Below are 288358 nucleotides of genomic sequence, written 5' to 3' on the forward strand. Positions count from 1 at the left end.
CTTTCCCAAAACAAAAGTTCACCGGGCATCACTTTCCCATACAAAAGTTCACCGGAGATGACTTTCCCAATACAAAAGTTCACCGGAGATGACTTTCCCAATACAAAAGTTCACCGGAGATGACTTTTCCAATACAAAAGTTCACCGGAGATGACTTTTCCAATACAAATGTTCACCGGAGATGACTTTGCCAATACAAAAGTTCACCGGACATGACTTTCCCAATACAAAAGTTCACCGGGCATGACTTTGCCAACACAAAAGTTCACCGGGCATGACTTTCCCAATACAAAAGTTCACCGGAGATGACTTTCCCAATACAAAAGTTCACCGGGCATGACTTTCCCAATACAAAAGTTCACCGGGCATGACTTTCCCAATACAAAAGTTCACCGGAGATGAGTTTCCCAAAACAAAAGTTCACCGGGCATGACTTTGCCAACACAAAAGTTCACCGGGCATGACTTTCCCAATACAAAAGTTCACCGGAGCTGACTTTCCCAATACAAAAGTTCACCGGGCATAACTTTCCCAATACAAAAGTTCACCGGGCATGACTTTTCCCATATAAAAGTTCACCGGAGATGACTTTGCCAATACAAAACTTCACCGGGTATGACTATCCCAATACAAAAGTTCACCGAGCATGACTTTCCCAATACAAATGACTTTTCCAATACAAAAGTTCACCGGAAATGACTTTTCCCATACAAAAGTTCACCGGAGATGACTTTCCCAATACAAAAGTTCACCGGAAATGACTTTTCCCATACAAAAGTTCACCGGAGATGACTTTCCCAATACAAAAGTTCACCGGGCATGACTTTCCCAATACAAAAGTTCACCGGAGATGACTTTTCCAATACAAAAGTTCACCGGAGATGACTTTGCCAATACAAAAGTTCACCGGAGATGACTTTTCCAATACAAAAGTTGACCGGAGATGACTTTTCCCATACAAAAGTTCACCGGAGATGACTTTTCCAATACAAAAGTTCACCGGAGATGACTTTTCCAATACAAAAGTTCACCGGAGATGACTTTCCCAATACAAAAGTTCACCGGACATGACTTTTCCCATACAATAGTTCACAGGAGATGACTTTTCCAATATAAAAGTTCACCGGAAATAACTTTTCCAATACAAAAGTTCACCGGAGATGACTTTTCCCATACAAAAGTTCACCGGAGATGACCTTTCCAATACAAAAGTTCACCGGAGATGACTTTTCCAATACAAAAGTTCACCGGAGATGACTTTTCCAATACAAAAGTTCACCGGAGATGACTTTTCCCATACAAAAGTTCACCGGAGATGACTTTTCCAATACAAAAGTTCACCGGAGATGACTTTTCCAATACAAAAGTTGACCGCAGATGACTTTTCCCATACAAAAGTTCACCGGACATGACTTTTCCCATACAAAAGTTCACCGGAGATGACTTTTCCAATATAAAAGTTCACCGGCGATGACTTTCCCAATACAAAAGTTCACCGGACATGACTTTTCCCATACAAAAGTTCACCGGAGATGACTTTTCCAATATAAAAGTTCACCGGAGATGACTTTTCCAATACAAATGTTCACCGGAGATGACTTTTCCCATACAAAAGTTCACCGGAGATGACTTTTCCAATACAAAAGTTCACCGGAGATGACTTTTCCAATACAAAAGTTCACCGGAGATGACTTTTGCAATAAAAAGTTCAACGGAGATGACTTTCCCAATACAAAAGTCCACCGGGCATGACTTTGCCAACACAAAAGTTCACCGGGCATCACTTTCCCAATACAAAAGTTCACCGGAGATGACTTTTCCCATACAAAAGTTCACCGGAGATGACTTTTCCAATACAAAAGTTGACCGGAGATGACATTTCCCATACAAAAGTTCACCGGAGATGACTTTTCCAATACAAAAGTTCACCGGAGATGACTTTTCCAATACAAAAGTTCACCGGAGATGACTTTTCCAATATAAAAGTTCACCGGAGATGACTTTTCCAATACAAAAGTTCACCGGAGATGACTTTTCCAATATAAAAGTTCACCGGAGATGACTTGTCCAATACAAATGTTCACCGGAGATGACTTTTCCCATACAAAAGTTCACCGGAGATGTCTTTTCCAATATAAAAGTTCACCGGAGATGACTTTTCCAATACAAATGTTCACCGGAGATGACTTTTCCCATACAAAAGTTCACCGGAGATGACTTTTCCAATACAAAAGTTCACCGGAGATGACCTTTCCAATACAAAAGTTCACCGGAGATGACTTTCCCAATACAAAAGTTCATCGGAGATGACTTTCCCAATACAAAAGTTCACCGGGCATGACTTTGCCAACACAAAAGTTCACCGGACATCACTTTCCCAATACAAAATTCACCGGAGATGACTTTCCCAATACAAAGGTTCACCGGGCATGACTTTCCCAATACAAAAGTTCACCGGGCATGACTTTCCTAATACAAAAGTTCACCGGAGATGACTTTTCCCACACAAAAGTTCACCGGAGATGACTTTTCCCATACAAAAGTTCACCGGGCATGACTTTTCCAATACAAAAGTTCACCGGAGATGACTTTTGCAATAAAAAGTTCAACGGAGATGACTTTCCCAATACAAAAGTTCACCGGGCATGACTTTGCCAACACAAAAGTTCACCGGGCATCACTTTCCCAATACAAAAGTTCACCGGAGATGACTTTTCCCATACAAAAGTTCACCGGAGATGACTTTTCCAATACAAAAGTTGACCGGAGATGACATTTCCCATACAAAAGTTCACCGGAGATGACTTTTCCAATACAAAAGTTCACCGGAGATGACTTTTCCAATACAAAAGTTCACCGGAGATGACTTTTCCAATATAAAAGTTCACCGGAGATGACTTTTCCAATACAAAAGTTCACCGGAGATGACTTTTCCAATATAAAAGTTCACCGGAGATGACTTGTCCAATACAAATGTTCACCGGAGATGACTTTTCCCATACAAAAGTTCACCGGAGATGTCTTTTCCAATATAAAAGTTCACCGGAGATGACTTTTCCAATACAAATGTTCACCGGAGATGACTTTTCCCATACAAAAGTTCACCGGAGATGACTTTTCCAATACAAAAGTTCACCGGAGATGACCTTTCCAATACAAAAGTTCACCGGAGATGACTTTCCCAATACAAAAGTTCATCGGAGATGACTTTCCCAATACAAAAGTTCACCGGGCATGACTTTGCCAACACAAAAGTTCACCGGACATCACTTTCCCAATACAAAATTCACCGGAGATGACTTTCCCAATACAAAGGTTCACCGGGCATGACTTTCCCAATACAAAAGTTCACCGGGCATGACTTTCCTAATACAAAAGTTCACCGGAGATGACTTTTCCCACACAAAAGTTCACCGGAGATGACTTTTCCCATACAAAAGTTCACCGGGCATGACTTTCCCAATACAAAAGTTCACCGGGCATGACTTTCCCAATACAAAAGTTCACCGGGCATGACTTTCCCAATACAAAAGTTCACCGGGCATGACTTTCCCAATACAAAAGTTCACCGGGCATGACTTTCCCAATACAAAAGTTCACCGGAGATGACTTTTCGAATACAAAAGTTCACCGGAGATGACTTTCCCAATACAAAAGTTCACCGGGCATGACTTTCTCAATACCAAGGTTCACCGGGCATGACTTTCCCAATACAAAAGTTCACCGGGCATTACTTTCCCAATACAAAAGTTCACCGGAGATGACTTTTCCCACACAAAAGTTCACCGGAGATGACTTTCCCAATAAAAAAGTTCACCGGAGATGACTTTCCCAATACAAAAGTTCACCGGGCATGATTTTCCTAATACAAAAGTTCACCGGAGATGACTTTTCCCATACAAAAGTTCACCGGGCATGACTTTCCCAATACAAAAGTTCACCGGGCATGACTTTCCCAATACAAAAGTTCACCGGGCATGACTTTCCCAATACAAAAGTTCATCGGGCATGACTTTCCCAATACAAAAGTTCACCGGAGATGACTTTTCCCATACAAAAGTTCACCGGGCATGACTTTCCCAATACAAAAGTTCACCGGGCATGACTTTCCCAATACAAAAGTTCACCGGGCATGACTTTCCCAATACAAAAGTTCACCGGAGATGACTCTTCCCATACAAAAGTTCACCGGGCATGACTTTCCCAATACAAAAGTTCACCCGGCATGACTTTCCCAATACAAAAGTTCACCCGGCATGACTTTCCCAATACAAAAGTTCACCGGGCATGACTTTCCCAATACAAAAGTTCACCGGAGATGACTCTTCCCATACAAAAGTTCACCGGGCATGACTTTCCCAATACAAAAGTTCACCGGGCATGACTTTCCCAATACAAAAGTTCACCCGGCATGACTTTCCCAATACAAAAGTTCACCGGGCATGACTTTCCCAATACAAAAGTTCACCGGAGATGACTCTTCCCAATACAAAAGTTCAACGGAGATGACTTTCCCAATACAAAAGTTCACCGAGCATGACTTTGCCAACACAAAAGTTCACCGGGCATGACTTTCCCAATACAAAAGTTCACCGGAGATGTCTTTCCCAATACAAAAGTTCACCGGGCATGACTTTCCCAATACAAAAGTTCACCGGGCTTGACTTTCCCAATACAAAAGTTCACCGGGCATGACTTTCCCAATACAAAAGTTCACCGGAGATGACTTTTCCCATACAAAGGTTCACCGGAGATGACTTTCCCAATACAAAAGTTCACCGGGCATCACTTTCCCAATACAAAAGTTCACCGGGCATGACTTTCCCAATACAATAGTTCACCGGAGATGACTTTTCCCATACAAAAGTTCACCGGAGATGACTTTTCCAATACAAAAGTTCACCGGAGATGACTTTCCCAATACAAAAGTTCACCGGGCATGACTTTCCCAATACAAAAGTTCACCGGGCATGACCTACCCAATACAAATGTTCACCGGAGATGACTTTGCCAATACAAAAGTTCACCGGGCATGACTTTCCCAATACAAAAGTTCACCGGGCATGACTTTGCCAACACAAAAGTTCACCAGGCATGACTTTCCCAATACAAAAGTTCACCGGGCATGACTTTCCCAATACAAAAGTTCACCGGGCATGACTTTCCCAATACAAAAGTTCACCGGGCATGACTTTCCCAATACAAAAGTTCACCGGGCATGACTTTCCCAATACAAAAGTTCACCGGAGATGACTTTCCCAATACAAAAGTTCACCGGGCATGACTTTGCCAACACAAAAGTTCACCGGGCATGACTTTCCCAATACAAAAGTTCACCGGAGCTGACTTTCCCAATACAAAAGTTCACCGGGCATGACTTTCCAATATAAAAGTTCACCGGGCATAACTTTCCCAACACAAAAGTTCACCGGGCATGACTTTTCCCATACAAAAGTTCACCGGAGATGACTTTGCCAATACAAAAGTTCACCGGGTATGACTTTCCCAATACAAAAGTTCACCGGGCATGACTTTCCCAATACAAAAGACTTTTCCAATACAAAAGTTCACCGGAAATGACTTTTCCCATACAAAGGTTCACCGGAGATGACTTTCCCAATACAAAAGTTCACCGGGCATGACTTTCCCAATACAAAAATTCACCGGGTATGACTTTCCCAATACAAAAGTTCACCGGGCATGACTTTCCCAATACAAAAGTTCACCGGGCATGACTTTCCCAATACAAAAGTTCACCGGGCATGACTTTCCCAATACAAAATTCACCGGAGATGACTTTTCCTATACAAAAGTTCACCGGAGATGACTTTCCCAATACAAAAGTTCACCGGGCATGACTTTCCCAATACAAAAGTTCACCGGGCATGACTTTCCCAATACAAAAGTTCACCGGGCATGACTTTCCCAATACAAAAGTTCACCGGAGATGACTTTTCCCATACAAAAGTTCACCGGAGATGACTTTCCCAATACAAAAGTTCACCGGGCATGACTTTCCCAATACAAAAGTGCACCGGGCATGACTTTCCCAATACAAAAGTTCACCGGGCATGACTTTCCCAATACAAAAGTTCACCGGGCATGACTTTCCCAATATAAAAGTTCACCGGGCATGACTTTCCCAATACAAAAGTTCACCGGGCATGACTTTCCCAATACAAAAGTTCACCGGGCATGACTTTCCCAATACAAAAGTTCACCGGGCATGACTTTCCCAATACAAAAGTTCACCGGGCATGACTTTCCCAATACAAAAGTTCACCGGGCATGACTTTCCCAATACAAAAGTTCACCGGGCATGACTTTCCCAATACAAAAGTTCACCGGGCATGACTTTCCCAATACAAAAGTTCACCGGGCACGACTTTCCCAATACAAAAGTTCACCGGGCATGACTTTCCCAATACAAAAGTTCACCGGGCATGACTTTCCCAATACAAAAGTTCACCGGGCATGACTTTCCCAATACAAAAGTTCACCGGGCATGACTTTCCCAATACAAAAGTTCACCGGGCATGACTTTCCCAATACAAAAGTTCACCGGGCATGACTTTCCCAATACAAAAGTTCACCGGGCATGACTTTCCCAATATAAAAGTTCACCGGAGAACTTTCCCAATACAAAAGTTCACCGGGCATGACTTTCCCAATACAAAAGTTCACCAGAGATGACTTTCCCAATACAAAAGTTCACCGGGCATGACTTTCCCAATACAAAAGTTCACCGGGCATGACTTTCCCAATACAAAAGTTCACCTGGCATGACTTTCCCAATACAAAAGTTCACCGGGCATGACTTTGCCAACACAAAGATCACCGGGCATGACTTTCCCAATACAAAAGTTCACCGGAGCTGACATTCCCAATACAAAAGTTCACCGGGCATGACTTTCCCAATACAAAATTCACCGGAGATGACTTTCCCAATACAAAAGTTCACCGGGCATGACTTTCCCAATACAAAAGTTCACCGGGCATGACTTTCCCAATACAAAAGTTCACCGGGCATGACTTTCCCAATACAAAAGTTCACCGGGCATGACTTTCCCAATACAAAAGTTCACCGGGCATGACTTTCCCAATACAAAAGTTCACCGGGCATGACTTTCCCAATATAAAAGTTCACCGGGCATGACTTTCCCAATACAAATGTTCACCGGAGATGACTTTGCCAATACAAAAGTTCACCGGGCATGACTTTCCCAATACAAAAGTTCACCGGGCATGACTTTGCCAAAACAAAAGTTCACCGGGCATGACTTTCCCAATACAAAAGTTCACCGGAGAAGACTTTCCCAATACAAAAGTTCACCGGGCATGACTTTCCCAATACAAAAGTTCACCGGGCATGACTTTCCCAATACAAAAGTTCACCGGGCATGACTTTCCCAATACAAAAGTTCACCGGGCATGACTTTCCCAATACAAAAGTTCACCGGGCATGACTTTCCCAATACAAAAGTTCACCGGGCATGACTTTCCCAATACAAAATTCACCGGGCATGACTTTCCCAATACAAAAGTTCACCGGGCATGACTTTCCCAATACAAAAGTTCACCGGGCATGACTTTCCCAATACAAAAGTTCACCGGGCATGACTTTCCCAATACAAAAGTTCACCGGGCATGACTTTCCCAATACAAAAGTTCACCGGGCATGACTTTCCCAATACAAAAGTTCACCGGGCATGACTTTCCCAATACAAAAGTTCACCGGGCATGACTTTCCCAATACAAAAGTTCACCGGGCATGACTTTCCCAATACAAAAGTTCACCGGGCACGACTTTCCCAATACAAAAGTTCACCGGGCATGACTTTCCCAATACAAAAGTTCACCGGGCATGACTTTCCCAATACAAAAGTTCACCGGGCATGACTTTCCCAATACAAAAGTTCACCGGGCATGACTTTCCCAATATAAAAGTTCACCGGAGAACTTTCCCAATACAAAAGTTCACCGGGCATGACTTTCCCAATACAAAAGTTCACCAGAGATGACTTTCCCAATACAAAAGTTCACCGGGCATGACTTTCCCAATACAAAAGTTCACCGGGCATGACTTTCCCAATACAAAAGTTCACCGGGCATGACTTTCCCAATACAAAAGTTCACCCGGCATGACTTTGCCAACACAAAGATCACCGGGCATGACTTTCCCAATACAAAAGTTCACCGGAGCTGACATTCCCAATACAAAAGTTCACCGGGCATGACTTTCCCAATACAAAATTCACCGGAGATGACTTTCCCAATACAAAAGTTCACCGGGCATGACTTTCCCAATACAAAAGTTCACCGGGCATGACTTTCCCAATACAAAAGTTCACCGGGCATGACTTTCCCAATACAAAAGTTCACCGGGCATGACTTTCCCAATACAAAAGTTCACCGGGCACGACTTTCCCAATATAAAAGTTCACCGGGCATGACTTTCCCAATACAAATGTTCACCGGAGATGACTTTGCCAATACAAAAGTTCACCAGGCATGACTTTCCCAATACAAAAGTTCACCGGAGAAGACTTTCCCAATACAAAAGTTCACCGGGCATGACTTTCCCAATACAAAAGTTCACCGGGCATGACTTTCCCAATACAAAAGTTCACCGGGCATGACTTTCCCAATACAAAAGTTCACCGGGCATGACTTTCCCAATACAAAAGTTCACCGGGCATGACTTTCCCAATACAAAATTCACCGGGCATGACTTTCCCAATACAAAAGTTGACCGGGCATGACTTTCCCAATACAAAAGTTCACCGCGCATGACTTTCCCAATACAAAAGTTCACCGGGCATGACTTTCCCAATACAAAAGTTCACCGGGCATGACTTTCCCAATACAAAAGTTCACCGGGCATGACTTTCCCAATACAAAAGTTCACCGGGCATGACTTTCCCAATACAAAAGTTCACCGGGCATGACTTTCCCAATACAAAAGTTCACCGGGCATGACTTTCCCAATACAAAAGTTCACCGGGCACGACTTTCCCAATACAAAAGTTCACCGGGCATGACTTTCCCAATACAAAAGTTCACCGGGCATGACTTTCCCAATACAAAAGTTCACCGGGCATGACTTTCCCAATACAAAAGTTCACAGGGCATGACTTTCCCAATACAAAAGTTCACCGGGCATGACTTTCCCAATACAAAAGTTCACCGGGCATGACTTTCCCAATATAAAAGTTCACCGGAGAACTTTCCCAATACAAAAGTTCACCGGGCATGACTTTCCCAATACAAAAGTTCACCAGAGATGACTTTCCCAATACAAAAGTTCACCGGGCATGACTTTCCCAATACAAAAGTTCACCGGGCATGACTTTCCCAATACAAAAGTTCACCGGGCATGACTTTCCCAATACAAAAGTTCACCGGGCATGACTTTACCAACACAAAGATCACCGGGCATGACTTTCCCAATACAAAAGTTCACCGGAGCTGACTTTCCCAATACAAAAGTTCACCGGGCATGACTTTCCCAATACAAAATTCACCGGAGATGACTTTCCCAATACAAAAGTTCACCGGGCATGACTTTCCCAATACAAAAGTTCACCGGGCATGACTTTCCCAATACAAAAGTTCACCGGGCATGACTTTCCCAATACAAAAGTTCACCGGGCATGACTTTCCCAATACAAAAGTTCACCGGGCATGACTTTCCCAATACAAAAGTTCACCGGGCATGACTTTCCCAATATAAAAGTTCACCGGGCATGACTTTCCCAATACAAAAGTTCACCGGAGATGACTTTTCCCATACAAAAGTTCACCGGGCATGACTTTCCCAATACAAAATTTCACCGGAGATGTCTTTCCCAATACAAAAGTTCACCGGGCATGACTTTCCCAATACAAAAGTTCACCGGGCTTGACTTTCCCAATACAAAAGTTCACCGGGCATGACTTTCCCAATACAATAGTTCACCGGAGATGACTTTTCCCATACAAAAGTTCACCGGAGATGACTTTTCCAATACAAAAGTTCACCGGAGATGACTTTCCCAATACAAAAGTTCACCGGGCATGACTTTCCCAATACAAAAGTTCACCGGGCATGACCTACCCAATACAAATGTTCACCGGAGATGACTTTGCCAATACAAAAGTTCACCGGGCATGACTTTCCCAATACAAAAGTTCACCGGGCATGACTTTGCCAACACAAAAGTTTACCAGGCATGACTTTCCCAATACAAAAGTTCACCGGAGATGACTTTCCCAATACAAAAGTTCACCGGGCATGACTTTCCCAATACAAAAGTTCACCGGGCATGACTTTCCCAATACAAAAGTTCACCGGGCATGACTTTCCCAATACAAAAGTTCACCGGAGATGACTTTCCCAATACAAAAGTTCACCGGGCATGACTTTGCCAACACAAAAGTTCACCGGGCATGACTTTCCCAATACAAAAGTTCACCGGAGCTGACTTTCCCAATACAAAAGTTCACCGGGCATGACTTTCCAATATAAAAGTTCACCTGGTATAACTTTCCCAATACAAAAGTTCACCGGGCATGACTTTTCCCATACAAAAGTTCACCGGAGATGACTTTGCCAATACAAAAGTTCACCGGGTATGACTATCCCAATACAAAAGTTCACCGGGCATGACTTTCCCAATACAAAAGACTTTTCCAATACAAAAGTTCACCGGAAATGACTTTTCCCATACAAAAGTTCACCGGAGATGACTTTCCCAATACAAAAGTTCACCGGGCATGACTTTCCCAATACAAAAATTCACCGGGTATGACTTTCCCAATACAAAAGTTCACCGGGCATGACTTTCCCAATACAAAAGTTCACCGAGCATGACTTTCCCAATACAAAAGTTCACCGGGCATGACTTTCCCAATACAAAATTCACCGGAGATGACTTTTCCTATACAAAAGTTCACCGGAGATGACTTTCCCAATACAAAAGTTCACCGGGCATGACTTTCCCAATACAAAAGTTCACCGGGCATAACTTTCCCAATACAAAAGTTCACCGGGCATGACTTTCCCAATACAAAAGTTCACCGGAGATGACTTTTCCCATACAAAAGTTCACCGGAGATGACTTTCCCAATACAAAAGTTCACCGGGCATGACTTTCCCAATACAAAAGTGCACCGGGCATGACTTTCCCAATACAAAAGTTCACCGGAGATGACTTTTCCCATACAAAGGTTCACCGGAGATGACTTTCCCAATACAAAAGTTCACCGGAGATGACTTTCCCAATACAAAAGTTCACCGGGCATGACTTTCCCAATACAAAAGTTCACCGGACATGACTTTCCCAATATAAAAGTTCACCGGGCATGACTTTCCCAATACAAAAGTTCACCGGGCATGACTTTCCCAATACAAAAGTTCACCGGGCATGACTTTCCCAATACAAAAGTTCACCGGACATGACTTTCCCAATACAAAAGTTCACCGGGCATGACTTTCCCAATACAAAAGTTCACCGGGCATGACTTTCCCAATACAAAAGTTCACCGGGCATGACTTTCCCAATACAAAAGTTCACCGGGCATGACTTTCCCAATACAAAAGTTCACCGGGCATGACTTTCCCAATACAAAAGTTCACCGGGCATGACTTTCCCAATACAAAAGTTCACCGGGCATGACTTTCCCAATACAAAAGTTCACCGGGCATGACTTTCCCAATACAAAAGTTCACCGGGCATGACTTTCCCAATACAAAAGTTCACCGGGCATGACTTTCCCAATACAAAAGTTCACCGGGCATGACTTTCCCAATACAAAAGTTCACCGGGCATGACTTTCCCAATACAAAAGTTCACCGGGCATGACTTTCCCAATACAAAAGTTCACCGGGCATGACTTTCCCAATACAAAAGTTCACCGGGCACGACTTTCCCAATACAAAAGTTCACCGGGTATGACTTTCCCAATACAAAAGTTCACCGGGCATGACTTTCCCAATACAAAAGTTCACCGGGCATGACTTTCCCAATACAAAAGTTCACCGGGCATGACTTTCCCAATACAAAAGTTCACCGGGCATGACTTTCCCAATACAAAAGTTCACCGGGCATGACTTTCCCAATATAAAAGTTCACCGGAGAACTTTCCCAATACAAAAGTTCACCGGGCATGACTTTCCCAATACAAAAGTTCACCAGAGATGACTTTCCCAATACAAAAGTTCACCGGGCATGACTTTCCCAATACAAAAGTTCACCGGGCATGACTTTCCCAATACAAAAGTTCACCGGGCATGACTTTCCCAATACAAAAGTTCACCGGGCATGACTTTGCCAACACAAAGATCACCGGGCATGACTTTCCCAATACAAAAGTTCACCGGAGCTGACATTCCCAATACAAAAGTTCACCGGGCATGACTTTCCCAATACAAAATTCACCGGGCATGACTTTCCCAATACAAAAGTTCACCGGGCATGACTTTCCCAATACAAAAGTTCACCGGGCATGACTTTCCCAATACAAAAGTTCACCGGGCATGACTTTCCCAATACAAAAGTTCACCGGGCACGACTTTCCCAATACAAAAGTTCACCGGGCATGACTTTCCCAATACAAAAGTTCACCGGGCATGACTTTCCCAATACAAAAGTTCACCGGGCATGACTTTCCCAATACAAAAGTTCACCGGGCATGACTTTCCCAATACAAAAGTTCACCGGGCATGACTTTCCCAATATAAAAGTTCAGCGGAGAACTTTCCCAATACAAAAGTTCACCGGGCATGACTTTCCCAATACAAAAGTTCACCGGGCATGACTTTCCCAATACAAAAGTTCACCCGGCATGACTTTGCCAACACAAAGATCACCGGGCATGACTTTCCCAATACAAAAGTTCACCGGAGCTGACATTCCCAATACAAAAGTTCACCGGGCATGACTTTCCCAATACAAAATTCACCGGAGATGACTTTCCCAATACAAAAGTTCACCGGGCATGACTTTCCCAATACAAAAGTTCACCGGGCATGACTTTCCCAATACAAAAGTTCACCGGGCATGACTTTCCCAATACAAAAGTTCACCGGGCATGACTTTCCCAATACAAAAGTTCACCGGGCATGACTTTCCCAATACAAAAGTTCACCGGGCACGACTTTCCCAATATAAAAGTTCACCGGGCATGACTTTCCCAATACAAATGTTCAACGGAGATGACTTTGCCAATACAAAAGTTCACCGGGCATGACTTTCCCAATACAAAAGTTCACCGGGCATGACTTTGCCAACACAAAAGTTCACCGGGCATGACTTTCCCAATACAAAAGTTCACCGGAGAAGACTTTCCCAATACAAAAGTTCACCGGGCATGGCTTTCCCAATACAAAAGTTCACCGGGCATGACTTTCCCAATACAAAAGTTCACCGGGCATGACTTTCCCAATACAAAAGTTCACCGGGCATGACTTTCCCAATACAAAAGTTCACCGGGCATGACTTTCCCAATACAAAAGTTCACCGGGCATGACTTTCCCAATACAAAAGTTCACCGGGCATGACTTTCCCAATACAAAAGTTCACCGGGCATGACTTTCCCAATACAAAAGTTCACCGGGCATGACCTTTTCAATACAAAAGTTCACCGGGCATGACTTTCCCAATACAAAAGTTCACCGGGCATGACTTTCCCAATACAAAAGTTCACCGGGCACGACTTTCCCAATACAAAAGTTCACCGGGCATGACTTTCCCAATACAAAAGTTCACCGGGCATGACTTTCCCAATACAAAAGTTCACCGGGCATGACTTTCCCAATACAAAAGTTCACAGGGCATGACTTTCCCAATACAAAAGTTCACCGGGCATGACTTTCCCAATACAAAAGTTCACCGGGCATGACTTTCCCAATATAAAAGTTCACCGGAGAACTTTCCCAATACAAAAGTTCACCGGGCATGACTTTCCCAATACAAAAGTTCACCAGAGATGACTTTCCCAATACAAAAGTTCACCGGGCATGACTTTCCCAATACAAAAGTTCACCGGGCATGATTTTCCCAATACAAAAGTTCACCGGGCATGACTTTCCCAATACAAAAGTTCACCGGGCATGACTTTACCAACACAAAGATCACCGGGCATGACTTTCCCAATACAAAAGTTCACCGGAGCTGACTTTCCCAATACAAAAGTTCACCGGGCATGACTTTCCCAATACAAAATTCACCGGAGATGACTTTCCCAATACAAAAGTTCACCGGGCATGACTTTCCCAATACAAAAGTTCACCGGGCATGACTTTCCCAATACAAAAGTTCACAGGGCATGACTTTCCCAATACAAAAGTTCACCGGGCATGACTTTCCCAATACAAAAGTTCACCGGGCATGACTTTCCCAATACAAAAGTTCACCGGGCATGACTTTCCCAATATAAAAGTTCACCGGGCATGACTTTCCCAATACAAAAGTTCACCGGAGATGACTTTTCCCATACAAAAGTTCACCGGAGATGACTTTCCCAATACAAAAGTTCACCGGGCATGACTTTCAAAATACAAAAGTTCACCGGGCATGACTTTCCCAATACAAAAGTTCACCGGGCACGATTTTCCCAATACAAACGTTCAACGGCCATGACTTTCCCAATACAAAAGTTCACCGGGCATGACTTTCCCAATACAAAAGTTCACCGGAGATGACTTTCCCAATACAAAAGTTCACCGGGCATGACTTTCCCAATACAAAAGTTCACCGGGCATGCCTTTCCCAATACAAAAGTTCAACGGAGATGACTTTCCCAATACAAAAGTTCACCGGGCATGACTTTGCCAACACAAAAGTTCACCGGGCATGACTTTCCCAATACAAAAGTTCACCGGGCATGACTTTCCCAATACAAAAGTTCACCGAGCATGACTTTTCCAATACAAAAGTTCACCGGGCATGACTTTCCCAATACAAAAGTTCACCGGGCATGACTTTCCAATATAAAAGTTCACCTGGTATAACTTTCCCAATACAAAAGTTCACCGGGCATGACTTTTCCCATACAAAAGTTCACCGGAGATGACTTTGCCAATACAAAAGTTCACCGGGTATGACTATCCCAATACAAAAGTTCACCGGGCATGACTTTCCCAATACAAAAGACTTTTCCAATACAAAAGTTCACCGGAAATGACTTTTCCCATACAAAAGTTCACCGGAGATGACTTTCCCAATACAAAAGTTCACCGGGCATGACTTTCCCAATACAAAAATTCACCGGGTATGACTTTCCCAATACAAAAGTTCACCGGGCATGACTTTCCCAATACAAAAGTTCACCGAGCATGACTTTCCCAATACAAAAGTTCACCGGGCATGACTTTCCCAATACAAAATTCACCGGAGATGACTTTTCCTATACAAAAGTTCACCGGAGATGACTTTCCCAATACAAAAGTTCACCGGGCATGACTTTCCCAATACAAAAGTTCACCGGGCATAACTTTCCCAATACAAAAGTTCACCGGGCATGACTTTCCCAATACAAAAGTTCACCGGAGATGACTTTTCCCATACAAAAGTTCACCGGAGATGACTTTCCCAATACAAAAGTTCACCGGGCATGACTTTCCCAATACAAAAGTGCACCGGGCATGACTTTCCCAATACAAAAGTTCACCGGAGATGACTTTTCCCATACAAAGGTTCACCGGAGATGACTTTCCCAATACAAAAGTTCACCGGAGATGACTTTCCCAATACAAAAGTTCACCGGGCATGACTTTCCCAATACAAAAGTTCACCGGGCATGACTTTCCCAATACAAAAGTTCACCGGGCATGACTTTCCCAATACAAAAGTTCACCGGGCATGACTTTCCCAATACAAAAGTTCACCGGGCATGACTTTCCCAACACAAAAGTTCACCGGACATGACTTTCCCAATATAAAAGTTCACCGGGCATGACTTTCCCAATACAAAAGTTCACCGGAGATGACTTTTCCCATACAAAAGTTCACCGGAGATGACTTTCCCAATACAAAAGTTCACCGGGCATGACTTTCCCAATACAAAAGTTCACCGGGCATGACTTTCCCAATACAAAAGTTCACCGGGCACGACTTTCCCAATACAAACGTTCACCGGGCATGACCTACCCAATACAAATGTTCACCGGAGATGACTTTGCCAATACAAAAGTTCACCGGGCATGACTTTCCCAATACAAAAGTTCACCGGACATGACTTTGCCAACACAAAAGTTCACCGGGCATGACTTTCCCAATACAAAAGTTCACCGGAGAAGACTTTCCCAATACAAAAGTTCACCGGGCATGACTTTCCCAATACAAAAGTTCACCGGGCATGACTTTCCCAATACAAAAGTTCACCGGGCATGACTTTCCCAATACAAAAGTTCACCGGGCATGACTTTCCCAATACAAAAGTTCACCGGGCATGACTTTCCCAATACAAAATTCACCGGGCATGACTTTCCCAATACAAAAGTTCACCGGGCATGACTTTCCCAATACAAAAGTTCACCGGGCATGACTTTCCCAATACAAAAGTTCACCGGGCATGACTTTCCCAATACAAAAGTTCACCGGGCATGACTTTCCCAATACAAAAGTTCACCGGGCATGACTTTCCCAATACAAAAGTTCACCGGGCATGACTTTCCCAATACAAAAGTTCACCGGGCATGACTTTCCCAATACAAAAGTTCACCGGGCATGACTTTCCCAATACAAAAGTTCACCGGGCATGACTTTCCCAATACAAAAGTTCACCGGGCACGACTTTCCCAATACAAAAGTTCACCGGGCATGACTTTCCCAATACAAAAGTTCACCGGGCATGACTTTCCCAATACAAAAGTTCACCGGGCATGACTTTCCCAATACAAAAGTTCACCGGGCATGACTTTCCCAATACAAAAGTTCACCGGGCATGACTTTCCCAATACAAAAGTTCACCGGGCATGACTTTCCCAATATAAAAGTTCACCGGAGAACTTTCCCAATACAAAAGTTCACCGGGCATGACTTTCCCAATACAAAAGTTCACCAGAGATGACTTTCCCAATACAAAAGTTCACCGGGCATGACTTTCCCAATACAAAAGTTCACCGGGCATGACTTTCCCAATACAAAAGTTCACCGGGCATGACTTTCCCAATACAAAAGTTCACCGGGCATGACTTTGCCAACACAAAGATCACCGGGCATGACTTTCCCAATACAAAAGTTCACCGGAGCTGACATTCCCAATACAAAAGTTCACCGGGCATGACTTTCCCAATACAAAATTCACCGGAGATGACTTTCCCAATACAAAAGTTCACCGGGCATGACTTTCCCAATACAAAAGTTCACCGGGCATGACTTTCCCAATACAAAAGTTCACCGGGCATGACTTTCCCAATACAAAAGTTCACCGGGCATGACTTTCCCAATACAAAAGTTCACCGGGCATGACTTTCCCAATACAAAAGTTCACCGGGCATGACTTTCCCAATACAAAAGTTCACCGGGCATGACTTTCCCAATACAAAATTAACCGGGCATGACTTTCCCAATACAAAAGTTCACCGGGCATGACTTTCCCAATACAAAAGTTCACCGGGCATGACTTTCCCAATACAAAAGTTCACCGGGCATGACTTTCCCAATACAAAAGTTCACCGGGCATGACTTTCCCAATACAAAAGTTCACCGGGCATGACTTTCCCAATACAAAAGTTCACCGGGCATGACTTTCCCAATACAAAAGTTCACCGGGCATGACTTTCCCAATACAAAAGTTCACCGGGCATGACTTTCCCAATACAAAAGTTCACCGGGCATGACTTTCCCAATACAAAAGTTCACCGGGCATGACTTTCCCAATACAAAAGTTCACCGGGCACGACTTTCCCAATACAAAAGTTCACCGGGCATGACTTTCCCAATACAAAAGTTCACCGGGCATGACTTTCCCAATACAAAAGTTCACCGGGCATGACTTTCCCAATACAAAAGTTCACCGGGCATGACTTTCCCAATACAAAAGTTCACCGGGCATGACTTTCCCAATACAAAAGTTCACCGGGCATGACTTTCCCAATACAAAAGTTCACCGGGCATGACTTTCCCAATATAAAAGTTCACCGGAGAACTTTCCCAATACAAAAGTTCACCGGGCATGACTTTCCCAATACAAAAGTTCACCGGGCATGACTTTCCCAATACAAAAGTTCACCGGGCATGACTTTCCCAATACAAAAGTTCACCGGGCATGACTTTGCCAACACAAAGATCACCGGGCATGACTTTCCCAATACAAAAGTTCACCGGAGCTGACATTCCCAATACAAAAGTTCACCGGGCATGACTTTCCCAATACAAAATTCACCGGAGATGACTTTCCCAATACAAAAGTTCACCGGGCATGACTTTCCCAATACAAAAGTTCACCGGGCATGACTTTCCCAATACAAAAGTTCACCGGGCATGACTTTCCCAATACAAAAGTTCACCGGGCATGACTTTCCCAATACAAAAGTTCACCGGGCATGACTTTCCCAATACAAAAGTTCACCGGGCACGACTTTCCCAATATAAAAGTTCACCGGGCATGACTTTCCCAATACAAATGTTCACCGGAGATGACTTTGCCAATACAAAAGTTCACCGGGCATGACTTTCCCAATACAAAAGTTCACCGGGCATGACTTTGCCAACACAAAAGTTCACCGGGCATGACTTTCCCAATACAAAAGTTCACCGGAGAAGACTTTCCCAATACAAAAGTTCACCGGGCATGACTTTCCCAATACAAAAGTTCACCGGGCATGACTTTCCCAATACAAAAGTTCACCGGGCATGACTTTCCCAATACAAAAGTTCACCGGGCATGACTTTCCCAATACAAAAGTTCACCGGGCATGACTTTCCCAATACAAAATTCACCGGGCATGACTTTCCCAATACAAAAGTTCACCGGGCATGACTTTCCCAATACAAAAGTTCACCGGGCATGACTTTCCCAATACAAAAGTTCACCGGGCATGACTTTCCCAATACAAAAGTTCACCGGGCATGACTTTCCCAATACAAAAGTTCACCGGGCATGACTTTCCCAATACAATAGTTCACCGGGCATGACTTTCCCAATACAAAAGTTCACCGGGCATGACTTTCCCAATACAAAAGTTCACCGGGCATGACTTTCCCAATACAAAAGTTCACCGGGCATGACTTTCCCAATACAAAAGTTCACCGGGCACGACTTTCCCAATACAAAAGTTCACCGGGCATGACTTTCCCAATACAAAAGTTCACCGGGCATGACTTTCCCAATACAAAAGTTCACCGGGCATGACTTTCCCAATACAAAAGTTCACCGGGCATGACTTTCCCAATACAAAAGTTCACCGGGCATGACTTTCCCAATATAAAAGTTCACCCGAGAACTTTCCCAATACAAAAGTTCACCGGGCATGACTTTCCCAATACAAAAGTTCACCAGAGATGACTTTCCCAATACAAAAGTTCACCGGGCATGACTTTCCCAATACAAAAGTTCACCGAGCATGACTTTCCCAATACAAAAGTTCACCGGGCATGACTTTCCCAATACAAAAGTTCACCGGGCATGACTTTACCAACACAAAGATCACCGGGCATGACTTTCCCAATACAAAAGTTCACCGGAGCTGACTTTCCCAATACAAAAGTTCACCGGGCATGACTTTCCCAATACAAAATTCACCGGAGATGACTTTCCCAATACAAAAGTTCACCGGGCATGACTTTCCCAATACAAAAGTTCACCGGGCATGACTTTCCCAATACAAAAGTTCACCGGGCATGACTTTCCCAATACAAAAGTTCACCGGGCATGACTTTCCCAATACAAAAGTTCACCGGGCATGACTTTCCCAATACAAAAGTTCACCGGGCATGACTTTCCCAATATAAAAGTTCACCGGGCATGACTTTCCCAATACAAAAGTTCACCGGAGATGACTTTTCCCATACAAAAGTTCACCGGAGATGACTTTCCCAATACAAAAGTTCACCGGGCATGACTTTCAAAATACAAAAGTTCACCGGGCATGACTTTCCCAATACAAAAGTTCACCGGGCACGATTTTCCCAATACAAACGTTCGACGGCCATGACTTTCCCAATACAAAAGTTCACCGGGCATAACTTTCCCAATACAAAAGTTCACCGGAGATGACTTTCCCAATACAAAAGTTCACCGGGCATGACTTTCCCAATACAAAAGTTCACCGGGCATGCCTTTCCCAATACAAAAGTTCAACGGAGATGACTTTCCCAATACAAAAGTTCACCGGACATGACTTTGCCAACACAAAAGTTCACCGGGCATGACTTTCCCAATACAAAAGTTCACCGGAGATGTCTTTCCCAATACAAAAGTTCACCGGGCATGACTTTCCCAATACAAAAGTTCACCGGGCATGACTTTCCCAATACAAAAGTTCACCGGAGATGACTTTTCCCATACAAAGGTTCACCGGAGATGACTTTCCCAATACAAAAGTTCACCGGAGATGACTTTCCCAATACAAAAGTTCACCGGGCATCACTTTCCCAATACAAAAGTTCACCGGGCATGACTTTCCCAATACAATAGTTCACCGGAGATGACTTTTCCCATACAAAAGTTCACCGGAGATGACTTTTCCAATACAAAAGTTCACCGGACATGACTTTCCCAATACAAAAGTTCACCGGGCATGACTTTCCCAATACAAAAGTTCACCGGGCATGACCTACCCAATACAAAAGTTCACCGGAGATGACTTTCCCAATACAAAAGTTCACCGGGCATGACTTTTCCCATACAAAAGTTCACCGGAGATGACTTTGCCAATACAAAAGTTCACCGGGTATGACTATCCCAATACAAAAGTTCACCGGGCATGACTTTCCCAATACAAAAGACTTTTCCAATACAAAAGTTCACCGGAAATGACTTTTCCCATACAAAAGTTCACCGGAGATGACTTTCCCAATACAAAAGTTCACCGGAAATGATTTTTCCCATACAAAAGTTCACCGGAGATGTCTTTCCCAATACAAAAGTTCACCGGGCATGACTTTCCCAATACAAAAGTTCACCGGAGATGACTTTTCCCATACAAAGGTTCACCGGAGATGACTTTCCCAATACAAAAGTTCACCGGAGAGGACTTTCCCAATTCAAAAGTTCACCGGGCATCACTTTCCCAATACAAAAGTTCAGCGGGCATGACTTTCCCAATACAATAGTTCACCGGAGATGACTTTTCCCATACAAAAGTTCACCGGAGATGACTTTCCCAATACAAAAGTTCACCGGGCATGACTTTCCCAATACAAAAGTTCACCGGGCGTGACCTTCCCAATACAAATGTTCACCGGAGATGACTTTGCCAATGCAAAAGTTCACCGGGCATGACTTTCCCAATACAAAAGTTCACCGGGCATGACTTTGCCAACACAAAAGTTCACCGGGCATGACTTTCCCAATACAAAAGTTCACCGGAGATGACTTTCCCAATACAAAAGTTCACCGGGCATGACTTTCCCAATACAAAAGTTCACCGGGCATGACTTTCCCAATACAAAAGTTCACCGGAAATGACTTTCCCAATATAAAAGTTCACCGGGCATGACTTTGCCAACACAAAAGTTCACCGGGCATGACTTTCCCAATACAAAAGTTCACCGGAGCTGACTTTCCCAATACAAAAGTTCACCGGGCATGACTTTCCAATACAAAAGTTCACCGGGCATAACTTTCCCAATACAAAAGTTCACCGGGCATGACTTTTCCCATGCAAAAGTTCACCGGAGATGACTTTGCCAATACAAAAGTTCACCGGGTATGACTATCCCAATACAAAAGTTCACCGGGCATGACTTTCCCAATACAAAAGACTTTTCCAATACAAAAGTTCACCGGAAATGACTTTTCCCATACAAAAGTTCACCGGAGATGACTTTCCCAATACAAAAGTTCACCGGAAATGACTTTTCCCATACAAAAGTTCAACGGAGATGACTTTCCCAATACAAAAGTTCACCGGGCATGACTTTCCCAATACAAAAGCTCACCGGAGATGACTTTTCCAATACAAAAGTTCACCGGAGATGACTTTGCCAATACAAAAGTTCACCGGAGATGACTTTTCCAATACAAAAGTTGACCGGAGATGACTTTTCCCATACAAAAGTTCACCGGGGATGACTTTTCCAATACAAAAGTTCACCGGAGATGACTTTTCCAATACAAAAGTTCACCGGAGATGACTTTCCCAATACAAAAGTTCACCGGACATGACTTTTCCCATACAAAAGTTCACCGGAGATGACTTTGCCAATATAAAAGTTCACCGGAGATGACTTTTCCAATACAAAAGTTCACCGGAGAGGACTTTTCCCATACAAAAGTTCACCGGAGATGACCTTTCCAATACAAAAGTTCACCGGAGATGACTTTTCCAATACAAAAGTTCACCGGAGATGACTTTTCCAATACAAAAGTTCACCGGAGATGACTTTCCCAATACAAAAGTTCACCGGAGATGACTTTTCCCATACAAAAGTTCACCGGAGATGACTTTTCCAATACAAAAGTTCATCGGAGATGACTTTTCCCATACAAAAGTTCACCGGAGATGACTTTTCCAATACAAAAGTTCACCGGAGATGACTTATCCAATACAAAAGTTCACCGGAGATGACTTTCCCAATACAAAAGTTCACCGGACATGACTTTTCCCATACAAAAGTTCACCGGAGATGACTTTTCCCATACAAAAGTTCACCGGAGATGACTTTTCCAATACAAAAGTTCACCGGAGATGACTTTTCCAATACAAAAGTTCACCGGAGATGACTTTTCCAATACAAAAGTTCACCGGAGATGACTTTCCCAATACAAAAGTTCACCGGAGATGACTTTTCCCATACAAAAGTTTACCGGAGATGACTTTCCCAATACAAAAGTTTACCGGAGATGACTTTTCCCATACAAAAGTTCACCGGAGATGACTTTTCCAATACAAAATTTCACCGGTGATGACTTTTCCCATACAAAAGTTCACCGGAGATGACTTTTCCCATACAAAAGTTCACCGGAGATGACTTTTCCCATACAAAAGTTCACCGGAGATGACTTTTCCAATACAAAAGTTCACCGGAGATGACTTTTCCCATACAAAAGTTCACCGGTGATGACTTTTCCCATACAAAAGTTCACCGGAGATGACTTTTACCATACAAAAGTTCAACGGAGATGACTTTTCCAATACGAAAGTTCACCGGAGATGACTTTTCCAATACAAAAGTTCACCGGAGATGGCTTATCCCATACAAAAGTTCACCGGAGATGACTTTTCCAATACAAAAGTTCACCGGAGATGCCTTTCCCAATACAAAAGTTCACCGGGCATGACTTTCCCAATACAAAAGTTCACCGGAGATGACTTTTCCAATACAAAAGTTCACCGGAGATGACTTTGCTAATACAAAAGTTCACCGGAGATGACTTTTCCAATACAAAAGTTCGCCGGAGATGACTTTTCCAATACAAAAGTTCACCGAAGATGACTTTTCCAATACAAAAGTTCACCGGAGATGACTTTTCCAATACAAAAGTTCACCGGAGATGACTTTTCCAATACAAAAGTTCACCGGAGATGACTTATCCCATACAAAAGTTCACCGGAGATGACTTTTCCCATACAAAAGTTCACCAGAGATGACTTTCCCAATACAAAAGTTCACCGGGCATGACTTTCCCAATACAAAAGTTCACCGGAGATGACTTTTCCCATACAAAAGTTCACCGGAGATGACTTTTCCCATACAAAAGTTGACCGGAGATGACTTTTCCCATACAAAAGTTCACCGGAGATGACTTTTCCCATACAAAAGTTCACCGGAGATGACTTTTCCCATACAAAAGTTCACCGGAGATGACTTTGCCAATACAAACGTTCATCGGAGATGACTTTCCCAATACAAAAGTTCACCGGAGATGCTTTTCCCATACAAATGTTCACCGGAGATGACTTTTCCAATACAAATTTCACCGGAGATGACTTTTCCAATACAAAAGTTCACCGGAGATGACTTTTCCCATACAAAAGTTCACCGGAGATGGCTTTTCCCATAAAAAAGTTCACCGGAGATGACTTTTCCAATACAAAAGTTCACCGGAGATGACTTTTCCCATACAAAAGTTCACCGGAGATGACTTTTCCAAAACAAAAGTTCACCGGAGATGACTTTCCCAATACAAAAGTTCACCGGGCATGACTTTCCCAATACAAAAGTTCACCGGAGATGACTTTCCCAATACAAAAGTTCACCGGGCATGACTTTCCCAATACAAAAGTTCACCGGAGATGACTTTTCCAATACAAAAGTTCACCGGAGATGACTTTGCCAATACAAAAGTTCACCGGAGATGACTTTACCAATACAAAAGTTCACCGGGCATGACTTTCCCAATACAAAAGTTCACCGGAGATGACTTTTCCAATACAAAAGTTCACCGGAGATGACTTATCCCATACAAAAGTTCACCGGAGATGACTTTTCGCATACAAAAGTTTACCGGGCATGACTTTCCCAATCAAAAGTTCACCGGAGATGACTTTTCCCATACAAAAGTTCACCGGAGATGACTTTTCGCATACAAAAGTTCACCGGAGATGATTTTTCCAATACAAAAGTTCACCGGAGATGACTTTTCCAATACAAAAGTTCACCGGAGATGACTTTTCCAATACAAAAGTTCACCGAAGATGACTTTTCCAATACAAAAGTTCACCGGAGATGACTTTTCCAATACAAAAGTTCACCGGAGATGACTTTTCCAATACAAAAGTTCACCAGAGATGACTTTTCCCATACAAAAGTTCACCGGAGATGACTTTTCCAATACAAAAGTTCACCGGAGATGACTTTTCCCATACAAAAGTTCACCGGAGATGACTTTCCCAATACAAAAGTTCACCGGAGATGACTTTTCCCATACAAAAGTGCACCGGAGATGACTTTTCCAATACAAAAGTTCACCGGAGATGACTTTTCCAATACAAAAGTTCACCGGAGATGACTTTACCCATACAAAAGTTCACCGGAGATGACTTTCCCAATACAAAAGTTCACCGGAGATAACTTTGCCAATACAAAAGTTCACCGGAGATGACTTTTCCAATACAAAAGTTCACCGGAGATGACTTTTCCAATACAAAAGTTCACCGGAGATGACTTTGCCAATACAAAAGTTCACCGGAGATGACTTTCCCAATACAAAAGTTCACCGGGCATGACTTTCCCAATACAAAAGTTCACCGGAGATGACTTTCCCAATACAAAAGTTCACCGGGCATGACTTTCCCAATACAAAAGTTCACCGGAGATGACTTTTCCAATACAAAAGTTCACCGGAGATGACTTTGCCAATACAAAAGTTCACCGGAGATGACTTTCCCAATACAAAAGTTCACCGGGCATGACTTTCCCAATACAAAAGTTCACCGGAGATGACTTTTCCAATACAAAAGTTCACCGGAGATGACTTATCCCATACAAAAGTTCACCGGAGATGACTTTTCGCATACAAAAGTTTACCGGGCATGACTTTCCCAATCAAAAGTTCACCGGAGATGACTTTTCCCATACAAAAGTTCACCGGAGATGACTTTTCGCATACAAAAGTTCACCGGAGATGATTTTTCCAATACAAAAGTTCACCGGAGATGACTTTTCCAATACAAAAGTTCACCGGAGATGACTTTTCCAATACAAAAGTTCACCGAAGATGACTTTTCCAATACAAAAGTTCACCGGAGATGACTTTTCCAATACAAAAGTTCACCGGAGATGACTTTTCCAATACAAAAGTTCACCAGAGATGACTTTTCCCATACAAAAGTTCACCGGAGATGACTTTTCCCATACAAAAGTTCACCGGAGATGACTTTTCCCATACAAAAGTTCACCGGAGATGACTTTCCCAATACAAAAGTTCACCGGAGATGACTTTTCCCATACAAAAGTGCACCGGAGATGACTTTTCCAATACAAAAGTTCACCGGAGATGACTTTTCCAATACAAAAGTTCACCGGAGATGACTTTACCCATACAAAAGTTCACCGGAGATGACTTTCCCAATACAAAAGTTCACCGGAGATAACTTTGCCAATACAAAAGTTCACCGGAGATGACTTTTCCAATACAAAAGTTCACCGGAGATGACTTTTCCAATACAAAAGTTCACCGGAGATGACTTTGCCAATACAAAAGTTCACCGGAGATGACTTTCCCAATACAAAAGTTCACCGGGCATGACTTTCCCAATACAAAAGTTCACCGGAGATGACTTTTCCAATACAAAAGTTCACCGGAGATGACTTTCCTAATACAAAAGTTCACCGGAGATGACTTTTCAAATACAAAAGTTCACCGGAGATTTGCCAAATTTGACGATAAATTGGAGGAAAATTCTAAGGAAGCGAAGGAAATTACAAAGAGCATGGAGGAGAAATTTGCCAAATTAGAAGAACAATTGGAGCAAAAATTTTCCAAATTCGACCATAAATTAGAGGCAAATTCCACAATGTTTAGTCCGTTGTAGAGAAATTTCTTGCTCACGACGAGAAGTTTCGTGACCTTGAGAAGAAAATGGCAGAATTGAAAATCAATGGTGTTCCGACCAGAGTTATAGATAACGCCGTGCAGATGAAACCTCCAGATTCGATGGAACTACACCATTTGATGTCTTTAAGTAACAATTTGAGACTTTGGCCTCTAGAAACTCATGGAACGATAACGACAAACCTGTATCACTCCTTTTTTCAATGAAAGACGGAGCTGCTACTGTGATACAGAGTATACCAGTTGAATCTAGAGACAACTATGCCGATATTATGGCCGCACTCGAACGTAAATACGGAGGAGAACATAAACAAAACATCTACCTTTTGGAATTAAGAGGAAGAGCGCAAAAACCAAACGAGACGTTACAAGATTTCGCCACCAAGGTGGAACGGTTGGTGCTAATGACGTATCCTGGAGAGAATCATCCGTTGGTGGACCGTATGAAAATCGAAGCATTTGTCAATGGTATACGGGACCCCGAGATTAAATGTGCGGCATATGCGGCACCAAAAACCGCTGGCCCAAGAAACCGGCGAGGGTTTTGGCGAAACCTCAATCTTACAACCTACGGAGGCTAAAAATTGATGGCAACAATCCACAGACTGTTGTCGACCTGATGAAGGAAGCCCTAAGGCAGGTTATATACGAGGTGAAACAAGGAAATAGAAGAAAGAGAAGCACATGCTATAACTGCCGAAAAGTAGGACACATCGCCCGGGAATGCACGGCAGAACGAAAAAGGACCAGATCCGCTTCACCTTCGGAAAGCGATGTCCAATTGTTGAACAGGAAGCCAACCCAACAAAATGTTCGATGCCAAAGATGCTATTCAATCATGGGTGCAAGTGAGCTAACATGTCATCTTTTTAGCATCTTCATCGATGAATTTTATATGAGCGTGGACCCCAAAAGATGACATTTTCACCAATGCTTTGACATGTCATTTCCACCAATACTTTGGCATGTCATTTTCACGAACCCTTTGCAATGACATTACCATTACGACGAGAGCTTTAACAACGTTGGTTGCGATTTCGAGTCTCTGACAACAGCAAGCCTATTGTAAATAATTAATCTTAAATATTTAGAAAAAATTGTATAAATAAAAACACAAAATTAATCTCTATTGGACCGATGGAATGGGTTTAAATGCTGATGAAAAGATCGTATCTTTCACGATTTCCTTTGCTTTGGTTCAAATGCTAATGAAAAGATCGGATCTTTCATGACTTCTTTTGAACCAATGCAAAAGATGCCACGAAATCACGTTATCGCATGGAATCCCTTCCTTCAAATTTTGCTGGGAAGTAATGAGCCACGATGCGAAACGAAGAAGGTCGATACACCAAACTGCAAACGTTCCCGATCACCTACGCCACCGCCATCAAACAGTCGAAATGAGGTGATCCAACATGCATCTAATGAAGCAGCTTTAAATCGAGCTAGTCCAGCCGGACATGAAGTGGCTTCAGTCGACGATGGCCCCACAATCTCCATAGCGATTTTTCAGCAAGAAAGTCACAACTTAACGGTTAAAGGCTTCATTAATGGTGTAATGTGTACCCTGACGTAGGACACTGGTGCAACAAAGTCCGTAATTAGACCGGATTTGGTCTAATGGGCGACAAATCGAAATGTTTCGAGTTCGTACTCGTAGTGGACGAAGTGGTAATTGCTGCGGACCATCCCACCGATCTGTTTCCCCGGTCTGTTTGTATGTGCGTACATGTGTGTATTTGCCAATTGGTTAGCAGTCTGAATATTGTAGAAGCTCCTAGATCAAGGAGACTACAGTCTATGTAGCAGCGGACACATATAAATATGGGAAAGGAAAAGCTGGGAGTGAGTAGTTGTGAATAATCAACCGCGAGATTTAAGCCGTAAAGAGTAAATAAGTAACCTGAATAGAGTAAGGCTTTGTGCTTAATGGAGAAAAGCTGTGTGCTAGTAGAGAAATAAAGTCTTGTGTAAATAACTGAAGTGAATAACGTCAATAAAGCATTGTAGAACCGTAATCCAAAACGAACCCTGTTTTATTTGGTACAAATCGTACTGGGGAATAAAACAACGTCTACACGGGATTATGTTCAAACCGTAATTCCTTAACAGTACTAACAAATAAAAAATGATTTTATCGTTGAGACATCAAAATAATAAATTCTGACAGATAAAAGTTGTGTTCAGAACCTGCAAAATATTACTACTTGTAGTAGTTTTCCCGTTTAGTGCTAAAAATGCGTTCCCGTACTCCGAAATCTAGCAGAACTTGCTCTTTCTTTAAACAAAAATAGCGCCGAATAACACCCTCTTCTCCTGTTTTCTGCCATACAATTTTGGCCTAGTAGAAACTAGCAGCATGTTCATTGGCATCTAAACACTATAACTGATACGTTGATTTTAACATTTATGCCTGAATTTTTGCATGGGAAATTTTTGTATGGGGAAGCAATTTTTGCCAATTCGCTCTTTTTTCTAACATTACCATTAAAAAGGTACGGAAAAACAATGTTAAATAGCATTGTAATAAAGTAATTTAATATTTTTTTCACATTCTTTACAAAAGTTTATACTAAAATTTTTTGTTGCAGCATGACCATCTACCTTCTTTATTGTGGTACTTAAAAAGTGTTGCAAATTTTGGTACTTTTTTAGGCAAAACAGGGTTGTATATCATTTGTAATGTGATTTCGATGTTGATTTCCCTGAAATCACGAAATGAGATAATTTCATTTTTGTATGCGAAATCATGATAACTTTTGATTGATTCCGCGCGAAATCACGAAACGCCTTCGAAATCACGAAACGACGCATTATGTGGCGAGTTCATATTAACTGTGGCCAAAAATAGTAGGAGTTATCGTAGGTGCATCAATTTTGGTACACGCACTTATGGTTGACTTACAAACTCGAGGACAAAAAACTGGGATGTTCGGTCCACTTTTTGATATAGCCTCCATAGACTTTCGGTATTTTGAAAGGGTGTAAGTCAACGTTTTGATATAGCCCACGGTACCTCCCGATTTTCGGTATTTTGAAGATTTTAGTCTCATTATCACACCGAAATTGCTGAAATTTGGTATTTATTCTTCGTTGGGGGTATAAAACTTTCCCCTTAAAATTTGTTGGTATATGTCCACGCCTTCATATAGCCCCAAAGGATGGTGCCTCCCGATTTTCGGTATTTTGAAGGTTTTGGCCTCATTATCACACCGAAATGGGAGGTATATGACTCTTCACCTGAAATCTGTCAGTGTATGTACTCGCCTTCATATAGCCCACATGGATCCGTACTTACCAATTTCAATATCCACCCGAAATGTCTGAAATTTGGAGTTCAGTCTTCATATTTTTTGTGGACTTATTGAATACATCGAACTGCTGTCTTCAAGGATGAGAATTTTTCTTTAAAAACGTTTTTTACTGATTAGTGGTCAAAAAACTGCAAATTTTTTGGTAAAAAATCTAATGTTGACTTTGGCTGTTCATCATTTTTATACCCTACACCACTATGTGGAAAGGGTATTATAAGTTTGTTTTGGGAAAAATTCATGTAACACCGCGAAATATTCGTCGGAGACCACCAATGTGGTATACCAATCTTCATATCTCGACGAGATAAAGCGATTTTGAGATGTGTGTCCGTCCGTCCGTCTGTCCATTATAAATTGTAAACACGCTCCAGGCCGCAATTATGGACCGATCGTCACGAAATTTTGTATGGAGGTCGGGTTCAGGCCAGAATATCCCTATCCCTATTCTTATTGGTGATGATCGAGAAATATTTAGCGGGCGAAATTGACCAAAAACTAAATTTTTATCCGATTTTGTAGCGGCTCTGTATGTCGCAATTATAGTCCGATCGCCTCGAAATTTTAAATAATGTAAGATTATATGACAAAGACAAAGCTTGCAATTTGAGATGGTGATCGGATGATGTTTAGAGGGTTAAATGGACCACAACTTTTGTGTGAAAATGTTTAATATACCGGTAATATCTTTATTCCTGGACCACACATTTCGCCCACATAAATAATATTTGGAAGGACAACTCTTGCCCTTTCCATTAATGTCAATTATGTTGATTTATGTGGTCAGGAAACAGAGTTACAGCCTAATATATCCAGTTTTTGCTTGTAGTGTAATCATAAGCACTCTAGAGGTCGAAATTATAGCTCAATAGTCACGAAATTTTGCACGAGGTAAGAGTTTAGGTCGAAGAAGATGCCTACAATTTTTGATGATCATCTGATATTTTTTAGCGGGTGCAATGGACCATTACTTTTGTATGCTAAATAAAAACATTTTATTTTTGGTCCATATTTGAATCCCTGGAGGGCATATACCGGCAAAGTCGCATATATATGAAAAATTAACTACCGATCTTTCCTCTGATGAAAATTCCACTAATATGTGTGCTTGATAACGGACCTACTGCCTAAGATATAATGAGTTTTGTGAAGAGAACCACATCATCCTCCCATGCTACAAATTGTCTCTATCATGACAGACAAATTCCCAGTTCTTCCTATCGTATTACCTGTCCAATTGTCCAAAATTTAAAGATGTAGCAGAAATTGCTAAACATATCAATCATATCAATGAAAGCACCCCGATTAATATCAGCTCAATGGTATGTAAACAGCGGAATTTTATGCAACACCTATTTTTGTAAAATTTGCATAATTTTTGCTTCTAATTAAATTAAATAAATATTATTTTTGCATATGGAAAATTTCTGTATTTTACATATTATCGTATGCTACATATAATTCAATAATATCTTCTAAAATGTTTATGTGTACATTTTTCTGTTTGAAATTCACTTCAGACAAGTCAATAAAATAGAGAAATCTGTAACCAGAGCCACAATCTTCAAAATGTCGAAAATGGGGAGCTTTCGTTGTATGGGAGCTATATGAACGCCTAGACCTATACCGACAAATTTCAGATGGAAAGTTTAATACCCCCAATGAAGACTTAATACCAAATTTTAGCCAATTCGGAGGGATATTGAGACCATAACCTTCAAAGTACAGAAAATCGGTAGGTTCTGGCTATGGGAGCTATATGAAGACGTGGGCATATAACGGCAAATGTCAGGTGGAAAGTTTTTTTACCTCCAACGAATACTGAATACAAAATGTCAGCCATTTCAGTCTGATATTGAGGCCAAAACCTTCAAAATACCGGATATCGGAAGGTATGGTTCTATGGGAGCTATATGAAGACCTGGACCTATACCGATAAATTTGAGGTCAAAAATTGTGATGAATGAATACTTAATACAAACTTTCAGCCAATTCGGTGGGATATTTAGGATACAAAGTCTTCCATATGGTTTAGCAAATATGTCAAAATATGCAAAAAATTAGGTCCAGACTAAATGTCTGTTAATCGGCGATAAACAGTAGGCCCCATACTATTGCTGTAATATGAATCGTGGTACACGCCCTGTCCCTTCCGTGAGGTTTGTGGAACAATTATTATATTGTTACTTAAGTTTAATGTGATAAGGTTGCAGACTCCAAAAATTTATTTCTTACAATAAGCGTATTTGTCCAAAAGAAACTTTGATTTGCTGAAAGCTAACTCGCAGGGTAGTGGTGTAGGGTATCGTAAGGTCGGCCCTGTCCGACTATAGCCTTTGCTTACTTGTTTTTAATTTATATTTTTAAAAGTCTCTCGTCCAAAAGCAAGATTATTAGGTACATAATAAGCCCACAAAATAAAATAAGCCCATTCGTTTTCGAGCTTTAGTGGACACCGCAAAACTTTTATATAAAACGGGGGTAACTCCCTAATGAGGTGGTCACTGAAAAAGAGAAATAAAATGTTCGTCTGCAAACCTCTGCAGCTGGTACCTTTATACATTTGAAGTACTCCCTTTTCACAACTTAAACAGCAAATAATGTACACTTTTATACAATTTTTTCCCACTCCACTAATTTTAAAATTTGGTTCACAAAATCGATGTACTAACGATCGATGTACTACTACGGACAAACACCATATGATCATTATTTTTATTTCTAAACAAAAGTAAATCCACGTTTTTTACATCTAAAGCAAATGCAAAAATTTATTTTAGAACGATAAATTACTTAAATATGAAAATATTGGAGCATAATAAATGCATATTTCCAACTAGTATCGGGTTTGAACCTTCAAATGAACAAAACTACTTGACACATCAATACCATAATTTAAATTCTTTCAAACTGAAATGTTTACTATAAATTCTCATCAATAAATTTGTCTTGCGAAGTACTTGGTTTTGACCATTTTTGGCCACGGTCGTGACACTGTGCGACGCCGAATGTAAACCAAGCATTACTGTGTTTTATTTATCTTCTTCTTTATTTGCAAATCCGTTATCCGGATATAAGCGATCATACAATAGAATTATAAATGTATTAATATAAGTTCATATTTATATTATAATGATTATTCAGGCATAAACAGCTCTCTATTTCTTGCAGCCGAAATCACATTTCCTTCATCTTGGCAGCCTGTCCAGTCTTGGATATTTTTCAGCCAGTTCAGTTCTCTTCTACCTCTTCCTCTTTTTCCTTCTATTTTACCTTTTATAATGGTTTGCAGAAACTTATATTTGTCATTTCTCATGAGGTGTCCTAGGTATGCAATTTTTCGAGATTTGGCATGTTGCAGCAGTTGTCTTTTATTTATGAATACACTTAAAACTAGAACATAATTTTTCATGATGGAATCTCCCAAATAAAACGCTTGCATTTGAATTAAAAATTGTGAAAATATTAAACGGCAAGCGTTTTATTTGAGAGACTCCATCATGGAAAATTATATTATAGTTTTAAATACTGTAATCAAGGCATATTTACATAAGGTATATGCATGAATTACAACAACTAACAAATTTACAAAAACAACATTGTTGTTATTGAAAATTTAATCATTAAATTTTAATGTCAAAAAAATTTTGAATAATAGGATCGTTCTTAAAATTTTCTTAGGAAAAACTTAAATACATTTTGTAAATTCTCTAAAATAGAAGAAATTTGAATCAAAGTGTAAATACCCAGCAAACCAAATGTCGGATGTCCGACATATCGAAACAATTTCGGAAGTAAAATCGTTCAGATTTCGTATCGATTTCTATACGATTTTTCGTAGGGGAATTTGTTCAGATTTCGTTCCGATTTCGGAGAAAATGTCGGAAGTAAAATTCCCTTCGAATTTGCTAATGTTTTTCTTCCGATTTCGTTACGAATTCGGATCGATATGTCGGAAACAATTTTCCCTTCGCACAACAACCACCTTTTGTATATATCTAACAAATAACATTTTAGTTTGTTGTCGAAAAACAAAATGGTTGGTTACAAAATTCGCATATACATTTTTTAAATATTTTAAATATAAATGCAACATATAATAATTCAAGCTAGTGCTGATAGACTCAACATATTCGTAAACAAAGTTTACATTGTTCTACTATAACTACAAAATGATAACAACAGTGAAAATCATTAGATATCTTTGAAATTATAATCTTCCAATAAAAAAAAAATTATCAATAAAAAAGAGGCATCAGAGAAAATTTTTTTCCTTCGATAATCATACGAAATTATTCCAAAGTTGTTCAGAAACCTTTACGAAAGTTCGGAAGGTACCTCAGATTTTCATACGACATTATTCCGAAATCGTTCAGAAATCTGAACGAAAATGCGGAGGAAGAAATTCGAATTCCTAATTTCCCAAGGATTTTCTTCCGATTTCGTAGCGAATTCTGACCGAAATCGATCCGATTTCGCTCCGACATTTCGTTCCGAAATTATGTCAACCACTTCATACAACTTTCGTTAAGATATCGTTACGATTTCGGATCAGATATCGGACGTAACGTACGAAATTTGTTCCGATTTCGTTACGATATCGGTACGATTGGTTTGCTGGGTATGAAGCATTCAGAACTGTCGTAGGTCATTTTTATTACACGTTTAGGATGAAAAGAAATATTTTACACTGCAGTTACACATGTCAGGAAATTGGTGCCAGTTGAGTACATGTATTATACTCGAAAATGCCGAAAAAGTGTTCGACTGGCATGTAATTATCCTGTGTGTTTACACATGCCAGTACAAGATCAATTTAAAATTTATTTTAAGCCGCATGTAGCACACAAAATTGCATTATATTACAGATTTAAAACACAATAAACGACATATTTTATTATTTTTATTTTATTTCGTTTTAAAAATACGGGCTTCAGTCATAAACATAATGAATCTGTTATTGCCGTCTTTTCAATATTGTATAATCCCAGAGGGGAAATTATTTGTCAACGTATATATTCATGAAAAACATCAAAATTATGTCTTTGTTTACCACTAATATATTGCAGCTACCAATATGTATTATTTGTATTTCATAACCTTTTTGAAAATATGCATTAAACTTTTGCATTCTTAAAAGAAACAAAAATGTACATGGATTAGAAAATAGTCTCGGCAACTCTTTTTTCATTTTCCACATATCACTGGCAGCCAGTTCAAAATTTTACTGGCATGAAAAATCATGTGCCAGTGGAGTCGACAATTCAAAAAATTTAATTGTGGTAGTAAAATATTGTGTATGTATTGCATGATATGTGTAAACGCTGGGTTATGGTAGCAAATTTCGAAGTTCCAAATTTCATGAGTAGACCCTATTACATTTTGAAAACCAAATTTACAAAAAAGTAAAAATACTGCTGATTGTCACTTCTACCTTATATGAATGTGCCATGACTGTAACATAATTTTATAATTACTTTTTATTATGTAATAATCTTTTTAATTTGGAAAGTGAAATTTCAATCGGTAACTTAAAACGTGTTTTTCTCGAAACTTGATTTTTTAAGATGTGACACTCTTCGAGTAAATTAACGATATTTACACGTACATAAACAACACTGAACCGGCAGATTATTGCCAATGGCAACATCATGAATTATTTGTGCGTTTGCCATAGTTTCAATCATACAGACATGATTGTTTGAAGAGGGGGGTTGTTTTTATGTATATTTTGTCATGTTGTGGTGTGGGCCAAATACGCAATGAAAGGAAAATGCGAGAATTTGTGGATGGATAACTGCTTTATACCCCAAGGATCAAATCAAGCTGATTTTATAATTGAATTTAAAATGTGAAACTTTTTCAATTATAATTTGAACATTTCATAATCATGATGTATGTGTATGACCTGCATGAGGTGAAATTATATATGTATGAGGTCATAATTGTCGATGTTTATCGAACTGCATAAATTACAAGTAATTTTATAAATCACATATCATTACATTTTTATTATCTGATTATGCGCCGAATAAATTACACATATACTAAATATAACATTTTTGGATATAAATTACAATATCTGTGGGAATAAAAATTGAAACAAAATTAAATATGAAAAAATATCAAATTTTAAAGAGAGCACTTTTATGGGTAGTTTTGAATATAAATCAGGTGTAAAAAATATCTATGTAGGTGTATAGAAGGCGCTGATATTACAAATATGTGTAAACTCCTCATATGCGGATATACTTAGGCAGGTAAAATATGAACAAAAACTTGCTGTTGTTGGAGAAAATATCTAAAACTTGCGAAAACTGAGAGGGGCGAGTTAATACTAAAATTCAATAAGCCAAGCACACCAGTAGTGCGATTCTCCAACTCATTTTTTTTTGAGTTACTGACAAAAATCTTTAAAATTTAAAAGCAAAATTATGATTGAAAATTCAAATTAAAGTTGACAGCACTCTTGCTATCGGTAGAACTATACGACTATTTTTTATTTGTCGCTAACTTACCGAAAAATGTTATTACATTCTGAAATTATAAGCATTTTAATTTTACCGATTTTTATCGGTAACTAGAAAAATGTAATTAAGGAGGTACTTGGAAGAAGGACAGAAGTTGGATCGCTCCCACTAGAAGTTCTTTTACAAATTAAAGACATGGATTAGGTGCCTAATAAGGAGGATGTACTCGATATTGTTAGAACTGTTTCAGAGAAAATTTACTTGCTTGGAAGTATCTGCTATAAAGTCAATGAGAAAAGCATAAGGAGACACTCAAACTGCCACAATTGACATAGTTCAACTATGTACCTGCAAAAATTATATTGGAGGGACCGAAATTAAGTACAGAATGGGCCGAAGACAAACTTGTGCCAAAACAGATGCTACATATATATGTCTGAACTTTGGTCAACCGGCTGCAAAATACGAAAGTGGGAGCGACACCTCAGGTTGCTGTTTCCAATGCAGTGAGTCTGGTCATAAGATTTCTTCATGTACGAAGTCCCGAATGCCGTATGTTGTAGAAAAGCACGAGAAATAACCCAATACCAGAAGGCAATGCGTCAACTGAAGACTTGACTATAAGACAAATGCAAATAAATCTAAATCACCGTGAAGCTGCACAAGATTTACTAAGTCCAACGGTCCGGGAATTAAATGTAGACCTGATAAGAATCAGTGAACAAAACAGAAATATGGAATCGGAAATCTGGCCAAGCGAAAGCGCTGGAATATTTGCCATTGGTCTCTAAATACAATGCAAAGTACGTTAAAAGGGACGGAGTTTGTTCGCGCTACGCTGGCAGGAGAGATGTTGAGAAGTATTGCAGAATATTGGATAAACTAAGCAATAATTCTTCAAAATTGAAGCAACATTTTAGAGCTGGAGGCTACTATGCGTGGGCAACGGAATGGGATTGTCTAAGAACAAGCGGAACTGGTTGTTGTTGTAGAAACGCAAATGTGTTCGTTTGTGTATTATTTCAGTTGTCAGATTCTGGTTCCTCTATATCCAGACACAAAAATTCTGCAACCAGGACTGGTTGCGTCCATAAAGAATCAGGAGAAAAGTGAGTGGGGTTAGCTGAGCAGCTTAACAAGTGCAGCGTGTCGTGTCACTTTGTCGCCAGTTCATATTAACTGTGGCCAAAAATAGAAGGAGTTGTTGTAGGTGCATCAATTTTGGTACACGTACCTGTTATCGACTTACAATCTCCAGAACAACCGTTCCTCTCTATTTTTAGTATTTTGAAAGTTTTAGTCATAATGACCAACCGAAATTACTGAAATTTGGTGGTTAGTCTTCAGCAGAGGTATGAAACATTCCAACTGAGAATTTTGAGTGTAGGTCCACGTTTTGATATAGCCCCCATAGAACGGTACCCCCCGATTATCGATGTTTTTTAACATTTTAGCCTCATTATTACACCGAAATTGCTGAAATTCGAAATTTAGTCTTCGTTGGGGGCAGAAAACTTTCACCTTGAAATTTGTCTGCATAGGTCCACGTCTTCATATAGCGCCCATAGGACGGTATCTCCCGAATCAAACTCTCAAACTCTTGTCTTTATGTATGATTTTTCCTTTAAAAACGTTTTTTGACCGATTAATGGTCAAAAAGCGTCCATTTTTTTTAAATTGAATTTCGCTATTCACAATTTTTTAAATTGATATTTAAAAGTCTCTCGTTTTAAAGCAAGATTATTACGTATTTAATAAGCCCACAAACATTTATGACGATCGGTTCATTCGTTTTCGCGCTATAGCCAAAGCGCTTTGTTAAAATAGAGGGTAACTCCTGAGTGAGGTGGTCGCTGAAAAAGAGAAATAACATGTTCGTCTGCAAACCTCTGGAGCTGGAACCTTTCTACATTTGAAGTACTTACTTTTCACAACTCAAACAACAAATAATATTGATATACACTTTTATAAAATTGTTTAGCTGATGGCCTTAGCTGCTAATGCTATAATTGTTTTCCATATTTATTATATATTCAATATATGATAAATTCAATAAATAAATAATAAAATTGTTTCCCACTCCACTAATTGTAAAATTTGGTTCACAAGATCGACTTCAGACATGGGTAGCTCTAAACACCATATGATCACTATTTACTTCCAAACAAAATTAAATCCATTATTACATCCAAAGCAGCTTTAAAAATTTATTTTAGAACGATTAATTACTTTAAATATTAAATTTTTGAAGCATAATACAAGTTATTAATTATACCCTCAGCCTTTAGGCTAAGGAGGGTATATGGGCAATATTATTGAAAATTTAACATCGTTGAAGCCAAGGTTTACCCCTTTATAACTCGGGAATAGTGGTTGTATATTGTACAATTTAAATGCTTTTGGATAAAATGAAATGTTTTTAGACTTGGCAAAAAATATTGGGTTTCAAAGTTGATTTGCGTGGAAGCTGTGGCTATATTTATGTTACAAAATGGGTAAAAATGGGTTGAAGCCAACGTGTCTTTTTTTGTTTTCTCTCGATTTGTGATTAAACCACACTTTTTACGATTTTCCCGTTAAAGTAAAAGTAGAAGGCAACTAAATAAGGATCATCTCACTAGTGTATAACTTCTCAAAATTTGATCGGCGTCTACCATTAAATGATGCTGACATTTTGAAGCCAGATTTTAAGTGTTTTTTGAAATTTTCTTATAATTTCGTTCCGCAAACAGGTTTGTCAAAAATTCATATATAGGAATGAAGAACTCACGATTCTGATTTATTTGATATATGTGTCGTGAATGTAGCCTACACAGCTTCAGAGAAATCTGTATCCAAATACGAAAATTTTGTGTGAACAAATTTCTAAAAATCATATTTTTTTAATTTTTACAATTGGCATTCGATTTACTCGTACTTGATTGCATATTTTTGATTTTTACGTTGCGGATCTAATAAATCAATACTCGTGAAATTCCATCTACTAAAACGCGAGATACGAGAAATTCCAAGGTAGGAAAATCACTTAATATTGTTTTTGAAAATATCGCGCATTTTATCGCGTATTCTGTCGGCAGCTTGCACTGCTATGAAAAAACTAGTGCAGGATCTTCCTTTTTGCGGAAACAAAGATTTAAAAACTTCACTGATAAGGGAACTACATTCATTTTATCCCAAAAATAGTGTGTGATGCTACATCCACGGTTCTTGACTGATTGCCTTGAAATAGGTATATATCGATGCAGATTTTCATGGTGACACTAAAACCGGATGCGGAACGAAATTGTATGAACTTTGGGAAAATTAGCGATGTTTTATAGGTTTTTTAATGCTAAGATGCAGCCGATGCTACATCTTAGCGTCCAAATTATATTTCGAAAAATATATACAAATTAAAAGATATGGTCTTGCTGTACATGAAAATCACATGCGGACAAAACGATTTTGATAATTACGCGATTTACACATATTTTAATAATGCATATAAGTTAAAGCGTTTTATTTGAACTCTATTTCCGTTTAAGAAGTCAAATGATTTATTTCAACAACCCGATAACTTTCCTCAATGGGAAACCTTCTATGTGAATGTAGATAAAGCAAAAGCCACCCATTTTCTTGGGAGTTTCAAGAAAAATAAAAGAAGTACTCTTATAGAATTTTTCCAATATTTTCGATTCTAGAATGCGTGTGAAAACTATTATTCCAAACCAAAATTAGTTTTTTGTAACACAAATATGTGCTTATTTTGGCTATAATATCCTAAACACTATCCCGATGATTATAAGTTTGGTCTCATTTGATTCCCCGTGAAGTCTTTATTTAAAACTGTTACTTTTTTGTAATTTATGACGGGTATATGGAGCTATATTTTCAAAAAATTCGGATTACATTTAAAATTTTGTCAATTTTTTGTAAATTCCGCGAATGCTGAGAAACATTTTACAAGTATTATGCAATCTACTTAATGACGTCACTTCGTGCTCAATAAAATAACACTGTGCTACAGTGAAAATTTGCAGGGGTTCTAATGCATAAATTCGGTTTTGTGGGAGTCCACAGAAGACGAAAATACCTTTGGTTTCTTTGGGTCACTTCGGTTTTTCATTTTATAACGGTAAATGTAGTGAAAAATGGGCTTTCTTGGATTTTCAACTTTAAACAGACATTACTTCTTTTTTCCACAACCGATTTGCACACACTGTTTTTCATTATAAAGGGGAGAGTAATGCCTTTCGAACAAGCCATAGATTTTTAAAATCGGTTAACAAATGGCTAAGTAAAAGTGGTTTAAGTGTGACAAAAATGCATTAAAAAACAGTAAAATGTTTTTCCTTGTGCTCTAGGCTGCGTAAATGACACCTAACAGTACAATTATTTACAGTTAGCAAGTAGGAAATTTAGTTGGCTTTCCAAAATGAGAAAAACCAACAAAATCCGTTGAAAAATGAACGCGTTATGGCATTTTTTGTGTTTCAACGTTTTGGTTTTTTTTCATATTTTCCTTTATAAAACATTGTTACCTTGTGCGTAATTGTTAAGTAGGATAATCACAATTAGAATCATACATGCTAAGATACCCATCTTTTATAAAGGAAAATATGAAAAAAAACCAAAAAGTTGAAACACAAAAAATGCCATAACGCATTAATTTTTCAACCGATTTCGTTGGTTTTTCCCATTTTGGAAAGCCAACTAAATTTCCTACTTGTTAACAGTAAATAATTGTACTGTTAGGTGTCGTTTACGCAGCCTAGAGCACAAGGAAAAACATTTTACTGTTTTTAATGCGTTTTTGTCACACTTAAACTACTATTACTTAGCCATTTGTTAACCGATTTTAAAAATCTATGGCTTGTTCGAAAGCCACTACTCTCCCCTTTATATTGAAAAACAGTGTGTGCAAATCGGTTGTGGAAAAAAGAAGTAATGTCCGTTTAAATTTGAAAATCCAAGAAAGCCCATTTTTCACTACATTTACCGTTATAAAATCAAAACCCGAAGTGACCCAAAGAAACCAAAGGTATTTTCGCCTTCTATGGACTCCCACAAAACCGAATTTGTGCATCAGAAATCCTGCAAAAAAATTTTGTCCACTTTTGTATCACAGTGTAATTAGCGTGTTTATAATAATTTTTTCTTAAAAGCAGAAGTAAAACCGCGATAACATTTGTCCGCAACAACCAAAAATTTGCTCGCGAGCGGATTTGTACTGGGGAATTTTTTCTTAACCTATGTATGTACCAAAAATCGTTAATGTAGTGCGAAAAGAAAAAATTCAATTTTTTGGAAATGGAATATGAAATAATTGGCAGTTTTGCCCATATACACTTTGATACGATAAAAATGTGCCTCATCGAAATAATGGTTTGAGAACCCAAGTATGTTTGGACGAAAAGTGTTTCAGACAATTTTGAGTCGATCTAGCCATGTCCGTCCGTCTGTCTGTCTGTATGTCCTGCTGGCTGGAGCGCACGATAACTCTCGAACGGATGAACCGATTAGGTTCAAATTTTGGCTTTCGTAATATTTTGCCCAAACTTAGTTTAAGTTCGAAGATGAGCTATATCGGTCCACTCCTTTCGGTACCTCCCCCATAAAAGTTCGAAAATGTTCGGAAAGTTTGTGCGCACGATAACTCTTGAAGGGAGTGACCGATTTGGTCCATACTTTGTATAGTGTAAAATTTCTACCAGAGTAATATGAGGTTCCAATATGGTCTCAATAGGTCCACTCCTTCGGGTACCTCCCACACAAAATTTCGGAAAAATTCAGTTTAGGGCCATCTCTCGAATCGCTTTGATTTTTGTTTTAGCAACTTGTATTCGCTGCCCTCCATACGACGGTACAAGTTTCATCAGGGGCAAGTCCATACTTCCTGAGAAAATAGCATGAAAGTTGCAAAAAACCCCTATGACACCGTGTAAGGTGGTTGGACCGCACGATAACTCTCGAACGGATCTGCCGATTCGGTCCAAAATATGGTCTTAGTAATATTTTGTCCAAACATAGTTTAAGTTTGAAGATAAGCCACACCTTCCACACCTTCAGGTACCTCCCCCACAAAAGTTCAAAAATGTTCGGAAAAATTGTTCGTACGGTAACTCTTGAAGGGAGTGGCCGAATTGGTCTATACTTTACACATCCTAATATATCTACCAGATATAGATCAGGTTCAAATATGGACTATATTTGTCCACTCTATCCGGTACCTCCCACACAAAATTTCGGATAAGTTCACCTATAGATCTGATATCGAATCACTTTGATTTTTGTTGAAGCAACTTGCATTCGCTGCCTCATTGACGATGGTAAAAGTTTTTTTTTAGGGGCAAGTCCATACTTCTTGAGCAAACAGCCCGAAGAGTGTAAAAACCCCTGTGGCACCATATGTTGCGGCTGGAGATCCACTTCCATAACGGCCAATGTCGATCCATTCCTTTTAGTATCTCCTCCGCAAAACTTTTCATCTTTAATCCTAATCAACATTTTTGTCTGTTCAAACGCCCAAAATTTTTAAAACCCCCTAAATACATACGTATTTTGGGAAAAAATTGTTTCAATATACACAGGCTGAGGGTATATCTCTGTCGGCAAAACCGACTGATACTTTTTTACTTGTTTTAGTAAAATAATGACTGTATAAGTTAGATACTTTGTCCCACAACTTCCCCTGCTCGATCAATCACGGATGCTGATTGGCGCACTGGCATCTCCTCTACAATTCCCTCTGCGGATACCGTAGTGTGCGGATCGCCGCTGGGCATCGGTTGTTGTCGGTTTGCTCACTTTGTTACGCTTTGCTCTCACTGTAATAATTGTAATTGTAGTAGTATATGACATGAGATCCTCTGCGATCACTTAGAACCTCTGCGTTCACTTGTCATTAGTCACTAGTCGAAGAATAACGTCTACGCGTTATTACTAAAAGGCCTCTGTCGCCACTATCACCGATTACAAAAGGTAATCTATTTTGTTGTTTGAAAAGAATCACAATAAACTTCAATTATATTTATATTAAGAATAAATACTGGTTGTTTTTATTTCTTTGGTTCTTTTCTCCCCCACTGCTCATCATACGGTAATCCTGAGTTATCGAAGAAACCTATGGATTTCCCCTCCCTCACCTAAACATTTGGTCCAATCGAACCGGATTGAAGTCAGCTTTGTCGTTGTTCCCCCTCTCTTGAACGAGAATTGAAAGTTTTGTGGTTGCTTTGCACGGAGAAATCATTGGATCATCTCACTCCACATATCATTGATATTATTACATCAACAAATCACCATACTAACACCAGGTACGTAAACTCAGATTTCCATAAAAAGTGAGCTACTCGCGGTAGTGTTAGTATTTTTCGGTTCATTTTCCGTTTGAGAATTAATATAAAAATAAATCATTGGTCGAATTTCAATCTCCCTACTCGAGTGAATTAAATTCGTTGCCTTCATTTCCCCACCATACAATACAGTCCACACAAATTGTTGAAATCGTTGTTGTACTGATCACCCAACGTCGCGTTGATCATACAAATCATAATCCGTGTTGTTGTTATTATTGTTCGATTTGCTAACTATTAGTTCTCACCATAACAACCAACGGCGACCTGACTTAACGCCCAACGGACATAACGCCCAAAATCAATTTTGGGCGTTATGTCCTCCTTGACCCCGGACTTAACGCCCAAAATAAAATTGGGCGTTAAGTCCGCCCCCATAGCGGACATAAGGCCCATTGGGCTTTATGTCCGTTTTCCGAAATTATTGATTTTCCCACTTCATAAGTAAAATTCAGATTTATTTAGAAATAAAGTTGTTTTTTATATGTATGTAATAAATAAAAAATAAGCTTACTGAAATCATATTCAAATGTATACGGATTTTCCAACAATTTGTGGACAAATGGATCCAACATTACAGTACTGTGATCGTTATGATTTACTTGAGTTTTCTCGAAACAAGATTTACAAGCATGCACAATTTTGCAAACCTGCAATTTTATTTTTTAAAAACATATTCCGTATAAAAGATTTTTCTTGCTACATCTACAACGCCATAAATAAAACATTGAGTCATAGAAAATCAAAATTCAAACCTGAATATGCTGGAAGCGATGGAGCAAAAGTCAAAAAACGGTATATTTTACAGGAAATCGCGCGCGCGTTTTTTTTTTTTAAATATACGGTTTTTGACTTTTGCTATATCGCTTCCAGCATATTCAGGTTTGCTCTATGACTCAATTTTATTTTCAATGAGGAAACAATTTTAAATATTTATGAACATTTAACCTAACAACTTAAGAAATCGCGCGCGCGATTTTTTATAAAATATACCGTTTTTGACTTTTGCTCGATCGCTTTCAACATCTTTAGGTTTTATGACTATGGCTGAATTTTATTTTCCATGAGGAAACAATTTAAATACATATTAACACTTAACTTAACATACGAAAGCGATCGAGCAAAAGTCGAAAACGGTATATTTTATAAGAAATCGCGGGCGCGATTTTTTATAAAATATTCCGTTTTCGACTTTTGCTCGATACCTTTCAACATCTTTAGGTTTTATGACTATGACTCAATTTTATTTTCAATGAGGAAACAATTTTAAATACATATTAACACTTAACAACTTACGAAAGCGATCGAGCAAAAGTCGAAAACGGTATATTTTATAAGAAATCGCGCGCGCGATTTTTTATAAAATATATCGTTTTCGACTTTTGCTCGATCGCTTTCAACATCTTTAGGTTTTATCTATGACTCAATTTTTAATTCACAATAAGAAATAAGTCACTCAACACGCTGTTAAACATTCCGTTTTGTCAGTGTTCGTTATTTGGAAATGTGCTAATAAATTCCTGAGGAGATTTCGATTTTTCAGAGCTCCTTATGCATCCAACTAGTTTAAAATCTACTGAATGATGTTTGCTATTTTAGGAATCAATCTAATCATTTTTAAAATCTACTTAACCATAATATAACCTGAAAGAGTCTACCATTTTGAAAATTTTAAAAATTTTTTTATAATAAAATTAGACAGAATGTTCAAGATAATAATTTATTGTAGGTTTTGGAACACAGCAATTGAAACCGGCCCTGCATTACAAATAATAATCATTAAAATATAAAAAAACTCAACATAATATTTTGGGCGTTATGTCCACTTACAACGCGGACATAACGCCTAATTTTTTGGCGTTGTGTCCGATTAATTTTGGTCCTTATGTCCGGAGTTAGGGCGGACATAACACCCAATTTTATTTTGGGGGTTAAGTCCGGGGTCTTGGGCGTTAAGTCAGGTCGCCACAACCAACACACTCCTTCCAATTGCCTTTTATTGTTGTTAAAAAATTACAATGTTCATATTGGTCGACTATTAACACCACTACTTGTGTTAATTATTTCGTTCCTACAGTGAAAACATCTTAGTTGTTGCTCAACTTGATATTTCTATATCGTTGTACTGATCACCCTACGTCGCGTTGATCATACAAAACGTCTTCGTTTTTCTTCATAGTATCACACAACTCGTTTAGTTGTTGATCTCATTTGAAAGTGAGAATTCGCTGTGATATTTACAAAAACAAAACTCATCAAATTTCCAATCGGATTTGCATCGGTTATTAAACTCTCGCTTTGGTAAATAATAACTCTCATTGCACCGATTGTTGTTGTTATTCCCCAGGGTTTTTTCTAACGAAGCCCTTCTGTTGAGAATTTGCATTGGCAAATTTTAACTAACAACATAACATACATTGTTACACTTTATATACATATTGTCGTTTGGTTTTAGTTGTTCGTACGATCCTCTCCATCCCAAAAAAATTTTTGGCGTTATTCCCCCTCGCTTTACATAAAACTCTTTGAAAATTTGCACAGCCAAATTTACAATAACAACGCACCTTCCAAATTCTCGCTGCATTTGATTTCGTTGTTGTATACATCGTCCATCACCAACCACATTCGTTTTTCAATTCTCCCTTTTGTCCAACAGGTAATTATTCTAATTGGAGAAATTACATTGTAATTCTACCAACAACATTCCCGCCTTTTTAAGCGTCCCTTACAAAGTTCTGTTGATCTGCAGCACTCACTTGTTTGATCGTTTGTAGCGTCGGTCTTTGAGTGGGAGCTTCGCTGCTTACACATACCCATTTTTCTGCTAGCGTCGCTTGTGTGGTTAGCACAGTGGGATAAAATAGCACAAATAGTTTTTTTTAATAATTAATTTTGAAAATTATTTTTCGATAATTTTTTGAAATCTTATTAATTGGCAGTAGGGTTTTTGGAATTTTTGGACAAATTCACCCTACATTCGGCATTTATTGCACATATTCCTAGTAGAAATTATATGTGAAAAATACTCGTTTTTCGACATTTTAGTATTATTTTTGGCAATATTTGTTAAATATTTTGGAAAATTATTTGAGTCTCCGTAGGGGTTTCGGTATTTTTGGACAAATACACCTTACTTTTGGCATACTTTGCACCAACTTGTCAACCTAACAATATATATTTCAGACCAATTAGTTGATTTGCGTTGATTTTCTGGTGCAAACAATAAAGTTTTCATATTAATAACTTATTTTTCTCTGGATTTTGGACAACTACACCCTACAATTGGCATATCTCACCTTATCAAACACCCTACACTTGGTAGCACCATATACATTCTTGTATAGTTGAAACTTTTTTGCATTTTTTGGCCAAATTAAAGTAGTTTTTGATCGCCCTCAGGAAGTTTCTTCAAATTTTCTCGTATTTTGTCCTACTATAATTTCAAATATTATCACCCGTTGCTATTATTCGTTTGCATTTGTACAATTCTGGAGGTTTTTGTGGAAATTTCTTATTTCCTTTGAGCTATAGCAATTTGTGCTTCAACTGAATCTCCTCTTTTCACCATTTCTCGTAGTTTGTTGCAAATTAAATTGTAGATTTTCGGTGATTTTTGTGCATTAAAACTTACAAAATGTCTGTCACCCCGCTTACTCGGTTTATTAGAGCTTCAGACATCGTTTTGAAACGTGTGGCTTCCTTTGAACAGAAAAGTGAAACCAAATATAACATACATTCTCTAGAAATCCACAATTCTGAGCTTCAAAAATTGTGGAACAAAGTTCATTGCACTTACGAGGAGTGCAAAAACTGCCTCACGACATCCGAGACTGCACAGACTGATGGTATTGATGTCGTTGAGGAAAAGTACGCCACATCCTACATTGCTTACCTTCGGTGCATTAGCACAATTAGTCGGCATCTTGAGCGCCTTAAAACTCTTGGTAGTGAAACTCCTTCACCTGCTGTAGCTCCTGCAATCTCACCACCTCCCAAACACTCGTTGAATCTTGCTGAAGTAGCAACTCCACCCAATATATCATTGGACGAATCCGTCCCGTCGGTTCCTGTGCAGTCTGCTTCTCCCTCTGTACCTGCTCCACCTGAAACTTTTTCCCCCATTCCAACTTGCTCTAGTGACCCTGTTGCTAACTTCACATCACCTGTCGATACCCACAGCTTACCATTGCCACCAATCGACATTGATGTTTTTACTGGCGATTTTACGTCTTGGCCATCTTTTCGTGATCTATTCACCGCTTTGTACATCAAAAATGCGCGCCTTTCTGACATTGAACGTTTGTGCTACTTAGTACAGAAAACCTCCGGTGAGGCTCGGGAAATCGTTTCGAGATTTCCACTCACCCATTCTAGTTTTCCCTTAGCGTGGAAAGCATTGTCGGATACCTTTGAAAATAAGCGTATGCTGGTGAATAGCCACATAAAACAATTGCTCAATCTCCCTTCTATAGATAAAGAATCTTGTTCTGGTTTGAAAACCATCCATCGTGGGATTAGTAGTTGTCTAGCTGCAATGACCGTCTATGACGTCATCACGGATCATTGGGATCCAATAATAGTTTGTGTTTGTATGCAGCGTTTGCCTAAATTAACATTGACTCTGTGGGAGCAAAGCATCAAAAACAAGTCGTCGTTGCCTTCTTGGAAAGACTTAGATGCTTTCCTCACAGAGAGGATACAAACATTGACTTGTATTCAAAACTTGTATGGAAATCAGGTCACAAAGAAAGTTGTCTCATCTCGCTCCTCCATTAAAGTGTTGTCGGTACATAAATCTAACGATGTATCACATCCTCGATCTACAAATTTGCTGACAAGTACTTGCCCAATTTGTTCTGGCCAGAGCCACGTTCTTCGTCTCTGCCCGCAGTTTATTAAACTATCATTTGAGGACAAATTCTCGATGGTGAAAAAGTATAATTATTGCATAAATTGCTTATGTCGTGGTCATGCTGTTAAGAAATGTAACAGCAAATATAGCTGCAACTTGTGTAAACAAAGACATCATAGTCTTCTCCACCGGTCACATGTTAGAAGAGCTCCGGCCACATCAAAACTGTCTCCGTCTTTTACTGATGTCAAAAGTAGAGATCGCAGTTATGTTTTGTCGCAGCCCAGACACCCTCCAGGCAGTTCTACTTTGCCATGCACTTCTCCGGCTTTTACAAATGTCAAAAGTCGAGAGTCTAAGTGTACTATGTCGACCCGCTCTTCTAACACACATCAAAGCAATTATCCAGACACTGATACTTTGAGCAATAGTAAAGTTCTTGCTTCGCCATCTGTGAATTCCCCTCCGGCTTTGACATATGTCAAAAGTATTAGCATCAACTCTGACGAAATCATCTCCGGCTTTTACGAAGGTCAAAAGTCGAGTGTTTAGCCCTTCTTTGTCGCGCTCAAATACCTCTCCGGCTTTTACCAAAGTCAAAAGTCGAATATTTAGTCCTTCTTTGTCGCGTCCAACCTCCTCTCCGGCTTTTACTGATATCAAATGTCGAGAACTTCGTTTGTTGGATCGGTCTTCGGACAACACCAAACTCCTCCGTAGATAATAGTGTGCTTTTGGGAACCGCCAAACATAGTTGTGAGTTCCTTGCGTGGCCAAAAATCTATTTCGTGTACCTCCTCACCGGTTCGGTTCCTCTTGCCGCTAGTACGTAATCTCGCACCTTACATTGAAATCGACCACTATAGTTAATTGTTGAAACAACTCGGTAGAATTATATCTTGCAAGATAAATTGAATTGTTCAATGACTCGTCTCCATATCCTTGAATCGAGCGAATATCGGAGTCGATCATTTCTTAATTACTCGTTATAGAAATCGCTAATTTCCAATTTGAACTATAGCTCAATTGAAATCTGAATTTACGTTCATAAATCCTATTATTAACACATTTGTACAATATTATAAATCTTCATAGTAATTATTCCTAGCTTTAATTTGTTGATCCACGCTTACGTGTATCAAGGTGGGCGGCAATGTATAAGTTAGATACTTTGTCCCACAACTTCCCCTGCTCGATCAATCACGGATGCTGATTGGCGCACTGGCATCTCCTCTACAATTCCCTCTGCGGATACCGTAGTGTGCGGATCGCCGCTGGGCATCGGTTGTTGTCCGTTTGCTCATTTTGTTACGCTTTGCTCTCACTGGAATAATTGTAATTGTAGTAGTATATGACATGAGATCCTCTGCGATCACTTAGAACCTCTGCGTTCACTTGTCATTAGTCACTAGTCGAAGAATAACGTCTACGCGTTATTACTAAAAGGCCTCTGTCGCCACTATCACCGATTACAAAAGGTAATCTATTTTGTTGTTTGAAAAGAATCACAATAAACTTCAATTATATTTATATTAAGAATAAATACTGGTTGTTTTTATTTCTTTGGTTCTTTTCTCCCCCACTGCTCATCATACGGTAATCCTGAGTTATCGAAGAAACCTATGGATTTCCCCTCCCTCACCTAAACAAAAATGCATATTTCCAACAATTATCGGATTTAAACCTTCCCATGGACAAAACTACTTGACAAATCAATACCATAATTCAAATTCCTTCAAATTGAAATGTTTGCTGTAAATTCTCATCAATAAATTTGTATTCCGAAGTACTTGATTTTGACCATTTTTGGCCACGGTCGTGACACTGTGCGTGTGGCATCATTTTCAATGCTCAATTTAATAATGCCCATTTTTTCCGGTAAAATTTTAGTATTACGGTGCTGTAAATGAAATATTTTTCCACGTCATCTTAAAGACAACTTTTTAGACTACAACATTGTGTTTTGAATTGTTAAAAAATCTCTTGTTTCGAAGTTATAAACGATTAATTTTTTTTTATTTCAGGGTGCATAAGTTTCAGTGACACCCACTGTAAATCATGGTGCAAGAAGGAAGGTGATACAGTACTATCAACTGATGTCTTCATTTGCTGTCAAAACATTTTTTAAATTAATAATAAATACCAAACATTTCTTTTTCACAAAAATATACTCTTGTGCCAGACACTGAAAATAACACATGAAAATTTTTTAGCTTTTAGGAGAGAGCGGAGGTGAAGGAGCTCCCTTTCTCCCTTCTTACCCATAAGCTCAAAACATTTTCATGAAAATTTTCATAGTCTGGCACAAGACATACGGTGAATTTGGTGAATTTATAGCAAGACAAATTTTGATAGCAAATTAAGAGTATGGCCTGAATTCGCCTTTTATGTTACCTCCCTAAATTCACCTTTTTATATGTAAAGAGGTAGATATATAGAGATAGATATTTATAGAACCCTTGTTTTCCCAGAATTCATATAATGCCTTTTCCAGAACTAGCAAGAATCTACACATTTTTACTACTACGACATTGAAATAGCAAAAAAAGCCCACAAAGCTGAATTTTGTTGGAGAGCTAGGGTTTGCCGTTAGAAGCAAAGTCTCCATTAACCCCATGTGGGGTCAAAGGTCAAAATTTAGCGATTTTTTAGGTTTTCGGATTTTTTCTTGAAAACGGTGGGTCTAATCAAAACCATTCAAAAAGTCGGGCACATCATACCCCAGTGTGTTAAATTTGTGTAAAATTGTGCACGTTATTTAGTCTTCCATACCAATTTTCGAGCATTTATGATACATGCGGTCAACTGTGGTGGAGTTCTGAGCTTATAATGCTTAAATGTATACTGCAAGGATAATAATAATGAAATAAATGAAAATAATAATGAAACTTGAGCCAAAATACTATATATTTTTAATGACCTTTGTAGTTTATCGATGCCAATATTATGGCTAACACTCGGTATTTGCTCGCAGACAGTTTTCGATGCTCAGAAGGGGTCTTAGAAAGTGTAATTTAAGCCATGGTTTTAAAAAGATTTCGTTAGAATAATTCATGATTTAATATGAATGTTATGTAACTTTTCCAGGTTGAGTTGGAACCCACGTACCTAATAAAGTGTGTCATGCTTTTTGTAGGATTTACAGCAATTTTCCATATTACTAAATTAAAGCAAAAAACTGGGCACCATTTGTATAGGTAGTACTTTTTTTCAATTTTATTCAATTCAAACCTATTCAGATGAGCCAAAAAAATGTAGCACTTTTTTGGTACATTTTTATTATAATAAGGATATTATCCGAAAATATGACAAAACCGTTATGATTTTCTAGGACTCTCAAAAACTATATAGTATGGATCTCTAATCGATGGCATGCACCGCTGTAGTAGTACTGTACTGCTTACGGGTGATGATCGCTGATAATTGGCATCTGGATAGCTATTTCTGACGCTGCGGAGGGCTAAAGCCTCAAGGGCCTTTTCTACGGGCGACAGAAGTGAAATCGGTCAGTACGATTCGGTCTGCCTGACTTCAGTAACGAGACCACCCAGCCCATTTTCCAGACTTCGGAAACGATGTGGGTGGCTAGAGACAGTGAGATACTCGACTCCCGGAACATCCAGCTGTTTCAGCATTACCACTTGTTCTGTTTATGCTTAGCGACCAACTTGTTAACTGCCAGCTTCAGATCCCTGACCCTGGGATCACTGATATAAGGCGAGCGGCTTCAGCAGTGATAATGTCGCGGAACGTAATTTCTGTTACCTGAACATCAGAAATCTTGGCAGATATCTGAAGCGTTGATTAGTGAACTCTCTGAGACTCGGCCAATTAGCTTTCACATGATTGATGAAAGTGCGGCGTTCAGAGTTGATGGAATCGTGCGATCTGCTGATGGAGACAATTATGGGGAGATGATCTGATCCAAAAAAGCGACGGGTACTGGTGGGGTCGTCCTCATTGACTTTCAAAAATTAGAGCTATCAACCTGTTCAACCAGCACTATACCCTCTGGCCGTTTCCGAGAACCGAATGCCACAACTATGACCTTTCAAAGACGGCTAATGCTGGGCCTATAACCTGGAGTACAGATATTTATCGGCGGGATATATACGTTCAGCAACATTCCATGTACTGGTGTAATATGAAAACTAAGAGACTCAATGGAACTAGCAAAGGTATTTTTAAGGAGCTGACTTAAAAATCAAAATTGAAAAAAAAATACTCTAGCAATTGTGGCAATTGGCTCAGGAATTGCTAGGAGTGATTTTTAATTAACCGATTTATTGTTCGGTAAAGCGTTTGTCGTGGCTTGGACAACGACATAAAATAAAAAATATTAAAATGGTCTCAAAACTGGATTTTAATATTGAAGGTTTTGAAAGGAAGCTCCAGGAGATGGAGTTTAAAAAACAATGTTGGCGATTTGCTCGAAAAGTCGAGGAGCTCGTCGCAACTTGTGAATATTTATGTGAAAGGGTATCCGTCTACAAAGAAGCCCAACTTAAGGAATGGAGGGACATTCTAGAGGGTTATTTGGAGAACCTACATCAGTTCGAGACCAAGATTGTTGCTAAGGATTTTATGCCTAAAATGGAAAAGGCAAAGGAAAAATGCGAACCACTTATTGAAAAAATTTATAAGATCATAGTGCGTTCGATAAAATGGGACTTTCCATATTTCAACACTGTGTCTAAAACATGGGTATTTGCTGAACCAGTAAAAGAAAAAAGGTCGAATCTGAAAATGTTTTTTCGGAAAGCTGACAATTTGTTAGACCAGTGCGACTATGTTTCAAATAAATTGAACAACATGGACGAAGCTGTAGCCGGAGGCTGGATGACAACAGTGAGGGAGATGTATGACAAGCTTACACAGTGGCTCCCAGAAAAAGCTGATATCCACGAGGCGAAAGATTTGGCTTTCAAAATGAACCGTGTTGAGGCGGTGTATAAGAAAACACTGATGAGCGTATTTGATATGCTTACATCGTCCTCTATATTTTTGTTGGCCCCGGCAAGCTCTCACTGCGGAGAGAATTCCTCGATGGACAGTTCGCTGGAAAATGGTGACATAGGCAAAGCAAACTATATCATCGAAAGAGAAAAACAGCTTTCTGGAGAAGACGATGGTTTAGCTGAGCAAAACAAAGAAGAAGCTACGCCACTGTCAAATATAGAAGAAAATTGTGGTTACTCCAGAAATAGTGAAGGTGAAGAAGAAACTGAGGTAGAACGTCAGAGCTTGGCTGACTTACAACTGTCTGAGGTAAAGCAAGATGACTTTAACTTAAACAAGCAATACAGTCCACTGAAAGAGAGAGAATATATATGCAACAAAGAGGTACAGCACAAAATACAGTACGAAAGATTCAAGAAAAAGGCAGTGGAGAACTCCGAATATAATAAGATGTCCAAAAGAAATCCAGGACGAACTCCGGCAAAAGGAAGCAGGAAGGGTAAAATAAAGTCTTTTGCATTTTATAAATTCTCTAATTTTAGAAGACATTGGGAGCGTCCTTATACTTGTTCGAATTTGAAGATGAGAACTTATGGCTCAATAAACAAGGAGTCACCTGGCAATTGGAGCATTTTTGGTAGTGGCATGACCGCCGGTGATACAGACGCTACAAACGAGTTGAGAACTGATGTATCTGAACAGATTCAAGTGTTTAAAGATCCTGACAAGCAACATTCAATAACCGAAAAGAAAGTGAAACATCGATGGAAGAGAGGCCCGATGGTTGAATGGCTCCAAAAGGTGTTGGGTGCCATCACATAGAGGTTGCTGCAAAGATGTCACATTTATTCTTTATTCATATTTTAAATTTTAGAATATTTTGTATTTGTATGTATTTCACTACTGGTTAATTTTAGTTTATTATTAACATAATATAGCCCTCACATTGCTTAGATTTGTCTAAGAATGTAAGAGTGTTTTAGAATGCTTCGTAAGTGATAGATCTTTTTTAAGGTTAACTAAAAATTGTATTTGTCATCCCTTGGCGAGTGGTCAGCATGTTCAAAATACTTTGAACAGAATTTTGTTGTTGCCATCTCTTTGCGAGTGGGCAGCATGTTCAAAATACTTTGAACAGATTTTCAAATTTTCCATTGATTTGATAATGGAAGTGTTTAAGATAAGAGTTGAAGATCCCCCGCAGTGGTAGCTGGTATCGATAGTGGTATGAGTGTGAGCTATGCACTTAAGATTTAAAGGCACATGCATTGTGGGAAAACTCTTCAACTATGAAATGTTTGTATTTTTAGAACATAGAGTTTAGTGATAAGAATTGTATTGTAAGAGTAGCCTAAGAAATAGTTTGTATTGATACAGTTAAGCAAAATTCTGTTGAAATATATCAGTGACTTACAACCACTCTTTGTGTTAAGACTCGTGGGTCTTTTCTTATTCTTTTACAGACGAGCTGCGGCTGTCTGTTGGATGCTGCGGCATCAAATATATATTTACACACACCTCAAACCTACACTCCAACAGTAATCATAATCTCAAATATTAGGATTCCAGCTCTATCCGTTCATCCAAATTGAACCAAATATAGCACTATTTAGTACTTTTCGTACCCATAAGTACGAATTTCCAAAACTACCTCAATCCTCCACTCCATAAGTAATCTTAATTCCAAATTTCAGGATTCCATCTCAATCCGTTCACCCAAACTTTCGGTACACATAACTATGAACTTCCAAGGCTAACTCAATCCTGCAGTCCAACAGTAATCTTAATTCGAAATTTCAGGATTCCAGCTCTATCCGTTCACCCAAATCCAAATTGTACCAAATTTAGTACCATTTAGTATTTTCCGTACCCATAAGCACGAATTTCCATAACTACCTCAATCGTGCACTCCAACAGTAGACTTAATTCCAAATTTCAGGATTCCAGCTCTATCTGTTCACCCAAATCCAAATTGTACCAAATTTAGTACTTTACGTACCCATAAGTACGAATTTTCAAAACTTCCTCAATCTTACACTCCAACAGTAATCTTTATTCCACTTTTAAGGATTCCAGCCCTATCCGTTCACCCAAAACTTAATTGTGCCGAATTTAGTACCATTTAGTACTTTCCGTACCCATAAGTACGAATTTTCCTACACTCCAAATATATTTAATTTCAAATTTCAGTATTATTTATTTTATATTATTTATTATAATTTCAGGATTCCAGGGGCTCAATTCTGCTTCTATGAAAATGTGAAATGAAAACTTTTATAAAGGAAAAAACTGTCAAATGAAAAAAATTATAAAGGAAATATTTTTCATTTCAAATTTTCATAGAACAAGAATCCAGCCCCAGCTCTATCTGTTCACCCAAATCCAAATTGTACTAAATTTAGTATCATTTAGTACTTTCCGTACCCATAAATACGAATTTCCAAAACTTCCTCAATCCCTAACTCCATCAGTAATCTTAAATCCAAATTTCAGGATTTCACCAAACCCAAATTGTACCAAATTTAGTACCATTTAGTACTGTCCGTACCCATAATTACGAATTTCCAAAACTTCCTCAATCACTTAATCCATCAGTAATCTTTAATTCAAAAATCAGGATTCCAGCTCTATCCGTTTACCCAAATCCAATTTGTACCAAATTTAGTACCATTTAGTACTTTCCGTACCCATAAGTACGAATTTCCAAAACTTTCTCAACCCCTAACTCTATCAATAATCTGAATTCCAAATTTCAGGATTCCAGTTTTATCCGGTCACCCAAATCCAAATTGTACCAAATTTAGTACCATTTAGTACTTTTCGTACACATAAGTATGAATTTCCAAAACTACACCCATATCTCAATCCTACACTTCAACGGTAATCTAAATTCCAAATTTCAGGATTCCAGCTCTATCCGTTCACCCAAATCCAATTTGTACCACATTTAGTACCATTTAGTACTTTTCGTACCCTACGAATTTCCAAAACTTACTCAATCTTCACTCCATCAGTAATCTTAATGCCAAAATTTCAGGTTTCTAGGTCTATCCGGTCACCCAAATCCAAATTGTACCAAATTTAGTACCATTTAGTACTTTTCGTACACATAAGTATGTATTTGCAAAACTACCACCATATCTCAATCCTACACTTTAACGGTAATCTAAATTCCAAATACTACTCGTACACATAAGTACGAACTTCCACAATCATTTCCTTATATCAACGCCACTTCCCAACCTTGATTCCCATACCAAATATGAAGATTGTAGCTATATCCGCTCAAAATATACAATTGGTTCCAAATTTAGTAACTTTTCTTACACTTATAGGTCGAATTTCCAAAAAACCCTTTAGTACATCTTTCTAACTCTCCATCAGTTACCCTCATTCCAAATTTCAGAATTCTAGCTCTTCCCGTTTGCCTAATACAAAGGGTACCATATTTAGTACCTTTTAGTACTTTTCGTACCCTTCTAGGTCGAATTTCCAAAAACCCAGCCTTATCTCACCCCTACACACCGACAGCAACCCTCAGTCAAAATTTCAGCTTTCTAGCTTCAGTGGTTTCGACTGGGCGATGATATGTCAGTCACTCACTCACTGAGCTCTTTTATATATATACACTAGCAAAGTGCCGGCAAATTCGTATGCGGAAAGGATATAAAAAAATAAACAATATATTATATGGTAATTGCGAACACTGAAAATGTTGTTGCACTAATACCAATTTTAATTACTATTTATTTTTATTTTAGTACTGTACGTACCCCTTTAGTTCGACAAATACCCTTTAGTACATCTTTCTTACTCTTCATCAGTCGCCCTCAGTCAAAATTTGAAGAACAGAACTCTTTACCGTTCACCCGAATCCAAACTGTACTAAATTTAGTACCATTTAGTACTTTTCGTACCCATAAGTACGAATTTCCAAAACTTAAACAAACCTAAACTCCACCAGAAATCTCATTCCAAATTTCTAGATTCCAGCTCTATCCGTTCACCCAAACCCCCATTGTACCAAATTTAGTACTTTTCATACACATAAGTACGAATTTCCAAACTTCAACAATCGTTCACTCCAACAGTAATCTCAATTCCAAATTTCAGTATTCCAGCTCTATCCGTTCACCCAAATCCAAATTGTACTAAATTTAGTACCATTTAGTACTTTTCGTTCCCATAAGTACGAATTTCCAAAACTACCTCAATCCTACACTCCACCAGTAATCTCAAGTCCAAATTTCGAGATTCCAGCTCTATCCGTTCACCCAAATCCGCATTGTACCAAATTTAGTACCATTTAGTACTTTTCGTACACATAAGTATGAATTTTCCAAACCATCTCCTTTTAGAAGCACCACTTCCCAACCTTGATTTCCATATAAAATTCCATGATCTTCTATATATATAAAATTGAAATTTGTTTGTCTGTTTGTTTGTTTGTTTGTGCGTTATATACTCGAAAACCGCTGAACAGATCTTACTGAAATATTTAGGGTACAATGCTACATGGCCTGGAATGAAAATAGGCTATATCATTTTTTGAAATTTCGCGTTGATCTGGAGATATAGCATCAAAACCGGAGGTACCTACAAAAAATACAGATTTTGTATGCAAATATCTTTAGAACTATTGCTGATACAATCTCCAAATTTTGTATGCGTGACGGAATTTCATGTAAAAATAAATTTACCAAATTATATTCAAATCGGTTCAGATTTGGATATAGCTCCCACATACATATATTTTCGGCCGATTTCCTTATTTTATGCACCACACACGCTATATAAGTCCAATTTTGATGAAATTTGAAATGTGTGACGGAACTTCGTCTGGAAATAAACGTGCCAAATTATATCAAAATCGGTTCAGATTTGGATATAGCTCCCATACACATATATTTTCGGCCGATTTCCTTATTTTATGAACCAAACACGCTATATACATATGTCCAATTTCAATGAAATTTGGAATGTGTTACGGAACTTCGTCTGGAAATACACGTGCCAAGTTATATCAAAATCGGTTCAGATTTGGATATAGCTCCCATATATGTTTTCAGCCGATTTTCCGCATTTGATGCACCAAACACTGTATATATGTCCACTTTCGCTGAAATTTGGAATGTGTAACGGAATTTGGTCTAGACATACATAAATGCGCCGAATTATATCAAAAACGGTTCAGTTTTGGATATAGCTCCAATATATATTTTCGGCCGATTTTCCACAATTGATGCACCAAACACGCTATATATGTTCAATTTCGCTGAAATTTGGAGGGTCTGACGGAATTTGTTCCAGAAATAGATGTGCTAAATTATATAGAGATCGGTTCAGATTGGAATATAGCTCCCATATATAATTTCGGCCGATATCCTGTACTTTATGCACCAAGCACGCTATATATATCCAATTTCACTGAAATTTGGAATGTGTTACAAAACTTGGTCTAGAAATAAATGTGCCAAATTATATCGAAATCGGTTCAGATTTGGATATAGCTCCCATATATATTTTCGGCCGATTTTCCGCATTTGATGCACCAAACCCTGTATATATGTCCAATTTCCGCATTTGATGCACCAAACACGCTATATGTATCCAATGTCGTTGATATTTGGGATGACTGACGGAATTTGTTTCAAATTAAATGTGCCGAATAATATCGAGACCGGTTCACATTTGGACACACTATAAATGTCCAATTTCACTGAAATTTGTAAAGCGTGACGGAATTCGTTCTAGAAATAAATGGGACAAATTATATCGAAATCGGTTCAGATTTGAATATAGCTCCCATATATATTTTCGGCTGATTTTCTGTATTTTATGCACAAAACATGCTATGTATTTTCAATTTCAATTAAATTTGGAATGTGAGACGGGATTTGGTCTAAAAATAAATATGACAATTATATAGAGATCAGTTCATATAGGAATATAGCTCCCATATATATTTTCGGTCGATTTCATGTTTTTGTTACGTATGTTCAATTTCGATGAAAATAGCAGTCACTAGAGTTGGGAAGGAATTGACCAAGGCTACAGCTTTAAGTATTATATCTTTGAGAGACTTCTTAAGATGTATGTTTTATTATGATACTAGCTGACCCGGTCGGCGTTGCTGGCCCGTTTTTTGCGGTTTTCGTGTAAACATTTAACATATCTGTAGATAGAATTCAAGAAATAAGTGTAAACAATATGACTTTAAAATTGAAAACCATTAATTTAATTATTTCAATGTTATTTCTCTACTACATTGAACATTATAAATTTGAGATTGCTGGATCTTATTTTTAAGTTGCAACTTTTCCCTATGTGTAGGTATGTATTTATTTATCTATATCTTTTTCAGATGTATTTCAAATAGTTGTCGTTATAATTCGAGAATTCCATGGAATAATTCGATTTATAGATGAAATAATTCGAACTTCAAATGGAATAATTCAAATTACAAATGGAATAATTGAATTTCATATGAAATGTTGCGAATTTCATCTGCAAAAGATGTAATATTGTAAGATGTAATTCGTTCTAGAAATAAATGGGACAAAATATATCGAAATCGATTCATATTTGAATATAGCTCCCATATATATTTTCGGCTGATTTTCTGTATTTTATGCAAAATGTTCAATTTCAGTGAAATTTGGAACGTGAGACGGGATTTGGTCTAAAAATAAATTTGTCAAATTATATCGAAATCGGTTCATATAGGAATATAGCTCCCATATATATTTTCGGTCTATTTCATGTTTTTGTTACGTATGTTCAATTTAATTGAAATTAAATAAAGACTTAGCAGTCAGTAAAAGTCATCATTATTTACAGAAGCACTTATAGTTGGAAAGGAATTGACCAAGGCTACACCTATTAAGTATCATATCTTTGAGAGACTTCTTAAGATTTGTGTTTTATTATGATATATCTCAATCATTAGGAATACTAATAGGCGGAAAGGCTTTCGGAGGAGTGTTACCTCCTGAAACTTACAAAAATACCATAGTAGATCCATAACAACCCTGATTAGGTATATAACTCCTTCATATCTCCTATATTTATTCGTTAAAATATTAAAAACGTTGATATAATTATGGCATTCCATTATATTTTATCGAAGTCCGGGCAGCAAAGCGCGCCGGGTTCAGCTAGTTTTATATATAGTTATATATATATAGGTATATATAGATGTCTAATAATCTATGAGTTTTTGGATTGAAAGCTGCTACTTTAGACATTGGAAAGAACTTTGGCTGATTTCCCTATCGATAGTTTTGGAATTTTGGCGTAAGAGTTAACTTTATGATTCTGTTTGCCACAATCGGAATATTCGTCGGTGAACCTATAAAGTATGTATTATATTCGTGATCAAAAAAAAAAAAAAAATAAGTCAATATAATTATATCCGTCTATATGTTGAAATCAAGATATAGCTCGCGATATTTAACATAGAGTTTTTCAATTTGGTAAAGAAGTTTCTATTTATTACTCGTAGCATGTTTGGCATTGAAAATTGGTTATACCAGTCCACATTTTGATATAGCCCTCAAAGAACTAATCGCTCGATTCCAGGTTTTGTAAATAGTCTTCATAGAACGGTAGCTCTCGACCTTCGTATTATTCATACGAAGTGGCTATAATTGGTACTTAATTATCATTATTCCACCGAGATGGCTACAATTTGGTGTTTTGTCTTCATTGTGAGTATAAAACATTATTAAATATTTTAGCAGAGAATTGTCAGGACTTATACCGACATAAAACGATACCTACCGATTTTTGGCGATTTTGAATGTTTTAGCCACATTATTCAACCCAAATGGCTTAAACCTGATTTCAAGATAATTTATGGTGGTATGTATAATAGTTCGGCCGTTTGAACTTAACACCGTGTTTCCTTGTTGTTAACAAAGCGCTGTTTCATTGAACACATTATTTTAAACTTCTAAACATGCAGTTAGATTTGTCTAGACTTTGCTGTAAAAAACGTGGTCTTAATCGGGTTATTTCAAGCATTAAAGTCCATGTTCATGACGTGTTTGCTGTCCCACTTACTAAAATTTTACATCTAATCAGTAAATATAAAGTTTTCAAATACTGGACGCAATCCCGGTATGCTGCTTCCAAAATGCCCATTAATGAAAGAGGCCACAGTTGCTATTTGTTAAAATCCATTGTTAAAACCCGCTATGGGGAGGTCACCGAACCCCTCCATTTTTGATATTATACCACTATATGAACCAACACACAAAATTTCATCAAATTCGGTCCAGCCGATTTGGACATAAAACATCATTTCAGTCTTAAAGAACACCGCACTGTTGGGCCGTCGTTTTTGTGACCAACGTACATTTTTAGACGTTCTAGTTATTTAACCATCCTTGAAATTAGGTTTTGCTGATTTCTCAATAAATTTTTTGGATTTTCGGTTAAGCGACATTCAACATTACCGGGGTTGTACTGTATACCAAAATATCGGGTTGATCGCGCCTTCGCACTTATTGAAGCCAGTGTATATAGCGTTTTTGTAGTCACGCTTACTAAAATTAACCGCGATATTCCACTTCCGAGATGACCATTCAGGATCAAGACAGTTATTACTATAGTATTGCAAGCAATTTTTAAGCAATACGTTCAAAAATATCTTTGATTTTGTGGGGGAGGTACCCTGGCCACTCCACTGACCATTATAAAAAGTATCTAAAAACCTATTCTCAGACCTAAAAACTCCTTGTACAAAATTTCATCAAAATCGGTCCAGCCGTTTCGGAAGAGTTCAAAGCCGAACACCGTGACAGGAGAATTTTATATATACCCAGCAAAATTTGAAGGAAGGGGTTCCATGCGATGACGTGATTTCATGGCATCTTTTGCGTTGGTTCAAACGAAGTCGTGAAAGATCCGATCTTTTCATTAGCAGTTGAACCAATGCAAAGGAAGCCGTGAAATATCCGATCTTTTCCTCAGCATTTGAACCTATTTCATCGATCCAATAGAGATGATTTTTGTTTTGTTATTTATACAAATGTTTCTAAATATATAATATTAATTATTTAAAATAGGCTTAATGTTGTCGGAGACTTAAATCACAACCAACGTTGTTAAAAATCTCGTCGTAATGATAATGTCATTGCAAAGGGTTGGTGAAAATTATATGCCAAAGTATTGGTGGAAATGACATGCCAAAGCATTGGTGAAAATGACATGTCAAAGCATTGGTATAAATGACATGCTATGGATCCAAAAATGAATAGCATCTTTTGGGGTCCACGCTCATATAAAATTCATCGATGAATATGCTAAAAAGATAACATGCCAGATCACTTTCACCCATGATTGAACGGCATCTTTGGCATCGAACATTTTGCTGGGTATATAGATATAGAAACATACAAAAATACCATAGTAGCTCCATAACAACCCTGAATAGGTATATAACGCCTTCATATCTCCTATATTTATTCGTTAAAATATTAAAAACGTTAATATAATTATGTATTATATTTTATCGTAGTCGGGGCAGCAAAGCGCACCGTGTTCAGCTAGTAAAACATAAAAATAAAAAATTTGTTTAATTAACTCCTAAAACATAAAAATACAAAATTTGTTTAATTAATAAAGGCTATAGTCGAGCAGGGGCCGACTATGTGATAACCTACACCACTACCCCTGTGCATAAGCTTCTGACTGGTAAAATTCAAAATATTAAAATTGGGATAGCTTAGCGCATTTGCTCTGAATGTCTTCATTAATACAGGTCAATTTTGTTGAAACGCAATAAGCTTCTTCCTCTGTGAGACCCCATCAACCCCAAAATTTTCTGAGGATCCGATCGAAATTCCGACCTGTAGTGTGTTTGCGCAAAAAATGGAAAGGGGATGCATTACCGACTATTGCTATATCTCTGTTGTTTGACCAGCTATGACAACCTACTTCACATCGTTGTAAAGGTGATATTTTCTAGTTTCCTTGTCAGGTTTTGCTTTCGATATACCTCTTACAGAAGAGAGATATTCCCTGTGAAATAAAACGTTGGCCTTTTCTACAAATAAGTTTATTTCACATTCTGACCCCTGAATAATATCCGACCATTACCAAAATCAATAGGTTTTTTCCTCTGTGGGGACCCCATTAACACCCAAAATTTCGTGACGATCCAACCAAAATTGTGATGTGTGGCGTGATTACAAAAACAATTAAAAAATGGGATGTATTACCGACTATTGCGATATCTTCGTTATTTGGCTACCTACACAAACCTGGTTTACATTATTGTAAATATGGGATTTTCTAATTTCATAGTCAGACTTTGTTTTGGAAGGTTCCCAACCAAGACTGTGATATTCGTCACAGCTATTAAAAACGCAAAAATGAAAAGTAGGGTTCTATTAGCGGCTATTGCGATATCTTCGTTGTTCATTAGCAGGTTTTGCTTTTGATATAACCCATATTGAAGTGGAGATATTCGCTTTGAAATAAAATGTAAACTTTTTCTCCAAATAAGTTTTCAGCCCATTCCGACCCCTGAATATTATCAGACCATCACCAAAATCAATAGGCTTCTTCCCCTCCGGGACCTTCATCAACACTCAAAATTTGGTGACGATCGGATTAAAATTGCGACCTGTAGCGTGATTACAAGGTTTAGATGAACAGACGGACGGACACACATAGCCAGATCGACGCAGCTCGTCGGACATTCATTTTGGTGTATATATGTATGAGTCTACGACCATTATTTCGATGCGTTACAAACTTTTTGGCCAATACCAACTTATAATACCCTCCCCACGTAGTGGAGTAGGTGATAAAAAAGAGGACATTTCCTAAAATTAGACAACGAAATCGCCAATTATTCTATAATCCGCCAAAAAATCGCCATGTCGCCAGGCAAACAATTAAGCCATGTAAGGACCAAAAGAATGCGGGGGTTGTGTGGTTCCGGGTCAATCCAGTATGGAATAACCATCCACCATTGGATTGTAAAATGCTTGTTGGATTATGCTTCCGATCATTGATCATTGCACAGTGGTCCCACGTATGGGAAGGGGCGACAAAAGTATTTATAATCGTCGGATCAATCTGATTTTTTCAGTATATGCTAAAGATAAGTAAAAAATACTTTAGCCAAAAAATCTTCAATATGGGTCCACTTTTTCCTATAGCCCCCAGGTAGCGGTACCACCCGATTTCAGGTATTTTGAAGCTTTTATCTACATTTTCGGCCCTAATTGGCTGTACTTTAATATTTTGGGGTTCCTAATGGTCAAAAACCTTCTGCGCCAAAAATTGTGTTCTTAGGTCCAGGTTTCGGCATAGCCCTCATATTACGGTACCTCTCGATTTCAGGTATTTTGCAGATTGTATCAACATTTTCGGCCCGAATTGGTTGTAGTTTGCCATTTGGTGTTCCAATGATCAAAAACCTTCTGCGCCAAAAATTTTGGTCTTAGCTCCAGGTTTCGGTATATCCCTTATATTACGGTACTTCACTATTTCAGTTATTTTGAGGTTTTTATCTACATTTTCGGTTCGAATTGGTTGTAATTTGCTATTTGGAGCTCTTAGTGGTCAAAAGACGTCTCCGACTGGTATCGTGGACAGGAAAGGAAACAAATTATTTCATTTAAGGTCAGAATATTTGTGTTTCGTATTATATGTAGCATCACACATATATCAAAAATATACAAATGTAAAAAAATACCAAAAAATCCCAAAACAAAAATGTCTAAATCGTTAAAGAAAAAACCAAAACTAACAATTAAAAAACAAAACAAAGAAGAAACTGAGAATACAGTAATACGGCATATTCACTGAAACGACCAGAGGCATCGTCAGTATTTTTAATGTCACACACGGAAATGCAAATAATGCAGCTGGAACTAAATTTTTTGCAAACTTGACACTATTTGGAACATTCTTCAAAAAATTTGGAGAGTGGCGAAGGATGGCGAAGTTAGTAAAACTCAACTTCAATTTTTAGCACTTGGAAAAAATCCACACAAAAGTGTTATAAAAATGTGATTTCCAGCACATTTTATGCGAATAATGTGTACTAATTTAAACCTTGTTAAATTTATTAAACAATCTTGTACTAAAACTTCCATATCGAAAAAAATAATTTTATCCTTTCAATTTTGAGTTACTTGCCTTGTAAGTAGTCACAACCTAACTGATGTTTTTAAAGGTTTTAACTTCAACTTCTTCTGTTTTGGTTTGTTAAATACCGTTATAAATTACAAAAACAGTGCTGGAATTGTAAAATATGATATGTTGGAGACAATTTGCTGAATTGTCGCAGAGATTTGCTGATATCGATTTTTCGATTTTTGTCGCAGGTTGGGACCAGTGTGCATTGATGCGGAATTATCATCCTTCCAAGGACTATATGTACTGATGTCAAATGAGTCCGTACGGGTTTCGGAAAAATCAGTTATCGCGTAGCTGGTAACCGTGGATGCAGTCGCTTCCATTATCCTCTTTCGATTAGATGGATGCTATTGGTACCAGCAGGTTTGGCGCTGAGTAACCAAAGCGGCCTTTTCTCTGCAGTTTGTAGAGGTTATTATTCTCTTTGCACATCGCTTCGCCATCAACTTGGTGATTGCAAGCAGCTTCTTTAACGAATCTACGTTTTGTTTTTTTTTCAGATGTTTTATTATACCCTCCACCATAGTTTGGTTTTCATTTGGAGTATTTAACGTTTCATATGAAATCTGTCGGTGTAGGTCCACGTTTTAATATAGCTCACATAGAACGGTACAAATCGATTTTCGGTATTTTGAAGGTTTTAGCCTCATTATCACACCGAAATAGCTGACATTTGGTTCTTAGTCTTCGTTGGGGGTACACAGCTTTCCCCCAGAAATTTGTTGGTATAGGTCTACGCCTTCATATAGTCCCCATAGTACGGTACCTCACGATTTTCGGTATTTTGAAGGTTGTGGCCTCAATATTCCGCCGAAATTGCTAAAATTTGGTATTTGGTCTTCGTTGGGTGTTTAAAATATTCTTCCAGAAATTTGTCGGTATAGGACCACGCCATCATGTAGCCCCCATAGAACGGTACCTTTCGATTATCGGTATTTTAAAGTTTGTGGCCACAATAATCCACCGAAATGGCTGAAATTTGGCAGTTGGTCTTCATTTGGGTATTAAACATTCCATATGAAATTTGTCGGTATAGGTCCACGCTTTCATATAGAACGGTACCTCCCGATTTTCGGTATTTTGTATTTCTCAGTAAACCACCAAAATGACTGAAATATGGTATTTAGTATTTGTTGCAGATATATGCCACGTTTTGATATAGCCCCCGTAGAAGGATACCTCCCCAGTATAGGTCTGCGGGTTCCCATATCTCCCATAGAAGCGTATCTCTTGATTTTCGGTATTTTGAAGGTTTTACCGAAATATCGAAAAAATGGTATTTAGTCTTCTTTGAGTCTTAAAACTTTCCACCAGAAATTGTTAGGTATAGATTGACGATGTGAACGGTACCTCCCGAATTTCGGTATTTTCAATGTTAGCCACATTATTTTGCCGAAATTGCTGAAATCTTCGTAAATTAAAGGAAACTAATTGTTCCATTTTACTTCAACAAGTTCGGCCTGGCCGAACGTAATGCCGTTTTTAATTGTTAGTTTTGCACAAATGGCTAAACCTGCATAGTGATTTTAAGCTCAATAGCAAATAGACCGATCCTCTCTCTCCGTCCTTTGGAAGTGGACGGAAGTTATTTTGAGCGTCCAGTGACCTTGTTTTTTCAGGTTCTTAGTCTTCGTTGGGGGTACACAGCTTTCCACCAGAAATTTGTTGGTATAGGTCTACGCCTTCATATAGTCCCCATAGTACGGTACCTCACGATTTTCGGTATTTTGAAGGTTGTGACCTCAATATTCCGCCGAAATTGCTAAAATTTGGTATTTGGCCTTCGCTGGGTGTTTAAAATATTCTTCCAGAAATTTGTCGGTATAGGACCACGCCATCATGTAGCCCCCATAGAACAGTACCTTTCGATTATCGGTATTTTAAAGTTTGTGGCCACAATAATCCACCGAAATGGCTGAAATTTGGCAGTTTCGGTATTTTGTATTTTTCAGTAAACCACCAAAATGACTGAAATTTGGTATTAAGTATTTGTTGCAGATATATGCCACGTTTTGATATAGCCCCCGTAGAAGGATACCTCCCCAGTATAGGTCTGCGGGTTCCCATATCTCCCATAGAAGCGTATCTCTTGATTTTCGGTATTTTGAAGGTTTTACCGAAATATCGAAAAAATGGTATTTAGTCTTCTTTGAGTCTTAAAACTTTCCACCAGAAATTGTTAGGTATAGATTGACGATGTGAACGGTACCTCCCGAATTTCGGTATTTTCAATGTTAGCCACATTATTTTGCCGAAATTGCTGAAATCTTCGTAAATTAAAGGAAACTAGTTGTTCCATTTTACTTCAACAAGTTCGGCCTGGCCGAACGTAATGCCGTTTTTAATTGTTAGTTTTGTACAAATGGCTAAACCTACATAGTGATTTTAAGCTCAATAGCAAATAGACCGATCCTCTCTCTCCGTCCTTTGGAAGTGGACGGAAGTTATTTTGAGCGTCCAGTGACCTTGTTTTTTCAGGGAAAATGGTGCTTCAAAAATTACTATGTTGCCTCTTCTTGATGGTACTTGACACTAGAATAAGTTTTTTGTCCAGGTTTTCTTTTCGTTCTTCGAGGTGGAAGGGCTCTTCTTGAATGACATTTTGTAATTACGGGTACGCAAGTCGATTTTCGAGTAATCGATTCCTCGATTCTTTGATTTGAAGAATCTAAAAATCGGACTTGACTTCATAGATTCTTGCAGTGGAAATCGATAGATCAATTCTGTTTTGACTTTTTGATATACCATGAAAATGAAATTTGCTCGGCCTTCTTTATTCTTTTATTTTTATTATGTCAGAAATGAAGCAGGAAAGCAAGGCAGTTTATGTACGCAGGCCTTAACGGTACGGCAGTGTTAAACGCGAAGCATTGTACACTAAAACGTACACATTTTTAACTAAGGAGTCATCTCGATCGAACGATTCTTTTATCCAAGTGAGTTCTAAGTAAGAATCAAAGGATCGATTTTTGATTCCTACGTAAGAATCGAAAAATCGATTTTTGAGTTCTAAGTAAGAATCAAAAGATCAAAGATCGATTCTTGAGTTCTAAGTAAGAATCAAAAGATTGAAAGATCGATTTTTGCTTGGTAATACGTATCCCTAGTTGTAATCTACTCGCCAGTGCGTATGATTGTTATTATAATCTTTCCAATAAATAACAATTATACGAACAGGGGTTCAAATGTTACGAAATAGTACGTTGTAAAAAGAAATTTTACCCGTTAAAAACAAATCAAAGAAACCCCGTTTTTAATATATTTACGGTTAGATTTTTTTAGATTTTAGATTTATATTTATTGAGACCTTTTGTTTTCAGTAGTAAAGTATATAAAACAATTATTGATGAGTATACTTAAAACTATATTGTATTATTTTAATGTCATGGCTAAAAGATTTTGCAGCTTGCTTACACATTTAAATGATGATCATTAACAATTTTATAAACAATAACTTCTTTAAGTGTACAGTGCTTGCTCCCGGCACTAAGAGAAACTTATAGAGATGTATCTAAGTGTAATAAAAAAACTTAAAAACTACTTATTTTACTTAAACTAAGGATAAAAAAAACGAAACTAAATAATAAAAGTAAAAAAATTATCCCCTATGCGTACCGGGAGTAGAACATATATAGAAATCGTAACTAGGACTATAGATTTGTTCTTGTAAAATAACAATAGTTCGTGTTTGTCCAGCCAAATTCTGATTCGCTTTCTAGAATATTTTGGATTAAACAGTCGTCATTATATGAAAGTCTTTCAACAAAACGTTTCATTAAATTTAGGGAATACTGTGACAAAGGTGTAATTTTGCTTTCTCTATAAATATATTCATTAGAGTATCGCTTTTTCAATGCGCTAAAATTTCGTCCTAAACACTTGCGGAGAACGTGTCGTTCAAAAATCTCCAAATTTTTCATTGTAAATGCATACAAAAGTACGGGACGTAAACTCACTTTATACAGATAAAGTTTAGTTTGTGTAGACAAAAATTTAATATTAAAAAGATCTGCAAAGGCGCCTTTTATACGATTGGCTCTTTCTAAATTATATAAAGCGTGTTTATTAAACTTCAACAACTTGTTAAAATTAACGCCAAGGTAATTTAAATTTTCTTTAAAATCAATTTTGTTACCATCTAATCTAGTTTCTTACTTTCTGGTACCACTGTATATTTGCATTTACCTGAAGCATTGCGAATGCATATGGCATTACTTTTTGAAACATTGATTTTTATTTCCCATTGCGAATAAAAATTGCTAACTTGATTTAGATGCGTCGAGACATGTTGCAGAGCAACTGATGGAGATTCATCATGAGCATAAAGGAGTGAATCGTCTGCATAAAGTATTCCCTTGGACCCATTTACTTCGTGAGGAAAGTCGTAAATCGAAATGTTGTATAAGTGGGGAGCCAAAATAGAGCCTTGTGGCACCCGCATGACATAGAACCCTCAGATGATACTACATTTCCTATCTGAATACAGAATTTTCTCTCCTCGAGAAAACTCTTGAAAAGTTTAACAATCGAAGGATGAAAACCAATAGAAATCATTTTGTATAAAATACCATTATGAAACGTCTTATCAAAAGCTTTTTCAATATCAAGAGAAACAGCAACTGTGCAGTTGCGTTCTCTTAGATTTTGAATAATGTCGTTGTCAAATTTCAGAAGGGCGTGAACAGTGGAATTGCCTTTCTTGAACCCAAATTGATAATGTGAAATGTATGAATCTTCCAGACCTGCATTCATTTTTCCCTAATAACTTTTTCGAACAGCTTGCCAAGATTGGAAAGTAATGAAATTGGCCTCAAATTTATATTTATTTTTATATTTATTTATATTTACGGTTATAAAATTACTTTATGAAGTGAAAACCAATAAAGCAGAATAATTCATGTTGTGTGTAATTTGCTTTTTCCAAATTTTTATACCCTACACCACAATGTGGCAAAGATGTCAATATTATAAGATAGGAAAAGTCAATTGTGAAAAATTAACTGTAGAGGGAGTTAACCTCTGTTGCTATGATATCATAGCAACATTCTGTTAAACGAAAACTGTTACTCATTGGAATATTGACAAGAAAAACATTAAAACTCAAATTTTACGGCGTTGACTTTTGTTTTTTATTAAATAAAAAGTAAGAAATAGTGAAGAAATAAATTTCAGCCACAAAACACTACGTTAATGTTTTCTGCCGCGAGAAATGGGAATCATAAACGATTGGCATTGCTGTTATCAATTCCAGTGAGTTGTGTAGCCATCTGTAACCAAAATCTGGAACTATTAGCATATGTTTTTGGAAAATGCATTTGTTCGGATCTTTATTGCTATACGTCTTTGAATGTGGCAAAGATGTCAATATTATAAGATAGGAAAAGTCAATTGTGAAAAATTGACTGTAGAGGGAGTTAACCTCTGTTGCTACGATATCATAGCAACATTCTGTTAAACGAAAACTGTTACTCATTGGAATATTGACAAGAAAAACATTAAAACTCAAGTTTGACGGTATTCGCTTTTGATTTTTCAATTGAATGAACAATACAAAAAGAAAAGAAATAAATTTCAGCCACAAAACACGACGTTAATGCTTTCTGCCGCGAGAAATGGGAATCAAAAACGATTGGCATTGCTGTTATCAATTCCAGTGAGTTGTGTAGCCATCTGTAACCAAAATGTGGAACTATTAGCATATGTTTTTGGAAAATGCATTTGTTCGAGTCTTTATTGCTATAGGTCTTTGAATGTGGAAAGGGTGTTATAAGTTTGTTTTCGTAAAAATTCATGTAACACCGCGAAATACTCGTCGGAGACCCCCAATGTGGTATACCAATCTTCATATCTCGGCGAGATAAAGCGATTTTGAGATGTGTGTCCGTCCGTCCGTGTGTCCGTCTGTCCGTATGTCCATTATAAATTGTAATCAAACTCCAGGCCGCAATTATGGACCGATCGTCACGAAATTTGGTATGGAGATCTGTTTCACGTCAGAATAGATCGCTATTTTAATTGGTGATGATCGTGAAATATTTAGCGGGTGAAATGGACCAAAAACATAACTTTTATCCGATTTGGTAGCTGCTCTGTAGGTCGTAATAATAGTCCGATCGCCTCGAAATTTTAAATAATGTAAGAGACTATGACAAAGAAGAAGCTTGCAATTTGATATGGCGATCAGATAATATTTAGATGGTTAAATGGACCACAACTTTTGTGTGAAAATTGTGAAAATTTTTAATATACAGCTTATATCTTTACTCCTGGAAGAGACATTCCAGGCAAGTAAGTTATACTTGGAAGAGGAACGCTAGACCTTTCTATTGATGTCAATTGTGTTGGGGTATATGATAAGATAATAGAGTTACCACCTAATATACCCTGTTTTTTCTTTGTACTGTAATCATAAACACGCTACAGGTGGCAATTATAGGTCAATATTCACGAAATTTTGCACGAGGTAAGACTTTAGGTCGAAGTAAATGCCTATAATTTTGGATGATGATCTGATAATATTTAGCGGGTAAAATGAACCATTAATTTTGTATGAAAAATACCAAAAACATTTTTTTGGTCTATATTTTATTCCACATATGGAAATAGATCTACTGATCTTCCCCCTGATGCAAATTGCAATAACATGTCTGCTAGATAACGGGCCTACTGCTTATTATATAATGGGTTTTGTGTAGAGAACCACATTTGTCCATTCCCAGTTTTTGCATTATTGCAAATTACATGGTGCCCTAACGTTTTGATTGTCCAATTGGATTTTTATACACACATTGCAGCATGGGTCGCTTTGCCACCTTTTTTCAAAAAGATTCCCCAGCCAGGCAAAATCAAATTTTCAACGGTGGCAAAATATCCTTCAGTAAGGTTTGCGACATTTTCTGAGTATTTCAGCCATGTAAAACTTCTCTACAAGTGGTGTCTTAGGACACGCCGCTCAGACTCGGAGATAAGTTGTGAGTCCCATATCATTAAGCGAATATGGATGATATGAACGGTACCAGAATGCACAAAGTTACTTCTTACAATAAAGCTAATTTCCAAGGGTAAAGGTGTAGGATATCACATGGTCGGCCCCGTCCGACTATAGCCTTTTCTTACTTGTTTGTAACTGAATTTGGATTTAAAAAGATCTTAAGGACATAACAAAGGTTCGTTATTGTACAACGTGACGTTTATCTCTTGAATGACACAAATGTGTTTATGTCACAATGTGTCTGATTAAGTCCTTGTAACTCTAAGGCCGCTGTTACCCACTATGTATATACGCGCCTTTTGTCCCCATTACGACACATTTATTTGGCCAAAACATAATCACCACTTAACCTAATCCACATTACCGACTACGAATCGAAGGCCAATAGGCTGAGTGATGACAAATGAAATCACGTGTGAAAGTCAATCGCACAGAAAATGCTCCACTCGCATTCGGGATTGAAATGTCCTTAGAATAGAAATTACGTTTGGCCAATTGAGTGGGAAAATCCTTTGGTTGTTATGACAGGAAATGGGTTTTCATTGTTAGCGATGTTATGAAATCACTTTTCCAGGTTACATAACGAATGCTAGAAATGTTTGACGCTGCTACATGATTAAACGCAAAACATGAGGGAGGATGCTTAGAAAATGTGTGAAATGTAGATATGTTGATGTGTAGCTTTGTATGTGTAACATGTTTATAATGGGATTCAACATCCTTAGGGATCAACATACACTTGGTTTGTATTGAATATGTGCACCAGTTATATAAATAATATTGAAAAAAAGTGTAAATAATATTATTAGCTGATAGCCATTGTAGCTAATGCTATATCTTATTAACAATGATATTGAAAAAAGTAGTAAGTAGTAGGAAAATTAGGACTAATTGTTCGAGTATCTATTCTATGACACCAAGGCGGAAGGTTCCCGTTTTTGCCGCTTCTTGAAAATCGATTGCCACGTGTTGGTAAAATGTTTAGACGTTGGCCAGTAAACAAATAAAAAATCCCGCCACTAGAATATATTCTGAACTAAAATGGAATCATTAGATTTTTTCGAGTAGAAGTTTTTGGTTTTTGGAGCACTGGGAACCTGAAATACCAAATTACAGCTTCTTCTATTAAAAATTGCAGCTAGAATTGTCAAATACCGAAAATCGGGAGATATCTTTATATGGGGTCTATATCAAATCATAGACCAATATAGATAATTTTTGGTGGAGTAGTTTTGTTGCTAAACTACTCAATACGCCTGAAATTGGGAGTAATTGTTATATAGGGGCTATACTAAAACAAGGGCTGTATTGACAATTTTTGGTGGAGAAGTTTTGTGACCACTGGTAACCTTAAATGCCAAATTACAGGTAGTTCGGTCAAAAATCCTCAAAATACCGAAAATCCGAAGGTGTCGTTATATGGGGCTATACCAAATCATGGATCAATGAAGATACTTTTTGGTGGAGAAGTTGTTTGTGATTGTGATTTTTGTGACCACTAGCAATCTCAAATATCAAATTGCAGATAGTTTGGTCAACAAATGTACCTAAAATCCTCAAAACGCTTAAAATCCGGAGTAACTGTGATATGGGGGCTATACCATTTTTGGGGGGCTATGAAAATTTTTGAAGGAGAATTTTGAATTTCTGACCACCTTAAGTGTCAAATTACAGGCACTGCGGTCAAAAATTGCAGAAAAAAAAATCCTCAAAATACCCAAAATCGGACGGCATCGTTGTATGGGGGACTTGCCATAACACACGCAGAAAAAATATTTTTGATTTTGTTGGATCAACAGTATCTATTTTTGTTCCAACAATGTATTCGTTTTGTTCAAGCATTGTAATTATAGTCCAAAAAATACCATCTTTTGCTCCAAAACTAAAAAACAAAAGCAACTTTCGAAATTTCGCAATATTGTAAAAATCTTTAAAAATACCGATGGTAGTAACTACCATAATCACGAATTTTTACAAAAACTATTATCAGCCCAGAAAACCTCTTACTGAAATGTTTGATGTGATTGTGTATAATTCTCATATACACTTTCTACATAACGTTGATATAAATTTCACGTATAATATTATGAGTATTGGCAAACACATGGCCAGGTTTTGCCAGGTTTGTTTAAAAGACAATAAAGTGAATGAAGAAACATAACTACTCCATTATGCTAATCCAAGCACCCATCCCAACACACTATAGGCCCAATGACAGGTTTCTGAGCCAAAAAGTCTGAAAACACCAAGTTTGTGCGTTGGATGTTTTCCTATAGAAAAGTAAGCAAAGCTTAATACCCGAAACAAAGAAATATTGTATGGAACACAATATTTCTCCCAGATGGATTTCGTGAAAAGATATAAAAGAAATAAAACCACAGGCAGAATCAATGTATGAATTTGAACAGAAAGTGGTTCTTCTTTTATTGAATAGAAAGAAAGTTTGTTGGAAATCGATCTTAACGAACGTAACAATGGTTGAATTAGAAGTCATTTGTGTTGAACAAAAAGAAAGTAAGAAAGTCCGAGAAAGCACAGACGACAGAACGCATACATGTATGTGTAGGTGAGCGGTAGTGCGAAGAAAAATAATTACATAGAATGTCAGAAAGCCTGAGTTGCCAGAAGCCAAAAAGGGCATCTATGACACAGGACAAGTCAACAAGTCTATTTTTCAATTCATATATTTGAATAAAGTGGGAACGGAATTAGATTCTTGACACTTTGGACCACTTAATAAGAAAAACATTTCAACCTGACAACGCTTCATGATCACATACAAGACTATCAAATATATTACATCTAACATTGTAAAATTTTATAATATTCAATCCAAAGAAGAACAAAATTTTTCGCTCGACAATTAAACGCCGTTAACATAATTAACGCTTTTATTAAATGGAAAATACGTGGAAAGGTATGCTTAGTAAAATTGTGATTAAGAATTAAAAGAAAAATTGATGCGATAAAGAATTGTTGGCGTAGACATGTGATGAGTTTTTTGTGTAGTTATACCCTACACCACTATGTGGAAAGGGTATTATAAGTTTGTTTTGGGAAAAATTCATGTAACACCGCGAAATATTCGTCGGAGACCCCAAATTTGGTATACCAATCTTCATATCTCGACGAGATAAAGCGATTTTGGGATGTGTGTCCGTCCGTCCGTCTGCCCATTATAAATTGTAAACAGCTCCAGGCCTCAATTATGGACCGATCGTCACGAAATTTTGTATGGAGGTCGGGTTCAGGCCAGAGTAGATCCCTATTCTTATTGGTGATGATCGAGAAATATTTAGCGGGTGAAATGGACCAAAAAATATTATTTTATAACGGCTCTGTAGGTCGCAATAATAGCCCGATCGCCTTGAAATGTTAAATAAGGTAAAAGTATATGACAGAAAAGAAGCTTGCAATTTGGGATGGCGATCAGATAATATTTAGAGGGTTAAATGGACCACAACTTTTGTGTGAACATTGTGAACAATTTTAATATACAGCTTATATCTTTGTTCATGAAAGACACATTCCTCCCTCGTGAGTTATATTTGAAAGACGATCTCTTGACCTTTCCATTGTGTTGGTATATGTGATCCGATAACAGAGTTACAGCCGAATATTTCCAGTTTTTTGTTTGTAGTGTAATCATAAACACGCTAGAGGTACCAATTATAGCTCAATAGTCACGAAATTTTGCACGAGGTAAGAGTTTAGGTCGAAGAAGATGCCTAAAATTGTTGATGATGATCTGATATTATTTAGCGGGTGACATAGACCATTACTTTTGTATGAAAAATATCCAAATATTATTTTTGGTCCATATTTTAATTCCTGGAGGGCACATACCGGCAAAGTAGCCTACATGTGAAAAAATAACTACTGACCTTTCCCCTAATGCAAATTGTAATAATGAGTCTGCTAGATAACGCGCCTACTGCCTTATATATAACGGGTTTTGTGTAGAGAACCACAATTTCCTCCCATGCTACAAGGGATTGTCTCTATCATGACAGAGAAATTTTCAGTTCAGTTGTCCAATTGCATTTTTAGACAAATATTGCAGCACGGGGTCGCCTCGCCACCTATTCTATTCTAGGATTTAGGATAAAGGGGATAAATACAAAATACGACCAAAGATATGTCTCATCGAAATAATGGTTTTGGTCTCCAAGCATATTTGGACAAAATTCTTTGGAGTCGATTTATCCCTGCTCGTTCATCTGTCTCTCTTACTGTCTAGCTGGTTGGTGAGCACGATAAATTTCGAACAGATCTACCGATTCAAACCAAATTTTATACTTCGTAATGTTTTGCCCAAACTTAGTTTAAGTTCCTTCCAGATATAGACCGGGTAAGACCATATCGGCCTACACATTCGGGTGCCTCCAGTACAAAATTCGGAAAAGTGCAATTTAAGAGTCCTCTCGGATCGTTTTGAATTTTTTCAGCAGACCCTTCTTGCGGTCCCTTTACGATTGTGCAATTGCAATGACAAGTCCATACTTCCTGCGATTATGGCCGAAAAGCTCCAAGAATACTTGAAAAAACAAACAAGAAACCTAAATTGGCAAATCCGCAAGATAACTATCAAGGGGATTTTCTGATGGGTCCTAACTTTGCACGTCGTATTATTTCATCCAGTCACAGGACTCGTATCGGATCTATTTGATTTTTTTGAAGAAGGTTCTTTTTTTACGGTCCCCATTGCAACGGTACAATTTTTCTGGGGTAATGTCGGCTCCAGCTAAAATTAGAAATCCGTAAAATATGTAATTCTCAAACTTTTTCAAAATTCAGAAGTTAGCTTACTAAAATTGATTTGGTATAGCACCACATTACGATACCTACAGATTCCATGTATTTTGATACCTACAGATTCCACGTATTTGTGTTTGTTTCGTTTTTTGGTCAGAGGCTGAGGGTATATCACCGTTAGCGCAGCTGATTATTATACTATTTTCTTTGGTGTGTAATTGAATATGAATAATTTTGGGATTTACAAATTTGTTTGCATGCAAATTATTTGAATTTCTATTCATTATTAGTTATTTCTACCGGTATCAAATATATTTTTGATAACACAATATATATTCACAATGAACTATTTTCGAAATACCCTGAAAAGAACACAAAATTACGTGCATTATCAAGCATATGTGAGGTACAAGTGTAAAATTTTTGGACGATGGATCTTCAATAAAGTCACAATTTTCTCAAATAGCAAATATCAGAGACATAGCAAATTGCTTGTATATATATTTATTTATTTTAGTTGTATTCCGAAATTCAAAGATAATTTTAAGATGTAGTAGTAGGAAACTACAATGTTCATATCTGAGAAAAATCAAAAAACAGGAGCGCTTTTAAATAAATCGCGATTCAAGTTGACATTTTTAGGGGTTGTTTAGGTTTTCACGATTTTGCTTAGAAACCGCAAGTCCTACCAAATTGAAACTGAAGAAAATGTTGTAGCTATGAAAATTCTCTACAAGATTGATCTTTACGGTATTTCCGTAGGTTTAACCATTTTTGAGATATTGGAGTTCAAATTGGGACAATGCACTGACTGTATCGCCCCTTATAAAACAATGTCATTAAGGGTACGCCTTAACTAACTTTTAATGAAAACCGCTTACACAGGGGAAGTTTTTGTGAATTCTGAAACGGCAATGTTCATAGATGAGAAAAATCCAAAACAAGAAAAAATCGCTGTAGGGATTTTTAAATAAATCGCGGTCAAAATTCACATTTTTAGGTGTTTTTTAGGTTTTCACGATTTTGCTTGGAAACCGCTAGTCCAATCGAAATGGAGCTAAAGAAAATGTTGTAGCTGTAAAAATTCTCTACAGGATTAGCGTTTATGATTTGTTTTCAGGCTGCACCATTTTTGTGATAAAGAAGCTCAGTTTACATTTTTAGGTTTTTTAGTTAGGGTTTCGCGATTTTGCTTGAAAACGGCAAGTCTTATCGGCATGGGACCTGAGAAAATCTTATAGCTGTGAAAATGCTCTACAAGACTGGCTTATGTAATTTTTCCTAGGTTGTATCATTTTTTTAGATATATAAGTTTAAATTGGGAAATTGCAGTCATGGCATTGTTTTATAAGGAGACGATACAGAATTGAATTAAATTTGAATTGTCCCAATTTCAGCTTCTATATCTTAAAAGTTGTAAAACCTACGAAAATAGGTCAATCTTCCCCGCTCTTCCCACAAAACCACAACATCTTAATAGGCAAAGGACAAAAACAGGTTTTTGCCAGAAAAAAATAATTGTGAATGTAGGGGAAACTAGCAAATTTTGTCATATGGACAAAAATATGAACGGAATTAGTAAAACATTCATACTTTTTTTTCTGTGTAAATGTATATTCACAATTCATTTTTGGGATAAATCGGATACAGCTCTCTTGCCGCCAATTTTTTTATACCTCTGTTTCCGCAAAAACGGTTTTTATGTGTCGGTTTCTTAGCTCAAAAGAAACGATACCCAGAAAACGCGAACAAATCCTTGATATTATCAAAAATATTTTTCGCAAATTTTTAAATTTTTGCAGTACCCATTTCCGCCGTTTAAATTAAATGGATTTTCACGGTCTATGATTCATATATGATCCGAGTCGTCAAAAACTGAAATATCGCGGGGTCCAGAACAATCAAGAGTATGTTGTAAATACTGTACCCAAAAAATATTTTTTTATATAAAATATAACACTTAATTATGGCCTTTGGCAGTGGATTACTGTAATGCTGTCTTCTTCATTGATGCAATGAAATCTCTTCATTAATGCAATGAAACTTCTTCATTGATGCAATAAAACATCTTCATAGATGCAATGAAACTTCTTCATTGATGTAATGAAACCTCTTCATTAATGCAATGAAACCTCTTCATTGATACAATGAAACTTTTTCATTAATGCCATGAAATACTTTCATTAATGTAATGAAATATTTTCACTAATACAATGAAATACTTTTATTAAGGCAATGAAATAATTTCATTAGTGTAATGAAATACTTTCATTAATGCAATGAAGCCCTACGTTGGTTTAAAATCAAATGAATACATAATACTGAACAGAAATAGTTTGCCCAATATTTACATTCTTACTTTTCTAAGTTAAAAACACGAATCGTAAAATGTTTATTCATCCGCACTTGGCGGCGTTATAATGTCAAGTAAAACAATGATGTTGAAAATTTGCTGCTCAACTTAAGCCATCGTTTATTGTTGTGACAGAGAGAAAGGAGGGTTGTTTTGCCTAAATTGTTTTCTGCTTTTTAAACGCACACACGCACATTCACACCACATTGCTGGAACCTACTGCATAACAACAATGAAATAAATAAAAGCAGAACAACTGAGAATAACATACAGAGAGAATAAGTCTTGACACACGGGTAGACGAAATGAGGCAAACCATTTTTAATGGGAATGAATATGTATGTATATCAAAGCCAATCGCTGACAGAAAAGAATTCTTACACAGTTACGTTATTAGTGACGCTTCTGCAAATATTCATGCATAAATATATATGTATGATGTATATGATTCTATACATACAGATGTATGTACGTGGCAGATTTAAAAATGTGTTCTGTTTATGATTGTGGAAAATTTAAAACATTTGTTCAATAAAGAAAAAATAATTAGAAGAAAAATGATAATATAAGGGTGATGTATATCAAATTTTCCGCCATTTTCTTAAAAGATGTTTGCATACTACTTTTTTAGCACTTACTATTTTGTGACCCGGTCTGGGAATCGAACCCTGACATTCAGCGTGCAAGGCGGTTACACATAGCTTATTTCTAGAGGTTGTGGTGCAGGGTATCCCATGGTCGGCCCCGTCCGACTATAGCGTTTGCTTACTTGTTTTTGAAGATGACATCGCCTTTCCTACAAATAGAAAAGTTGGATGAAGGGAATTATGATTCCTGGTATGTACAAATGAAAAGCGTTCTGGTACACAACGAACTTTGGAAATACGCAAATCAAAGTTATAAATGTGAACCGAATTGGACACCAGCCCAAAAGGCACAATGGGAAAGCCGTGATGAAAAGGCTTTAGCAATTATAATGCTCAGCGTCAAAGGCAGTCAGCTGAATTACATAGAAAATGTAAGTATTCTGTTGAGGCATGGAACAAATTAGCCGAGGTATACAAGCCGAAAGGTCCAGTTCAGAAGGTGATGCTCTATAAGAAGCTGATGATTTTCAAGATGGCGGAAAATGAAGACATGGCACAATGTGTAAACAAATTTGAAAATATCAAGGAGAAACTGGCCGATATTGAAATAGAACTACAGGATGAGTTGTTGTCTATCATTCTTCTGTCAAGTTTGCCACCAAGCTTTGAGAATTTCATTGTCGCAATGAAAACACGGGATAAGTTGCCGACATTCTACGATGAAGTTAAACCTATTGAAAGAAGGCGACGTCGTGTAAATGCTAACAACATATTGGAAGCTAGTGGTCTAGTGGTTCGCAGCAAGCATTCGTTTGCCTGCTAAAATTTCTTCGAAATATGTTTAGCAACAATGAATAACGGCAACATGTAGCAACACATTTCACAAAAATATTGCTAGCGATGCTGATGCTATTTGATATTGTCGCTTTAATAAAATAACATCATATTTTGCAGCACACATGATCAACACATATCAGAAAAGAGAATAAGCAACAAAATTTCAACGGCTTAGCCAGTTTTTCAGCAAACAATTAAAAATCACGATATAATTAATTCCACTTTTTCGTTCAAAGGACATGTAAATTTTTGGTGAAGCTGTTCAATATACATACAGTCTGTCGCAAAAGTTAGTATACACCGTTGAAACCAAAATGTATTAGGGATAAAAAGCACATTAACTTATTGAAAACAACAAACAATTAGTTTTATTTGAGAGACACGAAGGTCGTCTTCGGTAATAACAACTAAAAGTGCGCAATATTTGCATACGTTAGCAAATGTAAGGTTCGAATCCAAAAAAGACCAACATTTATATCGCAAAAGTTAGTATACAACGGAGAATCCCCGTGGAACTGTTTAAAAAATTCTTGATATTTTTGAACAAAATGAAACTAAATCTGTACTTAAGATAATAAAGAGTATATTAATTGGTTTTAATGGCAGTTATAGTACTTATAGTGACAAGTCCAACGTACACTGTATCGTAAAATCCACAAAAATTGGTCATCTACAAATACAGCAACTGTAGCGACAAAATTCCGGGTGTTATGTCCTGTTTATGAATTTTAAAGCCATGAAATGCTCAGAAAAGCTCTAAAGTTTCAATATGGGGTGATCTTGATCGAGTTTCGACTTGTCCTTTTGAAAAAAACGGGAATTTCTTGAAGGAAACCCATACTTTTGAGGCCGTTGTCCTTTTGAAACATGTAATAATCCTTAATTCTTACACCTAATGACTTTCATTTTCAGTTAATTTTCTCACAAATTATGTCTCTTTTCACATTCCCACCAAAAATAAATAGTAGGAGAACCTCAAGTTCTGGTGTAAGCCCTACAGTGATACTCCTCCACCACAGAAGGATATGATAGCTAATTTAAAATTTTAATACAGAGCTTTCTCTGCTGTTATAACGCATAGATTGTGCAAAAACGTTCTGAAAAGCTGTGTTCGCTTCACTTAGGACCAAAATACAACTAAATGGATCAGTTAGAAGTAGTTCAGACATTAGTAGAACATTAGACACTGGGGACACGAGAAGAATGTCCGATACGGCTAAAAGGCCGGTAGGTCAGTATAACTGAAGGGCTTACAACGGACCTTGAGGTTCTCCTACTATTTACTTTTGGTGCGAATATGAAAAGGGCCAACATTTGTAAGAAAATTAACTCAAAAGGAAAGCCCTTATGTGTAAGGATTAAGGATTAATACATGCTTCAAAAGGACAATGGCCTCAAAAGTATGGGTTTCCTTCAAGAAAATCCCGTTTTTTCAAACAAGACAAGTCGAAACTCGATCAAGATCACCCCATATTGAAACTTTAGAGCTTTTCTGATCATTTCATGGCTTTAGAATTTATAAACAGGACATAACACTCGGAATTTTGTCGCTACAGTTGTTGTATTTGTAGATGACAAATTTTTGTGGATTTTACGATCCAGTGTACGTTAGACTTGTCACTATAAGTGTCATTAAAACCAATTAATATACTCTTTATGATCTCAAGTGCAGATTTAGTTTCATTTTGTTCAAAAATATCAAGAATTGTTTACACAGTTCCACGAGGATTCTCCGTTGTATACTTACTTTTGCGACATAAATTTTGGTCTTTTTGTGATTCGAACCGTACACTTGCTAATGTATGCAAATATTGCGCACTTTTAATTGTTATTACGGAAGACAACCTTCTTGGCTATCAAATAATACTAATTGTTTGTTGTTTTCAATAAGTTATAGTGATATTTGTCCCTAATACATTTTGGTTTCAACGGTGTATACTAACTTTTGCGACAGACTGTATATATTTTTTTATTAATAATTAGTATTCTTTAGGTTCTACTATATGATGGAGGCATTTTGACATTAAATGACACCTTTTTTATTACTGCGTTGGCAACTCTAATCAAAAAACCACCCTCGGATGCTGATTCGTTCTTACGAATGCACTATAGGTCAAACGGGTCATTTTATTGGCCAAAAGTCTTAAAGTTAAAATAAGTATTTTGTTTAAGTTAATGTATCGTTTTTAGAGTCAGGGAGAAAAATGGAACAACGTGGGCCAAAAAATTAACCCTTTATGGACCAAATACACAACTGGTACCTTAACCCTTTGGGGGCAAAAACTGGAAGGTCTGTTATTTGTCTACAGAATTGAAGGCATCGACGTCCGATAAGTTCAGAAGCTTTTTTGTTGTGTTCCGTTTTAGCTTTAATGTGAATATGCCTTAAAATTATTACCTTGAAAATCCCACAATATGATGTGACATATTTTGACTATAACTGTACATATTTATAAAAGATTTGTAAATAATTTGACTTTGGAACACAGCAGATTGCTGTAGACTCCAATTTGGCTAACATTATTTGGTAAGAGGTTTAACTTCAAAAAAATCAATATTATGAAAAATATGGTAACCTAAAAAAAGTTGTATAATTCTTGTCGAGCAAATTTACGCAAAATCATATAAAATTTTCTGCATTCAGCACGAGTTAATGAACCAATTTAAATTTTCACTTTCATTGCCGAACGTTGCCGAGACTTTAAAAGCGTGCATAATCTCAAAATGTTCTACTTTCTTCGAAAATTCAATGTTAACACCCATTTAATAACTATTTATACACATAAATTATGATAGGAGGGCATTTTTGATAAATATATATCGAATACTTTCTAATCAAATCGTTACTTTTGTTAATATTGTGATTTTGTTTCACCCTGAACGTATACAATTAGACATATTTCGTTAACAAGTTTTTAATGATATTTGGATAATACATATTTGGCAGCTTGCCATGTAACGGTATAATTTCTCATACAAAAACAAAATTTATTTTTATTATAGTTGAATTGTTTCTTACAAGAAAGTAACACAAAATAGGTGAAAATACATAGTGCGAAATCTGACTTTTGGCCAGTAAAATGGGCTGTTTGATCTATAGTGGAATGGTCAGCCGACTGCTAAATATGTAGCGTGGTTGTCGATTATGCCTAACGCAAAAAAGATTAGGCGTAAAAAACGAAATAACCAAAAATGTACAAAAATAAATATTTTTTAGCCGTGTGTGTCAATATTGTGTAGCAGTTGAAGTGCACAGCTAATGCTAATGTTTTTAGATGCTGGCTTTTAAACCCTGGCTAGAGATTGCCGTGAAAAGAAAACCGAAGAATAAAGATCAAGCGCAATGGTAGCTGCATCTAATGGTTTTAAGTCTGATGTTTGGTACGTAGGCAGTCGGGCGACATCCCACATGTGTAATAGCCGAGATTTGTTCACCCAGTTCGAAGAATGAAATGAGAAGATATTTCTGGCGGGTGATAATTTTATAACAGCGATTGGAAAAGGCGAAGTTGTCATTAATGCAGAAAGTGAAGTTCGACTGAAAGAGGTTTTGTATTCTCCGGATCTTCATGGAAACTTCATTTCAATAAGCAAGGCTGTCAAAAAGGATTGCACAGCAATATTTGATTCTATTGGCGTAAAAATAAAGGTTATGATGTTTTTGTTCCCATAAAGGCCAAGAGAGAGCAAAGTTTGTTTGTAGTGACCGAAAAGCGTAATCATCGCTTGAATGCAGCAATAAACAGAGATATGTTATGGCATTATAGATATGGACACCTAAATGTCAACGACCTGGGTTAAATGAGTAAGACAAGTTTGGTGAATGGTATGCAAGTATCGAGAAATATTAAGGATATTAAATGCAAGACGTGTATGGTAAGCAAATACACGTAGCTCCATTCCCTAGTGCATCTGATCACAGATTATTTGAACTAATTCATTCGGACGTGTGCGGTCCGATTAACGTAAATTCTGTAGGCGGTTCCAGATATTTCGTCACTTTTATCGATGACAAATCTAGACGTGTGTTTATATATTTCATGAAGGCAAAGAGCGAAGTCTTTGATAGGTTCAAAATATTCAAGCAGGAATTCGAACGTCAAACCGGCAGAAAAATCAAGATAAACCACCAATTCGATTCTTATCTACGGGAACATGGTATAGTTAGGCAATTGACGGTGGCCTACGCACCACAACAGAATGGGGTTGCCGAAAGGGCGAACCGAAAACTGGTGGAGATGGCCCGCTCCATGTTAATACACGCAAACCTACCGCAATATCTTTGGACTGTGTTAACTGCAGTATATTCGCGAAATCGATCTCCAACAAAGGTTTTATCCGAGAAGATGTGTTCAATACTGCGATAAGAGGTCGGGGAAGACCTAGAATATTACGAGAAGGTAACAGGGGAAGGCCAAAAAAACAATTTAATGTGGTGAGTGGATTATCGACTGAAGTAGGCTTCGTACCTCAAACACATGAAGAAGCAGCGAATTGTGAAAAGTGAGTCAATGGAAGAAAGCAATGCAAGTAGAGGGTGATGCTTTGAGGAAAAGCAAGGCATGGTCATTAGTTGATCTACCGGCTGGAAAGAAAGCTACTGGATGTAAATGGATGTATGCTGTAAAGACAAATAAAGATGGAGAGATAGATAGGTATAAGGCGAGGCTGGTGGCTAAGGGCTGCAGTCAACAATATGGTGTGAATTATAAGGAAACCTTTTCTCCAGTTATAAGGCATTCGAATATAAGATTGTTTATGGGCATAGCTGTACAGAACAAAATGCATTTACGTCAGATGGACGTTGTAAGTATATATTTAAATGGCGATCTGCACGAAGAAGTTTATATGCAACAACCACCAATGTTCGTGAACAGTAAATTTCCATATAAGGTTCTAAGATTAAAGAAGTCGCTTTACGGTCTGAAACAATCGGGCAGAGAATGGAACGCGAAACTTGATACTTGTTTAAAGGAAATCAGATTTACATCATGCAACAATGAGCCCTGCTTGTATAAAATAAAAATAAATGACGAAATGGTTATAGCAGCGGTATATGTAGACGATATTCTAATTGGATGTGCAAACAAGTCGATCCTGGAAAAAGTCAAGCGCGCAATATCTAGTGAATTTGATATCAGCGATAAAGGGCCCGTTCAACATTTTCTTGGAATGGAAATCAATAGAGATGGCGAACCTGGAAATTTAACTGTGAGTAATATGCAGTATATAAGAAACTTATTGAAGAAATATAATATGGAGGAGTGTAAAACGGTATCAATTCCCCTTCCTGGGTTTGAAGCATATCAAACATTAATGGGAGAGCTCATGTATTTAGCGATAACAACTCGTCCGGATATCTTACATGCAGTTGCTAAGCTATCGCAGAGGAATAGCGACTCCCCATATTGATCGTTTTAATGCTGAGAAGAAATTTCAAGTTTAATAAGATATCTGGCTAGAACTATAGAATTGAAGCTGGAATTCAAGTGTGATAAAACTGAAAGGTTATGCGGATGCGGATTGGGGTGGTAACCATTTGGATAGAAAATCATACACCGGATTTTTATTTTACTATGGAGGATGTTTGATTTCGTGGGAATCAAAAAAAAAAAAACAAAGTGTAGTGGCATTAAGTAGCACAGAGGCGGAGTATATTTCGATATCAAACGCTGCACGGGAAGCTGTATACTTGAAAAGATTATTGCATGAAATCGAAGGCGCTGAAGATAAAGCAGTGATTCTTAAATTTGACAATCAAGGTGCTATGAAGTTGCAACAAATCCTGTATTCCACAACCGCAGTTAACATATTGATATTATTCCACTTTACAACTGTTTATTAATGTATGTATGAACATCTTGCATATTAATGGGTTGTATAAATATGGCATCTTGAAATATGTTTTTAAGTGTTTATCAAATATTGGATACCACACAATATCATTCTGCCAGAATCAATCACATTTCGTAACTAGGAATATGATTAATTTAAGAGTTCCGAGGTGTAGATTGGAAAAATCCAAGCAACGTATAGAATACATTGGTGGTACCGTTTATAACAATCTTCCTACCAATTTAAAAACTGTACAACGAATTTCATGTTTTAAATCTGGCTGTAAGAGACACATCTTAGATGATCTTGAATCACTTCTGTTGTAATCATAACAATATATTATACTAGGGGACCCGGCGAACTTCGTCTCGCAGTTTGTTAGGTACATATAACTTTATGGCTTTGGTTCAAACCTATAATACTATTATTGCTATCACCTTGTTCAATGGCAAATATTTCTTTGTTTTGAACTGTTTAGGACGATCTTTGAAGATGCACATTAGACAATTGTACTTTGGACAATTGTCAGTTTGACGAAGACAGAAGGTACTGAGAGGCAAAGTGTTTCTATTTTCCTCGACTCTCTCTTCTGTAAACTGACAATAGCCGCGAAAAAAATTAGGTAACTCTAAATCGGGACTAAGATATATTTTTAAGCAAATAACACGTTTTGCGATGTAAATAAAAATATTTGGTAGCGCAGTTGAAGCAAAATAATTTCATAACGCCCTACTCGTTTCATAATCGATGGTTTTCTGCAATTCTTGTTTCCACCATTGAACACGATATTTCACTAAAGCAATTGAATATGAATTTGAATTTAATGCTGAATATAGCGCTTATTTAAATTTGCGTTTTAATCAATTAACCCATTTTAACCTATTAACCCATTTTGATCCGATCGTTATCAGGTAACCACCTTCGTCTGTTTTTATGTTATTCTGTTTGAAACACATCGAACTAATCATTTGCACATATATTCTTGATCAGGATAAAATTCTAAGACGATCTAGCCATGACGATCTAGCCAATAATTGAGCTAGAGTGCTATATTTTTGCACCCGAGCGTCTTTTTTTCCATAGGTAGGGCAAGTTTGAAGATGGGTTATATCGGAACACTTGTTGGTATAGCCTCCATATAACGCTACCTCCAGATTTTCGGTATTTTGGGGATTTTAACTACATTTTTTGACCGAACTACCTGTAATTTCAAGTTTGTGGTTCCCAGTGGTCACAAAACATCTCCACCAACAACCATCAACATAGGTCCTTGTTTTGGTATAGCCTCCATTTTTGCATTTTGTGGATTTTAATTACATTTCTTGACCGAACTATCTGTAATTTCAGGTTTGGGGTTCCCAGTGGTTCCCAAAGTATATCCACTAAAAACAGTCAAGGTCCGTGTTTTGGTATAGCCCCCATATAGCGGTACCTCCCGATTTTTGGTATTTTGTGTATTTTAGCTAAAATTTTTTATCAAACTACCTGTAATTTGACCGTTGAGGTTTCTAGTTATCACAAAATATCTCCACCAAAAACTGTCAACATAGGTCCATGTTTAGGTATAGCCCCCTATATAACTGTACCTCTTGATTTTCCATATAATGTTCCTTACCGATTGAATACATTTTTATGTTTTTTACCTTATTTAGGTATCAGAGGTCACAAAATATCTTCGTCTAAAATTGTGGACAGGAAAGAATATAATTATTCCGTTTTAGTTCAGAATATTTTATGGTGGAGGGTATAAATAGTTCGGCCCGGCCGAACCTCACGCTTTTTTACTTATTTTTTCTGACTTCTCTATTTAATGTGATCTCCCGAATTCTACTTGCACTGCAAATTCGGTATTAGATGTAATGGCTCTGGTAACATGGACAGAGCTATTCTATTAGTTGCCGTTTTTTGTGTGTTTCGGATGCTTGAAGACTTGTCACACTAACACGTGACTGTTGTCGTATACTTGGTCACCCTATATTTAATTTCGACGTAAATAACATAGTCAAATTAATATCACAAACTAATTAACGATTAATAAGTATTTACCTACTTATGTCGCTGATAAAGAATATTTGTCAGATAATTCGACCAAAAAACCCCAGTACCTCCGATTTCTTGTTTTTTTTTTCTAATTTTGACTATCATCCTTTTTTCGAAAGATATACATACAGTGTACCAACAGTACCAATGTACATATGTATGTTTGTATGTATGTATTTGGCCGTTTGTAATTGCCTTTTTTGTATCATGACAGAATCTAAACAGTATCAAAATATATGTGTTACAGCTTAAATATTATAGCGCATACATCGGAAGTTTATCTTTCGAAGATGTTTTTAACTACGGTTTAAAAGTGTACATATATGCCACAACTTCACTTCCAATGAAATTACCTCGGAGCTCTTGATGTTTCAATTAACCCACCAATTTTGTGGATTTGTACCTTTTTCCTCAAAACTGTGGAAATAACTTTTGGCATTATCATCTTAGTCTTTTCAATCGAAACCACCACTAATCTTTACAAACTCTAAACTAAGCCCTTTTAACCATTTTCGCTGTTATTTCCTAAAAAGACGCTGGAAAATAAATGAAAATCGATTTGATTATGAATAAAAAATTCTATACAACTTTCAAAAATTGACAAAGGCGTACAATGGACCCTCACAGTAGGTGCAAATACAATTTTCGCCAAAAACTGTCCAAATAAGTGCCAAGATTTACTCCAAACGCGAAGCTCGATAGATATTTGTGGAAAAATTGACTTTATTGAAAAAATATTTTTGCAAATTTTTCGCGATTTTTTTAGGTTTTATCCTTTTCTGCCATGAGACCATTCCGAATTGGTACGAATTGTCAAAATCTGTTCAGCCGTTCTTGAGTTATAAGCGTAGTAACTAACATCATCATTTTTTTATATATATAGATTCAAATATTTTTTATTTAATTAAAGTTTAATGTAGCACAATATATACTTGTATTATAATTTGCTAACTCGTCCCACTTATGCCTCCTGGCGCGGGACTCTATTTGTATTGAATGTAATGAATTTGTACTATAATAAATAAATAAAAAAAAGTATCATCATATTCGCGAGGAAATCAAAAAAGGCAAATTGAACTAAAATATCTCCACACTAATGAAATGATAGCGGATATTTGTACAAAGAATTTGCGAAATGTAAACATAAGAAATTTGTAGAACTAATGAATTTGAAGTAATATGTATTATTAAGATATTCGGTTTGAGGGAAAGTTTTAAAAATAAACTTAGTAATTTGTTCAAACCTAATATTTGTACCTAGTAGGCTTTGGTTTTTACATTGTATGTTTATGTTGCCTACGAACTATTTTGTGTTTTTATTCTTGTAATAAACTTCTGAACTGGAAAAAACATTTGTGTTTGCTGTCATTATTTTAACACAAATAAATGTAAAATATGTTTCTAAAAATGTCTGACCTTGTGGATCGCAAAAAGGGTTTAGAGTCACTCCGATTCATCACCCTCGTTATAGTCCTCGTCAGAGTCCATCATATCAGCATTCATACAAACTGGAGGGGATATAAGAAGTTCTAACGCTTCTTTTGGAAAATGGTGCATTTGCTTTTTGTGTAACTTTGTTGTTCCACTTATAACTTGGTCCGAACTTAAAAGGAAACTATTTAATATATCGCGATTGCATTCCTCGCGACTGCATCTTGGGGAAATTTTTTCTCTGTAATTTTTAAAATCCTTGTTGCGAGCTTCTTGTGCTTCCTCCGATAACTGACCTATCGGCAGTAAGGCATGTGAAATTATCTCTGCTCCATGTATAAAAAAATTATGTAAAGTAGGAGGCATACGGAACCAAGGATATTGATTTACAAACATTATGGCTTTGTTATAAGAGAATTCTCTGAAGCTCTCAATATTAATATCATATACTGAAGATACGACAATTACTATTATATGCATTTTTTGTACCTCAAAATTATAGGAAACAAATTCCACTGTTGGTCCTAGCTCTATGGAACCAACTTCCACTGTTGGTCCTACCTCTATGTCTTTTAGGTGTTTACTGCCATACCCACATTTGCTGATTCTCCTTCGATCATCTTAAAGATATCAGTTACTTCCTTTACTGATCGTCCCATGATGTCAATGTCATCAGCATAAGAAAGTAACATGTGGATGTTACTGTATATTGTGCCATTTCGTTTGACATTTGCATCTCGTATAACCTTTTCCAGAAGCATGTTGAACAGTTCTCACGAAAGGCTGTCTCCTTGTCTGAAACCTCTTTTGGTACTGAATTGTTCGGAGAGATTCTATCCTATTTTAGTTGAGGACCTAGTATCAGTTAAAGTCATCTTACAAAGCCGAATGAACTTTGCGGGGATACCAAATTCAGACATGGCTTGGAATACCTTTGGGCGTAGGGAGCTGTCGAAGGCTGCCTTATTATCGACAAAAAGGTGGTAGGCGTCGATCTGCATATCTTGCGTTCTCTACAGGATTTGCCGCAAGATAAATATTTGGACAATAGTGGACTTTGCAGGTCTAAAGCCGCATTGGTATGGTCTAATTATTTTATTCACCGTAGGCTTTAGTCGTTCGCACAATATTCCTGACACTATCTTGTAGGCAATAGGAAGAAGACTTATGCCCCTATAGTTAGAGCATACAGTCTTCCAATCGTCGGGGACGCGTTCTTCTGTCAAATGGTGCTAACTAGCTGATGCATACACCTTATCACCGTCGAACTGCTCGGCGAGTAAGCCATCGGCTCCTGCTGCCTTATTATTCTTTAGCCGGTTTATTGCTCACTTTACATAATCTTGACTGGGCGGTATACATTCAATACCATCTTCTGGGACTGGATCTGTGGTATCTTCGTCGTCTTCACTACTATTGGACACCAAGAGTCTGGAAAAATGTTCTTCCCATATCCTGAGCACACTATCTGTATCAGTTACCATATTACCTTGCTGGTCTCTACAGGGGGATGTATATGCACCAAAGCCATCAGTTTGATGTTTTACTCTGTTTCCTTCGGAAAAGTCTTTCCTATCTCCTTTTCTCCCGATACCTCTCTCGTGCGATACGCGTTGCTACTGATTTTAGAGTAGCCCTATATGCCGCATTTTTCTCTTCGGTAGTAGCACGACACTCCTGGTCATACCATGCATTCTTCGGTGGAGGTCTCGGTTATCCAAGTATGGATTTTGCGGCTGTTTGCATGAAATGGGCAATACTTTGCCATTGTGCTGACATGTTATCGGGACGAGGAGTGCTTTGATTAACCAATTGGGTCAGTTGAGTGGAAAATGCAGTGGCTATCTGTTACAATTGCAAGTTACCGATGTCTACTTTATTCGCTATGTTTAACCGGGTACGTACCTTTGTTGCAACAATACAGTGGTCCGAGGCTATGTTTGATCCTCGGAACGAACGTACATCCAACACGCTCGATGAATTTATCCCATCTATCTAAACGTGATCAATTTGATTTCTTGTTTTCTTATCCGGAGACAGTCAGGTGCCCTAATAAATGTCGAGATGCTTAAATCTGGTGCTACTAACTACCATGTTTTTTGCTGCAGCAAAGTCTATCAGCCTCGTTGCCAGATGTTTCACTGTGCAGACTGAATTTCCCGACTGTTGGGACAAAGATACTCTCCTTTCCAATTTTGGCATTAAAATCGCCTAGAATATATTTAAGGTTATGGGCAGGACAACGGTCGTATGTTTCTTTTAAGCGCTCATAGAATATATCTTTGGTATGTTCGTCTTTGTCTTCGGTAGGACATGCGCGCATATAAAGCTAATGTTGAAGAATTTTGCTTTTATCCGTGTTGCAGCAAGCCTTTCATTCACTGGAGTGAAGCTGGAAACCAGATGTTTTAACTTCCGACTAACTACAAATTCGCAGTCAAATTCATGCTTTGTGTCATGGCAGCTATAATACAGTGAGTCACCTTTAGGTGTTGTTGTGACGCTTTCCCAATCCATCGTATTTCCAGTATGGCAGTAATGTTGGCCTTGTACTTATAATTTTTTTTTCCAAAGACGAACGATATTTATTTTGGTAAAAATTGGTTCAGATTTGGATAAAATCATATATGTCCAATTTTGATTAAATTTGAGACGTATGATGGAATATGGTCTAGAAATAAATGTGCCAAATTATATAGAAATCGGTTCAGATTTGGATATAGCTTCCATATACACATAACTTCGGCCGATTTCATGGATTTGATGCACCAAACACGCCATATACATATATCCGATTTGAAATTTGGAATGTGTGACGGAATTTAGTCTAGAAATAATTGTACAAAATCCCATATATATTTTCGCCCGATTTTAAGTATGTGATGCACCAAACACGCTTTATATGTCCAATTTTGACTAAATATATACACTATATCTGTCCAATTATGACAATATTTACAACTTGTAGCGGAATTTTGTCTAAAATATTCTCCTAGGGTAGGCCATATCTTTATGAACAAATACATACAAATGCCTTGAACCAAACATTTTAGCTTTCTTACGAAAAATGTACATTCCTTTCTCCTAAGGTAATTGCCGGATTATCACATAAAACGGCAGACGTATCCTTCTAAACCACTTTGGGCGATTTTAGTTTTTGGTCAAAATACCCTACATTTTGTCATATTTTGAGGTGCTAATAGTTTCCTATCCACATTTCTCTTTAAGGTATAAAATTGATATACATATGCTAGTATATTGTATTTTTCTTATTCGATTTGAGTGAAGACATTTATTTCATTGCTTACCGTACATCATAGGGTCAAATGCAAGAAAAAGAGTGTGTTTAGTCCGCACTATAGGGACTTGGGGGGAATAAGTGTAACAAAGACTTCCCAATGGAGCCAGTACGTGTGGCCGTCGGTCACAATGAAAAGAAATATGAAAATAAAACACGATAGTTTTTAGTAAAAGGTTGGCTCAATTGCCGTATTTATTTATGGTAAACGATATTACCTTTTCTAATTAATGTACAACAATCACTCATACTATTACAGGGGTGTAATACATGGGTATGAAGAGATTCCACGATTACATCTATACAATTCATATGTTCAATTTAAATGAAATAATCAATTCTAACTTAAACAGAGTGCATCACGCCTAACTCTAGAGTTCGATTCACGAGAAATCTGTTTTTATTCTCAAAATGTCCATTGATATGAAATCTTTATAAGGAATTACAAATTTGATAAATATCACATTACATACTTAGGTGTAGTATACAAATATCCATACCTATTTAAAAATTGAACATATACATGGATGTCACTAAAGGCCTTTAAACATTCTGTGCATATAGAGCTCCTTGTATACATACATACATATGTTTGTATGCGTCGCAAAGCAAATAGGCGAACACATAAAACAACCGTAGAAAAAATTCCCTAAGTAAATACAGGAAATAAACTAGACACGTCAATGAATACGCCATCATAAAAAAACGGAAACATAACAAACAGGAAGACGCACTTCATATTGCTGAAGCAAACCAAACAAACTTTGTTTGTTATCGCAGGAATTCGTGGACGGGTATGGCGAGTTTATTTTCCCTCTTGTCTACTACTTTCATGTCATATCTAGAAAATGGTTGTTGCTTGTGCCGAACATGAAATACAAATTTCCGTCTGTCGAACATAAACCAACAATCTAATATTCAACAGTTGTGAAAAAAGAGGAAACATTCAGAGGCTAGGGGGAGAAAAAATTATTGGTCACGCACTTTATGTGTGACGGTAATAAAAATGGAATACGAGTAGGTTTGTAGTGAATTTTGTAACTGCAGTAATCCTGAACAAAAGTAAAGGTGTTATTGCGAGTGGGAGAGGTTTGAGTTGCGAGCAGAGAAAATGTGATTAACAAGAAATTACTTATACAACAAATGGAAAAATTAGGTCAGGTAATATTAAAACATATTTCTTGGCTATCTTTTGTAAAATAAGTATATAATATATATAAAAAATTTAAGTAACAGAGTTTTATTTATAAATGCGTTTCAAAGTAGAAAATAATTTTTCATGATGGAATCTCTCAAATAAAACGCATGCATTTGAATTAAAAATTGTGACAATATTGAAAGGCAAGCGTTTTATTTGAGAGATTCCATCATGAAAAATTATTTTCTACTTTTAAGTGCATTTATAAATAAAACACTGTTACTTATTTTTTTTTAATTATATACTTATTTTCTAGTTTTTAGTGCATTTAAAAATAGAACACTGAAACGTATTAATTTTTTAATTATTTAAAATTTTTTTTTTTTTGTAAATACATTTTTAAGATTTTCAATTTTATTTGTATATGGTAAATTTCAAATTTCCTTTTCAATACCATTAAAAAAAATTCAATTTTTTTGCGAGCACATCCGCAATTTTTGGTTCTTACGTTAAGAAAAAAAAATTGTGGTTCCAAATATGTTCGCGTTCACAAAATTGGATGCTGCACTCAAAAGAAAATATTTAAAAATTCCCTTTGGGTTGTAATAAAAAAATGTATACATAAATCGTTAACAGAATTTGATATCTATCCGTAGATGCTAAAATATTTCAAAATTTTATTTTTATTTTCGCGGAAAATAAAAAAAATAATGAAGAAATCTTGGGGTAAATTTTATTTATTCTAATTCAGAGTCCATAAAAATCTCTAAAAAATAAATTAAAAATACGTACAGAATCTAGACAACGCATAGACAAATGTGAGACCAAAATTATAAAGATTGGGTTCATTGCATGCATATTACAGCAACAACAAAAGACGAAAACTTATTGTTGAAATTTATTTCAAAAATATATATTTTGGTTTAATGCGAAAAATTGGAGAAATATTTTTGGGAGTTATTCTACTATTTCGCTAATTTTCCATACAAAACCTGAAGTATTTTGCTAAAACTATTACAAGGAAAAAAAAATTGCCATCGTGAAAGTATATTTGCTTTTTGCGATAAGCAATAGAAATAAGTAGTAGAGCGTAATAATGGAATTACAACCAAAGAAAAAACACAAAAATTAAAAAGCGTGTAATTCTCGAATACGTTTAAATCAGTTGAGGTGCATGTGCTTTTCGGATACAGGGAGTCCATGTCTATCAATATGCATGGATTTTCCCATGTTTTATTCAGCGGCCAAAGTGTGCCATCAGTTGCATCTTACTATTCAAAAAACCTTCAAGTGGGCAAAAATATAAGGTGCATCCGATTATAGGGTGCATCCGATTTCAGTGGCCGCCTATTAAAAATACGTCAATATAAATTATTTTAGACAGATTAGTCAAGAACTGCGGATGTGCCACCACATTCTATTTTGGGATAAATAGGGATATTACTCCCGAATCTTTGTAATTTGTAACACACCTTTTTGGTAAATATAACAATCGCGTATAAAGTATTACATTTATGTAAAAATAATCAAAGAAAATCGCGGTTCAATTCGCGGAATTGTCAAAATATATTTTTGCAGATTTTCCTACTTTCAAGGTATCTATATCCGGCGTTTTAGTGGATGGATTCGAACGCGGAAGGGCTTATTAGATCCGACATGTAAAAAAAACTAAAATCACGCGGGGTTCAAGGATACCTGTACGACAGTTGTAAATTTTAACGCCAAAAAATAGTTTTTTCAGAAAATTTACGCACCAAATTTTTGCCTTTGGACTCCTATAACTAGGAAGCTGTACGGAGCACACTCATGAGATATACATGGAACGACGTGGAATCGCGAGTTCTACAATCATATATACTAGTTTCGATTATTATCTAGTTGCACCCTATAATTATAAGAAAAATTCGAAAAACACTGAAATCAAAACTTCAAAATGTCAGCATCGATTTTAGGGGGATGCAGTGTATATATCGAAAAGTCAAACACTAGAACCATGTTACCCAAGGGGAATTCTTTAGTTCTCTTTTTGAGCATAGGTTTGAGTTTTGCGTGGTTTGGCCAGAAATCAAGAAAGAACACAAAACAACTTGTTTAATTCAACACATTTTTCCCATTTTTTTATATTACCACCAACGCAGCTTCCACGAAAATTATTTGTTATGGTCTATATTATGAGATCGCGGCTAAAACACTTCAATTAATGTAAATATATTCATATTTTATAAAATATATTATCAGTTCGCGACTTATTAAATGGTAAACCTCAACTTCAACGATTGTAAAACTTTTTTGAATATTACCATATACTTGAGATTATAAACGATATTTAATGATAGGCTTACATTTATTAATTAAATGCGTAATGTTAGTAAAAATTTATTTTGGTTGGTAGTTTCTCATCCTGTTGATTTCAGTTAACGCTTCGTTTTAGCATGGCTTCTTTCCTGTTAGTTTCCAGCAAACCAATTCTTCTATTCTTAATCCATTCAGCGATCTTACACGACTCAATGCCACATATGCTTGCCCTTCTTCGAAAAGCTTGGATCCTAGATACACCACTGCGTAGTCCACAGTTGACCCTTGTAATTTATGAACAGTTGAGGCCCATGATAGTATCAGTGGAAGCATTCTTCTTTCAGCAGTTCCGTAACTGAACTTAGCAGAAAATAGTATTGTTTTTGGCTGAATCACATGTGTACCAATTCTATTATTATTATCATTATTATTATTTTTAACTATTATTTTTAACTTTTTATACCCTACACCACTATGTGGGGAGGGTATTATAAGATGGTTTTGGCCAAAAAGTTTGTAACGCATCGAAATAATGGTCGTATATATACCAAAATGAATGTCTCGACGAGCTGAGTCGATCTGGCTATGTGTGTCCGTCCGTCAGTCCGTCCGTCTGTCCGTCTGTCCATCTAAACCTTGTAATCACGCTACAGGTCGCAATTTTGATCGGATCGACACGAAATTTTGGATGTTGATGGGGGTCCCGGAGGGGAAGAAGCCTATTGATTTTGGTGATGGTCGGATAATATTTAGGGGTCGGAATGGGCAAAAAACTTATGTGGATAAAAAGACAACGTTTTTTTCCAAAGCGAATACCTCAGCTTCTATACGGGGTATACCAAAACCAAAAACTGACAATAAAAGTAGAAAATATCGCCTTTCTAATGATGTAAAGCAGGTTCTCGTAGGTGATCAAAGAACGAAGATATCACAATAGTCGCAAATAAAACCCAAATTTTCCTTTTTGCAATTTTAATTATAATGACGAATATCACAGCTTTGGTTGGGGACTTTCCAAAAGCAAAGCCTGGCTGTGAAAGTAGAAGATCCCATCTTTACAGTGATGCAAAGTAGGTTGGCGTAGGTGGCCACATAACGGAGATATCGCAATAGTCGGCAATACATCCCATTTTTTAATTTTTTTGTAGTCACGCTACAGGTCGCAATTTTAATCGGATCGTCATTTTAATCATCGAAATTTTGGGGGCTAATGGGGATCCTACAGAGAAAGAAGCCTATTGATTTTGGTGATGGTAGGATAATATTCAGAGGTCGGAATGGGCAAAAAACTTATTTGGAGAAAGTCAACGTTTTATTTCAAAGCGAATATCTCTGCTTCTCATCAAAAGCAAAACCTGCTGATGAAAGTAGAAAATATCACCTTTGCAACGATGTTACGTAGGTTGTCGTAGGTGGTCAAACAACGAATCCGCTAATAGAAGCCGCTAATAGAACACAACTTTTCATTTTTGCGATTTTAATAATAATGACGAATATCACAGCTTTGGTTCCGGACCTTCCAAAAGCAAAGTCTGACAATGAAAGTAAAAAATCCCATCATTACAATGATGTAAAGCAGGTTGGCGTAGGAATCCAAATAACGGAGATATCGCAATAGTCGGTAATACATCCCATTTTTCCACTTTTTTGGAAATCACGCTACAGGTCGCAATTTTAATTGGATCGTCACGAAATTTTGGGTGTTATTGAGGGTCCCACAGAGGAAAAAACCTTTTGATTTTTGATAATGGTCGGATATTATTCAGGGGTCGGAATGTGACAAAAAAAATATTTGGCAAAAAGGTCAACGTTTTATTTCAAAGTTTATATCTCCCTTCTGTAGGAGGTATATCGAAAGCAAAACCTGGCAAGGAAAGTAGAAAATATCACCTTTACAACGATGTGAAGTAGGTTGTCATAGATGGTCAAACAACAGAGATATCGCAATAGTCGGTAATGCATCCATTTTCCATTTTTGTGCAATCACACTACGAAATTTTGATCGGATCCTCACGAAATTTTGGGGGTTGATGGGGGTCTAACACAGAAAGAAGCCTATTGATGGTTGGCATACATCCCACTTTTCCATTTTTTTATTTGGGTTGTACTGTCGATGCACTTAAATGCGTTTCAAAAAAATTGACCTGTGTTAATGAAGACATTCAGAGCAAAGGCGCTAAGCTATCCCAATTTTAATATTTTGAATTTTATTAGTCAAAAGCTTATGAACAGGGGTAGTGGTGTAGGGTATCACATAGTCGGCCCCGACCCGACTATAGCCTTGGCTCACTTGTTAGTAAATACTTTTTTGACCACTGAGAACAAAATTAAAGTCAATTTAGGCCGAAAATTTAGATAAAAACTTTAAAATGCCTGAAATCGTGTAGTACCGTTATATAAAGGCTATACCAAAACCTGGACTTAGGTCCATAATTTATGTTGGGGAAGTTCCTGTAACATTGGGGACTACAAATGCCAAGTTACAGCCAATTCGGCCTCAAAATGAAGATAAAATCCTCATAATACTTGTAATCGGGTGGTACCACTAAAAGGGGCTGTACCAAAATCTGGATCTATGTTCACAATTTTTGTTGGGGATATGTCTGTATCATTGGAAATGCCAAATGACAGCTAATTCGGGCAAAAATAAAGATAAAATCCTCAAAATACCTGAAATCGGGTGGTGCAAAGTTTCAGTTCGTTTGGTCAACTGCAACTGTGTGGAAAATGATTTGCCAGAGTTGAAATGCAATTTAAATAAAACACCGTTAAGACACTGTAAAATGGACCAATCTTTGTTTTTTTTTCGATTGGTCAACTACAACTGTGTGAAAAATGAGTTACCAGATTTGAAAAGCAGATTAGATAAAAAACTGTAAAACAGTGTAAAAAGTGACCAATATTGGTTTCGATTTCGTATTCATGTATTGCCATCCATATCTGAAAAGTGTGCAAAGTTTTAGTTCGCTTGGTCAATTACAACTGTGTTAAAATGGGTTACCAGATTTGAAAAGCATGTAAAATTGAACACTGTACAAGACTGTAAAAATGGACCAATATTGGTTTTGATTTCATATTCATGTATTGTCACACAAATCTGAAAAGTTTGCAAAGTTTTAGTTCGATTGGCCAACTGCAACTGTGTAAAAAATGAGTTACCAGATTTTAAAAGCAAAATACCGGAAATCTGGTGGTACCGTTATATGGGGGCTATAGGAAAAAATGGACCCATATTGATTTTGGTTTCATATTCACGTATTGTCACCTAAATCTGAAAAGTGTGCAAAGTTTTACTTTGATTGGTCAACTGTAACCGTTTTAAAAATCAGTTACCAGATTTGAAAAGGGAGTTAAGTTAAGACACCGTAAAACACTATAAGAATGGACAAGTATTGGTTTTGATTTCATATTCATGTATTGCCATCCAATTTTGAAATGTGTGCAAATTTTAAGTTCGATTGGTCAACTGCATCAGTGTGAAAAATTAGTTACCAGATTTGATAAGCAAATTAGATAAAACACTGTAAAATAGTCTAAAAATGGACCAATATTGGTTTTGATTTCATATTCGTGTATTGTCATCCAAATCTGAAAAGTGTGCAAAGTTTTAGTTCGATTGGTCAACTGCAACCGTGAGTGTTACACCATGAAACATTCTGAACTAATATGGAATAGATAATTTTCTTTCTGTTACGAAAGTACCATTGCCCACAATTTTAGGCGAATTTGTTTGACCACTTCGTAAACCAATTACCTACACGCAGAAAAATTTATGTTAGAAATATGTTTGGATCCAAACAAATATATGTTTGGGACCGGTTGCAAACAAATATATGTTTGGATCCAAACATAATATGTTTGGGTCCAAACAAATATATGTTTGCAACATTTTGTAACATATCTCAATTTGATATGTTTGGGTAAAACATACTTTTTATGTTAGAACATTTTTTTAATGGGTGGAGAGAGGATGTTTGTCAACGAGAGTAATAACAGTGCTCTCGCGGCTGTGGGTATTGTATAATAGAAGACGTAGAAGCGAAGAAGGGGGCTTTGGTGGCATGTGTGCGTCAAACTCGTGTGTTTCTTGTTTTGTTGTTGTTAACCACCTTAGAAGAAGAAAAGAAGAAATGATATGAATTATATTTTTTTCTTTCTTCAGTGTTTTAGTTGCCTTTGTAGAGTCAAGACGGTAAAGTGAGTGAATAAATCAGTGTTTTGTGTTTTCTTAAAGAAATTGTGCTTTTTAGTAAATTAAATGCTCAATACAATTTATAATTGAATCAATAAGGCGAATGGAAATATTTTATTGGACAAGGAAGAAATCGCATTTAATATTGGTGATTACATACATACTTATTTGACTTATTTATTTGAAATATGGCATATCCATATTTATTTCTTACATTACATATTCATTTGATTCTAGATGCCGATTCTCCGCTGATGATTTCAACTATGAGGACAATTTGTTTTATTTCACAACTAAGGAGAAGCGTTCAACTACGTTTCTATATATTTTTCCTTTTTAAAAGTGTGACTATTTACAAATTATTTCAATCAGTTTTTCTTCTATTAAAGTGTGTTATATATTTCTTTGGAATTTTGTATGTACCTATGTGTTTGTTGTTCTTTTGCCTTTCAATAAAAAAACCACAACATTTGTGTGTAAGTTAGACCTACGGGAGTTAAGGTCTTATAAAAAAAAAATTTAAGATCGTCTAGATCTTTGACGCGGCACTTTGTCCAAAAGGACCGCGGACCCTTTTTTACCGAAGTTCGATTATCAAAATTGAACTTTTACTAGTGAAACTTGTCGAAAGTTTCACCACTCCCGTTATCGAATTAAAAAAACACTGTTTGGTTATTTTAAACGACTTTATTGATTGACGGTTAGTAAAAGAGTCAGTGTTAAAATTATTTTACAATCATCAAGTAGAATAAAAATGCTTACTTATTTGTTACTTTGAATTTCCTTGAAATCATGCCACTCAGCTTTTAATGAGTTGTTGTTACCAAAAAGAAATTCTAGAAATTTGGTCTACACGCGTCAAGCATTGCATTAGTTGACGAAGTCAACTACCGGATGTTGTATTTTTTGGTTTTAATGCAATAATCGGACAGACGAAATGTCTGCAAGCAGTTTCATTAAGTTGGCTACTTTTGCAACGAAAATCGTTTTGAGTTTATTAAAATAATCAATTGGAATTTAATGTTGGGAAATATTTGGGACAGACGAATGTCTGCAATTCAGTTTATTTGGAATTGAGTTAACAGAACTATTGCAACGGAAATTGTTTTGAGTTTATTAAAATAATTCATTGGAATTGAATGTTGGGAATATTTGGGACAGACGAATGTCTGCAATTCAGTTTAATTGGAATTGGGTTAACAGAATTTGCAACTTTATTGTTGCTTAGCTGGGAATTATTCTTTAATGAAATTATGTTTTATTGGGTAAACAACATATTATGTGTTAAATCCTCCCCCTTTAAAAACGATTGTCCCCAATCGTTAAAAATATGGTAGGTCATCCACCTTCTGTGGCCCTGGTACCTGCACTTTGTTTTGAGTGATTGGGATTTGTGTTAATCCGTGACTAGGGGCAATTGTATGAAAGACTACGTTTTGTCTTTTCTTCGTGAAAAACCCAATTATTAATAGACATATAGCAAAAATTAAAAATATAGAAAAAATGGTATATTTGGTAACAACTGCTTCTGACTTGAGTTCATGGATGGACTTAGTGTTATTAATATGCAAATGGTTTAACATTTCCAAGGATAAAAGATTTATGAATTCATCTTCGACTGGCGTTTGTTGTATTGCTGGAGGGTTAATTTTTGAAAATGGAGCTGGTAAATTTTTGTACAATTTGTCATTAATACGTAGCGTTACATTGTGGAATTCTATCAAAAATGTTCCGTTTAAAGTTTTATTATTTAATGTTCCACTAAAATCATTAAAAAAAATAATACCGGGTGAAATATTTTCTATCTGAGGAATATGATACCCGTTAGTTATTGGACAAGATGAATTTGATCCGTGTAGTAACGGTGGGATGCAAGTATCGTTGGATATGTTTACTAATTGATCATTCTGACAAAATTTTACATCTTTTGTTACTACGCATTTACTTTTTACGCCAAATACACTATTATTATTTTTTATAATTTCATTAAATTCAGTACTTATGATTCTATTATTTCTCTTTACAGGTTTGATTAAAAAATTATGGAATATTTCTTTGCTAGTTAGAGGGATTGCAATAATATATAAAAGTTTTTTCTGATTGTACAATACTTTAATTTTTGCAAATTCTAGGGCTTATTCTATTGATGTAATAATAATATTATCTTCTTTTATTTTTTCGAATGCAATTTTCATTTCTTCTTTATTTAACAAAAATGAATTTACAATGTTTTGTTTTGCCCATTGCATTGCGAATTTAATATTAGTTAGTTCTTCTTTTGTGAATCTAAGTTTTATCTGCATGCTGAGTGCAGCTTCGTTTACATAGTTAGTATCTTGTTTTATTACTTTTGTTATTTGATTTGTAATTTGGGTAAGGTTTTGTAATCTCTCTGTGAAAATATCATTTATGATTATTTGTTGATTATTATTTCGGATTGTTTGGTCTAAATCATTTTTAATCAATTCAAAATCGTCGTGATCTGGAGATCCCGCAATATATTTCCAGGCTGTGCCTATCATATTAATGGCTCTTTTATTCCTATATGTTTCTACTGGTTCTATGGATTGGAGGATACCGTGTATTTGGGATATTTCGTGCGTTAGGAGTGGGAAAAAAGGATTGGATTTAGGTATGGCTTGCGTTATTTTCCATTGTATGTCATTAACGAGGTTCCTGTATCTGTCTATGTCTATGATGTGGATAATGTTAAATGTTCCATCTTGTACCTTAGCGAGTCCATTGTGAATAGGTACAAGGTATGACTGTGTGAAGTTAAAAACATGCATGTTGGTTTCTGAAGAGGTGCAAAGTAATGCTAGGGTTCTGTAAAAAGAAATATAAAGACGGTCTCAGTTTTTAATGTTACTTTTATGTACTACTCTTCCTGATTTTGTAAGAATAGTTATAGAATGATTTTCTTTTACTACCTCTTTTTTAAATCTTGGAGACAATTTGGTCCCTAAACGCTTATGGATTTTACATAAATTTCGTCACCTGGGTCAAATTGTTTTATTGGTTCCCGTTTTTTATTATGGGTTTTAAGGTCAGTTTCCTGTTTGTCTCGTAATCTTTGGACATTATCTTGTCTTGCTTTATCATACATCTCGGGGTCTATGCTGATTCGTCGTCCGAAAAATACATCGAGTGGTCTTTGTCCTGTTGTGCTATGTATTGTATAATTGTATTCATAAATTGCTCTGTCCAATAGTTCAAGAAACGTAGGGTATGTCCGTTCAGTTCGAAGGCAACGCCTAATTTCAGCTAGGGTTGAGTGAAATCGCTCAACCTGACCGTTCACGACACTCGCGTATGGTGGAACTTTGTAAATTTCTATTTTCAATTGGTCTTGTAACATAAAAATTATTGATGCCGAATTAAAGGATTTCTCATTATCAAAAACTATAATTTTTGGAACACCGAATAAAAATACTAATTCTCGTAAAGGTTCTCTTATATCTTCAATGGCCCTTGATTTAATAATTCTGCCCTGCGCGTATTTTGAAAATTTATCCAATGCTGCGAGGACAAGCTTATTCTCCGTTTTAAAAATATCAATATGGAGGATTTCTCCAGGATAGGAAGGTATTGGTGTTTCCCTTAGTTCAGGCTTCGGTGGATGCCTGTCGTATTTGTTTTCTTTGCAAACGGTGCATTGCTTGACAATCCTGTTAATTTTATTGTTCATGCTGGGAAAATAATATTTTTCAAGAATCTGTATTTTATTTTCTCTGGCATTTCTATGAGCTCTTTTGTGTGTGCTGATAATTATTTCATCTTGCTGGTGATTGTCTTTAATATCTTCTACTTGGAGGTTCGTAAATCTAATGCGATATGTTGCAAAGTGTTGTGGGAAAATTTCTTGAATTTTTCCCATTAATGTCTCGGGTGCTTTGATACCATTGATTACAGAGGGATTTAAGTATTTTTTCAGAATTTGTATTAGCTGCTCAGGGGTATAATCGTTTCCTGGAAGTGTATGCCTGTGGATGGTTGGGAATACTATATCGAACTGATAGGAGTTTGTTGCACTAAGGTCAAAGATTAACTGATTTTTGAAAACGTTTATTGGTACTTCGACACTGTAAATAAGGTTATGTGAGGAACTATCGTCACTATTTGTCATTTCCGACATAGAATTAACTTGAGATACTTCAGGCACTCTGGAAAGGGCGTCTGCCACTATGTTACTTTTTCCTGGTTTATAAAAAAGCTCGTAGTCATATTCTTCCGATATGGCTTTCCATCGCTTCATCTTGCTATTATTGTTTTTATTACTGAGAGCGTAGGTGAGTGGCTGGTGGTCTGTGTATATTTTTACTTTAGCCGTTCCATATAGAAAATTTCTAAGACTGTTAAGGGCCCATATAATGGCAAGCATTTCCTTTTCGTTCGCCGCGTAATGCTCTTCTGCTTTATTCAGAGTTCTTGATATAAAGGTAATAGGCTTGTCTCCTTGAGACAAAACTGCTCCGAGAGCATAATCTGACGCATCAGTTAGTTCGAAGGGATTCTCATAATTTGGATAATACAACATTATATCTCTTGTTATTAAGGAATTTTTTATCCTTGTAAATGCTTCTACCGCCTCTTCATTAAATTCTATAGAAATTTTAGACGACTGTCTTTTCGATACGCTATTACCACTCACACACATAACAAAACCCCAGTATCTGTTAGTAACGTAGAACAGAAAGTGCTTCAAAACAATTCCGAACCGCGTACAGATTGTACCTACCCCATTACCACTCACGCCCAGCATGAAACTCCAGAACCCTTCAAAACACCAGAACAAACCAGGACAAATCGTCGTAACCACAACCATGCTGTCACCACCGCTACAACTTCCTTGACTTTGTTCCTCCGCGACCGTAACATCGCTAATAAGCGGAGTCAAAGCCTGAGCCAGAAATATTTCAATTACTGCACGTCAAGTATAATGAATCCACCAGCCAGAATACGAAAAAGATATACATTACGGACTTCTCCCCATATACAACAAAGTACCGGAACTGCTGTAGAAGTTATACCCCAGAAGCAGAGAAGTACAACATCATTGGCTTTATATGGGCGAGGTCTGGAATTTGAGATAATCCATGAATACCGGGGGAAAGAAACTGAGACTTCCAGCACAACAACACAAAAACAAATATGTAATTTATTTTCCTCCGAAGTGCGGGGGGAGATGTAACGTGACCGTTTCATATACCCCAACACGCATTCATTTCCATCAACTACAACTGCACAGTTAGCATAGTGGATACATTTAACTTCGGTGTAATTAACTACAATCACTGCTACACAACAATTCTCATTCACTCCGCATAACTACCCGAATATGTATTCTGGTTTTATTCACCGAAGTCGTCGATCACCAGCCGAACAAAGTACGAATAGACGTGTGGCTCGTCCGCAGTCTACCATACTAGTTAGCTACGATTCGACCCAGCTCATAGCAAGCTCCCAGCTCATAGCAAGCTCTCAGCGCTTAGCACGCTCCCAGCTCTTAGCAAGCTCACAGCTCTCAGCAAGCTCCCAGCTCATAGCAAGCTCCCAGCTCATAGCAAGCTCTCAGCGCTTAGCACGCTCCCAGCTCTCAGCAAGCTCCCAGCTCATAGCAAGCTCCCAGCTATAGCAAGCTCTCAGCGCTTAGCACGCTCCCAGCTCCTAGCAAGCTCACAGCTCTTAGCAAGCTCCCAGCTCTTAAGAAGCTCAAGCTCATAGCCAGCTCCATGCTCTTAGCCAGCTCCCATTAACCGATCTCTTCCCCCAGCAAACCGAGCCGAGTCACACACCCGACGACTGCCGACAGCAACCCGAATATGACAGAGCCAAGCCACATACCCAAAGATTGCCAACGAGCCGACAGCATACCACTGAGCCGAGCCACTTACCCAACGAGCAGACAGCAACCCGAATGCCACAGAGCCGAGCCACATACCCGAAGATTGCCAACAAGCCGACGACAATCCGAACACTACCGAGCCGAATCACACACCCGACGACTGCCGACAGCAACCCGAATACGACGGAGCCAAGCCACATACCCGAGGATTGGCAACGAGCCGATAGCAACCCGAATACCGCTGAGCCGAGCCACATACCCAACGAGCCGACAGCAACCCGAATGCCACAGAGCCGAGCCACATACCCGAAGATTGCCAACAAGCCGACGACAATCCGAACACTACCAAGCCGAGTCACACACACGACGATTGCCAACGAGCCGACAGCAACCCGAACACCACAGCCTACAACTGCCGAGTCGAAAGCCACCCGGTTGCCACGGGCCGAGAGTAGTGTGGAGCCGAGCCATAACAGACGACTGCAGAACCTACAACTACCGCAACACAGACGAACCCAACTATTTACTCATACCACATCCATTTTCCTCACATATATTATTTGTTTAACAAACACCAAGAGTGTGAAATAAAGATTAAAGTAGTAAACACTCGTGTTTTACTTGAGGTTTGTGGGTCCTTAGGTCGACCCTGGCAGCGACTGAGCTTACCTCAGCCCTAGATAAAACCACTCGTTATAAATTTTGCCTAATCCCTTATAAAACGGCGATAATATCCCGCAAGGCCTAGGAAGGATCGAAGTTCTTTAATAGTTTTGGGTTGGGGAAAGTTTGTAATAGCTTCTACTTTTTTTGGGTTGGTTTTTATGCCCGCTTCGGATACAGTAGTTTTGATTTTGCTGCCAATCGTTTTAGTGCGAATTTGATTTTCCTGCCAAAAAACTAAAATATTTGCATTTTTGTCAAATTTTCAATGCAAATTATACTTTTAACTGCTAATCATCTAAGTGCGAATTTTATTTAACTACAAAAAATATTTGGAAAAAATAACGCATTTTCACAGAGAAATTCGTATTTACCAGCCAAAACTAAAATCACGTCATGCGACAGTAGCTAACTCATGCACAGGGTCTTTTGTACAGAAGAAAACTGTTTTATGTTGATCATTTGTAGACAACCTATGATATTATTTAAACAAAATAGTTAGGATTTTTTAGTCGTGGGAACTCTTTCTAGAACTTATAATAATTAATTCATTGTTGAAAAATAATTCCAGCTTAATCTCGGGTTTTATTGTTTTTAAATTTAAATTTGATTTTTTAAATGTTTCTGATGAATTCGCATTTAAACAAAGTCATAAAATTGGGGAAGAGTTCTTTGTTTCAATACAAAGAACTAAGAGAACTGATGAGTCCAAGTGGCGTTGGACGAAAGTAGTATTCTTTGCCTTTCCCGAAATTAAATCAATTTTAACTGCATCCAACTTTAAATAAAACTTGTTGTTTTAAAAAATTAAAAACAACAGAACCCGAGATTAAAATGGAATTATTTTACAACAATAAAATAATACACATCTCAACAAAAATGCCAATGTGAATCTAATAATAATTATTAATTATTCCACAAACATCCCAAAAGGGGCAAGGGAGACTTCTCTCATATCACATTTGCAGGTTCAAGGCATATTTATTGTGTCACCTTCAGGTTGTTGCAATAATACAAAGAAAAAGTTAACATCACTTTATTTGAAACAGAAATTGAATGACAGATGTGGAAGCAAATATAACGAAAATAATTGTTATTTAATTCAATTTTGGTTCTTTCAGCTGAAGCAAAATAAGCTTTTTGATTATATGTTTTTATTTTTTCACTATTCCTCTCCAAATAGTTTTCGGATATCAAAAAATCTGAAGCTGAATATTACATGAGGAGCCAATTCTTTGGCAGGTGAACGAATCGGATAACTGCCACTTTTTGGCAGCTAACAATATTAAAGATAAGTGCGAAATTCGCTTTGCTGCCACAAAATGTGTGCAAAACTTGTGTTGGCAGCTAAGTCCAAACTACTGTATTACAAATCCGAGAAATTCTACTTCTTGTTTAAAAAAATGACACTTGTCCAATTGGACTTTCATATTTGCTTCTTCTAACGTTTTGAAAACATTATGAATATCACGAATATGGTCCTCTTCGGATTTGCTGTATATAACTATATCATCGATATATACGTAGCATATTCTCCCTATATGCTCGCGGAGAATGTCATCGAGAGCTCGTTGAAATATCGACGGCGCATTTTTTAAACCAAATGGTAAGCGAGTGAACTCGTATTTGCCATTATTAATAGAAAATGCAGTTTTTTCCAGATCAGAACTTTTTAACGGAATTTGGTGGAAGCCGCTTTTCAAATCCAAACAGAAAAAAATTTGCTATTTCCTAACTTCCCTAAAACATCAGATATCTCAGGAATTGGATATCTATCAGAGATTGTTACAGAATTTAGTTTCCTATAATCTATCACCATCCTATATTGTTTATTCCCCTGGGAGTCAGGTTTTTTATCCACTATCCATACAGGTGAATTGTACGGTAATCTTGATGGTTGTATGATTCCATCGCTTAACAGCTTTTCCACTTGCATCTCGACTTCACGTTTCAATGAAGCCGGATAAGGGTAAAATTTGGTATACACTGGAGAATCATTTGATGTACGGATCTCTGCAACTACTTTAGTTGTGTAGGTTAATTTCTCGTCTGGCTCGGCGAAAAGCTTAGAGAATTTATCTATTAAAAATGTGATGGCTTCCATTTGCCTGGGGTTCATATGGTCATCCCGTAGTTTTATGGTGTTTACACTTTGACTGACATGTTTTTTAAGTCGAACTTTAGTATGCTGGCGAATGACCATATAATTTTTATTTGTGTAAATGACTGCGTCTAAGGCTTTTAGAGTGTCATTACCTAGAATGCCATGGAAGGATTTTAGGCTAGGCATTCGATAGAATTTAAGTTCATCGTCTAATTTGAAAAGCTTTATGTACGTGTGTGACGTAATTTTTATATCACCTGCTACAGATTTTGCGAAAAACGGAATTTTATTAGAAATGATTTTTTTACTAAGTCCGGTTGAATGTAATTTTTACTAGATCCTGTATCAATTTAGATTTTTAAGATTTTTCCGCTCTCCGTTCGACATTCAAAATACGGAAGCGAAGAGCTTGTCATTCTAAAAAATGAATGTCATCAAGCTCTGAATCTGTTTCGTTGTGTGGTATATTATTTTCGAAATAATGGTCATGGAAATAGTTTTCCGGATCTTGGTCGTAATTTTCTAATGTTTCTCGTTCCTGAGAATAATCCTCATAGTTAATGTTGTCGGGATCAAACGAATCTCCTGTATCTGTATTAATATGGAATGTTCGTTGTGCTTTCGGTGGACTAACGTTATTTTTTGACCATGGATTAGGTGGTCTTTTACCTAGGAATTGATGTTGAGGTGGTCTATTTGCGTAATTTATTTGTTGAGATCGGATACTGTGGTCGACATCCATTGGCTCCGCTGGCTTAGGTGCCGTTGGGCGTGGTGGAGGTTGTTTCGGGTGGCTGAAGCTTGGTATACCGTTATTATAATTAGTGTTCTTTTTAGGAAGATTCTGTGGGTTAGGTATGTAGGTTATGTTTGGGTGAAACTCTTGTTTATTTTTTTGCACATTATATTTCTGCGTCGGAGATGTTTGATAATAACTTTTTTTAATTGGCTGAATATTCTGATTTTGAGCATGATTAGTGCAGTCTTGGTAAATCCCCATTTAATCCACTTACAAATGTATCGAGGGCTTTGCTTCGATAAGTTTGTGTTAGCAGACTTAGAGCCTCGTTTCCAGCCTCTAAGCCTCCTAGTTTGTTTAGTATCAGAGACAGATGTGAATATACAGCCTGATAAAATTCTTGAACTGTTGAGTTTCTTTGGATTAGACCTGTCATTTGATATTCTAAGGTTGATACATCACGTTTGTCGGCGTAGTGTAAGGTCAGGCACTTGGAAATTGCTGGCCAATCTAAAGGAGTGTTGTACGATTCTAATGCTATGTCTGCATTAGCTACAATTTTATTTCTAATTACGTTCAAAATACCATAGTATTTTGGTGTACCTTTCAGATTTTCGTAGATTTTTAAAATTCTTTCCACACTCTTTCTCCAAGAGTTAAACTCTCCTGGTTTGCCTGAAAATTCCCTTAGACATTTAACGACATCAGGGATTTTATCTAAATCGCCTATATTACCTACGTGTTCCGCATCAATAGCCTGATCTACCGCGTTTATTTGAATAGCGTTCGGATTTAACGTAGCTTGTAGTATCTGAGGTAACTGGCTATTAACAATTTCCAGAATAATATTTCTAAGGTCCGTTAAGTTTATTTGTCCTGGTTCGTTTCTGTTAGGTTGGTTTGGGGGATGGGAAGGATTTGGGTTAGGTGCATTTAAGATGGGTGGTCGTACTAAATTGTTGGGATTTGCCATTTTAATGAAAGATTTTAGGATATTTTTACACAGAGATTTTGATTTTCTTCATTTCAAGGCGAATCTACTTTTGTTTCTTTTCTTATTATTTCAGAAAGGGATTGAGATTGTATAGGGCTTCTATTTTTAATTCTATTAATAATATTAATATATATCTTACGCTAATATTATTAAAGTTGTCATCTTGGTGGGCACTGCTTTGCTTCAATATCTCGGCTTATGATTTCTCTTCTTCCTTCAATATTTCGGCACTTCAGACTTCTTGTGTTTTAAATGTTCACTTTTCGCTCTTTGGTTTTGGTTTCCTTCAATATTTCGGCACTTCAGACTTCTTGTTTTTTTTTTTTTAAATGTTCACTTTTCGCACTTTGGTTTTGTTTTCAATGTTCTTTTTTTTCACTTTATTATGTTTCAGTGAGGGTTTGCCTTTCAACGGTTTTATTTAGTTATTATATGTTTCTTGTGTTTTTTTTTTGTTTTAATGTTCACTTTTTCCACTTTTTTATTTTTCAGTGAAGGTTTGCTTTTCTACGGTTTTGTTTTCAATGTTCACTTTTTCCACTTTTTTAGTTTTCAGTGAAGGTTTGTTTTTCAACGGTTTTATTTAATTACTAGCAAATGCCCGCTACTTCGTATGCGGAAAGGAAACGAAATATATATAAACAATATTTAATACGGGAATGGTGAATACTGGAGATTCTGTTGTACTAAGACCTATTTTTATTACCAATATTTTTTCGATTGTAGTCAGAATTTAAGAAAAAATTTGCCGTATCGCATCCCTACACAGCTACCATATTTTTTATATCGAATTTCCAAAACTACGTATCATATTGCAAATTTCAGATTTGACTCCTGGTTTTACCCCTTCACTAACACAGCATTCTCTTCCAGTACGAATTTCCAAAGACTAAACTTTATCTTACCCCTTCACAACAAAAATCACGCACATTCACAATTCAAGGTTCTAGCTTTAGCGGTTTCGCCCAGAACCCGAATAGGTCCGTTACATTTTCGGCCACGTTTTCGTATATCCCCATATAACGGTACCTCTCGACTTAGTGTATTTTTAAAGAAGAACAAATGTATATTGTCCAATTTTCTTTAAATTTGGACCTTGAATACTCAGAGGATATAGAAGTTTAATTTAAAAAATCTCCACTTCAATCCACGTTTATTAGAAGAGATATTTTAAAGATTTAGAGTATTTTGAAGATCTTCTGCACATTTTCCAACCGAAATTCGGAATTTGTGGCATGAAAGGTTAGAAAACTTCTTTACAAAAAATTGTACTTAATGTGTATCAGTATGTCAACAGTATATAACGAAAAATTTTTTGAAGGCATTTCAATTTAGGATTTTTTAATATCAGGGGTAAATACCTTCTAGTTAACAAAATTGTCGCATTAGACCACGTTTTCAAATTTACATACCAAAGCGGTCAGAACAAAAAACATGTTTTGAAAAGATGCTTCACGTTTGACTACTTAATTTCAGTACATTATTTAGAAACTCCTTGGCGTTAACATCAAATCAATGGGGCAATATTCAGTACAATTTTTCAAACTCAGAACTTTGTCTCAAACTTTAGAGCGATCTTCATAACAAATATTTTTCAATTTCGTATTTTTTGTACAAATAGCGTATTTTTAAATTATATAGTCCCAGCTTTGTTCCTACACCCAACACCAAATTTAGTACCTTAACTATTTAAAATGGTTTTGGTATCAACATGTTACCCAACTTTTCCTACACATAGGTAAACGTTTCAAAAATTACTTCCTTATATTCAACATATATCCTAATCCCAATTCAGTTTTCCAGTTCCCCTGAAACCCATTTGAGGACTATTTAGTAGGTTTTGTATAAATAAGTACGAATTTTCAAAACCTCCTCCCTACCTCCACTCTAAACACAAATTGCTAATCTAATACCGAATTTCAAAATTCCAGTTATACCCTTTACAAAATCACAAATTGTACAAAATTCTATACCATATAGCAAATACCAAAAGGTACCAAATTTTGTACCATTTAGCACTTTTCGTACACGATTTTCCAAAATGTACTTTCATATCTCAGCTCTATCCGTTCACCTAAACCCAAATTATAGCCAATGGTGTTCCATTTAGCACTTTTCCATAAGTACGAATTTCCAAAACTACCTCAATCCTACACTCCAACAATAATCTGTTCACGCAAATACAAATTATAGCGAATTTCGTACCATTTAGTACTACTTCGTGCACATTAGTACGATTTTCCAAAGCTACCTCCATATCTCAATTCTATATTCCAACAGTAATCTTAATTCCAAATTTCAGGATTCCAGCTCTTCAAATCCAAATCATACTAAACTCACTACCATTTAGGACTTTTCCACCTTTGGTACATCTTTCTTACTCTTCATCAGTGACCCCCATTCCAAATTTCAGGATTCCGGCCCTATTCGTTAACCCATACCCAAATCGTACTATATTTAGTACCATTTAGTATTTTTCGTATAATTTTAATTCGAATTTCCAAAAACCTTTCCAGCTCTATCCGTTCACCCAAATTGTACTAAATTTACTACCATTTATTACTTTTCGTACACTTATAGTTCGAATTCCAAAAACCTTTCATTTTTACTCTTCATCAGTCAGTGATCCTCATTCCAAATTTCAGGATTCCAGCTCTATCCGTTCACCCAAATTGTACTAAATTTAGTTCTAATTTCTAAAAACCTTTCTTTGTTACTCTTCATCAGTGACCCTAATTACAAATTTCAGGATTCCAGCTCAATCCGTTCACCCAAATCCAAATTGTACTAAATTTAGTACCATTTAGAACTTTTCGTGCACTTATAATTCGAATTTCCAAAAACCTTTCTTTCTTACTCTCCACCAGTGACCCTAATTTAAAATTACAGTATTCTAGCTCCATCCGTACACCCAAATCCAAATTGTACTAAATTTAGTACCATTTAGTACTTTTCGTACCCTTATAGTTCGAATTTCCAAAAACCTTTCATTGTTACTCTTCATCAGTGACCCTCATTCCAAATGTCTGTATTCCAGTTCAATCCGTTCACCCAAATCAAAATTGTACTAAATTTAGTACCAATTAGTACTTTTCGTACCCTTGTAATTCGAATTTTCAATAACCTTTCTTTTTACTCTTCATCAGTGACCTTCATTCCAAATTTCAGGATTCCAGCTCTATTCGTTCACCCAAACCCAAATTGTACTAAATTTAGTACCATTTATCACTTTTCGTATACTTATTCTTCGAATTCCAAAAACCTTTCATTTTTACTCTTCATCAGTGATCCTCATTCCAAATTTCAGGATTCCAAATCCGAATTGTACTAAATTTAGTACCATTTAATACTTTCCGTGCACTTATGGTTCGAATTTCCAAAAACCTTCCTTTTTTACTCTCCATCAGTGACCTTCATTCCAAATTCCAAGATTCCAGCTCTATTCGTTCACCCAAACCCAAATTGTACTAAATTTAGTACCATTTAGTACTTTTCGTACCCTTACAGTTCGAATTTCCAAAAACCTTTCATTATTAGTCTTTTTCAGTGACCCTCATTCCAAATGCCTGTATTCCAGCTCTATCCGTTCACCCAAATCCAAATTGTACTAAATTTAGTACTATTCGTGCACTTATAGTTCGAATTTCCAAAAACCTTTCTTTGTTACTCTCCACAAGTTACCCTTATTTCAAATTTCAGGATTCCAGCTCTATCCGTTCACACAAATCCAAATTGTACTAAATTTAGTACAATTTAGTACTTTTCGTACCCTTGTAGTTCGAATTTCCAAAAACCCGTTGGTACATATTTTTAGCTCTCCATCAGTTACCCTCATTCCAAATTTCAGAATTCTAGCTCTTACCGTTTGCCTAATACAAAGGGTACCATATTTAGTACCTTTTAGTACTTTTCGTACACTTCTAGGTCGAATTTCCAAAAACGCAGCCTTATCTCACCCCTACACAGCAACAGCAACCTACACCCAAAATTTCAACTTTCTAGCTTCAGCGGTTTCGTCTGGGCGCTGATGAATCAGTCAGTCAATCAGTCAGTCAGTCAGTCACTCACCTCACTACTCTTTTATATATATAGATTATATGTTTCCTGTTTTTTTTGTTTTAATGTTCACTTTTTCCACTTTTTTATTTTTCAGTGAAGGTTTGCTTTGTAACGGTTTTATTTAATTATTATATGTCTCTTCGCGGGTGAAGCGGCTTGCGTTCAACGCGTCCCTTTCCTTAGTTGTACTCAGGGGCCTCCTTCTTCACACTTTTTAATAATTTTAATAATTCGCTCGGGCGCCAGTTAGACCTACGGGAGTTAAGGTCTTATAAAAAAAATTTAAGATCGTCTAGATCTTTGACGCGGCACTTTGTCCAAAAGGACCGCGGACCCTTTTTTACCGAAGTTCGATTATCAAAATTGAACTTTTACTAGTGAAACTTGTCGAAAGTTTCACCACTCCCGTTATCGAATTAAAAACACACTGTTTGGTTATTTTAAACGACTTTATTGATTGACGGTTAGTAAAAGAGTCAGTGTTAAAATTATTTTACAATCATCAAGTAGAATAAAAATGCTTACTTATTTGTTACTTTGAATTTCCTTGAAATCATGCCACTCAGCTTTTAATGAGTTGTTGTTACCAAAAAGAAATTCTAGAAATTTGGCCTACACGCGTCAAGCATTGCATTAGTTGACGAAGTCAACTACCGGATGTTGTATTTTTTGGGTTTAATGCAATAATCGGACAGACGAAATGTCTGCAAGCAGTTTCATTAAGTTGGCTACTTTTGCAACGAAAATCGTTTTGAGTTTATTAAAATAATCAATTGGAATTTAATGTTGGGAAATATTTGGGACAGACGAATGTCTGCAATTCAGTTTATTTGGAATTGAGTTAACAGAACTATTGCAACGGAAATTGTTTTGAGTTTATTAAAATAATTCATTGGAATTGAATGTTGGGAATATTTGGGACAGACGAATGTCTGCAATTCAGTTTAATTGGAATTGGGTTAACAGAATTTGCAACTTTATTGTTGCTTAGCTGGGAATTATTCTTTAATGAAATTATGTTTTATTGGGTAAACAACATATTATGTGTTAACTTGTATACTATAGAGCAGAGACGCGCTGTCTTTGCAAAGAAGCATAGTGAGGGCGCCCACTGAGTTGTTTTTGCATTTGCTTCTCTCTCTCACGTACAGTGTACGTGTAAATAAACAAACGATGAATATCATGTGGTTGTTGTTTTTTTCACCAATGCATACACATATGCTGTAGTATTGATGGAAATATTATGGGCGACGCTGCTATAGAGATAGCCAGTGAGTTCTTACTGAGAGCAAGTGAGCACACATTTTAAAGTGTTTTACATTGAATTTTACGCTCCCTTGCTCTCAGTAAGCGCCCACTGGTGCATGTGTTTGTTTTTTTGTGCCTTTTGGGTTTGTATTTTTTTGCACCCAAACATATAAAATGTTTGCTCCCAAACATAAAATTGTTTCCACCCAAACATATCTTTGTTTGCACCCAAACATAAATATCTTTGCACCCAAACATATATTTGTTTCCACCCAAACATATATTTGTTTGCAGACCTAAACATATATTATGTTTGGGACAGTTGCAAACATATATATGTTTGCTGCAAAATATGTTTGGGACATATGTTAGAGAGGCTGTTTTTTTTGCGTGTACCACCTAACCTTATCTGGTCAGCTAAAATTTTGTACAATACTTGTCTACAACTATTGGTGGAGAAGTATTTTGATCACTATGAACCCTTAATGCTAAATTGCACCCAATTTATAGAGAAAATGTAAATTAAAACAAAAAATTTGAATGGGAGGTACCCGTAGAACGGGATTGATATGGACTATATCCGACTTGATACATGACTGGATGAAATAATACGATGTGCAAATTTTGGACCAAATCTTGGACTATTTTACAGAATATATTCCGAAACAAGCGAAATATACTCCTAATGACATTGGATGCACATTCTCTTGTGGTTCGAGCATAGTAATTTCTTAACAGATACATATAGCATACCTAGACAATGTTAATATATGTATTTCTTTGTTTGCTTGTTTAACCCATTACGTACTTGGTGTTCGATTTTTTGAACAGTAAACAAATATTAAACAAGTTTTAGTATGTATTTTAAGTCTCATCTGTCAGCAAATAAAAAAATTCTTCACTTGACAACTCCCCCTCCTACTATACCATTTTCACATGTAATTCGAAGAATTTCAGTTGTAATTTGATTATTTAAACATTTCATTTCAAAACATTTCACTTGTAATTTGAGAATTCCAATTAAATTTCGAATTATTTCATTTGTAATTTGGGAATTCCATTTGATATTCGAATTATTTCATTTTTAATTTGAATTTTTTATTTTGTAATTCGAATTTTTCCATTTGTAATTTGAATTTTTCTATTTGTTAATGGAATTTTTTCATTTGGAATTTCAAATGAAGAAAATTCAAATTACAAATGAAATAATTCGAATTACAAATGAAAAAATTCAAATTACAAATTAAATAATTCGAATATCAAATGGAATTCTCAAATAACAAATGAAATAATTCGAATTCCAAATGAAATTTTCAAATTACAAATGAAATAATTCGAAATTCAATTGGAATCCTCAAATTACAAGTGACATGTTTCGAATTACAACTGAAATTATTCGAATTACATGTGAAAATGGTGTAGATGGTAGGGGTACATTTTTGAAACTTATATTTTTGGATACATTTTAAATTAATTTAAAAAATTAAAAAAAAATGAAATTTAAAAAAAATCATGGTGAATTATTGCCAATATATGGAACCGTTTCACAAAATATAAAGAAGATGATTTAGATGCTCAAGCAGGACTTTACATATGTGCAAAATTGACTGATCGAAATTTCGAACACTGGTACTTATCATAAATGTAAGTGGCTATATCCCAACGGCTATATCACAACGTGGAAATGTACTGAAAAATTAGGGGAAAAAATTATTATAGCCCCATAGAAGACTAAATACTAAATTTCAGCCATTTCTGTAGGAGAGTACGGCTAAAATCCTGAAAAATCCTAAAATTGCTATAGGCTATATAAAACATGGACCAGTGCTGACAAATTTCTGAAGGGAAATTTAGTAGCCCCAAAGAAGACTAAATATGTATTAAATAACAACCATTTCTATAGGATAATGGAGCTAAATCCCTGAAATCCCCCGAAAATCGGGCGGTACCGGTAAAAAACGTGGACCAGTGCTGACACATTTCCGGGGAAAAGTTTTGTAGGCCCAAAGAAGACTCAATACCACTCTTTAATCATTTTTTTCGTTCAAAAATGATAAAATTTATCAATAAATCAGCATATAAATCAATTTTTTTACTTCTACACATATATTGTTCGCGCCAATTTCGAACACCAATTTCCATTTTACTATGGTAAAATTGATAATCCACAAAAATTGAGATAGGACACTGAAGTTTTGGAAAGACGGAATTATCTATTATTTGGCACTTAGGGTGATCAAATCTTCACCAAAATTATGGACATAGGTATAGGCCCCCATATAACAGTACCGCCCGATTTCAGTTATTTTTAAGATTTTATCTATAAATATATTTGCTTTAATTTTGAATTTAGGGTTTAGGTATTTGGAAGGTATTAAATTGCTGAAATTTGGCTTTCTAAGTTCAAGGTGGTCAAAAAATGTATACAGCGAAAAGACAATATCCCCCTCAAAATTGCGAACATAGGTCCACGTTTTGGTATGGCATTTTTATGCCCTCAGCCTTTATGCTAACGAGGTTATATACACTTTCATACGATCAAAATGTGTCTTATCGACATAATTATTTTAGATCCCAATTGAGGCACTCAGAGCCAAAACGGCCTAACCCACATGCCCAAAAAAATCAAACTGACTGAAAAGATTTAACTGAAACCTTTTGAAACAAATTCCAAAAAATGCCATATTGTATTATTTTAGAAGATAGCATTACCTAGTGTTAATCAATGCAATATGGAATTGTTGTAATAGTTATTTCAAAAGGTTCTGGTTAGACCTTTATAGTTTGTTTGAGTTTTGTGGACATGTGGTTTAGGCCGTTTTGGCGCTGAGCACCTCAAGTTGTTGGGCGAAATCTGTTTCAGACAACTTGGAGTCGTTTTAGCTATCTCCTTCCGTCTGGCTGACTGATCCGAACGGATCAACGGATTCGGGCCAAACTTGGGCCTTCGTAATATTTTATCCAAACTTAGTTTAAGTTCGAAGATGAGCCATGTCGGTCCACTTCTAAAGGTACCTCCCCCATAAACATTCGAAACTTTTCGCTAAAATGGCTCGCACGGCAAATCTGGTCCATACCTTGCACATCATAATATTTCTACGAGACATAAATCGTCCAAAAATACTTTAAAGAATTTCATCTATGCTTTCTCAAAAAAAACCGTTTTCAATGATTAAACAAAAATATCTATTTAACACATTTTAACATCACAAATAATTAAAAGTTGGGCCGATATGGCCCTCTTCGAAGTTAAACTAAGTTTGGATCGATATAATAATTTGGACCGATTTTAATTTCGACAGACTGACTGACATGACTAGATCGACCCAGCATTTTATTCTGATCACAAATATGTATACTTTATAGGGTTGCAAATAAGTATTTCTACGCGTCACAAACGGAAAAACCGATTTTATATACCCTCCATACTATGGTGGTGGGTATAAAAATTACATATCTCATTTATTTTTCAGCCGAATTCATTGAGTTTTCCAATTTTCGAAAGCTTACTTGCAAATAATAAATTACATATTATAAAATAAGAAATAAATTAGACTGTTTGGTATCTTCTAAGTAGCCTAGAGCTCGAGGAAAAGCATTTTCCTGTTTTATGCGGTTTTTTCCACTTCAATCATCATAACTATATAACCATAAGCTATATTTTTTTAAAAGTGGTTAACAAATGGTTTTATTAACCACTAGGGGACCCGGCGAACTTCGTCTCGCAGTTTGTTAGGTACATAACTTTACGGCTTTGGTTCAAACCTATAATACTATTATTGCTATCACCTTGTTCAATGGCAAATATTTCTTTGTTTTGAACTGTTTAGGACGATCTTTGAAGATGCACATTAGACAATTGTACTTTCGACAATTGTCAGTTTGACGAAGACAGAAGGTACTGAGAGGCAAAGTGTTTCTATTTTCCTCGACACTCTCTCTTCTGTAAACTGACAATAGCCGCGAAAAAAAATTAGGTAACTCTAAATCGGGACTAAGATATATTTTTAAGCAAATAACACGTTTTGCGATGTAAATAAAAATATTTGGTAGCGCAGTTGAAGCAAAATAATTTCATAACGCCCTACTCGTTTCATAATCGATGGTTTTCTGCAATTCTTGTTTCCACCATTGAACACGATATTTCACTAAAGCAATTGAATATGAATTTGAATTTAATGCTGAATATAGCGCTTATTTAAATTTGCGTTTTAATCAATTAACCCATTTTAACCTATTTACCCATTTTGATCCGATCGTTATCAGGTAATCACCTTCGTCTGTTTTTATACCCTTCACCATAGTATGGAGGGTATATTTAGTTTGTTTTTCTGTTTGTAACACATCGAACTAATCATTTGCACATATATTCTTGATCAGGATAAAATTCTAAGACGATATAGCCATGACGATCTAGCCAATAATTGAGCTGGAGTGCTATATTTGTGCACCCGAGCGTCTTTTTTCCATAGGTAGGGCAAGTTCGAAAATGGGTTATATCGGAACACTTGTTGGTATAGCCTCCATATAACGCTACCTCCCGATATTCGGTATTTTGGGGATTTTAACTACATTTTTTGACCGAACTACCTGTAATTTCAAGTTTGTGGTTCCCAGTGGTCACAAAACATCTCCACCAAAAACCGTCAACATAGGTCCTTGTTTTGGTATAGCCTCCATATAACGGTACCTCCCGATTATCGGTATTTTGAGGAAATTAGCTAAAATGTCTAACCGAGCTACCTGTAATTTGACAGTTGAGGTTCCTAGTAATCACAAAGCATCTCCACCAAAAACTGTCAACATAGGTCCATGTTTCCGTAGAGCCCCTATATAACGGTACCTCCCGATTTTTTGTATTTTGTGGATTTTAATTACATTTCTTGACCGAACTATCTGTAATTTCAGGTTTGGGGTTCCCAGTGGTTCCCAAAGTATATCCACTAAAAACAGTCAAGGTCCGTGTTTTGGTATAGCCCCCATATAGCGGTACCTCCCGATTTTTGGTATTTTGAGTATTTTAGCTAAAATTTTTTATCAAACTACCTGTAATTTTACCGTTGAGGTTTCTAGTTATCACAAAATATCTCCACCAAAAACTGTCAACATAGGTCCATGTTTAGGTATAGCCCCCTATATAACTGTACCTCTTGATTTTCCATATAATGTTCCTTACCGATTGAATACATTTTTATGTTTTTTACCTTATTTAGGTATCAGAGGTCACAAAATATCTTCGTCTAAAATTGTGGACAGGAAAGAATATAATTATTCCGTTTTAGTTCAGAATATTTTATGGTGGAGGGTATAAAAAGTTCGGCTCGGCCGAACCTCACGCTTTTTACTTATTTTTTCTGACTTCTCTATTTAATGTGATCTCCCGAATTCTACTTGCACTGCAAATTCGGTATTAGATGTAATGGCTCTGGTAACATGGACAGAGCTATTCTATTAGTTGCCGTTTTTTTGTGTTTCGGATGCTTGAAGACTTGTCACACTAACACGTGACTGTTGTCGATTACTTGGTCACCCTATATTTAATTTCGACGTAAATAACATAGTCAAATTAATATCACAAACTAATTAACGATTAATAAGTATTTACCTACTTATGTCGCCGATAAAGAATATTTGTCAGATAATTCGACCAAAAAACCCCAGTACCTCCGATTTCTTGTTTTTTTTCTAATTTTGAATATCATCCTTTTTTCGAAAGATATACATACAGTGTACCAACAGTACCAATGTACATATGTATGTATTTGGCCGTTTGTAATTGCCTTTTTTGTATCATGACAGAATCTAAACAGTATCAAAATATATCTGGTACAGCTTAAATATTATACCGCATACATCGGAAGTTTATCTTTCGAATATGTTTTTAACTACGGTTTAAAAGTATACATATATGCCACAACTTCACTTCCAATGAAATTACCTCGGAGCTCTTGATGTTTCAATTAACCCACCAATTTTGTGGATTTGTACCTTTTTCCTCAAAACTGTGGAAATAACTTTTGGCATTATCATCTTAGTCTTTTCAATCGGTATCTGACCGAAACCACCACTAATCTTTACAAACTCTAAACTAAGCCCTTTTAACCATTTTCGCTGTTATTTCCTAAAAAGACGCTGGAAAATAAATGAAAATCGATTTGATTATGAATAAAAAATTCTATACAACTTTCAAAAATGGACAAAGGCGTACAATGGACCCTCACAGTAGGTGCAAATACAATTTTCGCCAAAAACAGTCCAAATAAGTGCCAAGATTTACTCCAAACGCGAAGCTCGATAGAAATTTGTGGAAAAATTGACTTTATTGAAAAAATATTTTTGCAAATTTTTCGCGAATTTTCGCGATTTTTTTGAGGTTTTATCCTTTTCTGCCATGAGACCATTCCGAATTGGTGCGAATTGTCAAAATCTGTTCAGCCGTTCTTGAGTTATAAGCGTAGTAACTAACATCATCCTTTTTTATATATATAGATAGATATAAAAAATATATGTATATCTTATTCGAAAGATATTAGTCACGCATACAGTTATAAAATAAAAAATAGTACATCAGAACATCTACATATTTTTACACTTTTCTATAACAGTATAATTTTTCAAAACTTGTTTGAAGGATCTAGGGTTGGGGCAGCTGCCCCCCCCCCCCTGCACATAGCTGGCTACGCCCATGATGGGACCTACAGTTTATTGCCGAGTCCGAACGGTGTGTCCTAAGACACCACTTGTAGAGAAGTGTTTTACATGGTTGAAGTACTGAGCAAATGTCGCCACCATTGCTGAGACGTATTTTGCCACCATTGAAAATTTGATTTTGCCTGGCCGGTTAATCGAACCAGCGTGCAAGGCGGGTGTGCATACCATTGCACAATGTGGCACATCCACAAAACAGAAAATCGGCTATATTTCCATTCATTATACCCTATACCACAATGTGGAAAAGGTTATTATAAGTTTGTTTTGGTCAAAATTCATGTAACACCGCGAAATATTCGTCGGAGACCCCCAATGTGGTATACCAATCTTCATATCTCGACGAGATAAAGCGATTTTGGGATGTGTGTCCGTCCGTCCGTCTGTCCATTATAAATTGTAAACACGCTCCAGGCCGCAATTATGGACCGATCGTCACGAAATTTTGTATGGAGGTCTGGTTCAGATCAGAGTATATGTCGAAAAAGATGCCTACAATTTTGAATGATGATCTGATATTCTTTAGCGGGTGAAATGGACCATTACTTTTGTATGAAAAATATAAAATTTTATTTTTGGTCTATATTTCAATTCCTTGATTAATTCGCAATGTAGCCTACATATGGAAAAAAAACTACTGACCTTTCCTCTGATGTAAATTGCAATAAAGTGTTTGCTAGATAACGGACCTACTGCCTAATATATAATGGGTTCTGTGTAGAGAACCACATTTTTATCCCATGCTATACACTCCGGTTCATCTGAATAGAACCAGCCAATATTTGTCTACAAATACCGTTATATCTGAAGAAAGGAGAGGAATTGTAAATTATAATTTTGTGGACATGTAGAGTATATAGTAGCCGATATTTGCAATACCTAAAATGTTTCAAATATGCGTTATAACGGCACTTTTTACTCGCTTTATGAAAATATGTCAAAATTTTAGCATTTTTTTAATGGTTCACCAGGATAGAACCACCCTAAGAATTTACACAAATCCTTTGTTAGATGTGGTAAACTTTAACAAAAAACTATTTAAACTTTAACAAAAAACTATTTTATACTTTAACAAAAAACTATTGTGCAAAAATTTGTATTAGGATCTTGAAATTTGATGAAAATCGAGGCTTATAGCTCCAAGAAATATTTTTATGAAGAAATGGGTAGAAATAATTTATAAAGTCAAAATTTTATACTGAATTATGTTCAAAATTTTCTATACTACAATAAAATTACAAAAAATTTACATTTGATAGGTTTATGAGTCCGAAACAGAGGAAATATGGTAAAGATAACTCAAATTTCTACCTTTCCAATCCCAAAATTGATTTTTTATTTCAGGAAAGTGAATGCAAATCGATGGGTTCTACCCAGTTTCGTTGGCTGTGGACATCTACAGGTCCAAAAAATAAAGAAAATGCCAAAAGTATTGCAAAAATTATCAAATCGATGGTTTCTTCGAGAATTACCAAAGGTCTGTTCCTTAATGAGTTGTCTGTCGACTTTGGACATTCATTGGAGCATTAATGAGCTTAGTTAAACCAAAAATTAAGGCTCGGTATGTTCCACTCTAAGGATACTGGGGAAAATCTTGATCCTTCGTTGGAGGATGTTTTTGGAGCTTTTTGTTAAATTGGACCCAACAATTTTATGAGGGTTGATATCAGGATGTTGGCCCGACGTATTTAAGAGTTTTGTGTTGTTATATTACATCGGCAATTTACACAAATAAGATTAACATGTCATGATCTGGTCTTTGGAATGGTGGTAATTGACTTTGTTTGAGCTTTCCGGATCGATTTTTCTGACTTTCAGACTAATGACTATTAAATATTTTTTAATGACGTCAGTGGGGATGTCTTCCTAATCATTATTATATCCGTAAACCCAATTTCGCATACTATTTTCCATGGTAAGGAATATAGTACCCAAATATTCGGTATTCCAGCTTCTCCAGTAGCGGTCTAATTTCCATATTTGATGGGTTTCATTGGATTTGGCGCAATTTTTTGGATTTATTATGATAGCAGAGGATAATATCCATCCACTTAGTAAAAATTAAGTCATATCAATACCATTGAGAGACGAAATAGTGCTCTGTCGTAGGTCGTTTCAAAATACTACACTGGTGTCAATTTGTTCCATATACTTTCCAGAGGTATTTCGATGTTCTCAAAGCCAAAATCGGACTGTTTTGCATTGTTCCATTATCCTACAATACATATTGAGTCAAATATTCATTCTTTACATACTTGCCAGTGGCCGATTCATCATTGTTTATTGTTAATATGGTCCCATGCGTTTTTGACCTGTCTGAAGACCCTTCATGACGGCATTTTTTATCACTGAACTTTATTACATTCAATACTGTTAGTTTATTATTAGCCGCAAAATTCAAAAAAATGCATAATGACCGCAAAAATTTGCAAAAATTTTATGGTTTTATAGTACTGATTGTCTCGTTGCAATACTTTTATTGTCACCCCCAAGTAGTAGTTAATTCTTAATTTTGACCGTATTTGTTATAAATCGCAAATAATCTTTGCGTTTTTTGAAGGAATATTGTTGTAAGGACCTATAGCAAGAGATTTGCACAAAAAACCGTATAGTTTTTACATAATTTGTTGCCATAAACGAACAATTAATACGAAATTTTCTACAATTTTGGTTTTTGCAATACATTTCTTGCCTGTAGGTACATCTCAAGAATTGTTCCTTCATGGAAAAAAATTGTAAAGACCAAACTTGTAGAGAATTTGTCTGTCTACAATATTTGCTCTAGTCATTAGACACACTGTTTTCCAGAAAAAATGCGAATCCCTAAAAATCCCTAAATTTTGACCTTCGATGGGGACTTTTATGTCATTGCTTCTATTGGCAAACCTTAGCTCTCCACCAAATTAGCTTTGTGGGAAGTTTTGCTATTTCAATGTCTAATTTGACTGCACTATAATAGTTCTTTTACTTCTTTACCTAAATTTTTTGACACAATTTAGGCATTTGGGGTATCCGTGGTCACAATATATTCCTACCTAAAATTGTGGACAAGAAAGAAAACTATTCCATTTTGATACAGAATATTTTATGGTGGAAGTTATAAACAAATTCAGTCTAGCCGAACTTAACGATTTATTACTTGTTTTAATTGGTGTTTTGGTTACTGGGAATTTTTAACCCAAGTACTGTATATTGTTTTTAATAAATTTTAGATTTAATTGTTTAGAAACTATTAAACCCATGTCAGTTTATTTTAGTTTTCCTCGATTTCTATAACAGAAAACACCTCGCCTCAATTACCACGAAAATCGTAATAAGACAACTTCCAAAGCAAAACATTATAAAACATTCACAGGCTTAATGTCAGCAATTACTTTTCCATTTTCAGTTTTAGGAACGGGGAGAAAATAACAAAATCCCCAAACCAATAAAGAAATAATTATTTATTTTCATTTGTACAATACGACATTTAATATTTATTTATTTGTCGGACTTGCTGAGTAAACACTGCAAGTGTGCTTGTATGTCTGTAACTTCAACTGTTGCTGCTGCCCCCTGGATCAAATTTCCTCTGTGCTTATTTATTTATTTGGCAAAGTGCGTGCTTAATTCCCCACGCAACGTTCAAATTTACTTTAGTGAACGCTGCTAACAAAACAAACAACCGCACACACACACACACACAATATTAAATAAAGTGTTTCAATTTGATGAGGATTTTATGAAGAAGCTTGCAGAACAAAGAAGACGAAAAAACAACGAAGAAGCAATGTAAACAGAAATGAATATTCCCTATTGACACTATGTACACTACGAGTATGTAATATTTAGTCACCAAGTCTGTACGAGCTGCGCCTGTATGTAAGTACATAAATAGGCATCATATACATAAATATTTCTGTCGGAAAATGAAAAAAGGACATTTTTGTACAAAATGTGTAAAAAATAATATTTCGAATATTTCTTTAGTTTAGATATTCTATATTGCATTGTTTGGTCGTGCCTTATGAGAGTTTAATGTTATATTTTCGGCTTGAAAAATGATGAAGGAAAAATAAACATAATATGTAGAGTCCACATTTTAGACGCTTGAATATGAGATAAAAGAACATGATTGTCTCGAAATAGCCATTGTTTGATTGCTTCGTTCGAAGTTCTAATATAAAGGCTATATTACACCAGCATCAATCTCACTTTTTTTATCCCTACCGCACTCTTTATGTTTCGCATTTTCCAAACTACTTTTAGTTTTTTCGTTCACACTGCATATACATTTTCGTCTGACATAACCTATAAATGTAAAAAAATCTAACAAACACTAAAATGTCTCACTGTACTCATTTTCTTCGTTTTTTGGTTAAATTGTCTTCTTCCATCAATTTAAATCATTGTAATTTTTGCAAAAATGCAAATATCAAGATGACCTTTTTTGTGCTGAGTTGGATTCACCGAGCACAATTTTTCATCCATACATTGGAAATTTCCAACTTTACTCGTTACTCACTGAAACTGAAAAAATCCTTATCACTTCCGAAAAAAAAATAATTTTTTAATTTTGTAAATTGCGCTGAATTGTCCTGCTATTTTAACGAGTAAGGATTAGAGATGGAATTTTGCAATGTGAGGCGAAAAGTGTGCGCTAGACGAGGACAATTCAACGCAATTTACAAAATTAAAAAATTATTTTTTTTGCGGAAGTGATAAGGATTTTTTCAGTTTCAGCGAGTAACGAGTAAAGTTGGAAATTTCCAATGTATGGATGAAAAATGGTGCTCGGTAAATCCAACTCAGCACAAAAAACATCATCTTGATATTTGCATTTTTGCAAAAAGTGATTTCTCGTTGAAAAAAATTATTTGCGATTTTAACGAGTAGAGATGGAAATTTGCAATGTAAAGCGAAAAGTGTGTGCTAGACGAACACAATCCAGCACAATTTACAGAATTAAAAAATTCCTATTTAAACGGAAGTGATAGGATTTTTTCAGTTTCAGCGAGTAACGAGTAAAGTTGGAAATTTCCAATGCATGGACGAAAAATTGTGCTCAGCGAGTCGAACTCAACACAAAAACTTCATCTCGATATTTGCATTATTGCAGAAATTACAGTGATTTTTCATACAAAATACTGGTTTTTCGAAATTACTATATGTGTGTTCCAGAAGAATCTACTATTTTTTACTACGATAAAAATGTTTCCTTTATGTTATCAGAAAAAAAAAATTAGTAGATTCTTGCAGTTCTGGAACAGACCATATATCTTGAAAACGGTTAGAGATATTGAAAAAATTTGAAGCATTGTGGCGTTTTTTTTTATTGGGATAGCGTCTGCAATTTTGTTTTTTTCTAAATAGTCTGGCTTAATCCCATTGTTGTTGTTTTAATATTTTAAAACAACTGTTTTATTAGTGGAAAAGATTTGGCATTGTTCGCCAAGGGGTAAGGCAGGGAATACTATAGTTTCGATCCACGCCACTGGATCTCATCAGTTCCCTTGTTTCTTGTTTGTGGATATTCTCCACCGAAGTTATTTTTCAATAACTTCTTCAACAAGAAACTTTTTATACCCAAACATCAATCGTCAGCTCGAAGTATAAAGGTAAGCAAAGAAAAAGTTCAATGAGAAGCTTTTCCTTGGCAACCTCATACAACTCCGACGAAAGTGTCTGCGAAAACAATTCAAACCTCTTCCACTTGTATGTGTCGTCGAATTTCGACAAATGCACACACCAAAATTTGGTTGGTCTGCTTTACAGCAAAAACAACACACGTCGTGCCAGTGTCTTCAATTTGAAGCATTGTGGCGTTTTTTTATTGGGATAGCGTTTGCAATTTTGTTTTTTCAAAATAGTCTGGCTTAATCCCATTGTTGTTGTTTTAATATTTTAAAACAACTATTTTATTAGTGGAAAAGATTTGGCATTGTTCGCCAAGGGGTAAGGCAGGGAATACTATAGTTTCGATCCACGCCACTGGATTAAGCCAGACTATTTTGAAAAAACAAAATTGCAGACGCTATCCCAATAAAAAAAAAAACGCCACAATGCTTCAAATTGAAGACACTGGCACGACGTGTGTTGTTTTTGCTGTAAAGCAGACCAACCAAATTTTGGTGTGTGCATTTGTCGAAATTCGACGACACATACAAGTGGAAGAGGTTTGAATTGTTTTCGCAGACACTTTCGTCGGAGTTGTATGAGGTTGCCAAGGAAAAGCTTCTCATTGAACTTTTTCTTTGCTTACCTTTATACTTCGAGCTGACGATTGATGTTTGGGTATAAAAAGTTTCTTGTTGAAGAAGTTATTGAAAAATAACTTCGGTGGAGAATATCCACAAACAAGAAACAAGGGAACTGATGAGATCCAGTGGCGTGGATCGAAACTATAGTATTCCCTGCCTTACCCCTTGGCGAACAATGCCAAATCTTTTCCACTAATAAAATAGTTGTTTTAAAATATTAAAACAACAACAATGGGATTAAGCCAGACTATTTTGAAAAAACAGATATTGAAAAAATTTAAACGGCAAAAGTTGGCACAAATTGAGTAGAATTCAGCACAACTTTTGTTTTTTCGAAATTCGAAGATTGCAATTAATTGGTATTTTCGAAAGTATCGGTTTTTTTCGAAAATGGTAGGAGATATCGAAAAAATTTTTGCGGCACAAATGAGCGCAATTCAGCACAACTTTTGTTTTTTCGAAATACGAAAATTGCAATTCTGTCATGTATTCGAAAATATCGGTTTTTTCGAAAATGGTACGAGATATCGACAAAAATTTTGCGGCACAAAAGAGCACAAGCTGAGCACAAGTCAGCACAACTTAAATTTTTTCGAAATTCGAAAATTGCAATTCTGGCAACATTTTTTCGAAAAAAATGTTTTGTCGAATATCTCAGCAATTTTTTCGAATCTCGAAAAAAATTTTCGGCACAAATGGGCACAAACCTAGCACAAATCAGCACAACTCAACTTTTTTCGAAATTCGAAAATTGCAATTCCATCGGATACCACATCACCGACTGCGATTACTAAAGCCCTTTTGATATTTTTCCTATTTAAAAATCTTAATTTGCTTTGTTTGAATAAATATTTATAGAAAACAAATACGATTCTTACAGGCAAAGTCATTAAAAACAGTCTGTAACTTCCGCGAATTCATTGCAAATGACCACATATTCTCTTGTCCGATAGGTACAAGAAATATAAACATAAAATTCGCGAGTTTAAAACAAAAACAAAAAATTGCAATGATGTCAAAGTTGCATTAAATGCTCAGAAATATCGCGATTTGATAACAAATTGGTACAGAATGGTTTGATATTGATTTTAAGTTAGATTAAAACTGTTAATAAGTTATTATGAAAAGCGTATATGTCATCTATATATATAAAATTGAAATTTGTTTGTACGTTTGTTTGTTTGTTTGTGCCTTATAGACTCGAAAACCGCTGAACAGATCTTATTGAAATTGTTAGGGTACATTGCTACATGGCCTGGAATGAAAATAGGCTATATAATTTTTTGATATAGCATCAAAACCGGAGGTACCTCCAAAAAATTTAGTTTTTGTATGCAAATATCTTTAGAACCTTACCGATACAATCTCCAAATTTTGTATGTGTGACGGAATTTGACGTACAAATAAATTTATAAAATTATATTCAAATCGGTTCACATTTGGATATAGCTCCCACATACATATATTTTCGGCCGATTTCCTTATTTTATGTACCAAACATGCTATATATGTCCAATTTCGCTGACATTTTGAATGTCTGACGGAATTTGTTCTAGAAATAAATGTGCCAAATTATATCGAGATTGGTTCAGATTTGGATATAGCTCCCATCTACATATATTTTCGGCCGATTTCCTTATTTTCTGCACCAAACACGCTATATATGTCCAATTTCGCTGAAATTCAGAATGTGTGATGGATATTGGCCTAGAAACATATGTGCCAATTTATATCGAAATCGGTTCAGATTTGGATATAGCTCCTATATATATTTTCTGCCGATTTTCCGAATTTCATGCACCAAACACGCTATATATGTCCAAATTTGCTGAAATTTGGAATGTGTTATAGAACATGGTCTAGAAATAAATGTGCCAAATAATATCGAAATCGGTTTAGATTTGGATATAGCTCCCATATATATTTTCGGCCGATTTTCCGCATTTGATGCACCAAACACGATATATATGTCCAATTTCCCTGAAATTTGGAATATGTAACGGAATTTGGTCTAGACATAAATGTGCCTAATTATTTCGAAATCGGTTCAGATTTGGATATAGCTCCAATATATATTTTCGGCCGATTTCCTTATTTTATGCACCAAACACGCTATATATGTCCAATTTCGCTGAAATTTAGAATATGTGATGGATATTGGCCTAGAAACATATGTGCCAATTTATATCGAAATCGGTTCAGATTTGGATATAGCTTCTATATATATTTTCTGCCGATTTCATGTATTTGAGGCACCAAACACGCTATTGATATCCAATTTCAATAAAATTTGGAACGTGCGACTTAACTTGGTCTAGAAATACATGTGCCAAATTATATCGAAATTGGTTCAGATTTGGATGTAGCTCCCATATACATTTTCGGCCGATTTTCCGCATTTGATGCACCAAACACGCTATATATGTCCAAATTCGCTGAAATTTGGAATGTGTAACGGAATTTGGTCTAGACATAAATGTGCCGAATTATTTCGAAATCGGTTCAGAATTGGATATAGCTCCAATATATATTTTCGGCCGATTTTCCACATTTGATGGAATGTGTAACGGAATTTGTTCTAGACATAAATGTGCCGAATTATTTCGAAATCGGTTCAGATTTGGATATAGCTCCCATATATATTTTAGGCTTATTTCATGTATTTGATACGCCAAACACGCTATATATGTCCAATTTCGCTGTATTTTGGAATGTGTGACGGAATTTGGTCTAGACATAAATGTGCCAATTTATATCAAAATCGGTTCAGATTTGAATATAGCTCCCATATATATTTTCGGCCGATTTCCTGTTTTTGATGCACCAAACACGCTATATATGTCCAATTTCGCTGATTTCCTGTATTTTATGCACCAAACACGAAATTTCAATGAAATTTGGAATGTGAGACGGGATTTGGTCTAAAATGAAATGTACCAAATTATATCGAGATCGGTTCATATCGGAATATGGCTCTCATATATATTTTCGGTCGATTTCATGTTTTCAATCATGTTGTCCAATTTCAATGAAATTTTGAAGAAACTCAGAAGTCAGTAGAAGTCATCATTATATACAGATGTACATATAGCTGGGAAGGAATAGACCACGTTTACAATTATTAAATGTCATATATTTGACTTCTTAAGAATATTTTTTTATTATGATAGATATATCATCATTATTTGAGTAAAAATTATAAATAGAAGTGGGAGTAGTCCTAAGAGTAATTTAAGATATTACAATATGTTAATATGTATATGACCTGGAAAAAATAAGTCCCCTGTACATATAAAATAAATTACTATCCTCAAACTTAAGGTTTTCAAACCTGGTTCTATTCTTAAATTAATTCAGTCAGTTAAATCTAAATCCAATCTGTAGAAATAAAGAGAAATTAATAGTGTAGGATTATAAGCTTTAGGAGCAGTGTTACCCACTGAAACATACAAAAATCTCCTATATTTGTACGTTAAAATATAAAGAAAGTTAATATAATTATAGCATTCCACTATATTTTATCTTAGTCGGAGTAGCGAAGCGCACCGGGTTTAGCTAGTTATCTATATATATAAAATTGAAATTTGTTTGTACGTTTGTTTGTTTGTGCCTTATAGACTCGAAAACCGCTGAACAGATCTTACTGAAACTTTTAGGGTACATTGCTACATGGCCTGGAATGAAAATAGGCTATATCATTTTTTGAAATTTCGCGTTGGTCTGGAGATAAAGCATAAAAACCGGAGGTACCTCCAAAAAATTTATATTTTGTATGCAAATATCTTTAGAACTATGAACTATTACAGATACAATCTCCAAATTTTGTATGTGTAACGGAATTTGATGTAGAAATAAATTTACCAAAATATATCCAAATCGGTTCAGATTTGTATATAGCTCCCACATACATAAATTTTAGGCCGATTTCCTTATTTTATGTACCAAACATGCTATTTATGTCCAATTTCAATGAAATTTAGAATATGTGACGGAACTTGGTCTGGAAATAAACGTGCCAAATTATATCAAAATCGGTTTAGATTTGGATATAGCTCCCACACACATATATTTTCGGCCGACTTCCTTATTTTATGTACCAAACACGCTATATATGTCCAACTTCGCTGAAATCTAGAATGTGTGATGGATATTGGTCTAGAAATATATGTGCCAATTTATATCGAAATCGGTTCAGATTTGGATATAGCTCCTATATAAATTTTCTGACGATTTCATGTATTTGAGGCACCAAACACGCTATTTATATCCAATTTTAATAAAATTTGTAGCGTGTGACTGAACTTGGTCTAGAAGTACATGTGCAAATTATATCGAAATCGGTTCAGATTTGGATGTAGCTCCCATATATATTTTCGGCCGATTTTCCGCATTTGATGCACCACACACGCTATATATGTCCAAATTCGCTGAAAATTGGGATGTGTTACAGAACTTGGTCTAGAAATAAATGTGCCAAATTATATCGAAATCAGCTCAGATTTGGATATAGATCCCAAATATATTTTCGGCCGATTTCCTGTATTTTACGCACCAAGCACGCTATATATGTCCAATTTCGCTGAAATTTGGAATGTGTTACAGAACTTGGTCTAGAAATAAATGTGCCAAATTATATCGAAATCGGCTCATATTTGGATATAGCTCCTGTATACATTTTCGGCCGATTTCCTGCATTTTATCCACCAAACTCGCTATATATGTCCAATTTCGCTGAAATTTGGAATGCGTAACGGGATTTGGTCTAGACATAAATGTGCCAAATTATATCGAAATCGGTTCAAATTTGGATATTGCTCCTATATATATATTCGGCCGATTTTCTGTATTTGATGCATCAAACACGCTATATGTGTCCAATGTCGCTGAAATTTGGGATGTCTGAGGGAATTTGTTCTAGAAATAAATGGGACAAATTATATCAAAATCGGTTCAGATTTGAATATAGCTCCCATATATAATTTTGGCTGATTTTCTGTATTTTATGCACAAAACACGTTATGTATGTTCAATTTCAATTAAATTTGGAATGAGAGACGGGATTTGGTCTAAAAATAAATTTGACAAATTATATCGAGATCGGTTCATATAGGAATATAGCTCCCATATATATTTTCGGCCGATTTTCCGCATTTGATGCACCAAACACGCTATATATGTCCAATTTCGCTGAAATTTGGAATGTGTAGCGGAATTTGGTCTAGGCATAATGTGCCGAATTATATCGAAAACGGTTCAGATTTGGATATAGCTCCAATATATATTTTCGGCCGATTTTCCAACTTTGATGCACCAAACACGCTATATTTGTTCAATTTCGCTAAAATTTGGAGGGTCTGACGGAATTTGTTCCAGAAATAAATGTGCTTATATAGAGACCGGTTCAGATTTGAATATAGCTCCCATATATATTTTCGGCCGATTTCCTGTATTTTATGCACCAAGCACGCTATATATGTCCAATTTCGCTGAAATTTGGAATGTGTTAAAGAACTTGGTCTAGAAATAGATGTTCCAAATTATATCGAAATCGGTTCAGATTTCGTTCAATTTCAATGAAATTTTGAAGACTTAGCAGTCAGTAAAAGTCATCATTATTTAGAGAAGTACTTATAGTCGGGAAGGAATTGACCAAGGCTACAGCTATTAAGTATCATGTCTTTGAGAGACTTCTTACGATTTATGTTTTATTATGATATATCTAAATCATTAGGAATACTTATAGGCGGAAAGGCTTTCGGAGGAGTGTTACCTCCTGAAACATACAAAAATACAATAGTAGCTCCATAACAACCCTGAATAGGTATATAACGCCTTCATATCTCCTATATTTATTCGTTAAAATATTAAAAACCTTTTAATCCATTATATTTTATCGTAGTCGGAGCAGCAAATCGCACCGGGTTCAGCTAGTAACTAATAAAATTAAACAATGCATTACTAAACTCCAATGCGGTGGTATTTTTGATATTTTCAACCAGTAAGGAAAGGATCAAAGTCGGGCGGGGCCGACTATATGATACCCTACACCACTGTGAATATGTAAAATATAAATCGGAGCTATATCCAGATCTAAACCGATTTTGATATAATTTGGCACATTTATTTCCAGACCGAATTCAGTCACACATTCCAAATATCATTGAAATCGGACTTATATAGCGTGTTTGGAGCAGCAAATACGCGAAATCGGCCGAAAATATATATGGGTGCTATATCCAAATCTGAACCGATTTTGATATAATTTGGCGCATTTATTTTTAGACTGAATTCAGTGACACATTCCAAATTTCATCGAAATCGGAAATATATAGCGTGTTTGGTACAGAAAATACGTGAAATCGGCCGAAAATATATATGGGAGCTATATCCAAATCTGACCCGATTTCTATATAATTTGGCACACTTATTTCTAGACAAAATTCAATCAAACATTCCAAATTTCATTAAAATCGGACGTATATAGCGTGATTGGTGCAGCACATACCTGAAATCGAGCGAACATATATATGGGAGCTATATCCAAATCTGAACCGATTTCGATATAATTTGGCACATTTATTTTTGCATTCAGTCACACATTCCAAATTTCATCAAAATCGGACATATATAGCGTGTGTGGTACACAAAATACGTGAAATCGGCCGAAAATATATATGGGAGCTATATCCAAATCTGAACCGATTTCGATATAATTTGGCACAATTAGTTTTCCACCAAATTCAGTCACACATTCCAAATTTCATCGAAATTGGACGCATATAGCGTGTTTGGTGCAGCAAATACGTGAAATCGGGCGAAAATATATATGGGAGCTATATCCAAATCTGAACCGATTTTCACCAAAAGCAATAGCGTTCTTCCTATGGCTAAAAAAGTTGTAGTCCCCAATATTCAGCTGAATCGGACAAAAAATGCGACCTGTACGTTGCGAACAAAAATACATGGACAGACGGACAGACAGACAGACAGACAGACAGACGGACGGACATGCATAAATCGACACAGAAAGTGATTATATGTATATCCCCAAAAGGAACTATGGGTCTATTTCGTTTCCTTTTGTATGTTACATACAAATGCACAAAGACATAATACCCCTTACCACTGTGTGGTGTAGGGTATAAAAATTGCAAAAAAGTTGTACCCCTAATGAGCATTTTTAAAATGAACATTATGAGGTAATAATGCAAGGAATAAAAGGAAATGGAAACTAATTGTTCCTATTTTCTTCAATACAGTTCGTGGTGGATGGCCGAACTTAATGCGATAAAAATATTGCTCAATTTATTGAATTAAATAAGTGGTCACTATTATTTTACTACAATCCAATTTATCAAATTACACAAGCAACATTTAGTCAAGAAAGTTTAATAACATCATTGTCATTGTGTATATCATTTTGGTCACTTGTAGGCCGGTGTTCATGTTTAGCGGAATGACCGCTCCAATTGTTAGGCCTTTTGTGCCTTGTGCCATCATTAACATCATACGTAACATTTTTTTCTCGGCTACTGGTAGTCGATACCAAAGAACTTCGGTATAGCAGGATCTAATAAAGTCGTCATTCTGCAGAAACCATATTAGGGAAAAATAGAACAAAACACTTATTTAGAAAAGTTTTATAAATATGTAATTATATGCATATGTAAGATGTTATTTTAAGTACGAAATTGGTCTATTTAGACTAATACAAATAAAATGTATCGTTAAAAGTGCGCTAAAACAAAGGCAAGATATATACGAACTACTTCGCGGTAGAGGAGAACATTTTTTCAAAGTGGGTTTCGAATATATGTTGTATTGAATAGGTTTGGTTCAAATAAAATACTTTGGTTAATGTTTAATTTAACAGTTTTATTTATTTATTTATAGCAAGTACATAAAATGAATCAATTCAGTGAAACAAAACGAAATAATTACATACTTACTGTTTCAGTTCGATACATTGGTTACGCCAATGTATATATTCGATACATTGTTTTCCCCTTCCGCAGCATTTCAATTAACAGCAGTAATTGGTCGCTCTTTCGAGCTCAATAAGGAAATCTTCTGCTTTTCTTTTAGGACTTATATTCGCCTGGTTTGGATGCTGGGAGAGAATATTCTTTCTTTCCGACACTCCCTCTTAAAAATCGCATTCGCTCAGTTCGGATGCAGAGGGGCGCTTTCCAATGCTGCGGTCATGGTTGTTGATCACGGCCATGTTAGCGCTATTATGTTCATTGACACCTTCACTTGTGCCAATGAAGGCACACTCCTATTGCTATCGTTTCGTAGTCGTCACTCTTACCTTTTGAGTGACGACTACGAAACGTTTCCTGTACCAATAAACCCATTCTTAACAACAATAAACACTGAAAATATTTGAACTGATACACTTGTTTTTGTCTTTTACGTTTCTTCTCTGTTTATCCTAAGCTATCGACTGTCATTGGTATGACGCCAACACTTACAGAAAGTCACTTATTATTTTATTAAAATAATTCACAAACCTCTTAGGTTTAACTTTACTTCTTAAACTTCTAATTTAACTTCATAAAACTTCTAATTATTTAACTTCTAAGACTTCGCTGAGGAGATTATTATTTGATTATCTGCTTCTGGGCGACTTCTCTGAGGAGAGCAAATGCAGTGAATGTGACATTTCGATTTGCGTTGTCGGTGATTAAACTTTTTTGAAGTTTTCACTGTGAGCTGTGTTCAGTAAACTGTTCGTCCAAGTTTCACAGTTCGGATTTGTCGCCGTTCGTTAAAATCGTGTTCAATAAGTGTTTGGCAAGATATTGGGGCGCTCAATGTAGTGGCTTCGTAACTCCTTCCTACATACAGTGACTGTCACTGAAAATGATGCCACCTGAAATAAAAAATGTAAACTTGGAAAAGAGTTGAGATTTTTTAACAATTAAAAAAGCAATTTTGTAGGCTGAAAAGTTGTCTTTTGGATGGCATACAAATAGACTAGTATAATATAGGACAAGCCTGGCTAATACAGGACTTTCCATACATCATTAGATTGCTTGTACGTACTCTGGACATAACCCTTAATGTTTTTTCATATTAATTTTTTGAAAAATAACTTCAAAAATTAGAAATTTCTAGCCAAATTGCATACGAAGAGACATAAATTACAATCATGCCAAAATTACGTCAGGAACATCATGTCTACTATCGGAATTAATGACAAAACTACTGAAAACGATAGAGAACCAATTATTCCGCCATTCTGATTACTAAAATGGCATAAAAAGCGAACAATTTGGAAATTATTAATCGATTTATGTGGTGCATAATTTTCAATGCTCAATTTAAAAATGCCCATTTTTTGTTTTCCGATAAAATTTTAGTATAAAGGTATTGTAAACGGAATATATTTTTATGCCATCTTAAAGACAACTTTCCAACCTACAAAATCTCAACTCGTTTCCAAGTCATCAACGTTTACATTTTTTATATCAGGTTGCATCATTTTCAGTGACAGTCACTATATATATAAAAAGAGGCTCACATCCTACTCCAGATAAAACGCATCCGAGCCTGCTGACATATTTCTCAGTTTTGAGCCTAAGATAATCGTGGTAGATAAGGGATTGCTGCATATTTGATTTTTATAGTGAATTAATTTTGCCTTGGTTTACCTTTAGACCACTGCTTGTGATGTCATGTTATAGTACCATCCAATATTCTCATAACACCTACAAATATTATTTAACAGAATCATGTCTCCTAAAATTCCCTTACACGCGCAACCCAATTTTCATAATTTTTTCAATTAAATGAAATAAAAACTAAAATCATTTTTGTAGTTCTTTTTGTTCTTCCGCTTAAATAAACGAAAGAACAAACACACAAACATACCCTCTTTAACAAGTACACATGCCACCTTAACTTTCATCATCCATAAACAAAAGAAGAAATAACATTCGATTTTGCAATAGTAATTCAGGTTGTACTTCCGTTCAAATAAACGCGCTTCCTAAAGATTGCATTATTAGCATTTCTTTTCAGCTGACAAAATTCTAATTAATTTGTCAACTTGTAAAATTAATTCGGTGAAATTGTGGTTGACATAAACATTTTAATATTGTTCTAAGTTAAGAAAAAAATATATAAATAGCAAGTAAAATTATTGTAAAGTTAGTCTAAAGATAGATTCAAAAGTGAACTCGTGAATAAAGTGATCATCTGAAAGAGTGATAAAAAAAAAAGTGTTTTTTTTTGTTTTATTACAAGAAGGTGATAATAATTGGCGCAGTCGGTAGGATCCGCAATATATGTATCGTACATATATACGTGTTAACGTTTAATTGCGGATTTCGCGAGTGAATAAAAAAGAGGAATTAAAAAAGTCCCTAGTTCCAAAGGACCTTAAATAAAAGATCCTACTGAACATTTTAAAGGTTGCAGAAGATCCTTTAATAAAAAAGGGAACTCCTCTTGAACACTTTTAAAGGATACAGAAGATCCTCTACAAATATATATACGTGTTTTACAAAGGATATGAAATAACATTCCTCTTGAACACTTTTAAAAGGATGCAGAAGATCCTCTAAAAATATATATACGTGTTTTACAAAGGACATGAAATAACATTCCTCTTGAACACTTTTAAAAGGATACAGAAGATCCTCTAAAAATATATATACGTGTTTTACAAAGGACATGAAATAACATTCCTCTTGAACACTTTTAAAAGGATGGAAAAGATCCTGTAATACAAAAAAAAATATACGTGATTTAATGGACCTTAAAGACAAGATCCTCGCAAACATTCTAACAAGGATATAGAAGATCCTTTAATACAAAGACTTTTTGAGCATTACAAAAGTTAATACAAACCCAAAACTCCAATAAACGTAGCAAAAGACGATACAAAAATAAATCCTTGAAACAACAAATTTAAAGAAGACCTAAAGAACAAGAACCAACGAACCTGTAAGGCAATAATCAACAAAGGACGTGAAAATCTCAACTAAACTTTGAAAACCAAGAAGACCATTGCAGCACCAGGAAACCAGCTATTGCATCAATGTAAGATTTTTTTTTTTTTCTACATAATATATATTTTACTTATATTTAGATTTTTAAATTTAAGCTTAACACTTCATTTGGTATATACATACATTTTCTTATGAGTGATTCAGAATCAGTTTCTGATTATCCCTCAGATTTGGAATTAGAAATCGAAATTTTTTTTATCGAACCAACGCAACCACTCGACTCAGGTATTGAGTCAAACGACGGATATTCTACTGACACTGACGTACAAGAAAACATTATTCGACCACAAAGACTTAGTAGGAATAGGCGTATAAATAGAAGACGACAACGTAGGAGACTTTAAGGCAGGAAATTAAAACATAAAGTCGGAAAAATGGTAGAACCAAATGCCCCTCTCTCTGTTCGTATTGATCCATTGAAATATTTAGATCGATTACCCGAATTCAGTGGAGACAGAAGTGACTTACAAACATTCATAAATTTGATAGAAAGAGTTTACCCTATTTTAAGGGCATACGACGAATTATCCCAATATCTCTTTAGTGATATAATAAAGAGTAAATTGAAAGGAAAGGCTAGAGAAATTATAGAAATAAATTGCCAGGCTCAATCATGGGAAGAAATAAAAGCCGTATTGGTAAATAATTTCGGAGAAAAACTCAGTTTGGAAGAACTTTTTGACAAACTTAAAAGCACTACTTTCAAAACAAATTGTGCAGAGTTCTATAAGGACATAAAACAGAATCTGAGAAGTCTTAATAATAAAACTGTTACTGTAGTAGGTTCTGGGCAAGCAGCAAATGAGTGCGCAAGAAATAATATGCGAACAGCTCTCAGCATTTTCAAAGAAAAAATGCCAGAGCCTATGAAAACGATTCTAATATGTAGGAATCCTGAATCTTTAGAAGATGCCATGGATATCTTATTTCAGTCCGGTTACGCATACTGTACTAATTCAAATACAGTATTCGGACCAAATAGTAAACAAACTACAAACAATACAAGGACAAAACAAGACAATAGAGGAGTTCAACAAAACACAAATGGCAATCAAGTTTTCAGACAAAACTATGTTCCAAGACAAAATAATACAACAGGAAATAATGTTAGATTTAGTCAAAATAACGGGAACAGTTGGAATAACCAACAACGTATTTGGTCACAAAATTATCAAAACCCACAACCAAACCACGGACCTCGACCAAACACGTACCAGTCAAACAACCAACCACGACCAGAGCCTATGGATATAAATATGGTTCAAAATAATATTGAACAGACTATAGGTGTAGATGAGTACGTCATTCCACCGACGGAAGAATTTTGCGACGACCCAACTTCATACGGAAACCAATTACCACAGAGTTCTGAAGAGGCAGATAACGGAGAAAATTGTGATCAGTGTTTTGACACACCCGAAAATTTTCATATACAGGCCTTAGCGGAGAGTTACCTCATATAATAGTAAAAGGAAGACTAAAATTTTTAATAGACACGGGAGCCACACATTCCATTGTGAACCCTGGTCTGTGCAATCCCAAATGGAAGATTAAAACTGGACCATTAACTCTCAGGACTCTTCAAAATCATGTGAGAACTACAACTATCTATAGAGTTCCACTCTTTTCTGAAATTGGTGATCCAAACGACAATATAAATTTGATTGAATGTAAGTTCCATGATTTCTACGATGGGATAATAGGAAATGACGTTTTGAAACGATTTAGAGCAGTAATAGACTATACTAATGATACATTAAAAATAAACGATAAACAAATTGCGCTTCTATATGGAAAAACTAGAACCATTCAATTTGTAGTTGGTCAAAAAAATGGACTAACTCATATTTCTGAACAACGAAATGACAAGGGCGAATTGGTCCTCAAAGAAGGATTATACAATGTTGAAAATTACAAGCTTGAAATAAAAACGTCTATAAATAGTTCTAACATAGTAAGAGTTACTGATTCTACCACAGTTGATGCAAAAAACTTCTGTGTATGTAATGAAGAATTCCAACAAGGAGAACCGGCATTGGACCAAATTCGTACATCTCATATGAATTTGGAAGAGAAAACCATAATTATGAATATAATTAAACGATATAACAACTTGTTTTATCAACCTGGTTCAAACTTAACCTTCACCAATGCTATAAAGCATAAAATAAATACGATAAACAATATCCCTATCCATTCTAAATCGTACAGATATCCATATATCCACAAAGAAGAAGTAGAAAATCAGATTCAAGAAATGTTGGATAACGGTATCATACGGCACAGCACTTCCCCATATTCTGCACCCATTTGGATAGTGCCAAAAAAGGAAGATGCAAGTGGCAAAAAGAAATGGCGTCTCGTAGTGGACTATAGAAAATTGAATGAAGTAACCATCGACGACCGCTACCCAATCCCAAATATCGACGAAATCCTTGATAAACTCGGGAAATGCATGTATTTTACAACAATCGACTTAGCCAAAGGTTTCTATCAGATAGAAGTAGACGAGAAAGACATACACAAAACAGCCTTTACAGTTGAGGGAGGCCACTACGAATTTCTGAGAATGCCATTTGGGTTGAAAACAGCACCCGCGACTTTCCAAAGATTAATGAATACAATTCTTAAAGAATATATTAATAAAATATGTCTGGTCTACCTCGACGACATTATGATATTCTCCACATCCCTCCAAGAGCATACAGAATCTATAAAGCTAATTTTCAACAGACTTGAAGAAGCTAATTTAAAAATACAACTAGATAAATCCGAATTTTTCAAACGAGAAACCGAATTCCTTGGGCATATTGTTACACAAAATGGTATAAAACCTAACCCCAAAAAAATAGAATGTGTTATAAATTTTCCGTTAACCAGAACCGCAAAACAAATTAAACAATTCTTGGGGCTCACAGGATATTACAGAAAGTTTATTAAGGACTACTCACTGATTGCTAAACCAATGACCGTATTTTTAAAGAAAGGAGCTAAAATTGACCCTACTGATGAACAATATCAACACAGCTTTAATACATTTAAATTGCTACTGACAAACGACCCAATACTTATATATCCAGACTTTTCCAAGAAATTCACTCTGACGACAGACGCTAGCAACTTCGCGCTAGGCGCAATACTTTCTCAAGACGACCACCCAATTTGTTATGCTAGCAGGACACTCAATGAGCATGAGATCAATTACAGTACAATTGAAAAGGAATTACTAGCAATAGTTTGGGCTACCAAATATTTCCGCCCATACCTTTTCGGACGTAAGTTCATCATCGAAACCGATCATAGACCATTGACTTGGCTTTTCTCGATTAAAGAACCAAACTCTAAGCTCGTTAGATGGAGACTCCGGCTATCAGAATTTGACTACGAAATAAAATATAAAAAAGGAAAGAAAAATAGCAATGCCGACGCATTATCTAGAATCGAACAAGGACTTCCAAACATTAATTTGACACTATTTGAAGACCCAGTCATCAAAGAAAGTAACTCACCCATTAATACGTATAAAACTCAGATTATAATAAAGAAAATCTTGTCAGGTTCAGCTAAAATCAAGACAGAAAATATATTCAAAAATGTTAGGAAAACTATTGGAATCAAAACTCTTGACAGAGAATATGCAATCACCCTATTAAAAAACCATTTTGACCCAAATCATCTAAATGCAATTATAATTGATCCTGAATTTTTCGACACATTTCGTAACACATATTTAGAAATGTTCTCAGAGAATAAAAGCCTTAGAATAATCAGATGCTTTAAGAAATTAGAAGATGTCGAAGACGAACTTAAATTGACAGAACTCATACAAAAGGAACACCTAGACAAAAATCACAGAGGAATACAGGCTGTATTCGAAGAACTAAAAATACAGATATATAACCCCAAACTGAAATTAAGAATAACTCAATTCATAAACAATTGTGAGATATGCACTCTAGAAAAATATGACAGAAACCCTCCAAAAATTCCGTTTAAAATCACCGAAACTCCAAGCAAACCACGTGAAATAATACATATTGACGTTTTTTATACACTAGAAAAATGTCTCTTTATGACTATTATCGATAAATTCTCAAAATTTGCTGTGGCTTATAAATTACTCGGAAGATCGTGGACAGAATTTAAAACAAAGCTTTTACAATATATAAACACCTATGGGAAAGTAGAAAAGATTATCGTTGACAATGAACTTGGCTTTAAAGCCATCCCAATGCGACAATTTTTATCCGATGAAAACATCGACATACATTTTACATCAAACAGTAATCATACATCTAATGCTGATGTAGAAAGATTACACAATACTATTAATGAGCACATTAGACTCCTTAGGCACAACGATCAAAATAAAGACGAAACCATAGAAGAGAAAATACTTCGAATAATAGGATTCTACAACAACACAATACATACTACTACTGGCATCAAACCCATAGATTTCATTAATGGAAAAATTCATGAAGATAGATACTTGGACATTTATGAGAAAACGGTCTCAAAGAAGGAAAAATATATTAAAAGGTTGAACGAAGACAGGAGAGATGTAGACCTAGAGGAAGGGACCAATTTCATAAGAGAAATAAGAGGTGGCAAAAACCACCGCAAGTATAGGAAAATAGATGCTATAAAACTAGACGGAGAACACATTGCAAGCAAGACAACAGGACACAAGTACTACAAGACACATGTTAGACCAAAGAAGCGTTATCAGGACAGAGATAACCCCACAATAACTACTAACAAATAACTTGACGACTCTTTTTAGATGACGACATGGATATTGATTATATTATTCTCTGTGACCATTGCACCTCAAACTATCGACATCCAGGACCTAACAAACAACAATGGATATATACCTATTAAGACGGAAGAAGTAAAAGTAATTGAACACTACAATAAAATAATTCACATCATCAATACGACCTACTACACACAAACTTTAGATCTAATACTGCAAAATATACATTCCTTGAACGTGACAACTACTGAAACAAAAACCCTACTGGACACAACAAACAAAAATTTTGTTTTACTAAAGAACAAAATAGAAGATCTTAATCCACATTTCAGATCAAAACGGGGATTAATAAACATACTAGGCACAGGTCTGAAATTTATAACTGGATCAATGGACAATGACGATGAAATAAAAATTAACAACTCCCTGCAGTCACTGTATAAAAATCAGAAGACATTGAACAACAGAATGGACAATTTGACTTACGTCAATAATTTTATATCCGACCAAATACAAAATATTACCCATCACATAAACCAGAAACAACTTTTAGTAGAAAAATACCTCAACAACTTTAAAAACTATCTACAAAATAAAATTGCAACAATAGAAGACGAAATCTCATTCATAACACAAATCTACCAAATAAACAATGACATCTCACTTTTAAAAGATCACATAGACAATATCGGACAAATAATATTCTCAAGTAAATTAGGCATCATTCCCTCAAATATTTTAACAAAAACTGAACTAGACTTAATCAATGACTTTGACAGTTACACAAACATAAAGGTTGCAGTCGCTATTGACAATACTAATATTATAATTATTTTACTAATTCCAAATTACTGGGATAATATCCTATCAAAAATTGTATTTACACCCATTCCAAACAATCATAATAAATCAATAGTTTTAAATAGAAATGAAGTTCTAATAGATATCAACAACAATATTTTCGATGTAAACATAAAAAATAATATGCAAAAGAATTTGGTAAAAATTAATGACACATGTTTGAGTAATATCATAAATTTTAAAGAAGCATATTGCAATATGGAAGAACATAACCATACTGCTGTCACCGAAATTGTGTCAGGTATCATAATCTTCCAAAACTATTTCAAAAGCATAACACATAACTGCAATAAAAATAATATAAGTATGACAGGAACTTTCATTATAAGATTTAAAAATTGTGAAATCATAGCCCTGAACAAAACGTACCATAACATTAAAATCAGAATACATGACAAATTTATACTACCAAACATTATAACTAAGGTCAAAGAAAACCCAAATCAAATGCCAAAACTTAAATTAGAATCATTATACCTAAAACAACTAAAACATGAAGAAACTATTCAATCAATTATATACCACTACAGAAATTCATAAGTATAGATCTAACAATCTTTATTATTATTATTTGTCTAACTATAATGTTTATAACAAGAAAAATGTCAACCATAAAAATTTCGTCGGAGCCTCAAACTAGCAGTGGGGATGTTATAGTACCATCCAATATTCTCATAACACCTACAAATATTATTTAACAGAATCATGTCTCCTAAAATTCCCTTACACGCGCAACCCAATTTTCATAATTTTTACAATTAAATGAAATAAAAACTAAAATCATTTTTGTAGTTCTTTTTGTTCTTCCGCTTAAATAAACGAAAGAACAAACACACAAACATACCCTCTTTAACAAGTACACATGCCACCTTAACTTTCATCATCCATAAACAAAAGAAGAAATAACATTCGATTTTGCAATAGTAATTCAGGTTGTACTTCCGTTCAAATAAACGCGCTGCCTAAAGATTGCATTATTAGCATTTCTTTTCAGCTGACAAAATTCTAATTAATTTGTCAACTTGTAAAATTAATTCGGTGAAATTGTGGTTGACATAAACATTTTAATATTGTTCTAAGTTAAGAAAAAAATATATAAATAGCAAGTAAAATTATTGTAAAGTTAGTCTAAAGATAGATTCAAAAGTGAACTCGTGAATAAAGTGATCATCTGAAAGAGTGATAAAAAAAAGTGTTTTTTTTTGTTTTATTACAAGAAGGTGATAATAATTATGTCACTCAGCACGGATGAAAACAAACCAGAGGCAAGTGTCACCACATCGACTGCATAGGCCACTACCTTAATCCTCAAGGGGTCAAGTTTGATTCGTATTTCATTAACAAATAGGAACCAAAGCTGTGTCGAAATCACCCCACTCTTTGCATAGTGCAGTGGATAGTGTGCCAGACTACCAACAGAGGGGTCCCAGGTTCGATTCCTGCCGGAGGAGGAAAAAATCGTTCAAAAAGGTTTTCGAATATTTGTGCAAAGAGATTCCTCCTCCAGATGAAATCCATCCGAAGCCGCCTGACATCCAGCCCACCAACGAACCAAAAATAGGAATGACCGAAAATAGCGGCACCCAGAAAAAAGAGCAACACTATATAAACATGGACCCCAAACACTGCACAAATTGAAGGATCCCAGCAAAAAATGTTGGAAGTTGTGCATGTGGAGTTATGATTTCACTACACCCTTCCATGCAGTCCACATGGAGTTATGAAAAATGCACTCCGTTGGATACATTTTATAAGTACTTGTTTATCCCTACCCGCCGCACGTTGGGGCAAGATTGAAAAAAAACGGGTCTTAATTGAAAAATTGAAACACAAATTTTTGATAATCTGTCTTGACAGGGTTAACGAGTACAAAATTCTACCTCACTAGCCAAAATAGCAAAGTCGTATGTTGTTTACTTTTCGTGTAGCACAGTGTTAAAGTTGAACATATTTTTAAAATTTAAGAAACTTGTGAAAAGTATTACATATTGCTGCTTTTAAATAGCCATAACGTAGTTTTTGCTACATAAACTTGGCATTTTCAAAATGGATATTTCAAAAAGAGGTAATTCTTAATATTTTAGGAAAAAAAACGTTCTAAAAAATTCTTGTAGAAATGGGTTTAAAAAATTCGTCAAAATGTGTCCAGATTTTACATAATTTTGAAATGTATTGGAGTATTAAAAAAATGAGTGTCGAGAAGGTCGTGAGAATTGTTTTGTATTTTTCTCTTGGTTGTTGTCTTTAATATTGCGCAAACAAAACTTGCGTCTTGCTTGCGCATTTTAAGTTATGCCAAAAATGGTGGAAATATCCTTGGGTCGAATTTTAGCATTTTGGGGTTTTTGTCTTCATTTTCTCTGATATTGTTGTACAGTATGTCGTGTTTTGGCTTAATGTCTGTGTTCACCCTACATAAGACAATGTGTGCACGTCCACCATTAGGTTATAGGTACTATATATAATGATTTATATGAAATGATGGCGATGCACAAGGGGTGAAATCGCAAAAAATGGAGATTAATTAAAAAAATTAAATTCGGTTTTTTGGTATAACTGTCGTTACATGGTGATATGTTACAAAATTCTAAGTCTCTAACGAAAATGTCAAGATCATATATTGTTTACTTCTACAGTTACACTGTGTTAAAGTTAAAGAATTTTTAATAATTTGAACGAACGAAATCATCATCTTCAGATAGATATCAGAATCTTAGAAAAATATATTTATGACAAAAGAAGTTTAGAAACATATTAAAAATTAATTTAAAATTTATCAATTTTTCCTCTATTTTTGAAAAGTATTTAGAGTTAAAAAAGTAGCGGAATATTTTATATGGGGGTTATTCCAAAACGAGAATATATGGAGATAATGTTTGATAAAAATATTTTCAATATCAAAATGCACAATTCACAATTTGAGCCAGTTTAGTTGCAATATATGCCTAAAATGTTCGAAATCCCCCCAGACCCCAGAGGGGTCCCAGGTTCGATTCCTGCCGGAGGAGGAAAAAATCGTTCAAAAAGGTTTTCGAATATTTGTGCAAAGAGATTCCTCCTCCAGATGAAATCCATCCGAAGCCGCCTGACATCCAGCCCACCAACGAACCAAAAATAGGAATGACCGAAAAAAGTGGGTGCCGCTTCACTTCACTATATAAACATGGACCCCAAACACTGCACAAATTGAAGGATCCCAGCAAAAAATGTTGGAAGTTGTGCATGTGGAGTTATGATTTCACTACACCCTTCCATGCAGTCCACATGGAGTTATGAAAAATGCACTCCGTTGGATACATTTTATAAGTACTTGCTTTAAGATCCCTACAAAACAAGCCAGTTTGTTTATCCCTACCCGCCGCACTTTGGGGCAAGATTGAAAAAAAACGGGTCTTAATTGAAAAATTGAAACACAAATTTTTGATAATCTGTCTTGACAGGGTTAACGAGTACAAAATTCTACCTCACTAGCCAAAATAGCAAAGTCGTATGTTGTTTACTTTTCGTGTAGCACAGTGTTAAAGTTGAACATATTTTTAAAATTTAAGAAACTTGTGAAAAGTATTACATATTGCTGCTTTTAAATAGCCATAACGTAGTTTTTGCTACATAAACTTGGCATTTTCAAAATGGATATTTCAAACAGAGGTAATTCTTAATATTTTAGGAAAAAAACGTTCTGAAAAATTCTTGTAGAAATGGGTTTAAAAAATTCGTCAAAATGTGTCCAGATTTTGCATAATTTTGAAATGTATTGGCGTATTAAAAAAATGAGTGTCGAGAAGGTCGTGAGAATTTTTTTGTATTTTTCTCTTGGTTGTTGTCTTTAATATTGCGCAAACAAAACTTGCGTCTTGCTTGCGCATTTTAAGTTAAACCAAAAATGGTGGAAATATCCTTGGGTCAAATTTTAGCATTTTGGGGTTTTTGTCTTCATTTTCTCTGATATTGTTGTACAGTATGTCGTGTTTTGGCTTAATATCTGTGTTCAGCCTACATAAGACAATGTGTGCACGTCCACCATTAGGTTATAGGTACTATATATAATGATTTATATGAAATGATGGCGATGCACAAGGGGTGAAATCGCAAAAAATGGAGATTAATTAAAAAAATTAAATTCGGCTTTTTGGTATAACTGTCGTTACATGGTGATATGTTACAAAATTCTAAGTCTCTAACCAAAATGTCAAGATCATATATTGTTTACTTCTACAGTTACACTGTGTTAAAGTTAAAGAATTTTTAATAATTTGAACGAACGAAATCATCATCTTCAGATAGATATCAGAATCTTAGAAAAATATATTTATGACAAAAGAAGTTTAGAAACATATTAAAAATTAATTTAAAACTTAACAATTTTTCCTCTATTTTTGAAAAGTATTTAGAGTTAAAAAAGTTGCGGAATATTTTATATGGGGGTTATTCCAAAACGAGAATATATGGAGATAATGTTTGATAAAAATATTTTCAATATCTTCAAAATGCACAATTCACAATTTGAGCTAGTTTAGTTGCAATATATGCCTAAAATGTTCGAAATCCTCCAAATTTGACTGTACCTCTATACCAACACTTTGACCTATATTGACAAATTTTCGCACGATGAATTCTTAGGCATTTAGAACTATAAATTCTAATTTACAGATAAATATACTAAAAAGTGTGATCAAGGCCCCCGAATAACATAAAATCGGGAGATACCCTTGTATGGGAGCTACACAAAAATATTGGCCTAACTTTATACTTTTTTGCCAAATATTAGCTTAACTAATAATTAATCATATTGGAAGATTTTAGATTAAAGATTTAAAAACACTTCATAGTTTTTATGGTAGCCATTTATGAGGGCTTCGAGTATGCATCTCCAATCCCATAATTTTCACCAAAACTGTGTTCCTTTATATTGATTGAGGTGTAAACATTCGAAAAATATTAAGATTTTATCACCCAAATGCTTCTCTGAATTAATCTCCGTTTTTTTGGAATCTTGCCCCAATGTGCGCCGCTGGCGAAATCATTTCTTCTGGAAACAAAAAAGAGTGTATAATTTGTTAAGAATTTGTAATAAAATAAAGAAATAACAACTTAAGTTAGGAACATCTTTGCCGTAATTCGCCAGACGGAAATTTTTAATGGAGACCTTGAACTAGTGATGGGAAGGAAACATAAAAACTTTTTAGAATGATGAAGCAAAATCAGATGCGCTTAGATTGAATGTAGAACGGAGATAGTAAACTCAATTGCGGTTGAATTTAATGGGAACTTTTTTAATTTGTGCTTATATAAAAAAGTTCTTTGTATTCTTGTTTTACACAATTAATAAATGTATTTTATATATATTGCGTTATTTCCCAATGGCTTGCATTTTTAATGCACCTTTAGACTGATTAAAAACACAATCCGAAAAATGCCTCTAAATTTAATCCAAAGCATGCATCAAAATTCTTGATTTGGATCGAAAATGGAGTGCATCCTAGCTGCGCGCTCTCCGATGGAAATGTCCCATCTTGTTATATTATATGTCTTTCGTGTTGTTTCTAAGCAACGATAGATGGCAGTCCCACCACCTAGGACAGGCAACATTAGACCAATCGTCTACTTAGCTGGAATATACTAATGATTTTGACACAAGACAAAATGAACAACAACAGGATCTTTTGACAATAACCTTTGGCACACGAAAAAGGGCGCGCATTGCGCAATGGATTGTACTAACTGGAACAGCAAATGGCATCGTATAAGATCGAAGTCTTAGATATAAGAGAAATGTGATGGAATAAAAGCGATGAACTTCTCACTAATAACCGCACTATACCGTGGAAAAGAAAATTGTGGTGAAGGCGGAGTTGAGAACATAAGAGAACATAGGAGAACATATCACAGTGCTATGCGCCTCGAGAAGATGCTCAATACACTAGGAAAGATGAATTCTAAGCACAATTAACATCCACGCTTAATGAAATTAAAAGATGAGACATCATAATTCAAATGGGTGACTTTAACGTAAAAATTGGGAGCTACAACACCAACACCAGTTCAACAAAAAAGAAGACTTACAAATACACATGGACGAAAACAACTTCAACAACCTCAAAAGAACACAATTAGAAACACCCTAGCCACGGCAATATGCGAAAGGTTACAAACAAACCAACCAACACCATACATGGACAGACATCACATTATCATATCACAATGTTGTGGAAGAAACATTTGGTGTAGTCCAAAAAAGAGAAAAAATTGGATACCAGACGATACTATCAACCTAATTTCTCGAAGAAGGGAACTTAAGATGCAGTTGAATTACAACAACAATCCAACGACAGCGGAGGGGTATCTCTTCGGAATTTTTTAACCTCTACCTCTCCTGTATTCCGCCTCCCTCCAGACGGCATTGAGATCGTAACGTATGCGGGTGATTGTACGATCTTGGCGTCGCACAGTGCGAAATATGGGAAGTTTAGTGGAACTTTAAGGAATTTTGAAGTACATAAAATTAATTAAATTTTAATTGAATTCGTTAGCTAAGTTGTTGTTGTTAAAGTTGCACTTTTGTTTCATAATTGTTTTTCTAAGAAATATATGTAATTTGGATTCATTAAAAAAATAGCGTGGCGCGGACATATGGTAACTCAGTATGCCATGATTAATTTTTCTTAATATTTTACAAAACAATTATGATATTTTACACTTTAAAAAAATGCAAAAAGCCCTTATTGTTTTCGTGCAATTTTAGTCGGAAAGAAGTGATTTTTTGAAGTTTTCAAAATTGTAATTTTTTATTTTTCGTAGTCATTTCAAAAGTGAATTACGTACATTCACGTGTTAAGATATATATAATCTGAAAGATTGGATTCCCTCTGTTCGCAAAGCTATAAAACTGGTGCGGTATCGCGCGGTCTTTGGAGATATTCAAGATTTTCTAAAAAGACTTCGGGAATTTTATTCTGTTGCATTTTCCAAAAGTGGAAGGTAAACGCGACAATGAACGGCATTGTTGACTGTGTTTTGAAGAAATGGACTCACTAATTCTAACAGTGATAATTTCTGTAAAATTAAGAAACCTTTAGCAATTTTTGATAGTTTTGACCTGTAAATGTTGGTGATTTACATATAGTGCAACATTTTTAGATGCTGCGGTACAAATACCAAAATGCGTTAAAATTGTAATGCAGTGCAGACCTGAACTTGATCTGAAAGACATTATTAACAAAATTAATGGTACAGACCTGCTGAATGGACCAATAAACATTATAGATACAAATGAAAACCAAAAAATTTACATTTTACTCCTTAATAGATGTGTAGGGTTGTGGGGCTTCACCCAGAAGTGGACCAATTTTGACAGATTTTATGTGAGGAGGATGTTTATTCGCTAATATCTTAAAATGCACATTTGCATCAAAATCGGTTGCAATTTTTGTCTTCAACTTTTAAAATACCTAACATGAAGGAACCCTTCATATGGGGGCTATACCAAAAACGCGTATCTACGATGCTAATATTTCGCACAGTGGTTTTCTATCTACGAAGAACATAAAATGCTAAAATACAACCAAATACATTGGAAGATGTGTCTGTAACATTTAAAATAGGTCCCATCTACCGGTACCGTTCAATGGGGGCTATACCTAAACGCGAACCTATATTGATAATATATTGTACATAAGCTTTCTATCCGCTGAAAACTGAATATACCAATTTGCAGCAAAATCGATTGAAAATGAATGTAAAACGTAAAAACGGCAGCAGGAGTTACATGAACGCTACGGGAAACCGCGGGCCTATGTGGCCAAATTTGAGCCAAACACTATCCACTAATATAAGGGACATTTTTGCAAAATTTTAGGAATCTACGCCCTTTAGCAAAGTTCCGCTAAAGTGCTCATATTTCGCACTGTGCGTCGGGTACCTTCAATGATGTCATTTGTGAAATATTGAACTCCTATTTGACTGATCTTACCACATTTTTCCACGCGTGGAGATATGCAAATATCCGCCTCTACAGCCACTCTGTTCAACACATGGACGACAGTAGTGAGAACAGAGTTCACTTTCATGGTCGATGGTAGCAAGATTCCGAACACAAACTTCCCAAAATTCTCGCAGTTACATTGGATTGCCTGTTTGTGTCGACCGTTCATGCCACAGCTATTTGTCACAAGCAGAGATGTAGGAACAAGTTCCTCAAGTCCTAGCCGGCAGCACTTGTGGTGCAGATAAAGAAACCTTGTTGACCTCATATAACGCGATAGGTCTCGCTTTGGTTAGCTATGCGGTGCCAGTATGGTCCGCGAAAATAAATACAACGTGATGGAAAAATTTTCAAACCTGACCGCCCTAAGAACTGCAACAGGGTGCCTCCTCATGTCTCCAGTAGACCATATACATGGGACACAGCAACACAATGGCATGCTCTCGTTGCAGTACTTGTTAGGGTGTTACCGTGAGAGCCATCCTAATCACCATATGGTGGATAGGACCCCCACGCAGTCATGTCAGGAACGATCTTCATGACCTAGAAAAAGAGGTCCAACTTTAAAATAGAGAAATCGTAGAAAAGAAGCCTATCAAGGAGGCTTGGAAATAGAACCAGAGCCAGACTATGCAGAAAAAATAACTTACAAACATAAAATAAAACAAGTGAGCCAAGGCTATAGTCGGGTCGGGGCCGACTATGTCATACCCTACACCACTACACCTGTTCATAACCTTTTGAGTAATAAAATTCAAAATATTAAAATTGGGATAGTGTAACGTGACAAATTGATCACATACATAAAACCAACGACAGCGCTGCCCCACTACCACAACAACATTACAACCGGCCAACGGAGATTAGCAAAGCCCCACTACCCAACAGCGTCACAACCTGCCAATCCATACTAACTGTTGGGTTCGCTTGCGTTTCAGTGGGATGTGTGTGTTACAGTGCAATTTTAGGCAAGCGACAGCATAACAACTGCAGAGTAATTCTCAAATGCTCTGTGCGACTGAACACACTAATATTTCAGTTTCGTTGGCGAAAGACAGGCTTGCTACTGCAGGGAGCCAGCCATACGGGCTTGAGTAAAGTTGTGTGTTCGTGGTCCGCCAACCGACACGGGAGTGTAGAGAGGTTGGGAAGTATTTTTGAGATCTACCCCTTTGCGCGGTGGCTAATACATTCACTCCACCTTCGGGTGTTGTTCCACTCCACCTTCGGGTGTTGTTCCACTCCACCTCCGGGTGTTGTTCCACTCCACCTTCGGGTGTTGTTCCACTCCACCTTCGGGTGTTGTTCCACTCCACCTCCGGGTGTTGTTCCACTCCACCTTCGGGTGTTGTTCCACTCCACCTTCGGGTGTTGTTCCACTCCACCTTCGGGTGTTGTTCCACTCCACCTTCGGGTGTTGTTCCACTCCACCCTCGGGTGTTGTTCCACTAGTCAGTAGTCGTAGAATACCGTAGAGGCTAACGTAGAACTAACACTAACGAACGACAACACGAACAGCCGAGCCGAGTGCAGAATCACCGAGTAGCCGAACACCGAATCCCCGAGTGACCGAACAGCTACAGCACCGAATCACCGAGTAGCCGAACACCGATCATCAGTGGCCGAACCCCTAACACAGAATCACAGAGTGGCCGAACACATACAAACTCCGAGTGGCCACACATCTACGACACGAATCACCGAATGTCCGAACCCCGAACACATACAAACTCCGAGTGGCCGAACATCTACAACACGAATCACCGAATGACCGAACACTGAACCCTAAACCCCGAATCACCGAGTGGCCGAACACATACGAACAACGAGTGGACGAATATCTACAACACGAATCACCGAGTGGCCGAACATCTACAACACGAATCACCGAGTTCCCGATTATTTTCAAATCGTCGCCGAACAGCGAATCATCGAATTCCCGATTATCTTCAGATCGCCTACTACCGAACAGCGAATCACCGAGTTCCCGATCATCATCAAACCATTTACTGAATCCAAGTTGCCGATTCCACAGCCAATTATCCTTCTTATCGTATTTAAACATAAGTAGATTATAAATTAGTTTTACATCAATAAATATCCGATTTAACCCCCAGGAAAGGGAGAATACTCGTCTTATTATTCCGTAAGGTTTAGTGGGCCCTTATGGCGACCCTGGACACGACTAAGTCTACCCCAGCCTACGACAAAACCACGTTACAATAGCTTAGCGCCTTTGCTCTGAATGTCTTCATTAACACAGGTCATTTTTTTTTGAAATGCATTTAAGTGCATCGACAGTACAACCCAAATAAAAAATGGAAAAGTCGGATGTATGCCAACCATCAATAGGCTTCTTTCTCTGTTAGACACCCAAAAATATTCGTGAGGATCCGATCAAAATTTCGTAGTGTGATTGCAAAAACCGCGGGCCTATGTGGCCAAATTTGAGCCAAACACTATCCACTAATATAAGGGACATTTTTGCAAAATTTTAGGAATCTACGCCCTTTAGCAAAGTTCCGCTAAAGTGCTCATATTTCGCACTGTGCGTCGGGTACCTTCAATGATGTCATTTGTGAAATATTGAACTCCTATTTGACTGATCTTACCACATTTTTCCACGCGTGGAGATATGCAAATATCCGCCTCTACAGCCACTCTGTTCAACACATGGACGACAGTAGTGAGAACAGAGTTCACTTTCATGGTCGATGGTAGCAAGATTCCGAACACAAACTTCCCAAAATTCTCGCAGTTACATTGGATTGCCTGTTTGTGTCGACCGTTCATGCCACAGCTATTTGTCACAAGCAGAGATGTAGGAACAAGTTCCTCAAGTCCTAGCCGGCAGCACTTGTGGTGCAGATAAAGAAACCTTGTTGACCTCATATAACGCGATAGGTCTCGCTTTGGTTAGCTATGCGGTGCCAGTATGGACCGCGAAAATAAATACAACGTGATGGAAAAATTTTCAAACCTGACCGCCCTAAGAACTGCAACAGGGTGCCTCCTCATGTCTCCAGTAGACCATATACGTGGGACACAGCAACACAATGGCATGCTCTCGTTGCAGTACTTGTTAGGGTGTTACCGTGAGAGCCATCCTAATCACCATATGGTGGATAGGACCCCCACGCAGTCATGTCAGGAACGATCTTCATGACCTAGAAAAAGAGGTCCAACTTTAAAATAGAGAAATCGTAGAAAAGAAGCCTATCAAGGAGGCTTGGAAATAGAACCAGAGCCAGACTATGCAGAAAAAATAACTTACAAACATAAAATAAAACAAGTGAGCCAAGGCTATAGTCGGGTCGGGGCCGACTATGTCATACCCTACACCACTACACCTGTTCATAACCTTTTGAGTAATAAAATTCAAAATATTAAAATTGGGATAGTGTAACGTGACAAATTGATCACATACATAAAACCAACGACAGCGCTGCCCCACTACCACAACAACATTACAACCGGCCAACGGAGATTAGCAAAGCCCCACTACCCAACAGCGTCACAACCTGCCAATCCATACTAACTGTTGGGTTCGCTTGCGTTTCAGTGGGATGTGTGTGTTACAGTGCAATTTTAGGCAAGCGACAGCATAACAACTGCAGAGTAATTCTCAAATGCTCTGTGCGACTGAACACACTAATATTTCAGTTTCGTTGGCGAAAGACAGGCTTGCTACTGCAGGGAGCCAGCCATACGGGCTTGAGTACAGTTGTGTGTTCGTGGTCCGCCAACCGACACGGGAGTGTAGAGAGGTTGGGAAGTATTTTTGAGAGCTACCCCTTTGCGCGGTGGCTAATACATTCACTCCACCTTCGGGTGTTGTTCCACTCCACCTTCGGGTGTTGTTCCACTCCACCTCCGGGTGTTGTTCCACTCCACCTTCGGGTGTTGTTCCACTCCACCTTCGGGTGTTGTTCCACTCCACCTCCGGGTGTTGTTCCACTCCACCTTCGGGTGTTGTTCCACTCCACCTTCGGGTGTTGTTCCACTCCACCTTCGGGTGTTGTTCCACTCCACCTTCGGGTGTTGTTCCACTCCACCCTCGGGTGTTGTTCCACTAGTCAGTAGTCGTAGAATACCGTAGAGGCTAACGTAGAACTAACACTAACGAACGACAACACGAACAGCCGAGCCGAGTGCAGAATCACCGAGTAGCCGAACACCGAATCCCCGAGTGACCGAACAGCTACAGCACCGAATCACCGAGTAGCCGAACACCGATCATCAGTGGCCGAACCCCTAACACAGAATCACAGAGTGGCCGAACACATACAAACTCCGAGTGGCCACACATCTACGACACGAATCACCGAATGTCCGAACCCCGAACACATACAAACTCCGAGTGGCCGAACATCTACAACACGAATCACCGAATGACCGAACACTGAACCCTAAACCCCGAATCACCGAGTGGCCGAACACATACGAACAACGAGTGGACGAATATCTACAACACGAATCACCGAGTGGCCGAACATCTACAACACGAATCACCGAGTTCCCGATTATTTTCAAATCGTCGCCGAACAGCGAATCATCGAATTCCCGATTATCTTCAGATCGCCTACTACCGAACAGCGAATCACCGAGTTCCCGATCATCATCAAACCATTTACTGAATCCAAGTTGCCGATTCCACAGCCAATTATCCTTCTTATCGTATTTAAACATAAGTAGATTATAAATTAGTTTTACATCAATAAATATCCGATTTAACCCCCAGGAAAGGGAGAATACTCGTCTTATTATTCCGTAAGGTTTAGTGGGCCCTTATGGCGACCCTGGACACGACTAAGTCTACCCCAGCCTACGACAAAACCACGTTACAATAGCTTAGCGCCTTTGCTCTGAATGTCTTCATTAACACAGGTCATTTTTTTTTGAAATGCATTTAAGTGCATCGACAGTACAACCCAAATAAAAAATGGAAAAGTCGGATGTATGCCAACCATCAATAGGCTTCTTTCTCTGTTAGACACCCAAAAATATTCGTGAGGATCCGATCAAAATTTCGTAGTGTGATTGCAAAAATGGAAAAAGGGATGCATTACCGACTATTGCGATATCTCTGTTGTTTGACCACCTATACCGTAACATCGTTGCAAAGGTGATATTTTCTACTTTCATTAGCAGGTTTTGCTTTTGATATACCCCTTTTAGAAGAGGAGATATTCGGTTTGAAATAAAACGTTGACTTTTTCTCCAAATAAGTTTTTTGCCCATTACGACCCCTAAATATTATCCGACCATCACCAAAATCAATAGGCTTCTTTCTCTGTAGGATCCCCATTAGCCCCCAAAATTTCGTGACGATCCGATCAAAATTGCGACCTGTAGCGTGATTACAAAAAAATGAAAAAAAATGGGATGTATTGCCGACTATTGTGATATCACCGTTATGTGGTCACCTACGCCAACCTACTTTGCATCACTGTAAAGATGGGATTTTCTACTTTCATAGTCAGACTTTGTTTTTGGAAGATCCCCAACCGAAGCTGTGATATTCGTCATTATTATTAAAATCGCAAAAATAAAAAGTTGGGTTCTATTAGCGGCTATTGCGATATATTCGTTGTTTGATCACCTACGAGAACCCTCTTTACATCATTAGAAAGGCGATATTTTCTACTTTCATGGCCAGATTTTGCTTTTGGTATACCCCATATTGAAGCTGAGATATTCGCTTAGGAAAAAACGTTGTATTTTTCTCCAAATAAGTTTTTTGCCCATTACGACCCCTAAATATTATCCGACCGTCACCAAAATCAATAGGCTTCTTCATCTGTGTGACCCCCATTAACCCTCAAAATTTCGTGACGATCCGATCAAAATTGAGACCTGTAGCGTGATTTCCAAAAATGTGGAAAAATGGGATGTATTACCGACTATTGCGATATCTCCGTTATTTGGTCACCTACGCCGACCTAGTTTACATCATTGTAAAGATGGGATCTTCTACTTTCATACCCAGGCTTTGCTCTTGGAAAGTCCCCAACCAAAGCTGTGATATTCGTCATTATAATTAAAATCGCAAAAATGAAAATTTGGGTTTTATTTGCGACTATTGTGATATCTTCGTTGTTTGATCACCTACGAAAACCTACTTAACATCATTAGAAAGGTGATATTTTCTACTTTTATTGTCAGGTTTTGCTTTTGGTATACCCCGTATAGAAGCTGAGATATTCGCTTTGGAAAAAAACGTTGTCTTTTTATCCACATAATTTTTTTGCCCATTCCGACCCCTAAATATTATCCGACCATCACCAAAATCAATAGGCTTCTTCCCCTCCGGGACCTCCATCAAGACCCAAAATTTCGTGACGATCCCATAAATATTGCGACCTGTAGCGTGATTACAAGGTTTAGATGGACAGACGGACGGACACACATAGCCAGATCGACTCAGCTCGTCGAGACATTCATTTTGGTATATATAAGTATGGGTCTACGGCCATTATTTCGATGCGTTACAAACTTTTTGGCCAAAACCAACTTATAATACCCTCCCCACATAGTGGTGTAGGGTATAACAAGTAAAAACACGTTAAGTTCGAACGGGCCGAACTTTTTATACACTCCACCACGAACTGCATTGAAGTGAATAGGAACAATTAGTTTAATTTCGTTTATGAAAGTATTCTTCCCTTTATTCCAGGAGTAATACATATATCTCTACTGATAATACTCCCAGCAAAACAGCTCATATGGGTCGACATTTTTGTTCTTTCTAAAACATGGACCAATATTTACAATTTTCAGAATTGAGCGAAATACATAAAATTGGGCAATACCGACTAGACCTAAACCTGGATATTCTGGATTTGGATAGTAAACAACACACAGTGCGAAATATGGGCAGTTTAGTGGAACTTTAAGGAATTTTGAAAGTACATAAAATTAATTAAATTTTAATTGAATTCGTTAGCTAAGTACTTCACTGCAAATGACCCATACTCAGTTTGGCGATTTACTCCGCGAAACGACTTAAAAATGCACTTAAAGTTGCACTTTTGTTTCATAATTTTTTTTTCTAAAAAAATATAATTTGGATTCATTAAAAAAATAGCGTGACGCGGACAAATGGTAAGTCAGTATGACATGATTTATTTTTCTTAATATTTTACAAAACTATTATGATATTTTACACTTTAAAACAATGCAAAATGGGGGTTTTGTTTTCGTGCAATTTTAGTCGGAAAGAAGTGATTTTTTGAAGTTTTCAAAATTATAATTTTTTATTTTCCGTGGACATTTCAAAAGTGAGTTCCGTACATTCACGTGTTAAGATATATATAATCTGAAAGATTGGATTCTCCTCTGTTCGCAAAGCTATAAAACTGCTGCGGTATCGTGCGGTCTTTGGAGATATTCAAGATTTTCTAAAAAGACTTCGGGAATTTCATCCAGTTGCATTTTCCAAAAGTGGAAGGTAAACACGACAATGAACGCCATTGTTGACTGTGTTTTGAAGAAATGGACTCACTAATTCTAACAGTGATAATTTCTGTAAAATTAAGAAACCTCTCGCATTTTTTTATAGTTTTGACCTCTAAATGTTGGTGATTTACATATAGTGCAACATTTTAAGATGCTGCTGTGCAAATACCAAAATACGTTAAAAATTGCAATGCAGTGCAGACCTGAACTTGATTTGAAAGACATTATTAACACAATTAATTGTACAGACCTACTGAATGGACCAATAAACATTATACACACAAATGAAAACAAAAAATATTGACATTTTACTCCTTTATAGTTGTGTAGGGTTGTGGGACTTCACCCAGAAGTGGGCCTATGTTGACAGCTTTTATGTGAGGAGGATTTTTATTCGCTAACATCTTAAAATTTACATTTGCATCAAAATCTGTTGCAATTTTTGTCTTCAACATTTAAAATACATAATATGAGGGAACCCGTTATATGGGGGCTATACCAAAAACGCGTACCTACGATGTTAATATTTCGCACAGAGGTTTTCTATCTACGAAGAACTTAAAATGCCAAAATACAACCAAATACGTTGGAAAATGTGTGTGTAACATTTAAAATATATCCCATCGACCGGTACCGTTCAATGGGGTCAATACCAAAACGCTAACCTATATTGAAAATATTTTGTACATAAATTTTCTATCCGCTGAGAACTCAATATACCAATTTGCAGCAAAATCGATTGAAAAATAAATGTAAAACGTAAAAACGACAGCCGCCGTTACATGAACGCTACGGGAAACCGCGGGCCTATGTGGCCCAATTTGAGCCCCACAATATCCACTAATATAAGAAACATTTTTGCAAAATTTTAGGAATCTACGCCCTTTACTTTAAAAGTTATTAGTAAAGTTCCGCTAAAGTGTTCATATTTCGCACTGTGCAACATCGAGAACAACGTTCTTTGGAGGCTGTATAAAACGTTGACCTGTACCGATAAATCAATGGAGGAAAGCTTCGTAACTACAGCGAACACTAAATACGAAATTTCAGTTATTCCCGTTGAATAATGTGGCTAAAACCGAAAATTGGGAGTGGCCTTTCTATGGGGGCTATATAAAAACATGGAACAATACCGGAAAATTTCAGGTGGAAAGTTTTATACCACCAACGGAGACTAAATATTAAATTTCATCTGTTTGATGACACTACCTTCAAAATACCCAAAATCGGGAAGTACGCTTCTATGGGGGTTATTTGAAAAAAGCGCTTCATTTCGGTTGGAATGTTTCAAATCCCTATCAAAAATTTAATTCCAACTATCAGCTATTTCGGTGACGAACGAAGACTAACTACCAAAAGTCGTTCATTTCGATGGGATATTGAGCAGCAACTTTCAAAATACCGAAAATCGGGAGGTACCGCTCTATTGGGGCTATATGAAGACATGGACCTATACCGACAAATTTCAGGTGGAAAGTTTTATACCCTCAACGAAGACAAAGAACCAACGTGCAGCCATTTCGGTGTTATAATGAGGCTAAAACCTTCAATATACCGAAAATTGGGATATACCGTTCTATGGGGGTACATCAAAACGTGGACGTATACCGACAAATTTCTGAGGGAAATTTTTGTAGCCCAGAAAAAGACTAAATACCAAATTTCAGCCACTTTGGTGAAATAATGAGGCTACAACCTTCAAATCGCCGATAATCGCGAGGTACCGTTCTATCAAATTTACCGACAAATTTCTAAGGGAAATTTTTGTAGCCCAGAAAAAGACAGGTGGAAAGTTTTATACCCTCAACGAAGACAAAGAACCAACGTGCAGCCACTTCGGTGGAATAATGAGGCTAAAACCTTCAAAATACCCAAAATTGGGCGATACCGATATATGGGAGCTATATGAAGGCGTTGACCTATACCGGCCAATTTCAGGTGGAAAGTTTTATATCCTCAGCGATGACTATGTACCAAATTTTTCCCATTTCGGTGCTATAATGAAGCTTAATCCTTCAAAATACCGAAAATTGGGATGTACCGTTCCATGGGGTGGACGTGGACTATGTACCAAGACGTGGACCTATACCGGCACATTTCATATGCGTTTAATATCCCAAATTAAGACTAAATACCAAATTTCAGCCATTTCGGTGGAATATTGAGGACACCTACTTCAAAATACCGAAAATAAAAAATAACCGATCTATAGGGGCTGTACTAAGGCGTGGACCTGCACCGACAAGTTTCTGGGGGAAAGTTTTATACACCCAACGAAGAATAAATACCACATATCAGCCATTTCAGAGGAATATAGAGGCCAGAACCTTCAAAATACCGAAAATCAGGAGGTACCGTTCTATGGGGGCTATATGAAGACGTGGACCTATACCTAAACATTTCTGGGGGAAAGTTTTATACCCCCAACGAACACTAAATACCCAATTTCAGCCATTTCGGTGTCATAATGAGGCTAAAACCTTCAAAATACCGAAAATCGGGAGATATCGTCCTATGGCGACTATATGAAAACGTGGACCTATATAAACAAACTTTTGGAGAAATGTTTTTTAGCCTCTGGAGACACAAAATACCAAATTACATCCAATTCGGTGGTAAAATGGGACAAATATCTTAAAAAATCCTTAGAACGACGACGCGTAACGCGCCACTTTACCAAAATTTCATCCATCTACTTTAATTCGTTCGGACGCTAGAGTGATTTCCACAGATGGACAGACGAACGGACATTGCTATATCGTTGTAGAATTGCACGCTGATCAAGAATAAATATATATATATAGTTTGTGGGGTCTACAATGATTATTTCGAGTAGTTGCAAACGGAATGACAAACTTAATACACCCCCCATCTTATGGTGGAGGGTATAAAAACACTGTTACGACAACAACAACCAAAAATTATGGACATAGGGGGTTTTTGACGTTTTTAGCTATATTATATAGCCCTCATATACAACGACCTCATTTCGTGTATTTTGATAAAGTTTTTAGCTTTAATTTGGCATTTAAGGTTCGAAGTGCTCAACAAAACTCTCCACCAAATATTGTGGACATATGTAAGTCCACATTTTGGTATAGACCCTATATACCGATACTGCCCGATTTCAGGTATTTGGAAATCTATATTTCGGGCTAAATTGGCTGTTGAACTCTGGGAACCTTAAATGGCAAACATTTAGTGTACGGCCCCATATAACGACACCAATGATTTCAGGTGTTTTTATCTATATTATCTACATAGGATTTCCAGTGAGTAAAAACTTCTACTTCAAAAATTGTGGACAAAGACCCACGTTGGATAATAGCCCCTATATTACGGTACAGACCGATTTTTTGATAATTAAATTCGTTTATTGGACTGAGCCGAAAATATGAATACATATCTTTTTTATTAATTTTCTCGTTTAGAGTTAAGCTTAATGATCTGAAATTATTTGCAAGTGAAAAAGGAAAGCCATGGACTCGAACCCACATAGTCACCAAATTACGTTACCTGGTTTCATTGGTGGTAAAGCAAATCTTCGGACGTATCGACTATGTAATGGCTTCTCTGTCCTAGAACTTATCGTCCCACGTCCTTGAAAACATATCAAAAAAATGTTGTCACGGCGTGTTAGCGTTCAAAGCCAAAACTCATAACTTCAAAGGCATCGCAAAAAGCGGTTGTTGTGAAGAAAATACATTTCAACGGCCAAATATCCGTTAATGTATAAAAACACATTTGCATTTGAAAAACGATAAGTTCTAGGACAGAGAAGCCATTACATAGTCGATACGTCCGAAGATTTGCTTTACCACCAATGAAACCAGGTAACGTAATTTGGTGACTATGTGGGTTCGAGTCCATGGCTTTCCTTTTTCACTTGCAAATAATTTCAGATCATTAAGCTTAACTCTAAACGAGAAAATTAATAAAATCATTAAAAAAAATGATCTTCGCCCTAACAGGCAAAATTTCAAAAAATGAATACATATCGTCGGTGTCATGCTTAAGTGTTCCATACGCCATTTGCCCGTTTTGAGATAATCGCATTTTAATGTTTTGCGTCACAACTGCATGGAGCTGGATAAAGAAAATATTTATATATTTGACTAGAAATATTAAATATAGTATATAGAACATATTTGCAAAAATATAGAAGAATATATAATGGAATATAAAAGTTATAAATATTTTAAAAAAAAGAATTTTTTTTCTTTTGGTATACCCCGTATAGAAGCTGAGATATTCGCTTTGGAAAAAAACGTTGTCTTTTTATCCACATAATTTTTTTGCCCATTCCGACCCCTAAATATTATCCGACCATCACCAAAATCAATAGGCTTCTTCCCCTCCGGGACCTCCATCAAGACCCAAAATTTCGTGACGATCTCATAAATATTGCGAACTGTAGCGTGATTACAAGGTTTAGATGGACAGACGGACGGACACACATAGCCAGATCGACTCAGCTCGTCGAGACATTCATTTTGGTATATATAAGTATGGGTCTACGGCCATTATTTCGATGCGTTACAAACTTTTTGGCCAAAACCAACTTATAATACCCTCCCCACATAGTGGTGTAGGGTATAACAAGTAAAAACACGTTAAGCTCGAACGGGCCGAACTTTTTATACACTACACCACGAACTGCATTGAAGTGAATAGGAACAATTAGTTTAATTTCGTTTATGAAAGTATTCTTCCCTTTATTGCAGGAGTAATACATATATCTCTACTGATAATACTCCCAGCAAAACAGCTCATATGGGTCGACATTTTTGTTCTTTCTAAAACATGGACCAATATTTACAATTTTCAGAATTGAGCGAAATACATAAAATTGGGCAATACCGACTAGACCTAAACCTGGATATTCTGGATTTGGATAGTAAACAACATCGAGAACAACGTTCTATGGAGGCTGTATAAAACGTTGACCTGTACCGATAAATCAATGGAGGAAAGCTTCGTAACTACAGCGAACACTAAATACGAAATTTCAGTTATTCCCGTTGAATAATGTGGCTAAAACCGAAAATTGGGAGTGGCCTTTCTATGGGGGCTATATAAAAACATGGAACAATACCGGAAAATTTCAGGTGGAAAGTTTTATACCACCAACGGAGACTAAATATTAAATTTCATCTGTTTGATGACACTACCTTCAAAATACCCAAAATCGGGAAGTACGCTTCTATGGGGGTTATTTGAAAAAAGCGCTTCATTTCGGTTGGAATGTTTCAAATCCCTATCAAAAATTTAATTCCAACTATCAGCTATTTCGGTGACGAACGAAGACTAACTACCAAAAGTCGTTCATTTCGATGGGATATTGAGCAGCAACTTTCAAAATACCGAAAATCGGGAGGTACCGCTCTATTGGGGCTATATAAAGACCGACAAATTTCAGGTGGAAAGTTTTATACCCTCAACGAAGACAAAGAACCAACGTGCAGCCATTTCGGTGTTATAATGAGGCTAAAACCTTCAATATACCGAAAATTGGGATATACCGTTCTATGGGGGTACATCAAAACGTGGACGTATACCGACAAATTTCTGAGGGAAATTTTTGTAGCCCAGAAAAAGACTAAATACCAAATTTCAGCCACTTTGGTGAAATAATGAGGCTACAACCTTCAAATCGCCGATAATCGCGAGGTACCGTTCTATCAAATTTACCGACAAATTTCTAAGGGAAATTTTTGTAGCCCAGAAAAAGACTAAATACCAAATTTCAGCCACTTCGGTGGAATAATGAGGCTAAAACCTTCAAAATACCCAAAATTGGGCGATACCGATATATGGGAGCTATATGAAGGCGTTGACCTATACCGGCCAATTTCAGGTGGAAAGTTTTATATCCTCAGCGATGACTATGTACCAAATTTTTGCCATTTCGGTGCTATAATGAAGCTTAATCCTTCAAAATACCGAAAATTGGGATGTACCGTTCCATGGGGTGGACGTGGACTATGTACCAAGACGTGGACCTATACCGGCACATTTCATATGCGTTTAATATCCCAAATTAAGACTAAATACCAAATTTCAGCCATTTCGGTGGAATATTGAGGACACCTACTTCAAAATACCGAAAATAGAAAATAACCGATCTATAGGGGCTGTACTAAGGCGTGGACCTGCACCGACAAGTTTCTGGGGGAATGTTTTATACACCCAACGAAGACTAAATACCACATATCAGCCATTTCTGAGGAATATTGAGGCCTCTGGAGACACAAAATACCAAATTACATCCAATTCGGTGGTAAAATGGGACAAATATCTTAAAAAATCCTTAGAACGACGACGCGTAACGCGCCACTTTACCAAAATTTCATCCATCTACTTTAATTCGTTCGGACGCTAGAGTGATTTCCACAGATGGACAGACGAACGGACATTGCTATATCGTTGTAGAATTGCACGCTGATCAAGAATATATATATTAGGGCTATAACCAAAAAAATACCACCACATAGCCGTGTAGAGCATGGAAAACTATTATGAAATACGGCGTCAATTTTTCTCTATCGCGAAAAAAGTTTCCGCACCAAATGCATTGAAGTTCAGTAATGCATTTTTTAATTTTAGCTGTTATGACAACATATTTGCTTTTAATTAAAATTTTTATTTTTTTGTAATCTAATTTAAAATCATTATCAAAGCGTTCTGGACCAATTTGTCCTCAAATCGCGCCATTTCGGAGCATTTTATGAATTTTTGACACTATTGCAGTTTTTGCTTTTTCTTTATAAACTCGTGAATTTTATGTTTATATTTTTTGTACCTATCGGACAAAAGAATATGGGGTCATTTGCAACGAAGTCGCGAAAGTTACAGGCTGTTTTTGTTGACTTTACCTGTGAGAATCGTATATGTTTTTTACAAAAATACAACACCAGTACCACGTGGGGAATTTTGTCCTAATAATGAAAACGCGTTTCTAAGATCGATTCAGTGAAAAAAGTTTACGCGCCGACTGTAATTACTAAAACCCTTTTGATATTTTTTCTACTTATAATTTTAAATTTGCTTTGTTTGAATAAATATTCATAGAAAAAAATACAATTCTCACAGGCAAAGTCATTAAAAATTGTCTGTAACTTTCGCGAATTTGTTGCAAATGACACCATATTCTCTTGTCCGATAGGTACAATAAATATAAACATAAAATTCACGAGTTTATAAAGAAACAAGTAAGCAAAGGCTATAGTCGGACAGGGCCGACCATACGATACCCTACACCACTACCCTGCGAGTTAACTTTCAGCAAATCAAAGTTTCTTTTGGACAAATAAGCTCATTGTAAGAAATAATTTTTTGAAGTCTGCAACCTTATCACATTAAGTTTAAATAACAATAGAATACTTGTTCCACAAACATCACAGAAGGGACAGGGCGTGCACCACGATTCATACTACAGCAATAGTATGGGGCCTACTGTTTATCGCCGAGTCCGAAAGGCATGTCTTAAAACACCACCTGTAGAGAAGCTGTACATGGTTGAAATACTCAGCAAATGTCGCCAACTTTACTCAGGGGTATTTTGCCATCGTTGGAAATTTGATGTTTGCTGGCCGGGAATCGAACGCCCGACCTTCAGCGTGCAAGGCGGGTGTGCAAACAATTGTACCATGGTGTCACCAATAAGTAATTTTAGAACGGACATTTAGTGTGGACTTAATTTTTTGCATATTTTAACATATTTGCTAAACCATATGCAAGGCTTTGTGCCCTAAATATCCCATCGAATTGGCTGAAAGTTTGTATTAAGTATTCGTTCTTCACAATTTTCGACCTGAACTTTATCGGTATAGGTCCAGGTCTTCATATAGCTCCCATAGAACCGTACCTCCCGATACCCGGTATTTTGATGGTTGTGGCCTCAATATCAAACTGAAATGGCTGACATTTTGTATTCAGTCTTCGTTGGAGGTAAAAAAACTTTCCACCTGAAATTTGTCGTTATATGTCCACGTCTTCATATAGCTCCCATAACCAGAACCTACCGATTTTCTGTACTTTGAAGGTTATGGTATTAAGTCTTCATTGGGGGTATTAAACTTTCCATCTGAAATTTGTCGGTATAGGTCTAGGCGTTCATATAGCTCCCATACTACGAAAGCTCCCCATTTTCGACATTTTGAAGATTGTGGCTCTGGTTACAGATTTCTCTATTTTATTGACTCGTTTGAAGTGAATTTCAAACAAAAAATGTACACATAAACTTTTTAGAAGATATTATTGAAATATATGTAGCATACGAAAATATGTGAAATACAGAAATTTTCCATATGCAAAAATAATATTTGCATAGGCATAGTTTATACATTTCGCATATTTTTTCATATGTGATATATTTCAATTGGAATTTAATTAGAAGCCAAAAATATGCAAATTTCACAAAAATAGGTGTTGCATAAAATTCCGCTGTCTACATATCATTGAGCTGATATTAATCGGGGTGCTCTTATTGATATGAGAGAAGGCTCCCTTGTCCCTACTGGGATGTTTGTGGAACAATTATGTACAGTAAATTTTAAGAAATATTCTTAAATTTGGAAATTGGCGTTATTTAGCAATTTCTGCTATATCTTTAAATTTTGAACAATTGGACAGGTAATATGATAGGGTTCCACGCAATTTGTAAGAACTGGGAATTTGTCTGTCATGATAGAGAAAATTTTTAGCATGGGAGGAAGATGTTCTCTTCACAAAACTCATTATATCTTAGGTAGTAGGTCCGTTACCAAGCACACATATTATTGCAATTTTCATCAGTGGAAAGATCGGTAGTTAATTTTTCATATATAGGCGACTTTGACGGTATATGACCTCCAGGGATTCAAATATGGACCAAAAATAAAATGTTTTTATTTAGCATACAAAAGTAATGGTCCATTGCACCCGCTAAATAATATCAGATCATCATCAAAAATTGTAGGCATCTTCTTCGACCTAAACCCCTACCTCGTGCAAAATTTCGGAACTTTTGATCTATAATTGCGACCTCTAGTATGCTTTTGATTACATTACAAGCAAAACACTCGATATATTAGGCTGTAACTCTGTTATCTGACCACATAAACCAACATAATTGGCATTAATTGAAAGGGCAAGAGTTGTCCTTCCAAATATTATTTATGTAGGCGGAATGTGTGGCCAAGGAATAAAAATATTACCGGTATATTAAAAATTTTCACAATTTTCACACAAAAGTTGTGGTCCATTTAACCCTCTAAACATCATCCGATCACCATCTCAAATTGCAAGCTTCTTCTTTGCCATATAATCTTACATTATTTAAAATTTCGAGGCGATCGGACTATAGTTGCGACATGCAGAGCCGTTACAAAATCGGATAAAAATTTTGTTTTTGGTCCATTTCACCCGCTTAATATTTCTCGATCATCACCAATAAGAATAGGGATCTATTCTGATCTGAACCCGACCTTCATACAAAATTTCGTAACGATCGGTCCATAATTGCGGCCTGTAGCGTGTTTACAATTTATAATGGACAGACGGACGGACGGACGGACGGACAGACACACATCTCAAAATCGCTTTATCTCGGCGAGATATGAAGATTGGTATACCACATTGGGGGTCTCCGACGAATATTTCGCGGTGTTACATGAATTTTTACCAAAACAAACTTATAATACCCTTTTCCACATTGTGGTATAGGGTATAAAAACAAAAATTGCAATAGTGTCAAAAATTCATAAAATGCTCCGAAATGGCGCGATTTGTGAACAAATTGGTCCAGAACGCTTCGGTAATGATTTTAAATTAGATTAAAAAAAAATAAAAAATTTAATTAAAAGCAAATATGTTGTCATAACACCTAAAATTAAAAAAAGCATTACTGAACTTCAATGCATTTGGTGCGGAAACTTTTTTCGCGGTAGAGAAAAAATTACACCTTTTTTCATAATAGTTTTTCATGCTCTACACGGCTATGTGGTGGTATTTTTGATATTTGCAAAAAAGTGCAAAAAGTTATATCCCTAATATATATATATAGTTTGTGGGGTCTACAATGATTATTTCGAGTAGTTGCAAACGGAATGACAAACTTAATACACCCCCCATCTTATGGTGGAGGGTATAAAAACACTGTTACGACAACAACAACCAAAAATTATGGACATAGGGGTTTTTTGACGTTTTTAGCTATATTATATAGCCCTCATATACAACGACCTCATTTCGTGTATTTTGATAAAGTTTTTAGCTTTAATTTGGCATTTAAGGTTCGAAGTGCTCAACAAAACTCTCCACCAAAAATTGTGGACATATGTAAGTCCACATTTTGGTATAGACCCTATATACCGATACTGCCCGATTTCAGGTATTTGGAAATCTATATTTCGGGCTAAATTGGCTGTTGAACTCTGGGAACCTTAAATGGCAAACATTTAGTGTACGGCCCCATATAACGACACCAACGATTTCAGGTGTTTTTATCTATATTATCTACATAGGATTTCCAGTGAGTAAAAACTTCTACTTCAAAAATTGTGGACAAAGACCCACGTTGGATAATAGCCCCTATATTACGGTACAGACCAATTTTTTGATAATTGAATTCGTTTATTGGACTGAGCCGAAAATATGAATACATATCGTCGGTGTCATGCTTAAGTGTTCCATACGCCATTTGCCCGTTTTGAGATAATCGCATTTTAATGTTTTGCGTCACAACTGCATGGAGCTGGATAAAGAAAATATTTATATTTTTGACTAGAAATATTAAATATAGTATATAGAACATATTTGCAAAAATATAGAAGAATATATAATGGAATATAAAAGTTATAAATATTTTAAAAAAAAAAATAATTTTTGTCGAATTTTTCCATATCCACACTTATGACACAAATGTGAAATTCTGTTAATCACATGGAATAAAGTGACAAAAAATTTTCCATCTTTGCCTAAATAAATTAAATACTTCTAAATCGAAAATTAAAGTTTTGATTTTTGAAATGTGTTTTTAAACTTGTAAGTTTTTAAAATATTAATTTCATAACTGAAAAAAGTTTAAACTTTCGCGTCGATGCGTGGATATCTCGGAAACTAGAGCAGATAGGAGAAAGCCGACTAGAAATTCAGAAAGAGCATATCGGAAAACCCTAGAAACCACATGTATCTCAAAAGGTCAAAAATGGCGTATGGAACACTTAAGCATGACACCGACGATATTTGAAAAAAACATATTGATACCAAAGCGTACTGAGATTAGTTTAATAATAATAAAAAAGTGTTTAATCAAAAGTACAATATTTGATTCAATTCTCAACACTCCACCTGAATTAAATATTACTATTTCTAATATTATAATTACAAAACAATACAAATTGAAAATTAATCAGTGCCAAAAAGTCCTTTAAAATATTCCAATTTCTGTGGAGTTACTGCCTTGGTAAAAACGTCAGCAACCATTTCGTTTGTAGAAAGATACTTCAAAGATATTTCGTTGTTGTCACTTTTCTGTTCGATAAATTTGGCTTTAATGTCCACATGCTTTGTCCTTGGCGAATATTTGTTATTTTGTAGCATTTTATATAGCTCCTTTATTATCACAATACAAAACCATGTTGACATTGCTGTAGGGATTGAGTTGATTTTCGAGTCGTTTTAACCAAACAAACTCCTATATAGCTGCTGTTATTGCCATGAACTCTGCTTCCTTTGATGATAGTGCCGCCGTTTTTTGCCTTTTTGTCGACCAGGATATTGCGGCTGATTGAAAAATAAAGTCATAACCAGTTGTCGAATGGCGGTCGTCCAAACTTCCAGCCCAATCTGCATCGCAACAGCAACAGTAATATGTTCTTCCAAATTGTTCTTATAGATGAGCCCTCGTTCAGTAGTTCCTTTGAGATAACGCATTATTCTTTTACAGCACATTCACAGCGTATTATATAACAGGGCGCGAAACCTGTGCGGCGTACAACAATCACCCAATAGCTTCCATGTACGGTATTTTCGAAATTTTTTCTTTTTCAGCCTCGGTTTGAATGGGCATACTTTCTGATAACTTCTTATTATAATCCATTGGTGTTGAAGAAGGGTTGGAGTCATTCATTCCGAAACGCTTTATAATATCTGATATGTACTTAGACTGATTAATTTTGATTCCATCTTCAGTTCGTCATACCAAGAACATTAGACATTTCCCCCATGTCTTTCATTTTAAATTTACGCGAAAGTGCGTTCTTGACAGAATTTATTTCGTTTACGTCATTGGAGAATATAAGAACATCGTCTACGTATATTGCAATATAAATCTTCTTTCCTTTTGTCGCCTTTGAGTATACGCATTGATCCATTTCTCCTCGTATAAAAGCCATATCGGCAAGATCCTTGTTTATGGTTTCATTCAATACTCTCCCAGATTGTTTCAAGCCGTATACGGATTTGTCAAGCTTACAGACTTTATTAGAACCATCACGGAAGCCTTCGGGTTGTTCCATTTATATGGTTTCTTTTAAAATCCCATTTAAGTAAGCGCTAACAGCATCCATCTGAAGAATCTTCATGTCATATTTTGCTGCCAATGCTGCTAAATACCTTATTGATTCATACCGAACAACTGGAGAAAATGTTTCCATATAATCGATATCTTCAGTCTGTGTGCGACTAATCTTGCTTTCCATCGCAACGTATTTCCCTTGGAATCTTGCCTTGTCTTGAAACCCCATTTTGACTTCACAGCTTTGTATTATTCAGGAAGTGGAACCAAAGTCCAAGTTTTATTGGCTTTCAAGGAATTCATTTCATCTTGCATGTGTTTTTTCCAATTTTCAGAATCTTCAGGCGACATTGCCTTTTTTATAGTATGAGGGTCTGAAGAAACATATTCAGAAAAATGCCGAAAATTCCGTTGATGATTGGTTTTGGTTTACAATCCTTTCTAAACTTCTACTATTTTCAGATATTGGTATTGGTCCTGAATTACATTGATTTGGTTCCCATTCTTCATCATTTGCGGCCGTATAACCGTTGTTGTCTTGACATTCTCAGTCCACAAACTCACTATCAGTTTCAGAAACACTACGAGGCTCATTTTGAATCTCATTATTACCATCCAATTCGCTTAATTCCATATTGGTTGATACATCCGCTGTTTGGTCCAAAACATTATGACTGTCTTCATCCGGAGATTGAGTTAGCAAAGGGTAGTACATACTTTTCACTATTTGCGTGACAATTTTCAAGAATACCACGTCACGGATGACTATTATTTTCTTGTCACTTGGGTCAAATAACACTGGTCAACAGGACTTTTGTTTCAACCAAAGTTGCAGTTGTTTCTAGATGAATTCGGCGAGTTATTTTCAAATCCGGTCCCGGTTTTTCTCCATCAGCTCTTGTTTTTGAGATATAGCTCAAAACCGGTTTTTACGAGTTTAACCCAGACTTTCGTTGTTTTCGGATACAAAAAAATATTTTTTGTGGGTTTTTCGACATTAATATATTAAGGAGATGTTGTACGCTCGATACAAATCGTTTTTGAAATAGTCATGGTGAGTATATATCAAAAAAATATAGAAAATATACGACGGACCTTGTAAAAATTGCTTATTTTGAGTACTTTAAGCTGTAATTACGTCATCGGGGGAAGTCATAGGATCTTCATATGGCAATGCGGATATGCTTAGGGTGTCTACTATATAGTCCAGTATTCAAATATATAATATAAAGTTCATAGCGCCCATGATTCGCCCATAACCTAAAAACCGATATGAAGACTGCTAAAGGGAAATAATTTACCAGTGATATCATTACCACATAAGCCATTTACTTTTCAATGGCAGTCTTCATGATGATTTTTAGGTTATTGCCGAATCATGGGCGCTATGAACTTTATATTATATATTTGAATACTGGACTATATAGTAGACACCCTAAGCATATCCGCATTGCCATATGAAGATCCTATGACTTCCCCCGATGACGTAATTACAGCTTAAAGTACTTAAAATAAGCAATTTTTACAAGGTCCGTCGTATATTTTCTATATTTTTTGATATATACTCCCCATAACTATTTCAAAAACGATTTGTATCGAGCGTACAACATCTCCTTAATATATTAATGTCGAAAACCCAACAAAAAGTATTTGTTTGTATCCGAAAATAACGAAAGTCCGGGTTAAACTCGTAAAAACGGATTTTGAGGTATATCTCAAAAACAAGAGCTGATGGAGAAAAACCGGCACCGGATTTGAAAATAACTCGCCGATTTCATCTAGAAACAAATGCAACCTCATCTGAAACATTCAACTTTTTCAATTTTGTTGAGCAGTGTAATCTATACGCTCTACTTTCCGTGCTGTATCCAACCATGATACATTCTGATGACTTTGAATCAATTTTAGATCTCCTTTGTTTAGGTATATGGACCACAGCTGGACATTCGAATATTCCGAGGTGCTTCGACAGTTTTTGATGGACATGTTTTTGATGTATTATTCCACTTTCTTCTAAGAATCCGATCGTAGAATCTTGATTTTTTAGAATACTGGTTTTCCACCAAAGCCTTGAATTCTAAAAATTTTTGAAATACACTCGACTTTTTCTTCATTGAAAAAACAAACCATTTTCTTGAAAAATCATCCACAAATGTCAACAAAAAACGTTCTCGGGAGCTCGAACTTTCAACAATTTCCTATAACTCTTTGGCTCGAGTACCGACTTCTCTACTCACTTTTCTGGTTTGCTTTCCTTTCACGCAGACAACACATGGTTCAGAACATTCTTTGCCGAAATGTATAACAACATTTGCGCTCTTGACATCACCCAATTTCGTATTACAGATATGCCCCAATCTTCGGTGCCACAAATTGAAATCGTTTGCCAGACTAAAATCCTTACCCTCTTCTTTTTTGGATTTGCGATCTAACCGGTACAATTGATTCTACGTACTTGCCGTTGCTATAACATGTCCATTTTTATCAGACATGCTGCTTTTTCACCTTCAAAAGTCACCCTTTTTCCATTCTTAGCCATTTGTCGAACATAGAGAATAAGTTGGTACACAAATCCGGAAGATACCCCACGTCTTTGATTGTAACACATCTCTTATTTTCTCCAGATCCAACTTCAATGTCAACATCTCCAATGGAGTCCACTACAAGTTCATTTTCATTCGCAATAATTACCTTTTTATTCACAGCTTCACGGATGTTGTACATGTAGTTATTCTCGTTCGTCATGTGATTGCTTGCTCCAGTATCAAAGTACCAGGTTTTCAAACAATCTAAACTTGATGTAGATTCTGTGGCGTTTGCACATACGATTGCATTTGTGCTTGAAGCAAATAAAACATCTGACTTCTTTTCATGCTTCCTTGTAGTTCCATTATTACTTGACCTCGATTTGCTGGGACAATTCCTTGAGATGTAGCATTTGATTTGTCTCTTACCTTTCTTGATACTTTTGGATTGCAACGCGGTCAATGTTTAAAGCAGCATTTTTCACTTTAGGCCCGTATCTTCGTATGCATTCAACACCTTTCGCGGTAGTTGCAGTTGCAATATGTCCATAGTTGTCTGGTTCAATCATCTGTGTGATTTCGGTTAAAAATTTCGCATTCAAATTAGCAACAGCCACACTATTAACACATGCCTTCCAGCATTCTTTAATAACCACATATCGTCCGCGCAATTTATCAAGCGGGAAAGCAAAATAAATTGCAGCCATTACTTTTTTTTACAAAGGTCACAAATTTTCAATTTAAAAAAATATGTATTTATGTCTTCACAATATTTTTCAAACGTGACTAAGGCCCATAACCTTTTATAATTGAATTCGTTTATTGAACTGAACAGAAAATGTCAATACATACATATTTGACAAAAACATATTGATGATATTGACATGCTGAGATTAGGTTAATAATGATAAACAAAGTGTTTTATGCTAAAGTACAATATTTTATTCAATTCTCAACGGATTTCACGTATTTTCAAGTTTTTAGCTGATACAATTAGCTAAAAGTAGGTATGTGTAGACCCATGTCAGTGTTCAAAGGAAATTTCCACCTAAATTCTGGGCATTGGTACTTTCGTAACAGAAAGAAAACTAATTATACCATTTTATAAAAAATATAAAAAGTTGGAACCGGCTGAACTTAAAATACATATAGGAGTATTAGAAACAATATAAACTACTTACTGTCACTTCAACCACAGTTCCCAAACCACAGTACATATATAACATCATAAAGCAGTAAACCAAATACGTCTGTCCGCCCGGCCACATGCCCATAATCAAGCAAAACAGGGTTGATCCTATGCTTAGAGCAACTGTAGCCAATTCAACGATAATGACCCAAAAGTATGTGTCCTTAACGCTGGTAACATATCTGTAGATAAAAAGAAAATAACAAAACGATGCAACTAAATTCCATATCAAAATCCTCAGTTGGCCACACCTTACCTCATGTAGTTTTGATGCCATTGTATAATATCTTTAAGCAAAATATTACAAGATCGCATTTGCTCTTCATCACCAAGAATAACTTCATTTAAATCATGAAATTTACACTTTAAAATATCCTTGAATAACGGAAAGTGTCTGACAAAGATAAAAAACATTAAATCGGCTGCGAAATTTCCAAAAGCTCCAAAGACAATGCAAATTGAATGCATCGCATTCGTGATGAGGTAACCATATTCGGTGTTGGGATCCACGCCAGGAAACAAACAGTGCATTACAAAGATACGTTGATCGAAGACCACACGATAGAATGGAACAATGCCAATGAGACACATTGATACAACCACATGCATGATAGCCATGAATTTTATGAATTTGTCAGCAGATTTGATGCTTTTTTGTAGACAGGTGTCATATTCCATATGTTCGTCACTGTATTTGGTATATATAAGGCGAAGTTCATCGATCATATAACGAAAATGCTCTTTATTCCAAATGACATTGAATAGTTTGCAATAGCCCTGTAATAAAAAGGAGAATCTTACCCCGTTAGACCTAAAATTTCGGGCGAGTTTGTTTGTCACTCACTTGTAATGCACTACCCAAAAAGCAGAGGACCTGTAAAATGTGTGCCCAATCTTTTTCGACATAAATATTCACATAAAGGGTGTAGCCCGTAAAAGCGAAATACAAATTTATAAAGAAAATCACAATCCATGTTAGGATATTCATCCTGTAGTCCGGCTTAAAGACATTTGCCCCACAAATGCCACAACACAATTTTACAACACGTACAAACATCTCATAACGTTGTACCACGCTTGCAGGCATGTTTCTTCTTTAAAAATATCTGTATAGGTTCAAATTGATGAATGAACTGAAATGGAAACAAATAACTGCAAGCACCAGCTATTAGCAGCCAATGAACCTTGAGTATTTGCTTTGCAGGTGGTAGCTTCACATGACCTTAATGCGCACTTCAGGATCTACACTTAAAAGTTTACTTGGATTATTTTATCGACAGCATGGGAAGAAAAAATTGACTTTATGTCATATCAACATAAAATACACTCATCAAAAATGAATTTTGAAATGCACCGGCTACATGGGAGGATATTGAAGTGTGGGTCCATTTTGTCAAATGAGTAGAAATACATACACGGGGTGTTATAAGTTGATTTTTCCCCATCTTTATGTACGAGTATACGAAAATGAATGAATCGATAGCTGAGTCGATCGGGCTATGTATGTCCTTACATAGATGCATCGATAACTATCCCATAATACAGTGTGCAATTTTTTTTTTTAAATCGGTTCACATGAGGTTCACTAAGGATGTGGGTGAACCTCTATCCGTTCAGAAATCCTGAAATTTGGAATGAAGATTACTCTTGGAGTGTAGGATAGTGGCAGGTTTGGAAATTTGTACTTATGGGTACGAAAAGTACTAAATTTGGTACAATTTGGTTAAACGGTTAGGGCTGAAATCCTGAAATTTTGGAATTCAGATTACTGTTGGAGTGTACGATTGAGGTACTTCTGGAAATTCGTAATTATGGGTACGATATATGGTAAATGGTACCATATATGGTACAAATTGGTATTGGGCGAACGGCTAGAGCTGGAACTTTGGATTTTGGAATTAAGATTACGGTTATTATTTGGCATTAACAAATACATAAATACAACAAGATAAGACATTTTTTTGCTATCATTCTTCAGTGAATGGCTTTTGAATTTAACATAATGTTATATTACGATATGGTGATATAACATTTTTTTCTTTTATAAATTTTTTCGTATTTAACCGAATTTACCGATCCAATTTACATAGAATTATTCTTGAATAGATCCTTGAATTCATAAATTTCGTTTCTGATACCATTACATGAAATGTTCCTCCTTGGTTGCGATTTTGAATTAACTGCAACCTGTTAAGTGTAATGTTTCTATACAAAGTTTCGTAAGCATTTTTTTGTTGCATGCATTTTGTCTAGTCTTAGTTGTATTTATGTCTTTGGCATTAATATCAGTGTAGGGTTGAGATATGTATGTGGTTGTCGAAATACGTACCATAAATATACGAAAAGTACTAAATGGTACACAATTTTTATTGAGTGTAGGGATTGATATGGAATCTGTATTTATGGGAGTCAGGATGAGTGTTGGTGCGTAGCGTTGGTATATGTAGGTGGTTTTAGAAATACGTCCCAACAAATTTAGTGTTAGGTTCAGGAACAGAGCTCAAATTCTAAAATTTGTTTTTAGAGTCACGGTTTATGTGTGGATAAATAATTTGGTACAATTAGCTGGAAATATGAGGGAACGGAAATCCGTACTAATGTATTTTTATGTAGAATACTAAATAGTACTCTGTTTGGTTTTTGGGGGAACAAATAGAGCTGAAAATGAGAATCACGGTTGGTATACAGGGTTGATACAAAGAGGTCGTTTTTTGAAGCATTTTGGTATTGCATAAACGATAATATAAGGAGGTTTTTTTTGAAATGTGTACAAAGTCTGAAATTTGGTTGAAGGTCGCTGTTGGCTGAAATTGTTGTATTGTATTGGAAATACCTACTTAAGGCATTGAAATAATACTATGTACTAATTTATGAACGGTTATAAAGAAAAATATATAATATGTGTTTTAGATATACTAAATGGTACTAAACATTGGAACACTGATATTGTAGCACTCTGAAATTTGTTATGAGGATCACTGTTGGGATTAGACCAGAATGGTTATGAAAATACCCACTTAAAATGTATGACATATTCACACATTTAATACCATGGGGATTGGGAAAAAACTTGGGCTAAAACTGTAAAATTTGAGATAAGGTTCTAGGTGTTTATGCATCTTAAATACACAGTCGAAATTGCTGATAACGTCGTCGTTTATAACGTCATATCGCATATAACGACGAAATCCTAAAGTCCCGAATTTCTGCCTTTTATATTTCACACAAATAAATATCGCTTATAACGTCATATCGGTTGTAACGTCGGTTTTTTTGTGGAATATTTGGAATAACGTCGAACTATGCGAAGAAGAAAAATGTCTCTCAATATGTTGTATGTATGTATATTTTTTCAAACTCAAACAGCAACATAGTACCCAACATATGCACAACATGTTCGAAGATTGGGTTGGACAACTGAATTACGACATGCAGGCGGTTTTAAGACAATTAAACTTGAATTTTTGCCAGCCAATGTCACATCTCTTTTGCAACCAATGAACCAGGGTGTAATAAAATCATTAAAATCACTTTGCCGGAATCGACAAATACCCACTATCTTGTCAAGAATAGAAAGGGATAAAAGTACGAAATTAAATGTGTTGGATGCCATGTTATTGTTAGATTAAGCGTGGAAAAATATAACGTCTTCTGCCATTGCTAATTGTTTTCATCATGTAGAATTGTAATGGTACTTTAAACGATTATGAAGACATGTATCGTCATTCTCATTTCTCCCAACGCGTAGAAGATATTGATGAGTTAGTTGGCATCGATGACAATATTGGAATTTTTAGATGAAGGCAATTCTAACGAAGACATTGAGGATACTGCAGAACCAGATTTTCAATTACCGCCAGTGTCTAGCTGAGTAAATTAATTTACTCAGAAGACGTTAAAAGCAAAGACTGAGTTTTGGAAACCCTTTCTAAACTCAGATATGAGTTAAATTTAAAACTTATGTTCCAATTCAAAGGCCCAAACAAAAATAACAGGCTATAGAATTAATTTAATATCGTTATTTTTTATTATTTTGTTTTTTAGTCATTTATAACTATGTACATAAAATGGAAAACTTAAAAATTTAATTGAATTCATTTATTTATTTATTAAAACAACGCATCTATACCCAAAAGTCACATAATATAATTTCACCTCCGTTTTAAAAATCGTTTATAACGACTATCGCTTATAGCGTCCGATTTTGGTCGGTCCCTTGGTCGACGTTATAAGCGATTTCGTCGACAACATTAAATATCGTTTATAACGACTATCGCTTATAGCGTCCGATTTTGGTCGGTCCCTTGGTCGACGTTATAAGCGATTTCGTCGACTGTATTTAAAAAAATATGTACGTAATCTAAACATTGCGAAGATGCAAATGAAACCAAAACCAAAAAAATATATTGAGCAAATTTAAAAAACGTTTGTAAGAAAAAAAAATTTTTTTTGAAATTTATTTTGTGAGTTAGTTGTAGAAAATTTAGGAAAACTATTCATCTATTTTAGTTAAAGTTCACGCGAAAACGCACATTTATCATTGTAATCACTTCCCGAATACACGCTAACATCTTGAGGAAAATAGGGAAGATGTTCATATAAATTTTGGGTACCTTTCAATGGGGATCAATTTTGAAGGAAAACTGTATCGGGTAATATACATTGATTGGAATCTGTATTTATGGGAGTCAGGATGAGTGTTGGTGCGTAGCGTTGGTATATGTAGGTGGTTTTAGAAATACGTCCCAACAAATTTAGTGTTAGGTTCAGGAACAGAGCTCAAATTCTAAAATTTGTTTTTAGAGTCACGGTTTATGTGTGGATAAATAATTTGGTACAATTAGCTGGAAATATGAGGGAACGGAAATCCGTACTAATGTATTTTTATGTAGAATACTAAATAGTACTCTGTTTGGTTTTTGGGGGAACAAATAGAGCTGAAAATGAGAATCACGGTTGGTATACAGGGTTGATACAAAGAGGTCGTTTTTTGAAGCATTTTGGTATTGCATAAACGATAATATAAGGAGGTTTTTTTTGAAATGTGTACAAAGTCTGAAATTTGGTTGAAGGTCGCTGTTGGCTGAAATTGTTGTATTGTATTGGAAATACCTACTTAAGGCATTGAAATAATACTATGTACTAATTTATGAACGGTTATAAAGAAAAATATATAATATGTGTTTTAGATATACTAAATGGTACTAAACATTGGAACACTGATATTGTAGCACTCTGAAATTTGTTATGAGGATCACTGTTGGGATTAGACCAGAATGGTTATGAAAATACCCACTTAAAATGTATGACATATTCACACATTTAATACCATGGGGATTGGGAAAAAACTTGGGCTAAAACTGTAAAATTTGAGATAAGGTTCTAGGTGTTTATGCATCTTAAATACACAGTCGAAATTGCTGATAACGTCGTCGTTTATAACGTCATATCGCATATAACGACGAAATCCTAAAGTCCCGAATTTCTGCCTTTTATATTTCACACAAATAAATATCGCTTATAACGTCATATCGGTTGTAACGTCGGTTTTTTTGTGGAATATTTGGAATAACGTCGAACTATGCGAAGAAGAAAAATGTCTCTCAATATGTTGTATGTATGTATATTTTTTCAAACTCAAACAGCAACATAGTACCCAACATATGCACAACATGTTCGAAGATTGGGTTGGACAACTGAATTACGACATGCAGGCGGTTTTAAGACAATTAAACTTGAATTTTTGCCAGCCAATGTCACATCTCTTTTGCAACCAATGAACCAGGGTGTAATAAAATCATTAAAATCACTTTGCCGGAATCGACAAATACCCACTATCTTGTCAAGAATAGAAAGGGATAAAAGTACGAAATTAAATGTGTTGGATGCCATGTTATTGTTAGATTAAGCGTGGAAAAATATAACGTCTTCTGCCATTGCTAATTGTTTTCATCATGTAGAATTGTAATGGTACTTTAAACGATTATGAAGACATGTATCGTCATTCTCATTTCTCCCAACGCGTAGAAGATATTGATGAGTTAGTTGGCATCGATGACAATATTGGAATTTTTAGATGAAGGCAATTCTAACGAAGACATTGAGGATACTGCAGAACCAGATTTTCAATTACCGCCAGTGTCTAGCTGAGTAAATTAATTTACTCAGAAGACGTTAAAAGCAAAGACTGAGTTTTGGAAACCCTTTCTAAACTCAGATATGAGTTAAATTTAAAACTTATGTTCCAATTCAAAGGCCCAAACAAAAATAACAGGCTATAGAATTAATTTAATATCGTTATTTTTTATTATTTTGTTTTTTAGTCATTTATAACTATGTACATAAAATGGAAAACTTAAAAATTTAATTGAATTCATTTATTTATTTATTAAAACAACGCATCTATACCCAAAAGTCACATAATATAATTTCACCTCCGTTTTAAAAATCGTTTATAACGACTATCGCTTATAGCGTCCGATTTTGGTCGGTCCCTTGGTCGACGTTATAAGCGATTTCGTCGACAACATTAAATATCGTTTATAACGACTATCGCTTATAGCGTCCGATTTTGGTCGGTCCCTTGGTCGACGTTATAAGCGATTTCGTCGACTGTATTTAAAAAAATATGTACGTAATCTAAACATTGCGAAGATGCAAATGAAACCAAAACCAAAAAAATATATTGAGCAAATTTAAAAAACGTTTGTAAGAAAAAAAAATTTTTTTTGAAATTTATTTTGTGAGTTAGTTGTAGAAAATTTAGGAAAACTATTCATCTATTTTAGGTAAAGTTCACGCGAAAACGCACATTTATCATTGTAATCACTTCCCGAATACACGCTAACATCTTGAGGAAAATAGGGAAGATGTTCATATAAATTTTGGGTACCTTTCAATGGGGATCAATTTTGAAGGAAAACTGTATCGGGTAATATACATTTTTAAATGCGTGTAAATCGCGAAATCCTCAAAATCGCTGGATGCGCATGCGATTTTCCGATACAACAAATTGTTTTCTTTTCATTTGTAAACATTTACCAAGATTTAATTTGGCGGCGGCGATGTACCATCGTCTGCAGTTTAGTGTGCAAAAAATTGTATAACGCTAATAATTTGCACAAAGTGCACATACTTTTTATGCGCATCCGATTTCACTATCAACAGTGAAAAAATACATGGATCAAAGACTATTTCAATAAAATCCATCAAGAACCGTGGATGTAGCATCACACAGTATTTTGTGATACAAGTTCCATACCTCTTAATTTTTAAACCTCTGTTTCCGCAATAATGCGAGTAATGTGTCGGTTTCTTAACTGAAAAAGAAACGATCGACAGAAAATGCGAAATAAACCGCGATATTTTTAAAAACATTTTTTGCAAATTTTTCAATTTTTGCAGTACCCGTTTTCCCGATCCGGACCGCCGAAAACTGAAATATCACGGTGTACCAGCACACTCAAAAGGATATTGTAAATACAGTATCCAAAAAATAGGTTTCATAGAAAAAATATCGCACTAATTTTTGGCCTTTGGCAGTATATTACTGTGACGCTGTGTGTACATATCAAATTATGCGTAATCGCGAGTACTTTAATTCTATGATTGTTTTTTAAAAATACCCGAGTGCGCGCCCGAGTTAAATCAAAAATACAAAATACACCTAAAACCCGGCTTCATAATGTCAGCATCCTTAAAAGGTGGATGCAGTGGAAATTTTGAAAAGTGATACATTAGAAGTGTAATCTTCATTTTGTATTCTTCTACTTTTACTTTGGACAGATGTCCGTCATTTGAATTGTTTCAGCAGCAATCGAATAGCAATGTAAAAACCCTCGAAAACTTCAACGAGTCTTTGCCTATGTTTATTTATTTACGCGGTGATAACTTCCACGCAAACTAAATGTTTTTGCTAAATTTTTAAGCTTTGTTCAAAAACATTTAATTTTATCCAGTAATAGTCATAGTTACTGTTAAACTACAATAGTTCGCGTTTTATAATAGTACAAACCTTGGCTTCATGGAAATCAATTTTTTTCCTTTACTCATATATTCCTGATCAGCATAAAATTCTAACTAGAAATAGCCATGCCCATGTCCGTCTGTTGAAATCAAGATGCAGCACGCAATTTTAGAGATAGAGCTTTATAATTTAGTATAGAAGTTTCTAATACTCCTTGGATGTTTGGTATTGAAAATAGGCTATATCGGTCCACGTTTTGATATAGGCCATATAGAACGGTACCTCCCAATTTTCGGTATTTTAAATGTTATGACCTAAACATCGACCAAAACATGACTTCGTTGGGAGTAAAAAATTTTCGACTTGAAATTTGTCGACATAGGTCCACGTCTTCATATCAAGGGGACTATATGAAGACGTGGACCTATGTCGACAAATTTCAAGTCGAAAATTTTTTACTCCCAACGAAGCCATGTTTTGGTCGATGTTTAGGGAGGTACCGTTCTATAGGGCCTATATCAAAACGATACCTCCCGATTTTCGTATTGTGAAATGGCTGAAATTTGGCACTTAGTCTTCGTTAGGGGCATAAAACTTTCCACCTGAAATTTGTTGGTATAGGTCCACGTCTTCATATAGAACGGTACTTCCCGATTGTCGGTATTTTGAAGGATTTTTGCTCAATATCCCAACGAACTGGCTGAAATTTGGTACTTAGTCTTCACTGGGGGTATAAAACTTTTCACCTGAAATTTGTCCGTTAGGTCCACGTCTTCGTATAGCCCCCATATAACACTACCTCCCAATTTTCGGTATTCTGAAGGTTGTAGACTCAATATACCACTGAAATGGTTGAAATTTGGTATTTAGTCATCGATGGGGGTATAGGTTCCCATAGAACGGTAACTTCCGTTTTTTTACAGTGTTTTATTTAAATTCCCAGCAAAATAAATTGGAAGTAGTGCAATGTAGACTAGTTCTTTCACGGCATGTTTTTATGCAGTTCAAACGGAGTCGTGAAAAAGGCACTCCATTCCCCACATTTTAAACGCATTTGGAAGCAATCCAAAGAATCACATCCATTTGTCACATTTTAACAACATCCGGAGGCAGTTCAACGGAGTCGTGAAAAAGGCACTCCAATTCCTCACAATTTAACAGCATCCGGATGCAGTGCAAACGGAGTCGTGAAAAAGGCACTCCGTTCACTACATTTTATTAGCAGTTGTTAGAGATCCCTGCATGTACATAAATCAGTTTGTACATCTCTACAGGCACCGGAATACATTTCCAAAAGGAGATAATCGTGTTAACATTTCCAAACATTTGTTAATACAAACTAAATAATATTTAATTTGTGAACATTTTTCCGGTAACTCACGAGAAGAAACTTTCATAATGGAGTGCTGTTGGAGTACATGTCGAAATCTTAACTGATGATGGGAAGACAATATCGAACCCATTTAGCAGATGAAGCAAAAACACTTAAGCTTGGATTAAATGAAGAGCACACACATGTTTGCGATTGAATTCAATAGAGAATTTTCATAATTTGTGTTAATTTAATAAAGTTATTAATATTTTTGTTTTACACAATTAATAAATGCATTTTATTTTGTTATTCAAAACACGTGCTCTGGACTGCCTCATATTCTACCCCAAAGGGTCAGTTAAAATGCAATGCCAAAGGGTCAGTTAAAATGCAGTGCCAAAGGTTCAATTAAAATGCAATGCCAAAGGGTCAGTTAAAATGCAGTGCCAAAGGGTCAGTTAAAATGCAATGCCAAAGGGTCAGTTAAAATGCGGTGCAATGGAGTGCATCTTTCAGTAGTCACTCCCTTGTAAAAATCATGAGTGAAAATGCATAATTTGATGCACTTCCAAATCACTTGTACATATCATTTAACTGCCTCTTTGGAGGCAAACTTTTCGCTGGGTTGCTTTGGTGCCCGTTTAGTTCAAATCTGGTAACTCATTTTTAACAAAGTTGCAGTTGACAAATCGCACTAAAACTTTGCACACTTTTCAGATTTGGATGACAATACATGAATATGAAATCAAAACCAATATTGGTCTATTTTACAGTGTTTTTACATTGTTTAATTTATCTTGCTTTTCAAATATGGTAACTCATTTTTGACACAGTTGCAGTTAACCAAACGAACTAAAACCTTGCACACTTTTCAGATTTGGATGACAATACATGAGTATGAAATCAAAACCAATATTGATCCATTTTTACAGTGTTTTATTGAACTTGTTACATTGTTTCATTTATCTTGCTTTTCAAATATGGTAACTCATTTTTAACACAGTTGCAATTGACCAATCGAACTAAAACTTTGCACACTTTTCAGATTTGGATGACAATACACGAATATGAAATCAAAACCAATATTGATCCATTTTTACAGTGTTTTTAAAGTGTTTTATTTAACTTGTTACATTGTTTCATTTATCTTGCTTTTCAAATCTGGTAACTCAGTTTTGATACAGTTGCAGTTGACCAATCAAACTAAAACTTTGCACACTTTTCAGACTTGGATGACAAAACATGAATATGAAATCAAAACCAATATTGGTCCATTTTTACAGTGTTTTATTTAACTTGTAACATTGTTTGATTTATCGTGCTTTTCAAATCTGGTAACTCATTTTTGACACAGTTGCAGTAGACCAATCGAACTAAAACTTTGCACATATTTTAGATTTGGATGACAATACATGAATATGAAATCAAAACCAATATTGATCCATTTTTACAGTGTTTTATTGAACTTGTTACATTGTTTCATTTATCTGGCTTTTCAAATATTGCGCACTTTTCAGATTTGGATGACAATACATAAATATGAAACCAAAACCAATATTGGTCCATTTCCTACCGCCTCATATAACGGTACCACCCGATTTTAGGTAATTTGAGAATTTTCTCTTCATTTTAGCCCGAATTGGCTCTAACTTGGCATTTGGAATTCCCAATGGTCCAGGAATTTCCCCACTAAAAATTGTGGACATAGATCAAGGTTTAGATTAGTACCCATCAGGGCTGCGGAGTCGAGCCATTTTTTCTTCGACTCCGACTTCAGGCCAGTTTTTTTCACGACTCCGACTCCGGAGTCGACTCCGGGGGTAATTTCATGTACCACTGAAAATTAGTAAAACATGCACCACTTCTAACTGTATCCTATACTTGGACCATATAAGCTTATATGTTCTTTTCACTAAGGTATTTGTAATGTATCTTCCATATTGATTCTGTGTCTTACATCGAAAAATAGGAACAGAAACAAGTTAGAAAGTTTAATACCCCGGTTACACTATTGAAGGTTAACCCACTGGGTTTAATAGATCCAATGGGTTAATCTTTGCTGGTTACACTTAGCTTTTCGAGGATATAAATTGTCAGCTGATGTTTATACCTTAACAAACATCAGCTGACATACAAAATAACACATATATATCAAAAAATAGTTTCCAAAAATTAAAATGGTAACTACTGATGCATTACAACAAGTATTTAAACAGTATTGTGATTGATTGGAAAACAAAAAATATGGGACAAAATGCATAAATAGTAAGCAAAGAAAACATTTACCGAAAATTTAATATAGTTGTGTTTTACACTTGTACGATATCTCTGAACATAAGCCCCCACATTTTGAAAATTTCTGAAATTATACTCGAAGGAGTGGAATGAAAAATTTTATCAAAATATTCAAGATTTATCGTGAAGACTAGTCAAAACATAGACAGACTAATAGGTCTTTTCATAGAAATTGTTCTAATCTCATCTTTGTATGTTTCCTCAGTATCTACAAAAAATTGTTAACATAGGTCCATGTTTTGGAGTAATCCCCACATAACACTAACGACCGATTTCCAGGAACCTTTCTACCAAAAATTGTGAACGTAATAGCATGCATGGGAGAAGTAGTAGTAGTGCCCGATTTCAATATTTTAATGTTTTTAGCTCTATTTTTCTAACCGAATTAGCTATAATTTGGCATTTAGGTTTCTTAGTAGTAAAAAAACGTACACTGCCGCTCACTTGAATAGAACCCCCGTGCAAAATTTTTTTCAACCTCCATTTTTTCCGAATTATACAAGATATGAAGTTTTTGAGTTTTATTATATTTTGCTTCATGTGTTTGGAGTAAACTTAGTCATTCATTTGCATTCAAATCCAATTTGTATAAGAATTATACAAGGAAAACAAAATAAAGTCAGAAATTGAAGTAAAAAATTTGGCTCATTTGAATAGAACCCCCCTTTAAAACTTGGGAATACATTGTATTAGAGTATCGATGTATATTCACTCTATATTGAAACCGAAGTTCTTTCTGTAATATCCAGTAAAAGTATATCTGTAGTGGGATTCTGTAACTCATTTTTGCTGTTATCGATAATTGTCGGTAAAATTAAAATGCTTATAATTTCGATAATTAACGAATTTTTTCGGTAAGTTAACGATGAATAAAAAGTAGTCGCTAGCATCTACCGATACAAACAGTGATGCCAACTTTTCTTTATGTTTTTAGTCAAAATTTTGCGATTTAATTTTATCGATTTTTGTCGGTAACAGCAAAAATGAGTTACAGAATCCCACTACTGTTCTGATTAAGGATACATCTATATCCTGCTTTGGCAAGGATTCTTTAAAGAATCTGGGGTAATGCCTAACAAAGCTTGCTTTTTTCTTTTAACAACTTTATTTTTGGAAGCTTACTGTCTCCTTTAGTGGTATATATTATGCATAAGTCATTCCCATACATTTTAGAGAATATTTACCACTGTAGAATATGACGGACCCACCAGGATATCCGCATTTCTTTTCAAAATTTGATGTTTTGATGACTCGAAGTGTACAAAAGTTTATAAAATCGTTATGAAATTTCTACTCGGGATATCCGAAAATGTTTCTCACTATTGGAAATGCCTGTTTCAGAACTCCTTTGTAAATTGTCGTGCGCATTTAGGGTGAAAGAAATTGACGCCCAAGTCTTTCATAATTAGTAAGGACTCTCCTCATTAATTAAACAATTGCATAACTACATATATAACTATTTTTTTCGCGTCTATTGAATGGCAGACCATCTTCTAAATTGTTTCTGTAGCGATGAATGTGCTTTTATGGTGCTGGAACGCATTACTAATTATTAAGGACATTGGCGTCAATTTACTTCACCCTAAATGCGCACGATAACTTATAAAGGAGTTCCGAAACAGACATATCCAGTAGTGAGTAACATTTTTGGATATCCCGAGTGGAAATTTCATCACGATTTTATAAACTTTTGTACACTTCGAGTCACCAAAACTTAAATTATCCTTGTGGGTCCGCCATATTCTACAGTGGTAAATATTCTTTAAAATGTATGGGAATGACTTATGCGTAAAATGTACGACTAAAGGAGACAGTACGCTTCCAAAAATAAACTTGTTGAATGAAAAAAGCAAGCTTTATTGAGCATTACACCTGATTATTTAAAAAATCGTTGCCAAAGCGGGATATACGGGTGTATCCTTAATCAGGAGGGATATACTTTTACTGAATATTAGTGAAAGTACTTCGTTTTCAATATAGAGTGAATATCCCTCGATATTCTAATACAATCGTTCTGTATTCCCAAGTTCTAAAGGGGGGTTCTATTCAAATGAGCCAATTTTTTACTTCAATTTTTGGCTTTATTTTGTTTTCCTTGTATAATTCTTATAAAAATTGGATTTAAATGCTAATGAATGACTAAGTTTACTCCAAACACATGAAGCAAAATATAATGAAACTTAAAAACTTCATATCTTGTATAATTCGGAAAAAATGGAGGTTGAAAAAAATTTTGCACTGGGGTTCTATTCAAGTGAGCCGCAGTGTATCTACCAAAAATTGTGAACATATGGGCCTTATTGTAGAAAATTAACATATGTTGAAACCGAGATATGGGGTATTGTAACTCGGGACTAATTGTACAATATCAAAAAATCAACTGTTTTAGCACGATTCACCGAGGGATTTTCTAAAATAATATTTTGGGCGGAATCGTGGGTCGGATTAATGTAAAAAATAGAAAAAATGCGTTGAAGGAAACGGAATTTTTAATAATTTCCAATTAGTGGCTTTTCAACCAGGGTTTCGGAGTCGAGGTATTTTTGGCTCGACTCCGACTCCAGATGAGTTTTTTTCACGACTCCGGCTCCGAGTCCGGGTCGACTCCGACTCCGGGTCGACTCCGAGGGTGAATTCCTATACCACTAAAAATGAAATATGCACAAAATTTTAACTTTTTCCTATAATTTGGCCTATATAGGCTAATGTGTTAGTTTTTTCCTTACATATTCATTAGAAAGGGCATTCGTTTGAATACATTCGAAAAATAGCAAAGTTAGAAAGTTTTTGTCGGTTTTCCTTTTTTTGCACGAGTATATTCTGGACGGAATTCTTCCGCGTAAGAGAATCTTTAAGCTTTCAAAATATGTGAAATTATAAATTATAAGTACTACATGCAATAAAAACTATAAGCAATTAATGACCAAGTTTCAAACTGGATGTAAGCCAACATTTTAGTGTGCTTAGCTTTAAAAGGAGACCCCCAGTTGTAAAGTTCAATAAAAGCCATTTTTCATGATTGGCAGATTTTTTTCTTCATCTGAAAGAGAAAAATATTACGAAGTTTTGAGGCCATCTACGAAATCCTGTTTTTATTAAAGCATTTTGCGGTGCCAACTCTAGCTGACCATTTGTCATATATTTTTGTGGCCGATTTTGAGAAAAACACAGTTTATACGCTGCATAAAAAATAAAATAAATTGTTTCCATCCAACGCTAATACTTAGGCAATATTGTTCCGATCGACCTAAAAATTTGACCACTTATTCTATACTATTTATACTTTTTACTTTTTTCTAAAATTTATAAGTGCTGTTGCTAGGAAAATTTTATGTAGGGTCGGTCCACTAGGATAAATCGATATTGTCATGTTTTCATTGTCCTTTATCACTTTTATCCGATCCTTTCTCACGAAAATTCTATGATTATGTATTTCATTGAATTTCGTATATGCTATTGATTGTGTAGAAAACTCGGATTCACATGAACTATATCTGTTCCTGGCGGACAGACCCGATTATGTGAATGTCTACATCTAAAGCCCTCATTGAGTATATAATGAATCCTAGAAGAAAGATTCGCCGTTTGTCAGACTTCTAAGTTATGGCGGGATGAATCTGTCGTTGACCATTATTAATTCGTTGAACGAATTAATAATGCCCTAATTCGTTTGGAGTACACCGTGACGATTTTTGGACAAAATTGTATATGCACCAACTGCAACGGTCCATTGTACGAGTCTGTTTTGTACATTTTTGAAAGTTGTATAGACATTTTTTGTTCAGTATTAAATTGATTTATTAGTAAATAAACAGCGAAAAAATGTTTAAAAGGAGAGAGTTTAGTTTAGAGTTTGTAAAGATTAGTAATGGTTTCGATCAGATTCCGATTGGAAAGATGAAGATGATAACGTCGAAAGTGGTTTTCACAGTTTTGAAGAAAAAAGTACAAAATCTACAAAATTTGAAAAATCAAGAGCTCGGAGGAAGCAAAGACATAATATAACAAGATTGGACATTAGAATGCTATCATTATGAATTTAACATAATGTAATTTTACGACATGGACAAATAACATTATGTTCTTTTATACGTTTTGTATATGGTAATTTTCAAATTTCCTTTAAAATTCCATAGAAAAAAAATTAAATATTTTTTTGGCGAGCACATCCGCCATTTTTGGTACATGGGTTACGAAAAAAAATCGTGGTTTCAAATCTGTTCGCGTTCACAAAATTGGATGCTGCACTCAAAAGTTATGGAGGGTTTTAATCTCTTATAAAGAAAAAATATTTGAAAATTCCTATTGTGTTGTAATAAGAACATGTATATATGAATCGTTAACAACATTTGATATCTATGCGTAGATGCTAAAATAGTTGCTAAATTTATTTTTATTTTTCGCGGAAAATCAAAAATATTGAACGAATCATAGAGTAAATTTTATTTATTCTAACTCAGAGTCCATAAAAATCTCTAAACAAATAATTTAAAAATACGTACATAATCTAGACAACGCGTAGAAAAATGTGAGACCAAAATTATAAAGATCGCGTTTATAACTTGCATATTACAGCAACAACAAAGAACGGAAACTTATTGTTGGAAATTATTTCAAAAATATATTTTTTGGTTAAATACGAAAAATTTGAAAAAAAAATTTGGGAGTTATTCTATTATTTCGCTAAATTTCCATACAAATCCTGAAGTATTTTGCTTAAACTTCTACAAGAAATATAATTAGTCATCGTGAAAGTATATTTGCTTTCTGTGATAAGCAATAGAAATAAGAAGTAGAGTAATATTGAAATTACAATCAAAGAAAAAACATAGAAGTTAAAAACCGTATAATTCGCGAATCCGTTTAAATCAGTTGAGGTGCACGTGATTTTCGGATACAGGGAGTCCATGTCTATCAATATGCATGGATTTTCCCATGTTTCATTCAGCGGCCAAAGTGTGCCATCAGTTGCATCTTACTATTCAAAAAACCTTCAAGTGGGCAAAAATTACGCGATGTGCATATGATTAAAGGTGCATCCGATTTCAATGGCCGCCTATTAAAAATACGTCAATATAAATTATTTTAGACAGATTCGCCAAGAACTGCGGATGTGCCACCACATTCTATTTTGGGATAAATAGGGATATTACTCCCGAATCTTTGTAATTTGTGACACACCTTTTTGGCAAATATTATAATCGCGTATAAAGGATTATATTTCTGTAAAAATAAGCAAAGAAAACCGCGGTTCAATTCGCGGAATTGTTGAAATATATTTTTGCAGATTTTCCTACTTTCAGGGTACCTATATCCAGCGTTTTAGTGGATGGATTCGAACGCAGAAGGGCTTATTAGATCCGGCACGTAAAAAAACTAAAATCACGCGGGGTTCAGGGGTACCTGTACGACAGTTGTAAATTTTAAAGCCAAAAAATAGGTTTTTTCAGAAAATTTACGCACCAAATTTTCGCCTTTGGACTCCTATTACTAGGAAGCTGTACGGAGCACACTCATGAGATATACATCGAACGACGTGGAATCGCGAGTTCTACAATCCTGTAACTAGTTTGAAAATATTATCCAGTTGCACCATATAATTATAAGAAAAATTCGAAAAACACTGAAATCAAAACTTCAAAATGTCAGCATCGATTGTAGGGGGATGCAGTTTATATATCGAAAAGTCATACACTAGAACCATGTTGCCCAAAGGGTATTCTTTAGTTCTTTCTTTGAGCACAGGTTTGAATTTTGCATGGTTTGGCCAGAAATCAAGAAAGAACACAAAAAAACTTTTTTACTTGAACGCATTTTTCCCATTTTTTTATATTTCCACCAACGCAGCTTCCACGAAAATTATTAGTTATGGTCCATATTATGAGATCGTGGCTAAAACACTTCAATTAATATAAATATATTCATATTTTATAAAATATATTAACAGTTCGCGACTTATTAAATGGTGAACCTCAACTTCAACGATTGTAAAACTTTTTTGAATATTACCATATATTTAAACGAATTTAACGATACAATAGATATGAAATTCTTCTTGAACAGATCCTTGAATTCATACCTTTCGCTTCTGATAATATAACTTAAATTTTCCTTCTTAATTGCGATTTTAAGATTAGCCATAAATACTCAACTGGTTTTAATAAATCCAGTACAAATCTCATTGCCATAAGATATACCTTTGGCGGATTTAAATGGTAGTCAGCTGATTTTTGTTCATATCACAATTACCAAGGTAGATGCATGAGCTCATCCGATCGAATTTGAAACGTCAGAAGAAGTTGTCGTAAATTCATCTCAAAAAACATACGGCAAATTACAAATTTATTGTTTAATATTGAAAATGTTAGCACATTTGCTACTAATGCTAACTAATGAGCAAATAAAGAATTATTTTATCGTTTAGACATCGTAAATATTAGTCTTGGTTGATAAAAATCAACTTTGTATATCAAAGCAAATTTAAATTTTTCGCCTTGTTTACAAATTTTGACATTTCAAATTATTTTTGTTATACCAATTCACCGATGCATCTACCTGGTTTCTTGTGCCAGTTTGCAACTTTTTGTATTTCCTAGTAACATGTTGCAAAAAAACAGAGTTGTATACGAGGATTTATGCCGGATTTAAAACAAATCCACTCAATACGGGAATTTATTTTTGTATCGGAAATCTGGTAGATTTTGGCATTTTTTGCTATCATTCTTCAGTGAATGTCTTTTGAATTTAACATAATTTAATTTTACGATATGGTAAAATAATTTTTTTTTTTCTTTTATACGTGTTGTACGATCCAAACGTTTTGTAACGCTCCAATTTACATGCAATTTTTCTGGAATAGATCTTTAAATTCATAAATTTCAATTTTGATTCTATTACATGAAATGTTCTCCTAGATTGCGATTTTAAATTACCTGCATTGTTTCTGTTAAGGGTAATGTTTCTATACATTGTTTCATAAACATTTTTTGTCGCATGCATTATATCTAGTCTTTATGTTTGTATGTCTTTGGAGGTAATTTTAGACCCTAAGTAACAACATCTTCGAAAGATCAACTTCCGATTGCCGTATAAAATTTGAGAAGTACTAGGTATATATCGATACTGTCTAGGTACTGTCTTGATACTAAACAAGTAAAATGTATCAGTCGGCTTTTCCGACAGAGATATACCCTCAGCCTGTGTGGATTGAAATACAGAAGAATGGATAGGATTAAAGCTCAAAAATTTGCAGGGATATCGATAGATAAAACTTTTTTATCACACTAGCCTACGAAAAACATAATATCATTGTTAACAGGGCCACTTGGAAACCCTTCGGTAAAAATGTCCAAAGGATCCTCGGACCGGCCCCTTACCACACAAAAATGTTGAACATTTGTGTGGGTGATACCACAAGGATTGGACAGGTAGATCCCAAATTTGGACATAAATTAAGTTTCGACAATATTTAGAGATCGAAAGTTTGGACCAAATCGGTTGCTACGCCTATGATAAATCATGCGTACCATTTTAGGGAATATTTTCGAACTTTTGTGGGGGAGGTTCCGGAAAGAGTGGACCTACAAGCACCACCTTCGAATTTCATCTAATATTCGAAGAAATATTACAATGTCCAAAGTGTGGACGAACACAGTATTCGGTTCGAGCTCTCCAGCCATTAAATATGGTGTCATAGGGGTTTTTTTACAACTTTTTGGCTGCCTTCTCAAGAAGTATGGACTTGCCCCTGAAACAACTTTTACTGTCGTAATTGAGGCAGCGAATGCAACTTGCTTCAACTAAAACTAAAGTGATTCGAGAGCAGGTCTTAAAGTGAAGTTATCCAAAATTTTGTGTGGGAGGTACACGAAGGAGTGGACAAATATAGTTCATATTCGAATCAGATCTATATTTGGTAGATATATGTGTAAAGTATGGACAAAATCGGTCACTCCCATCAAGAGTTATCGTGCGCACAATTTTTCCGAACATTTTTGAACTTTTGTGTGGGAGGTACCTGAAGGAGTGGACCGATATGGCTTATCTTCCAACTTAAACTAAGTTTGCACAAAATATTACGAAGGCCACATTTAATATGGCCTTCTACGAACTTAAACTAAGTTTGCACAAAGGCCACATTTTACTTTTCCGAGTTGACCGATTGAGTCCATATTGGAGCATCATCTGAGTCTAATAGAAATTTCACGATGTGCAAAGTATGGACCAAATCGGTTACTGCCATCAAGAGTTATCTTGCGCACAAATTATCCGAACATTTCCGAACTTTTGTGGGGGAGGTACCGTAAGGAGTGGACCGATATAGCCCATCTTCGAACTTAAACTAAGTTAGGAAAAAATATTAGAAAGCCAAATTTTGGGCCGAATCGGTTGATGCATTCGAAAGTTATCGTGCGCTCCAGCCAGTCAGACAGACGGACGGACATTGCTAAATCAACTCCAAATTGCCTGAGACACATTTCGTCCAAACATACTTGGGGTCTAAAACCATTATTTCGATGAGGCACATTTTGCCCGTATGTATGTAAGTGTATATACCCTCGTTAGCATAAATGCTGAGGGTATAAAAATGAAGTCCCCACTGAAATGGATTATAAATTCAATCAGTTTAGTTCCCGCAGAAGTGGAAGGCAATTACAAATGGCCAAATACATATGTATATCGAAAAAGTATTATATTCAAAATTGGAAAGAAAAAAACAAGAAATCGGAAGTACTGAAGTTTTTTTGGGTGAATTATGTGACCAATATTCTGCATCGGGCGACATATGTAAGTAAATACGTATTAAACGACATAGTTTGTGATATTAATTTGACTATGTTATTTACAATGCTGCGAGTCAGAAGTTTTTATCTTAGGCATCATACCATTAACATGACCTTGAAATTAAATATAAAAAATATACCTCTAGATTATGCAGTACTGCGGTGAAAATACAATTACCGAAATTCAAGTAAAAATCGGGAGATCACTTTAAACCAGGGACGACCTTCTTTGCAAAGACAGTATAGTGAGGGCACCCACTGAGTTGTGTTTGCTTCTTCTCTCTCACATACAGTGTACGTGTACATAAACAAACATCATGTGGTTGTTTTTTTCACCCATGTATACACACATGCTTTAATATTGATGGAGATATTATGGGCGACGCTGCTTTAAACAAAGAAGTCAGAAAGAAAATCAGACGAAGGTGCTTACTTGATGACGATCGGATCCTTCTGCTCAAAACAGATTAATTGACAAAATTAAATGAGCACTATTAATCCAAAAATTTTAAATGGCGCAATCTAAGACCACGCTTCTCGCTCATTCGCCATAGAAGTTCAAATATTCGACATTAAATGAAAATCCCTACGATCGTATTCCTTCCTTCGTAATCAATTGTTTGAGTGAAATATCACGTTCAGAAAACTATATTTTGAAACGAATACGGGCGTTATGATATCGCTTTATTTCCGATTTTTTTATTTACATCGCAAAATGTTTTATTTGCTTAAAAAATATATCTTAGTCCCGATTTACAGTTGCCTCATTTTCTCGCGTCAGTTGTCAGTTTATATAAGAGAGAGTCGAAGAAAATAGAAACACTTTGCCTCTCAGTACCCTCTCTTCGACAAAGTAACAATTGTCGAAAGCACAATTGTCTAATGTCCATCTGCTTCAAAGATCATCCTAAATAGTTGAAAACAAAGAAATACTTGCAATTGAACTCTACAAGGTGATAGCAATAATAGTATTATAGGTTTGATCCAAAGCCATCAAGTTCAGTACCTAACAGACTGCGAGAAGAATTCCGCCGGGTCCCCTATTATCTATATACATAAAATAGAAAAATGTTTGTATGTTTGTTTGTTTGTAATTTATGGACTCGAAAGCCGCTGAACCGATCTTTCTGAAAATTTGAGGGTATATTGCAATATCGTCTGAAAGTAAAATAGGATATATGAATTTTTGAAATCCCGCGTCGATCTGGATATAGACTCAGGATCGGAAGTACCTCAAAAAAAATTAGATTTTGTATGCTGATATCTAAAGAACGGTTACAGATACAGTCTCTCTTTGGAATAAGTAACGGAATTTGGTCTAGAAATAAATTTGCCAAACTATATTGAAATCGGTTTAGATTTGGATATAGCTCCCATATATGTTTTCGGCAGATGCACCATACTCAGCACTGAACGGGTAGAGAACGCTTTCTTATCTCCTTTATTTGTTCATTAAAGTATTTAAAATGTTGGCATTTACCCCCAGTTTTTGTAACTAATTTTTGTTCGTTCGTCTATATTCGTAATAATTTAAGCATCCATAGCTCTGCCCCCAGATGACATACAGACCTAATTTTTCGTAGACGCGTTTCATATTTAGTAAAGAATTCCTCATATAAAAATCAGCGCTCTACATTTGCGCTTAGGCGAGTAAATCGATCTACAAAATTTGACAATTCGTGTGAGAAGACAAATTTTGTTTACAAAAACAGGGGGTTAATGTTAATATCAAGGCAAATTTATAGAAGGTATGTGCATAAATTACAACAACTTAAAAATTTACAAAAACAACATTGTTGTTATTGAAAATTAATTGTCAAAGAAAATATTGAATATTAGGGTCGTTCCAAAATTTTTTTTCAGGAAACACATAAATACATTTTGAAAATCCTCTAAAATAGAACAAATTTGAATCAAAATGTAAATATAACGCATTCAGAACTCTCGTAGGTAATTTTTATTACACGTTTACGATATTTTATGTTAGCAAATTTCGAAGTTTCAAATTTCATGAGTTTTGAAAACTAAATTTACAAAAAAAGTAAGAATACAGCTGGTTGTCACTTCTACCTTTAATAAATATGCCTTGGTTAATATAATTATAGGTATTCGTTTATATATTATCTTAGTCAGGGTAGCGAAGCGCACCGGGTTCAGCTAGTAATGATCTAAAAATGTTCGCCAATAGGAAAACTATGAGACAAGAATTGGTGGCAACCGAATATTTTCATTAAAATTAGAATATTTTTTTTATTTTTTTTCAAATTTTCTTCGTAATTGTGCAAATAGCATGAATAGCTCCGACCTTCACAACATACGCTTAATTGTATTTCTCACGAAGTCTGCATGCTGTTGTAATTTTTTACATATCGCACCAGTTCAACAAAAGGGTAAACAAAAAAAAAACAAAAAAAAAAACATTGTTCCACAACATCCCATACGGGACAAGGGATACTTCTCTGATATCAATGAGTGCACCCCGATTCATATTTAGCTCAATGATATGGGACCTACAGTTTATCGCCGAGTCCGAACGGTGTGAATTGATGAATTTTTGCACAAGTACTTATGAGGGCACGGGAATGAAAAATACCAACTTTGGTCCATATCGGTTCAGATTTGGATATAGTCCCCATATATATCTTTTCCCGATTTTACAATAACTCGGTCAATTTTAATCGAATAGCCTTCAAATTTAATATGTGATATTTTCTTAGGCTCCTGAGTAGTTTCACCGACTTTAGCAAAAATCGGTTCAGATTTTGATACAGCCCCTATATATATCTTTCCCCGATTTTTCTATAATTTGCTCAATTTTTGATGAATGCCTTCAAATTTAACATCGGATTCCTCAGGCCCATGTTCAGTTTTATCTATATATATCAAAATCTGTACCGATTTTTGCCAAATCAAATCAAAATCGGTAAAACTGAAAAGGGGCCATGTTAAATTTGAAGACTATTCATCAAAAATTTAGCGATTTATAGCTAAATTGGGGAAAGATATATATAGGAGCTATATCCAAACCTTAACCGAGTTTTACGAAAATTGGTGAAACTACTCAGGAGCCTAAGAAAATATCACATATTAAATTTGAAGGCTATTCGATTAAAATTGACCGAGTTATTGTAAAATCGGGAAAAGATATATATGGGGGCTATATCCAAATCTGAACCGATATGGACCAAAGTTGGTATTTTTCATTCCCGTGCCCTCATAAGTACTTGTGCAAAGATTCATCAACCTAGGTCAACGCCTTCTATTTTTGTCCACATTTGTATGGAAGCGGCAACACTGTGCGACGTGTGTTGTTTTTCCTGTAAAGCAGACCAACCAAATTTTGGTGTGTGCATTTGATGAAATTCGACGACACATACTAGTGGAAGAGGTTTGAATTGTTTTCGCAGACACTTTCGTCGGAGTTGTGTGAGGTTGCCAAGGAAAAATTTCTCATTGAACTTTTTTCTTTTCTTACCTTTATACTTCGAGCTGACCATTGATGTTTTGGTATAAAAAGTTTCTTGTTGTAGAAGTTATTGAAAAATAACTTCGGTGGAGAATATCCACAAACAAAGAACAAGGGAACTGATGAGATCCAGTGGCGTGGATCGAAACTATAGTATTCCCTGCCTTACCCCTTGGCGAACAATGCCAAATCTTTTCCACTAATAAACTAGTTGTTTTAAAATATTAAAACAACAACAATGGGATTAAGCCAGACTATTTTGAAAAAAAAAAAACAAAATTGCAAACGCTATCCCAGTAAAAAACGCCACAATGTTTCTAATTTTCACTTTTCATCAAACAACGATACACAAGAATCAACTCCATCTACTGTAAAAATCTCCCACTGTTTTATCTCCTCTTTCATCAAAAAATACCATTAAGTCATTCTTCATGTCTTCAGAGTAACTTCTGTGTATCAACAATAGAGATGTATTTCTAGCTGCTCCTACGTGTTTCAGGCATTTACATCGCCTTTTTTCAACAAAAGAGTAGTATTTCGAATTATTCCCTCTTTTTGTTATCAATCGCCGCCCTTTTTTTCAGTTAAACGGGCGTAAGTCGAAATAATATCTCTACTAAAACAAAGAGTTTTATCAACAAAATAGTTGTAACTCGAAAAATGGTTAGAAATATAACAAAAAACGTAACGAAATAAAAAGAAATCCAGTGCTGTAGTGTAGTGGGTACGATATCTTTACGATGGCATAGTGTTTTTGCATAATATACCTTTAAAATTGGTATAGTTTTTTGCCTCTACTGAAAAAGAGGAAATTTTGAGTTACTAACCTTTTGTTGAACAGGTGCGATATATTTTGTATGCATACACTATTTAAAAAATATGTCTGTAAATACGTAACATTTTGTCATAAATTTGATTTTTTGCGAATCCATTTAGCAATTTCGGCAGTATTTTTGCATCATCGCAAAGAGTATGAATTCAGTTAACGATAGTTATGTATAACCTCTTAATGGGCGTAGCCAGCTATGGGCAGGGGGGTATATAAAACTGCAGTTGTTCTGATATACTATTTTTTTATTCTTTTATAACGGCAAATGGACGACTAATATCTTTCGAATAAGCTATATTTTTTTAAAAGCGGTTAACAATCGTTGGGTTATAGTCATAGAAGTGTAAAAACGCATTAATAATAAGAACATGTTTTTCCTCATGCTCTAGGCTGCTTAAAAGATACCATACAGAATTTATTATTTGTAAGTAAACTTTGAATTCGGTTGAAAAAAACACGAGATATGCAATTTTTATACCCTCCACCAAAGAATGGAGGGTGTATTGACCTGAGTTTTGCGTTTGTAACGCATTGAAATACACTATATTTACACTAACTTATGAAACAAATTGGGATTTTTTCGTTTGTTTTGTATTAGGTCCATTTAATATATTTTTCACCGAAAAGACAAGTTTATACGTATTTTACATGGCAGATGATGACATTTTCCCACTCAGGCCCGTTTGAAAGAGATTTTCTATTTTTCAATGCAACTAACTATCGGTCTAAACGTAGTTTATTTTCGAAGAGGGCCATATCGCACTGTGGTTCCGCCCGTGGACAAAAATCGAAAATTTATGAAATAAATATAAATATTACCTAAACACATCAAATTGTTAATATCCAGTACAATTTTTGCCAATTTACAGCGGTAATATGTCAAATAAAAGCTCTGTTCCAGAACTAAAAAGTTTTTACAATTTTTACCACTGCGTTCCCGTACACAAAATTTATATGAAAATCGTTTACGACTTTTACAACTTCTACCACTTTATAAAGTACGGGAACAGGCCAAAAGTCGAAAAAGTTGAAATTTATAAGTGGTGGCTTAAAACGTGAAATACATCCACAAAGCATACGCAGCTTATGAGAGAAATTATAAAAAAATAAAGAGGTAAATGTAAAATTTTCAGATTTAAACTTATGTTTTCTAACTTCCTTATAAATAAATTCTTTCTAAATAAATTTTTCTAGTACTTTAAAAAACAGTACTATAAATTTATGTTGAGTTTTACTAATGTTGGGAGGATTTGGGATACTCCGTATTTTTTAACAAGTGAGAAAAGGCTATAGTCGGTACGGGGCCGACTATGTGATACCCTACACCACTAACTCTGTGAATAATCTTTTCACTCGAAAACATTTCTTTTATGGAGATACGAAAGTTTTCACATATCTGGCTTTTATACCAAATGACTTAAGGCGAACTGAACCAAAATAATTAATATTTAATTTTATATTTGACATCACCAACATCAATAGGCTTCTATCTCTGTGATCGTGATGATCCGATCAAAATTCCGACCTGTAGTGTGATTGCAGAAAAAGTGGGAAAAAGGGATGCATTAACGACTATTGCGATATCTCTATTATTTGACTACCTACGCCAACCTACTTTGCATAATTTCAAAGATGGGATTTTCTACTTTCTTAGTCAGACTTTGCTTTTAGAAGTTCCCCAACCAAAGGTGTGATATCCGTCATTATTATTAAAATCGCAAAAATGAGAAATTGGGTTTTATTAGCGACTATTGCGATATCTTCGTTGTTAGACCACCTACGACAACCTACGTTACATTGTTGTAAAAGTGGTATTTTATACTTTCATTGCCAGGGTTTTGCTTTTGGTATACCCCTTATAGAAGCTGAGATATTAGCTTTGGAATAAACGTTGTCTTTTTATCCAAATAATTTTTTTGCCCATTCCGACCCCTAAATATTATTCGACCCTCACCAAAATCAATAGGCTTCTTCCTCTTTGAGATCCACATTAAATCTCAAAATTTCGTGACGATCCGATCATAATTGCGGCCTGTAGCGTGATTTCCAAAAAAATGGAAAAATGGGATGAATTACCGACTATTGTGATATCTCCGCTATTTTGTCACCTACGCCGACCTAGTTTGAATCATTGTAAAGGTGGAATCTTCTACTTTCATAGTCAGGCTTTGCTTTTGGAAAGTCCCCAGCCAAAGCTGTGATATTCGTCATTATAACTAAAATCACAAACATGAAAATTTGGGGTTTATTTGCGACTATTGTGATATCTTCGTTGTTTGATCACCTACAAGAACCTACTTTACATCATTAGAAAGGGGATATTTTCTACTTTCATTGTCAGGTTTTGCTTTTGGTATACCCCATACAGAAGCTGAGATATTCGCTTTGGAAAAAACGTTGTATTTTTATCCACATACGTTTTTTTGCCCATTCTGACCCCTAAATATTATCCGACCATCACCAAAATCAATAGGCTTCTTCCACTCCGGGACCCCCATCAACACCCAAAATTTCGTGACGATCCGATCAAAATTGCGACCTGTAGCGTGATTACAAGGTTTAGATTGACAGACGGACGGACGGACACACATAGCCAGATCGACTCAGCTCGTCGAGACATTCATTTTGATATATATAAGTATGGGTCTACGACCATTATTTCGATGCGTTACAAACTTTTTGGCCAAAACCAACTTATAATGCCCTCCCAACATAGTGGTGTAGGGTATAAAAATACACCTTTATATGAGGGCTTTACCTAAAGTGGACCTATAGTGAAAATTTTTTGCGAGGATGTATTTTGTTCACTGAGAACTCAAAATGCGAAAATTCAACCAAATCAATTGGAAAATGTGTCTAAATTAATCAAAATACCAAAAATCGGGCGGTACCTTTACAAGGGGGCTATACCTAAATGTGGACCTACATCCACTAAAATTTTTTCTATCATCTTGCCTCGTTTCAAATCTATGTTTCAAATTTCGAGGCGGTAGCTCGATTAGAACTAGTTTTGGCACTCCATTCCATACGAGTACAAGTGGGACCACAGTGTATCGGATCGCCTCTTAATTGTTTGTGTTGTCAAAATGTGTTGTGCTAGTTTTAAATAGATTTTTTGTTTAATCATTGAAAACGGTTTTATTCAAGAAGGCATAGATGAAATTCTTTAAAGTATGTTCGGACGATCTGTGTCGCGTAGAAATATTACGATGTGGAAAGTATGGACCAGAGTGAACGAAAAAATGATTAAAGAATAGTATTGAGTCTTCTTTGGGCCAACAAAACTTTCCCCCGGAAATGTGTCACTGACACGTGACTGGTTCACGTTTGGATTACACCTTATAGAACGGTACTTCCCAATTTTTCAGGGGCTTAGCTACATTATCATATAAAAACAGAAGTAATTTAATACACATTTAGTCCTCTTTGGGCCTATTAAACTTCTATCCAGAAATTTGTCAGTACTGGTCCATGTTTTATGTAGCCAAACTAGAACGGTACCTCCCGATTTTAGGGGTTTACAGGATTATAGCCGTACTATCCTACAGAAATGGCTGAAATTTAATATTTAGTCTTCTATGGGGCTATGACAACTCTTCCCCCTAATTTATCAATACATTTCCACGTTTTGATATAGCCACTGACATTTATGATATTTTCGAACAGTCAACTTTGCACATATGTAAAGTCCTGCTTGTGCATCTAAATCATCTTCTTTATATTTTGTGAAACGGTTTTATGTATTGGCAACAATACACCATGATTACTTTTTAAATTTCATGTTTTTTTTTTTTAATTTTTTAAAATTAATTTAAAAAAGTATCCAAAAATATTGGCTTAGAAAATACACCCCTACCATCGAGGAGGAGGGGAAGTTTTCAAGGGAAGAATTTTTTTATTTGCTGACAGACAGACTAAAACTTGTTTAAAATTTTACCTTTTTCATCCATAACATTTTTTTACTATTCGAAAAATCGAACACCAAGTACGTCGAAATGGAGGAGGAGGGGAAGTTTTCAAGGGAAGAATTTTTTATATGCTGACAGAGAAAACTAATACTTGTCTAAAATTTTACCTTTTTCATTCATAACATTTTTTTACTATTCGAAAAATCGAACGCCAAGTACGTCGAAATGGGTGAAACAGATAAGCAGAGACATCACGCATTCTTAGGGTATTCCGATTCAAATCGTCTTTTGGATAACGACATTACGTTATAAACAATGTCGTCTTAAGCGATTTCGTGTGTACGTTAAATTACATATTATTAACATATTCTAGGTATGCTATATGTATCTGTTAAGAAATTACTATGCTCGAACCACAAGAGGATGTGCATCCAATGTCATGTGAACGAAAACTCTAGAAGGGAGCAATCGATTTGGTCCAGAATGTACACATCGTATTACAATATTTCATCAAGTCGGATATAGTCCATATAAATCCAGTCCTTTGGGTACCTCCTATTCAAAAGTTGTATTTTTATTTACGTTTTCTCTCTAAATTGGGTGCAATTTAGCATTAAGTGTTCGTAGTGATCAAAAGACTTCTTCGCCAATAGTTGCGGACATAGGTCCACGTTTTGGTATAGCCCCTAAACAACGATACCGACAATTTTTAAGCAATTGGTTTACGCAGTGGTCGAAAAATCTCACCTAAAATTGTACTTTCATAACGAAAAAAAAACCTAAATAAAGGTTTTAAAATTTTGTATTAAAAACCAAACACATCACCAAAAAACAAAAAAAAAAAAAAATAAGTTGACCCCCCCCCCTAGATTTGATCCTGGCTACGCCCTTGAACCCCTTAACATATCAAGCCAAGATTTTTTTTTAATTTTTTTACAAACATTCAAATTAAAAACAAAAGCAGATTTGGAATGACGATTTTTTTTATCTTTGTACTAAAAATCATTGATGCAGCATCAAACATTTTTTTGGATTTTTTAAAAATGGAAAACACAAGTTTACAATTTTTTACCCATTTGTCTATTAGGCTTATGATTTTTTTTTACAACCTCGTATCGCTGTGTCATATTTTGATGAGTTTTTACCCAAGATTAGATAAAATCTTAATTATAAGATGATTCGATAAAAAAGCTCACGCACAAAACCATTTGAAAATTTTTCTATATGAGCTTATTGATAATCTTTTGTAGACACTTTAAGCAGACATACATCTAACTAAATATGTTTACATATATGCCATTTTATATCATATATAATTTTATTTTATATATCACATTAATTAAAAGTGGTTTGTGCGGGACCTTATTCAATATTTAAATGAAATAAATGTTATTATAGCCAATAACAGGCAAAAACTTATTCATTCGTGCAACAGGAAATATTTTGTGAGAAATTTTTTTCGCTTCGTAGTATTTTTTTTAAGTTTTTTTTGAAGTGGTTTGTGCGTGACCTTATTTAATACTTAAATATAATAAACGTTATTTTAGTAATTAATAGGCAAAAGTTTATTGGTTCCAGCTACAGGAAATTATTTTTGAAAAAAAAATACATTTTGTGGAATAGCCCCCACATAACCGTACCCCAGATTTTAGGTGTTTTCAGGGGTTTAGCTATATTTGTTGACCGAACTATATGTAATTTGACATTTGAGGTTCTCAGCGGGCACAAAACTTATCTACCAACAATTGGCAACATAGGTCCACACTTTGATATAGGCCCCGTCACGGTGCTCATGAATCTGAAACTATTTTTGGGGTTTCACGATTTTGCTGGGAAACCGCAAGCCCTATAAAAATAGAGCTAAATAAAATGTCGTAGCACTCAAAGTTCTCTATAAGATTGACATCTATGATATTTTCGTAGGTTTTAAAATTTTTGAGATATAGAAGTTTAAATTTGGACAATTCACTGACTATATCGTCTCCTTATAAAACAACGTCATGACTGTAATTTACCAACTTTAACATATATAAATATCTCAAAAATGCCACAACCTATGAAAAAATTACGAAAACCAATCTTGTAGAGAATTTTTACACCTATAAGATTTTCGTGAAAAAAAACTAAAAAGTGACCTGAACTTCTGTATCTCAAAAATGGTAAAACCTAGGAACAAATCATAATCAACCCGCTAGAGAATTTTCACAGCTACAATATTTTCTTTAGACCCATTTCGATAGGACTTGCGGTTTACAAACAAAATTGTGAAAACCTAATATAAACATAAAATTGTGACCTTTAACGGCGATTTATTTAAAAATCCCTACCGCGTTTTTCCTTGTTTTTGCATTTTTTTCATCTATGAAAATTGCTGTTTCAGAATCCGCAAAAACTTCCCAGGTGTAAGCGGTTTTTATTTAAAGTGAGTTAAGGAGCACCCTACATGACACTGTTTTATAAGGAGGCTATGCGGTCAGTGCATTGTCCCAATTTGAACTTCTATGTATATCTCAAAAGTGGTAAAACCTACGAAAATATCATGTAGGGCAATATCCGGCGATTTTTTTATTTTTCTCATCTATGAACACTGTAGTTTCGAAATCTGCAAAAAGTTCCCAGGTGTAAGCTCCTCTCATTTAATGTTGGTTCAAGAGCACCGTGCCGTATAAAGATGCCGCTCGATTGATGACATTTTACTTTGCCTGATTTAATATTTATTATTTTAATAAACTTTTAAATATTCAATTTGAAAAGAATTTTTATGAGTGTACTTTTGATGTTCGTTTATTAATACTTCATAACAGTTTTGAGTTATTAACTGCAATTAACCAAACAGTTCAATTCATGTGTCAAAGATTGACGCCTATCACTACTCAAAGCCAGATGTTAAAAATTCTTTAACGGACATCAAATGGTGTAATGATTTTATTGGTATGCCGTTACTCAGTTAAAATATTTTCATTCAAGTGGTTAGTTTACATTACACATTTACACTGATATCTTTAACACTGACTGGAAATGGAAAGTGCTGGACCGCGCTGGTATGTTTTATTGGCATGTATAATTTTTTCGGAACTTTTGTACGTACTTGTACATTTTACTAGCAAAACATCTTGGCCAGAATAAAATCCTGAGTCGATCTAGCCATATACGCCTCTCCGCCTGCTGTAATCACTGTAGAGCCCATAATAATTGAGGTAGGTCAAGTTCAAAGATGGTCTATATCGACTCACGTTTTGGTATATCCCCAATATAACGGTACATATCGATTTTCGGTAGTTTTTTTTTTGTAGAACAATTTTAGCTACAATTAGTGGTCACAACACTTCACCACCGAAAATTGTCAATATAGCTTCATATTTTTGTATACGTACCCTATAACGAACGATACCCCCGGATTTTCCGTATTTGGGAATACTTTTAACCGACCACCTGTAATTTGAAATACCCAGTGCTCAGAAAATTTCTTCACTGAAAATTGCCAATAAAGGATCTTACCTACATTTTTTGGCAGAACTACCCGTAATTTGACCGTTGATTTTCCTCTCCACCACGTTGACCAAAAATCATGAAATTTTAAAACATTTTGTAGATTTACGTAATGCTCTTTTAAAAGATGTTAATTGATTTTTTATTACACCACGTATTTAAAATCAATAGAGAGAAAGAGTTCTCAATATTTAAGATACCAATACTGATGAAATTTTGAAACGTAGTGTAGTTTTACGTAATGATATTTTAATGCTCTATATCTTATAGTTTCGGAGATATCACGACTTTTTTATAGGTGTACTTTTAATGCTCTATCTCTTCTAGTTTCGGATATATCACGACTTTTCTATAAGAGTACTTTTAATGTTCTATCTCTTCTAGTTCCAGAGATATCACGATTTCTCTATAAGTGTACTTTTAGTTTTTTATTTGTGTACTTTAAATGCTCTATCTCTTCTAATTTCGGAGATATCTTTTCTTTTCTTTATTTCTAATTAACTCCTTGGGGAGCATAGGGCCTTTACAAAGTTTTTCCAAGCTATACTATCATTCGCAATACGTTTAATTTCATTCCAGCTACTGCCGCTGCTCTCCCCTTCCTTCGTCAGGCTTCTTCTCCAAGTGGTCTTTGGCCGACCCTTCCTTCTGTGTCCTTGGGGGTTCCAGTCTAGGGCTTGGCAACATATCTCATCGTGTTCTTTTCGCAATGTGTGACCAATCCATTGCCACTTCCTTCATTTTATTATTCCTTCATTTTATTATATCACATTTTTTGTACAGATTTTCATTGCTTATTACATTTGGCCACCAGATTTTTAAAATAGATCGCAAGCATCTTCATATTTGTGAAGCTTTGCAATTTGTTGTTAAGGGTTGTTGTTAAGTCCCAATTTACATTAGGCGAGTTTACTTGCGGCAATTGCCAGTTTGTAGGTGAGAGAGGGTGTTGAGAGGCAAAGGGTTACCATATGCCTCACCTCTCTCTCCTACAAAATGACAATTGCCGCAAGTAAACTCGCCCAATGTAAATTGGGACTAACCATGATTCGCAACTATACAATAGTACTGACAGAAGCACATTTCGGAAAATCGTGTACGAAAAGTGCTAAATGGTACAAAATTTGGTACCTTTTGGTATTTGCTATATGGTATAGAATTGTGTACAATTTGTGATTTTGTAAAGGGTAGAACTGGAATTTTGAAATTCGGTATTAGATTAGCAATTGGTGTTTAGAGTGGAGGTAGGGAGGAGGTTTTGAAAATTCGTACTTATTTATACAAAAACTATTAAATAGTCCTCAAATGGGTTTCAGAGGAACTGGTAAAAGTGGAAAAGTGAATTGGGGTTAGGGTATATGTTGAATATAAGGAAGTAATTTTTGAAACGTTTACCTATGTGTACGAAAAGTTGGGCATCATGTTGGTACCAAAACCATTTTAAATAGTTAAGGTACTTAATTTGTTTTTGGTTGTATGAACAAAGCTGAGATTATATAATTTGAAAATACGCTATTTGTACAAAAAATACGAAATGGAAATATTTGTTATAAAGATCGCTCTAAAATTTGAGACAAAGTTCTGAGTTTGAAAAATTTTACTGAATATTGTACCATTGATTTGATGTTAACGCCAAGGAGTTTCTAAATAATGTATTGATTAAGTAGCCAAACGTGAAGTATATTTTCAAAAAGTGTTTTTGTTCTGACCGCTTTGGTATGTAAATTTGAAAACGTGGTCCAATGCGACAATTTTGTTAACTAGAAGGTATTTACCCCCTGATATTAAAAAATCCTAAATTGAAATGCCTTCAAAAAAATTTCCGTTGTATACGGTTGACATACCCGTGCACATTAAGTACAAATTTTTGTAAAGAAGTTTTCTAAGCTTTCATGCCACAAATTCCGAATTTCGGTTGGAAAATGTGCAGAAGATCTTTAAAATACTCTAAATCTTCAAAATATCTCTTCTAAAAAACGTGGATTGAAGTGGAGATTTTTTAAATTTAACTTTTATATCCTCTGAGTATTCAAGGTCCAAATTTACAGAAAATTGGACAATATACATTTCTTCTTCTTTTAAAATACACTAAGTCGAGAGGTACCGTTATATGGGGATATACGAAAACGTTGATTTCTATGGCCATTTTGAATGCCGAAAATTTAACAGACCTATTCGGGTTCTGGGCGAAACCGCTAAAGTTAGAACCTTGAATTGTGAATGTGCGTGATTGTTGTTGTGAAGGGGTGAGATAAAGTTTAGTGTTTGGAAATTCGTACTGGAAGGGAATGCTGTGTTAGTGAAGGGGTAAAACCAGGAGTCAAATCTGAAATTTGCAATATGATACGTAGTTTTGGAAATTCGAAATAAACAATATGGTAGCTGTGTGGGGATGCGATACGGCAGATTTTTTTTTATACCCTGTCCATTATAAATTGTAAACACGCTCCAGGCCGCAATTATGGACCGATCGTCACGAAATTTTGTATGGAGGTCGGGTTCAGATCAGAATAGATCCCTATTCTTATTGGGGATGATCGTGAAATATTTAGCGGGTGAAATGGACCAAACACATAATATTTATCCAATTTTTTGGCGGCTCTGTAGGTCTCAATAATAGTCCGATCAACGCGTAATTTTAAATAAGGTAAGAGTATATCACAAAGAAGAAGCTTGCAATTTGAGATGGCGATCGGATAATATTTAGAGGGTTAAATGGACCAAAACTTTTGTGTGAAAATTGTGAATATTTTTAATATACAGCTTATATCTTTATTCCTGGAAGTGACATTCCGGACAAGTGAGATATACTTGAAAGTGGAACGCTTGACCTTTCAATTGATGCCAATTATGTTGGTGTGCATAATCAGATAACAGAGTTACAGCCTAATATATTCAGTTATTTGTTTTTAGTGTAATAATAAACTCGCTAAAAGTCGCAATTATACATCAATAGTCAAGAAATTTTGCACCAGGTAAGAGTATAGGTCGAAAAAGATGCCTACAATTTTGAATGATGATCTGATATTCTTTAGCGGGTGAAATGAACCATTACTTTTGTATGAAAAATATAATAATTTTATTTTTGGTCGATATTTTAATTCCATGAGGACATATATATTTCGCAAAGTAGCCTACATATGAAAAAAAAACTACTAACCTTTCCTCTGATGTAAATTGCAATAAAGTGTTTGCTAGATAACGGGTCTACTGTTCTGTGTAGAGAACCAAATTTTTATCCCATGCTACATATTGTTTCTCCAAAAGTTTATGTAACACCACGAAATATTCGTCCTAGACCCCTCATTTGGTATGCCAAAATTCATATCTCGACTAGATAAAGCGATTTAGCGATGTGTGTCCGTCCATTAAAAATTGTAAAGAAGCTTAAGGCCGCAATTATGGACCGACTGTAACGAATTTTTTAAGGAGGTTGGGTTCGGGCCAGAATAGAAATGATTAGCTTTTGGTGATGATCGTGAAATGTTCAGGGGATGAAATGGACCAAAAACAAAATGTTAACCAATTTTGTACGTCAAAATAATAACCCGCAAAATTTTAAACAAAGTTTGAGTTTGTGATGAAGAAGAAGCGTACAAACCAACGTGAAGATTAGATAATACTTAGCGGGTTAAATGGACTAAAACTTTTGTGTGAAATTGGTAAAAATTTCAGTACTACATAAGTGGGTTTCATTACATTTTAGTTTGTGTGAACTAAATTTTCCTTTCCTGCTACAAAAATGTCTTTGTCATGCTAGATAACTTTTTGGTTTTGGTCATAAGTATTATACATTACATCTCTGATATTTGATAATTAGATTTTCACAATGATTGAAAAGAAGTTCCGTGGAGAGCGATTGTTCAGGGATAGTGGTATAGGGTATCCCATGGTCGGCTCCGTCCGACTATAGACTTTTCTTACTTGTTTAATTCTGACTACAATCGAAAAAGATATTGGTAATATAAATAGGTCTTAGTACAAGAGAATCTCCAGTATTCACCATTCCCGTATTAAATATTGTTTATATATATTTCGTTTCCTTTCCGCATACGAAGTAGCGGGCATTTGCTAGTGTTTCCATAAAGTGCGTGCGCCAGCGAGAAATTTGTTCATCAATGTTTGTTAGAACAGTCCCATCCTTTGATTTGATAGGGCGGTCATGTGGTTTATGTCTCCCTGCTAGCCGTTTTGTTATATCATAGACCGCTTTAGTGTCGTTCCTATTGGCCGCTTCGTTTGCTTGCATCGCAAGTTCATCAGTGTATGCTCTTTTGTATCTTCTACAAGCAGTTCTTACTTCCTTGTTTTTTGTTGTGTATAACTTTTCCAATTTTTTTATGCGACGATTTTTCATTGTTCTTTGATATTTTCAGATTTCTTCTTTCTTCTATTAAGCTCCAAGTTAATGGGCTCATCCATTCTTTTTACGGGGGCATAGTGTCCCAGTACATTTTCACACGTTTGTAAAAGATTATTTTTAATGTGTTCCCAGCATTCTTCTATGCCTTCGTGACATTCTCCTGTTCTAGCATCATATTTAAATCGTTTTCTACGGCTTCCTGAAAACGACGGTATTTTAATTTTTCTACGTCAAACTTCGATGACGTAAATTTTTGATGGCGCTTATTTTCATTTGCACTATCGCGAGAAGTAGGTGGTGGTCCGAGCCAATGTCAGCACTGCGTTTTACCCGTACATCACAAAGATTATGTTTCCATTTACGGCTAATGCAAAAGTGGTCAATCTGGTTTTCAGTTCTCCTATCTGGAGATATCCATTTTGTTTTGTGACTACGTTTGTGCTTGAAACAAGTAACACCTACTATGAGACCACAATCCCACGGCAGCGGGTTCTCTGTACCGGATTGACCCGGGAACACACAACATCAGCGTTCCGGCCAGCGGCTGCCACTTCAGTGTACATGTGTTTGTATTTGTTTCGTTTTTCTGTGCTGGGAGCAGCATATCCCGGAATGTCTGCTACGGATTCTTTTGGTCCTTGCCGGGACGGAGGAAACCCCAGGACCAATATATTTGTGCTCGGTTTGTCACATCCGCATCTTCACCCATATTCAATCTTCGATGAGATGCAATACATGTCAGGAGTGGGTGCATTTAAGGGGTTGCTCTGGACTTGCCCACGCGAGGGACTACGATAGGGACTATGTTGCTGCATGCTACGCGAACACAGCCCCCAGTGAGTCGTCGTCGTCAGATTACGAAATTCCTTCGTCGTCGGATTACAAAACTCCCTCGCAGTCCCCCAACAGCAACCGCACGCGCAGCATTTAACACCAGCCGTTGTTGTTCCAATCCTTTTTGCAATTTAATTGCAATGGGCTCCGAGGTAAGATCGGAACAAGATCAAGGTCGCGGCGGTGCAGGCAACCATGCTGAACGACCACAGCTCAGTACGTTGTGATGGTTACAACGTAATAAGGAAGGATCGCACCAGATGTTGATGTGGGGGATTACCTATCCTTTCGCCCCAGTCTGTTCAATACAGTCCTATCTTGCTTGAGACTGCCTCTAATGACCCGTACATGGATTGTATTGGTGTAGCAGTCAGGTGTGGAACTGCCGAGATAGAGTTGCTGAACGTATACATCCCGCCGAGAAATAGCTGTATCTCAGATTATAAGCCTGACATTAGCCCGCTTTTGGAAGGTCATAATCGTCTGGTCCTGGGGGACTTTAATGCGCATCATGATATGTGGCATTCGGCCCTCGGAAACGACCAGAGAGGTATAGCGCTGGATGAGCAGATTGATAGCTCTACGTTTTGCTAGATCAATGAGGACGCCCTACCAGAATTAGAGGAGCGTGTCACAGTTCGCCAGACATTACCATCGTGTCACCTGGTCTGACAAATGACGTCACCTGGCAAACCGTCATTTCCCTTGGATAAGACCATCTCCCCATAATTGCCTCCATCAGCAGACCACCCGATTTTATCACTTCTGAACGCCGCACATTCGTCAATCATGGGAAAGCTGATTGGCCGAGTTTCAGATAGTTCACCAATTACCGCTTCAGAGAATTGCCCAATCCTTCTGATGTTCGGGTAGCGGAAATGACGTTCCGAGACATTATCAATGCTGCAGCCGCTCGCCATATACCTGCTGGTCGAATACCCGAAGTAAGACCACATTTCCCAGCAGAGGCGACGCAACTAGCAAATGAGCGTGAAGAGCTTCGTCGAACCAACCTCGACGACCCCAGGATCAGGGAGCTGACACTGGAAGTTAACAGGCTGGTCGGCGAACATTGCAACATTGGAGCCGGTATAAGTAAATTGTGGACAACGGTTATTCACTCTCGAACCCCGGATGGAAGGATGACAGGAAGAGCTGTGCAAGTTACTTCAATCGACTGTTTGTCGAGCACCCCTAGAGTGACAGGGCGAAGAGAAAAGTGTAACGTCGCATTAGATCTGTTCCTGCCGAGGATGAACCACCACAGTTTACAATGGATGATGTTGCGAATGCCATCAGGAACGCTAAATCATCCAAAGCGTTGGGCCTGACGGAATTTCCATGATAATGTTGAAACAGCTGGATGAGCCGGGAGTGGAGTATCTCACTAAAGTTCTCAACCTGTCGCTAGCCACCCTTATTGTTCCCGAAGTCTGGAAAATGGGCAGGGTGGTCCCGCTACTGAAGCCAGGCAAGGATGCCAGCAAATGTGAATCGTACAGGCCGATTTCGCTTTTGTCACCTATAGCGAAGACCCTTGAGAAATCTAAGCCCCGTAGAGTGAAACAGGGAGTTCCCCAAGGAGAGGTGATATCTCCGGAACTGTTTAACCTCTACCTTTCCTGTATTCCGCCCTCTCCAGACGGCATTGAGATTGTGACGTATGCGGATGATTGTACGATCCTGGCGTCAGGTACCTACCCTAATGAGATCTGTGAGAGACTGAACTCCTATTTAACCGATCTTACCACCTTTTTCCACGCGAGGAATATGCAGATTTCCGCCACTTAATCGACGGCCACTCTGTTCACCACATGGACGGCGCAGTATAGAAGAGAGTTGAATATCAGGGCCGATGGTAGCAGAATTCCGACCTCAAACTGCCCCAAAATTCTAGGGGTCACATTCGACACCACTTTCACGTCGTCCGCGCATGCCACAGCTACACTGTGCAACATTTTTAAGGTGATCTTGTGCAAACAATTCGAACTGAGGATTTTTTGAAAGTACAGACCCAAACGACAAGAAAACCTAGTTGGGTTTTTTTGTGTCAGATCCAGCTCGGATTTTATGGCCCCATCTAAACATGGGTTTTTAAAGAAATTCGGGGCTATATCTCTGAAACCAATGCGAATCTTCTTCTGACCTCTGAAACAAATTTGTAGATAAGGACAAGAATACAATATTTGGAGAAATAATGAACTCGAAAAACTACATTTATTGCCTCAAATTTCAAAATATATGCAAAAATACCACCATTTTTATACATTTCGCACCGTATCTCCAAAACCGTTAATTTTTTCTGAATATTTTCTTTTGGAAAAATATTCCCTGGAATGTAATACACAACTCTTCAGAACATGTCATTTTTGTAAAATGCCTCTATCCCGCTGTTTTCAGCACATTTTTCAACGACGATTTAATAAAAATGTCTATAATGTAGAGAAATCCGAAATGCGAGAATAAACTCTTGGTGTGAACTGTGTTTGAAATACGTGTTGTAAAAGATATGATGCAAAATACTGCTGAAACAACATGAAGTAAGCATTTTAGAGTTTCAGAATGTTCTAAAGAATTGTTGAGAACTTTATTTGGAAGATTTTTGCAAAAGGTTACATGGTTCAACTCCCAATAGTTTAGCCGATACTGACCAGAATTTCAGCAATTATGTAAAATTTTTCTATATTTTATAGATGTTGATGCCCTAGATGGAGTTTTTCTTATGTGGTTTCTTCAAAAGATAAGTTCTACAAGTTTAGAGCTACAATATTGCTAAAGACAGTAAAGCCAAATTCCTATTCGTTTCTGAGATAAAGGCCTGATAAATGCAAAAAAGTGTAGATTTAGCCAGGACAAAACCCAACTAGGGTTTTTGTAGTCCAAATATGTACTTTCAAAAAATCCATACTAGAAGTAGTTTGCATTTTCAGTGTTGCATAGTGCTATCTGTGATAAACTGAAATGTAGGAACAATGTCCTCAAGTCCCTAGCCGGCAGCACTTGGGGTGCAGATAAAGAAACCTTGTTGACCACGTATAAAGCGATATGTCGGTCTGTGGCAAACTATGCGGCGCCAGTTTGGTCCCCGAATTTATGTGACACGCAGTGGGATAAGATTCAAATTTGTCAGAACGCCGCCCTGAGAACAGCAACAGGGCGCCTCATCAAATCTACACGAGGAGGCAAAGATTCTTCCAGTACGACAACATAATGAGATGCTATCGTTGCAGTACTTGCTCGGGTGTTACCGTGAGAGCCATCCCAATCACCATCTGCTGGCCACCGATACATGCTCTATAGACGATGGTCCAACAATATAGGAGAGAACCTCTAGATCAACAGCCATATCAGGCAGATTTGAACAGCATTCACACGGACACAGTTGCTAAGACCATAAGCAATTATTGTGTGAATTCAGTCATCGGAGCACATCCCCCATCTATCGAAGCTGAAGAGCGTCAGCTGCCACGACAAACCAGAGTAGTTTTGGCTCAACTGCGCTCGGGATATTGCAGTTGCATAAATTCCTATTGGCCGGGAATCGATCGCACCGTGCACGACATCTGCCAGGTATGCGGCATTGGCCCGCCCGATACTAAGCACCTATTCAACTGCCCCGCCAAGCCTACTCATCTGACTTCAGTGGATCTGTGGTTACATCCCATCGAAGTAGCCAACTTCCTGCAACTGGAGATAGATCCAGAGCCAGATTGAACAGGAGAACGAACATACAAACATAATAATAAAACACTGTTACAACAACAACTATGAGACCATGTTTGCTACACGTTTCTAATAGAAGTTCTCCATTCTCGTTTCGTACTCCTATTCCGTGCTTACCCATACAGTGTTTGTAGGTTGTATTGTCTTATCCTACTTTAGAATTTAAGTCTCCCATACATATCAATATATCCCCCTTAGGTGTTTTGGAGAGTACTTTATCTAATTCGCTATAGAATTTCGTCTTAATGTCTGAGACTGAAGTCTCTGTCGGGGCATATACTTGGATAATGGTGATGTTACGTATTCTGGAGTGGAATCTGGCTGTCAATATACGTTCGTTTACTGGATCCCAGTTGATAAGGGATGTAGATGCGCTTCTGCTTAGGAGTAATGCAAAACCGTCGCTATGTATATCATTTTCATCCCGGCCAGAATAGATTAGAGTTTCACCTGATTGTAGTCGATGTAGTCCGGAGCCGTTCCATCTGCATTCACTTACACCTAAGATATCAATACCCATTTTTTCACGTTCCTTTGCCAGTTGCGATAATTTTCCACATTCGTAAGTATTGTAACATTCCAGCACGCAATTTTGGTACGCCTTTTAAATGCGAATGTTGATTTAGTCTTTGTAGAGGTTTCTTTTATACTTTCTAAACATGAATTGCTCCCTCCCAGACCTGTGGAGCTTGCCGTCGAAACGGGTTGATTTGACATTTGCCTGTGACCCCCTGGGAGATGTGTGATATTTGTGTTGTATTCCTGTTACTTTGACATTTTGTCAGGGTTTCTCCGATGCTTGTAAGGACAAAGAAGAGCTTAGTTGAGCCCGACACTCATGAACGACTAAGCACGGGTGTAGGCTTCCTGGAAGCTTGTTGGCGCTACCGTTGACAGTTATCTGTTCTTCCGCTACCATCCCTTTTACATAATCCGACCATAATTATGCAATGATCTGCCTGACCCTATTCCCCGACTACTTCGAGTTGGCTCATTGGCAGATGAGATATTGTCCTGACAATGAGGTGTTCGGGTTATTGAGCTTCCATACCCTATTCCTCATCCGCTGCTTGTTAGGGGTTGTTTATTCAATATATTCACAACTGGCCCCAATTAGGGACTTATAGTTTCGGATGCTCTATATCTTATAGTTTCGGAGATATCACGACTTTTCAATAAGTGTACTTTTAATGCTCTATCTCTTATAGTTTCGGTGATATCACGACTTTTTTATAGGTGTACTTTTAATTCTCTATCTCTGCTAGTTTCGGAGATATCACGACTTTTCTATAAGCGTACTTTTAATGCTCTATCTCTTCTAGTTTCGGAGATATCACGACTTTTCTGTAAGCGTACTTTTATAGCTCTATATCTTCTGGTTTCGGAGATATCACGACTTCTCTATAAGTGTATTTTTAATGCTCTATCCCTTTTAGTTTCGGAGACATCGCGACTTTTTTATATGTGTACTTTTAATGTTCTATCTTTTCTAGTTTCGGAGATATCACGACATTATATAGGTGCACTTTTAATGGTCTATCTCTTCTACTTTTGGAGATATCACGACTTGTATATAAGTGTACTTTTAATGCTCTACCTCTTCTAGTTTCTGAGATATCATGACTTTTCTATAAGCGTACTTTTATAGTTCTATCTCTTCTCGTTTCGGAGATATCACGACTTGTCTATAAGTGTACTTTTAATGCTCTATCTCTTCTGGTTTCGGATATATCACGACTTTTCTATAAGCGTACTTTTAATGTTCTATCTCTTCTAGTTTCGAAGATATCACGACTTTTCTAAAAGTGTGCTTTTAAAACTCTATCTCTTCTAGTTCCGGAGAAATAACTTCTTTTCTGTAAGTGTACTTTTAATGTCCCATCTCCTCTAGTTTCGGAGATATCACGACTTTTCTATAAGTGTACTTTTAATGCTCTATCTCTTCTAGTTTCGGCGATATCACGACTTTTTTATACGTGTACTTTTAATTTTCTATATCTTAGGTTCGGAGATATCACGACTTTTTTATAGGTGTACTTTTAATGTTCTATCCCTTGTAGTTTCGGCGATATCGCGACTTCTCTACCAATGTACTTTTAATGCTCTATCTCTTCTAGTTTCGGAGATATCACGACTTTTCTATAAGTGTACTCTTAATGCTTTATCTCTTCTAGTTTCGTAGATATGACTACTTTTGATAGGTGTTCTTTTAATGCTCAATCTCTTCTAGTTTCGGAGATATCACGACTTTTCTATAAGTGTACTTTTAGTGCTCTACATCTTCTATTTTCGGAGATATAATGACTTTTCTATAAGTCTGATTTTAATGTTCTATCTCTTCTACTTACGGAGATATCACGACTTTTCTATAAGTGTACTTTTAATGCTGTATCTCTTCTAGTTTCGGAGATATCACGAATTCTCTATAAGTGTACTTTTAATGCTCTATCTCTTCTTGTTTCGGAGATATCACGACTTTTTTATAGGTGTACTTTTAATGCTCTATCGCTTCTAGTTTCGGAGATATCAGGACTTTTCTATAAGCGTACTTTTAATGCTCTATCTCTTCTAGTTTCGGAGATATCACGACTTCTCTATAAGTGCACTTTTAATGCTCTATCTCTTTTAGTTTCGGAGATATCACGACTTTTTTATAGGTGTATTTTTAATGTTCTATCTTTTCCAGTTTCGGATATATAACGACATTTTATTGGTGTACTTTTAATGATCTATCTCTTCTTCTTACGGAGATATCACGACTTGTCTATAGGTGTACTTTTAATGCTCTATCTCTTCTAGTTTCTGAGATATCACACTTTTCTAAAAGCGTACTTTTAATGTTCTATCTCTTCTAGTTTCGGAGATATTACGACTTGTCTATATGTGTACTTTTAATGCTCTATCTCTTCTAGTTTCGGAGATATCACGACATTTCTATAAGCGTACTTTTAATGTTCTATCTCTTCTAGTTCCGGAGATATCACTACTTTTCTCTAAGTGTACTTTTAATGCTCTATCTCTTCTAGTTTCGGAGATATCACGACTTTTCTATAACTGTACTTTTAATGCTGTTTTATATGTGTACTTTTAATGCTCTATCTCTTCTAGTTCCGGAGATATCACGACTTTTTTATATGTGTACTTTTAATGCTCTATCTCTTCTGGTTTCGGAGATATCACGACTTCTCTACAAGTGTACTTTTAATGCTTTATCTCTTCTAATTTCGGAGATATCACGACTTTTTTATATGTGTACTCTTTATGTTCTATCTCTTCTAGTTTCGGAGATATCACGACTTTTTATAGGTGTAGTTTTAATGCTCTATCTCTTCTAGTTTCGGAGATATCACGACTTTTCTATAGGTGTACTTTTATGCTCTATCTCATCTAGTTTCGGAGATATCACGACTTTTTTACATGTGTACTTTTAATGCTCTATCTCTTCTAGTTTCGGAGATATCACTACTTTTTTATAGGTGTACTTTCAATGCTCTATCTCTTCTAGTTTCGGAGATATCACTACTTTTCTATAAGTGTATATTTAATTCTCTATCTCTTCTAGTTTCGGAGATATCACGACATTTTTATAGGTGTACTTTTAATGCTCTATCTCCTCTAGTTTCGGAGATACCACCACTTTTTTATAGGTGTACTTTTAATGCTCTATCTCTTCTAGTTTCGGAGATAGTACGACTTTTTTTATAGGTGAGCTTTTAATGCTCTATCTCTTCTATTTTCGGAGATATCACGACTTTTCTATAACTGTGCTTTTAATGCTGTTTTATATGTGTACTTTTAATGCTCTATCTCTTCTAGTTCCGGAGATATCACGACTTTTTTATATGTGTACTTTTAATGCTCTATCTCTTCTGGTTTCGGAGATATCACGACTTTTTATATGTACACTTTTAATGCTTTATCTCTTCTAATTTCGGAGATATCACGACTTTTTTATATGTGTACTCTTTATGCTCTATCTCTTCTAGTTTCGGAGATAACACGACTTTTCTATAAGTGTACTTTTAATTTTCTATCTCTTCTAGTTTCGGAGATATCACGACTTTTTATAGGTGTAGTTTTAATGCTCTATCTCTTCTAGTTTCGGAGATATCACGACTTTTTATAGGTGTAGTTTTAATGCTCTATCTCATCTAGTTTCGGAGATATCACGACTTTTTTACATGTGTACTTTTAATGCTCTATCTCTTCTAGTTTCGGAGATATCACTACTTTTTTATAGGTGTAATTTTAATGCTCTATCTCTTTTAGTTTTGGGAATATCACGACTTTTCTATAAGTGTATATTTAATTCTCTATCTCCTCTAGTTTCGGAGATACCACGACTTTTTTATAGGTGTACTTTTAATGCTCTATCTCTTCTAGTTTCGGAGATACTACGACTTTTTTCATAGGTGAACTTTTAATGCTCTATCTCTTCTATTTTCGGAGATATCACGACTTTTGTATAACTGTACTTTTAGTGCTCTATCTCTTCTAGTTTCGGTGATATCACGACTTTTTTATAAGCGTACTTTTTATGCTCTATCTCTTCTAGTTTCGGAGATATCAGGACTTTTTATATGTACTTTTAATGCTCTATCTCTTTTAGTTTCGGAGATATCACGACTTTTCTGTAAGTGCACTTTTAATGCTCTATCTCTTCTTGTTTCGGAGATATCACGACTTTTCTATAAGTGTACTTTTAATGTTCTATCTCTTCTAGTTTCGGAGATATCACGACTTTTTTATAGGTGTACTTTCAATGCTCTATCTCTTCTAGTTTCGGAGATATCACGACTTTTTATAGGTGTACTTTTAATGCTCTACCTCTTCTAGTTTCGGAGATATCACGACTTGTATATAAGTGTACATTTAATGCATTTTATGTATTTAATACATTTTTTATAGGTGCACTTTTATTGCTCTATCTCTTTTAGTTTCGGACATATCACGACTTTTCTATAAGTGCACTTTTAATGCACTATCTCTTCTTGTTTTAAAGATATCACGACTTTTCTATAAGTGTACTTTTAATGTTCTATCTCTTCTAGTTTCGGAGATATCACGACTTTTTTATAGGTGTACTTTTAATGCTCTATCTCTTCTAGTTTCGGAGAGAACACGACTTTTCTATAAGTGTACTTTTAATGCTCTATCTCTTCTGGTTTCGGAGATATCACGACTTTTCTATAGGTGTACTTTTATGCTCTATCTTATCTAGTTTCGGAGATATCACGACTTTTTTACATGTGTACTTTTAATGCTCTATCTCTTCTAGTTTCGGAGATATCACGACCTTTTTATATGTGTACTTTTAATGCTCTGTCTCTTCTAGTTTCGGAGATATCACGACTTTTTTATATAAGTACTTTTAATACTCTATCTCTTCTAGTTTCGGAGATATCACGATTTTTATAGGTATACTTTTAATGCTCTATCTCTTCTATTTTCGGAGATATCACGACTTTTCTATAACTGTACTTTTAATGCTCAATCTCTTCTAGTTTCGGAGATATCACGACTTTTCTATATGTGTACTTTTAGTGCTCTATCTCTTCTAGTTTCGGTGATATCGCGACTTTTTTATAAGTGTACTTTTTATGCTCTATCTCTTCTAGTTTCGGAGATATCAGGACTTTTTATATGTACTTTTAATGCTCTATCTCTTTTAGTTTCGGAGATATCACGACTTTTCTATAAGTGCACTTTTAATGCTCTATCTCTTCTTGTTTCGGAGATATCACGACTTTTCTATAAGTGTACTTTTAATGTTCTATCTCTTCTTGTTTCGGAGATATCACGACTTTTTTATAGGTGTGCTTTCAATGCTCCATCTCTTCTAGTGTCGGAGATATCACGACTTTCTATAAGTGTACTTTTAATGCTCTATCTCTTCTAGTTTCGGAGATATCACGACTTTTTTTATAGGTGTACTTTTAATGCTCTACCTCTTCTAGTTTCGGAGATATCACGACTTGTATATAAGTGTACATTTAATGCATTTTATGTATTTAATACATTTTTTATAGGTGCACTTTTATTGCTCTATCTCTTTTAGTTTCGGAGATATCACGACTTTTCTATAAGTGCACTTTTAATGCTCTATCTCTTCTTGTTTCGGAGATATCACGACTTTTCTATAAGTGTACTTTTAATGTTCTATCTCTTCTAGTTTCGGAGATATCACGACTTTTTTATAGGTGTACTTTTAATGCTCTATCTCTTCTAGTTTCGGAGAGAACACGACTTTTCTATAAGTGTACTTTTAATGTTCTATCTCTTCTAGGTTCGGAGATATCACGACTTTTTATAGGCGTAGTTTTAATGCTCTATCTCTTCTGGGTTCGGAGATATCACGACTTTTCTATAGGTGTGCTTTTATGCTCTATCTCATCTAGTTTCGGAGATATCACGACTTTTTTACATGTGTACTTTTAATGCTCTATCTCTTCTAGTTTCGGAGATATCACGACCTTTTTATATGTGTACTTTTAATGCTCTATCTCTTCTAGTTTCGGAGATATCACGATTTTTATAGGTATACTTTTAATGCTCTATCTCTTCTAGTTTCGGAGATATCACGACTTTTCTATAAGTGTACTTTTAATGCTCTATCTCTTCTAGTTTCGGAGATATCACTACTTTTTTATAGGTGTACTTTTAATGCTCAATCTCTTCTAGTTTCGGAGATATCACGACTTTTCTATATGTGTACTTTTAATGCTCTATCTCTTTTAGTTTCGGAGATATCACGACTTTTTTATATGTGTACTTTTAATGCTCTATCTCCTCTAGTTTCGGAGATATCACGACTTTTCTATAAGTGTACTTTTAATGCTCTATCTCTTCTAGTTTACGAAATATCACGACTTTTTTATAGGTGTACTTTTTATGCTCTATCTCTTCTAGTTTCGGAGATATCACGACTTTTCTATAAGTGTACTTTTAATGCTCTATCTCTTCTAGTTTACGAAATATCACGACATTTTTATATGTGTACTTTTAAAAATCTATCTTTTCTCGTTTCGGAGATATAACGACTTTTTTATATGTGTACTTTTAATGCCTTATCTCTTCTAGTTTCGGAGATATCACGACTTTTTTATATGTGTACTTTTCATGCTCTATCTCTTTTAGTTTCGGAGATATCACGACTTTTAATACTCTATCTCTTCTAGTTTCGGAGATATCACGACTTTTCTATATGTGTACTTTTAATGCTCTATCTCATCTAGTTTCGGAGATATAACGACATTTTTATATGTGTACCTTTAATGCTCTATCTCTTCTAGTTTCGGAGATATAACGACATTTTTATATGTGTACCTTTAATGCTCTATCTCTTCTTGTTTCTGAGATATCACGACTTTTTTATAGGTGTACTTTTACTCCACAGTCTTTTCTAGTTTCGGAGATACCACGACTTTTCTATAAGTGTACTTTTAATGCTCTATCTCATCTTGTTTAGGAGATATCACGACTTTTTTATAAGTGTTCTTTTAATGCTCTATCTCATCTAGTTTCGGAGATATCACGACTTTTTTATAGGTGTACTTTTAATGCTGTATCTCTTCTAGTTTCGGGGATACCACTACTTTTTTATAGGTGTACTTTTAATGCTCTATCTCTTATAGTTTCGAAGATATCACAAAGTTTCTATGTGTGTACTTTTAATCCTCTATCTCTTCTAGTTTCGGAGATATCACGACTTTTTATATGTGTACTTTTTATGCTCTATCTCTTCTAGTTTCGGAGATATCACGACTTTTTTATAGGTGTACTTTTAATGCTCTATCTCTTCTAGTCTCGGAGATATCACGACTTTTTTATAGGTGTACTTTTAATGCTCTATCTCTTCTAGTTTCGGAGATACCACGACTTTTTTTATAGGTGAACTTTTAATGCTCTATCTCTTCTATTTTCGGAGATATCACGACTTTTCTATAAGTGTACTTTTAATGCTCAATCTCTTCTAGTTTCGGAGATATCACGACTTTTCTATATGTATACTTTTAGTGCTCTATCTCTTCTAGTTTCGGAGATATCACGACTTTTTTATAAGTGTACTTTTAATGCTCTATCTCTTCTAGTTTCGGAGATATCAGGACTGTTTTATAGGTACTTATAAGGCTCTATCTCTTTTAGTTTCGGAGATATCACGACTTTTCTATAAGTGCACTTTTAATGCTCTATCTCTTCTTGTTTCGGAGCAGGGCTTCGGAGTCGGAGTTGGAGTCGGAGTCTGGAGTCGGAGTCTAGCAAATTTTGCTGGAGTCGGAGTCGGAGTCGTGAAAAAAAGCTCGACTCCGACTCCGGGCAACAATCTGTTCTACATTTAACAAAATTTGTCAAATCAATTTAATGTATTTAAATGATCATAGTTTAAAAAACTCTTAATCTCTATTTTGACTACAAAATGAGTATCGGAAGCATTTTTGGGTCAATTGATTAGAATAATGTTTGCAAATGTACTTGGGGAAGATCTTTTAGAAGATTTATACCCTCAGCCCACAGACCCCAAGTATGTTTGTACGATATCCGTTTCAGACAATTCTGAGTCGATCTAGCAATGTCCGTCCGTCTGTCTGTCCGTCTGTCTGGTTGGTGCGCACGATAACTCTCGAACGGATCCATCGATTCGGTTCAAATTTTGGGTATCGAAATATTTTGTCCAGATTTGATTTAAGTCGAAGATGGGCCATATCGGTCCACTCCTCCAGGTACCTCCCCCACAAAAGTTCAAAAATGTTCGGAAAAATTGTCCGCACGATAACTCTTGAAGGGAGTAACCGAATTAGTCCATACTTTGCACATCGTGACATTTCTACCAGACATAGATGAGGTTCCAATATGGACCCTTTTGGTTCACTCTTTCGGGTACCTACCACACAAAATTTAGCTTAAGTGCAGTTTAAGGCCTGCTCTCGAATCGCTTTGATTTTTGTTGCAGACACTTGTATTCGCTACCCCCATTACGACGATATAATTTTTTTCAGCAGCAAGTCCATATATCCTCAGAAATCAGCACGAAAACTGCAAACAACCCATATAATACCATGTGTCGTAGTTGGAGTGCACTCTCGAACGGATCAACATATTTGGTTAAAATGTTGGGTCTTTCAATATTTTGTCCAAACTTAGTTTAAATTCGAAGATAGGCAATATCGGTCCACTCCTTCCGAGACCTCCCCCACAAAGCACGATGGGGCCGATGATAAGTTTTTGAGGCAAAAAATCACAGGGGCAAGCTAGACCTTCAAAATTTCGTGCAGATGTTTATAATCGGCCTAGAAGCTAATCTGCCAAATTTGGTTGATATCGGTTCATATATAAAAATATAGCTCTCATATATATGTTCGCCCGATTTCGAGTAATTGATGGACGAAACACTAAAATTCTGTCCAATTATGATGATATTTGGAATATGTGGCGGAATTCGGACTGGAAATAAGTTTGCCAAGTTATTTTGAAATCGGTTCAAATTTGGATATAGCTCCCTTATATATTTTCGCCCGATTTGAGGTATTTCGTGCAAAAAACACGCAATTTCTGTCCAATTTCGAAGAAATTTGAAACGTGTTACAGGAATTTGTCTAGAAATATGTTTGCTAAATTATATTGAAATCGGTTCAGATTTGGATATAGCTCCCATATATATTTTCAACCGATTTTAGGTATTTGGTGCAACAAACACGCAAATTCTGTCCAATTTCTATGAAATTTAAAATGTGTGACGAAATTACGTCTAGAAAAAAAAGTATGCCAAATTATATCGAAATCGGTTCAGATTTGGATATAGCTCCCATATATATTTTCACCCGATTTTAGGTATTTCGTGCAGCAATCACGCTATATATGTCCAATTGTGATGAAATTTAAGGTGTGTGACGGAATTTGGTCTAGAAAACATTATTGAGACATCATATTGAAATCGGTTCAGATTTGGATATATCGTTCATAAATTTTCTCTGTCGACGTTAATTGTTTTCTAAATTTAGTTGGTTGATACCGAACTTCCTTGAGAACATAGTTTAAATATTTTTCTTTTGACAAATTGGCCGAAACAGAGGCGGCATGAATCAAGGGTTTGGTATTGTTGCCGTGTTCATAGCAGACTTCCGAAGCAAGTTTTCTTCCTTCACTATAATCCACATTAGGGCGCCCTCTCTTCTTTTTATCATTACCTTGTTCTAGCGTAAATACTGTGTCGCTAGCTAACCATAAGCTTTCAAATTGTAATACACGACTTTTTGACCTCCAATTTTTTATCCATTTTTGGTTAAGGCGTGCACAAATATTATAAATTTGCTTTTTAACTTCCGTCATGAAGTTGTCTTTGACGCCTCGATTAAATTTTGCAGAAATCCATTCTATAAGGTGTTTAGGTTTTCGCTGATTTTCCAACCAAAAATAAAATATATCCAAATTTTTAAGTTTTACGAAATCTGGAAGTTGATAATTTTTTTATTCGCAAGTATACGCAAAAATTGTTTTCAAAATCTGTTAGCCGACATTGTCACCTTTCACCAGATACATATTTTTACGAGAAAGCACCCTGAAGCCGAAAGTTCTACTCCAAAGAACACATGGACGATACCACAAACTACATCAAAAACCATCTCTTATTGACACAACAAATTATTGACCACATCTAATATTACATTTACACTTTTAATAATAATCTTAATTTACATACCATTACCCGTATTTTCCATTTTTAAAAAATAGATAATATCAACAGATCAGGTTTTGGCGCCAAAATACTTAAATTGTTTAATTACGACTGAATGTCAGAAATAAACGGAATCATAATTATGACATCTTTGACAGCTTGGCATGTCGCCGTGGGTCGTTGCCAGATTGTAATTTTTTGGTTTTGTAGGTTTGAAAGTGTTAAGAATATAATTCAGTTGTTATTTGATTTCAATCGCTGACTTGAAAAAAGGACTTTTTGCCTCAAAAACCTGCCATTGGCCCCATCGTGCAAAGGTTCAAAATTTTTCGCCAAGATTGTGGGCATGATAACTCTAGGAGGGAATAACCGAATTGAGCCAAACTTTGCTATTGGTAATATTACTTTCAGGCATAAATCGAGTTCTAATATGGACTATATCGGTCCACTCATTTGAGTACCTCCCACACAAAATTTGGAAAAAGTATAGTTTAAAAACTCCTCTCTGATCTTATTAATTTGTGACGCAGCAGGTTGCACTTGCGGCCCCTGTTACGACGTTGTAATTTTTTTTCGTGGGAAAGTCCATACTTCCTGAGTTAATGACCCAAAAAGGTCCAGAAAATCCTACCGGCACCACCTAAACTGGCTAATGTGTAAAATAACCCTTTAAGAGAGAAATCGATTTAGCTCAAACTTTGCAAATTGAAAAGTAAAATTGTAATATATTTAAATTCAGAAAATTAAGTACAACATATTTAATTATATAATCTGTAAGGAAAATATCCATAGAATAAAGAAAAAAAATTTCCTACAGATTTGTATTAGGTCCGAATATGTACTACATCGGATCACTCCTATGGGTACACCCTACCCAAAGTTTGGAAAAAATTCACTCGTCTTGGATCATTCTGAATTTTGTTGCAACATGTAGTTTGCATCCTGGAAAATTTTCCCAACAGCTAAAAACCCAACAGAAGTATTGTGTTAACTTTTTTTCTTCGGGTACGTGGCTGAGGGTATATCTCTGTCGGCTCAGCTGACTGATACTTTCTTACTTGTTTTTATTAGAAGTCATTTATGTCTGCTGTAAAAGAACCTGTTGGACTTCTATGAAAGATTTTGTAGTACTTTAAGGGAAATCATACGAAAGACCTACAACGGTGCCCCTTAACCAAATTTAAATGGAAGGAGCTTACACCTGAGAAGTTTTCGCGGATTCTGAAACTGCAATAGACGGAGGGCTTTTTAAATAAATCACGGTCAAACTTCGCATTTATAGGGGTTTTTAAATTTTCACGATTTTGCTTGAAAACCGCAAGTCCTATGGAAACGGGTGTAAAGAAAATGTTGTAGCAGTGAAAATTTTCTACAAGATTGACCTTCATGATATTTTCGAGATATAGAAGTTCATATTGGGACAATGCACTGACTGTATCGCCTCTTTATAAAACTATACCATGACTACAATTTACCAACTTAAACTTATATATCTCAAAAACGGTACAACCTAGTAAAATATTGCAAAAGTCAGTCTTGTAGAGAATTTCCACAGCTATATGATTTTCTCCAGTCCCATTTCGATAAGATTTGCCGTTCTTAAGCAAAACGGTGAAAACCTAACAATAAAAACCTAAAAATGTGACCTAAACTTCTATATCTCAAAAATGGTAAAACCTACGAACAAATTATATAGATCAATCCTCTAGTGAATTTTTGCAGAAATAATATTTTCGTTAGCCCCATTTCAATAGGACTTACCGTTTTCAAGCAAAATCGTGAAAACATAAAAAACCCTAAAAATGTGAACCTCAAGTAACCTTAACCACGAAAGTGTGTTAAGGGGAAATAGGCTATCACGATGCGGTGTTAAAATATTGTTAATTTTCCATAACTCAAAAAATTACAAAGAGTGTTACCGGACAGCAATTACGGTAATTTGATATTTCGAGTCTCATTTGGTACATAAGTTAAATTCGGAAAATTGTAAATATACTCGTATGTTGGGGTTTAGGTAGAGAAACCTTGTAACGATACCGTCCTATTGCAGTTGCTTTGAAGGGTTTTGCTACATGTTCTGAAGTGTGAAGTATACTGAAGTGCTTGTTACTTTCTATTCCGCATTGTCAACGAAAAAAAAAAAACGAACAATATATGACTATGTTTTGGTATCCTCCCAATGTAATGTATCTTGAAAGTTCAAACTGAAATGACTATAATTTAAGTTGTGAATTTTATTTTATCTGTTTTCGGAGTCGACTCCGGAGTTGGAGTCGGAGTCGAGAAAAAAATTTGACTGGAGTCGGAGTCGGAGTCTGACCAAAAATGGCTCGACTCCGAAGCCCTGTTTCGGAGATATCACGACTTTTCTATAAGTGTACTTTTAATGTTCTATCTTTTCTAGTTTCGGAGATATCACGACTTTTTTATAGGTGTACTTTCAATGCTCTATCTCTTCTAGTTTCGGAGATATCACGACTTTCTATAAGTGTACTTTTAATGCTCTATCTCTTCTAGTTTCGGAGACATCACGACTTTTTATAGGTGTACTTTTAATGCTTTTTCTCTTCTAGTTTCGGAGATATCACGACTTTTTTATATGTGTACTTTTAATGCTCTATCTCTTCTAGTTTCGGAGATATCACGACTTTTTTTACATGTGTACTTTTAATGCTCTATCTCTTTTAGTTTCGGAGATATCAAGACTTTTTTATATGTGTACTTTTAATGCTCTATCTCTTCTAGTTTCGGAGATATCACGACTTTTCTATAAGTGTACTTTTAAGGTTTAATTTATTGAGCCTTTTTGGAAACGTTACAATTTTACAGAGCGCCAATAGTAAAAGTAATACTTAAGATTATAACGTGTTATCAAAATTTACAATAAGTGTGGATATGCATACAGCACCATGCTTTAATATATGTAAGTCTGAAAAATAATAGAGTTATAATAATAATGTGGAATATAATTCCGTGCTCCCGGGAATACAATTTTGTGAGTGTTAAAAACTCGTATAAACTTACAAACTAAAGAAAAACTAAAAAATAAAAAACTAAAAAATAAAAAAAAGGAAAAGTAAATTGATCTAATAAATCAGCATACGTATCAGCCTCTGTTCTTACCAGACATGACTTTTTCATAAAAAGGGTGCCGTATATTGGCATTGATATCAAAATTAGGTGGGACTTCATTTACATATATAACCAATTGGAGATAGATAATTTGTGTTGGTCCAGCTGAAAGGACGTTGACTGTCAAAAATACACGACACATAACTATTTTCATGATTATTTACACGTTGAATAAATTTTGACATCAAGTCACAGACGTATAAGCCAATAGGGGTTATTTTGGACTCGGTATAAATAACTCTATTGGAAAAACGTTTGCAATTGGATTCATAGTATTTCCCAATACAGTGTCTTAAAATTTTTCTTTCTAAAATTTCCATTTTACTGATTATTATAGGTGATACATTGAACCATATGGGAAAAGCATAAAGAAATACAGGTCTTATGGTGGTTTTGTACAAGAGTAATTTAGTACTCTTAGGTAGATCTTTATTGATTAAAATTTTGGAAAAAGACCCTAGAATTCTATACGCTTTCCCCAACACATATCTGGCATGCTTATTAAATTTTAATAAATTATTGAAATAAAGCCCTAAATATTTTATAGAGACACCTATACACTGAGGGAAAAACCCCGTTGCGAAATCAAGCACGTATGTTGTCATTTTCGCAACGACCCGTTGTTATTTTTTTCAACAACGGCTGTTGGTGAATTGTACACGAACGTGCTCAAATTGACACCGAGACGTGGTCAACTTTCGGTACCAACAACGGCCGTGCTTAATTTGTCCACCGATGTGCTCAAAATGACAACGTTGCGTTTTTAATATTGGTAATTGCAGCCGATTACACACGAGTAAAAAATGACAACGGTGGTGCATGATTCATACACGGTCGTTGTCAATTTGACACCGGACGTGTATGAATTTTTGAACACTTAAAATGTAAGTAAATAAAAATGAAGTTTTCAGTTAATCAGTGTAATTAACAAAGAATATTCTTTTTTGTTCTTTTAGCATCACATGTAATATTTCGCAGTTTGCAGTACTTGAAAAAAGAAGATTTAAAGGAAGCTGTGCCACCTTGGGACTGCGTGTTGAATTCAGAGAAAAGCTCTTTGCTTGGAAAAAACGAGAGGTACGTATTATTTGTATTACAGTGTTGAACTCAGTATTAATATTGTCATAACAATAGCTCGGGATTGATGACGAAACTATGTCAGTTCCATCTAAAATAGGTGAATGGTGGAAACGCAACGAGACACCTGCAAGTACTCCTGGTACTCCCGGTACTCCCGGTACTGCCGACAGTACAGGTTCGATCTGCTCAAAAGCCAAAGGAATTCTGTCAGAGGTAAAGTAAGAGTAATATTTGTGTAAGCATAGTTAATGTAGTTTTTTATTTAATACTAGCAAAATGTCCGCTACTTCGTATGCGGAAAGGATATAAAAAAAAAAAAACAAATAAACAATATATAATATGGAAATGACAAACACTGAAAATTTGGTCGCACTAATACCAATTTTAATCAATATTTATTTTTATCTTAGTACTGTACTTAAGTTCGATTTTCAAAAAGATCAGCCGTATCTCACCCTTACACATTAACAGCGAGATCAACGTTGCACACCAATACACACCCTAACTCCAAAAAATAAAAATTCCAGCACTGTCCCTACACCCAAAAACAAATTGAGTACAATTAAGTAATTTTCGTATACTTATGGTACGTATTTCGACGACATATCTCAGCCATACACGGACATTAATACAAAATAATTACAGTAAATTCCATAATAATTACAGTAATTCCAAATCTCAAGATTCCAGCTGTATCCGTTCGTCCAATTCCAAATTGTACCAAACTTAGTATCAAGTCGAACTCTTCGTACCCATAAGTAAGATTTTCCAAAACTACCTCAATCCTTCACTTTAGTAGTAATCTTACTTCCAAATTTCAGGATTCAAACTCTATCCGTTAAACCAAATTAAAATTGTACCAAATTTAGAACAATTTAGAATTTTCGTACCAATTTTCAAAACTTCCTCAACGCAACAGGGCTACAATAATCATACTTTCAAATTGCAGGATTCCACCGCTATCCGTTCACCTACATACAAATTGTACTAAATTTAGTACCATTTAGTGCTTTTCGTAACCATAAGTTTGCTTTTTCAAAACAACCTGAATCCTACTCTTCGACTGTAATCGTAATTCCAAATTTCAGGATTCCAGCTCTATTAATTCACCCGAATCCAAATTGTATCAAATTTAGTACCATTTTTTTCCCAAACAAAAATTTCAGGATTCCAGCTCTACCCGTTCACCCAAATCCATATTGTACCATATTTAGTACCATTTAGTACTTCTCGTACTTTTCAAAATTTCCCCAATACTACACTCCTACAGTAATCTTAATTCCTAATTCCAACACTATCCGTTTACTAAAATTCAAATTGTACCAAATTTAGTGCTTTCTGTACCCATAAGTACGAATTTCCAAAACTACCTCAAATCTACTGTCCGGCAGTAATCTTAGTTCCAAATTTCAGAATTCCAGCTCTATCCGTTCATCCAAATCCAAATTGTACTAAATTTAGTACCATTTAGTACTTTTCGTACCCAAAGGTACGAATTTCCAAAACTATCTCAATCCTACACCCCTACAGTAATCTTAATTCAAAACTTTAGGATTTCAGCTCTATCCGTTCACCCAAATCCAAATTTAGTACTGCTCGTAATCATAAATACGAACTTCCAAAACCATTTCCTTATTTCAACGCCATTTCCCAACCTTGATTCCCATACCAAATTTGAAGATTCTAGCTTTATCCATTAAAAATATGCAATTGGTACCAAATTTAGAAACTTTTAGTACTTTTCGTACACTTATAGGTTGAGTTTCTAAATACCCTTTGGTACATCTTCCTAACTCTCCATCAATGACCACTCGTTCAAAATTTCAGATTTCTAGCTCTTCGCGTTTGCCTAATACAATGGATTCCATATTTAGTACACTTTAGCACTTTTCGTACCTTTCTACGACGAATTTCCAAAAACCCCTTTACACAAAAACAAATTGTACAAAATTCTGTACAATTCGATTTTCCAAAACAACCTTAATCCTTCACTTCAACAGTAACCATAATTCCAAATAACAGGATTCCAGCGCTATCCGTGCACTCAAATCCAAGTTGTACCATTTGGTACATTTCATACCCATAAGTACGAATTTCAAAAACTACTTCCATCTCAATCCTATACTCCAACAGCAGTCTGACCAAATTCCAGGATTCCAGCTCTATCCGTTCCCCCAAATCCAAATTGTACCACAGGTAGTACCACTTAGTACTTTTCGTACCCTTACTATCTCAGTCCTACACTCCAATAGTAATCCTAATTTCAAATTTCAGGACTCAAACACTATCCGTCACCCAAATCCAAATTCTACCTCTATAGCCTACCGCGAACGGGTTGCAAATTCTAACTCTTTCCGTTTACTAAAATTCATACTTTAAATTAAAATAAATAAAACTAAAATACTTAAAATTCAGGATTCCAGTTCTATCCGTTCACCCAAATCCAAATTGTAATAAATTTAGTACCATTTAGTACTTTTCGTACACATAAATACGAATTTCCAAAATTTCCCCAATCCTATGCTCCAACAGTAATCTCAATTTCAAATTTCAGGATTCCAGCTCCATACATACGTTCACCCAAATCCAAATTGTACTAAATTTAGTACCATTTAGTACTTTTCGTACCCATAAGTACGAATTTTCAAAACTACATCAATTCTACACCCCACCAGTAATCTCAATTCCAAATTTCGAGATTCCAACTATATCCGTTCACCCAAATCCCCATTGTCCCAAATTTAGTACCATTTAGTACTTTTCATTCACATAAGTAAGAATTTCCAAAACTTCCCCAGTCCTACACTCCAACAGTAATATCAATTCCAAATTTCAGGAATCCAGCTCTATCCGTTCACCCAAATCCAAATTGTACTAAATTTAGTACCATTTAGTACTTTTCGTACACTCAAGTTTCCAAAAACCCTTTGGTGCATCTTTCTTACTCTTCATCAGTGATCCTCAGTCCAAATTTGAGGAATCAAGCTCTATCCGTTCACCCAAATCGAAACTGTACCAAATTTAGTGCTATTTAGTATTTTTCGTACCCTATGTACGAATTTCCAAAACTTCCACAATACTAAACTCCACCAGTAATCTCAGTTCTAAATTTAGAGATTCCAGCGCTATCCGTTCACCCAAATCCCCATTATACAAAATTTAGTTCCATTTAGTACTTTCCGTACACATAAGTACTAATTTCCAAAACCACCCTCATATCTCAATCCTACACTTCAACACTAATATTAATTCCAAATTTCAGGTTTCCAGCTCTATCCGTTCATTCAAATCCAAATTGTACTAAATTTAGTACCATTTAGTACTTTTCGTACCCATAAGTACGAATTTTCAAAACTACCTCAATCCTACACCCCACCAGTAACTCAATTCCAAATTTCGAGATTCCAGCTATTATCCGTTCACCCAAATCCCCATTGTATCAAATTTAGTACTTTTCATACACATAAGTACGAATTTCCAAAAGTTCTTCAATCCTACACTCCAACAGTAATCTCAATTCCAAATATCAGGATTCCAGCTCTATCCGTTCACCCAAATCCCTATTGTACCAAACTTAGTACTATTTAGTACTTTTCGTACACATAAGCACGAATTTCCAAAACTACCCTCATATCTCAATCCTACACTACAACAGTAACCTTAATTCCAAATTTCAGGTTTCCAGCTCTTTACGTTCACCCAAATCTAAATTGTACTAAATTTAGTACCATTTAGTACTTTTCGTACACATGAGTGGTAATTTTCCAAACCATTTCCTTTTAGAAGCACCACTTCCCAACCTTGATTTCCATACCAAATTCCTATATTCCTGGGGCCTATTATTGATTTCATTAATTATTTAGCGATTTCTTCAAATTACAGATTTTGAAATTGAATAGTTATGACTGTACATCTCCATATACGATAAAATTCTTAATTGCAAATAAATCGTGGTAATATGCACAATTTTATTGCACTTTCATTGATTTGCAAACATTTAGTTATTACCAAAAAGTGAGGTCCATGCAGTTTTTAGTTGTTGTTATTTCTGGCCGATTTCTGAATTTATTCCCCTAATGTTGTTTTCAACATCAACTCATTTGTTCAACAAACCCAACATCATTTATTGAAAGAATTTTTGTTTTAATTGTAAATTGAAAATCAAAATTTTTACAAATGCATCGTTTGTAATCATCTTTTCTAACTGTATTTTAACGAATGAAAATCTTTTGTGCGACACCTGTTATGTGAAAACTAAATCAGGATCGGTTTGTATTTTTCGCGTAATTGATGTTTATTCCATTATCACCAACTGCGACATCTGTTGCAATGGAAGATAACAAATGTCTTGTCCTTCTATTATTTAGTGGTTTACGATAAAATAAGTGCGCCTAGAAGTAAACTACAAAATTTGAAATTATGTGTGATCGTTTACGGTATCATGAAGTTATAGCATTGTTAATTTGACACATGTCTTGCAGAGGGCCAACTAAGTGAATAAGTACGTAATAATAATGAAAAATAAGGATTTTTGCTGTTGTTATTTTTTGTGGTTCCAGGACGAATTTTCTAAAACCCGGCCTTATCTCGCACATTTGCATCAACAGTGACCCACTGGTAAAATTTCAAGCTCCTAGCTTTAGCCGTTTTGGCTGGGCGTTGATGATGAGTCAGTCAGTCAGTCAATCACTTATCACCAAGCTCATTTATATATATAAACTAGCAAAATGCCCGCTACTTCGTATGCGGAAAGCATATAAAAAACAAATAAACAATATATAATATGGAAATGACAAACACTGAAAATTTGGTCGCACTAATACCAATTTTAATCAATTTTAATCAATATTTATTTTTATCTTAGTACTGTACGTACCCTTTTTTCGATTTTCGAAAAGATCGATTTCGAAAAGATCGATTTTCAAAAAGATCAGCCGTATCTCACCCTTACACATTAACAGCGAGATCAACGTTGCACACCAATACACACCCTAACTCCAAAAAATAAAAATTCCAGCACTGTCCCTACACCCAAAAACAAATTGAGTACCATTAAATAATTTTCGTATACTTATGGTACGTATTTCGACGATATATCTCATCCATACACCGACATTAATACAAAATAATTACAGTAAATTCCATAATAATTACAGTATTTCCAAATCTCAAGATTCCAGCTGTATCCGTTCGTCCAATTCCAAATTGTACCAAACTTAGTATCAAGTCAAACTCTTCGTATCCATAAGTAAGATTTTCCAAAACTACCTCAATCCATCACTTTAGTAGTAATCTTACTTCCAAATTTCAGGATTCAAACTCTATCCTTTAAACCAAATTAAAATTGTACAAAATTTAGAACAATTTAGAATTTTCGTACCAATTTTCAAAACTTCCTCAACGCAACAGGGCTACAATAATCATACTTTCAAATTGCAGGATTCCACCGCTATCCGTTCACCTACATACAAATTGTATTAAATTTAGTACCATAAGTTTGCTTTTTCAAAACAACCTGAATCCTACTCTTCGACTGTAATCGTAATTCCAAATTTCAGGATTCCAGCTCTATTAATTCACCAGAATCCAAATTGTATCAAATTTAGTACCATTTCATTCCCAAACAAAATTTTCAGGATTCCAGGTCTACACGTTCACCCAAATCTATATTGTACCATATTTAGTACTTCTCGTATCCATACGTACGACTTTTCAAAATTTCCTCAATACTACACTCCTACAGTAATCTTAATTCCAACACTATCCGTTTACTAAAATTCAAATTGTACCAAATTTAGTGGTTTTCGTACCCATAAGTACGAATTTCCAAACTACCTAAATTCTACTGTCCGGCAGTAATCTTAGTTCCGTTCATCCAAATCCAAATTGTACCAAATTTAGTACCATTTAGTACTTTTCGTACCCAAAGGTACGAATTTCCAAAACTATCTCAATCCTACACCCCTACAGTAATCTTAATTCAAAACTTTAGGATTCCATCTCTATCCGTTCACCCAAATCCAAATTTATTACTGCTCGTAATCATAAAAACGAACTTCCAAAACCATATCCTTATTTCAACGCCATTTCCCAACCTTGATTCCCATACCAAATTTGAAGATTCTAGCTTTATCCATTAAAAATATGCAATTGGTACCAAATTTAGAAACTTTTAGTACTTTTCGTACACTTATAGGTCGAGTTTCTAAATACCCTTTGGTACATCTTCCTAACTCTCCACCAATGACCACTCGTTCAAAATTTCAGAATTCTAGCTCTTCGCGTTTGCCTAATACAATGGATTCCATATTTAGTACACTTTAGCACTTTTCGTACCTTTCTACGACGAATTTCCAAAAGCCCCTTTACACAAAAACAAATTGTACCAAATTCTGTACAATTCGATTTTCCAAAACAACCTTAATCCTTCACTTAAACTGTAATCATAATTCCAAATAACAGGATTCCAGCGATATCCGTGCACTCAAATCCAAGTTGTACCATTTGGTACATTTCGTACCCATAAGTACGAATTTCAAAAACTACTTCCATCTCAATCTTATACTCCAACAGCAGTCTGACCGAATTCCAGGATTCCAAATTGTATCACAGGTAGTACCACTTAGTAATTTTCGTACCCTTACTACCTCAGTCCTACACTCCAATAGTTATCCTAATTTCAAATTTCAGGACTCAAACACTATCCGTCACCCAAATCCAAATTCTACTCTATAGCCTACCGCGAACGGGTTTCAAATTCTAACTCTTTCCGTTTACTAAAATTCATACTTTAAATTAAAATAAATAAAATTAAAATACTTAAAATTCAGGATTCCAGTTCTATCCGTTCACCCAAATCCAAATTGTAATAAATTTAGTACCATTTAGTACTATTCGTACACATAAATACGAATTTCCAAAATTTCCCCAGTCCTATGCTCCAACAATAATCTCAATTTCAAATTTCAGGATTCCAGCTCTGTCCGTTCACTCGAATCCCTATTGTACCAAATTTAGTACTTTTCGAACACATAAGTACGACTTTCCAAAACCACCCTCATATCTCAGTCCTACACTTCACAGTAATCTTAATTCCAAATTTCAGGTTTCCAGCTACATACATACGTTCACCCAAATCCAAATTGCACTAAATTTAGTACCATTTAGTACTTTTCGTACCCATAAGTACGAATTTTCAAAACTACCTCAATTCTACACCCCACCAGTAATCTCAATTCCAAATTTCGAGATTCCAACTATATCTGTTCACCCAAATCCCCATTGTCCCAAATTTAGTACTTCTCATTAACATAAGTAAGAATTTCCAAAACTTCCCCAGTCCTACACTCCAACAGTAATATCAATTCCAAATTTCAGGAATCCAGCTCTATCCGTTCACCCAAATCCAAATTGTACTAAATTTAGTACCATTTAGTACTTTTCGTACACTCAAGTTTCCAAAAACCCTTTGGTGCATATTTCTTACTCTTCATCAGTGATCCTCAGTCCAAATTTGAGGAATCAAACTCTATCCGTTAACCCAAATCGAAACTGTACCAAATTTAGTGCTATTTAGTATTTTTCGTACCCTATGTACGAATTTCCAAAACTTCCACAATACTAAACTCCACCAGTAATCCCAGTTCCAAATTTCGAGATTCAAGAGCTATCCGTTCACCCAAATACCCATTATACAAAATTTAGTTCCATTTAGTACTTTCCAAAACCACCCTCATATCTCAATCCTACACTTCAACAGTAATATTAATTCCAAATTTCAGGTTTCCAGCTCTTTCCTTTCACCCAAATCTAAATTGTACTAAATTTAGTACCATTTAGTACTATTCGTACACATAAATACGAATTTCCAAAATTTCCCCAATCCTATGCTCCAACAATAATCTCAATTTCAAATTTCAGGATTCCAGCTCTGTCCGTTCACTCGAATCCCTATTGTACCAAATTTAGTACTTTTCGAACACATAAGTACGAATTTCCAAAACCACCCTCATATCTCAGTCCTACACTTCACAGTAATCTTAATTCCAAATTTCAGGTTTCCAGCTACATACATAAGTTCACCCAAATCCAAATTGCACTAAATTTAGTACCATTTAGTACTTTTCGTACCCATAAGTACGAATTTTCAAAACTACCTCAATCCTACACCCCACCAGTAATCTCAATTCCAAATTTCGAGATTCCAGCTTTTATCCGTTCACCCAAATCCCCATTGTATCAAATTTAGTACCATTTAGTACTTTTCATACACATAAGTACGAATTTCCAAAAGTTCTTCAATCCTACACTCCAACAGTAATCTCAATTCCAAATATCAGGATTCCAGCTCTATCCGTTCACCCAAATCCCTATTGTACCAAATTTAGTACTATTTAGTACTTTTCGTACACATAAGTACTAATTTCCAAAACTACCCTCATATCTCAATCCTACACTTCAACAGTCATATTAATTCCAAATTTCAGGTTTCCAGCTCTATCCGTTCATTCAAATCCAAATTGTACTAAATTTAGTACCATTTGGTACTTTTCGTACCCATAAGTACGAATTTTCAAAACTACCTCAATCCTACACCCCACCTGTAATCTCAATTCCAAATATCGAGATTCCAGCTATTATCCGTTCACCCAAATCCCCATTGTATCAAATTTAGTACCATTTAGTACTTTTCATACACATAAGCACGAATTTCCAAAACTACCCTCATATCTCAATCCTACACTACAACAGTAACCTTAATTCCAAATTTCAGGTTTCCAGCTCTTTACGTTCACCCAAATCTAAATTGTACTAAATTTAGTACCATTATAGTAATACTTTTCGTACACATGATTGGTAATTTTCCAAACCATTTCCTTTTAGAAGCACCACTTCCCAACCTTGATTTCCATACCAAATTCCTATATTCCTGGGGCCTATTATTGATTTCATTAATTAGTTATCGATTTCTTCAAATTACAGATTTTGAAATTGAATAGTTATGACTGTACATCTCCATATACGATAAAATTCTTAATTGCAAATAAATAGTGGTAGTATGCACAATTTTATTGCACTTTCATTGATTTGCAAACATTTAGTTATTCACGACATCTGTTGCAATGGAAGATAACAAATGTCTTGTCTTTCTATTATTTAGTGGTTTACGGTAAAATAAGTGCGCCTAAAAGTAAACTACAAAATTTGAAATTATGTGTGATCGTTTACGGTATCATGAAGTTATAGCATTGTTAATTTGACACATGTCTTGCAGAGGGCCAACTAAGTGCATAAGTACGTAATAATAATGAAAAATAAGGATTTTTGTTGTTGTTATTTTTTGTGGTTCCAGGACGAATTTTCTAAAACCCGGCCTTATCTCGCACATTTGCATCAACAGTGACCCACTGGTAAAATTTCAAGCTCCTAGCTTTAGCCGTTTTGGCTGGGCGTTGATGATGAGTCAGTCAGTCAGTCAATCACTTATCACCAAGCTCATTTATATATATAGATAGAAGATAGGATCTAAAGGAATTGTTAACACATACCTCGAAGGGGAAACTAGGGCTTGAATGTAGTAGTGCTAATAAGAAATTAAGTGACGAGCAAAGAGATGATATAATTAATATAATTATTGAAGATATTTTAACCAACAATGTCACTCTTTACGCTCAAGACTATATGCGCATATTGGACGAAATTTGTTTCGTTTTTCCTCTTGAAAACGAAATGAGGGTAAGATTAACAATATAAATAACGTATCTGATTATGTAGTTTCTTAACTTATAAAACGTCTTTATTTTTAGGATTATTATTACATTTCAAGAAAAGGAAAGAACAACGCAAGCGGAAAACTTTATGCCAAGTATAGAAACAAGAAGTCCAAAAAATAAAGCTTTTGAATTCAGAGACTAGCACAAGCAAAGCAGCAACTCACACGTCTCCTAATTTTTGCAACAAAGATGTTCCCGAAGTTGATGAATCAGTTGAAAATTCATTGAAAGCTAAGGATACTAAGAGAATGTAATGATTGGGGATCGATCTGCGAAAATGGAAAAGATCTTTTAACATACGGCAAAGAGATATAAAAAATTTAAGTAGCCATACATTTCGTCTAGAATGGCAGAAGTTGTCCGATGCAAGAGCTTCGTATGCAGTTGGTTCTCTGAAGGGGGATACAACTTTTTAAATACCAATTTTAGATTTTATTACTTAAGGTAGGGTCACATTAGGCAAATATTTGCCGAAAAATGACAAATATTTGTTTGCTTCAATCTGACCAGCAAATATTTTTCAAGGGCAAACAAGAAAACAGCTGATTTTGGGGAAACAAAACCATTTGCCAGCAAACAAAAAATTTTCCAGTTTGCCCATAATGTGAACACTCTTGAACAAATATTTTTCACTCTTTTGTGCAAATATTTATTTGGTCTTACAAAAGTTTTGTAAGAGCAAACAATGGCAAATATCTGCTGAAACACATTGTTGTCACCTATTAAAAAAGGATATTATGAATATAAAAAAGTTAACATTACTTGTAAATATATAATACGAAGCGAATATTTAATGAATAAACAAATAAACAATTGAAAGGTGAGGGATTTATATATGTATGTAGGTGTGTATTCTCTGATACTGAATGATGCCCAAAATCAATTTTTCCGAATTCTCTGGACCAAATTTGATAACATTTTAGGTGTATATTTGTTAGGTATAGGAATAGGCGAGCTGTTTTTTATAACGGAAAATAGAAGAGGCAAAACGCGAAATTTTATTGTGGAATCTATCGTTGATGGATGTTTTGGAAGTAGAATACCGCTATCCAAACCTATTTTGGAAAACCTCATAATTAGAGAAAATATTTCTAAATTTAGTCAGTGGGACTGCAAAAATGCCATGAACATTGATTTCAATGCTTGCATTACAATTAAGTAATTATTTTGGTTATTATTGTACTACTTCGTGGATTTATTTTTTAGTGTCTATTGTCTTCAAGAAGTCGGCCAATTTTTACAAAAAAAAAAAAAAAAACTACATCTTTACCACGGTGCGCCTCAACCAAATTTAAATGGTAGGTGCTTACACCTTTGAAGTTTCATGGATTCTGAAACGCGTTGCAGTACAAAGTTCATATTTTTGGGGGTTTTTATTTTGCTTGGAAACAGAAAGTCCTATCGAAATGGGACTAAAGAAGGCGTTGAATGGAAATTCTCTTCAAGGATTTAGCTTGAAGTCTTATAGAAATTGGACTAGAGATAATCTAATAGCTGTGAATATTCTCTACAACTTTTGTAATTTTTTCCTAGATTGTAATATTTCTTGAGATATATAACTTTAAATTGTGACATTGCAGTCACATGCAGTTATAAGCAGTCGATGGAGTCAGTGCATTGTCCCAATTTGAACTTCTATATCTTAAACATTGTAAACAATAGGAAAAAGTCATAATGGTCAATCGTGTATAGAATTTGCAATGCTACATTTTCACTTGCAGTTTCCAAGCCAAATCTTGAACGCCTATAAAGACCCGAAAAATGTGAACTTTGACCGCGACATATTTAAATATCGCTTAGGCGATTTTTTGTTTTTTGATTTTTCATTGATCATTGTAGTTTCAAAATCCGAAAAAACTTCCCAGGTGTAAGCACTTTCTATTCCAAATTGATTCAGGCGCACCGTGTTATTTGTCATCTTTAATAAATTAACACAAAAAATCCCTTTTTGGTTTTGAAAACATTACATTGCAAACTAAAAATTAAAAACTGTTTATAAAAATAATTTTCCAAAGCACAATGTCAATGTGCCATCATATACATATGTATGTATGTACATACATTCGCAACAATACGCAAATAAACTCATTCCGACAAGGCACTCATTGCCAAACAGATGGTTTTTTATTCTCATTCTCCACAACAAACAATAAACGAACGCCATATTTTTTATTTCTCTCTTTCTATTTTTCTAGTCCAAATAAATTTATGTTTGTCGACAGTTTGCTCAAACAGTTTTTGGGTGAAAATATTTTTTCAAATGTGAACACATGGCAAACATGTTTGCCTGTTGCGTTATTTGTCACTGTTTGAGCAAACAAAATAGGCCAAATATTTGCCTCTAATGTGAACGCAAACAAAAATTTGCATGAAATTCACATTTGTTTGGGCAAATATGAGGAAACAAATTTAGAGCAAATATTTGCCTAATGTGACCTTACCTTTACCCATTTCACTTATATCTTATGAATAATGGAAAAGTTTATTTCAGAGTTAAGTTAATTTAATCTGTTTCTATACATTGAATATATGTAATTCGAATTGTTTTGTCAAATCAAATATGTATTTATATTGAATTTATGTAATTGGTTACGTTTAATAAAATACTTTTCAAAAAGTTTCATTTCTTCTACTAAGGGTATAAAATGGGAAAGGAACGGATATCACAAAAATGACCACCATTGGTTTCAATCTGAAAACGGGGCGTTGACAATCTGACAACGGAGCGTTGACAATCTGACAACGAAGCGTTGACGATCTGCCAACGAAGCGTTGACAATCTGACAACGGGGCGTGCTCGAAATGACCACGTATGTGCTCATTTCATGCACGTTTGTTGTTGAAACCGTTGCCAAAATCTCGGTGTCAAAATGACAACGGCGTGCTCATTTTGACACCAAACGTGGTTGATACACTATCATACACGGATGTGGTCATTTCATACACGGATGTTGTCATTTTTTCTCTGGGTGTAGGGATGTCAACATTATTAAAAGTTAATTTTAAATATTTGCTTTCTGGGACCACAAACTTTTTGCATTTTCCCGATGCATTTCTTATACACACAGTTTCGGTTTTGGATGCATTAATTTTAATACCCCACTCACTGTAAAATTGTGTTACAGTTTCCAAATGATTTTTTACTTTGCAAAGTGCCGTATGTAGTCCGGTCAAAATAGACATTGAAATAGCAAAAATTCCCACAAACCTGAATTTTGGTGGAGAGCTAGGGTTTGCCATTAGAAGCAACTTCCTAAAAGTCCCCATCGATCCCATGTGTGCAAAAAAAATTATTCGGGGTCAAAGGTCAAAATTTAAGGGTTTTTAGGTTTTCGGATTTATTTTTTGAAAACGGTTGAAATTATTTTGAAATATTGTAGACAGAAAAATTATCTACAAGTTTGACCTTTATAATTTTTTTCCTAGAAGGAACCATTCTTGAGATATAGATGTTCTAAAAAACACATGATTTTTATGCACTTATAAGGGAAATATGCACATATTCAGACGAACCGGCTAAAATATGCGAAGTTATCGGGTCTGTCCCCCAAAAATATATATATTTTCTTGAAGAGCGAAATTATAGCTATCTTCTAAAAAAAATTCCAACAAAATCGGAGTGTGTTTAGTAGAGTTATTCAATGTTAGAGTCATTTTATGCAAAAATAGCCCATTTAACCCACATGTATAATCGAAAGCCCAACGGGAACGACCCCAACGAAATCTCTCCGATTTTTTTCAAGTTTTGTCCGAAGGTAGGGTTTGTTGCGCTGATTACGGAAATGTATAACTTTCAACGGTTGAGGATCCGGTTCGCCGGTTATTAGACCCGAAAGGCCAAATTTAAAAACCGGGTTAGACCCGGTTCTACTGAACCGATTACTGCAAAGTGGATATCGTTTGAAAGCTTACGGAAGTATCTAACACATAGTGTCGTTACTTTAACCGGTTCGCCTCATAATGTACTTACGCGGCTAATTTTTTATTTGACCTTTAGATCGCGATATCTCGAAAATGGTAAGTCTTTTTTAAGAATCATAAGGACCAATTAGACAATTATTGAATCTACAACTTTTACTTTAGCGGGCTTTTGCTAAGTATTACCGTTTTTGAAAAAAATTTAAAAAAACTGAATAATGCCTCCAAAAATGACCTTTGACCCCGAATAACTTGTTTTGCACACATGGGATCGATGGGGACTTTTAGGACGTTGCTTCTAATGGCCAACCCTAGCTCTCCACCAAAATTCAGCTTTGTGGGAATTTTTGCTATTTCCCCCTTATACGCATGTCTATTTTGACCGGACTATATGTGGCGATTCATCGTGTGCATACAACATTGAATCGTCTGCATAAAGAAGACCACAAGAATCAATATCAGTATGTGGAAAATCGTACATAAATATACTATATAGGTGGGGTGATAAAATTGATCCTTGAGGGACTCCACATCTAACGTCTCCGAGCTCGGAAATTTCGTGTTGAAATTGTACGCAAAATTTTCTATTTGAGAAAAAGCTATGGAACAATTTTATAATAATAGGATCAAAATTAAGTTGAACCATTTTATATATATTCCTAAGTGCGATGCATGATCAAATGCCTTTTTTACATCAAGTGAAAGAGCTACAGTGCATTTCCTTTCACGCAAATTACATACTATATCATTTTGAAATTTAAGTAGTGTGTCTGTCGTAGTGTACTTTTAATGCTCTATCTCTTACTTTCGGAGATATCACGACTTTTTTATAGGTATACTTGTAATGCTCTATCTCTTCTAGTTTCGGAGATATCACGTCTTTTCTATAAGTGTACTTTTAATGCTCTATCTCTTCTAGTTTCGGAGATATCACGTCTTTTCTATAAGTGTACTTTTAATGCTCTATCTCTTCTAGTTTCGGAGATATCACGACTTTTCTATAAGTGTACTTTTAATGCTCTATCTCTTTAGTTTACGAAATATCACGACTTTTTTATATGTGTACTTTTAATGCTCTGTCTCTTCTAGTTTCGGAGATATCACGACTTTTCTATAAGTGTACTTTTAATGCTCTATCTCTTCTAGTTTACGAAATATCACGAATTTTTTATAGGTGTAGTTTTAATGCTGTATCTCTTCTAGTTTCGGAGATATGACGACTTTTTTATATGTGTACTTTTAATGCTCTATCTTATCTAGTTTCGGAGATTTGACGACTTTTTTATATGTGTACCTTTAATGCTCTATCTCTTCTTGTTTCGGAGGTATCACGACTTTTTTATAGGTGTACTTTTACTGCACAGTCTCTTCCAGTTTCGGAGATATCACGAATTTTCTATAAGTGTATATTTAATGCCCTATCTCTAATAGTTTCGAAGATATCACGACTTTTTTACATGTGTACTTTTAATGCTGTATCTCTTCTAGTTTCGGGGATATCACTACTTTTTTATAGGTGTACATTTAATGCTCTATCTCTTATAGTTTCGGAGATATCACGACTTTTTTACATGTGTACTTTTAATGCTCTATCTCTTATAGTTTCGGAGATATCACGGCTTTTTATATGAGTACATTTAATGCCCTATCTCTAATAGTTTCGAAGATATCACTACTTTTTTTACATGTGTACTTTTAATGCTCTATCTCTTCTAGTTTCGGAGGTATCACGACTTTTTATATGTGTACTTTTAATGCTCTATCTCTTCTAGTTTTGGAGATATCACGACTGTTTTATATGTGTACTTTTAATGCTCTATCTCTTCTAGTTTTGGAGATATCACGACTTTTTATATGTGTACTTTTAATGCTCTATCTCTTCTAGTTTCGGAGATATTACAACTTTTTTATATGTGTACTTTTAATGCTCTATCTCTTCTGGTTTCGGAGATATCACGACTTTTTATAAGTGTACTTTTAATGCTTTATCTCTTCTAGTTTCGGTGATATCACTACTTTTTTATAGGTGTACTTTTAATGCTCTATCTCTTCTAGTTTCGGAGATACCACGACTTTTTTATAGGTGTTCTTTTAATGCTCTATCTCTTCTATTTTCGGAGATATCACGACTGTTCTATAAGTGTACTTTTAATGCTCAATCTCTTCTAGTTTCGGAGATATCACGACTTTTCTATAAATGTACTTTTAATGCTCTATCTTTTCTAGTTTCGGAGATATCACGACTTTTTTATAAGTGTACTTTTAATGCTCTATCTCTTCTAGTTTCGGAGATATCAGGACCTTTTTATAGGTGTACTTTTAATGATCTATCTCTTTTAGTTTCGGAGATATCACGACTTTTCTATAAAAGCTTTTTTAATGCTCTATCTCTTCTAGTTTCGGAGGTATCACGACTTTTCTATAAGTGTACTTTCAATGTTCTATCTCTTCTAGTTTCGGAGATATCACGACTTTTTTTATAGGTGTACTTTTAATGCTCTATCTCTTATAGTTTCGGAGATATCACAACATTTTTAAGTGTGTACTTTCAATGCTCTATCTCTTCTAGTTTCGGAGATATCAGGACTTTTTATAGGTGTAATTTTAATGCTCTATCTCTTTTAGTTTCGGAGATATCACGACTTTTTTATATGTGTATTTTAAATGCTCATTCTCTTCAAGTTTCGGAGATATCACGACTTTTTTTGGGTATACTTTTAATGCTCTATCTCTTCTAGTTTCGGAGATATTCCGACTTTTCTACAAGTGTACTTTTAATGTTCTATCTCTTCTAGTTTCGGAGATATCACGGCTTTTCTATAAGTGTAATTTTAATGCTCTATCTCTTCTAGTTTCCGAAATATCACGACTTTTTATAGGTGTACTTTTAATGCTCTATCTTTTCCAGTTTCGGAGATATCACGACTTTTTTATATGTGTACTTTTAATGCCTTATCTCTTCTAGTTTCGGATATATCACGCCTTTTTTATATGTGTACTTCTAATGTCTTATCTTTTCTAGTTTCGGAGATATCACGACTTATTTATATGTGTACTTTTCGTGCTCTATCTCTTTTAGTTTCGGAGATATCACGACTTTTTATATGTGTACTTTTAATGCTCTATCTCTTCTAGTTTCGGAGATATCACGACTTTCCTATAAGTGTACTTTTAAAACTCTATCTCTTCTAGTTTCGGAAATATCACGACTTTTATATGTGCCATTTTAATGCTCTATCTCTTCTTGTTTCGGAGATATCACGACTTTTTATATGTGTACTTTTAATGCTCTATCTCTTCTAGTTTCGGAGACATCACGACTTTTCTATAAGTGTACTTTTAATGCTCTATCTCTTTTAGTTTCGGAGATATCACGACTTTTTATATGTGCCATTTTAATGCTCTATCTCTTCTTGTTTCGGAGATTTCACGACTTTTTTATATGTGTACTTTTAATGCTCTATCTCTTCTAGTTTCGGAGATATCACGACTTTTCTTTAACTGTACTTTTAAAGCTCTATCTCTTCTAGTTTCGGATATATCACGACTTTTTTATAGGTGTACTTTAAATGCTCTATCTCTTTTAGTTTCGGAGATATCACGACTTTTTTATATGTGTACTTTTAATGCTCTATCTCTTCTAGTTTCGGAGATACCACGACTTTTCTATAAGTGTACTTTTAAAACTCTATCTCTTCTAGTTTCGGAAATATCACGACTTTTATATGTGCCATTTTAATGCTCTAAATCTTATTGTTTCGGAGACATCACGACTTTTCTATAAGTGTACTTTTAATGCTCTATCTCTTTTAGTTTCGGAGATATCACGACTTTTTATATGTGCCATTTTAATGCTCTATCTCTTCTTGTTTCGGAGATTTCACGACTTTTTTATATGTGTACTTTTAAAGCTCTATCTCTTCTAGTTTCGGATATATCACGACTTTTTTATAGGTGTACCTTTAATGCTCTATCTCTTCTAGTTAGGGAGATATCACGACGTTTCTATAAGTGTACTTTTAATGCTCTATCTCTTCTAGTTTCGGAGATATCACGACTGTTTTATATGTTCACTTTTAATGCTCTATCTGTTCTGGTGTCGGAGATATCACGACCTTTTATAGGTGTACTTTTACTGCACAGTCTCTTCCAGTTTCGGAGATATCACGAATTTTCTATAAGTGTACATTTAATGCCCTATCTCTAATAGTTTCGAAGATATCACGACTTTTTTACATGTGTACTTTTAATGCTGTATCTCTTCTAGTTTCGGGGATATCACTACTTTTTTATAGGTGTACATTTAATGCTCTATCTCTTATAGTTTCGGAGATATCACGACTTTTTTATATGTGTACTTTTAATGCTCTATCTTATCTAGTTTCGGAGATATGACGACTTTTTTATATGTGTACCTTTAATGCTCTATCTCTTCTTGTTTCGGAGGTATCACGACTTTTTTATAGGTGTACTTTTACTGCACAGTCTCTTCCAGTTTCGGAGATATCACGAATTTTCTATAAGTGTACATTTAATGCCCTATCTCTAATAGTTTCGAAGATATCACGACTTTTTTACATGTGTACTTTTAATGCTGTATCTCTTCTAGTTTCGGGGATATCACTACTTTTTTATAGGTGTACATTTAATGCTCTATCTCTTATAGTTTCGGAGATATCACGACTTTTTTACATGTGTACTTTTAATGCTCTATCTCTTATAGTTTCGGAGATATCACGGCTTTTTATATGAGTACATTTAATGCCCTATCTCTAATAGTTTCGAAGATGTCACTACTTTTTTTACATGTGTACTTTTAATGCTCTATCTCTTCTAGTTTCGGAGGTATCACGACTTTTTATATGTGTACTTTTAATGCTCTATCTCTTCTAGTTTTGGAGATATCACGACTGTTTTATATGTGTACTTTCAATGCTCTATCTCTTCTAGTTTCGGAGATATCACGACTCTTTTATATGTGTACTCCCAATGCTCTATCTCTTCTGGTTTTGGAGATAACAAGACTTTTTATAGGTGTACTTTTAATGCTCTATCTCTTCTGGTTTCGGAGATATCACGACTTTTTATATGTATACATTTAATGCTTTATCTCTTCTAGTTTCGGAGATATCACGACTTTTTTATATGTGTACTCTTTATGCTATATCTCTTCTAGTTTCGGAGATATTACAACTTTTTTATATGTGTACTTTTAATGCTCTATCTCTTCTGGTTTCGGAGATATCACGATTTTTATAAGTGTACTTTTAATGCTTTATCTCTTCTAGTTTCGGTGATATCACTACTTTTTTATAGGTGTACTTTTAATGCTCTATCTCTTCTAGTTTCGGAGATACCACGACTTTTTTATAGGTGTTCTTTTAATGCTCTATCTCTTCTATTTTCGGAGATATCACGACTGTTCTATAAGTGTACTTTTAATGCTCAATCTCTTCTAGTTTCGGAGATATCACGACTGTTTTATATGTGCACTTTTAATGCACTATCTCTTCTAGTTTCGGAGATATCACGTGTTTTTTATATGTGCACTTTTAATGCTCTATCTGTTCTGGTTTCGGAGATATCACGACTTTTTATAGGTGTACTTTTAATGCTCTATTTTTTTTAGTTTCGGATATATCACGACTTTTTTATAGGTGTACTTTTAATGCTCTATCTCTTCTAGTTTCGGAGATATCACGACTTTTTTATATGTGTACTTTTAATGCTCTATCTCTTCTAGTTTCGGAGATATCACGACTTTTTTATAGGTGTACTTTTAATGCTCTATCTCTTCTAGTTTCGGAGATATCACGACTTTTTTATATGTGTACTTTTAATGCTCTATCTCTTCTAGTTTCGGAGATATCACGACTTTTCTATAAGTGTACTTTTAAAGCTCTATCTCTTCTAGTTTCGGAGATATCACGACTTTTTTATATGTGTACTTTTAATGCTCTATCTCTTTTAGTTTCGAAGATATCACGACTTTTTTATATGTGTACTTTTAATGCTCTATCTCTTCTAGTTTCGGATATATCACGACTTTTCTATAAGTGTACTTTTAAAGCTCTATCTCTTCTAGTTTCGGAGATATCACGACTTTTTTATATGTGTACTTTTAATGCTCTATCTCTTTTAGTTTCGAAGATATCACGACTTTGTTATATGTGTACTTTTAATGCTCTATCTCTTTTAGTTTCGAAGATATCACGACTTTTTTATATGTGTACTTTTAATGCTCTATCTCTTCTAGTTTCGGAGATAGCACGACTTTTCTATAAGTGTACTTTTAATGCTCTATCTCTTCTAATTTCTGAGATAGCACGACTTTTCTATAAGTGTAGTTTTAGTGATCTATCTCTTCTAGTTAGGGAGATATCACGATTTTTCTATAAGTGTACTTTTAATCTAATCTCTTCTAGTTTCGGAGATATCACGACTGTTTTATTTGTGCACTTTTAATGCACTATCTCTTCTAGTTTCGGAGATATCACGTGTTTTTTATATGTGCACTTTTAATGCTCTATCTGTACTGGTTTCGGAGATAGCACGACTTTTTATAGGTGTACTTTTAATGCTCTATTTTTTTTTTAGTTTCGGATATATCACGACTTTTTTATAGGTGTACTTTTAATGCTCTATCTCTTCTAGTTTCGGAGATATCACGACTTTTTTATATGTGTACTTTTAATGCTCTAACTCTTCTAGTTTCGGAGATATCACGACTTTTCTATAAGTGTACTTTTAAAGCTCTATCTCTTCTAGTTTCGGAGATATCACGACTTTTTTATATGTGTACTTTTAATGCTCTATCTCTTCTAGTTTCGGAGATATCACGACTTTTCTATAAGTGTACTTTTAAAGCTCTATCTCTTCTAGTTTCGGAGATATCACGACTTTTTTATATGTGTACTTTTAATGCTCTATCTCTTCTAGTTTCGGAGATATCACGACTTTTCTATAAGTGTACTTTTAATGCTTTATCTCTTCTAGTTTCGGATATATCACGACTTTTTTATAGGTGTACTTTTAATGCTCTATCTCTTTTAGTTTCGAAGATATCACGACTTTTTTATGTGTGTACTTTTAATGCTCTATCTCTTTTAGTTTCGAAGATATCACGACTTTTTTATAGGTGTACTTTTAATGCTCTATCTCTTCTAGTTTCGGAGATATCACGACTTTTCTATAAGTGTTCTTTTAAAGCTCTATCTCTTTTAGTTTCGGAGATATCACGACTTTTTTATAGGTGTACTTTTAATGCTCTATCTCTTCTAGTTTCGGAGATATCACGACTTTTCTATAAGTGTACTTTTAAAGCTCTATCTCTTCTAGTTTCGGAGATATCACGACTTTTTTATATGTGTACTTTTAATGCTCTATCTCTTTTAGTTTCGAAGATATCACGACTTTTTTATAGGTGTACTTTTAATGCTCTATCTCTTCTAGTTTCGGAGATATCACGACTTTTCTATAAGTGTTCTTTTAAAGCTCTATCTCTTCTAGTTTCGCAGATATCACGACTTTTTATATGTGTACTTTTAATGCTTTATCTCTTCTAGTTTCGGAGATATCACGACTTTTTTATATGTGTACTTTTAATGCTCTATCTCTTCTAGTTTCGGAGATATCACGACTTTTTTATATGTGTACTGCTAATGCTCTATCTCTTCTAGTTTCGGATATATCACGACTTTTTTATAGGTGTACTTTTAATGCTCTATCTCTTTTATTTTCGAAGATATCACGACTTTTTTATAGGTGTACCTTTAATGCTCTATCTCTTCTAGTTTCGGAGATATCACGACTTTTCTATAAGTGTACTTTTAAAGCTCTATCTCTTCTAGTTTCGGAGATATCACGACTTTTTTATAGGTGTACTTTTAATGCTCTATCTCTTCTAGTTTCGCAGATATCACGACTTTTTATATGTGTACTTTTAATGCTTTACCTCTTCTAGTTTCGGAGATATCACGACTTTTTTATATGTGTACTTTTAATGCTCTATCTCCTCTAGTTTCGGAGATATCACGACTTTTTTATAGGTGTACTTTTAATGCTCTATCTCTTCTAGTTTCGGAGATATCACGACTTTTCTATAAGTGTACTTTTAAAGCCCTATCTCTTCTAGTTTCGGAGATATCACGACTTTTTTATAGGTGTACTGCTAATGCTCTATCTCTTCTAGTTTCGGATATATCACGATTTTTTTTATAGGTGTACTTTTAATGCTCTATCTCTTCTAGTTTCGGAGATATCACGACTTTTTTATAGGTGTACCTTTAATGCTCTATCTCTTCTAGTTTCGGAGATATCACGACTTTTTTATAGGTGTACTTTTAATGCTCTATCTCTTTTAGTTTCGAAGATATCACTACTTTTTATATGTGTACCTTTAATGCTTTATTTCTTCTAGTTTCGGAGATATCACGACTTTTTTATATGTGTACTTTTAATGCTCTATCTCTTCTAGTTTCGGATATATCACGACTTTTTTATAGGTGTACTTTTAATGCTCTATCTCTTCTAGTTTCGGAGATATCACGACTTTTTTATATGTGTACTTTTAATGCTCTATCTCTTTTAGTTTCGAAGATATCACGACTTTTTTATAGGTATACTTTTAATGCTCTATCTCTTCTAGTTTCGGATATATCACGACTTTTTTATAGGTGTACTTTTAATGCTCTATCTCTTTTAGTTTCGAAGATATCACGACTTTTTTATATGTGTACTTTTAATGCTCTATCTCTTCTAGTTTCGGATATATCACGACTTTTCTATAAGTGTACTTTTAAAGCTCTATCTCTTCTAGTTTCGGAGATATCACGACTTTTTTATATGTGTACTTTTAATGCTCTATCTCTTTTAGTTTCGAAGATATCACGACTTTTTTATATGTGTACTTTTAATGCTCTATCTCTTTTAGTTTCGAAGATATCACGACTTTTTTATATGTGTACTTTTAATGCTCTATCTCTTCTAGTTTCGGAGATGGCACGACTTTTCTATAAGTGTACTTTTAATGCTCTATCTCTTCTAATTTCTGAGATAGCAGACTTTTCTATAAATGTAGTTTTAGTGATCTATCTCTTCTAGTTTCGGAGAAATCACGACTTTTTATAGGTGTACTTTTAATGCTCTATCTCTTCTAGTTAGGGAGATATCACGATTTTTCTATAAGTGTACTTTTAATCTAATCTCTTCTAGTTTCGGAGATATCACGACTGTTTTATATGTGCACTTTTAATGCACTATCTCTTCTAGTTTCGGAGATATCACGTGTTTTTTATATGTGCACTTTTAATGCTCTATCTGTTCTGGTTTCGGAGATATCACGACTTTTTATAGGTGTACTTTTAATGCTCTATTTTTTTTTAGTTTCGGATATATCACGACTTTTTTATAGGTGTACTTTTAATGCTCTATCTCTTCTAGTTTCGGAGATATCACGACTTTTCTATAAGTGTACTTTTAAAGCTCTATCTCTTCTAGTTTCGGAGATATCACGACTTTTTTATATGTGTACTTTTAATGCTCTATCTCTTTTAGTTTCGAAGATATCACGACTTTTTTATATGTGTACTTTTAATGCTCTATCTCTTCTAGTTTCGGAGATAGCACGACTTTTCTATAAGTGTACTTTTAATGCTCTATCTCTTCTAATTTCTGAGATAGCACGACTTCTCTATAAGTGTAGTTTTAGTGATCTATCTCTTCTAGTTAGGGAGATATCACGATTTTTCTATAAGTGTACTTTTAATCTAATCTCTTCTAGTTTCGGAGATATCACGACTGTTTTATTTGTGCACTTTTAATGCACTATCTCTTCTAGTTTCGGAGATATCACGTGTTTTTTATATGTGCACTTTTAATGCTCTATCTGTACTGGTTTCGGAGATAGCACGACTTTTTATAGGTGTACTTTTAATGCTCTATTTTTTTTTTAGTTTCGGATATATCACGACTTTTTTATAGGTGTACTTTTAATGCTCTATCTCTTCTAGTTTCGGAGATATCACGACTTTTTTATATGTGTACTTTTAATGCTCTAACTCTTCTAGTTTCGGAGATATCACGACTTTTCTATAAGTGTACTTTTAAAGCTCTATCTCTTCTAGTTTCGGAGATATCACGACTTTTTTATATGTGTACTTTTAATGCTCTATCTCTTCTAGTTTCGGAGATATCACGACTTTTCTATAAGTGTACTTTTAAAGCTCTATCTCTTCTAGTTTCGGAGATATCACGACTTTTTTATATGTGTACTTTTAATGCTCTATCTCTTCTAGTTTCGGAGATATCACGACTTTTCTATAAGTGTACTTTTAATGCTTTATCTCTTCTAGTTTCGGATATATCACGACTTTTTTATAGGTGTACTTTTAATGCTCTATCTCTTTTAGTTTCGAAGATATCACGACTTTTTTATGTGTGTACTTTTAATGCTCTATCTCTTTTAGTTTCGAAGATATCACGACTTTTTTATAGGTGTACTTTTAATGCTCTATCTCTTCTAGTTTCGGAGATATCACGACTTTTCTATAAGTGTACTTTTAAAGCTCTATCTCTTTTAGTTTCGGAGATATCACGACTTTTTTATAGGTGTACTTTTAATGCTCTATCTCTTCTAGTTTCGGAGATATCACGACTTTTCTATAAGTGTACTTTTAAAGCTCTATCTCTTCTAGTTTCGGAGATATCACGACTTTTTTATATGTGTACTTTTAATGCTCTATCTCTTTTAGTTTCGAAGATATCACGACTTTTTTATAGGTGTACTTTTAATGCTCTATCTCTTCTAGTTTCGGAGATATCACGACTTTTCTATAAGTGTTCTTTTAAAGCTCTATCTCTTCTAGTTTCGCAGATATCACGACTTTTTATATGTGTACTTTTAATGCTTTATCTCTTCTAGTTTCGGAGATATCACGACTTTTTTATATGTGTACTTTTAATGCTCTATCTCTTCTAGTTTCGGAGATATCACGACTTTTTTATATGTGTACTGCTAATGCTCTATCTCTTCTAGTTTCGGATATATCACGACTTTTTTATAGGTGTACTTTTAATGCTCTATCTCTTCTAGTTTCGCAGATATCACGACTTTTTATATGTGTACTTTTAATGCTTTACCTCTTCTAGTTTCGGAGATATCACGACTTTTTTATATGTGTACTTTTAATGCTCTATCTCCTCTAGTTTCGGAGATATCACGACTTTTTTATAGGTGTACTTTTAATGCTCTATCTCTTCTAGTTTCGGAGATATCACGACTTTTCTATAAGTGTACTTTTAAAGCCCTATCTCTTCTAGTTTCGGAGATATCACGACTTTTTTATAGGTGTACTGCTAATGCTCTATCTCTTCTAGTTTCGGATATATCACGATTTTTTTTATAGGTGTACTTTTAATGCTCTATCTCTTCTAGTTTCGGAGATATCACGACTTTTTTATAGGTGTACCTTTAATGCTCTATCTCTTCTAGTTTCGGAGATATCACGACTTTTTTATAGGTGTACTTTTAATGCTCTATCTCTTTTAGTTTCGAAGATATCACGACTTTTTATATGTGTACCTTTAATGCTTTATTTCTTCTAGTTTCGGAGATATCACGACTTTTTTATATGTGTACTTTTAATGCTCTATCTATTCTAGTTTCGGATATATCACGACTTTTTTATAGGTGTATTTTTAATGCTCTATCTCTTCTAGTTTCGGAGATATCACGACTTTTTTATATGTGTACTTTTAATGCTCTATCTCTTTTAGTTTCGAAGATATCACGACTTTTTTATAGGTATACTTTTAATGCTCTATCTCTTCTAGTTTCGGATATATCACGACTTTTTTATAGGTGTACTTTTAATGCTCTATCTCTTTTAGTTTCGAAGATATCACGACTTTTTTATATGTGTACTTTTAATGCTCTATCTCTTCTAGTTTCGGATATATCACGACTTTTCTATAAGTGTACTTTTAAAGCTCTATCTCTTCTAGTTTCGGAGATATCACGACTTTTTTATATGTGTACTTTTAATGCTCTATCTCTTTTAGTTTCGAAGATATCACGACTTTTTTATATGTGTACTTTTAATGCTCTATCTCTTTTAGTTTCGAAGATATCACGACTTTTTTATATGTGTACTTTTAATGCTCTATCTCTTCTAGTTTCGGAGATGGCACGACTTTTCTATAAGTGTACTTTTAATGCTCTATCTCTTCTAATTTCTGAGATAGCAGACTTTTCTATAAATGTAGTTTTAGTGATCTATCTCTTCTAGTTTCGGAGAAATCACGACTTTTTATAGGTGTACTTTTAATGCTCTATCTCTTCTAGTTAGGGAGATATCACGATTTTTCTATAAGTGTACTTTTAATCTAATCTCTTCTAGTTTCGGAGATATCACGACTGTTTTATATGTGCACTTTTAATGCACTATCTCTTCTAGTTTCGGAGATATCACGTGTTTTTTATATGTGCACTTTTAATGCTCTATCTGTTCTGGTTTCGGAGATATCACGACTTTTTATAGGTGTACTTTTAATGCTCTATTTTTTTTTAGTTTCGGATATATCACGACTTTTTTATAGGTGTACTTTTAATGCTCTATCTCTTCTATCTCTTATAGTATCTCTTATATGTGTACCTTTAATGCTTTATTTCTTCTAGTTTCGGAGATATCACGACTTTTTTATATGTGTACTTTTAATGCTCTATCTCTTCTAGTTTCGGATATATCACGACTTTTTTATAGGTGTACTTTTAATGCTCTATCTCTTCTAGTTTCGGAGATATCACGACTTTTTTATATGTGTACTTTTAATGCTCTATCTCTTTTAGTTTCGAAGATATCACGACTTTTTTATAGGTATACTTTTAATGCTCTATCTCTTCTAGTTTCGGATATATCACGACTTTTTTATAGGTGTACTTTTAATGCTCTATCTCTTTTAGTTTCGAAGATATCACGACTTTTTTATATGTGTACTTTTAATGCTCTATCTCTTCTAGTTTCGGATATATCACGACTTTTCTATAAGTGTACTTTTAAAGCTCTATCTCTTCTAGTTTCGGAGATATCACGACTTTTTTATATGTGTACTTTTAATGCTCTATCTCTTTTAGTTTCGAAGATATCACGACTTTTTTATATGTGTACTTTTAATGCTCTATCTCTTTTAGTTTCGAAGATATCACGACTTTTTTATATGTGTACTTTTAATGCTCTATCTCTTCTAGTTTCGGAGATGGCACGACTTTTCTATAAGTGTACTTTTAATGATGCTCTATCTCTTCTAATTTCTGAGATAGCACGACTTTTCTATAAGTGTAGTTTTAGTGATCTATCTCTTCTAGTTTCGGAGAAATCACGACTTTTTATAGGTGTACTTTTAATGCTCTATCTCTTCTAGTTAGGGAGATATCACGATTTTTCTATAAGTGTACTTTTAATCTAATCTCTTCTAGTTTCGGAGATATCACGACTGTTTTATATGTGCACTTTTAATGCACTATCTCTTCTAGTTTCGGAGATATCACGTGTTTTTTATATGTGCACTTTTAATGCTCTATCTGTTCTGGTTTCGGAGATATCACGACTTTTTATAGGTGTACTTTTAATGCTCTATTTTTTTTTTTTAGTTTCGGATATATCACGACTTTTTTATAGGTGTACTTTTAATGCTCTATCTCTTCTAGTTTCGGAGATATCACGACTTTTTTATATGTGTACTTTTAATGCTCTATCTCTTCTAGTTTCGGAGATATCACGACTTTTTTATAGGTGTACTTTTATGCTCTATCTCTTCTAGTTTCGGAGATATCACGACTTTTTTATATGTGTACTTTTAATGCTCTATCTCTTCTAGTTTCGGAGATATCACGACTGTTTTATATGTGTACTTTTAATGCACTATCTCTTCTAGTTTCGGAGATATCACGTGTTTTTTATATGTGCACTTTTAATGCTCTATCTCTTTTAGTTTCGAAGATATCACGACTTTTTTATATGTGTACTTTTAATGCTCTATCTCTTCTAGTTTCGGAGATAGCACGACTTTTCTATAAGTGTACTTTTAATGCTCTATCTCTTCTAATTTCTGAGATAGCACGACTTTTCTATAAGTGTAGTTTTAGTGATCTATCTCTTCTAGTTTCGGAAATATCACGACTTTTTATAGGTGTATTTTTAGTGCTCTATCTCTTCTAGTTTCGGAGATATCACGACTTTTTTATAGGTGTACTTTTATGCTCTATCTCTTCTAGTTTCGGAGATATCACGACTTTTTTATATGTGTACTTTTAATGCTCTATCTCTTCTAGTTTCGGAGATATCACGACTGTTTTATATGTGCACTTTTAATGCACTATCTCTTCTAGTTTCGGAGATATCACGTGTTTTTTATATGTGCACTTTTAATGCTCTATCTCTTTTAGTTTCGAAGATATCACGACTTTTTTATATGTGTACTTTTAATGCTCTATCTCTTCTAGTTTCGGAGATAGCACGACTTTTCTATAAGTGTACTTTTAATGCTCTATCTCTTCTAATTTCTGAGATAGCACGACTTTTCTATAAGTGTAGTTTTAGTGATCTATCTCTTCTAGTTTCGGAAATATCACGACTTTTTATAGGTGTATTTTTAATGCTCTATCTCTTCTAGTTTCGGAGATATCACGACTGTTTTATTTGTGCACTTTTAATGCACTATCTCTTCTAGTTTCGGAGATATCACGTGCTTTTATATGTGCACTTTTAATGCTCTATCTGTTCTGGTTTCGGAAATATCACGACTTTTTATAGGTGTACTTTTAATGCTCTATTTTTTTTTAGTTTCGGATATATCACGACTTTTTTATAGGTGTACTTTTAATGCTCTATCTCTTCTAGTTTCGGAGATATCACGACTTTTTTATATGTGTACTTTTAATGCTCTATCTCTTCTAGTTTCGGAGATATCACGACTTTTTTATAGGTGTACTTTTAATGCTCTATCTCTTCTAGTTTCGGAGATATCACGACTTTTCTATATGTGTACTTTTAATGCTCTATCTCTTCTAGTTTCGGAGATATCACGACTTTTCTATAAGTGTACTTTTAAAGCTCTATCTCTTCTAGTTTCGGAGATATCACGACTTTTTTATATGTGTACTTTTAATGCTCTATCACTTTTAGTTTCGAAGATATCACGACTTTTTTATATGTGTACTTTTAATGCTCTATCTCTTCTAGTTTCGGAGATATCACGACTTTTCTATAAGTGTACTTTTAATGCTCTATCTCTTCTAGTTTCGGAGATATCACAACTTTTCTATAAGTGTACTTTTAAAGCTCTATCTCTTCTAGTTTCGGAGATATCACGACTTTTTTATATGTGTACTTTTAATGCTCTATCTCTTTTAGTTTCGAAGATATCACGACTTTTTTATAGGTGTACTTTTAATGCTCTATCTCTTCTAGTTTCGGAGATATCACGACTTTTCTATAAGTGTTCTTTTAAAGCTCTATCTCTTCTAGTTTCGCAGATATCACGACTTTTTATATGTGTACTTTTAATGCTTTATCTCTTCTAGTTTCGGAGATATCACGACTTTTTTATATGTGTACTTTTAATGCTCTATCTCTTATAGTTTCGGAGATATTACGACTTTTTTATATGTGTACTGCTAATGCTCTATCTCTTCTAGTTTCGGATATATCACGACTTTTTTATAGGTGTACTTTTAATGCTCTATCTCTTTTAGTTTCGAAGATATCACGACTTTTTTATAGGTGTACCTTTAATGCTCTATCTCTTCTAGTTTCGGAGATATCACGACTTTTCTATAAGTGTACTTTTAAAGCTCTATCTCTTCTAGTTTCGGAGATATCACGACTTTTTTATAGGTGTACTTTTAATGCTCTATCTCTTCTAGTTTCGCAGATATCACGACTTTTTATATGTGTACTTTTAATGCTTTACCTCTTCTAGTTTCGGAGATATCACGACTTTTTTATATGTGTACTTTTAATGCTCTATCTCCTCTAGTTTCGGAGATATCACGACTTTTTTATAGGTGTACTTTTAATGCTCTATCTCTTCTAGTTTCGGAGATATCACGACTTTTCTATAAGTGTACTTTTAAAGCCCTATCTCTTCTAGTTCCGGAGATATCACGACTTTTTTTATAGGTGTACTGCTAATGCTCTATCTCTTCTAGTTTCGGATATATCACGATTTTTTTATAGGTGTACTTTTAATGCTCTATCTCTTCTAGTTTCGGAGATATCACGACTTTTTTATAGGTGTACCTTTAATGCTCTATCTCTTCTAGTTTCGGAGATATCACGACTTTTTTATAGGTGTACTTTTAATGCTCTATCTCTTTTAGTTTCGAAGATATCACGACTTTTTATATGTGTACCTTTAATGCTTTATTTCTTCTAGTTTCGGAGATATCACGACTTTTTTATATGTGTACTTTTAATGCTCTATCTCTTCTAGTTTCGGATATATCACGACTTTTTTATAGGTGTACTTTTAATGCTCTATCTCTTCTAGTTTCGGAGTTATCACGACTTTTTTATATGTGTACTTTTAATGCTCTATCTCTTTTAGTTTCGAAGATATCACGACTTTTTTATAGGTGTACTTTTAATGCTCTATCTCTTCTAGTTTCGGATATATCACGACTTTTTTATAGGTGTACTTTTAATGCTCTATCTCTTTTAGTTTCGAAGATATCACGACTTTTTTATATGTGTACTTTTAATGCTCTATCTCTTCTAGTTTCGGATATATCACGACTTTTCTATAAGTGTACTTTTAAAGCTCTATCTCTTCTAGTTTCGGAGATATCACAACTTTTTTATATGTGTACTTTTAATGCTCTATCTCTTTTAGTTTCGAAGATATCACGACTTTTTTATATGTGTACTTTTAATGCTCTATCTCTTTTAGTTTCGAAGATATCACGACTTTTCTATAAGTGTACTTTTAATGCTCTATCTCTTCTAGTTTCGGATATATCACGACTTTTCTATAAGTGTACTTTTAAAGCTCTATCTCTTCTAGTTTCGGAGATATCACGACTTTTTTATATGTGTACTTTTAATGCTCTATCTCTTTTAGTTTCGAAGATATCACGACTTTTTTATATGTGTATTTTTAATGCTCTATCTCTTCTAGTTTCGGAGAAATCACGACTTTTTATAGGTGTACTTTTAATGCTCTATCTCTTCTAGTTAGGGAGATATCACGATTTTTCTATAAGTGTACTTTTAATCTAATCTCTTCTAGTTTCGGAGATATCACGACTGTTTTATATGTGCACTTTTAATGCACTATCTCTTCAAGTTTCGGAGATATCACGTGTTTTTTATATGTGCACTTTTAATGCTCTATCTGTTCTGGTTTCGGAGATATCACGACTTTTTATAGGTGTACTTTTAATGCTCTATTTTTTTTAGTTTCGGATATATCACGACTTTTTTATAGGTGTACTTTTAATGCTCTATCTCTTCTAGTTTCGGAGATATCACGACTTTTTTATATGTGTACTTTTAATGCTCTATCTCTTCTAGTTTCGAAGATATCACGACTTTTTTATAGGTGTACTTTTAATGCTCTATCTCTTCTAGTTTCGGAGATATCACGACTTTTTTATATGTGTACTTTTAATGCTCTATCTCTTCTAGTTTCGGAGATATCACGACTTTTCTATAAGTGTACTTTTAAAGCTCTATCTCTTCTAGTTTCGGAGATATCACGACTTTTTTATATGTGTACTTTTAATGCTCTATCACTTTTAGTTTCGAAGATATCACGACTTTTTTTATATGTGTACTTTTAATGCTCTATCTCTTCTAGTTTGGGAGATATCACGACTTTTCTATACGTGTACTTTTAAAGCTCTATCTCTTCTAGTTTCGGAGATATCACGACTTTTTTATATGTGTACTTTTAATGCTCTATCTCTTTTAGTTTCGAAGATATCACGACTTTTTTATATGTGTACTTTTAATGCTCTATCTCTTTTAGTTTCGAAGATATCACGACTTTTTTATATGTGTACTTTTAATGCTTTATCTCTTCTAGTTTCGGATATATCACGACTTTTTTATAGGTGTACTTTTAATGCTCTATCTCTTTTAGTTTCGAAGATATCACGACTTTTTTATATGTGTACTTTTAATGCTCTATCTCTTTTAGTTTCGAAGATATCACGACTTTTTTATAGGTGTACTTTTAATGCTCTATCTCTTCTAGTTTCGGAGATATCACGACTTTTCTATAAGTGTACTATTAAAGCTCTATCTCTTCTAGTTTCGGAGATATCACGACTTTTTTACAGGTGTACTTTTAATGCTCTATCTCTTCTAGTTTCGGAGATATCACGACTTTTCTATAAGTGTACTTTTAAAGCTCTATCTCTTCTAGTTTCGGAGATATCACGACTTTTTTATATGTGTACTTTTAATGCTCTATCTCTTTTAGTTTCGAAGATATCACGACTTTTTTATAGGTGTACTTTTAATGCTCTATCTCTTCTAGTTTCGGAGATATCACGACTTTTCTATAAGTGTTCTTTTAAAGCTCTATCTCTTCTAGTTTCGCAGATATCACGACTTTTTATATGTGTACTTTTAATGATTTATCTCTTCTAGTTTCGGAGATATCACGACTTTTTTATATGTGTACTTTTAATGCTCTATCTCTTCTAGTTTCGGAGATATCACGACTTTTTTATATGTGTACTGCTAATGCTCTATCTCTTCTAGTTTCGGATATATCACGACTTTTTAATAGGTGTACTTTTAATGCTCTATCTCTTTTAGTTTCGAAGATATCACGACTTTTTTATAGGTGTACCTTTAATGCTCTATCTCTTCTAGTTTCGGAGATATCACGACTTTTCTATAAGTGTACTTTTAAAGCTCTATCTCTTCTAGTTTCGGAGATATCACGACTTTTTTATAGGTGTACTTTTAATGCTCTATCTCTTCTAGTTTCGCAGATATCACGACTTTTTTATAGGTGTACTTTTAATGCTTTACCTCTTCTAGTTTCGGAGATATCACGACTTTTTTATATGTGTACTTTTAATGCTCTATCTCCTCTAGTTTCGGAGATATCACTACTTTTTTATAGGTGTACTTTTAATGCTCTATCTCTTCTAGTTTCGGAGATATCACGACTTTTCTATAAGTGTACTTTTAAAGCCCTATCTCTTCTAGTTTCGGAGATATTGTACAATTTCGGGGGGGTGGCCAGAAGTGGACTGTAAGCGGTTGATAAAGTATGCGGTGGCAACTCCCTCAAGTTGTAAAGGAAGGCAAAAAAAAAAATGCAGGTTTTCCAATTTAATAAAAATTCAGCTTTTTGAACAATAAATTTATTTGGCAGCTTCTTGCTGTTTCAGCGGTTTTGATACAAGTGAGTTAGTTTGGTTTTGTTAGACATTTTCTTTTTTAGCATAAATAGTGAAACAAACGGAATTAAAAAATGGAAGAATGATAGCCTTTGCATACTGAGTGAAAGCTCAAAGTGTCAAAGGTTACCAGATGAAATTTTAAGCGACAATTATAGTTCAAAGTTTGCATTCAAAATATGTAACGGAAATTCAAGTATTTCTTAGATAACTATCTTAAACTAGTTGTTGAAGACACTTCAACATGCCGGGCCCTCTTGCTTGGAGGCAACTTAATATTCACAGACTCCGGATATCATCCAACCAAAGACTGTGCTCTGGGCAATGGGCATTGTGGAGGCGGTTTGTGTTAAGCCAGCTTTTAGTATTTTGGCGATATGGTCGTTGGCCAAAATGATTTCGATATTGATTGGATTAAAATAGTGGGGGTCTGCCAAATCTGTGAAATGATTGTATATGGACTGCAAGCGCTTGTCGGTGGTGGAGTTTACGAACGAGGTGTCTAACTGGTTTCGTACTTCGGCCGAAATTTGTATCTTGACAGTATGATCGTGGAAGGATAGCAAATTGATGGTGGCGAACGTTTTCCCCGCTCTCTGAGTGATTGGTAAATCGATTCGCTTCACCAGATTCATAGATATCAAGGTTTGCGTTGCCCCAGAATTCATCAACAACCGTACTTTGTCGCATCCTTCTGTTGTGATTACTTTAGCTAGTGCGGTTGGCAGGAAAACATGTCTTTTAGAGCGGGTGCTCAGTCGATCACTGACTTTGGACCGACGTCGCTGGGCAGTATTAGAAGTGGAAGCCTTTGTGTGTGGTGCTGATGGCATTTCCCGTTGATGACTTGATTTTGGAGGCGTGGACTTCGGGCGGCCATTGGGGGATGGTGACCGTTGAGTTTTGCCAGTTTTGGGGTTGCGGCTGACGTCGACATGGAGCATCGTATGATGATTCTGTTGGCAGACCATGCACGTCCTACGACTTGGACACCACTCACGAGTGTGTGCAGTACATAAACAATTGAAGCAGAATCCTTTCTGCTGTGCCTCGGCTCTTCTCTTCAAGACACTCATGTTGGAAAAGATGGGACAAAATTTGATGAAATGCCTTTCTTGGCATATGCGGCATTTGGGAACGCTAGAAACATTGTGGAACATATGATTATATTAAATATGTGAGCGGGTTATTCGATTAGCACTTTGGCAGAAGACAGAGCTTAACAAGGGGGCGAGTAATGATTCCATTTTGTGTGCGTATTTCTGCCACACGAACTCTGGAATCTTTGCCCGTGAACACTTTAACTACTCGTCCAAGCCGCCACTCGGTCGGAGGAAGATTGTCGTCTTTGATGACAACAAAGTCGTCAGGAGATAAATCTCGTTGAGTGGTTTTCCACTTATACCTACGTTGAAGTTCTGTTAAATACTCGTTTTTCCACCTTTTGGCAAAGTGGAGTTGGACAGTTTTTAATCTTTGCCATCGGTTCATTAGTGACATGTTGTCGGAAAATTGTTCGGGAATTGCAACAAGTGGCGCCCCTCTTAATAGGTGGCCAGGAGTTAAGGGTAGTAACTCGTTGGGTTCTTCAGTCAAAGGAGATAGTGGACGAGAATTCAGAATGCTTTCGATTCGGATCAACAATGTAGAAAACTCTTCATAAGTAAATTTCAGATTTCCAGCTACTTTTGTTAAGTGTGTTTTCATGCTCTTTACCCCGGCTTCCCAGAGGCCACCCATATGTGGGGCATGGGGCGGAATGAAATGCCAGGTAAAGTCATGCAAATTGTATTTAGCGACAAGATCATGTTCAACAGATTGTAAGAATTTTTTATATTCTTCAGATAATTTTCGATTTGCTCCGATAAAGTTAGTCCCGTTATCAGAGAAAACCTGACTTGGCAGACCTCTTCGACCTACAAATCTACTGAATGTTGCAAGGAACGCTTCTGAGGACAGTTGAACAAACTTCTAAGTGGATTGCTCTTGTGGAGAGGCAAACAAAAATGGCTGCGTAGCCTTTCTGCAATTTGGCATTCCGAAGGCGTGAGGTTTTCAGTTCAAAAGGTCCAGCAAAATCTATACCGGTATTAGTAAAGGGTAAAGAGAATGTACATCGTTCCGGAGGAAGTGCCGACATTATTTGGTTTTGGGAGCGGTGCTTGTAAATAATGCATTTGTGACAGTTTCGGATACATTGTCGAACAGCGCTTTTTAAGCGGGTAACAAAAAATTCCTGCCTTATGGCCCGCAGCATAACTTGATGTTCTGCATGTAATAACAATGTATGTGTGAACTGGATGAACAGTTTACAGAACAATGATTTCTCTGGTAGAATGATTGGACATCGTTCGTTGTAACTTAAGTCAGCATTGGACAGTCGTCCATTTGCTCGGATCAATTTATGCTCATCAAGAAACGGATTCAGTGTTAGCAATCGACTTTTTGTGGGGATAGGTTGATGTGACTCCAGAGCTTGGTATTCCCAGGAATAATGTGACATTTGTGCAAGTCTTATTAGCCGATACTTGACAAAAGTAATTTCTTGGGTTGTTAAAACGTCCTTTTTAAGTGCCTGGGCTTGACATCTTTTACATCCGTGTATAAAACGGAAAGCATACGCAAAAACCCTCAGGGCTCGGTTTAAGGACGAAAAGTTTTCGAGCAGTGAATCTCCAACAACTTGGGTGTGAAGTGCAATTACTTTTTGTTCTGGCGCAGAGTCTTTAGAAATTTTTGATTGTGGCCAATGTTCGGGATCCTGAGATAGCCATTTTGGTCCATGCCACCAAATGTCGTTTGTTTGGAGCTCGTCGGCAGTACATCCACGAGTACCAAGATCAGCAGGATTATCAGCAGATGACACATGTCGCCAATTAGCATTACCTACGTTGTCCAATATTTCTGATACCTTGTTGGCTACGAAGGTTTTCCAGTGATACGGCGGTTTATTAACCCATGCTAACGTAATTGTGGAGTCAGTCCACAGAAAAACTTCGGGATCTTTGATATCAATACTTTTGCAAACAGATTTGAGTAATTTCGACAACATAGCTGCTCCACATAATTCTAATCTGGGCAGGCTAACAGTTTTGAGTGGTGCCACTTTACTTTTCGAAACAAGCAGATTAGTGTAGGTAACATTTTGTGAAGAGGTGGAACGGATGTATAAACACGCACAATACGCTTTCTCCGAGGCATCGCAGAAACCATGTATTTGGGTCTTGGCCTCTGGAGAATAATAAATCCAGCGAGGAATTTTTATATTCTGAATTCCAGGAAAATTCATCAGGAAAGAATTCCATCTCTCAAAAGAATGAGGTTCAATTTCCTCATCTCAATTTGTTCCATCGATCCACAATTGTTGCATTAAGACTTTAGCAACCACTATAATTGGAGTTAACCACCCCGCCGGGTCGAATAACTTCGCTACTATAGACAAAACTTTTCGTTTTGTTATCGAAACAGTTGGCAACTCTATGTGTGTCACCTTATAGAAAAAGTAGTCTTTCATTGCATTCCATTGAATGCCTAAGGTTTTAGTTTCACTGACATCCTCAATTTGTAGAAACTCTTCGCTGAGAAGATCCTCGGGGGGTATATTTTGTAGGATTTGCGGATGATTTGATGTTATTTTCTTTAGTGGAAAGCCCGCGGATTTAAGCAAGTCAATTAGTTCCTGAAGATTTGATCTTGTTTCAGTTATTGAATTGGCTCCGGATAGAATGTCATCAACATAAATTTGGCTCCTCAGGATGTACGATGCAGTCGGATGGGACGCTTGATTATCTTCACTGAGTTGAAGTAAAGTTCTAATTGCCAAATATGGCGCACAATTTACCCCAAAGGTAACGGTTTGTAAACAGAAATCTTGGACTTTCTCTTTTGGAGATGTCCGGAACAGTATTCTCTGGAATTGTTGATCATCTTTATGTACTAGAATTTGGCGGTACATTTTCTGAATGTCGCCATTAAAAACATATTTAAAAAATCGCCATTTTAATACGACATTCATTAAGTCGTTTTGTAAAGTAGGTCCTGTGTAAAGGATATCATTTAACGAGAGACCACTTACAGTTCTCTTGGATGCGTTAAAAACGACTCTAACCTTGGTTGACATTCTTTCCGGCTTGACTACCGCGTGATGTGGCAAGTAATAGGAGGAACAGTGTTTGTTATCAAAAGTTTCTGCACTTGAAGTTTGCCTCATGTGGCCTAGCGATATATATTCTGAAAGAACCTTATTATATTCGGCAGCTAACTCTGGATTTCGTTCAAGTGTTCTTTCCATTCTTAAGAATTGACCCATTGCAGCAGGTCTTGAAGCACCAAGGTATTGGTCAGGAGTCAAGTTATGCTTGAATGGTAGTCTTACTTCGTATCGACCATCGGGTCTACGGTTTACGGTCTTTTTATAAAATTCTTCGCACCACACGTCATCAGCGGACATTGTTTTCTCATTGGATACATTTTCTAACTCCCAAAACCGTTGTAAATCTTGATTAAGTGGATCAATAGTTGCCGTCCAAGAGGCAAAGGAAACAACAGTGTTCGACGCGGGTTTGCCACTAATGATCCATCCAAGTTCCGTATTTTGGGCCAACAAATTTCCAGACACATTCTTTTGAAGTCCAGGTTTTATAATTGCTGGTAGTATATCACTACCAATTAGCAAATCAATAGGAGCGGGTTTGAAGAAGTTAGGATCAGCTAGCTCTAAAGATTTCAGGTGAGTAAAATCATGAATAGCGGTTGGGGAAGCGGGCATTAAGTGATTCAGGTTTGAAATCACAATAGCGGAAGCGGTCACCTTGAAATCTGATTTCCTAGACTTTAAAGTTAGTTCACATGTCTTGGAGGAATTGTCCAGAACAGTTCCCCCCAGACCTGAAATTATTGTATGTGATTTCTTTGTCGGAATACCAAATCGTTTGACAATGCGGTTAGCAACAAACGACTCTTGGGATCCTTGGTCTATGAAGGCTCGAATGGTGAAACAAATACCTTGATGTTCTATGTCCACCAAAGCCGTAGGCAAAACAGTTTTTTGACCAGATTGGGAAAAATGATTTTGAATGTTCAACGTATTGGAATAAGCAGCAGCGGATGTGGTTGGCAATTCATTGTCGTAAGTCTCAATGTGGTAAGACGCAGATCTGGGACCTTCCGAATTTAGTGTGAGGTGATTACCTCCGTCCGGGTGTAACAGGGTGTGATGCTGTTGTTTACAAGTTTGACATACGAATTTACTTTTACACTTCTTTGAGATGTGTCCGTACGACAAACAATTATCGCAAATTTTGTTGTCAGAAACGAATTTCCTTTTCTGCGACAATGACCACGAACGAAATTTGGAGCAAGCTCTTAAAGTGTGATCCTGATGACATGCTTTGCATGCCTTATGAGGACTGTCAATTTTTGCATTGTAAGTATTAACTCTGTATGAACCTGTATTTGTAGACGGCTTTCTCATATCCGAAATCGATTCCATCATATTTAGTCTTTTGGAAATAAATTCGTCTAGTTGATCCCAAGACGGCATCTCCTTGTGGTTCGATAGTGAATTTTCCCATGCTGTCAATGAGACCCAATATACCAATATTGGATCCCACGAGATGACAGAAATGTTGTATGTCCGAAGGACTGAAAGACAGTTATTCACAGTATATTGTAAGTTTCGTAACGATTTGCCCTTTTCAGACGGAACATTGTCAATCTCAAATATTTTCCTTAACTGGTGGTTGATAAGAATGCGTTTGTTCTCGTAACGCTGACGTAAGGCATCCCAGGCTAATTGGAAGTTGTCATCAGTTAAAGGAAAACGTTTAACAATTATATTTGCTTCGCCTCTGGTTTTGGCTCGCAAATGGAACAGTTTTTGAGCGGGAGATAATTCGGAATGTTTTATGTAGATAGCTGTAAACATGTCACGGAAGCTGGGCCATATCTCGTAACCTCCGTTGAACAGTTCAGTATCACATGGCGGTATTTTTATGGAGAAACTTGTAGTATTGGAAGTATTTTTGTCAACGGCGGATTTTTGCTGTGATTTTTCAAGTTTTTGGTTTTCGATATGAAGAAGGTCAAGAATTGAGGCCTTGCAATCCTTGTATGACCTACAGGATTCAGTAAATTTTGAGTGAATGGATTCTCTCGTCGTTTCGGTTAAGGTTGAGTTGTCAGAAGTCATTTCATTTTCATACACTTGCACAAGTTGACGCCAACGCCTTTCTAGGTCGTCTAGTTCGACCTGTAAACTGGAGGAGGTATGCTCCTCAACAGGGGTTTGCTGAAAGTTGGCACCGAACATGACCACTTGGTCAGAAAAGAAAATGAATTTTTGAGGAGCTTTGTCGGTAGTATTTATGTCGTTGGTAGCCATTTTGTTCTTTTAATCTATATAATCTATATAAATTTGAGAATTTCTTGAACTATAATGTAGTTTCCAGCCCCAATAAGTGGGGATCTAACCAGTATTCGAAACAAATATTTGCGAAAATATCTTAATTGAATAATGTCCCAATGGTATACCTCTAAATCCTTCAGTGGATATTTCTTTTGTTACAAGAAATACCAAGAGCATATGAGGTTATAAGACAATCAAACTGCCGATCAGCTGGATATGTTTAAGTAATAACAAGTAGCAGTGAAAACGGCGTTCAGAATGCTTTTCCAATGTCCTCAAAGCTTTTATGGTATAAGTAAAAAAAAAAAAAACAAAATGTACGCTTCTGCAAGTGAATCGCAAGACTAGACAATTATTTTGGTTCTTACCGAGATTGTAATCGATGGTTTGTTTCTCTACCTTGTCAGTCTTCCGCTAACGAACTAATTCCAAGGAACTATTCCGTATAAGGAACTATTTGGCGCGAAAAGAGCGATGAAAGAAAAAGAATCGTGGCACTATTTCAGTCTCGGACTATTTTGGAACGATGAAAGAGAATGATTCGTTGAGCTAGATCAGCCTCGGAACTATTTAGATCTATAGAACTATATTAATAAACTAGTTCCTTTTAGGAAAAGGAACTTGAAAGGTCGATCCTCTCCGGAAACTAGATTGTCCAATTTAATGGAGGTAATAAAGTAGGTGACAGCTACCAAAGGGTGGTGTAGGTTGATGCAGTAATTACAACTTTACACAAACTTGTTGCAGTTTTTTTGTTATGATATGTTTTTATGGAAAAGATAAATTCCGTCTTTTCTCAAACGACTTTTTTTGAAAAACTCTAAATTTGTTTTCGCGAAACGGAAACAGAATAATTCGTCAATAATGGACTACTTCTTCAACAAAGGAATGCGAGTATCAGTTTTGCGACAGAGAAAGATCTTTGAACATACATCTAGCACCAGTTTATTTTTTGTATAAGTGGTATCTATATATCTCCCAAAATATGTAGATTTTGTATGCTGATATCTAACGAATGGTTATAAATACAGACTCCACAGTTGGAATAAGAAACGGTATTTGGTCTAGATATAAATTTGCCAAACTATATTGAAATCGATTCAGACTTGTATATAGCTCCCATATATATTTTGGGTCGATTTCGTGTATATTATCCACTAAACACGCTATGTATGCCCAATTTCTAAGAAATTTTACATGTGAAACGGAACTTTTAAAGGTAATATAATATAATTAAATATAAAATGATGACCGTGTTGAAGGGAATAACAAATATCTGTTACTGTCGTTGTTTTTTAAGATAGTCATTACATGAGTTCTTATTTCTTTCTTAATAAAGGCACATATTTCCTTCTGTTGCATTCCAAAATCTATCTATCTATCAAAGGTCACGTAAGTAGCACAACAACAGTGAATTTTTGGGCGAAAATTCTTCAGTATTTCAAAATGTTTGTTTAAGTTTTCATGCAATTCATTTACAATAACAAATTTTGACAGACGCAAACCAATCAGCTGGTCGTTTTACGCCACCTTATAATTTCACCATGGTCAAATGCGATTCGTTTGTTATTATTATAGTCCACGAAGATTTGTACCAGAAAGAGGCAACAGCAATAGCGTGCCTTAGACAATACTAATCAATTTAGTGAGTTGGATATGCAAATATAAAACGTCATCATCTTAATCATACGGTTTTGTTTCAAGCAGAAATTAACTAAATTGCTCATAAAACAGTATTAAACTCAGCATATACTAGAAATTTTTCCGAGTAACCCCTCTTTATGAAGATTTGTTTTACATATAAGAAATGAACTTGACATATAAAACCCTGTGGTTCTGTTAAATCTGGTTATGTGTAAACGTACTATAAGTTTGCACTGTTCTGGTACCGTGTTTATTATAAGCAATATATCATGATATACAACGAATATTATTGAGTTTTGAAGGCCGATAATGTGTTCTTTTCCACTCACCTTACTTTTTATTCTACACTTTCTCCGTAATTGCATATGATGTTATTCAAAAATAAACGGAAAATTTAGCTTTGACCAAATGTAGTTTTGCTTTTTGTGGATTTGGTGTAACTTCAATTATGTTGTTAAATAAAGTTTGGCGGTTTAACGTCGTTGACTATTGGTGAGTAGGCCCTCTTTCCGGCATCTTGTACCTGCAACTGCCAACTGTTCAGTTCAATTTTTTGCTTTGAAAAGGCCCTACCTTCGGTACCTTGTAACTTCAACAGCAAACTGTTCAGTTCGATTGTTTTTGAAAAGGTCCTATCTTTGGTACCTTGTAACTTCAACTGCAAACTGTTCAGTTCGATTGTTTTTGAAAAGGCCCTATCTTTGGTACCTTGTAACCGCAACTGCAAACTGTTCAGTTCGATTACAGTTGAATAATTGGTGAATAGGCCCTCCCTGTGATGCCGTGTACCTGCAACGGCAAACTGTTCGGTTCGATTGCTGTTGAATAGGCCTTGTCTTTGGAGCCTGCAATTGCAAACTGTTCAACTCGATTGTCTTGTGTTAGAATTATTGTTGTTGTTTAGATTTTTGTTGTTGTTGTTTCCCTTTCTTTGATGGCATATATCAGTACTCTGCGTATTAAATAAAATTAAAGGTCGCACATGTTTTTGAAATTTACGACTTTACCTTTTTTGGCAGCTTTTCTGTATATTATACAGCCAAACGTTTTAAATATTTACCTATGAATTTTTATTTATTTTTTTTTCTTCAATCTGTTTCTCGTTTTTTTTTTCAATTATTCGTGATTTCTTTAATTTCTTTTGTAGTCTAATTTATACAATGTTCTTTGTTTTATTCGTTGCCAACAGATTTTTAAACTTTTTCAAAATTTATTTTTTTTCTTGGTATGTTGATTTTTATTTTGATGTGCTCTCCACTTCAGTGAAACACAAATGACTCACATTCGTTCCACTACTATTAGAACAATTCGTCTGTGGGATAACCTGACAGAGTGGTGTTAGAGCAGTGTGCTATGCACATTTCAGACTGAGATATGATTGAGAGTATGTAACGTAACAGCTGCTTCATTGGCTGCCAAAGTGCGTACCTGCAGTTGAGCGTTTGCAATCAGTGGTTACCATCATAAAGAGATATTGGCAGATCATCATAACATCTGCTCGATAAGGAATAGTTCAATTACAGAGAATGTCCACGGCTGTACAACCGAGAGTGTCGATGCAATTTATTGGGGTACACACATTGACATGCTAATATTTAGGATGTTGACGTCACTTTTGACTATTTTTCTAATGCGTCGATTAATGTTGTTATTGGGGGAGTAGGTGGAATTAGCAAGCCACTGCAGCGCACCAATAATTCAACGTTGAAAGTGGAGTTCGAGTGTTAGACATCAGCATGCTCTGATTGAGGCTGTTGTTTCCGAAGAGCGCCTGTCATTGATGGACGACAGTGTGTCATATGCATAGATAAAGGAAAAATGTGAAGAGTCTCACTACCAGTCGATGGCTGTTAACTAGAAATTATTAAACAAGGAGGTTAGTGCAATGGCTGACCTAACATACTGTAGTTTTGTTGCTGTTGCCTGCCCTAGTGAACATAGTAGTTGGTGGCAGTGATGGCTGTTAACGAACAGTGCTAGTTAAGAGTGTTTAATTTGTTTGGTACTATTGCTAAGAGAGACCAATGTTAGTGTCTCTTAAATGTTGATGGGTGTTGTTGTTGAATAGCAAAAGTGTGTGGCCTGTGAGTGAGGCTTAAAGAGCTGTTGATATTTGTAAATTTGGCGGGTCTTTCATCTGAGCAAATACTGTTGTGTATTTGTCTAACAACAACTAAGAATTTGGGAACTGCGGAAGCTCTTTGTATTTATTTCCTTGCTCTCAGTGCCGCAATCTCCCTACTAACTGGAAACAGAATTTACAGAATTTTGTCTAATGTCTTTTGTTCAAAATTTTTTCGTTTGTATGCAATAGGTAAGAGAATTTACTATGAAAGTGGAATGACCTATGGGCATTAAAACAGAAAATTAATTCAGAAGATGTTAAAGAAAAGACAACAACAAATTGAAAGGTTTGTTGCGTAACTTCCCTTAGACGAACGATTTTTGTTTTGCGGAATGCTTATAGCATTCTTTGTGGTTAGGATGTTATTCTGCATTCCTTTTTTTGGAAACAGAGTTTTTATGCGACTTGGATCAGAGTTTTGTATTATGAAACTAGCGTTTGAATTTAGCGTTTAACTTCAAATCGCAGTTTCTCTTCAACAAGATAAACCCTATTGCTCACAATTTAATATAATCATACCTTTTTTCCATTTTCTCCAAAATTTGTTGATTTGATTAATTAGCGGCGGAGAATATCCAAATTGAAATAGTATCTTTGCTTCACGTTCTTCGAAGGCTCGATAGGACCATGAACAAGCTTGCTGGGGGCTGGCCAGGAGTGGACTGTAAGCGTTTTAAAGTATGCGGCGGCAACTCCCTCAAGTTGTAAAGGAAGACAAGGAAAAAACGCAAATTGTTTCAATTGAATACTATTCAATCGTTGAACAATAAATTTATTTGTTGACTTCTTGTTGTTTCAGCTTTTTTGATACAAGTGAAGTAAATTTGTTTCGTTAGACATTTTCTTTTTAAGCATAAATAGCGAAACAATTGAATTGAATTGAAAAAATGGTAGCCTTTTGCATACTGAGTGAAAGCTCTGTATGTCGAAGGTTACCATATGAAAGTTTAAGTGGCAATTATAATTCAAATTTTACATTGAAAATATGTAACGGAAATTCATGTATTTCTTAGGAAACTATCTTAAAACTAGTTGTTGAAGACACTTCAACACCTACACTCCAACAGTAACCATAATTCGAAATTTCAGGATTCCAACTCTTTCCGTTCACCCAAATATAAATTGTACCAAATTTAGTATATTTAGTACTTTCCGTACCCATAAGTATGAATTTCCAAAACTATCTTAATCCTACACTCCGTCAGTAACCTTAATTCCAAAATTTCAGGATTCCAACTCTATCCGTTCACCCAAATATAAATTGTACCAAATTTAGTACATTTAGTACTTTTCGTTCCTACACTCCATCAGAAAACCAACTCTTCCGTTCAACTAAATTTAAATTGTACCAAATTTAGTACCATTTAGTATTTTCCGTACCCATAAGTATAAATTTCCAAGACTAACTTAATCCTACACTCCAAAAGTAATTAAATTCCAAATTTCAGAATTCCAGCTCTATCCGTTCACCCAAATCCAATTTGTACCAAATTTAGTACCGTTTACTACTTTTCGTACCCATAAGTAAGAATTTCCAAAACTACCTCAATCCTTTACTCCATCAGTAATTCCAAATTTCAGGTTTCCATGTCTATCTAAATCCAAATTGTACCAAATTTGGTACCATTTAGTACTTTTCGTACACATAAGTATGAATTTCCAAAAGTACACCCATATCTCAATCGTCAACGGTAATCTAAATTCCAAGTTTCAGGTTTTCAGCTATATCCGTTCACCCAAATCCAAATTGTACCAAATTTAGTACCATTAAGAACTACTCGTACACATTAGTACGAACTTCCAAAATCATTTCCTTATATCAACACCACTTCCCAACCTTGATTTCCATACCAAATATGAAGATTGTAGCTATATCCGCTCAAAATATATAATTGGTACCAAATTTAGTAACTTTTCGTACACTTATAGGTCGAATTTTCAAAAGCCCTTTGGTACATCTTTCTAACTCTCCACCGCTCTTACCCTCATTCCAAATTTCAGAATTCTAGCTCTTCCAATTTGTCTAATACAAAGGGTACCATATTTAGTACCTTTTAGTACTCATTCGTATCCTTCTAGGTCGAATTTCCAAAAACCCAGCCATCGACAGCAATCCACAGTCAAAATTTCAGCTTTCTAGCTTCAGCGGTTTCGTCTGGGCGATGATATGTCAGTCACTCACTCAGTCACTCACTCACTAAGCTCTTTTATATATATAGATAGTAAAAGTCTGAATTTGAGAATACCTTGATTGTACATATCCATCGACATTTCATATTAATATCTATCTGCACACGTTCTACATTAAAGTGGGTACCATACCTTACGATAATTTTTTTCTCACATATAAATCTTTATCATTCTTCATTTGTGTAATTTTTATTGAATATTGAACCTGAGTATATTACATTTTCCCAATGTGGATCTCTCAGGGTTCACTATGTTTAGTGTCCTTGCCATATAGGTTAGCTAGTGTAATACTGGTCGATCTAAGCATTGACTATTTCTATTAAGTTTTAGCGTTAGAATGTTAAGAATGATAATGTTACAAATTGAATTTAGTGATAATAAAACTGTCTCATTGATCATGGAGTAAACTACTTTAACTGTTTGTTTCCAACGCAAAGTAAGGTTGTTATGTTAGTGTTGAATTTGGGGATCACAGTTCATAGCCATATTTCTCAGGAATATATTTATTGTGATCAGGTTGGGTGGGCATGCCGGATGCATCAACAGCTAGTCATCCTCTAGTCATCCCCGAATGAAACGTACCGCAAAGAAAGACTTATGATATTCTATCCTTTTACTAACCAACTTGAGCACGTAAATTTAAAGTAATACTCAATGTAGCTGAAGAAACGGCACTAAAGTGTAGAACCCACCCCTTTACGACGAGCGATAAGGCCGGTTTTCGACGTGCTCCCACTTATTTAAAGTGCTGTAACACCATCGTCTTCTGATGCATGACCTTCTATGCTACATTATAAATATTATTTTTGGCGCCCATCGTCGGGCCGAACAACAGACATCTATCCCAATAACATAATTTGAATATTATGCTTCAAGGGATAAGTTCAAATACATATATAGTTCGGCTTAATTTTTCTTATCTTTTTTTCATTCTTTCAATGGCCTTTAATTTAATTTTACTCTGAGATTTATTCCAACCTATGGAATTTAGAAGAATCAAAATTTTTAATTATTTCTTTTTAACCTACCTTTGAGTGAATCTCCCTTCCAACGTCTCCTTTGAATGCTGCTATACTTTGATTCTGGTTTATTTGGAATTTTGGTTTCTGGTAGTTAAAGCTGGTTCTTACCATAGATTAGGACAATGATTGTAGCATTTAGCTTCACAGGGTGGGAAAATTGGAACAATCATTGTTTCCATTCCAACTTGTGGTAATTTTCTCCTTTCCCATATTTATATTTCTACATTTCATTCTTTCTTTGTGGGTCGTCTTGCATTTCACAACTAACACCGCCTGAAAGCTTTGGAAACAAACAGTATCCATAAATATTTTGGTTAATAGAATAACCTTGGTTAATATAACTTTTATGTTAATTTATCTTGTAATTATGTTTGATTGGCTTAACCTACCTGTATACAAATTGATTAGTATTGGAAATCGTGAGTTAAAGCAAGATTGAATAAAAACGTATTCTTGTCAAAGGGGTAGTTTATGGCGACAAACTTAGGTTCAGGACCTAAACTGTGAGGTTACATAGTATTGGTAAACTTAACTTATTCAGTCTGAATTTTGCGAAGACTACGGAATTTTATGAGTAGCTTGTTGCCGGAATTTTGGGTAACTTTTCGTCATAATTTTGTCCTTTACTTGCGCGAATGTTATTGTCTTCTGGATAGGGCATTTAGGAGGATTTTCAAAAACATTTGAAACTGTTTCCTCCGGCTTTGTTAGCTATCCTGTTGCCACTTTTTTTGCGATTTAGTACTACGTCTTTAATTCGTTTAATATTTTTATTATGGCCACTAACATGAGTGATACTTCACGAGTAACAAAGGGCCAAATTTCTTGCGATGCCTGTACTGATGCAATTGATTCTGCTTCTTCTGCTCAGAAGATTGCATGTGGGCATGTATTTCACAAGAGCTGTCTGGATAAGTCCCTCAAGAAAAGGCCTTATCGTCCAATCTGCAACTTTAGAATAGGAGCGGATCCATCATCCCCGAGCACATCGCAGATTACAACAAGGTCTCAGGCAAAACAGGCTGGTGGCGCATCGTCAACCAATACCGCTCCTCCAGCACAGACTGCTAGTACGCCCGGAGCTGCCAACAACGGTGTTTAGCGAGAGATACTCACACAGATGATAGCTAATATTGTTGAGGCTCAACAATCACAATTTATGGCTAACATAAATACTATCATTGAGACAAACGTTGCGGCAAGTGTAGCAAAATTGCTGCCTGCAACTTCACCCAACAATCTAAACCGACCCCCCCAGACTTCCCCTCAACAGATGCCCACTCTTCCAGATGTGGAAGAACAAACCTTTAGGGACTTATTTGGTATCGGTTCACGATCCGAGCAACAAAGACCGCGTTCAAGTCAACCTCTTTCTATTTTAAACACCTCTTGCCGTGGCCATTCGTCACCCTAAGATTTGGTCTCAAGGCCAGATAAGGTGTTACAAATCATATCAAATTGGAAAATATAGTATAATGGAGGCTATAATGGGCTGTCGATTAACAGTTTCAATTGTAGAGTTGAGGCCTTGACCGGTCAAACCTTCCAGGGCAATTTTGATTTGTTATGTGGGAATGCGAGTTCTCTCTTTGACGGAAAAGCCAACGATTGGTTTTGGAGGTACCATCGTTCAGTAGCCTCAATAAGGTGGAATGATTTGTGCAAAGCTCTTAGGGAGCAATATCAAGATTCCCGCACAGACATTGACATACGTGAACTAATCAGGGAGCGGAAACAGAAGCCTAACGAGTCTTTCGACAGCTTCTACGAGTCGATCGTGACATTAACCGATCGCCTTAAGACTCCACTTTCAGATTGCACTTTAGTTGAGACTCTCCGCAGAAATCTCCTCCCCGAAATTCAGCACGAGATGCTGAATATCGAAATCAAGTCCTTGCATGCTCTAAGGGACACCTGTAGACGACGTGAGTTTTTTATGCAGGATATGCGTCGGAGGCATGGCTTTGCGTCAATAAAACCAGCACCCACAATGAAACGAATTTCAGAGATAGAGGGTGAAGAGTCGGAATCCTTAGATCATCAGGATATGCAGGCTGATGAAGTGTCTGCTTTATCCCTGGTTTGTTGGAATTGCAAGAAAAACGGACATCGTCACCAGGAGTGTCTTTCGGATCGTACGATCTTTTGTTACGGGTGTGGGGCTGCCGACACCTATAAGCCAAACTGTCCTAAGTGTTCAAAAAACTTAAGGGTCAGTGCGCAGAAATGTGCACTCAATACCCCCAGATCGAGAGATCTGGAATAAAAATCATATCTAGACCTATTATACCTACAACCAGCCCATTCATTTCAGAATCTGCCATTGTTAAACCCATCGAGTTGCCGAGTGAAAACGCCCATTTTAGTTTCAAGCCATTTCATATTCGGTTATTAGAGTATAATGTTGCCAGAAGTCGCATTTTCGGTGAGGACAAACAGAAGAATCCGACTAGATCTTCTGAAAGAATGAAATCATTCTGGAAGAAGGTAAAAGAAATCAAAAAGAAGCTTGTGTGTTCCCTTTTAAATAGTCCAACTGACGTGCGGCCATATGCCGAAGTGGAGTTATTCGGTGACAAAATGTTGGGACTCCTGGATACGGGAGCCTCCATAAGTTGCATCGGTTCCTCTGCGGCTAAGAAGTTTTTAGATTCCAAAGCGCAATTTAAGAAGTTACAGTCTTCCGTCCGTACTGCGGATGGTAAAGAACAAGGTGTTGTTGGTTTCATTGAAACATACATAACATTCAAATGTATTCAGATGCCAATAGAAATTTTTATTATTCCAAGTCTGGACAGAAATCTTTTTCTCGGAATTGACTTTTGGCAAAAATTCGATTTATTGCCCCGAGTGTTTTTTCCAGGTAGTAGCCCCAAACTGTCTGGTATATCAGAGATTGCTGTTCAGATCTCCCTTTCGGGAATACAAAAACAAAGATTGAACCAGGTTATTGGATTGCTTCCCTCTTACTCCAAAGAAGGTCTTGGTCGGACAGACATTATTTGTCATGCTATTGACACGGGTGAAGCTAAGCCCATAAAACAGCGCCATTTCCCCGTATCTCCCGCGATCGAAAGCTGATATATGAGGAGCTTGACTGGATGATAGCCCTCGATGTTATCGAAGAGTCCACAAGCGCCTGGTCCTCTCCTGTCGTTCTCCATAGGAAACCAGGTAAAAATAGGCTTTGTTTGGAAAGTAGGCGTTTGAATTCGGTCACGGTGGGAGACGCGTACCCATTACCACAGATTGGCGGGATCTTGAGTAGGCTTCCTAAAGCGGAATTCATAACTTGCCTGGACCTGAAGGATGCCTTTTGGCAGATTCCTTTGGACCAGAGATCTCGGGAGAAGACTGCGTTTACCGTCCCCGGGAGGCCCCTGTATCACTTTAAGGTAATGCCATTCGGGCTTTGCAATGCCCCTCAAACCATGTCCCGGTTGATGGACAAAGTGATACCGGCGGACCTCAGGGCGGAAGTGTTCGTCTATCTCGACGATCTTCTGGTCATATCAGAATCTTTCGAAAGGCATCTGGATGTGCTCAGGCGGGTTGCAAGGAAGATTCGGGAAGCTGGCCTAACGATTAATGTCGAGAAAAGCCACTTCTGTGTCCCGGAAGTGAAATACCTGGGTCACGTAGTTGGGAACGGAGTAATTAGAACGGATCCTGATAAAGTGTCGGCCATCACAGAGTTTCCGCCACCTAGATCTGTGAAGCAAATTTGCAAATTTGGGAATGACCGGATGGTACCGAAAGTTTATCAGGGATTATGCGACAATTACCACGCCAATGACGGATTTGCTTCAAGGAAAGAAAAAGTTTGTATGGACCGAGGAAGCCCAAAAAGCTTTTAAAGTCTTAAAGTCTCATCTGTGTTCAGCCCCTGTCCTGCACAGCCCTAAGATCACAGAAACTTGCAGATTTTTTCAAAAGCTTTATGTGGATTTTTTGGGTCCTTATCCAAGATCCAAATCCGGCCATGTGGGCATTTTTATCGTCCTGGACCACTACTCAAAATTTCCATTCTTAAAGCCAGTAAGGAAATTTACGGCGGACGTAGTGGTAAAGTATATGGAAATCGATCTATTCCACACATTCGGAGTCCCAGAGGCCATTGTATCGGATAATGGCTCTCAATTTCGGTACAATGTATTTAATCAGTTACTCAAACACGCACCTCAATCGAATGCGTCAGAGAGGGTGAATAGATCTGTGTTAGCGGCTATAAAGTCTTATATCAAACCAGATAAAAAAAAATTGGGATGAGCTTTTGAGCAGCATCTGCTGTTCTTTGCGTTCATCAGTTCACACAGCCATTGGTACAAACCCTTATTACCTCACTTTTGGTCAAAACATGATTACTAATGGCGCCACATATCCTTTGCTTAGGCAGTTAGAAATGTTAGAGGATAGGTCGGTGCGGTTCGACAGAAATGACTCTCGCGACATTGCGGCTAAAAGAGCTTTGGACTTAATCCAGAAGCAATTTACTCGAAATGAGAGGACGTACAATTTACGATCCCGGAACGTAACCTACAGCGAGGGCCAGGAAGTTTATAGAAGAAACTTTAAAAAAAGTAATTTTGAACAAGGCTACAACGCCAAATTAGCTCCAAACTTCTTGAAAGCTCGTATTCGGAAGAAAATAGGCAATGCTTATTACGAACTCGAGGATCTGAGTGGTAACTTAGTGGGCACCTACCATGCCAAGGATATCCACTAATAGACATAGTACGTACACCTAGTGTTGGCAAGCTTTATCAGCCTCGTGTTTGTGTTCATCCCCGAAGTCTGATTTAAGCTGGGGGGATTGTAGAGTAGTGCTTGCCAGTTGTTATTTCGTCACAAGATGCTTACATTCACCTTCAGATACTTTCAATCTATAGAAGATACATTTTACCCTCACGAAAACGAAGAATATTTTCTGATGCTTGTATCGAATTCGCTGTGTAATCATCAAACACACGAATACTTATTATTAACTTAGCGCCATCTAAGTTTCAAGCTTCAGAATTCAACCTGGCTAAGTATCAGATCGTTTTGGTAATTGCACCAGCTTTATTAAAAATTCCTTTGTACATTATCTTTCCTCCAAAATTGTCTAAGGTTTAGTGGTCTGAAGTTTAAGGTTTCTCGGACATATTGCGCTGACGACTAATATAAAAGGTTTTAACAATTTAACTTTCTATTCCGTATTGGAAGGTTGAGCCTGTTTCTTTTGTATAAATGTTCATCTTTTTTTTAATAATCTGTTCCAATAATTGTTTCATTGGTAAGCTTAATTCATTCAGTTTAGTCGTTGTATTTCTGGTCATATTTTATTTTATCTACAGGTTATTGCAAATAAATTTACAATTCGATCAGTGATTTGCAGAGCTTTGTACTGCAGTTCGAGTCTACAATACAGTTTTGTCGACAAGACTCAATTTCCGTCATTTCGGTGCCAAATCGTTTGACCGGTAATAAAAATCATTGCTTCTTAATCTCAATTTAATTGAGAGTCATTGGTTCTTTTTTTTGCAGTGTGAAGCGAAGAATAGAAAAATACCGGTTTTTTCTACAACCAAATTTGGGCATCCACCCTCACTCCACACACTGATCAGCAGTCGACTATCATTTGCCTTTAACCATGTGCGGTGAACAACTTGCATGAAGTCTGTGATCGCCAAAGATTTATGCCAACGGAAAAAATAAGCAAAAAAATCTCAAAAAAAAAAAACATATTCATAAATGTGTTAAACTGTATTTAAAAGAAGTCACCTTTTGTGCACCATCTTATTTGGAGCGAGGGAAAAGTGTTTTGAAACCCCATAACTCCTTAGAGAGGAAGCAGACTCTTTCCAATAAATTCCTAACGTAAATTGGATGCCAGAAAACAGCAAGTAACATCAACAACAATCCCAGGGATAAATCATACGAGAATTTGTGATATCAGCCATAAGTTATTAAGTATTTACAATTAATATATAACAGTGCTCTCAAAGTGTGTTTCAAGGAGCAGCAAAATTAAACCACAATAGTCGGAGAAAATTATCTATTATCAAAGAACAAAAAAAGCACAAGCTGAAGCTGAAAGTGAGATACGAATCCCTTGTGAACATGGGAAACAATTTGTTTAATAATTAACGTAATCATCTGTTAATAACTGATATGATTTTGCGATTGTGTTTTTTTGTTTGCCTGCCCTTTGGAACCACTGTATTTATTACAGGCATACTTCATTGAAACATCAATTTCGAGTTACAGTTGAAATTATTAGAAGGGCCAAGTACACTTCAGCCATACACAACCATTTTTACATACATATATCTTTAACATACATACAAATTAATTTGCATACCGTAAAACAAATACTGGGTTGTGTACTTGACTAAAATGTTGATGATCATTGGTAAGCGTTTTGATGTTAAGCGTGTTGCAGTTGATATGTTGCCAGGCAGTTAGCAACATTTCTGAGAACACGTACACTCAAATTCTCACTGTTAATGGATATAAAACAACACACTCTCTCTCACAACTATCAACACCAGCAACAATTCTCAACGAAAGGCCTTTCGACGAGGGAACTGCAACCAAACAAATGAGTAAGTGAGAACTTTGAAATTCTTTTTAATGGTATCATCTCTTTATAATATTATAGTAAAAGTCTGAATTTGAGAATATCATGATTGTACATATCCATCATATTCATATTAATATCTATCTGCACACGTTCTACATAAAAGTGGGTACCATACCTTACGATAATTTTTTTTCTCACATATAAATCTTTATCATTCTTCATTTGTGTCATTTTTATTGAATATTGAACCTGAGTATATTACATTTTTCCCAATGTAGATCTCTCAGGGTTCACTATTTTTAGTGTACATGCCACATAGGTTAGCTAGTGTAATACTGGCCGATCTAAGCATTGACTTTTTCGATTAAGTTTTAGCGTTAGAATTTTAAGAATGATAATGTTACAAATTGAATTTAGTGATAATGAAACTGTCTCATTGATCATGGAGTAAACTACTTTAACTGTTTGTTTCCAGCGCAAAGTAAGGTTGTTAGGTTAGTGTTGAATTTGGGGATCACAGTTCATAGCCATATTTCTCAGGAATATATTTATTGTGATCAGGTTGGGTGGGCATGCCGGATGCATCAACAGCTAGTCATCCTGGCCGAATGAAACGTACCGCAAAGAAAGACTTATGATATTCTATCCTTTTACTAACCAACTTGAGCACGTAAATTTAAAGTAATACTCAATGTAGCTGAAGAAACGGCACTAAAGTGTAGAACCCACCCATTTACGGCGAGCTAATAGGCCTGTTTTCGACGTGCTCCCACTTATATAAAGTGCTGTAACACCATCTTCTTCTGATTCATGGCCTTGTATACGACATTATAAATATTATTCTTGACGCCCATCGTCTGGCCGAATAACAGACATCTATCCCAATAACATCATTTGAATATTATGCTCCAAGGGATAAGTTCAGTTCGGCTTAATTTTTCTTATCTTTTTTTTCATTCTTTCAATGGCCTTTAATTTCATTTTACTCTGAGATTTATTCCAACCTATGGAATTTAGAAGAATCAAAATTTTTAATTATTTCTTTTTAACTTAGCTTTGAGTGAATCTCCC

The 288358-nt window shown here is 35.9% G+C and overlaps 2 protein-coding genes across 4 annotated transcripts; both read right to left on the reverse strand.

Annotated features, from left to right (window-relative positions):
* Nucleotides 1-38485: 38485 nt before the first annotated feature.
* Nucleotides 38486-179493, reverse strand: Or67d (Odorant receptor 67d). Of its 3 annotated transcripts, none has more exons than XM_073980829.1 (4): nucleotides 179220-179493; nucleotides 178632-179152; nucleotides 178368-178557; nucleotides 38486-38624 (listed from the first exon to the last, which is right to left on the reverse strand). In XM_073980829.1, the coding sequence occupies exons 1-4, from the start codon at nucleotides 179460-179462 to the stop codon at nucleotides 38610-38612; spliced, it is 969 nt and encodes a 322-aa protein (XP_073836930.1). In that variant the 5' UTR covers nucleotides 179463-179493; the 3' UTR covers nucleotides 38486-38609. The 3 variants fall into 3 exon arrangements, with proteins under 3 accessions (XP_073836930.1, XP_073836928.1, XP_073836929.1); XM_073980827.1 differs by lacking the exon at nucleotides 38486-38624 and adding an exon at nucleotides 137412-137669; XM_073980828.1 differs by lacking the exon at nucleotides 38486-38624 and adding an exon at nucleotides 178211-178274.
* A 91179-nt stretch (nucleotides 179494-270672) lies between these two features.
* On the reverse strand, nucleotides 270673-273717 carry LOC141403068 (uncharacterized). The gene has a single exon (XM_073985234.1). The coding sequence runs from the start codon at nucleotides 273715-273717 to the stop codon at nucleotides 270673-270675; it is 3045 nt and encodes a 1014-aa protein (XP_073841335.1).
* Between the last annotated feature and the right edge of the window lie 14641 nt (nucleotides 273718-288358).

The sequence above is a fragment of the Musca autumnalis genome, unplaced genomic scaffold (assembly GCF_047663935.1).
Source record: "Musca autumnalis isolate F117 unplaced genomic scaffold, ASM4766393v1 scaffold_4, whole genome shotgun sequence".
NCBI classification, from domain to species: Eukaryota; Metazoa; Arthropoda; class Insecta; order Diptera; family Muscidae; genus Musca; species Musca autumnalis.

Excerpts from the sequence above, each read along its gene's own strand:
- LOC141403068 (XM_073985234.1), bottom strand. The coding sequence starts at position 273,717 with ATGGCTACCAACGACATAAATACTACCGACAAAGCTCCTCAAAAATTC.
- Or67d (XM_073980827.1), bottom strand. The coding sequence starts at position 179,462 with ATGCCTGCAAGCGTGGTACAACGTTATGAGATGTTTGTACGTGTTGTA. Across the intron at positions 179,153-179,219 it reads TTTTGGGTAGTGCATTACAA|GGCTATTGCAAACTATTCAA; the intron begins GTGAGTGACAAA and ends TTTTTATTACAG. Across the intron at positions 137,670-178,367 it reads GAACTGTGGTTGAAGTGACA|AATGACGACTTTATTAGATC; the intron begins GTAAGTAGTTTA and ends TGGTTTCTGCAG.